Source organism: Leuciscus leuciscus (genome assembly GCF_965113295.1).
Source record: "Leuciscus leuciscus genome assembly, chromosome: 7".
In the NCBI taxonomy this organism is placed as follows: domain Eukaryota; kingdom Metazoa; phylum Chordata; class Actinopteri; order Cypriniformes; family Leuciscidae; genus Leuciscus; species Leuciscus leuciscus.
Window position 1 is genome coordinate 10,625,095 of NC_138731.1, and position 231,466 is coordinate 10,856,560.

Sequence of the window (231,466 nt, forward strand, 5' to 3'; positions counted from 1 at the left end):
GGATGAACTGGGCTGAGATGGATGTCAGAACCAGTGGCAGTGCTACCACCATACAAAATACTAAGAAGGAACTGCAGAAGTCACTAACAGGTATTTATTTCAAAATCCCCCCTTTAAAGTACAGTGTATTTGCAAGGTTATTGAAGTGGAAGAAGAAGTGAGTCAAATTTACTTCGGTTTTCTTTTTTTCCAGACAGCTTGATCGCTCAGGCTAAGAAAGTGGACCTGGACATCTGTGAGGAACCCACAGAACCAACCCAGGATTCTCCCCCAAACGCCAAGAGTCCACGGCTCCTGGCAAAATATAAAACTCACAAAAAGAACAATTCCACCCATGGATATCATCCAAGTGTCAACAGTGAGGTAAATACATACCTGGAGGATATTCAGAGCTGTCCGGCAGAGCAGGATGCCCTTGTATTTTGGTTGAAAAACAAGGACTAATACCGTCATTTGCATGCCCTAGCTGTCAACGTGCTTTCTGTACCTGCTTCTTCAGCACCAGTTGAAAGAGTGTTCAGTGCTGGAGGGCTCATTATGAGGCCCCATAGAGCCAGTTTAGGAGCGGAAATGCTCTCCTTCCCTCATATTTCTCAAGTGTAACAAAACACTTTTGTAAAACTGAATAGTTGTACTTACCTCACCTGCAGACAGAATGCTACACTCTAAGAGTCGATAATTTACTCAGATTTGTTTTTCCTGTTATAGTTCATGTTAAAAAAGCTTTTGAAGAATACACCGTTGTACAAATGCTTGTACAGTTAAGTATAGACCTTATGTAGCCCCGCCCCTTTTCAGCGCTGCGCTCATTGTCTTTTGACTTCCGGTCTGTATTTTCACAGTGATATTGCGTATTTATGGATGAACGGCTCGTTTTAAAATCTTCCCGGTCTACTGACATTTGTTAAGACATCTGCTTTAAACATTACAATCCTCATGATAACTTTCATTAACTTTACATTAAGTAAATCCACTTCAAAAGCTAATTACTCCTGGACAGCAGCGCCATAGAAATATACAGAGCGACCGCAAAAACGGAAGTTAAAAGACAATATTCTAAAGATGGCGGCGTCCTCGTTTCTCTGGCGCATAAGGTCTATACTGTGAAAAATTATTCTTATGAATTTCTTAAACACCTGATGAATTTATTTTAAAATTCTGCAGTTTGTCCTCAAATAAAAAGAACATATGTTAAATTACACTGTGTTCATTGTTGTTTAACCAAACCTTTAATGTTTTCTGAAAATACAATGTCTTTCCTATTAACCCATGTCCAAATAACAATATAATACAATACAATATTTTTTTCAGGGAAGGCATAAACCAACCATATTTACATTTACATTTACATTTAGTCATTTAGCAGACGCCCTTATCCAAAGCGACTTACAAATTAGGACTAAATTCAGCGAGTCATCATAAAGAGGCAAAAGCAACAACAACGCAGGAAGTGCTCAAAATACGAAGTTCAGGTATTATTCAGAGTAGCATAAGCCTGATAAGTGATGTTTCAAAGGGAAAGGAAATTTTTTTTTTTTTTTTCTATAAGGCTAAGTGCTCAACCATATATATACCAACCACAATATAGCTTCACTGCACATGAAGACACTTCTTTTCTACACTACTGTGTACATCTGCAGTGAAGCTGTATTGTAATTTAGTTGCTCAAATGCTCAGTACTAGTACCTAGCAGTGGTAACAGTGGGTTGGTGTTTGTATATCAGTTCTAACACTGCTATTATGAGGTATCACCATATGTCATCATTCTGTTTTCTTTAGATAAGAAGATTATATGATATCAAGGGGAATGTCTATACTTAAAAATCCTGGGTGTTGTGACACTGTTTTTGCTTTTAGATCAACAAATAATAACCCAAAATGATTGTCTTGATAATGTCATGCATAAGACTTTTTTTCCCTGTCCTGGACTCGGCCTTGACTCGGACTCGAACCTCTTTGGACTCGGTCTTGACTTGGACTCGAACCTCTTTGGACTCGGTCTTGACTTGGACTCGAACCTCTTTGGACTCGATCTTGACTTGGACTCGACTAGTCCTGGTCTTGGACTCGTCTTGGACTCGACAAAGGTGGTCTTGACTACAGCCCTACCAAGAGGCATTTCAAAGATGGCCACTGAGTGAAATGACTTTGGCTAAAGCCAGTACAATGAGCAAGGAACAATGTGAACTTGAACTAAGGCTAAAAAAAGTTTTGTTTTACTTCACAGCAAGTCAGCTGTCAACATGGCAGCAAAGAGAAAGACAGGTATAAAATGTTATACAATACAGTTAGCTCTTTGCTAGTCTATTACACATTGTCATCCATTTGGAAAGTTCTCATAATACTGATGTTTATATTTGTTTCAGTGCTGTTTAGATTTTTAGATGTTTAAAAATTGTTTTGCATTTTAACTTTTAGACATTCTCTGTCCAAGTTAAGTAATTAATTCATTTCTAACCAGATTTTACATTTGTACAGAATGTCCATTCCATGCGTCTCTGGACGTATTTCCAGTGGAATTTGTACCCAAGACGCGTCTGAGAAAGGTTGGCATTAATCTGTATTTCAATCTGTTAATGTTGTGTGTTAATAATACCGGTGACGTTTTCATGTACAGAACATTAATTTAAATAATTTAATAAATGTCAGCGCCAATGGCCTCGTGGTCAGTGCAGACATGTAGCGCCTTTGCGCTCGGGCGGCCCGGAGTCCCGGCTCGTGGACCTTTCCCGATCCCATCCCGCGTCTCTCTCCCACCTCGTTTCCTGTCATCTCTCTACTGTCCTGTCACAATAAAAGGAAAATCACCCCAAAAAAATTATAAAGTCATTAATTTATGTTTTTGCTCAAACTATGAATGGATCAGTATCCCAAAAATATTTAGCTCTGTTGTAATGTTAAGAACTCCACATTCAGTGTATGCTAATGTCTAGGGTACTTTATTGCAAAAAATAAACATCTGGAATGGAATTCATATTTGCTTACTGATTACAGTATGAGTACAGGCAGTGCAAAAGAGCATACGGTTAGAAGATCACACACACACAAACAATGATTAATAAGGTGAAGAATTGTAAATTCATATTTTAATGTAAAATATTCTGTACATTACTACAGTGAATATAACATATAATCTAACTATATAACATGTAGAGTTCAGGTGTATATTTCCATTGCTTCTGAATATGTTAACAGCAGTTGTTGAAGTTGCTCTTCAGTCTGAGTGGCATTTATGGGTCAGTTTTGGTTAAGATGATAAGAATCCTAAATGATGAATTGGAATTCAAATTTCAGATTTCATGCTTTGATGACAAAACCTGCTGTAGTGCGGATATGCTGGAGCTTTGCTTGTGGAGAAAGGTCTTTTTAAGTGGTGGTGAAAGCTGTCTGTTAAGGTTAGGGGTTAGTTTCTGTTGTAGTAGCATTCACCTTTCAGCACGCCACCTTTCGTTACGTACATCCCTCGACCTGCAGCTTCCCCTGTCTCTGTCTCTGTGCTGGGGGTGTTGCTGGACCACAGTAATGACACATGAGGATGGAGGCTTTCCGTGGTGCTTTGTTAAAAGTTCTTGATGAGTTACGTTAAATGCTTTAAAAATGTAGTAATGATATGTAATGATATGTAAAAATTGAAATGTAATGATGATTTGTTTTGTAATTGGCTCTTTATTTTTACCTAATTCAGAGGGACGTAAAGAGGTTGGTGCATTGGTTGCCTTGTCCATCCTGGTAAGAATAAGTAAACCTACATGGCAACTTAATTCACCTCTGTACATTTCTCATTTATTGATTGTTGTTTTTACTTTTTTCCCAGTAAGAGGACATGGCCACACACCCGGCAGCCTGAAGATCATGTTCAAATTACTCTCACTCAATGTTAAGTACATTACCGGTACATGAAGACAGTCTTTTGTTTGTTTGTTTGTTTGTTTTTGAACCACAGTTTCTGTTATAGTGGACAAATAAAGGTTTGTGTTTTCACTATGTCCAATTACATCTTTTGACCTTTAAAAAAACACCACATTTGTATGCCTGAAATATCCAGGAGCTGGAGCTAATCCCAGCTAGCACAGGCCAAAGGTAGAAAATCCCCCTGAACAGGTGACCAGTCTGTCACAGAGATGACACACACAATATAGCCTCTAGTTCCTGATTAACTATACCTGCATGTGCGGAGGACACTGGTGAAACCCACAGCAACACTGGGGAAACTAGCAATCAGGAAATATGAAGTCATTTGTAGTCTTACATAGTCATTTTTGAATGTAAGCCCATTGTGTGTGTACAGTATAATATATATATACTGTATATACTTGTCTATTCAGTAAATATATGGATATGAACAACCATATTCTCTCTAGACTATAGGCTAGATGTACAAGGTATATTATATTAGCACATAGACACAGATTGCTCCAAATGGGCCCAGTGAGTTGAGTCTAGATAAAGTGAAGAGCCACTACTGCATTAATGCATAAGAACATTTGGTAAATACCATAGTAGAATGATCAAATATTTACCCTTGTATAGTCAAACAATGCTTTTAATAATACAAAACAGAGAAGTTTTTCAAATAATAGTGCTTATAAATCCCTTCTGATCAAATTCAATTGGGTGAGAAAAAGTTATAATGTATATTTAAGATGAGAGAAATTGTGGGAGGAAATAACTGTTTTGTAAAAATATTATTTGCAGTCTTATAACATTGTATATATGTTATTATAGTTTTTATATATGCTCATTACATATATGCTCATTATAGTTCAGCTGGTGAGATAATAATGGAAAGGTTGAAGGGTCCATTTCCAGGAAACACAGAAGTGATTAAATGTATACCTTTAATACACTATAGATACACTAAATATTACAGAAGCACTTTGGTCAAGAAATACTGCAACGCTTTAATAATTATCAGACTTTTTTTTGTAAGCAAAGAAAAAAAAAGTTTCACTGTAATCAACAAATCTTTTGCTGCATCAGGTTAAACCCACAATGCAATCTGTCGTTTTAGTTTGATATTTAATGGGGGCAAATTTAGTAAGTTTATAGTTAACTGGGTAGCAATTGTGAACAATTTTAATAGAGAATTCAACAATAATTTGGATTTCTTCACCACTACTACTAACCGGTTGGATGACGCATTAGTGATACTGAAAGCTGATTGGCCTTGATGGTTATATATGCGGAAAAGGGTCAATTTAATTAATTTATATGATGTCCGATTTATTCTCCCTTGTGGCATTTTCCACGGGTTTTAATAATAAAACTGGTCTGAAAGAATGAATATCATATTAAAGAAAACGTCAACATAAAATTTTAATAAATCAGAGTCGATGTGCGCGTGCGTGATTCGAATTTTAGTTGCTAAGTGACGCATTTTATGAATTCTGCAATCTGCATGTATCCGCACTTCACGATCGACCGCTGTCTGTTGGTTGAGAGACGAGGAGAATTAACAGACTTTTTGCTGAGACTTTTCTGACACAAAACTTGGATCTTTCAAAGCTATTTTCTGGATTTCTGAGGAGACTTTTATTCTAGAAGGACATCGGGGGATATATCCTTTATATAGAGTTACATTTTTGAAAGCGTTATATAATTTCGGAGAATATTTGTATTTGTTTGTTTAATATTTTTTTCAGGGGTGAAATTTTTTATTTCTGAGGAGATTTCTATTTTATTGTGTTGTGTTGTGTTGTGTTGTGTTGATTGTATTGCAGTTTGGAGGAGGATATCGATGGCTCGCATGATGGGCGAAGGAGGTGAGTGCTTTAATTGTTCATTTATGGTTTATGGTATGATGTTGTAAAATGACTGACTACATTAATTTGAAGAACCCATTTGATCACATTTATCTGATTCCTTGCATGCGAAATAAAGTTTTGAATTTGAGTAACTTAACTGAAGTAAAAATTTGTAATTGACCACAGACATTGATTACTGATTATTATTATTAAAATATAACTATGTGATATGTGAAATATCCATCCTAAGATCACTCCAGATCCAGGAGAGCTGCTTTCCCTCAGACGGCTGGTGGTCAGGAGGTTTGGAGACCCGATTCTGATGACCGTGATGATCAGGATCCGCTGCCCCGGGATGGACAAAGTAAGTTACACAATTTCCTTACTTTAGTGAAAGTAATATTACTCAGTTACAAGTAAAAGTTGAAAAGACTGATTTTTACTCAAGTAAAAGTACAGAAGTACTTGTTTTTAAAAGTACTTAAGTATCAAAAGTAAAAAGTAAATGTCAATGCATTGTTTTATTATTGTTGTTTGTAATACTTACAGTACCTTATGCCTCTGAATCTATGCCTGCCTGCCCTCATATCAATATGAAATGTATTTCTAGAACACAGTTCCTGTAGTGGGATTGAATGAGAGATTGAATAAGTGCTCTCAATAACGTCCACAATAGTTTCGGACACCCAGTTTCGGGCTGTTCCCTCAAATAGTGCCCTATTTAAAGTTTTTTGGCTTTTAGTATGAATATGTCAGCCACTGTTATAAGCTAGTGTGCTCCAAAACAATGACATTTAGACAACTTACAATGACACCAAACCCAACGTTGAAAATGAAAATCAGATTGATGTCAGAATCCAACTACTTTCTACTGAAGGACCTTGACAGAAATGTAGTGGAGTAAAAAGTACGATACTTTCAAGTGTAGTGAAGTTAAAGTAAAATGTTTCCAGAAAAAATAATACTCAAGTAAAGTACAGATGCTCAAAAAGTGTACTTAAGTACAGTACTCAAATAAATGTGCTTTGTTACTGTCCACCTCTGCCAGACCCGACCCAGACACAGAGTCAGGATCTTCCTGGATATCTGAGTTTTCTGTTTCTGTGTCCACAGGTCAGGCTCACGGGACGAAGGCGAAGGAGAACTCAGATGATGGACGTCCGTCCACTTCATCTAAACACACTCGCAGAGGTCAGAATAGGCTTTTAATAAAGAAGTAGGCCTAATGGCTTAGTTTGTATTTCTATTTTCAATGTCTGATTTGTCAACTAAAGTAACGGTAACACTTTATTTTGATGGTCCCTTTTGAACATTCTGTCGACTATAAGTAACTTTGCAACTACAAATGGGTCTAATAGTTGTTTTCATTCGTTTTTTCTTCATTTCACCAGGACGTTGGAAGAGGCCTGATTGTTTCCTCAGGTTCTGGAAGGCTTTTAAGGCTGTTTTCTGCTGCTGTTCCAGGAATGTTGTGGAGCCTTTTATTCCTCCAGCTGATCCTGTTCCTGAACCATCATCACCCTCTCCAGATCACTCCAGCGTCAAGACAAATAATGGTAAATCATTATTTTAAACAGTATTATCTTGTTTTCCACTCAAAATAAGGCTTGTTTTTACAGAATATTACAATTATTTCCCCCATTATAATATTATTTTCTCGACCTTTGCTGACATTTTTAAAAATAAAACAATGGATCTAGCAACTACTATATCTACTGACTATAAGTAACTTTTCAACTACATGTCAACTTATTCTAACCCTACTAATACTCTATTAATGAGAGTTAGTAGACATTTAAGACATGTAGAATGTCTTAAAGGGATCAAAATAAAGTGAAACCAAAGTAACTATTTGATGTGACCACTGACATTGATAATTAATATTATAAAAAATAAATAAAACAAAAACAGTTTTTGATGTCTGAAATGTTCCATCCGCAGGCCGCTCCAGATCCTGGAGAACTGCTTCCAGAGATTCTTCTCCGTGCTTCACGTCATCCTCAGCTTGGTCCTCACCCTGGTCCTCACCCCGCCCTGAGACCCATGTCGAGAGGATGTGTAGAGAGTCGCTGAGTCTGAGCAGCTGAGGCTCGTACTGCTCCGAGTGGAGGTGGAGTGGCGATGGATCGGAGAGCCCAAACCAACAGGGTTTGTCCAGGTCCGACAGCCTCGAAGGGTTTCTTGCTGCCAACAGAGACATCAACTGGCCGAACTGCTCAGGGTGCCTTGGAGGCTTCTCCAGTGAACAAGAGCTCAACAGGTGAGACTGAAATAAGGCCGGGCAGTGTAAAGTCTACAGATAGAGATTTTGCTATTTCATGCATAACTGAGTCAAGTTAAAACAATACAAATAAAAATAAAACAATGGATCTAGCAAGCTAATAATTGTCTCACATTTTTCTGTTTGTTTTTCAGAGTCCTTTGACTCTTTCTATAACGTGGAAAAGATGATTGGATCCGGAGGATATGGCAAGGTGTTCCTGGGAACACGCAAATTTGATGGCAAAAAGGTAAATCTTACTGAATTGTACAAACATTTTGCTCTTGCATGCATCAAAACACATTTAAAACAATTTACAGATGGTTTAATAAGATGTTTTTTTTGTGTGTGCAGGTTGCCATCAAGCGGATACGCAAGATTGACAACGATCTTTATCTTAATATTGTAAGTTGGCCAAAACCTGAATGTGTATGGAGTTGTTTAAGTGCAGATTACTGTAGTTAATACACCCGTAGGAAGCATTAGGTATAAATGTGATCAACAAATAAGCCTAGAGGCACCAAATAACTTTGAGCTGAAAAGGCTCTTTTGAACGCATCTAAAAAGATCAAAGAAAAGTACATTTCAAAATGATGTTTTCTTCAGATTTTTACCCAGCTAACCTTCTGTCTGCTTCTTCTCTCTAGCCTGGGAATCCCGAACCTCTCGTTACAGAAGTGGCGCTGCTGATGATGATGAGGCGAGAATCCATAAGCCCCTTCGTCATACAACTGTACCAGTGGTTTGAAGAGCCTAGAGGATTCACTCTGGTTATGGAGTATCCGGAGCCCTGCGAGAGATTGCTGGACTCAATCACTCGTGATCCTTGGAATGACAGGTTCTCACAGGTCGTCATGAGACAGGCTGTGCAAGCAGTGCAACACTGCATCCATCATGGTGTTTTCCATAGTGACATTCATTCACAGAATTTCCTGTTGAAGAAAGACACGCTAGAACTCAAGCTGATAGACTTTGGCTGCGGTCAGCTATTTAGTAGTGAAGGCTACGAGAGCAACATATACAGGGGTGAGCATTTTGGGAGTGTGGAAACCTGAAGCTAGTGACTTACTAATTATTTGATGATGCTTAAAAAAAAAAAGCTCAACGATGTGCAAATATGTTTCTTACAGGAGTTCCGGATTACTGCCCACCTGAAGTCTTGACAGAACCTCGATTCCACGCCGTCCCTGCAAATGTCTGGTCTCTAGGAGTGTTGATGTACGAGGTGTCGAACGCATGTCTTCCTTTTCTTAATAGAACGGAAATCACACAAGCCAAAGTAACATTTGAGAACCGCAACTTATCCAAATGTGAGTGAATAATGATGAGAACATTGATAAACACACACATAAAGCAAACGATTTGTATAGAAAGTTTAACGGTTGAAGTGTGTCAGAATTTTTATATATAGCTCAACGTATAGCGAAAATGCCAGGTCACATGGTCATGACTAACCAGCTCTCTCCTTATTAAAATGTGTACAGACTGCAGGGATCTAATTGGACAGTGTCTATCCCGGGATCCAACAAAACGCCCCAGCTTAGAGCAGATGTTACAACATCAGTGGTTTGATCGTGATCTACACTAGATTGGAGAAGCTGAGGAGATTCACTCGATCAGTTTCAGGTGTGTGGAAGTGTAACAGGCAGAGTAGGATTATTATCTTTTGTCTTAGAGATTTTCAAATTTGTGTTCATTGTAATGTTCTTGTTATAGTCAAATCACCTTCATTTATATAGCGCTTGATACTATACAGATTGTTTTAAAGCCGCATCCCTGTAGTAAACAGGAAAATAACAGAATCCGTAAACCAAACAGAATTCAATTCTGTTCTAGCTCTAAAAAAACATTCATGAGTTGACTTGTTCTTATACTCTTTGTTTTGGATAGGAAATAACACACTTGCTGAGAGCTCTGAGCTGGAGACTTGACCCGAAGCCAGAAGTCCAACACCAACCTGACAGAAACTCAGAGCCTGTCCACGTCTGAGCAAGAATGTGTTTATTTTGTTTAACGTGTTTATATTTTATTTCACATTTGTATCTCTTGAATTGGAAATGTTGCATGTATATTTGTAATAAATGTTAAAGAAAATCGTAAATGGGCTTTTTCGTTGTGACTTGTTTTGGGATCCTTTATTAATTTGGATGTATTTTTTTTATTATTAATATGGATTTATTATTTTGCAACAATAACAAATACAAAACAGTAACAAACAATAATAGACAAAATAGATACAAATTAAATGAAAACAATATCACAGGCAGAAAAATGGCACATCTTTCACACTGTTTACATGTCTGACATTTATGTATATTGTGACATTTGTTAAACATTTATGATGGTTTATTTGTCCATCCTTGTGATATATTGACTCACTCACTCACTCATCGCCATCTACTGGTGTAATGATGGAACAGAGGAGAAGAAATCAGGAAAGGACTCTGAAATATGAGTGTTTTTGGTGCTAAACAGACACTGAAGAGGACATAACTGGACAACACTATTATATCACATAATTAACTATTATCTTTCAAGTCATTAGTGCAGTTATTCAAGTCATGGTACCGCAATAATAAGAATCATATTACTGTAATAAAAATAAGAGTTACACAACTGGCTACTCGTGCCCACACACATATTGGCATTGGAGGAGTTTCACTTTTATATTTTATACACTTTTTTTATATTTAGTTTCAACAAAATATCCCTACAAAGTTGACAGTATCGGAAATCCTTTTCCTTCTAGAACCATTTTTTGGTCCCCATGAGGAAAACAGCTTAAAGGCGTGGTATAATGGCCTTTTCACAAGATGTAAAATAAGTCTCTGATGTCCCCAGAGTGTGTATGTGACGTTTTAGCTCAAAATACCCCACAGATATATTTATATAGCATGTTAAAGTCAAAAACCAAGCGGCAACCTCCCTGTCCCAATTCGCCTACTTATACTCCGCCCTATAAGTATGTACTCTTTTTGTGAAGAAAAAGTGCATACTTTTGAGTGTGTAGAAAAGAGTAGGCAAGCTTTGGGACATACTACTTCGTCATCTTTAACGGACAGATCTGTGTCGCGTGCGTCCTGTCACCGTAAACTGCCCTGTCAATCATCTTGTCACAGTTAAAATCCTCCATTCAATCTAATTTAATTTCTTATCGTTTCGGAGAGAAATGTAGTTGCACGTTGATCTGCCAGTCGTGGGTCTTTCATGTGGAGACTCTCCTCGTGTGTTTGCAATTTGAATATAATGATGCATTTAAAAGTTAATGGCTAAACATATCTTTACAAAAGTTCACAATGCCGCTGCAGATGCAATATAATGTGGACAACATTGAAAAAATACATTTTCGTCATGTTAGATACTGATCTTTAATCACTCAACCCCTTTATCTAAACCTCTCTACATAACCGCCGGACTCGCGCGTCCTCCATGTCTGTAGTTTTTAACACTTTTCACTCGTGTTTGTAGTTCTAACCGAATCCTCGTCCAACGCGCGATGGGTTGTGGGTAATATTAGCCGTGCGCATCGATCTGCACTTCGGATTCTGACCGGAAATAGTAGACCATCCGGCTATCTTTGGAACACTCATTTCAACATACTACGGTTTGGGACGTACTAATTCTATTTTCGAATACTATTTAGGACGGATAGTATGCGAATTGGGACGCACCAGAGGACTTTTGACCTGATTACGCACCGCATTATGGGGACATTTGGGTTTATGAGGACAGAGGCATTATCAAATAGATGAGCAAACATTTACTAAAATATTGTGCATGTTCGTGTAATATTACAGATTGTTGCAACATACACATGTGGACGGAAGACAGCTCGCTGGCCCATGGCTATCTTCTTCAACATTATTGATGTCTCGGCCTACAATTCTTTCGTTCTGTGGAGGGAGATCAATCCCACCTGGGGACAGGCCAAAAGCTACCGAAGGAGGCTTTTTCTGGAGGAGCTGGGGGAAGCGCTGGTGTACCCCTTTATGTTACTATCTGTTGCATCTGAAGCAATGTGTAAAATAATTAGGCTACAGTTTGAATGTAAATAGTTACAATTATATTTATTTATGGGTATTTCGATTTTTATTCTTCTTTTTCTTCAATTTACTGATCAATTTACTGTTTGATAATTATTGTTTGCTCTTATTTTAGCATAATATGAGTTCCTGATATCTGTTGCATATGCAACAATAAATTAAATAATTACAGTTCGTATGTATATAGTTAAAATTATATTTATTATTATTATTACATTTGTATTCCTCTTCTTTAACCTACAGTTTTATAATGATTGTTTGCTGTTGTTATTTTATTATGTTTTTGCTGTTAGATCATAATTGCTGATTTCCCTTCTGAAGTTTTTAATTACCATTTATAGAAATAAAATGAAAAAAATACCAATTAATTGCAAAATGTCTGTATAAAGTGTTTTGAATGATCACTATCCATCCCTTATTTTGTTAGATTTTTTAATTATCAAATACTGAGTAACAAAAATGTTTGCATTGTTCCCTTTCTAACCAAATGTTATTGTTTGATTGTAACCATAATGCAAAACCTGATACTTATCTAAAAAAAAATCAAAAAGTAGTCTTTTAGAATATCTAAATATATATCTAAATAAAAAAACGAGATAGAGAAATCATGTCTAAAAAAACAATGGGAATCAAAAAGCCTCTCTATGTATTTATATAGGGAGCTGTAGTATAGCCTACAGGCGCTTACAGGACATTACACACATTTATATTTTTTAAAGCCACTGGATGGCGCTTTTCTCACTTGAACATTTATTTTTTATAGGCCTGCACTCTATTTTAGTGTGAAATGTTGCATTTATAAATTTTTTTTATTTTTATATATATATATGTTCTAAAGGGAAAAAAAGCTCATACAATTTTTGTAATTAATGCAAAGTAACATAAAAACCTTTAAAAATTCTAAATAATTATTGATTATATTATAATATAATTGAAAAAATATTATTGAACAAAAATATATTACATTGGTTTTCCTGGGAGGAAAAGAGTAAAATTTTAAGGCTTTGGTCACTTTAGACCGGGAAGAAGCCAAGTGTGACCCGGACCCCTAAACGAAGAAGCCCAGAGGGTTAACCCTTCAGGTGCTCTTCGTCATTTCTGACCGGAAAATATTCTGTTTTGAATTTTTAAAAATCACAGCTTCATCAGAATGTTACGAAACTTGGTGACTTTTATGGCATTAGATATGTGAGAAAAATCTGAGGTCATGATCCGAGCATGCTAAGTGGTCGTAAAAAAATTGACAAAAAGTTTCTGAGAATTTTTGTGTGTACAATCTTCAAATCGGCCATGACGCAGAAAAGAAGTGCTCAGCAATGAAGGAGTGACACTCTTAAACATCAAGAGCGCAAAACAGACACACACACACACAAACAAACACACTTATACACACACACACCAATGAATTGTGATTAAAAAAAAAATCTGTTTTGAATTTTTTTAAATCACAGCTTCATCGGAACGAAACTTTTATGCCATTAGGAATGTGAACACACAAAAAATGTAGGGCCAGTGTTACACTCACTTATACTGACACCTACTGGCGTGCGTCTGTGCAGCATCACGCGAATAAAGGTATTTTTGAGATTGCCCGAGACATCACTTTTACTTCTTTCATCCCATCCCCGATAACCAGTTGAAGACTGTGGACAAAGCAGGATAGCCGTTGACGGGAACCAAGAAGAAAGTCTGTATCTAACTGTTCCCCAACCATGTCCTCCTCATCCTCACTGTCATCTGAGTGGTCTGCCATAATGACTTTAAAAGCCTTCTTGGTGTTAGCTGCATTATCAGTGATGATAAAATCTACCTTATCACTGATATTGTAGTCATCTAGTATTTCATCAAATGCAGCTGAAATGTTTTCAGAGCTGTGACGCCCTTTGAATCTCCTGCAGTCCAGCAGGTAGGCGTTCAGAGTGTACCCACTGGCTGAAGAGTTGAGAACATGAGCTGTGACTCCCAGGTAAGATCTGACCATATATCAGCAGTTACAGAGATTGATTTCTGATCTACCAGACTGGACTTGATGCACTCTTTCACTCTCATCACTAGTTGAGGTATCTGTTTGCTGGTTATTGTTGTTCTGGAGATTGGGGTGTATCTTTCATCCATGGTGTGTAAAAAATGTCTGAAATGTTCATTTTCCACGATTGATATAGGTAGACAGCAGCCAATGATAAGGTCATGGATGATCGAAGCATGAAGAAGCATTGTAAACTTGAACTTGCAATGGTCGCTGCTGAAATGCATCATCAATCATTGGCTGTGAATCCCCCTGTTGAAGTCCTTGGCGATACTCCTGCAGGCTGGAGATGGAAATACAAAAGCATCTATAAGTGTTGGAACTGAATAACAGGCAGATAATAAGCTTTATTTAAAGAGAAGTGAAATCTGTATTCCCAATCATTCATTAATGTCCACTCCATATACTGAGAAAAACTAAATAAAGTTGTGTCTGGATCATCAAACTATTAGCCTAATAAATGTCTTTCAAATGGCATTCAAAGCTGTGTCCAGACACTGACATGAAGGGAGAGCCAGAGGGATTTTGGTCAGCTCCTATCTCTCTGAATGGGGAAACATCCAATTCTCCAAAACTGTTAAATTATTACATTTAAGATTACATTTCAGATTTGAAATCACCAATAAAATTTGACAACTACAGTCTCATAAAATGTTTCCCCTACAGTATAAAGAAAAACAAAAAACTTTTCAGACTGGAGCAGCCAATGGGCATGAGCGTCATACACACGAATCTCAGAATACTGTCTATTTCTAGAGCCACCGGAGCTTCTAACGGCAGCTGGGATGACGTGTTCACTTTTCTAATCAACACTTTGCTCTTTTATATAGAAGGTTGGATTAATTTGCCATGTTGGGCATTATTAATGAGTAATAGAAGTGAGTCTTTGCTTCAGCCCATCTTCTTCTACTCACCATTCTGGTTTTAATACGACTCCCTCTATCTCTCTTCTCTCTTCCATTTCCTTCATCTTAAGTGCACTGATCATTCTTTTCTTTACCTGTTTCTTCATCTCCTTTGCCTGTTTAGTCTTTTCTTTCACTTTCATGTCTCCTTCCTCAACAGGTCTCACTGGTTCTCCGCCTCCACTTTCTGTCTCTTGCTCTTCAATTTGTTCTTTATCCTCCGATCTTTCCTTCATCCTCACTTTTACATTTTTCTCTGATTAAATGTCTTCATCTTCTACAGCCTCTTTTAAGTCCTGACTCTCTGTCCTATCACCCTCTGTGTCCTCTTGCTCTTTTTCTGGACTTTTGAATCTCTGTTCCTCAACAGGCCTCTCTGGTTCTTCCTCCCCACTTTCTATCTGTTGTTCTTCGATCTGCTCTTCATCCTCCAGTCTTTCCATTTCGACATTGTTTTCCAGTATAATGTCCTCTTCATCTTCTACAGTCTCTTTCAAGTCCTGCCTTTCTGCTTCATTACCTTCTGTGACCTCTTGTTCTTCTTCTGGACTTAAACCTTTAAAAAAAGTACCATTAAAGTCATATATATATTTTTTTATTTTTTTTTTTTTTTTACAGTACCATTGGTTTGGCTCATTTCTTGAAACAGAAATTACATTCTCAAAACTCTAAGATCATTTTGCAAAACAGTCTTACAGTTCAGCACAACACTATAGCTCACTTGAAAAAGCTCATATCTCTCCCAAAACTGTTCATTCATGCTTCAAAACTAAATTTCCTTCTCATTTAAACAGTCAGTGCCCCCAAAATGCTTCGTCCCTTTGGCATTGTGTAAGCACTGCAAGTCAAAATGTTTAGATGTTTTGTCACTATGGCAGAGGACCATTGAAATATCCCTCATGTCCACCTTTCAGTCTTAGCCCAGTCCTTCATTGACAATGGTTACTGTACTGTTTTTTGTCTAGCTAACAGAATACAATTGTGTATAAAACTGAAAAAAAGAAATAGGATTTTAGGGTAAGAGTAGCCTCCAAGGTTTGACATCACACACTGCACTCATACTGCCAAGGAAATTGTAACCATTATCATTCACACACATAAAATAACTTCCATACATCAGAGTAAAAAGAAAATGTTTACAGCATAATATACTGTAATATAAACACACAAACAAAAAATGATATGCAGCCTACAGTGCTGTAAATAACGTTTCACAACTAACAGTTCTTCAGTGGTCGCTGTCCTCACCCTCCCTCTCCTGGCCACCGTCCTCCTCACCCTCCTGGCCATCCACACGCTGCTGTCTGTCTGGCCACAGATTCTCGTCCACATCACAGCGTATATTCTCCCTTGCGATGCAACGAGGGAAGAAACGGCGTGCATGTCGCAACCATCCCCTACACTGATCTCCTGTAAGATCCTCACACGCAGCGTCCATTGCCTGGAGCAGGGACCTCTGATCTTGAGCCCGATGCTCATACACTCTCCACCTCCAAGCAGAGAAATACTCCTCAATAGGATTGAGGAAAGGAGAGTAAGGTGGTAGGAACACCTTGACCATCCTTGGATGAGTAGTGAACCAGGCCCTGATGAGCGGGCCACGGTGGAAATTCACATTGTCCCATACAATGACATATTGTGGTAGGTGAGGCCCTACGAGACCTCTCTCATTTTCAGGGATCAAATCAAAATGAAGGCAGTCCAAGAAGATGAGGAGCTTCTGTGTATTATATGGGCCAAGACTGGGGATGTGAGTGGCCACACCATTCTCAGATATGGCAGCACACATAGTTATATTGCCCCCTCGCTGGCCTGGGACATCCACCGTGGCCCGGTGGCCAATAATATTATATGGTGTATATATATATATATATATATATGATATTCATGGTATTATGTTCTTGACTAATTTTGACAACTGAACAGACTATTGTGCATGTAATGACTTATACAATGAAATGACGCTGACACGTTTTGGAGCGAACAACCATTAGACTGAGAATCAACAATCAGTTTAGATCAACAAGATCTATTCACTTGGGAATTGTGCTAAATATAGGCTACCTGTACTGAATCATTTGCAAAGATGTACTGAGACATTGAGACATGTACTTAGACATTTGCAATTTTATTAAATGAATGAGAAATTCAATTCTGTTGTGAACAACAGAACTGTTGTGTATTTGGCCATCAAAATAAATCCGCAGAAATTATATTAGATTCAAGTCCTCTAGCATCTTACACGAAATCTACAGTCAGAGATTTAGGCTTTTTAATTGACAATAACCTAAAAATGGACAAGCAAATAAATTCTGTGGTCCGGGCTTGTTTTTACAATCTGCGTCTACTAGCTAAAACCAAACCATTTCTATCAAATAAAGACTTTGAAAGAGTTATCCACACTTTTATCTTTTCAAGGCTCGACTTTTGTAATTCGCTGTATTGTGGCATCACCGCCGCATCTCTGTCTCGACTGCAATCGGTCCAAAATGCGGCGGGGAGGCTTTTAATGAGGATAAAGAAATATGAGTCGATCACACCTGCACTGGAGTCTCTAAATTGGCTTCCAGTACAGTACAGAATAAGATACAAAATTTTACTGTTTGTATATAAATCGCTAAATAACCAGGCCCCACCATATTTGGTGAATCTTTTAACTTTGTATACCCCCTCCAGAACACTACGCTCAGAGAATCAGGAACTACTGATAGTGCCTAGAACAAAACGCCTTCATAAGGGTGATCGGGCGTTTGCGGTAACAGGGCCGAGACAGTGGAATAAGCTGCCGCTATCTATCAGGTCTGCAAAATCGCTGTCGATTTTTAAGCATTTGTGTAAATCACATCTGATGTCGTTAGCCTATAATGAGTAGATGTGACATTCTATATGTTATTTATTGACTGGTCTAGGTATGTCGTTATTTTTATTCCTTATTGGAATCTGTATGTAAAGCACTTTGGTTCAACCTTGGTTGTGTTTTAACAGTGCTATATAAATAAACAAACAGAACAGAACAGAACAATTGCCAAGTGGTTTGGAGGTTTGTCCATGTTGTTTTGAGAATGTCATTTCTGTTTCAAGAAATTAGCCAAACCAATGGAGAAAAACTGTAAATAAAGTGTAGTTTAACATAGAAACTTGTATAGCTACAGTATTTAGGTATCAGTGCTTGCAAATACAATTTACCCTGTAAAATATACTCACAGAGGATGAGCATTTTGTCCATCACCATATGTCCCTCAGGTGGGAACTCAAAGGGACACTGGACCTCCGTTGTCCACTTATGGGCCTTCGAACATTTCCCTAGTAGAAGAAGAGGAACATATCCCAGAGCTTTCAGCTTCTCCATCTAAAATATAAGAACGTCAAACACTACAGCTTTTAAAAATGGTTCATAATAATTCTGAAAGAAACAGTTAAAAAATATGCTAAGCATCATGTGACTCCAAGCCAACATGTGTTTTTTCTTGCTTGAACACAAAAACAGATTATTATTTATATTATACCATAAGAAAGGCTATTCAGACTGTTTAATTTCAGAAAAACAAAACAAATCAAGGTTTCTGCTAAAGTTGAGTATGACAAGCTTTCTGCTTTCAATGAACATCAGTTCTCTTGGTAGCCATATTTGCAAAGCCTCCAAGCAACTTTTTTTAGGTTATGCAAGGCTAACTGCTATTTACTTGAATGGGGAACTCCTGAAATCTCAAAACATATTGTAAAATTAGCAATAAAATCTGACACGAACTGTGTCATAAGATCAAATAGAGTTAAAACTGTAAATTTTGATTAGATTTAGTCATTGTGCATGTGCAGTAGTTCTCCTTTTACTGGGAACCAGAGCTTCTAATGGCAGCTGCAGTGATGTGTGACTTTACCAACAGCCTATTAGCTCTTTCATTTACAAGAGTTCTGTCCATTAGTGGCACATCAGTGGAAATAATATGAATTACTTTTTATTTGAACTGTCAGTTTACAGGAATTACAATTTATTCATGATCATGTAATGTATTATGTTTATGTACTTGTATGTAAAACATCTTTATATTGTATAGCCTCCTCCTATATAAATGTTTTAGTTTAGAACAAAGTGTGAGGTAATGAAATTTGAATGTTGAACTTTGCTTACCATGATGGCTAAATTGTGAAGGACTTTGGATTGATTGCGTGACGCAGCTGTGGGTTTAGCCTCTGATGGGCTTTGGCACGAAACTTTGCCAACCGCGCTGATTGCTTACATTTAAAGTCAAGCAATTTTCCACACTACGAAAAGAGAAACAGAAATACACTGAGTACTCAAATAAATGCAATGCCACATAAAGAAACAGTGTTAGTTATGCACAATCACCTTAAAACAGGACCGGTGTCGGCAGTTCATCTTACTCTGGCAGTGACACTGGCGTACGGTTGAACCTGGCATTTGGACTATACAAAAACAAAACAAAATGTTTAAAATTTGACATAGCATAAAAGACAGAAATCAAATACAAAACTTAAGTTAAAGATTAATTTATCTTTGATAAGTATATAGTTTTTTCACACACACATACACACACACACACACACACACACACACACACACACACACACACACACATATATATATATACATATATACAGTACTGTGCAAAAGTCTTAGGCATGTTAATATCCCACCCCAAAAAATGGTTTTAAGTCAGTTATTTATATATTTTGCTGTAGTGTGTCAGTAGGAAATATCAGTTTACATTTCCAAACATTTTCTTTGCCATTAATTGTAATAATCCAGTGAGATTTGTGTATGCACAAGGAGTCTGCCAACAGCCATCAGTGATCTGACCTCACCATCATCGAGTCTGTGATTACATGAAGAAACAGAAAAAACTCAGACAGACTAAATCCAGAAGAACTGTGGGAACGTCTCCAAGATGCTTGAAGAAGAAACCTTCCTGCAAAGCTTCCTGAAAAACTATGCGCAGCAAGTGTACCTGGACAAAAGCCCTTTTAAACGCAAAGGGTCGTTACACCATATATTGATTTGAATGAGTTAATAGAAGTTAAATCATAAATAAATTCAATTTGTGATTCAATTTTTGAAAGCATTCTCACTTTCCTACAGACACACTACAGCAAAAGATATAAATAACTGACTTAAAACCTTAAAACTGATATTAACATGCCTAAGACTTTTGCACAGTACTGTGTATATATGGTACCTCTCAAAAACTACATATTAATTAAAGACTAATAATAACTAATTAATTTGCATAATCATCAAATGTTTTCAGGATTGGCCAAGATAAACAGTATGTGATGATTGTGCTGGGCTGTTAAAATCCACATCTGTGATCTACACGTAATGCCTGGTATGGACATAAAGTAGTGTGATCTCATGATCATAACATAACCAAAAAAAACATATGAAGCATCAATAAAAAGTAATCATTGCGCACAGAAAACTCTTACACTACATTTTATCCTAAAATATTTAATCATATTATTTTAAACAGACATTAATCGCCGGACAACTGTAGGGCTACATGTGCATGCTCACTTTAAAGAAGAGTACTTGCATTTACAATAATTTGGGTTAACAAGATCTGAAATGTTTTATTCTTTTGCTAAATACTTACTTGTGTATTCATTGTGATGATTGAATGGACGAGGCGAACTTGAGCACTGTATTGAGGGGCGGGAAAGTGATGAAAATGTTTAAACATTTGATTGGTTTCCAAGCGGTAAGTGGGTGTTTCCTGGAGCAGCGAAGGAATAAAACCATAAAACTCAGGGCAATGTACCTTTTTGATTTATTCATTTATTATTATTATTATTATTATTAATAATAATACTTTTACCATTCCAAATACAATCATAAACAAAGAAACAAAAATGCACGTATACATGAGCCAAAAAGACAAAAGCAGAGAGCAGAATAAATAAAACAGACAGATATATAACTACTATAACTAGCATAAATTATTCACATTGAATTATTGAAAATTCTGCAAACATTTTGTTTCCCGGAAGTGGATTGTTTAGAATTAAACGGTAAAAACAATCCCCCGACTATTAATGAGCAAGCGTGTAATATTGGATGTAGTAACAACATTCGCCCTCATTAGAGATAATATAAATATTTTTTTAAATATTATTATTACTTTATTTTTATTGAATACAAAATTATACATACAAACAAGGCAAATGTATTCATTCTACAGTACGTAAACATTTTTGAATGAAAGGCTCAACACAGTTTAACCAGAAAAATTACTTAAAAAGGACAAAAAAATTAATAAATACATATTTGAAATCATATCTTACATGAAATTAGGCTAAAAATAAATAAATAACAACAAATAACAATAAATTAAATTAAGGGGCAATATCACACCAAATTCATATGAAATCAGAAGATCACTGATTGGAATGTCATTGTGACGCCATAGACCGTGACGTCACAGTAGCGCGCAGGTCAATTAAACTGCACACTTTAGCCCATTTTCTTCATTACTTTGCTGACAGTTTTCTACTTGCATGTCTCGCAGCCTCGTTATTTAGCATTTGAAAATGGGTTCATTCTTTTCTTGTTTTAATTGTTTACATGCATGTGACAGTGTGGAGAATCTAACGTTACTCAAAACAAAGAAAGACAAAAAAAAGAAAGACAAGACCAGCTCAAGTCAAGGTAAGAAAGAGGACCAGACATGTCAATGTTATTGGAATATGTAGAGTATGTAAAATATATGAGACGTTTTGTTTTTAAAGTCTAATAAATAATGATAATGCTCAACCATGAATTGAAAAACTACTAGATAATTCAGTAACATAACATACTTATTAACATGTATTGATGAAAGATGCGTAAATGCCTTTAAACAGACGTTAAAATGTAACGTATTAACCTCAGATTTTAATTGAAGTTTTTATGCTGTCTTTACAAGTCTTAACAAGGTGAAATTGCTCAAGAATAATAATTATGCCGCGTGAGGTTTGCCAAGTTGGCCAAATTCAAGTCTGAAAATGAAGATGTTGTGCTAATCAGATGTAGGGTTGCCAACTTTAAAGGAAAATAAGGGAAAATCATGGTTCTTTAAAGGAAAATAAGGGACAGAAAGAATAAGGGACACTCAAACTATTTGTACTGTACCACACAGTGCATATCATTCAGCATCTGCAGTTAAATATGTGTACATAAGATGTACAAAAGGTTCTCAGACAAACACATTTGGGTCATTTCGTGGAAAAATCAACCAAATTTCAGAAACTTTCCTGGCTCAAATTTTTGATTTAGTTAAAAAATATATTCTGAAGAAAGACAAATGTAAATGAAGAATAAAGCCAAAATATTAGGCTACATGTGATGGATGTCTATTTACTGAGTCATTTACAGTTTTGTAAAATGGGTTAAAATGACAATTTTCACCTGAGATTTGGAGTCAGATTACAGGGGGATTACAATTATTTTACTTTTACACAGAGATTGTTAGGTCTATTAGCTAAATCGGTTGACTTTAGCCATCTTTGTTTCATTATAGCTATGCTGCATGCTATAACGGTGACATTTTAACATTGTTTTTTTGTCCAAAGTTTGCATGCCTGCAACTCATATTAAAAATATCTTAATGTCCTTTTAGATTCTAATTCTTAACAAACTTTTCTTTTGGTTTCTTAATTCTGAAGGCAGAATATGGTTAAATATAGTCCCAATACATAGGGATGTTAATGTGGCTCCATGAGTAAATTAGCCCACACATTTTCAATGGTCGCACATTTTCTGAACAGCAAATAATGTTGAAACTAGATATGTATGCTTCCTCTAATGGCTATGTTCGCAAATCAAACAAAGATTTGTCTCAAATAAATGATTAATTCTCAATTTAGAGCGTATGCCTGAAAATACGGGACAAACTGCGTCCGTATTATACGGAATGATTGGCAACCCTAATCAGATGGCAAATTAATGAATTCTACATTTGAACATGTAACTGTTATGGTTACTAAAGAATTACCAGGCAACATCTGGATTGCCTCATTAACATTCACACACACAACTGAATGAAACTTAATGAATGCAAACTTAACTTAATGAAACTTAACTGGGGACTGTGTTGAGAAGATGAACTATTTTTAATTTGATACTTAAACAGAGAACAGAACATTCCTGCATGTTCTCACTGACCGACAACTGAGAAAGCGGATTGCACTAATTAGACCTGAGCGCCCCAAAAACTCGCTTCGTAATTGACAGCAAGCTTAGTTGCAGCAATATTAGTGTCTAGTAATGTATACGGTTATGCAATCTTTTATTAATAGTATTTCATTAAAACCATATTTTGGTCATATAATTTCCCTCTTTAGATCAGACTTCTCAGCATGTCACCAGTACCAGTGAGGCCGAAGTCCTCAACGTTGCAGATGATGTCCCTCAAGTTCCAGTCTGTGCCATGTCAGACTGTGGAGATGATGTCCCTCAAGTTCCAGTCTGTGCCATGTCAGACTGTGGAGATGATGTCCCTCAAGTTACAGTCTGTGCCATGTCAGACTGTGGAGATGATGTCCCTCAAGTTCCAGTCTGTGCCATGTCAGACTGTGGAGATGATGTCCCTCAAGTTCCAGTCTGTGCCACGTCAGACTGTGGAGATGATGTCCCTCAAGTTACAGTCTGTGCCATGTCAGACTGTGGAGATGATGTCCCTCAAGTTACAGTCTGTGCCACGTCAGACTGTGGAGATGATGTCCCCCATGTTGGATCGACAGGGGACACTGTATCACGTCTGTTGAAGCAACTGGAGGATAATGAGATTATTGGTAAGTTGACTATCATGACTCCAACATAACACAATACAGACAAACTTTTGATATTATATCTGTCTTTACTAATGTCAACTCCTATTTTTCTTTTAACAGTCGTTGGTTCATCCAGTTTTAAAATCGTCAGGAAGCTCGGTGAAGGAGGCTTTGGAAGCGTTTATGCGGGGATTCGCCTGAAAGATGGCCTTGAGGTATCACTTATTTTACTTACATTATTTATCTATCAAAGTGTTCCTTGCCCTATCTTATACTTGAATCATTCTTTTCTTGTCAAGCATTCTCAGTGTATAGACCTTATGTAGCCCCGCCCCTTTTCAGCGCTGCGCTCGTTGTCTTTTGACTTACGGCCTGTATTTTCACCGCGATTTTGCGTGTTTATTAATGAACGGCTCGTTTTAAAATCTTCCCGGTCGACTGACATTTGTTAAGGCATCTACTTTAAACATTACAATCCTCATGATAACTTTCGTTAACTTTACATTAAGTAAATCCACTTCAAAAGCTAATTACTCCTGGACAGCAATGCCATAGAAATATACAGAGCGACCGCAAAACGGAAGTTAAAAGACAATATTCTAAAGATGGCGGCGCCCTCGTTTCTCTGGCGCATAAGCTCTATATTATGGACACTACTTAGAGCACTTGACCTCTCAGACCTGTTTAAATTGTTAGACATGCTCTACATGATTAGAATTTAAATTCATGAAACTGAACATGTCTATTCAAGGTTAATGACTGAAATGATGAACTCTGCACACACATTGTAAATAATTCTAACACAAATCCATTTTTTGTTTTGTTGATCAGGTGGCGCTGAAATTCGCTGACAAAGAGAATATAGAATGGATCGACATTGTAAGTACTCTGTTTCTCTCAGTCTATTTTTCAATAGACAAACTGGTATTGTCAGTAGTTTAGTAGTGGTCTACATCCTTTCTCCATGTAATATCATAAGAATTGTCTTTCTTCTAGGAGGGTCATCCTGAACCCGTTCCAGAGGAGATTGGTCTGCTAATTCTTGCCAACAAAGGCCCCAGGGTTCCCCAGATCATCCAGCTTCTGGACTGGGTTGAAGAGCCAGAACAATACATTATGATTCTAGAGCTGCCTAAGCCCTGTGTTGACTTGCTTGAATATTATAACCTACTCGAAGGCGAAATCGAAGAAGGCTTAGCATCGGTCATCATGAAGCAGGCAACACTCGCAGCTCAAACATGCTGCCAACGTGGAGTGCTGCACCGGGACATAAAGCTGGAAAACCTGCTGATAAACCTGGACACCCTGGAAGTCAAACTCATTGACTTTGGGTGCGGCGAAATCCTGACCAAAGAGGAATACACGTCCTTTTCTGGTATGTATTATTCCTCAGAGCTGTAAGGTGGGCCTCAAACTTTGATGACGGGTCAGAAGCCGTTCGACTTGAATGAGTCAAGGTCTTATAAAGCATCATGTAATGGGATCCACCATTGTGAATCAATAGCATCAAATAATTTCTTGCATGCTAATGAATACCTATTCAAAATGTTGCTTTAATACAAACTTACAAATCAGACCAAATGTATTTTTTCCAGGCACAGAACCGTACTGCCCCCCTGAATTTCATTTAGACGGCACGTATCACGGGGAACCAGCGACAGTTTGGTCACTCGGGATACTCTTGTATGCACTGATGTGTGGGGAATTTCCAGAGTTAGACGACTTGGACAACCTCAATGATAACGTCTGGGCCATGGAAGGCTTGACACAAGGTAAGATCTTAATTTCAGCAAAGTACACTTGCAATTCTAAATCATACAAAATAGAACAAAGTAATACAAATGGTTGTGTGGGTAAAGGTCCTTTCACACTGGACGCGATTTTGACGCACGAATAATTCACGCGATGGTTTTATTTTTTGATCAGCTGTTTGTGTAATGAGTGCTTCCACACCGAATGCGAATGCGCTGCGGCGAAAAAAACGACTTTTATTTTTTTCGCTTCAATGTCGATTTTTTAAACACTTTTGCGGCGACAGAAAAGGCTTCAGCCAATCACATACTACAAGGACAACGATTTGAAAGACTATGTGTGGCGTAGCATTGCCAACCCAACTCGGTTATCTCGACTGTGAGTATGTTGTGTGATGATAGTTTTAGTCGTTGTATAGTCCTGTTCTGTGTAGGCTAGCAGGCTAAACTACATTTGGGATAGAAAGCTAACACTATTAATCGTCAAAGATAGAGACAAGAGACCGTGTTTACTTTGAAAATGTAACAAAATGTAGTGAGACTATTTAGGGCTGCTTTTAGTATACTATACATTCTTTGTGTGATATCTAAAGTTTCTAGTCGAATGATTGTAACTTGTTACTTCGTGTGTTACACGTAATGTGTATTGGCATTACAAAACGCACTGTGTTTAGTTGAAGACGCAAAAAAACTGTGGAAAAACCTCAGGGACACCTCTGTGAGAAAAAGGAGAGAGGAAAAGGAAACTAAAAGTGGACATTAGCATACTCCCCTTCAGACTCTCTGTTCTTTAAGATTGGGTCCACCCAAAACCTTCTTTTATGTCTTTTAAAGAAAATGAAAAGCTCGTCTTCACTGGATGATGATGATGAAGTGTCCATGTTTTCTGAGCTGTCGGCGCGAAAGTTTTGGAATGTTGAAGCTCTGAACGTCACAAATTCGCGTTGCGGATAGATGTGAATGGTTTTGCCACGAACTATTCGCTTTTTCGTTACGCGTCCGGTGTGAAAGTGCCTTAATGCAGTAATTTAGATCTTTCAGCTTAATCAAAGAGAGCGAGCGTGAAGTTTAAGATAATAATAGGACTTCTCTTTCTTCACAGAATGCTGCGAGTTACTTTGCTCTCTCCTGCAAAGAAACCCAGAGAAGCGGCTTGAATTGGACAATATTTGTTGCCACAACTGGTTTAAGAATTTGTAAACAGGATTAATTGAACACAAGATATTATTCAGCAGATGAGCAGGTGAGTGGTTGAAGATTAAAGTAGAGATCTGTTGGCTGGTTAGTCTCTTATCTGGTTTTGATTGTAGATGAAGATCAGGACGGAAGACAGAAGACAGACTAAGGCGGACTGGATCAGAGCTTCGGTTGAAGAATTGCATCAAAGAGGCAAGTAGGAAGAGTCAGGTAAGTAGCATCGTAGGAAGAGTCAGGTAAGTCCTTCAGTGTGTAATGACAAGACCAGACAATGTAGTGCTGTGGGTATGGTGACTAAATAGTGCTGGTGATTAGCGGTGGTGGTGACAGGTAATGGTGATTAGGCTTCAGGAGACAGGGAACGAGTGGGCGGAGTGTAGAGGTCTGGTGCTGTTGATGTTGACTCCGTGACATCAGCCTGAGAATAATGAGATTATTGGTAAATTTACGGTCATAACTCTGACATAACAGTAATATTTAGATCTTTCAGCTTAATCAAAGAGAGCGAGCGTGAAGTTTAAGATAATAATAGGACTTCTCTTCTCTTTCTTCACAGAATGCTGCGAATTACTTTGCTCTCTCCTGCAAAGAAACCCAGAGAAGCGGCTTGAATTGGACAATGTTTGTCGCCACAACTGGTTTAAGAATTTGAATTGTCAGCCTGAGAATAATGAGATTATTGGTAAGTTTACTGTCATAACTCTGACATAACACACTCAGGCACAAAGCAATTTTCATGTCAACTCATCTTATTTTTTTTATGTTAAGTGTAAGAGATGCCTGGTTGAGTCCCTGCAGTATAGTGTTCAGATGTTGTATGTGTTCATCGAATGATCGTGAATAGATGATAGTATCATCTATATATAAAAAAATTAATTTGCCTCTCAATTCTTCCAGGACCTTCTCCATAAGCCTCTAGAAGGTGGCTGCGGCATTCCTGAGCCTCTAGCCTCTGGTTGGTGATGAATGCTGTTTTCTCTTTACTCCCTTCCTCCATATCCACCTGCCAGTATCCTGACTGCAAATCCAATGTACTGAACCAGGTGGGGCCATCCATGGATTCCAGGATATCATGAAAAAGCGGCATTGGATAAGCTCCTGTAACTCCTGATTGTCGGAGTCGCAGCCTGGATCAACCTCAGGCTTCTGAGAAGTGAGTGGTAGTTCCCAGGTTGGAGGAAGGCCCATCAGCCATGATGAATCTTTGAGAGGAAACTGGAGTGCCCGATGAAGCCTCTCCTCCCAACTGTCTCCACAGGTTCTCCTGCATCAAGGTGTAAGTACTCCCTGTATCCAATACCGCCTTCACTTCTTTACCTTTTACTGTTACAGGTACCAAGAGAAGGGAGGTCATTGAGTGGGGTTGCGCTATGGAAAGTCCTGCCAGGTTTTTACCTGAGCCTTGGTGTACAAGCCCACCTGGAGGAGGGTCTGTCTGGCCTTCCTCCAGGTGTGTTGACATGTCTGGACAAAGGTGTGGGCATTAAAGGTTGTATCAGCGATTTCTAGGGCTGGACCCGAATATTCGAATATTCGTTCGGTGGGTTGGTATTCGATTAGAAAATTTGACATTCGAATATTCTTTTTTTTTTTTTTTTTTACACCTGGGATCCCCTGCGAAACGGTTCTCATTCGCGCTTGAATAAGGCCGGCGACACACTGGCTGCGTGGCTTGAGCGTCTCAACTGCGTGGCGTGTCCATTTTTATTTCGGCTCCCATGTTAACAGGTTGGAGTTTGCACACTGCCTGTGTGAGACACGTCTCAAACGTGTTCATGCTAGAAATAGAACCGACGCCTAAGAGTGTTCCTGCAACGGGAGTGTTCTCTGGCTAGAGCGCAGAACAGCGGAGTTTGTATGGACCGAAGTGCATGCCTGAGCTTGTGTTTTGGGTTAAGCTGCGTTGCTTTGACATTGTGGAAAATAGAATAATAGAAACAAAATGTATTAGCCTTTTTACCCGTTATTATCAATTTAACTTAATTTCGTTTTTCTTTATTTAAAGGGATACTTCACCTCTGGAAAGATGAATGTGTATTTAAAATAGGTCATTTATGTAGAAGAAATGTGAAATTATTTTTGAATTTGGAGCTTTCTAGACTGAGAAAAGCCAGAAAATGTATTTTTGGCTTATGTGGATGAAAGACAACAACTCCCAGAATGCACTTGCTTCGCTGCCCTAGGAGGCCACTCCCAAGCCACGCCTACCGGTTAGAGAGCGCAGTTGAAAACAACAAGGCTACTAGTGAGACTCTGACGAGTTTGCCCGGTATTTCGAGATCGCCCAAAATGTCCGGGATTCAGCTTTTGCGTTCTACAGTCGCCATTCATTATGTTTACTGTGGCGAGCAGGACGAGGCTGAGGGGCACGGGAGAACGGCGCGAGGACATAATGAATGGCGACTGTAGAACGCAAAAGCTGAATCCCGGACATTTTGGGCGATCTCGAAATACCGGGCAAACTCGTCAGAGTCTCACTAGTAGCCTTGTTGTTTTCAACTGCGCTCTCTAACTGGTAGGCGCGGCTTGGGAGTGGCCTCCTAGGGCAGCGAAGCAAGTGCATTCTGGGAGTTGTTGTCTTTCATCCACATAAGCCAAAAATACATTTTCTGGCTTTTCTCAGTCTAGAAAGCTCCAAATTCAAAAATAATTTCACATTTCTTCTACATAAATGACCTATTTTAAATACACATTCATCTTTCCAGAGGTGAAGTATCCCTTTAAATAAAGAAAAACGAAATTAAGTTAAATTGATAATAACGGGTAAAAAGGCTAATACATTTTGTTTCTATTATTCTATTTTCCACAATGTCAAAGCAACGCAGCTTAACCCAAAACACAAGCTCAGGCATGCACTTCGGTCCATACAAACTCCGCTGTTCTGCGCTCTAGCCAGAGAACACTCCCGTTGCAGGAACACTCTTAGGCGTCGGTTCTATTTCTAGCATGTACGCGTTTGAGACGTGTCTCACACAGGCAGTGTGCAAACTCCAACCTGTTAACATGGGAGCCGAAATAAAAATGGACACGCCACGCAGCTGAGACGCTCACGCCACGCAGCCAGTGTGTCGCCGGCCTTATTCAAGCGCAAATGAGAACCGTTTCGCAGGGGATCCCAGGTGTAAAAAAAAAAAAAAAAGAAGAATATTCGAATGTCAAATTTTCTAATCGAATACCAACCCACCGAACATTCGAATATTCGGGCCCAGCCCTAGAAATCGCTGATACAACCTTTAATGCCCACACCTTTGTCCAGACATGTCAACACACCTGGAGGAAGGCCAGACAGACCCTCCTCCAGGTGGGCTTGTACACCAAGGCTCAGGTAAAAACCTGGCAGGACTTTCCATAGCACAACCCCACTCAATGACCTCCCTTCTCTTGGTACCTGTAACAGTAAAAGGTAAAGAAGTGAAGGCGGTATTGGATACAGGGAGTACTTACACCTTGATGCAGGAGTACCTGTGGAGACAGTTGGGAGGAGAGGCTTCATCGGGCACTCCAGTTTCCTCTCAAAGATTCATCATGGCTGATGGGCCTTCCTCCAACCTGGGAACTACCACTCACTTCTCAGAAGCCTGAGGTTGATCCAGGCTGCGACTCCGACAATCAGGAGTTACAGGAGCTTATCCAATGCCGCTTTTTCATGATATCCTGGAATCCATGGATGGCCCCACCTGGTTCAGTACATTGGATTTGCAGTCAGGATACTGGCAGGTGGATATGGAGGAAGGGAGTAAAGAGAAAACAGCATTCATCACCAACCAGAGGCTAGAGGCTCAGGAATGCCGCAGCCACCTTCTAGAGGCTTATGGAGAAGGTCCTGGAAGAATTGAGAGGCAAATTAATTTTTTTATATATAGATAATATTATCTGATATTATGTCAGAGTTATGACAGTAAACTTACCAATAATCTCATTATTCTCAGGCTGACTATTCAAACTCTTAAACCAGTTGTGGCGACAAACATTGTCCAATTCAAGCCGCTTCTCTGGGTTTCTTTGCAGGAGAGAGCAAAGTAATTCGCAGCATTCTGTGAAGAAAGAGAAGAGAAGTTCTATTATTATCTTAAACTTCACACTCGCTCTCTTTGATTAAGCTGAAAGATCTAAATATTACTGTTATGTCAGAGAAAACAACAAGGCTACTAGTGAGACTCTGACGAGTTTGCCCGGTATTTCGAGATCGCCCAAAATGTCCGGGATTCAGCTTTTGCGTTCTACAGTCGCCATTCATTATGTTTACTGTGGCGAGCAGGACAAGGCTGAGGGGCGCGGGAGAACGGCGCGAGGCCGGTGGCATCATTACTGAGATGCACCGGTCTCGTATCTCTCACGGAGGAGCGGGAATTTTCTTAGCGATGTTAAAACGCACATCAACCGATCACTTGTTTAGCGTTCATGTAAACACTACATTCAGATTCACCAATAGGAATGAATTCAGTTAGATTGAAACAAAAGGTGTGCATGTAAACAATGAATGGCGACTGCAGAAAGCAAAAGCCGAATCCCGGACATTTTGGACGATCTCGGACATGTCCGGGAAAAAGAGGATGGTAACCCCTACTACTCAGCTTTCTCCACAGAACAAGAGCCTGCTAGCTTAGCTTCCAAAGAAAGACGCTGACACTGTGTGTACATTCTGTGACTGAGATCCCACCCTCGATGGGCGGGCTGAGAACATGCGGGACAGCTCCTCCTACTGGCTGTAGTCTTTAGCCTCTGGCCAAAAAATCCTCTGATGACGCAAAATGACGATTTTTGCGTCATCGGAGGATTTTTTCCAGACAAAAAATACATAAATCTCTCATCTCAGGGGGATATGAGGGTGGAAAGCAGGGTAATTCGAAAATACTACAGGTTTTCTACTAATACAAAGCTTAATGCTAAATCCTGAAGTATCCCTTTCAATTTATTTTTTCTTTATTTAAATTTCGTTTTTCTTTATTTAAACCTACCCTTTACTGTGTCAGTAATTTGTTGGTCAGAAAAATATTAGACTACCTTAAAAGTATTGCTTAATTTAACAGACCTGTGTGTGCGCGTTTTATATCACTAGTGCAGTGTCCGTTCTCGGAGCATATAAGCCCTGCCCGCGTGAGGTGTGCCGCCTCCCGCTCGCGCTGTTCTGTAGTTTACTAAAAGTTTATTAATTCTGAATGTGTCGCGTCTCGCGTGTCCATCTATAATGCACCAAATGCGACACTGCACTCCCTTGTGAAGTCGATTGGATGAACGGTTCTCGAAACAATAAAAATGCAAACGGACATACCGACACATAGAGATTAGAGAGAAGAATATGTTCAGCCCCCTCTCTCCGAAGCTTCGAATATTCGATGTTCATTACTACCGAAGCTTCGAAGCTCAAAAAATGGTATTCGGATTTCGGACCAGCCCTAGCGATTTCAGGCCCAACAGGGGTGGGTGTTGTGAGGTTTTCGCGTGCAGTCGTCATAGACAGCCGTGCACGAGCACAAAACCTCACAACACCCACCCCTGTCGGTGATTGGTTGGAACACTATTTGTTTTGGTTTTGAGTGGTTGGTGAAACCAATTGTTTTTGTGTGCAGATCTCAGAGCCTAGCAGATCTCAGAGCCTACAGAGACGCGGTTTTTTGACGGCCTGCTTATGGGGCGGGCAGCTAGCGGATCGTTAAGAAAGATTAGATGAATGTAATCATTTATGTTTGGGCCTGAAATCGCTGATACAACCTTTAAAATGACTTACTTTCGCCAGCTACAACTCGTTAGATCTAGCGCTCCGTACGCTCTAAATCAGACACAGAGATAAAATTGTGCAGTAAGATTACATTTATTTGAGTGAATTATAACATTATAACAGAAAACTGAACAGGAAGAATTAAAATAAAATAAATTAGTACCCACAGTCAGTTAATATTCAGGTACATGTGCATAGGTGATATAAAAAATTGGATGACTAGTAATTTCTTACTACTTAATTCTGAAAAAACAGAGATTCTAATTATTGGACAAAAAACGTCCTCACGTAATAATCTAGAACACTGTCTAACACTTGATGGCTGCTTTGTTAAAGGGATACTTCAGGATTTAGCATTAAAGGGATACTCCACCGTTTTTTCATATTAAACTATGTTATTCCCTTAACTAAGACGAGTTGATACATACCTCTCTCATCTCAGTGCGTGCACTTAATCGCTCTGACGCGCGGTGACACTCTGATAGTACTTAGCTTAGCCCAGTATATTCAATGGTATCTGACAGTGACAGCAATGAATTTAGAAGTGACCAAACACATCAACGTTTTCCCTATTTAAAAACAGTTACATGAGTAGTTATACGATCAAGTATGGTGACACAAAATAAAACGTGGCGCTTTTCTATGCGGGTTAAAAAGGATAACTATAATGTATGGCGGAATAGCTCTTTCGGGAGTAATTCGACTCGGCGCAGTAAAAAGTCCCGCCTGATCCTCTTCCTCTCACTTCTGTCAATAGTGGGAAGAGGATCAGGCGTGACTTTTTACTGCGCCGAGTCGAAGTGCTCCCAGTGCTATTCCGCCATACATTATAGTTATCCTTTTTAACCCGCTTAGAAAAGCGCCACGTTTTATTTTGTGTCACCATACTTGATCGTATAACTACTCATGTAACTGTTTTTAAATAGGGAAAACGTTGATGTGTTTGGTCACTTCTAAATTCATTGCTGTCAGATACCATTGAATATACTGGGCTAAGCTAAGTACTATCAGAGTGTCACCGCGCGTCAGAGCGATTAAGTGCACGCACTGAGATGAGAGAGGTATGTATCAACTCGTCTTAGTTAAGGGAATAACATAGTTTAATATGAAAAAACGGTGGAGTATCCCTTTAATGCTAAATCCTGAAGTATCCCTTTAACAAAGCAGCCATCAAGTGTTAGACAGTGTTCTAGATTATTACGTGAGGATGTTTTTTGTCCAATAATTAGAATCTCTGTTTTTTCAGAATTAAGTAGTAGGAAATTACTAGTCATCCAATTTTTTATATCACCTATGCACATGTACCTGAATATTAACTGACTGTGGGTACTAATTTATTTTATTTTAATTCTTCCTGTTCAGTTTTCTGTTATTTCAATTATTGCTACATCTCATGGCATGCTCATTTGTATGCCCACCATAGATTATCTGTGTAATTTATTGTGAATATCTTTAAGCTTAATTTTCTAAAGAATTCTCACTCAATTAAAAGTTTTTAACTCGAACTTGGTAGTCAAATTAAATCATTGCACTTTTATTAATGCAATTCTTTGGCTGTCTGAATACTTGATTCTGATTGGCTGCAGGGTGTGCGTTCAAACCATGTAATGCACCGGTAGGTCAGTTTGATCACTGCTCTGTATTATTACGCTGCTTTTGTTGAAGCATGCACACAACACACACACACACACACACACACACACACACACACACACACACACACACACACACACACACACACACACACACACACACACAGATTGGAGATCGCTCTGCTCAGACATATATAAGCACAGATTGTCAACGCTGCCCCGCGACTTTGCTACTAATTAGCTACATTATATTTCTCAGCGCGAGGTGGTATCATCGCTGTTTTTTTATTACACTTACCACTTCATCGTTAGTTAGTTGAGACGCTGCACGGATGTAATTCACACGCACAATCGTACATCTTTCTGTAATTCATTCAAATGAATGTTATAATTCACTCAAATAAATTTTATCTTACTGCACAATTTTATCTCTGTGTCTGATTTAGAGCGTACGGAGCGCTAGATCTAACGAGTTGTAGCTGGCGAAAGTAAGTCATTTTAAAGGTTGTATCAGCGATTTCAGGCCCAAACATAAATGATTACATTCATCTAATCTTTCTTAACGATCCGCTAGCTGCCCGCCCCATAAGCAGGCCGTCAAAAAAACGCGTCTCTGTAGGCTCTGAGATCTGCTAGGCTCTGAGATCTGCACACAAAAACAATTGGTTTCACCAACCACTCAAAACCAAAACAAATAGTGTTCCAACCAATCACCGACAGGGGTGGGTGTTGTGAGGTTTTGTGCTCGTGCACGGCTGTCTATGACGACTGCACGCGAAAACCTCACAACACCCACCCCTGTTGGGCCTGAAATCGCTAGGGCTGGTCCGAAATCCGAATACCATTTTTTTGAGCTTCGATGCTTCGGTAGTAATGAACATCGAATATTCGAAGCTTCAGAGAGAGGGGGCTGAACATATTCTTCTCTCTAATCTCTATGTGTCGGTATGTCCGTTTGCATTTTTATTGTTTCGAGAACCGTTCATCCAATCGACTTCACAAGGGAGTGCAGTGTCGCATTTGGTGCATTATAGATGGACACGCGAGACGCGACACATTCAGAATTAATCAACTTTTAGTAAACTACAGAACAGCGCGAGCGGGAGGCGGCACACCTCACGCGGGCAGGGCTTATATGCTCCGAGAACGGACACTGCACTAGTGATATAAAACGCGCACACACAGGTCTGTTAAATTAAGCAATACTTTTAAGGTAGTCTAATATTTTTCTGACTAACAAATTACTGACACAGTAGAGGGTAGGTTTAAATAAAGAAAAACGAAATTTAAATAAAGAAAAAACTAAATTTAAAGGGATACTTCAGGATTTAGCATTAAGTTTGTATTAGTAGAAAACCTGTAGTATTTTCGAATTACCCTGCTTTCCAACCTCATATCCCCCTGAGATGAGAGATTTATGTATTTTTTGTCTGGAAAAAATCCTCAGATGACGCCAAATTTTTGCGTCATCTCAGTATTTTTTGGCCAGAGGCTAAAGACTACAGCCAGTAGGAGGGGCTCCTCCCGCATGTGTTCAACCCGCCCATAGGAGGTGGGATCTCAGTCACAGAATGTACACCGTGTCAGCCGTCTTTCTTTGGAAGTTAAGCTAGCAGGCTCTTGTTCTGTGGAGAAAGCTGAGTAGTAGGAGAAAGCTGAGTAGTAGGAGAAAGCTGAGTAGTAGGGGTTACCATCCTCTTTTTCCCGGACATGTCCGGCCGTCGAGATCGTCCAAAATGTCCGGGATTCGGCTTTTGCTTTCTGCAGTCGCCATTCATTGTTTACATGCACACCGTTTGTTTCAATCTAACTGAATTCATTCCGATTGGTGAATCTAAATGTAATGTTTACATGAACGCTAAACAAGTGATCGGTTGATGTGCGTTTTAACATTGCTAAGAATATTCCCGCTCCTCCGTGAGAGATACGAGACCGGTGCGTCTCACAGGTGGCAGTCATCAGTAATCACGCCACCGGCCTCGCGCCGTTCTCCCGTGCCCCTCAGCCTTGTCCTGCTCGCCACAGTAAACATAATGAATGGCGACTGTAGAACGCAAAAGCCGAATCCCGGACATTTGTATGCCCGGGATTCGAAATCGGGGGCGATTTCGAAATCCCGGGCAAACTCGTCAGAGTCTCACTAGTAGCCTAGCCTTGTTGTTTTCAACTGCGCTCTCTAACCGGTAGGCGCGGCTTGGGAGTGGCCTCCTAGGGCAGCGAAGCAAGTGCATTCTGGGAGTTGTTGTCTTTCATCCACATAAGCCAAAAATACATTTTCTGGCTTTTTTCTCAGTCTAGAAAGCTCCAAATTCAAAAATAATTTCACATTTCTTCTACATAAATGACCTATTTTAAATACACATTCATCTTTCCAGAGGTGAAGTATCCCTTTAAGTCTTTGTCGTCGGTTAGGAACCTGGGTGTGCTCTTTGATACCAATCTTTCATTTGAAAGTCACGTGTCTAGTATCTGTAAAACCACATTTTTCCATCTTAAAAATATATCTAAATTACCCAATATGCTCTCATTGACAAATGCGGAACAATTAGTTAATGCGTTCATGACCTCAAGGCTAGATTATTGTAATGCTCTACTGGGTGGTTGCACTGCACGCTTAATAAACAAACTACAGCTAGTTCAAAACGCAGCAGCTCGAGTTCTTACCAGAACCAGGAAATATGACCATATTAGCCCTGTTCTGTCAACACTGCATTGGCTCCCTATTAAACATTGTATAAATGTTTAAATATTGCTGATTACTTACAAAGCACTTAATGGTTTAGCTCCGCAGAACTTAAGCGAGCTCTTAACGCATTATAGTCCTTCACGTCTATTGCAATCTCAAAATTCTGGCCAGTTAATAATACCTAGAGTATCAAAATCAACTGCTGGCGGAAGATCCTTTTCCTATTTAGCACCAAAACTTTGGAACAGTCTTCCTAACAATGTCCGGGAAGCAGACACACTCTGTCAGTTCAAAGCTAGACAGACATTATAATTCAATGTTAGGCTGCATAGATTAGGTCAGCCGAAACCGGGAACACTCCCCATGAATCCTGATGTACTCGTTACATCATAAGAAGAATGGCATCTACGCTAATATTAGTCTCTCTGTTTATCCCGAGGTTTACCGCAGTCCGCCGGATCCAGGCCGTATCCAGATCTGATGAAGGACCTGCGCCTGGACATGATGACAACGCAGTCCTGAAGTGTCAACTAGTATCTCCCCTGTGAAGGCCTCCTTCCCTTCCCTTTACCTCTGTACAGATAAAGCGTTGTGGGGATAATTCCGGTTCGCGTGGATACGTGGAAGCAATAAAAAATCTGTATTATAAATTTTAAGGCCAGACAAGTAGTATGTTGAGGGTTGATTTGTAGGGAAGGACTACACGCCTGCGCACATCTATCTATAAATTACAGAAACGTCTGTCTGTCTGTGTGTGTGTATGTCTGTTAACCACATATCTCTCGAACCGTTAGTCCGATGGATTTCAAACTTGACAGGTGTCTCGCTACGGTCACGAGTAAGTGCAGCGCCAAGTTTGACGTTGTTTGGATGAGAAATGCTAAAGATATTGTTAAATATATCATTTTTTAAAGGTTGTGGTTTAAAAATAAACATTCTGACATCTGCCAGCTACACTGTTTACTTCTGAATATTATAGTTTGGTTCCTTCTGAATATTATAGTTTGGTTCCTTCTGAATATTATAGTTTGGTTCCTTCTGAATATTATAGTTTGGTTCCTTCTGAATATTATAGTTTGGTTCCTTCTGAATATTATAGTTTGGTTCCTTCTGAATATTATAGTTTGGTTCCAGAATGTGATAAATCCATTTTGATTAATTTGAGTAAAAATGTGTTTTCTTTACCAAGAAAGTGGCAAGATGAAAAACACTATTTTCTGTTTAAAACTTTCACATAGTATCTTTAGGTTATAATATCATATAAAATTCAAATCCAGATTTGGATTTTCAAAGATCTATTATAAAAACGGATTATTTTCCCCCAAAAATGCAATAAATTCATGACACTTTTTTTTCAAAATGCTATCATATTGAAACTGTTGAAATCAGCCATCACTAAGAAATATCTCCTAAACTTTTTTGACGGCGATCAGCTCACAAAAACTGATTTTGCACGGGCACTTTGCACTGCTCCCTGAATCGACGCGCTTATTCATTTGTGGATGTTAACAGAATCTGTAAGTCAGCTATGCTGTTTACTTCTGAATATTATATTTCATTCTGGTGCGCTTAAAGTTATCGCTACTGTGTAACGATAGCCTATGCTATTCACCAACTAAACATATCCTATTCAATGTGTTCACAGTCTCTTTCACGGGCATCATTTGTAGTAGCCTATTCACAAGCTACCTCAAGCATAGCGTTTTCTCGGAGTTCACTGTGTGCTTTCTACCATGCACAAATATGTGTGTAATTGTAACAATGAGCACTCAAACACACCAAACCAACAATTACTAAAAACACACTCAAAAACTGATTTTGCACGGGCATTTTGCACTAGTATATTCAAACACGCATACCTATAGACTGAACTCATAGTACGCATGTGCACGCCATCGCCGTTCTCACTGGTTCGCGTTTTTGAAGTTTGCGCAGAGAGAACTTAAGAGTTTTCTGTTAAAACGGTGTCGGATTAGCGGCCCCTAAGTTAATAACTAATGATTGTTGCGACGGAAGTGAATCAGTCAAACTAACTTTAGCTGGACAATAACTTTATTCTAGAGCTGCTATAAAGCTAAAACAATCTCTGTTACTTTCATTTCCTATTATCAATGTAAAGCAGCTTTGGAACAATCTACATTGTTAAAAGCGCTATATAAATGAAGATGACTTGACGTGACTTGACTTGGAGTATCTTGAGGGACTGGAGGTGTGGTTAGAGGTGTTCCCAGCGGTAGAAGTGGTGGAACACTCAAGGATGAAGAACCAGGGTGCAACTGTAAACCATTAGATCTCATTTGAGGCACGTCATGTCTGTAGAAGAACGAAAACTAAATCATCATGATTGTCTTTCACGATAATTAAGTTTTGCTAATGAAGTTAAGTGAGGCACTGACATGTCGGCAACCAAAAATATTCAGGACACAACAATATACCATGACACACTTAAAGGGATAATTCACAGAAAATGTTTAATTCACAACTACCACTTTGACACTTCAAAAAGTTAATAAAGAGATTGTAAAACTAATACATATGAATTGAGCAGTAGTATAGTCCAAACTTTTGATCCACATCTACCTTTAGGAATACGACGCCTATCACCGTCTACATATATAAGCTCCTTCAGTATTATCAGCAGCTATCGCGTTTCCCCTTGAATCAGAATAAATTCTAGAAATATGTTGTACTTTAAAATTTTGAATTAAATATATTTGCAAACTTTCATGTTAGTTCTGTTCTGTTTACCCCAAGGGGGGTTATTGCTGCTCTCCCTGCTCTTATCCATGCTAGGCTGCATGGATGCGCAGGGAGTTCTCGCCCAGAACAGAACCATACTGCCAGTCCAAACTGTATGCTAATTGTCAATCGTATTTGACGGTAGTGGTCCTGACAGAACTGGGGGATATGGCATCCACAGCCGCAGTAACGCCGCTCGGATTGCTTCATATGAGACCACTTCAGCTTTGGCTTCGCAATCGAGTCCCGAGGTGGGCATGGCAACACGGCACGCTCCGAGTCCCAGTGACTCCGACCTGCCGTCAGACCTTCACCCCGTGGACGAACCTCAGTTTTCTACGGGCCGGAGTGCCCTTAGAACGAGTTTCTCGCCATGTTGTTGTATCAACAGATGCCTCCACCACGGGCTAGGGCGCCATGTGCAATGGACATGCTGCCACGGGCTCCTGTCTTTGGCATGTCAATTGCCTCAAGTTGCTGGCTGTACGTCTCGCCCTGCACCGCTTCGTGCGCTGCTCAGGGGTCAGCAACGTCAAGGCCGTCAAGATGGTCTGCGCTCCCGCCGTATGTCGCAACTCGCCCGCAACCTCCTCATATGGAGTCAGAAGCATCTGAGGTCGCTTCGAGCCATTTATATCCCAGGAGACCTGAACCGTGCGGCCGACGAGCTGTCTCGGCTTTGGCCTCTCCCTGGAGAATGGAGACTCCATCCCCAGACGGTTCAGCTGATTTGGGATCCGTTCAGGGACGCACAGGTAGACCTGTTTGCCTCCCATGACTCGTCCCATTGCGACCTGTTTTATTCCCTGACCGAGGGCACGCTCGGCACGGATGCACTGGGCAGACCCTGCTTAAGATCAGGGAGGACATTTTGGTTTCCCCGTATTGGCACAACCGGACTTGGTTCCCCGAACTAGTACTCCTCGCGACAGCAACTCCCTGGCCAATTCCTCTGAGGAAGGACCTCCTTTCTCAGAGACGGGGCACCCCCGTCCCGATCTCTGGAACCTCCACGTGTGTCTCCTGGACGGAATGAGGCAAGTTTGAGTTCCCTACCACCAGCAGTGGTGGCTACCATCACTTCCGCTAGAGCATCGTCCACGAGACATGCCTATGCGTTGAAGTGGAACCTCTTCGTCAACTGGTGTTCTTCTCGTCGTGAAGACCCCACGAAATGCCCGATCAGTGTCGTGCTTTCGACTGTTTTTTTTGTACCAGATATCTTTGTTATTCCATATAAAGTATCGATGCGGTGAATAGTTATATTTATAGATTAATTGCCAAACCAGCAGTGCCTGCTTATGAAAGTTTGCCAGTTTAACTGGGATTTTTTCAACTGAGAAAATGAATGCCACCCAAAGAGTTAAATATGTAATTTGGGAAGGCATTCCATACACTATCTTTATTTTTAATTAATTCGATTATCCATTTTATCTTATTTTATTTATCTTATTTATTTTAACACGTTATTGAGATCTGTGACATTTAAAACTTCAAGGCCACCAAAGTCTCTATTATAATTTAGAATATCTTTCTGTAAATAGTGTATTTTCTTCCTCCAAATAAAAGCATAAAGAATCTTATCTAATTCCCTGACAACATTATTTGGATCATCTGCTGACATAGATATATAAACAGACCTTGAGATCCCGTCTCCTTTTGAAAGTAGATTACGTCCAGTTAGGGACAAATCTCTCATAAACCACATATTGAATCTTTTTTAAATTTTCTCAATAATAGGCTCAAAATTTAACCAGCTTCTTTGATTCAAATCTTTACATATCATTATCCCAAGGTATGTGGTATTGTCTTTAATTGGTATCCCACAAATTTCTTTCAACACACAATCTTTAAGAGAGCATAAAGTGTACTTATTCTTATTCATCTTTAATCCAGAGATTCCAGAAAATGTTCCAATACATTTAATAACTTCATCCATTTTGTCACTGTTTTTGACAAAAATTGTTTAATCTGTTATTGTTTAATAAAAGTTTAATCTCTTTTCCAAACACTGAAATTCCTTGAAAACTTGCCTTTTTGATATGAGCAGCCATGACCTGAGTAACCAATGTGAAGAGAAAAGGTGATATAGGACATCCTTGTCTTATCCCATGGCCCATATCAAATCTCTGACAGGTACCGTGAGATAATTGGACTGAACTATTCGAACCATTATAAAGCGTACAAATTGCTTTTTGAAAAAAAATGACCAAAATCAAAGAAATTAACAACTTTGAACATAAACGAACACTGTAAAAAATGTGACTGGTCACATCTAAATTTTTCTATTTCACTTGGGCCAATTGAAAAATGTAGATGTGACCAGTCACTAGAAAATTTTGAGTTGGGGAGGTTAGAATTTTTTTACAGTGAATGTTCAATAGTGTCAAACACTTTATAGAAATCAATAAATAGCCTAATATAAAAGAATCATCTGGGATAAAATTAGTCTAATATTATTTCCAATATAACGGCCTTTTAAAAAAAACGGACTGCTCTTCATCAATTATTGTATTTAGATTTTCTAAGTCTTTTTGCAAAAATTAAAGAAAAGATTTTAGTGTCATTATTTAGGGTCTCCAATTTTCTAAGAACAATCTATCTTTGCTTGGGTATAAGTGTAATTACCCCTTGTATTAGTGATGCCGGCATTTCTCCCATCAACTGCTTCTTTAAAAACTGCAAGTATATAAAGGGTGCAAGGTCATTACAAACATTTATAAAACTCCCCTGTCAAGCCATCATTCCCAGGAGATTTATTTTAAGACTATTTATACAATTTGTAATTTCCTCAATATTTAATTCTTTATCACATGACTGTGGATATTTTATTTTTTTATTACAAACAAAGGAATATATATATATATATATATATATATACATACATAAATGTCCATTCCTGTATAATATAAAAACAGAACAAAGAAAACCCAAAAACAATAACAAACAGAAAAAACAAAACAAAAATGGGGTACAGTGCAGTCTAGTGGCACCTTTGCATCATTAGTGTTTTATTTCCAATAATAGTCTATGATTACATCTGTTATATAATTACTCAATTTCCTACAAATTCCTTCCATCTCTTCCACAACAGAGCCCCTTTTTGTTTTTTTAATCTTAAAGAAAAGGTAAGGATTTCCATCCTATATATTTCATTTACAATTGCTTTCCAGTCTTAGTGGGTGAGGTGGGTTGAAGCCATTTACGAGTAAGAGCCTTTTTAGCTGCCACCAGGAATATTCTCCATAGATATATATAATCGGTTTCATGTAAATCCAGATTTCCCAGATAGAAGGTATACCATTGGAATGGAATTGTTATCCTTAATATAGCCTCTACAGTCCTGTGAACATCCTTCCAAAATAAATGAATGACTGGACACACCCAGAATATATGGTGGTGATTTGCTACTTCTGAATTACAGTGTCTCCAACACCCTGATCCTACTTCACTATGGCTCTTTTGAGCAGGTGAAATAAAGAATCTACTTATATTTTTCCTGGCGAATAGCCTCCATTGATGGGAGCCTGTAGTTTTCCATTGGTATTTACATGTTTCTAACCAAGCCTCTTCTGATTTAGTGATGTTTACTTCTTTCTCCCATTTAATTCTGATATAGGAGGTGGATTCTGGTCTGTGGTTTTGAAGACAATGATAAAGTTTAGAAATAACCTTGCTAATTGTAGTAGCCTTAAATGTAGACAAGAGTATCTTCACAAAATCATTTTGTTTCCAATTCCCGGTTTTATTTACTGTTGTGTTGAAGTGGTGTCTTATTTGAAAGTATCTGTACAAATCTTGATTACTCACTTCAAACCGATTCTTAAATTCTTGAAAGGTTAAGAAAATATTGTTGTCTGTGATAGAATAATACGACGTAACTCCTTTCTTAATCCATTTCTTAAAAACTTTGTCTCTAAAAAATGCTGGGTTGTGTTAACCCAATGTTGGGTCAAATATGGACTAACCCAACGTTGGGTTAAAAATTCTATTTAAAAATGGACAATTTTTAAATTGAATTTTTGTCCATTTTTGATTTTGTCCAAAATGCAATTGCATTTTTTAACCCAATGTTGGGTTAGTCCATATTTGACCCAAAATTGGGTTAACACAACCGAGCAGTTTTTAGGTATTGGGGGTAAATTCTGTATCATATGCACACCATCTAATTATTTTCAAAGTGTCTTTCAATTCACATTTTTTTATTATTGAGGCACATATTTCTAGTGTGGTAGTAATCCATGGATATTCTTTACTTATATGGGCTCTTAGTAGTTTATCATCTGCGATTACTGCTTGGATTGGTACTTCAGAGAAAAAGGAAAGTTCAATTTGTTTCCATCTAGCTGTATAGCCTGGGTTGCACCAGCAAACTATGGCTCTTAACTGGGCAGCTGTAATATTCTTTTAAGGAGGGGAGGGCTAAGCCGCCTCTTTCTTTAGGTATCTGGAGTGTTTTATATCAAATTCTGGATTTTTTACCTTCCCAAATAAACCTTATAATCCATTTATCCCAATGTTTAAATTGTTCTTCTGAGACCTTTACTGGAAGTGTCTGAAAAAGATATAGAAGCCTCGGGAGCATATTTATTTTAATAATATCCACTCTCTCCCCCAAATTCAAAAAAGGGATAACACTCCACCTCTGGATATCTGCATGAAGCTTACTATTTAAATGTCTATAATTTACATCTAGCAGGGTGTTAGTATCTTTTGGCAGGTATATTCCCAAATATTTAATTACATCTACATTATAATTTATCCTATATTTGGTCCTTATTTCTTCAGATGGAATAAAATTATAGCAAATGACTTGTGTTTTTTTTAACATTTAGTCTGTATCCTGATAGAGTGCTAAATGTATCTAGTGTTAGACTGTGGATTTTTATATCTCCATATGTCAATTATGTTCAGTCGTAAACAAACTTTGCTTAATGCACTTGCCATATTGTCAATTCTAGGTGGCAATCAAGCTTGTTTTCCATCAAACACCGTATTAAAGTCACCACCCCAAATGACTTCAGCTGAGGGGAATTTTGAATGTAAATGATTAAAATGGCCTTCAATATCTTGAAAGATTAGACTAACTCATTTGTTTTTTTATTATTGGTGGCGTATATATTTATAAGAATAATTTTAGCTTGGTTTTTATCAATAAGTAGAGCAATCCAATGACCTTGATCATGTTTTGAGACTTATATCCTTCCCTGAAAACCTGTCCTTTAAAACAGCGACACCTGCTGTCCTATTTGAGGCACCACAAGAAAACCAAATGTCAAAACCACACTGACTCTTCCTAAAGAGCACACCATCTTTGCAGGCGTGAGTTGAATAAAACAAAAATCTGCTGCTTTACCTTTACAAAACAAAAACAGAGCTTTTCTTTTTAGCATGTCTCGTATACCCCGAGCATTAACAGAACATATTGTTATTGACATAAACTCGAACACCCTAATAGAACAGTTTGGTGAACAATGAGCAAATGAAGGTTGAAAGTGTTGAGAGTGTATGAAGGGTAATCTCTTACTCCCATCTTTTCGAGAATCAGTCACAGTTCACAGTCTTGAGATCCTGTTTGCTTCAATTAGAGTAACAGATAAAGAATAACAACCTCCTGTAGTTGTAATTTCACATTAGGAATGAATATAAGCATTAATAATAAAATAATAATAATAAAAAAAAACTTATATATATAATTCTTTCAAGTTTTTATTTCTGTGTCATGCCAAACATTTGGCCCATCCCACATGGGATTACAAGACCCCACAAACTTATTTAGCAAACATCTTCCGGTCGCATATACAAATCATTCGGGGAAATGCATGAATACAAATATATACACACACACATGTATACACACACACACACACACACACACACACACACACACACACACACCATATACAAACAAATCCTCATCTACAGATCATCTCGATAAAGAGCTTTGTTCCTCTTCTCCCATGCTTTTTCAAGATAATTGGTTAATTTATATCTTTCACATGTGAACAGCCATCTCAGTCTTTGAGCATCATCCATATTTACCAAATCAATATCTCATTTTATCTTACAAAACAAAAAATATATATAGGCCTATACACACACACACACACACACACACACACACACATATTTTTCTATGAATAAATTGATTAAATGTAAACTTTTGATATTATTATTATTATTAACAAGTATACATTTATTAATTTAAACATGAAACTACATTCAATAGTAATACAAATTCAACAAACCTTATTGTTGTTGTTCACTTTATAACTCAAAGGCTCTTTTAACCTGTTAAGCTGCAACGCCACTTTTGAAAAATCCCCAGAAATGACATACCCAAACTGAAACACATACAGTTCATGAACCCTTTGCACTAAAAGCACAAGTATGATCTCATTTGAAAGCTGACACCTGGTAGTTTATTGTAAATGTAGAATTAATTATTGTCATAATTAACTTTTTTTTTTAAATAGCTTCAAAGTTTTGTAAAGTTATTAGAAATTTATTTTTATGAAACATATTCATGAAAATAAAATTGAAGTTGGCACTGTAGCAATCTAGAAATGCACTGCAGCTAAAGCCATATGTGTGACCATGTTATATTTAAAATCTGAAAATGATAAGTCTAAAACTCTGTATTTGGTTAAATGTTTTTCAAGATCATGTCAAATTACTTTATTTTGGGCCTAGCTAGCATGTTAGCTTAGCACACCATCAATACACGACCATTTATGAGATTAAAACCATGTTTGTGCTTCAAACGTACTTTATAACGCAAGTCGGGTGTTTTAAATAATCTTCTGTGATCTAATTTGGCTTCAGATAAAAAGAAAATCAGACAGAAAATATATTATTTATAGAATTATGTACAATGATAAAGTCTATATCGATTAGCATTACATTATAAATATAATCTATTATTATAAAAATACCTGGCATTGCTTGAAGAACACTCAAATATCAAATATCATTGCAATCATTTTTATTGTCTTCAAAACGTTAAGGATGGCTGACGCGAAACAGTCGTTCCGAAGCTTTGCGAGATCCCGAAGCGCAGATGTTTCGAAACACTGATCCGAAGCGTGATTCAAAACACCTATGTCACGTGACTATGGCCAAACAAAGCCTCGAAGTGTTTCACTAAGTGTTTCATCAGGTGTGGTCCGCCGAATCAGCGCTTGATTGACACGGTCGGGAACAGACCACACAGTCGCACATCTGTATAAAAGTGAAATCAACGCATATTGACCTCGTGGGTTTTTGTGAGAGGAGTTTGATTTTGAGATAGCGGATTTTTGGTGATATAGTGACATAGTGCGATTTGATTAGTTATAGGCTATTTAGGCTTGCATTTAAATTTAACTGGAATTTAAATGAAACTGGAAAGAGATAGCAGTAATCTTTCCTCATTTGTATGTCCTAGCTAAAAAAATATCTCCGCCGTCTGCGTCAATGGTCTCGTGGTCAGTGCGCCGACATGTAGCGTCTTTGCACTCGGGCGCTCGTGGACCTTTCTCGCCTCGTTTTTTTGTCATCTCTCTACTGTCCTGTCACAATAAAAGGAAAATCACCAAAACAATATATATATATATATATATATATATATATATATATATATATATATATATATATATATATATATATCTTTGCATGCCAGCAACAAGTGTCCCTTGTGAGAGGATTTTTTCAAAGGCTGGAGAAATTATCTGTAAAAAAAGAAGTAGTCTAAGTCCTTCCACAGCAGAGAAATTAATATTTTTGAATAAAAATCTCTAAAAAAGTGAGACATTGTGGCTTGATTTCTTTTATTAATATTCATTTTGCAAGACCAAAATAACATTATGCACAGTGAGGAGCCTATAGGTTACAATCTTCACATATTAGAAAATTATAATAATAAAAAAACAACACATTTTTTTAATGGCTCGTCAAGGTTGTTTCAGATCAACACCTGCAAGTGACCACTAGGTGTCACCGTTGAGACGGGTGTCGGATTGATTCGAAGCCTCGAAACACTATGGCACATTTGGTTCAACTGTTTCATTGCTTCACGAGGCCTCGATCTGGCCATCACTACAAAACGTCTGTATCTGCATATTACAGCGATCTCTGTGTTAGCTTTGTGTGTAGCTGCTATCAGTGACGTCCTTGAAGGTCACATGATTATGTCTCTTCTTCATGTTCCATATATGGAGGATTATTGTGCATATAGGGCCCTCAGGCTATTGGTATGAATTGAAAACACAGCACATCTCAGTAAGAAGCGCTCATAATGATTACATCGACGCATTTGGGTATAAATTCAATAAATATTATTCCTGTCTATAGAAATAGGATCGACGCATTTTTTCATTTCATAACTCCTGACACAAATTAAGACATAACTGTCACTATAAGTTTCTCAGAATACAATAGTGGTCAAATACTGAAACTTGAGTCTAATATCTTTTTAATGATGTATAGTTTGTCAAAGTATAACATTTAATCTGATAGTAACTTTGAACTAACTAAATAAATAAATAAAAAACGCTTCAGTGCGCCGACGCACTGGTGAAGCTTAACAGGTTTTTAAGAGCCATTGCCTCCTGCAAAAATGCACACAACTGTGTTGAGCAAGGGTAAGTGCCCATTCTGCCAGAACACCAGCATGCCACAAATCATGTCTCCTGGGCCTCGGCATGAATACTGTGTCAACGATATTACGGTACCAATATTCATTTGAATAAATGACTGTAAAAGCATTGGAAATTGTTTTACTTTTCCAAGGTGGTTTTACTCTGTGCATGGCAACATCAGAGCAACAGCTGTGGTGTCTTTGTCCTGATGGGAAGTTTATAAAGCTGATGTGTTGCGTATGTGTATCCAGTGTATGTATCTGAGCAAATGTATTTGTAATGTTTACCATTTCAGTATTCACTGAGCTTTGTGACAGCAGGGGCCTTTGATTTTACAGAGGTAAGTGAAATATGCAATGGAAAACCCCCATGTTATTAAAAGTAAACTAACTGAGTGTTTATTTTTCTCTTAGCCGGACATGCCTTGCATCCGGAGGCGGGGGTGTCTGCTGCTTTTGGAGAATTCCCCCTTGAGGTTTCTTTGTTTTCTGCCTTTTTTTAATCCACATTTTTGAACTGTCACATTATACGTACTGCACATTGAAGCTTCAATTACCAAATGATTAGCTTTTCTTCTTTTGAGTCTGAGAGAACCTTTTATAGTTTAAGAGAATTGCATTCAGGGTTCGTACGATCATGTAAAACCTGGAAAAGTCATGGAATGTTAAAATAGCAATTTCCAAAAGTTTTGGAAAACTAATTAATCCTGTTAAGTTTTGGGAGAGTCATGGAAATTTGTTTCAAAATATTTATAGAATAGAATATATGTTTAAGTGATAATATTGGTCAAACAACTCACAACACTTAATGTTCATTCGATCTACTGGATTCTGTTAGATTTCCTTTTTGCTGCGTTGAGCTCCACACGGGCTGCCCGCTGCTCGGGGTGTGTGTATCCACGTTTGCAGTGTGTGTGTGTGTGTTCACTACTCACGACTCTGCTCCTAACGTGTGTTCACTAACTTGGATGGGTTGAATGCAGAAAACAAATTCCGAGTCACTTTCACTTTTTCTCTTTTATTGTCTGCTCCCTTTCTAAAATTATAATAAATTCAACAGTTTTTTGGGTGAATTCAAATAGGGACGTTATCTTGTTAATAATTGATGGTTATCCAATAAGATTAATGGTAAATAGAAGGCAAAGCTGTTATAAAATCTTCTTAGTTACAAAATTTGGTATTCCAAAAGTTTGTCTCTGAGAGTAACAGTAACTTTACAAGGTGACAGTGCCAGTGTTACTGGACACTTGTATTTACTTATCATTGTTGCCTCCCATTGATGTATGTCAATCCGTTGATTGGGTCAGACACAGTATTTTATCTAACCGGCTTACTGGTGTGTCAGTGTTTATTTTGTATTAAACAGGGTTTCCGCAGGGTCTTAAAAAGTCTTTAAAACGGCCATATTTTCATCCTAGGTCTTAAATTTCATTTAGTCAGGTCTAAAAAAGGGTTTACTCTCGTTCATTTCCAGAAACGCTGGTCGCAGAAAGTTATTACAAAGTAGCAAAAAAGTATCGAGTTGCCTACAAAGCGGAGCCCTAGAGCAGGCGTCTCCAACACGTCGCTCGATGGGTTTCCGTTTTTCGAATTACCCATTATCCTCTGCGGCGCGCAGCCATGTTGTGTATCAAAGCTATCAGTAAGCTACTGGGAGACACGGCTCATTCACTGTCCTGCATTAATAGAAAGCCAGTTAATATAAAGTATTTTTGACTCTTTTGTGTTGAGATAACGATGACAAATTCCTCCAAACCTGGCGACAAGGTGAAGGTTATTTACAGGGACACATTAGACGATGTTTGCAAGGCAAGATATGATGAGAATGTGCGAGTTAAAATTTTATGTGGTCGCATTTGTGCGAGTGCATGGTCATGTACTACTCAGTTAAATTTACGCATGAATTCTCCTGCATTGAACTTGTTTTAGCGCCCGCCAAAGTGAATTTTTGTCCCGCCAAAGTCTTATTTGATCGGTGAGTAATGTAGATAAACTGGGCGCATGTTTAACTGAAAGAACGAGCAGAGAGAGAGAGCCGGTCGCGCGCGCGCACTCCCTCTCTCTTCGGAGCCAGGCGAAAATGTAAACAAGACTTCACCGTCTCCAAACTAAGCGCTGTCTTGCTCTCTCTCCCTCGTGGAAAAGTTAGTCTGGAGCCCTGCATTGACGGTTCACATTGCTGTAGCCAGGCGGCTGATATCTGCACAGCCCTTATTATACGGTACATTTAGACTCAGTGTCAAGACAACACCATCTGGGTAAAAAAACGTCTCAGGTTACGTATGTAACCATGGTTCCCTGAGAGGGAACGAGACGCTGCGTCAAGCACTGCGGGAACGCCCCTGTGTGAACGCGTCATGAAGCACTCGTGAAATCAGTCCAATGGCGTGACGGGACGTCATAGGCGGGTGACGTCATTGACCAGGAAACTATAAAGCACCCCTGGACCAAACAATGTCAGCTTCTGATAGGTCGAACAAGTTGGTCACAGGCATGCCGGGAGTATGGCAAAGCGACGCAGCGTCTCGTTCCCTCTCAGGGAACCATGGTTACATACGTAACCTGAGACGTTCCCTTTCAAGGGAACTCGCGCTGCGTCAAGCGCTGCGGGAACTGAATACCCACGTCGCCATAGTCCTCAAGTGCCTGTATATGTGAAATCGTAATGCACATTATACTAAAAACACCCAAGAACCTGGAGTCGAAGCCACATCCAGGTTATAAAACTTCACAAAAGTGTGCGGAGAGGACCACCCTGCCGCATCACATACCTCTTGAAGTGAAACCCCTGACAATAGGGCCATAGAAGCAGCCATACTCCTAGTCGAGTGGGCTCGGACCTTTAGTGGTGAAGGATGACCGGCCGACTCATATGCAAGTGAGATAGCCTCGACTATCCACTTACTTAAAGTCTGCTTAGATGCGGGCTTCCCTTTACTCGGGGACCCAAAACACACAAACAGTTGATCAGACTTGCGCCACAGGGCAGCTCTGTGGACATATGCATCTAAAGCCCTAACTGGGCAAAGCAAGTTTAATTTCTCCTGGTCTTGAAACGGAGGCGGAGAAAAGGCCTGCAGCATTATTGGACCTGCCACATTAGTGGGGACCTTAGGCACATAACCTTCCTTCGGAAACAGGAACGCTTTCACCATACCAGGCGCAAACTCAAGACACGAGGGAGCAACTGACAAAGCTTGTAAATCCCCGATCCTTTTAAGAGAAGAGATAGATAGAAGAAACAGAGTTTTTAATGTGAGAAACTTCTCTGGAACCTCTTCAATGGGCTCAAAGGGGGCCAGGGCTAGGCCTTCTAATACAATGGCCAAATCCCAAGTCCGCACCCTCGAGCGTGCCGCAGGCCTTAGCCTCAAATTACCACGGAGGAAGCGAGTTACCCATGGGTGTCTCCCCACTGACGCACCCTCTAGAGGAACGTGATAGACAGATATAGCTGACACGTATACTTTCAAGGTGGAGGGGGACAACCCCGAAGAAAACTTTTCTTGAAGAAAATCTAGCACTGAACCGACTGGGCAGTCAACTGGATTTACAGACTGGTCTGTACACCAGGCAGCAAAAACTCTCCATTTTAGGGCATAGAGCCTCCTCGTGGAAGGAGCTCTGGATTGCAACATGGTCTCCACTACCTCAGTAGAAAGACCTGAGTCTATGAGCTGATCCCCCTCAGAGGCCAGGCCCACAGTCTCCATAGCTCTGGACACGGGTGCAACACTGACCCCGCCGCCTGGGAGAGAAGGTCCCTCCTGACCGGAATTTCCCACGGAGGACCCTCGAGGAGGGACACAATGTCCGACAGCCATACTCGGCCCGGCCAGAACGGGGCTATCAATAAGAGCCGAACCCCGTCCCGGCGAACTCTCTCCAGAACTCCTGGTAGTAATGCCAGGGGGGGAAAGGCATACAGACGTAGCCTCGGCCACGTCTGTACCATGGCATCCAACCCCAAGGGGGCTGGGTGCGTTAGGGAATAATATAGGGGACAGTGCGTTGTCTCTCGAGACGCAAACAGATCCACCTGAGCTTGCCCGAATCGACTCCAAAGGAGCTCCACCACCTCGGGGTGGAGTCTCCATTTCCCCGGCACCACTCCCTGTCTCGACAGAGAGTCTACCGTCTTGTTCATGTAACCCGGAATATACAGTGCTCGAACTGATAGCAACTTCCCCTGGGCCCAAACCAGAACTCGGTGTGCCAATTTCCAAAGTCGGCGAGATCGTAAACCCCCCTGGCGATTTATATAGGAGACCACCGCTGTGTTGTCCGTGCGAACCAACACATGGTGGCCCCTGAGGTCTGGGAGAAAGTGTCTGAGTGCCAGAAACACGGCCATCATCTCCAGCTGGTTTATGTGCCAGGAAAGATGATGGTCGCTCCACAGACCCCGAGCCGAGCGACCACTCATGGTCGCCCCCCAACCGGTGAGGGAAGCATCCGTCGTTAGCGTTAAGCGACGACAAGGAGCTCCCAACACCGGACCCTGGGACAAGAACCAAGGATCTTTCCACATAACTAAGGCACGTAGGCATCGCCGCGTGACCTTGATCATGCGAAACGGATTTCCCCTCGGGGAGAACCCCCTGGTCTTGAGCCACCACGGTAAGGGTCTCATGTACAGCAGGCCAAAAGGAATCACGTTGGACGCTGCTGCCATCAAACCCAGAATTCTCTGAAACTGTATTACAGTGAGTGACTGGCCTAGTCTTATCCTGCGCACGGCTTCCAGGATCGATTTTATCCTGGCGGGCGCCAAACAGGCTCTCATGGTCCTTGTGTCCCATACTACGCCCAGAAAAGTGGTATTCTGTTGTGGAACTAACACGCTTTTCTTTACATTTAGCCTTAACCCCAACGTCTTCATATGAGCTAGCACAGTATCTCGATACTGGGCCGCCTGATGTTCTGACTGTGCCAGGATGAGCCAGTCGTCTATATAGTTCAGCACGGGGATGCCCTGGAGTCTCAAAGGAGCCAGAGCTACATCCACGCACTTTGTGAACGTGCGGGGTGACAGTGCTAGGCCGAACGGAAGAACCCGATACTGGTACGCTTCGCCCCCGAAAGCGAACCTGAGGAACTTCCTGTGTTGCGGAAGGATGGAGACGTGAAAGTATGCGTCTTTTAGGTCTATTGTGACACACCAGTCCTGGGACCTGATGTGACACACAATCTGTTTCAATGTGAGCATTTTGAATTTTAATTTCTTGACTGCCCGATTTAGTTGGCGCAGATCTAGAATGGGCCGCAGCCCCCCATCCTTCTTTGGAACTATGAAGTACGGGCTGTAAAACCCTGACTCTCTGCTGTGGGGAGGAACCCTCTCTATAGCCTCTTTTTGCAGAAGTGTCTGTACTTCTCCTTCCATCACCAAAGCCTGCTCGGAGTTTACTACCGTGTGTACTACCCCGTTGAACCTGGGCGGGCATGACCCGAACTGAATTCTGTACCCTTTTTCCACTGTACGCAGGACCCAATCTGAGACATTTGGCAGAAGTTTCCACGCTGCCAGATGCTCTACTAAGGGAACCAGCCTCTCGAGGCTGGTCTCTGGTGTTATTTGAGCGGCCAGCTCGGCGACCTGAAACGGCGCACCGGCAGGAAGCAACCGAACTGACCCACTTCGAACCCTCCTCAGAGGGTGCGAGCTTCCCCATGCCGCTACGTTTCCGGGCGGACATGGAGATGAGTAATCGCTGAGGACCGCTGCGCCCTGAAACACCGGAGGTGGCAGGGTTGGCAACACTGCCCCCTGATGGCACCGAGAGGAAACGGGTGCCTCGACACACCGATTCCCCTCGGAGGGGACTGCCATCGAAATCCTGATGCCCTTGACGTCAGGACTTCTTCGCCGAGGCCTTCCTGGAGATAATCACAGTCCTCAGATCTGCTCTACCTCGGGAAGACCTTGGCTGAGCGCGCTGTCCCGGCCCCCAGTCTCTCTTTGGGGGAGCACGGGCAGCCACGCTCACCTTTTTCTGAGCTCTATGGGAGGAGGGCATACTCGACTGGGGCTGCTCCCGCCCAGCAGCCCCAGAGACATAGACTTTTCGGGGAAGAAACTTTTGAAATGCAGCTGCCTGCTTTTTCGCTTCCTGAAATCGTTCGACGACCGAGTTCACTGAGTCGCCAAAAAGACCGGTAGAGGAGACAGGGGCATCTAACAAATTTTTTTTATCCCTTTCTTTAATGTCAGATAAGTTTAACCAAAGATGCCTTTCCGTGGCCACCAGTGCTGCCATAGAGCGGCCGATAGACTTCGCCGCTTCCCTGGTGGCCCGAAGAGACAGATCAGCTGCCCTCCTGATCTCCGCTATCGTTTCTCTCCCCACTTCCTCACATTCATCATCTATATCTTTTAATAAATCAGCTTGATATGCCTGTAGGACCGCCATAGTGTGTAAACTGGCGGCCGCCTGACCTGCTGCTGAGTATGCCCTACCCACTAAAACCGATGTTGTTCTTACTGGTTTAGTGGGCAGTTGCGGGGCTTTCAGCGACGATGCAGACTCAGGGGAGAGATAGCCAGCAAGCGTCTCTTCCACCTGAGGCATCGCCGCATAACCATGTTTTTTTAACCCTACTATATTTGAATATTCAGATGTCGCTGGGTTAAAAACTCTGAATGATGCCGGTCTAATCCATGACCTCGACACCTCAGTGTGGAGGTCAGGAAAGAACGGTAAGCCCCGCTTTGGAGGTTGAGATCTAGATGGCAGAAATCGTTCATCTAATTTACTTTTTGACTGACATGATTCCTGCTCACCGGCTGGCCAGTCCAGATTTAATCTAGCAACAGCACGAGTGACAACCTCCAAAAGCTCCTCTTGTGTGTGTGTGTGATTGTGTGTGACAGTGCAAAATCCTCATTATCACCCAGGCTCACAACATCCAGTTCCTCGGAACCGGAGTGCTGTTGCACCTGCGCTTCAGCGCGAGCAGAAGAAACCGCAGCGTGTGCTTCTGACTCGCAAACTGAAGCGTCGGATTCAACGGTTAAAGGCAGAGATAGGGGATCACCCGTCTCTAACCCCGCCGTTAAATCCATCTGCGAACCCCAGGACGAGCGTCTTCGCTGTGCCTCAGCAGCAGCGGGACCCGAGCCCTGGGGAACGCGAGCCGAAGCACCCTCCTCAAAGAGTGCTCGGCGGGACCGGAGAGTTCTCATTGCCAGCCTCTCACAATGTTCACAGCCAGCCCCCTCGAGAGCTGACTGGGCATGCTCTAGTCCCAGACACATCACACAAAGCTTGTGTGTATCCCCACCCGTAATAAAGCGAGGACAGGGAGTGACACACTGCTTAAATTGCTGCTTTCCTTCCATAATATATATATATAGAAAGACAAACACACATCTAATAGACAAATACGATTTCACATAGAGCGCTTGTGAAGACACAGAAGCTGACATTGTTTGGTCCAGGGGTGCTTTATAGTTTCCTGGTCAATGACGTCACCCGCCTATGACGTCCCGTCACGCCATTGGACTGATTTCACGAGTGCTTCATGACGCGTTCACGCAGGGGCGTTCCCGCAGCGCTTGACGCAGCGCGAGTTCCCTTGAAAGGGAACAACAACAACACAACGCTCCGAACTAATTTAGTGTAGGAGAGAGATGGAGAGCAGAGGCACGGAGCGATGTGCTCCAGGTGTAGCCTCTGCCTCTGGCTCGACCAGCTGATGTGGCCACAGAGAAAGTGATGAAGGTGGACAATCGTCAGAGTGTGCTTCTGCCCAGCCAACACCTCTCAAGGGCTGTGTCGATAGCAGCCGCCTGGGTACAGCGATTTGACAGCCGATGAGAGCTAGTGCATTTAGCTAGCCCATCTTGGAAATTATTAGATAAAGTGTCACATCTCCAGAGCACAAAACCTCTAAATGTTCACAAGAGCAGCACTGAACATTAACTCCAGCCAAACGGAGAACAATCGTATGATTTTCATGTTCAGAATAATGCCGATTCAGGATATTATCATGCTCCGTAACACAAACGCTTGACCCACTTGACACACAAGATGGCGCCGTAAGGAGTTGCGTGAGAAATGTGACGTCATCGTAAATCTATCTATATAAATAAAAATAATTATAATAATTATTAACCACCCAAACACAATTTAACACAAACTGCATGATACCAGTGCTCTGTGAAAAAGTCAGTAATTATTTAATGCCATATTACAAGGCTGATCGAGGCTTCCTTACACAAAAACAAACAAATTGCACAAACTTTCCATTTGCATTTGAAATTGAACTCACTTCATTCAGTCCGGTAACTGTCCATGCCGGATCTGTCCCCGTTGTTTTAAAATGTAATCACGGAAAGCAAAACAAGGCATTAGCATGACGCATCCACGCATGAGTGCGCTCGCAGCTTGGGGCGCTGAACAGAAGCGCCCATAGCTGACTAGATTTGAGCTCGCTGATTGGCTACAGTTTATGTCAAACATTTATATATTAAATCAGCAATTGGCTAAGCTGCTCCACAGACCCGCCTCTTTGGGGCATTGACTCCAGTGCCCCAGAGCTGATGAGACTTGCATGCAGGTGGAGGAGACATGTTGAAAAAGCAGACATTTTTAATTTCTATCATATTTTTCATATATACTGGGTGCATTTAATATCTCAAACACACAAATACTGACTATTTGTATGTATGATTTATGTATATATTTACTTATTTATTTAATGAGTGTGGCTCATAGCTATTTTCTATTGGCCAGCCGCCCCTGATTTCTTCACTAGATCTCCAAGTAACAGTGTCGCGTGATCGAGATCGGCCCGCGACTGGCAAGTTCGGGGCGCTGGCGCTGCGCTGTCTATTATTGGTCTGAACTAATAAACGGTCCGTGAAGCATAAATGAGCAGCGCATTTTCGTTCCGCTTTCATTTTGTTTGGATTCGCTGCTCGGCAACGTTGTGACCAGCGAAATAAATATTTGGTCGCACCGCCAGGAAAAATGGTCGCAAAATGCGACCAATTGGTCGCAGTCTGGAGCCCTGACATGGTTTGAACGCACACCCTGCAGCCAATCAGAATCAAGTATTCAGACAGCCAAATAATTGCATTAATACAAGTGCAATGATTTAATTTTACTACCAAGTTCGAGTTAAAAACTTTTAATTGAGTGAGAATTCTTTAGAAAATTAAGCTGAAAGATATTCACAATAAATTACACAGATAATCTATGGTGGGCATACAAATGAGCATGCCATGAGATGTAGCAATTGATTGGAGGGTCCACTGGATGCAGGCGTTTTATGACAGCGTGTTCCAGGTCCCGCCAATATCCAGCAACTTCACACAGCCATTGAAGAGGAGTGGACCAACTTTCCACAGGCCACAATCAACAACTTTTTTTCATGGGGGTCCCAATACAGTAAAACTGCACATTTTAGAGTGGCCTTTTATTGTGGCCAGCCTAAGGCACACCTGTGCAATAACATGCTGTCTAATCAGCATCTTGATATGCCACACCTGTGAGGTGAATGGATGATCTCGGCAAAGGATACGTTTTTCAGATTTGTTCAGTGTATGACCTGAAACAAATTGAAAAGAATTGTGAAAATACACAATTGACCCTTCGCTAAGCCCTGCCCTCCTTAGTTACTGTTGCTACGCCTGACAAGCTTTCGCGCCTAGCACATCTATTACAGTATGAATGCACCGGACATTCCCAAGGAGATATTTAGTGATATTTGGCGAACAGGAGAAATATCTAAATATCTAAGGAAAAATAAATTCCACCCCCCTGTCCAAACTTTTAGGATACCGGGTATCAGATTTGCACAATCCATACGCAGAACGTTTCGGCAAGTTTCCCTCGCTCGAAAGCTAGCTAGACCTCCTGCGCCTAGTTACGGTTGCTAAGCCACGATTGGCCTGTGGCGGTTTTCGGGCGTGGCTTAACGAAGGGTCAATTCTGAATGAAAAAAGACTTTGACATGTCAGTAAATATGCATCTTATGGCAGTTTTATTTACACAATACACACAAAGGTACAAGATTTGCAGACAAGCCACGAATAGGCTTTCGAAATGTGCTCACATGTTCTCAATTCACCATTAAGTTTTTTTTTTTACTTCATGCTTAAGTTCATATAAATATCTTTTATCTTTACATCCAGCCCCAAACTTCCATAAATCAACATAAAAAAAATGTAATAAAAAAAATCTCATTTAGATATGAAATTCAAAATGCTTTGTGATGATTGATGTACACTACCGTTCAAAGGGTTGGGGTTAATGTGTCTGAAAGAAGTCTCTTCTGCTCACCAATACTGCATTTATTGGACCAAAAATACAGTAAAAACAATAATATACTTTTGCAATTTAAAAGAACGGTTTTCGATTTGAATATGTTTTAAAATGTAATTTATTCCTGTGATCAAAGCTGAATTTTCAGCATCATTACTCCAGTCTTCAGTGTCACATGATCCTTCAGAAATCATTCTGATATGCTGATTTGATGCTCAAGAAACATTTCTGATTATTATTGTTCAGCTTCACATTTCTGAGAAAACCATGATGGATTTTCTTCAGGATTCTTTGATGAATGGAAAGTTCAAAACAGCATTTATTTCAAAAAGATTTTTCTTCACTGTATTTACTGTCACTTTGATCAATTTAATGCATCCTTCCTGAATAAACACATTCATTTCTTAAAAAAAAAAAAAAAAAAAAAAAAGATTCTTACCTCAAATTTTTTAATGGTAGTGCAAAACCAACATAAACTCAACATGCCCAGAATCTCATTCAAAGCATAAAAAAAGTCTCAAAAAAGTTGCCACAGAACATACGCTTTGGAAGAAACTTCATTTTCAATCGATTCCAAACTCTAATACACCATGTGTCAAACACAATCTGAAAATAAGAGGCAACATCTGATCTGTGGCAGAATATAACAAAGGTCATAAACCGCGGTCCAAACGTCCTGCAGCCGAACACCGAAACGAAGCCACGCTTTCACACAACCAGCCAGAGAATGGAAAGCCCTTGAGCCGAGACATGTTTGACTGGATATATGCTGATATACGCTCATATACAGCTATAGCTTATTCACTGGCAGAGGTAAAGCAGCACTGAAGCATCAGGACCGGCGCGGCTCGATCCGGTGGGACAGCTGGGATAGCGTGCGCTGGTTGTCAATCACACCAATGTGACGCACATAGCCACGCACATCCTGATGGCTTTTACCTGTCACCTGTGGCGCTTCTTGATCTATAGATACCAAAGAGAGAGAGAGAGAGAGAAATGCATCAGAATCAGCTGAACTGAAACATGATTCTGATATGAAGTTCACACTGTTGTCTTACTGAATGGCTGACTTCGGCAGTATCTCATGATTCGGACTGTGTTAGCAATCATTCTCTGGAAAACACACACAGAAACATTCAGGACGTCTCATTTAAAACTGTCTCTGAAATGGAGAGATAGATTCCTTTGCGAGACTCACCATTTTCTCAAAGTTGACCAATCTGTCGGTAAATGTCTTGTTGCCCTCGTGTGTGAAAGTCATATCTGAAAGAGCAATAACGCAGATGTTCGACATTTTAAGCACTGATAAAATCAGCATCTTTTCTGGGTCATAATGAAACTATACAGTTCTTCGAAACATTCTGTTGTTTGTTTTGTGGATTTCATTGAAATATTGCAGTTACTGTAGGCTCTCATTGCTTTGTACTGCATAAATAATGTATGAATATATGAAGAGTTCAGATGCAAAAGCCTCTAAGAGCCATCTGAATTTTTCTTATAGAATGATAATTTTTATCAAGCTCGTATATTTAAATTCAGTAATTTCACTTAAATGACAAAGAAAATTACCTATTAATTGTCATGTAAGTGAAATTACTGAACTTAAATATACGAGCTTGATAAAAATGATCATTCTAGAAGAAAATTTCAGATGGCACTTAGAGGCTTTTGCATCTGAACTCTTCATATACATCCCAATGTACAGCATGGAAGAAGTGCAGGAGTGCGAAGTTAATGTCTGAACACATTTATAGCCTTTTCATTGATTAAGAATGATTTTTAATAAATATTTAACCATAAATATTAACACCAGTTTTAGATCAATTATAAAAAATCTAATTATCTAAAAATAAATTATTTAAATTAGAAACATTTAAATTTGGACTAAATTTATATATATATTAGAGGTGGGCATAGATTAATTTTTTTAATCTAGATTAATCTAGATTAATTTTGAAATTAATCTAGATTAATCTAGATTAAAATGGCTCATTTGAATTCTGCCGAAGGCATTCAGAATATGTGTGCTACCCAAATAATGACTATAAAAGTAAGTCTTTGAGAACGGGTTTCTCAAGCCAGGTGGCGCATTAGACCAGGGGCTCATCTCCTGTTTCCAAAATGCATCACAAACTGCTTGAGAAAGCTGTTCTACTCATAGACTGTAAAAGGTTACTACTGTACTGTTACCGTCCATAGGCAACATTAGGTAGGCCTATGTTATTATCAACTACTATAGGCTATCAATTAGGGATGGGCGTTATGGCCTAAAATCTATATTGTGATATACATTGCAGCCTCTTGCGATAACGATATACAGTATATTATAATAAAACCATTTCAGAACAGATTACACAGACCCATGCTAAACAACTGCTAAATGTATTTTTTTTTAAAGGGTGTATGTAGTTTTGAGAACATATATTGTGCAAAACTGTAAGTATACAACATAATTTTGCAGATAAATAAAATTTAAGTACACTAGCTGCAGAGACTTAAGTAGGTCTAATGTTTATTATGGCTTGGAGCTTATGAAACCCCAAATTTAAAATTAGAATATTGTCTAACTGATGTCTTTTCAGTTAAAAAGAAACACAACAACGATTCTTAAAATCGAGATTATGTGCTACACCACTAAGATATATTGGAATGGGAATAATACGCGCGCGCTGGTATTCAGTGATATCATGTTTCGTTTTGAATTTGAGGTGGTCGAACGGATTAGTCGTGTGTTAACTTACCGAACTGTTACCCCACACACTCTGTATTTAGTTTGCTGCTGCTCGTCTGACGGCTTAAACCCGAACCAAGTCCAAATAATGGATGTTGCACCGATCTTTTTCACCAGCTTTCACTTTCAGCCGTGTTTACTTAAGATGACGACGAATATGCGTTGCAGCCGGGTTTACCTCGCGGCCGCGGGTAGATTGCGTCATCATAGCTTGTGTAGTATAGAGCCATCTGCCAACCCAACTTGGAGAATAGATTAACGGCGATATTTTTTTTATCGCGCGATAAGAGTCTCGCGTTAACGCAGCACGTTAACGCCGATAACGGCCCACCACTAATATATATATATATTTTTTTTTATCTACAGGTGTGTGCTGTATTAATTTATTAATGAATTAATTAGAAATGTGGAAAATGCCACTAAATCATGTAAATCATAAGAAAATGTGTTACATGCTTTAATATTTAATTTTAAGCAAAATGTAAACAAATATAATGATATATGTGAGATAAATGTAAGATTTATTATATATAATGTTTAATTATATATCTGAATAATAATTCAAATAAGCCTTACAAATAGATGAGTGAATTTTTTTAAATTAAATTATCTAAAAATATTTTCAATTATTTGACTATTTAACCATAAATATTAAGACCAGTTTTAGATCAATTATAAAAAATCGAATTATCTAAAAATCAATTATTTAAATTTGAAAAATTTAAATCAGGACTTAATTTATATATATACTGTATATATATGTATCTACAGGTGTGTGCAGTATTAATTTATTAATGAATTAATTAGAAATGTGGAAAATGCCACTAAATCATGTAAATCATAAGAAAATATGTTACACGCTTTAATAATTAATTTTAAAAGAAATGTAAACACATATATTATGCCTCTGGATGAATTTCTTCATGAAACATTTAAAATATAGAGTTCCCATACTTTCATTTCATTTTTCATAGCTGTGCTGACTTTACTATTATTCAAAAGTGTTGAAAATGCCACTAATAAAGAGCATGTCGATTTTGTTGGTGTTTGTGATTCCAGTGTAAAGTTCACCTTTAATCAATAAAGGCATGAAAGGGATGATCGGCGGCTCTAACTTGGCCATTGTAAGTCGATACGCTCTGTGATTTCTGGAGGGATCCTGCAATGAGAAAAACAACGTTCTCTTTAAGTATCTGTAATACTGGGTTAAATGCTTGGCTTACCAGAGGCTGCCATGTTGAACTCACCATCAGGTTTTCAAACTCTCCATAAAACTTCTTGAACTTGCTGGGCAGTTTCTGTGAGAGAGCAAACTCTTATTCTGTGAGAGCTGAATCAGTGTCTGTTATGTGTGTGTATGCTAAACTTGTGTGCATGTGTGTAGTGAATGCTCACCTCCCATGTCTGACTGAGTCGACAGACTGCAGGGTTTCCCAGTCCCATGATAATGGCAAAGAAGGAGTTCAGATTCTTAAACTCTTTACAGCTTAAAAAGAGCAAACACACAGAATTTAGAAAAGTGCAGTCTGAACACTATAGTATCTGTGCTGATTAATCCTTACACACACCAATGCTTCGCCAATCATTATTACATATTCAGGTCTTTAGCGACACGGATCTATATTAACATGGACGGATCTCTAACTGTCACAATAGTATAAAACTGTCCTGATATTTGAATAACAATTACAATAGAAAAAAAAAAAAAAAAATTATATAGATATTTGCTAAATTTTTGGAACTGGGAAGGGTTCAATTTGAGCGGATGCTTTTTACAATCATCCCTGTCCTCGTCAGAGCTCACTTCCCAGTACATTCAGCATCTGGCTCATATTCGCCATCTCAACAATATTCTCCAAACCATCGTTTTCAACATTAGATGAACGATCGTCTTTACTGAGTCATCAGAGATTCGCTTTTTGTAGCGCAGAAAAAAAAAACTTGCACTTCTACATTCATCGGGTTATGGAAGCTTGTTTCCACCACAGAATAAAAAATAAAAAGGTAATTGCGACTTTTTATCTCTTATAATTACGTTATATAAAGTCGCTATTGTGTGTTATAGAAATGAACTCGCAATTCTGACTTTATAACGCACCATTGCGACTTTATAGCTCACAATTCTGAGAAATTAAGTCAGAATTGTGAGATGTTAACTGTAAAAAGTCGCAATTATCATACATTTTTTTTATTCTGTGGTGGAAACAAGCTTCCGTAGCGGGTCGCTAGCAATCCTAAAAACAGTCATTCTTTTGTAATTTCATTTTTTTTTCTTGTTATATTGTTTAAAATGAATAGTTTCAGGAATACTAAGAAGGTTGATGTTTAACTTTAAAAAATGAGGGGGAGAGTAGTGAATGACGTACTGGGTCGAAAATGACGCGAGGTCTGGGACATTCTAAAACGCTTAACGTGAAAAAGGCTTAACGTGGCTTACTGTACTAATACAGTGATATTAAAAGACCAAACTCAGCACACGTCATATTTATAAACCATACTATGTATAACAAATCAGATGAGCCCAGAATATGAACGCAACGCGTTTAATTACACGTTAAGCGTTTTCCTCCCATAGAAACCCGTTATAAGAAAAGGCTTAACGTGGCTTAATACTACTTAATACTACTTAATACTTATAATGACGTGTACTGATTTTGGTCATGTAATATCACTGTCTTAGTACAGTAAGCCACGTTAAGCCTTTTCTTATAACGGTTTTCTATGGGAGGAAAACGCTTAACGTGTAATTAAACGCGTTGCGTTCATATTCTGGGCTCATCTGATTTTTTATACATAGTATGGTTTATAAATATGATGTGTGCAGAGTTTGGTCATGTAATATCACTGTCTTAGTACAGTAAGCCACGTTAAGCCTTTTCTTATAACGGTTTTCTATGGGAGGAAAACGCTTAACGTGTAATTAAACGCGTTGCGTTCATATTCTGGGCTCATCTGATTTTTTATACATAGTATGGTTTATAAATATGATGTGTGCAGAGTTTGGTCATGTAATATCACTGTCTTAGTACAGTAAGCCACGTTAAGCCTTTTCTTATAACGGTTTTCTATGGGAGGAAAACGCTTAACGTGTAATTAAACGCGTTGCGTTCATATTCTGGGCTTATCTGATTTGTTATACATAGTATGGTTTATAAATATGACGTGTGCTGAGTTTGGTCTTTTAATATCACTGTATTAGTACAGTAAGCCACGTTAAGCGTTTTTCACGTTAAGCGTTTTAGAATGTCCCCGAGGTCTGCCTTTTCAGGGTTAATACACATCACACACTCTCTACTGTGACACACAACTTCAAACTATATATATAAAAAAATATATATAATATTATTGAAATAAAAGTCCACTTAAGCGTACCTGAAGTACACTTTCATGACTGTTTCTTAACACACTTAAGGCGAGACACGGCAGGCAAAAACATAGTTTTTTTTTTACTGGTCAATTTTGAGATTTTGGGATATTTGTCTTCAATAACACGTCTTCTTTCAGACTTGTGGTGAAAAAGTCCGAAATACACATTTAGGTCTTTATTTTACTACACTTTGTCTGTTCGCGTCTGTAGATTTCTCATAAATTCAACAAAAGTTGGCGTTCTTAATCCTCCCGCTGCTCCGCGATCTCTGTCTGCTCTCTGTCATCACACGCACGGCTGGATAACTCTCTCTCTCCTGTACAATGCTGTCGGATCCAAATATGGTCATTTCCTTTTTATCAGCAACCAATCGTGAAAGTAAAAGGGCTGAATGCGCAATCTCATTGGCTGATGATAAATCTTTAAAGCCCGTTTTCTCAAAATGACCTTTCTCTCATACTCCAAGTACGAAATCTCCACTTCAGTAGCACCTATGGTACACCAAACTTTCCAGTCTTGTACCTAGTTATATTATGAAGACATTTACAGAGGGATTTGTAAATATATTATTCCTAGCCTGATTTATATAACATTTTATTCCAAAAAACATGGCGAAAATCGTTTTTTTAAGGCTGTTGACAGTATATTCTGATTTACAGGATAACAAAAGTAGATATCCATAAATCCCTCTGTAATTTTTTTCCCATCTAATATGTGAACACAATGAAAAAATAATTTTTAACCTGGCTTTATCCAATACTCAGATTTCGTTTTTTAAAATATATGCAAAATAGCACATATTTAATTAGATATTGCCTAATTTGCATATTTAAACATTAAATTATAGAAAACTTGTAATACATTTTTTTCTCATCTTAATGTAGGTAATCAACTGGGAAAGTTTCATGGTGATATCTGCTAGTTACAAATTTTACCCTATTCACCTGTAGTGCCTCGCCTTAAGTAGACTTTTAAAAGGTGCCCTTTGTAATAATGTCAAATTACAAATTTTAATGATTATGTTTTAATAAAATTTAAGTACACTTATTTTCAGTTGTGAGTTCATCACTACAAATGCCTAATTACAAATATATTTAAATATATGACACAAGTTTTACTAGAAATTTTGTTAGTTTATTTTAGTTTACCATAAACACTTATTAGTCCGTTTGCAATACACTTTAACCATAATTTAAGTAATTATGAAATTACAAGATGAACGTCCTATACTTAAGTGGGTCAAAAAAGTTCAACTAACGTCATTATATGTCAATTTTAACTTTTAACATTGCAATTCATTGTCCAAAAATATTACATTAACTCTGCAGAATCAAATGATTCATCACACACATTAACGTCACACGTTAGTTAAAACCTCAGAGACTCACTGTGCTGCGATCTTGATGAACTTCTTGAGCAGTTGTACGCGTTTGCTGAGCGTGGGACACAAGCAAACCTCTGTGACCACCCAGAGCTGCACCTCATTAAACCTCCGCAGGAACAGATCCAGGTTAGCCGTCGTCTTCTTGAAATGCCGACGGCCAAACGTGTGGTAGATCAGCTCATGCTAAAACACACATGCATGCAGATTTACTAAAACTGACTACTAGTTTAGACCTGGTGGTTAATAAATGTAGGTAACACTTTATTTACAGTGTGATTGTTACACATTACATGTAGTTACTATAGTAATAACTATACATTATGCATAATTACATGCAACTGAGCCTGAACCAAACCCTAATCCTATAGTATATGTAGTAACTAATATTTCTCAGTACTTACAGTAAATGTATAATTACACTGTAACAATGACACCTTAAAATAAAAGTGTAACCTTCTTTTGAAAAGAGTACTTAAAGTCCCCCTGTGCTGAAAATCAAGTTTTTAATGTTGAATATGTCTAAGTGGTGTTTTTAATAAGATAAGCCATGTGCAAATTCATAAGTCGACACCATTGCTGAGTATTTTCTCCTTAAAACTGCAGTGAACCAAAGACAGTCTCAAAAACACGCTTTGAAATCGCTGGTGTTTCTGACGTCACAAACTACCTTGTAACCAATCAGATCAACGTGTGATCCTCAACGAGTGGATCTCTGAGCTGAGTGAGTGAGTGGAGGCAGGGGCTCATTTGCATATTCATAGAACCACGCATACTAAATGAGGCAAGAGTGTAGAGTTACATTCAAGCTATTTTAAGGCATAAAGATTTTTTTTTCTCAAAATATGTAATTTTGGTGATCAAATATGAGTTTTAAGAGATACAATTATTGACTACAGGGGGACTTTAAGGAAATTATATACTTTTTTAAAAGAATATATGCAATTAGCTGAACTTTAGAGAAGGATGTAAGTGCACATTTATATGTAATATGATAATTACCGTACTTCTATTGTCTTTGAAATATGGTTAAAATGTACTGCTAAAAATTTACTGACAAGCATTTATGATAAACTAAAATATACTTTAATGTAATTTCTATTGAAAAGTGTAAGTTATGCATTTAAATATGTTTGCAATTACACAGTGAAGCTGCAATTAATTATCATGATTCAAAAATACAGTTACACTTAAGGTATTATTGTTACAGTGTATTTATATACCGGTATTTGAATACTGAGTTATAATAATTAACTACATATTCTTACTATAGGGTTAGGGTAGGATTGGGGTTTGGTTGAGGGTTAGTTGCATGTAATTATGCATATTTACTGTTATTACTGTGGTAAGTACATGTAACATGAAACAAAGACACTAAATTAAAAAGTTACCAAGAAAAACTTGACATTACACATTATTAATCTGACATTATTACAATTTTGACATGGTTGCAAAGTGCACTTTTTAAAAGTGTGTTAAGAAACAGTCATTAAAGTGTCCACTCTTTAAGTACACTTAAGTAGAGTTTTATTTTATTAATATAATACTATTAACTTTTTCACAAGTGTATGTGTGTGCATTGATTAATGTTTAACTGTGAATTAAAGCCTAAATTAAATCTGTTTATCATATAAAGCGATCATGTCTGTTCAGCAAATTCATACAGATTACTTCTACAATCTCTTTATTAACTTTTTAAAGCATCAGACTTTTGGTGGAAAGAACAGAAATCTCTCAGGTTTCATTAAAAATATCTTAAAGGGATAGTTCACTTTGAAATAAATTTTTGGTATGTTTTAGCTTACCTCAAGGGCATCCAAGATGAAGGTGTCTTTATTTCCGCAGTAGTTTCAATTTTGATATTTTTAGGTCAAATCGTTCTTGTCTGTCAGTCATATAATGCAGGTCTATGGTCACTATCTCAAAGAGCATGCACAGAGTCCAAATTAAAACAATTCCCCATCGTCCAAATTAAACAATTCCCCATCGTAAGTACACATTGATGGCCTAAGACACGAAACGAGCGGTTTGTGTGAGAAAACGAACAGTATTTATATCGTTTTTACCTCTTGTACACACTGAGCCATGTCGAAGTGATCTGATCTGACGTGTACGCAGACTGGTGCATAGATATATACACACTAGATGTCGCCTTGTCTACGGCAGTTCATTGGAACGAATGTCTTTAAGGCGACATCTAGTGTATATATCTATGCACCAGTCTGCGCACACGTCAGATCAGATCACTTGGACATGGCTGTGTATAAGAGGTAAAAACGATATAAATACGGTTCGTTTTCTCACACAAACCGCTCGTTTCGTGTCTTAGGCCATCAATGTGTACTTACGATGGGGAATTGTTTAATTTGGACGACGGGGAATTGTTTTAATTTGGACTCTGTGCTTGTGTTTTGAGACAGTGACCATCGACCTGCATTATATGACTGACAGACAAGAACGGTTTGACCTAAAAATATAAAAATTGAAACTACTGCGGAAAAAAAGACACCTACATCTTGGATGCCCTTGAGGTAAGCTAAAACATACCAAAAATTTATTTCAAAGTGAACTATCCCTTTAATATGTGTTTTGGAGATAAATGCAAGTCTCATGGGTTTGGAACGACATGAGGGTGAGAAAATGATGACAGAATTCTCATTTTTGGGTGAACTAACCCTTTAAGTGAGAGGAATGTTAAAACAGCAGCAGAACTGTGTGTATGTACCTCATGTACACAGTCGAAGAGCTCCCAGTCATAGAGAGTCATGTGATGAGCCAGATCTTTAGAGCTCATGAGCTCAAACGTGGACATGGACCCCGCAGACGGGCCCTCCTGCTCCGGCAGTGGAGTCTGCACAAACAGTCAATCCATTGATCAGTTCATCAGCCAATGCATGTGTGTTTACAGTAGATGCGTGTTTTAAATGCAGTCTCCAGAGGCTCTCACACACCAAAGTGTCGATCTGGTCCCTCGAGCAGACAAACAAACGGCCATTAATACTCAGAGATGAGAAGATGGACACATCAGATGGCTTTAAAAGCTCTTTATCTGAAAAACACAAATATACAGTCATCAGTCAGTGTCACAGAGTAATCTACTGTTAAAGTTGGTGCTTTTCAAGAATGCACAGATGTCAATTATCAGCTGCTTCTCAAATGACTAAACAGTGAAGTTATACTTAATAATAAAAAAAAAAAGATAAGTGTTTGCAATATTTACATTCCAAAAGTTTAGGAAACTTAAGAACAGTGTTTTGCACCACTCATATATTCATCTGAAAATGAACAAATCTAGTTTAATATGTACTATTAGTTACTGTGCATTATGTAAGACAGTCACCAAAAGTCATAAAAACAATCATCATCATTTCATTTCATATTCAGACATTAACTTCAACCAGCAGCCTCTTACATCAGCTTTTATTGAATGTTAAATCCACCGCTAGAGTTTCTCAACCTTTAAATACCACACACAGACACACACAGACACAGACACACACAGACACACAGACACACACACACACACACACACACACACACACACACACACACACACACACACACACACACACACACACACACACAGACACACACACACACACACACACACACAGACACACACACACACACACACAGACACACACAGACACACACAGACACACACACACACACACACACACACACACACACACACACACACACACACACACACCAATAATGCCACTCTGGCTTGAGTTGACATCAGGGTCAAGTGATGTGTTATTGCGTCTGGTTGTTATATCTTTAAACTTTAAACTTAAATCGTTCTCTTCATCATTAACACTGTCGATGCAGGAGATTCTGAGGATTCGCCACCTCCGTCTCATGCATTTGAAGAGCTGGTTGAGGTTGTGACAAGAGCGGTTGAAAGACTGAGTATTGACTGGCCAGCAGATAAACAGGACGTTCGTTTCAAAAGTAAACTGGATGAACGCTTCCTATCATCACAGTCACAACCTCAACGCCGGGGCCTACCGTTTTTCTATATATATAGAAAATATATCTATATTTTGATCTCTATATAGTGCACAAACATCCAATTATTTCTCTATATCTAACTATAAAGATGAACTATAAAGAACTATGGGGAGATGCCCAAAGTGAAAGAGACGCTTGCTATCTCTCCCCAAAAGCGGCATCTTCCCCACTGAGCATTACCCACTGAGCCAGTCAGAACCACATCATCACCAGTGGGTAAAGCTTATTCAGCGGCTGGTCAGGCTGCAGCATGCCTTCACACAATGTCGCTGCTGCAGGCCTACCAAGCTGAATTGTTAGGAGACATGGATGAGGGCGGGGGAATTGGTCCTGACGTAGTTTGCAAACTACATCGAGCCATAGATTTATCTCTCAGGCCCACCAAGAAGACTCTCCAGAAGCTCCTCCCCCGTCGCTCTCATGTCTCCGGGGCTCGCTGAGCGGGAGCAGTCCCAAACTTCAAAAGCCAGCTCTTCATATCGTGCCACCCAGAAGCAGAGCGTTGCCTCCCGTGCTCCCCCACAAAAAGGCTGGAGACAGGGAGGGCGCTCTCACCCGCAGTCTTCGAAGGGTAAGACGGATCTGAGGACCGTGATTATCTCTAAGAAGGTTGCGGGGAAGAGGTCCTGATGCCCGAGGGCTCAGGCCAATGAGGGAAGTCTCAAAAGCTTAAAAACGCTGTCTCCAAAGCCAGCTATGTCCAAGCTACACCCGAATTCAATGGGCGTGTCATATCCGGTCTCCTGAGATACCTTTATCTGATCGATTTTTTAAAGCAATATAGATGTTTCCTTCGTCCGCAGGTCCATCTTGGCATGAGATTCCCTGTCACCGAGTCCGCCTCAGCCCTCTGACCCTTCTGTTCTGCCTTGGTCCATCATCCCACCAGCTCCACCGACTCCCTCGTCCCTCCGTCTTCGCCTTGGTCAAGAGTCACCTTGGTTCAGCTAAAGGATTCCTGGCTGCGCCTCTGCCTTCCATCCTTTCGGCTCCACCAGGCATTGCCGTCCCTCCTTGGCCCTCCGGACCTGCGGTGTCACCCTGGATCTGTGTCTCCTCGGCTCAGTCTGGGTCTCCACCGCGGAACATCATGCTAGCTGTGGCCTGGATTCCTGTGTGTGTGTGTTTACCTACCTAACTATATTTTGGAAACAAATTTGTACCCAGAAGTGACCAAAACATGACAAAATCTTCAAAAACCTCCCATTAGAGATGTCCTCATTTGAAATCTGGTATAAAAACATTGTAATTTATGTTTTTTAAAAATGTAATGTAATGGCTATTTTTATTTTTATGAAATGCGTGATGGGTAGGTTTAGGGGTAGGGTTAGTGTAAGAGGAGAAAATACACAGTTTGTACAGTATAAAAACCATTATGTCTATGAAATGTCCCCATTTAGATAGCTAAGTAAACATGTGTGTGTGTGCGTGTGTGTGTGTGTGTGTGTGTGTGTGTGTGTGTGTGTTTCAGGTATGACTTTAGTCATGAAGACAAAATGTCCAAATGAAGATGGACATATTCGAAATCCTTGTGGGGACACTTTTTGGTCAGCGTGAGGAAAACAGATTATAAATCATATTAAGTGATGTTTTTTTGGAAATGTAAAAATGCAGAAAGTTCTATTCAGTTTGTACATTATTAAAAAGCATTGTCTATGGAATGTCCCCATAAACATGAAAACTCAAAATGTATGTGTATGTGTGTGTTAATTTTTTTTTTTTTTTACAAACTTTCTTTTGTAAAAGCATCCATGTTTCAGTATTGTAATAACTCTGAAACCTTTTCACATCTGTCTGCTAATACACCAGATGTTGTTGTGATTAATGAGGAGATCAGTGAGGAGATCAGTGAGGTGTTCATTTTGGAGGTTGCATGTACCTGCATGTACTCTAGTATGGAGGAAGCTTTTATGACTAAGGTCATTAAATACCAACCACTCCAAAATACCATCTCAGAGTTAGGTTATCGGAGCCATTACTTGTGTTCATATTTGGCAGCTTAGGACACACACACAGGCTGGTTGTAAGAGGGCTTCATCAACTTGGGATGCCCAAAAAGAGGGTTAAACGGCAAGCAAAGAACTGTGCTCTGTCTGCTATTATAGGCAGCCGTCAAGTAACACCGTCTCCACCATATATATGGTGGAGACGGTGTTACTTGTACCCATAACAACTGAGTGACATGCTTAATATTGTGAAGATATATGCCATTGTATGCCACTGGGCCATGATTTTGTACATGTATTTGACTACATCTATACTATTTATGACTCAGTAAATCATTTATTTTAAGTGGACTTAAATAAATTGTTAAATGTGTCCTATTTGTTTTTTTAAACTGAATGCCCCTTCCTTGCTATATTTTATCTAATGCAGTGACACTATCAGTACTGTGTGTGGCCGCAGAAGGTCAGCACTAGGTCATGGTGTATCAGACAGAACTGGCAGTGAGAAAGGAACATCTGTCTCTCTCTCTCTCTCACACACACACACACACACACACACACACACACACACACCGATAGACATTAGCAGCACCGGGATGCAGAATCTGAAATGCTACAGCAAGATGGGTGCAGCAAAGAGCTCATATTGTCAGCCAGAGGTCAAAGAGATAAGAGTCAGTACAACAGCACACTCTACAAACATGGCATTAATAAACCTGCAATTAATCAAACACAAATGAAAATAGAGGAAATGGCTGTCAATACAGCGATAAGCATGGAAAAAATGGTTAGTCAGTGAGTGAGTGAGTGAGTGTGTGTGTGTGTGTGTGTGTGTGTGTGTGTTCACCTCCGGCAGAGTTGAGGTGGATGAGAAGAAGATCATCTCCTGACCCCAGCTTATCGGTAACCGCGGAGATGACCTCTCTGACAGACGCAGCGACAGGCACTCTGATAGTGGAGTAGGTGTGATCACTGCAGTAAACCTTAAAGAGGACTACACCAACAACACACAGCTTTTAAAACACTGGTGAATCACATTTTTAAATAATAAAATAGCTTTATTTAAAGAGACATGTTTTTGGTTCACATTTGTTCAATACTGTGGACTTTTGCTTAATTTTTGCAGAAGTGAAACAACATCAACTGATAATTTTCCTAAACTCTTAACCTCTTTTTGAAACTTTGTGTGACCCTTCCGGTCTATTTTTAGTTATTTCACTTTTGACTCTTCAGCTCTATGACTGATCTCTGATCTCCCTTTAAATTAATTAATGATTAAATAAATAAATAAATACCTTTTACGTAAGCTAAACCCCTATGATCTCGATATACTTATCATTATATGTGTCATACCCTTAAGACCCGTTCACACCAAAGACGATAACTAAAATTCTAACGATATAGTTCTAAAAATCATTCTAAATATGAAAGAACAGCAGAGCTCACAGCACAACTATAACGATAACGGCACAGAGGAACAATCTAGTTTGAATCACTTTCAGAACAATTTTTTCCCAGCTGATGAATGATAAAAACATTGACAGCCAATCAGAATCCATCCTGCTTTATAGAGCTCGAGCATTTAAAGTGAGACGATAAAACTGCAGCACTCGCTTACAATAAACCGAAAAATCTTGTGCATTGGTGTGAACACTGATATATCGTTATAGTTATCGTTCTTGGTGTGAACAGGTCTTCAGTCATACTCATGTACTGATGCAACATTTGAACTGGAGAGCAGATCCGGACTCACTCTCGTCTGTGCTTTTGATTGGCTGTCTCTTCTGCAGTCTGTCGTTCCCGGTGCTGAACTGACGCAGAAGGACTTTGTGCTGCAATGAGAGAGGACTGTCACATGACACTTCTTCAGCACTGAAGGAAATACTGCAGAAACTGCGCTTGTTTTTATTTCCCCCTCACCTTTTTCTGGGAGGGCCGGCCATCTTCGGAGCTGCGAAAAAATGTTATGAGTGTTATGAACATGAGCAGATAAAAGGTTTCTGCGAACTAAATCTGTTAACCTTATGAAGCACACTGTACTTCATACTTTTATTTCAGGAATTTACATGCATTTAGTATAATTTTAACAAGTCCACCTTCAGGTTGTGGTTCACGTGTCTTTTTGATGTGACATTTTTAACATAAGAATAACTTTTATATTGTTAGTAATACATCAAGATGAACACTTGCAATCACAGCAAATATGATCCATCAGGCTTTTGAGGAAGGTTTATTTGTTTATCTCTCACTCATCATTGTTTTACATGGCATTCTTTGTTTTAAAACTTCAGAGCTTTGATCATAAAGCTAAGCATTTTAATATAATCTTACTAAGACATTATTGGCAGATTGAGTGATGACTGATATTTATATGCATTTTATATAAGTAGTCTGTTATACTGCTATAAAGATCTCAATGATTTACATTACAAGCATCAATATTTCATCTTACCTTTTGGTCATATAAATATCAGCAACTGCACCACATTTGATATTTTTGCTCAGTTTGTGCCTCGGAATAAAATTGAGACATTTTTTCCTCCTCGAGAATGAGCTCCATATTCTCAATATATCAAACTGTATGAGCCATAAAAGCCTGATGTATCAAATATGACACTCAACAAAAAACACGTATGCACGTATACTTTTTTACTGTAATAAAAAAAAAAAAAAGAAATTCCCTAAAGGTTAAATAATCTGTTCCATTTAAAAAAATTTATAATTATTCTGACTATTATTTTATATGTCAGGCTTTACAGGGTTATAAACCTATATAAGACTCTGCTCTTACTTTTGCTTTATGATCTTCTCTAGTTCAGGAAGTTGATCTTTGAGAGTTGGGATGAGTCTTGAATCTTCACACACGGTCTCATAGAACTCCTGCAACAGACAATGACAATCAAACACACACTTCCTCACAGCGGGACCAGAAAGCCTCCGGTCTAAACCAGAGAGGAGTGAAGCTGCTGACCTGGAGGAAGTTGTAGGAGCTGTCCTCCTCCTGGAGATGGTCTGTGTTGATGGCGGCCCACTGTAACACCAGACGAATCACCCTGCGCTTGTTATTGAGAGTGTAATCCATGCGCTCCTGTTCACTGCCCTGGGACACCTCAGCATGATAGGTGCGCGAGCGCTAAGGACTTCACCGCCAAAAACCAGAGACACTCGCACGCAAGCGCAATCAAAATAAAACAATATTCATAAAGTACACAGTTTAACCGAGCTGATGCATAGATCTACAGCTACTTGTTTCAGCCATTACAGCTGTGAAGGATATTGGGCCACGAGCAGCGGACACAGCTGACTGTTCGGGACAAAAACACAGTGCATAAGCAAGAAGTCATCCAGAGCAGGGTCTACAGGGATGGAGAAAGAAAGAAGTTAGTTAGGAGCGCTCAAGGGAATTTGTGAAGCATGAAGCTTGGCTAATAGCTACTTCTGGTTAATGATTGGTTTCTTCACAGTCCATGTACAGTAAAATGTATGTTTACAGGCTTCCCAAGAGTGGGAATTCCAGGCATTTTCCCAGGCATTTCCAGTCATTTGTGATTTTTAATAATCATTTTTGATCAACGATTCAGTAAAGAATCATTCAGACCATTTTTTGAACCAGTTTGAATGATCCATTGAAAGTAAACGATTCAAAAGAAAACGAACATCACGATGGTTCGCAAGTGAGTTTAATGAAAGTTGCACACAAGGGCAATATCTACACCTTCCTACTGTTCAAAAGTTTGGGGTCGGTAAGATGTGTTCAAAAATACAGTAAAACAGTAATGATTTGAAATAGTATTACAATTTAAAATAACTGTTTTCTATGTGAATGTACCCTGCCGTTCAATAGTTTTGGATCGGTTAGATTTTTAATGTCTTTTAAAGAAGACTCTTCTCCTCACCAAGGCTGCATTTATTTGATTAAAAATACAAAAAACAGTAATATTGTGAAATATGATGAAATTTTAAATAACTGTTTTCTATGTGAATATATTGTTAAAATGTAATGTATTCCACTAGCTCACAATATTTTCCATTGTATAGGGGAACTAGACAGGGTTGCCCTCTGTCCCCCTTATTATTTGCAGTGGCGATTGAACCTTCAGCCATCTTGCTAAGGTCAACTTCAGTTATCCAGGGAATATCCAGGGGGGGCAGTGAGCACAAACTATCGCTCTATGCAGATGATCTGCTACTATTTATCGCAGATCCACATAATTCTCTCCCTCATGTCATGATGGCACTTGAGCGTTTCAGTTGCATTTCGGGGTATAAACTCAACCTCTCTAAGAGTGAACTATTTCCTATAAATTGTGCTGCAAAAAATAACTCTATTTCTGCTTATCCATTTGCAGTAGCTCCTGATAAATTTGCATATTTAGGTGTGGTTGTTTCGAGAAATATTTCTGAGCTGTTTAAGCTCAACTTTACTCCCCTCTTGGAACAAACTAGGATATCCCTCGAGAAATGGTCTAAGCTTCCCATTTCTCGGATTGGTAGGATCAACGCAATTAAAATGAACACACTCCCTAAATTTCTATATTTGTTCCAAACTATTCCTATTTATATTAAGAAATCTTTTTTTACTCATTCAAATAAGATAATCTCATCTTTTCTTTGGAACAAGAAACCCCCTAGAATACGTCTGCGTTTTCTGCAAAACCCTAAAGAACAGGGGGGGATGGCTCTCCCAAATTTTCAATTATATTATTGGGCTTGTAACCTAAGAGCTCTGACTTACTGGCAAGGTTCACATCCCATAAATCACTTACCGGACTGGGTCCAGATGGAATCCTCAGCCTGCCTTCCTTCCTCACTTCCAGCCCTCCTTTTCTCACCCTTACCACTTGGTCTAGATTCTCACTTGTTGCACCCTATGGTTTGGAACTCCGTCCAGATTTGGGCCTAAATGCGCACATTTTTTGGGTGGCAGAGAGGTTCAACTAGTGCCCCAGTTGCCAGAAACCATCGATTCACTCAGCCTCTAAATGACCAGGCATTCTTTGCTATGGCAAGAAAAAGGAATCTTAACATTCAAAGATCTTTTTGCTGATGGTTCCTTCTTATCTTTTGTGCAATTGGAATCTCGTTTTAAATTACCTAAAACCCACTTTTTCAGATATCTACAGGCACGCGATTTCACACGCAAGAATTTTATCTCTTTTCCTTCCCATCCCGATCCAAACCCTATTGACCTACTCTTTCCTGATGACCCGGAGCAAAGGGGCACTATTTCTAGCTTATATATAAAACTTATATCATTATTATCCACTTCTGTTAATGCACAAAGAGATTCCTGGCAAATGGACCTCAATATTTGTCTGACAGACGAGGAATGGAATGAGGCTAAATATAGAATCCACGGCTCTTCTATCTGTGCTATACACAGCCTTATTCAATTCAAAGTGGTACACAGACTTCATTTATCCAAGGCCAAGTTGGCAAAGATGTATTCCTCTGTTGACCCTACCTGTACAAGATGTAAGCAGTCCCCTGCTACCTTAGCTCATATTTTTTGGTTATGTCCTAGGCTGTCTGTTTTTTGGTCGCAGATTTTTGGTCGCAATCTTATTCTAGAATATTCAGTAAAGATGTTTGTGCAAATCCTTTAACTGCCATCTTTGGTATTGTGTGTGAAAAAAAAAAACACTTTGTCAAAAAGTGAATTGGACTGTACAGCCTTTACTTCTCTGCTGGCAAGGCGCTTCATTTTGATTAATTGGAAACAGTCCTTCCCCCCTTCTTTTAAACAGGGGGCCAGAGATGTGTTACAATTCCTGAGTTTGTAAAAAATAAGACTTAATCTAAGTTCACTGTCATGTGGCGTCCTTTCATAAATTATCTCCAAAACCAATTATAACTGTAACTGGACGAATTGATGCAGTCGTCAGGTTTTGCCTTTGATCTACTGATGTTATTCTTTCTCTTTATTGTTTTCTTACAATGTAAAAGCACAATTTATGTCTGTATGCATGTTGTGCTGTTGGTTGTGTTATGTGAATATGTATGTTGATTGTTGTTTAAAATAAAATAAAAAATACAAATAAATGTAATGTATTCCTGTGATCAAAGCTGAATTTTCAGCATCATTCCTCCAGTCTTCAGTGTCACATGATCCTTCAGAATTCATTCTAATATGATGATTTGCTGCTCAAGAAACATTTCTTGAAAACAGTTGTGCTGCAAGTGAAGTCACTGTTTATGTTGTCTTTGGTTTAAGTTTGATTTAATAAAAGTACACATGGGTTTGTCAAACGTGCCTACAGTGAATTATAAGTTAGTTTCCCTGTTTAACTGCATATATGTCTCTGAATGCACTGTAAAGTACCTGGCTCTGTGAATTGGGAATCAAGTTTCACTGTCTCCAGAAGATGTTCCAGAATCTTCTCTGGAGTTCCTGACATCACAGTGTACCTGAAGAACAGGTCAAAGGTCACGGTTTGACACGTAGTTTGAGGTTGTTGATATATAACAGATTATATTTTTTCCATAGTAGCCTTAAATTCCTAATGTTAACATTGACAGGACAAGATAAATGTACTTGAGAGGAGAAGAACTGGAGCTCCTGTTGTTACTCCTCTCCAAAACTAACACATCCTCCTCATGTTCCTTCAGACGGACCGTGTTTGCCTCCACATCCTGAATACACACAGATGAAATACAGTGTGTGGATGAGATTAATCATAATCAAACTATATATTTTTTCTGATGTCCTAACAAAAATGACTGGTTAGGTACACACAGAAAACAGATCACAACACATGGTAATGGTGAATTAGTGCTGTTGTGACTGTGTAAAACTAAACTACACTAAACTCACGGTTACACAGCACTGAACCGAGAGCCCAGATCACACAGCTGAATTAAGAATGGAGTCAAGAGCAAGTGTTTGTCTTGAAGATCTCCTCAATGTCACTTCTGTACTGTATTGTTGTAATGCAGCATCATTACCAGTAGAGGGAGACTCACACTCAGTTTATAGCAGGGGTTTCAAATGGTTTTTTGTCAGTAGAACTTATGTGATTTAAATGACCAGTATTTACTTTAGAATTGACTTTTAGATAGTAGATATTTTAAGTAATGTTGTATAATTAATTTAATGACACTTTTTTGCAACATGTGCTGCTATTTTTATCAACAGCATATTTTTCCAATGTGATAACGGTTGAAATATTCAGTAAATTGTATTCAGAACTTTAAAGTCCATAGAGAAATTGATTAGAGCAAAATGCTTGAGAAAACTTTATTTTACATAAAATAAACTTTAGCATGTAACATGTTACTCTGTAACATACCCTGTTATGATACATGTACTTACCATAGAAATAAAAGTAAATTGTGCATAATTACATGCAACTAACCCACAACTAAATCCTTATTCTACCCTAACCCTATAGTAAGTACATGTAGTTGCTTAATATTACTCAGTACTTAAAAATATAATTACACTGTAGCAATGACACCTTAAAATAAAGTGTAACCAAATGCTTTATTTGGATTTATTAACATTTTGCAAAAAATGAAAAAATTAAGGTACAGTCTGTATTTAAATGGCATTGTCCTTAACCATTTCTATCTGTTGCAGCCATCATATAGATAGACTAACTGATAAAATGAATGCAGAGTTTTTCCCCGTAGCATCATGTTGTGTGTAACTATGCAACAAATGACCATAGAATGTGAAATCTCACTAAATCTCACTATATTTGTTTAGATAGACGGCATCCTGTTAGACACTAACACCCACACCCTCACTATCAGACTGAGCTTCCGCTTCCATTCTGTTGTGGCTTTCCTGGGCTGAGCTTCCCATTGTCACAGCGCTGGGAGAGAGATTCCCCTGTACTGGTGATGATGGGATGATTATACCACACACACACACACACACACACACACACACACACACACACACACACACACACACACACACACACACACACACTCAAATGCAGAGACAGCATGAGAAAACAATTAGACGATAATTACACAGTCATTAGGCTGAAAGTACACTAGCAAAAATGGAATTAGGGGAGTTATGTAGTAACTTTTAAAATTGAGCTTCTTCTTTGTTTATTCACTTTGGATATTAATTTTTGCATCCTGGGGTGCTTTTAATCAATATTGAAGGAGTTCGCATGTTGCCTGCTTTTTATTCACTATCTGTTACAACTCACCCATTTAAAATGTTAATTATTTATTTTTTAAAGAAAAGATTTGTGTTTGTAAAGAAAATGTTAAAGATATGTAGGTACCAGGGTTATTATCGTTAACTTTAACTAAAATAAAATAAAAAATAAATCGTTATTTGAAATTAAATAAATGCAAAACTTATTTTATTGCAGTCTGCTGCCAAGGCAACGTTTCTCATTTGATTTTAATTGAACTAAATTAAATTAAACTAAATTAAACTAAATAAATTAAAACTGATAAATATAAACTATAACTACATATTACAGGAAAAACTAAAACTAATAAAAATGGGGGAAAAAGACACAACAAAATTACTTTAAAAAAAGAAATGAAGACTGAAAAAAAAATCTAATTTAAAATATTAAACAAAAAATATAGTAAATAAGAAATAAATTATAACTATAATACATTTTCAATAATACAAAAAAATAGTACTATTAAGTTGTTATTGTTAACTAAAACTGGTTATTATAAATATTTTTAGTAAATAAATAAATAAATAAATAAAATATTAGATGAAAACTTAAAAAAACGAACTGAAATAAAGTTGAAGTTGAAGTACTAGGCCATGAGTTTAGCTGTAGTTATGAAGCACACACTGACCCTGTGGATTCTGTTGAAGTCTTCTTTGTCCACTCTCAGGAAGTGGCAGTTGTCCTCTCTCAGTACGATAGACGCTGCCCGAGGTGCGTCATTCACCAGAGCCAGCTTCCCGAAGTCATCTCCCTCATGCAGCGTACAAACTACACCCTGCACAGACACAGTTCATCTAAACCAGCAAACAGCACCAGACACTTACGGACAACACACACACTTTCCTGGCACAGTTTGCATGTACTATAATTGGCTTGAGAGTCATTACTTGCCAGCATTACCACACATTAAACGCTTAATTAGTCTGTTGAATGTAAAGCATTAGTAGGGAATTACTAGTCTGACCTTTCCATAGATCACCACGTTAACGGAGCCCTTCAGGATGATGTACCATGACGTCCCCTCTTCCCCTTGATTAAACACTAGGAACAAAAGAGATCAATAATCAGCATGAAACCTGTCTGATTATTATAATAGCACAGAAACATTTATCAGATTATTCATAACTCAGATTACCAGCAGACATTTGAATCTGTTTGTTTCTGTATGGTTTGACGTAATTTGGAGAAGTTGGTATAATCATTTCGACACTTACACACTGTGCCTGCTTTAGCGTGCGACTCAAATATCAGAACACCAGCGAGTTCCCTCTTCACCTGAGGAGGAGAGAGAACACAATAGACTCTATATTACAGATGAAACACATGCCAACCGGTAATTATGAAAAAAAAAGCTTTATTTCAAAGCAAATTACATTTTTAACAATACACACATTAATGCTCAGCGTGCTATTCATGCATTAAAGGAATAGTTAAAGGAACACAAAAGGAGAATGTAAGAAACAGACATAAATTCATTATTTGCTGAAAATCATACCTTTTATATCTCATTCATGTCAAGAAACGCCACACCAGGTTTGATGTTATTGACATTGTTTGTTCTTGCATTATCTCATTACTGAAGTCAAAGCTGGCTCAAAGGGCTTTTTCAGTGAATAATGACTTCACACAAGCTGACTTCAGAAGACTTGAACTATAATACAGACTTGTGAAAACACTATCTCACTATACTTGTGAGAAGTATACTTATGTAAAGAGTACTTATGGATATAATATAATTAAGTGTGAACCAAATATAATGTTTTCAGACACTTAACTGCATGTTAACTACAATTAAATAAAAATGTATTATAGTAAAATGTATATTCAATTCAATTAGATGAGTGCTTTTGTTGCTCAAGTTTTGACCCACTTAAGTAGAACTTAAGTACATATTTATATGTAATTTTTTTAATTACTTCTATTTACTTTGGAATAGTGTTAAATTGTAATGTTGAATGTACTTGAATGCATTTATGGTGAACTAAAATATACTGTAGTGCAATTTATATTGATGCTTGTTTCATGAATTTCATGTATTAGAAATTTCACATTTGCAATGATGTTGTTGCAATAAAATATATTGAATTTAAAATGATCATCAAGTAATGCACTGTAGTTAAAATTACAATAAAGTAAAATGTACTTTAATGTAAAAGTTTCATTTGACTACTAAAAGTGTGCTTAAGTGTATTAAGTGTACTTTAAGTACATTTAAGTGGCCTTTTATTTCATTAAAAAATATATATTATCCCAAAGTAATGTTGAAGCTCACTTAAATTGCACATTTAATATAATAAAGGGCACTTTAACAGAATCAGTTTGAACAAAAGAAAAAAGTGTTACAGGTGATGATAGAATTTTCATTTTTGTCTAAATTGTTCTTTTACTTAAAATGTGTGTATACAAAACTAATTTCCTCAAACTAACCTCATATGGGTCACACTGCATTTCAATTCGGTTGTTAGTTCACCTTTTAGCGATTAAAGCAGTCGTGGCCAAGCGTGCCGCACAAGCCCTGAAAAGTGAAGCCAAAACGTCTCAATCGCCCCCCGGTGACTGGTCCTAGTATAGGTCATAAGTCCCGCCTCCCGTGTTATTCAACGGGACGTGAGACCAACTAAACAATTAAATTACACTTCAAACATCTTTTTTTCCAAAGGTGGTTTCTTTCATTTGCTGTCGTTTTTATCACGCTGATGTAAGTTCAAGTGTTTGTTTCAAAAATAAGTTTTAGTTAGTTACGTGATGCGGTGGTGTAACGTCATGATTGACAGCTGTGATTGACAGGTTCTCTGAGCGAAGTAGTCACTGAAGCACCAATGGACATTTTTTTCGGGATCTTCGGAGGACTGAGGAGATTGTACTTACTTTATTTTAACAAGCCTCTTGTCGTACTGCAATCAACTTTTAAAAAAGTGTGCAGAATGCTCTCTCCCTGAGTGCATTCTGCGAGAGTGAGGGTGGAGCGTTGATTTCGCGGCTTTACTTCCTGCTCACTACTGCGCAGGTCTGGTCCCGAGATCGCTACTGCGCAGACTCAAGTTCCAATATGTCAGCGCCATATCGGGACTCTGGCGGCTTCAGTTCTCATCAATGGAAGAGAGCGAAGGGGCGTCGTCCATCTTTTTTTACAGTCTATGGTCGTGGCCTAATGGTTAGAGAGTCAGGCTGGTAATTCGAAGGTTGCGGGTTCGATTCTCAAGGCACCTAACCCCCAATCGCTCCCCGGGTGCCACAGCAAAATGTGTGTTCACTACTCACTACTCCTAATGTGTGTGCACTAACTTGGATGGGTTAAATGCAGCGGACAAATTCCAAGCATGGGTTAGCATACTTGGCCTTCACATGATGGCACTTTCAATCTGTATTCGGTTGGAATAAACTCCAAAAAATGCATGTAGTAATATTTTCAAAAATTCTAATTCGCAGTTTCGGGAGTGAGTCCCCTGTGTGAACCGAACACGACTCACTCCCGAAACTGCGAGACCTGGCAACACGAATGAGTCAAGGCTCATATCACTGTGAAAGTGATTTATTGCACTGCACATACAGACGAGAGGCACATCTCTGATATATTTAAATTATTTAAAGTATTTAAATGCGGTTGTCAGTCCAGACACTTTACAGAGTGTATGAGGCCATTATGCGGACTTACAGTGGTGGAGAGATGTGATAAGGCTTTAATATGCAGCAGCTCCTCGTAAATGATCTCCAAGTCATCTACTGTCCTCTGGCCAGGCCTGCAGAGAAGAGCAGAGAGGACAATGATGTCATTGGCCAGTAATGACTTTGGAACTTATTCTGACATTTTAAAAAGTTTTTGTGGATCAAACTTGTGCACCAAAAAAAGTCCTAGTGCAGATGTTACATCCTTTAAAAGGTCTCTGCTTCAGTTACAGCATGCATATAAAAGTCTAATCTCTCTTTGGAGAATTGTGGGAAAGTTCACAGGAAAGCAGCCAAACAGTAGCAGATTCAGATCAGATCACGTTGAGGCACTTCTCTTTATAGCCCAGAGTCCTCGGGGGGACGTAATGACTCATATTAGCAGGCGCTGATGTTTCTGAGGAAGAACGTACAGTTTCCGCAGGATCATTCGAAGATGGGCGTCAGGTCCGATCTGAGAGAGGAGCAGGAGGGTGTCCTGCAGTTCTTCATCGCTCTCTTTCTGCTCTTCCTCACTGGGGAGGGGTGCCTCCTCTGTCTCATCGTCCAGGAACCGATAAAACAGATACTTATCTTGGAAACTCAGCTCCTGGTCCACTGCAGCAAAACACCGAACAGGAACCACAAACAACAAATCAACCATTAAACAAAGAAAAACATTCGACCACATCGCATTTATAGTGTCAATCCAAAGCGAAATTAATCATCTGGATAATAGATCTTAATTAAGAGCTCTCTCAAACTGGTTTGTGGTCATATATATATATATATTTTGGTCATGTTGTGCAGTGATTTAATGCCTTAAGCAGTCACTGACCTTTGAAAGTGAACGAGTATGACACACTCACCGTGGTTTAAGACTCCCTCCTCCAGCAACACCTGCCACATCCCCACAGCCTGAACACGAGAGTGCACACAGGAAGTGTGCTGTAACAGCCAATCAACAAGCTCTGTACCCATACAGCAACGCCTACAACAAACACAGGTATGCAGGACACTTAAAATAAATAATCCATTAAGCCACTCAACACCAGTGGTGGACAGTAGTATTTTTTTTTTTACTATGTGACTGTCCTTAAAGGTGCATTATGTAATATTTAGGAGGATCTGTTGACAGAAATGCAATATAATATACATAACTATGATTTCAGTGGCGTATAAAGGCCTTACATAATGAACCGTTATGTTTTTATTACTGTGGAATGAGCCATTTCTATCTACATACACCACGGGTCCCCTTTTACATTGAAATGGCCATTTTGCGCCGCCATGTTTCTACAGTGGCCCTAAACGGACAAACTGCTCTACAGAGCGCATTTCGTCACTATGTTGTTGAAAGAAGAAGCTAGCTAAAGTCAGCGAATAAAACACTGACACAATGATGAACAAGTAACAATAATATTCGCAATAACATTGTTTTACTGAATAATTAAGTAAATATAATTTCTTAATGTATCTTTGTAAAGAAACCTCATTGCTGAACTGGCTACTCTTTGCTGTCTCAGATCTCCGCAACCTCACCGCTGGATGCCGCTAAACATTACACACTGCACTTTTTTCAAGTATCTGTACTTTATTGGAGTATTTTTATTTTGGGAAACTTTTACTTCATATCATACTTTATACTTCACTACCTTTCATAAAAACATGTCGTTCCTTGTTAGTTTGAACTGAAGAAATCCTCACCTGCTCTGTTAAACGAGTTGATTATTTTCAGTTAACAAATCGTACTGAACGATTCATTCGTGAACTGGAGTGATCCGACTGCATTTATTCTCGAGTCAACAACTCACTGATTCAAACGATCCAGTCAGAGCAAGTTTCCAGTTAACAAAAAAATCTAAAATCACCAGATTTGCAACGTATCAGTCGTACATGAATAGTTTTTAATATATATGCATGTACATTAATTGATACTTCGAACGTTATCAGTAATGTTTATGGTCTTTTCGGGCAGGATAAGCAATTTATATATAGATTGTTAAGATGGGCATGTCTTTTTGTTGACATTTCCTGTTGACCAACATCCACTTCTGACTCTTGGAGAATGTGATATTAAGTTTAAAATGTATTTTAATATATATATATATATATATATATATATATATATATATATATATATATATAAAATACTGTACCTGTATTTACCTGTATGTTTTTAGGTGGTACTTCCTGTCTCTGATCATTTGAGGTGCTCGGAACAAAATGGTGTTTCGTAAGACTTCACCTGCCCGTAAGATCTTTTCTGACGGCACCTGAGAGACAAACATTGATGCACAGAAACAAAGAGAGAGACATAAACAACTCTATACATAACATAATGTTACACAATTCAACACTGTGATTGACAGGAGTTGGACTAACAAACAGGATGGTTGAATACCTGAGTAATGGATTTGGGGTGATGTTTGATGGGACTTTGAATTAATAATTTCTGGAAAACAAAAGGATGAGAGTGTGGGACTATTAGGTTTATTCTTCAGTGGGTTTTTTTAACCTTTATAGAGCACAAATACACAGTGAAATAGTAACAGAGTAAACTTTAAATCTGAATAATAAAGGACGGCTTTCTGTGAAATATTCAGAATATATTCAGACTAACTATCTATATATGGGAAAATGCAATATAACATCTCATTTGCTGAGGCATGACATTTCCAAAAATAATTTACAACATCATGACTTACATGAAACTAGTGTCACTGGACTTATATAATAATAAAAAAAAAGAAGAAGAAGAGGAGGAGGAAGAAGAAGATTCTGTATATAAATAATAATAATGAGAAGACATACTGGGCCCTATTTTAACGATCTGAAACGCAAGTGTCAAGCGCAAAGCGCAAGTAACTTTGTGGGCGGATCTCCGGCGCTGTTGCTATTTTCCCGGTGGGATAAATGCCTCTTGCGCCCGGCGCAAATCTAAAAGGGGTTGGTCTGAAGTAGCTTCATTATTCATATGTGTGGTTTGGGCGTAACGTGAAATAAACCAATCAGAGCGACATCTCACATTCACTTTAAGAGCAGGCGCACTTGTTCTATAGCGGATTCCTATTATAACGGCGGATTTGCCAGAAGCGCGCCAGGAGCGGTTCACAGCCGAGGAGACCGACGTTCTCGTCAGGGACGTTGGGGTTGGAGAAACCCACCCAAATTAACTTCGGTTAAACAGGCGTATGATAATTTGGGTAAATGTGTAAGCAAGATGTATGCTTTTATAATAAATTGTCTGTCTGTCTGTCTGTCTGTCTGTCTGTCTGTCTGTCTGTCTGTCTGTCTGTCTGTCTGTCTGTCTGTCTGTCTATCTATCTATCTATCTATCTATCTATCGTAATAATGTATTACGAGATGTTCCAAGATGGCCGCACGCATGGCAGCACGGATGTTTGTTTGATGTGATTATTGAATGTTTGGAGTGGAAGTTTTAGCTGTTATAAATTTTTTGTTTTGATTTTAGTATTTGGGTAGATGCTAAATAGATTATTTTTCGCAGCGCTCTTTTGGATTTCATTGAGCAGTGGAATAATTTCCAATTAAAAAGGGGCTGTGGAATTTCCTCGCTGACAACGGGAGAAGGACTATCTGTCTGGCTTTGTCTGGGCCCACTCTGGATCTGCGGGGAACAAACTAGCTCTGCTTTGTTGTGTCATACATTGCATTGCTTGATGTGGTTTTTCCCTTCCTCGTGAAGTCGATTGTAACATCATTAGCTACTTCGAAGGACGCGGAGTAGTGCAAAATGGCGTTTGTAACAGCAGCCTTTCTTCTGCTGATTGCAGTGGATTACACGGGGAATGAAAAGACACCGGTGGTTCATTCTCAACAGGTATGGACAAACTTTTACATCTCATCTGAAGGAACGTTCTCGGACATTGGTCTTATTATGGAACTGCATCACTCATCATCACTAAGGGTTGACTCTGTTCGCTTGGATTATAAGGACTACTTTGTTGTCATGAATCGCATTTTGATTCCTAATGCCTACAATGACTCAGGATGTACACCTCGAAAAAGGAAGTGCTTGGTTCTTATTTTATTGCTACTCTCAGGAAATGTACATCCTAATCCTGGCCCTATCATTAATAGTCTTAGTACTCCTGAAGATTTTAAATCTAGGACGGGGCTTGGTTTTATTCATTTAAATGTTTGTAGTTTGTTACCAAAAATGGACTTGGTTAGGGCATGGGCTATTCAAACGGATGCAGATGTCCTAGTAATTTCTGAAACCTGGCTTAAAAAAACTATCTTAGATAAGGACATTGTGATTAATGGCTATAGAGTTTTCCGGTGTGATCGTTTAAAGAAGGGGGGTGGTGTTGCAATTTATGTTAAGACTAAATTTAACACCAGGATTTTAGCTTCTCAGTCTACTGTTAAACAATTTGAGATTTTGGTGTTAAATCTTGAAATAGCTATAGGTCAGCATATTACTGTTATTGGTTGTTATAGACCCCCTTCTGCTGTTGCCGATGCTTTACCAAATTTGATGAAATTTCTAAATGAATTTGATTGCAGTGATATTGTTTTAGTGGGAGATTTAAATTGGGATTGGTTATCCTCTGTGTCTGATGATTTTAAAAATCATTGTAATGGTTTAAATCTTACACAGATAATAAATACTCCTACTAGACCTAATGTTAGAAATCCTAATAAAGCTACTCTTATTGACGTGTTCTTGACAAACACACCTCATAAATATTCAAATATAGGTGTGTTTGCTAATGATTTGAGTGATCACTGTGTTATTGCAGCAGTACGAAATACAAAACTCTCTAAGACTAAACCTAGAATAATTTTTAAAAGAAACTTGAAGCACTTCTGTGAGCAAGCGTTTTTGCATGATTTGTCTTGCTTTGAATGGGATAGAATTGCATTTATTGATAATGTGGAGCTTGCTTGGAAATATTTTTATGATGGTTTTAGTAGAATTGTGGATAAGCATGTTCCCTTTCGGAGGTTAAGAGTAAAGGGACGGGATAACCCATGGTTTACTCCGGAGTTGGCTAATCTTCTTCGGCAGAGAAACCAAGCCTGGGCTAAAGCAAGGCAATCTGAGACAGATTCAGATTGGCTCAGTTTTAGACAGCTGCGCAACCGCTGCACATTTTGTATCAAAAAAGCAAAATCAGATTTTTATTTAGCAGCTACAACAGAGAACCTAAACAATCCCCGTAAATTCTGGAAAGCATTGAAATCGGTTTGCTCCATGAATGCTTACAATGAGTTACCTCCATATATTATCAATGATAAAGCCGTTATATCAGAAAAGCCTGCAATGTTGGATTGTTTTAATAAGCACTTTGTGGAAGCTGGTTCCTTGTTTGAGCGTCAGCTCCCTGTAGGAAATTCAAACGTGACAAACTGTTTAAATTCATCAGTACCACCAACGAAATCTGGGGCAAGCAAAGAGGTATTTTGTCTAAAGCCTTTCTCTGTCGCAGATGTGCAATCAGCTCTTGTTGCTTTGTTTGGACCCTAGTAAATCTCCGGGCCCTGACAATCTAGAGCCTTATTTTTTGCGAATAGCTGCTAATTTTATTGCTAAACCAATTTCAATTTTTTTTTATCTCACCTTAGTCTGCAATGAGATTCCATTAATCTGGAAATCGGCCTATGTACTCCCTCTTTTAAAGGGTGGTGATTCTGCCCATTTGGATAATTATAGACCGATCTCTAAGTTACCAATTTTAGCTAAAGTTTTAGAAACTCTGGTTGGTGATCAGTTAAAGGATTATTTGGTTTCCAACCACATTTTGTCTGACTTACAGTCTGGGTTTCGAAGGCAGCATAGTACTACTACTGCAACAATGAAGGTCATTAATGACTTTATTGAAGCAGTGGACTGTAAGAACACCTGTGTAGCTCTTTTTATAGATTTATCTAAAGCATTTGATACAGTGGATCATTGCATTTTATTGGAAAAGCTACATAATATTGGTTTTTCTGACCATACTGTAGATTGGTTTACCAATTATTTGGCAGATAGAACGCAGTGTGTTTATTCGGACAATCTTAAATCAGCAACACTGACTGTATCTAGTGGTGTACCGCAAGGATCAGTTTTGGGTCCAATTTTATTTACTATTTATATTAATAACTTGGGTCAAGACATCCCACAAGCTCATTTTCATTTTTATGTGGATGATACCGTTATTTATTGTAAGGCTGCAACTTTACACCAAGCTTTTTCACATCAACAATCCGCTTTCAATCTTGTTCAGGCACAACTGTATCATCTTAAATTAGTTTTAAATGTTGAGAAAACTAAGACTATGCTCTTTTCAAAATCTAAGAAGTCTTTTGAAAGTCTTCCAAATATTTTTAATATACATGGAGAACAGATTGAACAAGTCAAATTGTATAAGTACTTGGGTATATTAATTGATGATCAGCTCTCTTTTAAGTTGCACATTGAAAAACTGGTACAGAAGCTCAAATTAAAAATAGGATTTTATTTTAGAAACAAAGCCTGTTTTTCTTGGAAAACCAGGAAGAGATTGGTTGCTGCAACATTTCTCACTGCACTTGATTATGGTGACCTGCTCTATAGAAATGCGCCTGATAAATGTTTATCTTCATTGGATACTGTCTTTCATAGTGCACTAAGATTTGTGACTGGATGTAAAGCATCAACACATCATTGTACTTTGTATAAAATGACAAAATGGCCTTCATTATCAATGAGGAGGCACATTCATTGGCTTATGTTTATTTATAAGTCTATGTTGGATATGCTCCCTTCTTATCTTTGCACTTATATGTCTCGCAGCAACTGTTCCTACAATTTGCGTTCTGGTAATTTGTATTTGTTGTCTGTACCTATGGTCCGTACAGAGTTTGGTAAGAAGGCCTTTAGTTATGCAGCCCCTTCCACATGGAACACATTGCAGATTGATTTGAAGTTGCAAAATTTGATTTCTTTTGGTCAATTTAAACATTACATGAAATCTTTGGAAATAGATGCTATAAATTGCTGTCACTGCTTTTAATATGTATTTTTTAAGTAGTCTTATGCTGATTGTTTATGTTTATGTATGTGTGTTTGTTGTTTATATTTGTTACTGTGCGCTGTCAATACACTGTCATCTTGGCCAGGTCTCTCTTGGAAAAGAGGTTTTAAATCTCAATGAGATAACCTGGTTAAATAAAGGTAAAAAAAAAAAAAAAAAAAAAAAATGTATGATTTGCAAAAATGAAAACTGCTGCTTCTGTGTAGATGAGAGAATCAAAGTGCGCGTTGTGCACACGCTACATTGGTTATGGCCAAGCATGCGCCCTTAAAATAGCATATGAATAACATGCGCAACGCGCCACTGACTTTAAACTATTTTTTCCTGCTTAGTGGCGCAATTGTTTTCTAAACCTGCAAAATAGCATGAGGGAACGTTTGCGCCGGAACACGCCTCCTCTTTGCGCTGAACCGCCCCCGGGAGCGCAAGTGTATTTCTTAGTTAACCGACGTGCTTCTGTGGAGGGAAAAGTCCGCTTTGCGCGGGTGCAAAATAGGAATGATACATGCGTCGGTGTACAAAGTCACTTGCGCTGGGTGCAAGATAGGGCCCTTTGTGTCATTTTCACACAAATAATCTAAACTTGCAAAAATTTCTATATTTTCACACAACCATGTTTCACTCACTCATCTATTTATTTGAACCTATAATATGTTTAATTATTGAGTTTCTTTCATTAATTTCTGTTCATTAATTGCTATAGAATAATGAAATCCCATGAATCTACTTTTTAAACTATATTTACACATCACTGATGTGAAGATAAGTAAATTATGGTTGCAAACATACATTGATTACTCTGTACCCTATTCTTGGAATGTGCCAATTTATCATAACAAATCCATTAGCCTGTGCTTTAATATCAGAACAAATGTCATCACAAGCAGCTTGTGTAGAATTCTGCTGTCTTCTTCTCATATTACATAAAAATTTACATGTTATTATGTTAAGCAAGATTCGTGTCATACTGCAGTCTTTATCAGGGCTTTGAACAGAAGGTGCGTCTGTGGCTCTGCTTTCCCTCCTGCCACACTGGAGGAACAACGCTTGGCCAAGGCCAGTGTACTGTATTTTTAACCAAACTGTATTTTTAACCAAATTTTTCCAATCCTCACCCAGGCTGTACTTCTACAACAACACATTGTCTTACGTGCTGTTTTGCCTGTAGAATTAAAGAGATACTCCACCGAAAAATGAAAATTCTGTCATCATATACTCACTCTCATGTTGTTTCAAAACTGTATGAATTTCTTTCTTCTGCTGAATTGAAAGGAAGATATTTAGAAGAATGTCAGTAACCAGACGGTTTTAGATACCATTGACTTCCATAGTAGGATATACTATGGACCTATGGAAGTCAATGGTATCTAAAACCGTCTGGTTACTGACATTCTTCTAAATATCTTCCTTTCAGTTCAGCAGAAGAAAGAAATTCATACAGTTTTGAAACAACATGAGAGTGAGTATATGATGACAGAATTTTCATTTTTCGGTGGAGTATCCCTGAATTACATTTGAGGCAAGACATTACAAGCATATACATTGTTTTTTCAAGTACTGTTCAATTTTGAGATACAATATATGGACAAAAGTATTGGGACACACCTCTTAATTCTTGAATTCAGGGCTGTGTCCAAAATCGCCCCAATACCCTCATTCCCTATTCCCTATATTAGTTCAAAATGGATGGATGGATGATTCAGTTCACAGTGCTTTATGGGTATTCTCTAGCAGTTGAGCATACATTGGGTGTACACTCATTATTGCAGTGCATTGTGGGATTCAATGAGTGCACTTGATAATGTCCACTATGGTTTCAGACACCACTACAATGGCTGTCCCCTCAAATAGTGCCATATTTAAGGGTATAGGGGGTGATGTCAGACACAGCACAGGTGTTTCAATCAGACCGACTACCCTAGCCATGCAGTCTGTTTTAACTAACATTTGTGGGAGAAAGGGATCGTTCTGAGAGCTCAGTGAATTCAAGCGTCGTACTGTGATGGGATGCCACTTTTGCAATAAGTGATATTTATATCTTATCCCTGCTAATAGTGTTAAGAAAAAAACTGACTATATATAATTTTTTTTCTTAACACTATTTTCTGTGCATATCTTTTGATTCTTTTTTATTTCATTTCCTTTTTAATATACAACAAATATGTACAAGTAAAAGATTAAATATGAAAAAAATATTTAATGTACTATAAAAATAATCTCAAAACTTTAATTGAAACCAAGAGCTAGGAAGCAAAAATATCTCAAATTAGTTTTTGTTCCAAAGAAACACATTCTGTCTGCAATCCAGCCAAGCTATGCAAAGCTCAACTAGTGCAGAACAGACTCTGAGCAGTATTAACAGTGAACTCATCCGAGTTCAAATCAATTTAAGTGTGTCAGTCTGCTGAGATCTTCAGCATCTTACAGCATGATTTGTACACTCGGAGGAAGTGTGTTCCTACATTACATAACGATTATGTGCATCACGTAAGACAGATTCTGCCTTCTGTTACCCAAAGCCACAAACAGACTTAAGTGAATAAAACAACACCATTATGCAAATCACAGACACTCTGTTGTGGACAATATTGATCACCTGCTATTTGGATGCATCATTATAGAAACAAAAAAGAAAAAGAAAAAGGAAAAACAAAGCACTTGTGACCGTAAAAACGAGTAGTGGACGGGAAATGACCTGAGAGGTCAGAGGAACAGGAACTCCAAATGGGCACATGCTCAGAAATGGGAGAGAGGATGCCAGAGCTGCCTAGTTCATTTTTAAATTTCAAACAAATGTTGTATTCTATGGAGGAGATGGTGGGAAGGAAGGATGTAGTTTTATCGGAACTGACGCAAACAAGGAGAAATAACAATAATCAAACTCTCTCTGTTCATCAGGTGAGTCCAACACTGTCTTAAATCCCATTAGCAGACTAGGACGAATTCATTTTCTGTGCAAGTTTTTAGAAATTGCTTATTTATAAAAGAAAGGCTGAAGTGGTTTCACTATAAGTTTGCTTCCTGGTGTCAGGCATGAAGCCGCAGAGCGTTTCATCAGATTTCACATTAGCACTAGATTTGTCACAAACCACCTCAAAATGAAGGCAAAAATAATGTCTTGAAAAAAAGTTATTATGCAGACAGACGTGAACATAAACAGTCCTACACAGCAATAGTATAATATTGTTGAATGAGGAAAATTTCAAATAAAAACTCAATCAGCATTTATGTATTTCACTTATGTGCATCTTTACATGCCATACTTGAATGCAAGTTGACAGCTGTGGCAGAGGGGAAGATTATCAGTGAATTCCTTAAGTTTCAGTCGGTTCTTCACATATTATAATATATGATTACAAACAACTCTGAGAATAGGGTGAAAGAGTCATATGGACTACTGTTTTGATATTTTTATGGTATTTTATTTTCTATTCTGAAGATCGATAGCACCAGTCCCCCATTAACTTTCATTGCATGGAAAGAGCACTCAAGGCATTTTGCCTAACTTCTGTGTGCAACTGAAGAATTATTTGGAATGACATTAGGATGAGTAAATGATGACAGACCTTTCACTTTTGGGGTCCACAAGATGACAATCACAGAGACTGTCATCAGATGGTCATGACTTCAGACAGGATAGTGAACATGTGTCCTGATGAACAGTGGAAGATTTCAAAGATAGATGCTTGTATTTTTGGGTTAAAACAAACCTTATTTAAGTGTTTGGATGATGATCCGGGTGAACTGTTGCTCAGGTTCTCTTTGTCAGGCATTCCTAGAAAAAAAAGGGAAAAAAAGTAACAAATACAATTAATTAAATAAAGATCAAGTCTTTAAAATCTAATATGAGCATCGATCATTTAGTCAAGGCAAGATTAAAATGCAGCAGATTCAGCAGAAGCGATGGTTAAGCAAGAAGATTAAATATAGTATGTAAAGTCATCATGGGGATGCAGGATGTGTGTAATCTTCAGTAATGGGCCCTGAGGGGCCGCGGGGAGCAGGGGTGGGTCATTAGCCACACCACAAAAGCTTTCTCCTCAAGGAACAATAACTCTCTTGAAGTATCCAGTCCTGGAAGACTCTAATCTATGATAAAACAGCACACCCCTCTTCATATAAATAGAGAGCAATGATTCTTACTGAATTCTGCACAGCAACAATAAGGTCCTATTAGCATTAAAAAATACAGCTGTTCATTGTTAGTTCATGTTAGCTCAGGTCATTAAATACTATTAACAGATACAACTTTTCATTTGAATAAAATATTAAATAAATGTTGAATTTAACATGAACTGAGATTCCCACACACTCATGTGTTTAACATCAAGATTGGTTCGCGGTGATAGACCTGAAGGTTGCATATTTTTAGATTTGTATCCTTCCTCAGCACAGGCCGTTCCTACGGTTTGCTTTTGGGTGACAAGCATACAAATACAAGGTCCTCCCTTTCGGGTTGTCCCTGTCTCCTTGTGTCTTTACAAAGGTTGCTGAGGCTTCCCTTGCCCCGTTAAGAAAGGTGGGCATTCACATACTCAACTACCTCGACGACTGGCTAATCCTAGCCGACTTACGAGAGTTGATGTGTGCGCACAGGGACTTGGTCCTCGAGCACCCATTGGGACTTCGGGTCAACTGGGAAAAGAGCAAGCTCTCCCCAGTGCAGACCATCTCTTTTCCCAGTGTGGAGTTGGACTCGATCAACATGACAGCATGTCTTTCACAAGACCGTGCGTAGTCGTGACTGAACTGCTTGAAGTTGTTCAAGCACAAAACAGCAGTACCACTGAAATATTTTCAGAGGCTCCTGGGGCATATGGCATCCTCAGTCGCAGTCAAGCTGCTGGGGTAGATACATATGAGACCACTTCAGCATTGGCTTCAGGCTCGAGACCCGAGATAGCCATTGCGCCACGGCATACATCGCGTGGCCATCATGCTAATTTGCCATTGCTTATTCAGCCCCTGATCAGACCTTGCATTTCTACGGGCAGGAGTTCCCCTAGAACAAGTGTCCAGGCATGTTACAACAGATGCTTGCAACAGGCTGGGGCGCTGTATGCAACGGGCACACAGCCTCGGGCCCATAGACTCTGCCCCGACTGCACTGGCACATCAAATACTTTGAGTTGTTGGCAGCGTTGCTAGCCCTGTGGAGGTTTTGTCCTTTTGTCCGTTGTCCCGCCATCTCCTCCTTTGGAGTCAGCATCACTGCAAGCCACTCACATCCTGGGTGACCTCAACCTTGCAGCCGATTTGCTCTTGCATCAGACTACGCTTCGGGGAGTGGAGACTCCATTCCCAGGTGGTCAAGCTGATCTGGAGTCGATTCTGGGAATCACAGGCAGACCTGTTCGCCTCCCATGAATCCTCCCACTGTCCACTGTGGTATTCCCTGACCGAGGTCCCCTTGGCACAGACGCACTGGCTCACAGCTGGCCCCCGGGGCCTGCGTAAGTATACATTTACCCTAGTGAGCCTCATTGCACAAACACTGTGCAAAGTCAGGGAAGAAGAACAATTCCTAATGGTTTTGCCATACTGGCCCAACCAAACTTGGTACTCTAATTCTTCCTGATGTGAAGACCCATGAAAATGTGGTGTCTGGTCTATGCTTTCCTTCCTTCAACAGGGCCTGGAGAGGTGCCTGTTTGCCTCCACCCTAAAAGTGTACATTTCTCCGATAGCAGCAAACCACGACACTGTGAGAGGCAGGTCTTTGTGGAAGCATGACCTGAGAAATATGTTCCTGAGAAATGCATGAGGGAGACCCAGCCCTGACTCTGTTGTGTCCAGTGCACACTTTGCAGATATACCTGGACCGCACACAGAGCTTCAGAAGATCTGAGCAGCTCTTTGGCTGCTTTGGAGGTCAGCAGAATGGAAAGGCTGTCTCCAAACAGAGATTGGCCAACTGGATTGTGGACGCCATTCTCTGGGCTTATCAGACACAAGGTGTACCATGCACATTGGGAGTGAGAGCTCACTCCACAAGGGGTATCACAGCCACGTCGGCTTTGGTGAACGGTGCTTCACTAGCAGACATACTGTATGTAGATCTGCGGGCTGGGCTACACTCAACACCTTAGCGAGATTCTATAATCTCAGTATGGAACCAGTTTCATCTTGAGTCTTGGGTAACAACATGCAAAACTTGGACAAGTGGTTGGGTGTAGTGCTTGCATAGGCACCCTCCCCCTCTCTGAGTGCGCCTTGTCGTCCAAAAGAGTTCCCCTGGTTTGGTGAACCCAGGACATCTTTTCTACCTCCTAGCACTCCTCAGTAGTAAGTTCGGTACTCACTACCAGGCCTATTACTCATGGTATGCCCCTTTCAGGTGATCCCTTGTAATCTGGCTTGTACTCTGTATGTAGTGTCGCTGTGCCCAGTAGTCTCCCCCTTATCAGGTGGAGTCCTCCACAGGGACTCTTCCCTATGGAGTACTCTCCATCTGGTGAGGAGGTATTTTCCACATACTAACCTCCCCCTTTGGGTAGGATGTGGTCTCCGTAGTGTTCCTTACTCAAAGAGAAGTAAAACGCTTCCCAACATTAACAGCCAGGTTTACTCAGCTGTAAAAATAAATAAATAATAACTTTCTTTTGAAAAATCAGAAGAGGCCCTATGACTGGAGTGTAAGAGGTGAGGGGGTCCCTCTGATATGGGGAGCAAGGAAGTCAGACAAAAAGAGTCGTTTTACCATTTTAAAACACGCTAATTCATTTAAAAATATATAAATTATAGATATAAAGAACCTTATATAGTATAGACCTCTCGAAAGTATAGAGAACATCAGCTAAAGCAAAAACCCTCGAGAACTGATCGCAACTTGCCAAGTTTGATTATACTGAAGCACAACTGAGAATAAGTTACAGCATAGCTGCCTTTTTAAAAAAGAAATTAATACTTTTATTCTGCAAAGGATGAATTGTATTGATGAAAAGGGGCAGTAAAGACTTTTACATTGTTACAAAAGATTTCTGTTTCAAATGAATGCTCAACTTTGTATTCAGCAAAAAAAAATCAACATGTATCATGATTCCTGCTAACATATGAAGCAGCACAACTGTTTTCAACATTGATGACATTAAGAAATGTTTCTTGAGCAGCAAATTAACATATTAGAATGATTTCTGAAGGATCATGTGACACTGAAGATGGGAGTAATGGCTGGTTCAATCGCAGAAATAAATTACATTTGAACTTTTATTCAGATAATATTTCAATATTAATGTTTTTACTGTATTTTGTTCAAATAAATGTACAGCCATGGTCAAACATCCCAACCCTAATCTTTTGAACAGTGTATGTTTTGATATTTTCCTCAAAAAAAGCTATTGTATGGCTTCAGAGGACATGTAACAAGCACACAAGTTGAACTACTTAATGATACTTTCAAGGAATGTTTTGCCTAACAGACCCTGTTTACAATATGCTTTAGTTTTATGAGAAAATAGCAGTTTAGAGATTCTGAAAAACTGTGTTCCACAGAGGAATGACAGTCATGCATGTGTGGAACAACATCAGTGAGTACATTTTGACAGAATTATAATGGTTAACAGGCCCTTTAAGAACGAAGACAAGTGTTTGTACTTACTGTCAGCATTTGGGACACTATCCATCACACCATAGGGAGGGACCAGTAGACCAGCCATACACTGACGATAATTCTGAAAGATACAAACAGTGCAGTCACAAGACAGCAAATACAAAGAAATTGAGTAAATGAGTAATAAGTTACTAAAATAATGTCTTAGTACATGTTCCCAGTCTTTTTGTGTAAGCTTCATCAGTTATTCCAAAGAAAAACATGTTTGTTTTTTCAATCTTTCATCATAACTTTCCTTTTTATTGAGCATCACCAATGCCTTTTAATTTCAATCCTTCCCTACAAATCACCTGCTATATAGATCCTGTTTTTCATGACATGATCCAGTCAACTCCTGGATAAAATCAAATCCTTTTCAAAATAAAAGGATTTGGGGGATGGGGGGTTAAATATCCTATTTCACTTGGTAATACATCAGATAGCAGAGGTAAATTAATTGTAAACACCATTTCTTGTTACCTTAAAGCATATTGGCTAAAATAGTTTGTCGTTCTGTATATGAATAATATATGCACATACACACATGCTCAGTGCTATGTAAATCAGAGATAACATATAATACACACATGAAAAAAACCATAAACCTCATCCCCCAGCTGAGTCTGTTTTTTCTTTTTAGTACCCAAACATCCAATGAAGTTTCTTGCCATAGTCGCCTAAAATCTAGTTTTTCTTTAGAGTTGCAGCCCAGAACGATGGACTCATCTAAGAACACATATAAGGAAAGCAGTTTCAGAAGAGTTAGGAGGCAGTACCATCAGTAATCTCTTAAATCAGCTCTGACTGCAGATCAGAAGGGATTATGCTGGATTAAATCAATATTTCTGAATCAATGACCAGACAGCACACACAGGTCACACACATATGCACATTTCTGACACAGAGCTCATGACATACACACACTTGCAGCATTTCAAATTCTATTTCAGGGTACCACCTCTTATACCTGTAGTTTCATTTTTTTTATACCTCTTTCAAATATGTCTTAATATAATGGACCAAATCTTAACTTCACAGTGTTAAAGATAGCCCTTGTGAGAAAGAAGTACTTATGGATATAATATACATTAAAAGAATATACTTAAGTGTGAACTGAATAATATAATATTACAGGTAAATGATCATAGGGTTGAAAGAATTTTGATTAAGTTCATTTCATTAGTTTGAGAGAATTTCAATTTTGTCATTTGTCTGGTGTTCTGCACTAACAACAAGTAGCAAATTATTAAGAAATATTGCAGTGTTCATTTGTATTATTTTCCTTTTCTTGAAGCAAAATATTACAAACAAAATATGTAGCAGAAAAAAGGATGATAATCAGAGAGACAAAACAGTCAAAGTTATTAGAGAGTTCAGTTAGTATCTACAGCTGACAGCAAATTCAAGATAGACAGACAGATAGTGCCATTGGGAAAGGCACTTAACCTTGGATTTCTCTGGAGGAGAGCATTAGTTTACTTGATGTTGCTTTGGACAAAAACATCTTCTAATTATAGACACATGAGAGAGATTAGTGCCCATTTAATGTTTGGAGAGAGAGTCCAGCTCGTCCAGCGAGGTCAGGTAATGTGTTTAAGACCCCACGACATGCAGAGGTTTCGTACATCCCCTAAGACCATATTCAATATGTCGATTAATTCAATTAATACTGTATCTGTTTTGATCCATCAAACCCCATACAGAACGGAAGACCATAACTTTATACATCACTGTCTCTATAGGATTTAGAATTGAGAAAATGCAATTCAATAAATTTCATAAATATCATCATATAGAAGGAATGTGACAGAATAAGTAGATTTTATCACTCTCAAAGCGATGAAAGAAAGAATGTTTTAGCAACAAGAGGTGCCAATAAATGAATCTCAAGTGACTAATGACACAGAGGCGGCCTAAGCCATTAACCAGGACATCTGGGACAGTTAATGCGGCCTTTCTGGGGCACAGATGTGAGTGTCCCGATCTCTGGGGAGTGGAAGTCTCTCTAAAAGAGGACAAGTCATTATCTCTGACTGATACATCTCATAAATCACACAAACCTAACCTAATATGTCATTATGTCTATCGATAAATCCCACAACAATGAACACAACAGTCAGAGAGTGAGTCTGCATGTGGTGGGCTTCAAAATGTGTTTGGACACTTAAAGGGATAGTTCACTCAAAAATCATGAACCACGTTTTTGATATTTTTCTGTTCTTTTTTGAAGATTGAAAGCTTCAGTCCCCATTCATTGTTCTTGATGTTTTCCCTTTTGTTGCATAAAAGAAAATCATATGAGTTTAATCTGACATAAGGGTAAATTAATGATTTCAGATTGTCATTTGTTATCTAATGCAACAACATCAAAAGTGTCAAAGTGTGTCTTCAGAGTCTAAGGGCGTTCTTAGATCGTTTGCTTTGTTCCAAAACAGGGATTCAAATGCTGCAATTTCTTCTCTGTTCAGTTCGCTTTCACAAGGCAACATTTCTTAATAGACCAAAATCTGTTAATACAAGTCACATGAGAGTAAACTGTCCTCTCATTGGTTAGAGTGCACCTGTTTATCTTCTGGGATTCTGCTCATTGCAGTCATCATCAGGAATGGATAACAACAACAGCTCCCCTGGCTTTATTATGGCTTTCTTTTTTTTATTTTCTTTTTTTTTATTTGCCCTTTATTTAACCAGATAAAACTTTCTGAGATTAAAAATCTCTTTTACAGAAGTGACCTGGCCAAGATGAGCAGCACAACATTATCAACAAAATAAAAGAAGAAAGAAATAAAAGAAGAAAGAAAATCACCATGACATTAAAACATATCATCAAAACAATTAAAAACATTTACAAATTGTTTTTTCCTTTAACAGCTCACTAAGCAAAGATTTTAAAATATTCATTGACACCAGGGTCTTCAATTTCAGGTCATTTTGTAAAAAGTTCCAATCACTGGGTGCGGCATTCCGAAAAAAGCTTGTTTTCCAAATTCAGTTTGGGCGAGTGGAACAGAGAGCGTATACAAATCCTGTGAGCACAAATAATAAACTCCAACAGGTTTGTCTTGGGAAAAAGAGCAAAGAAATGGAGGCAATAGACCCAAAATTGATTTGTAAATAAACAGGTACCAATGTTTACATCTGCGTATTGATAATGACGACCAAACAACTCTGTTGTACAGATGTATTGTATTTACAATTTAGTATAAACCTACTGTAAGTGCACAATGATACAACGTATCCAAAGAGCTTTAGTTGTTGCCGATTTATACAAAATATCCCCATAATCAATGACAGGCATAAAAGTGGCCCTGTGTCGACACTGTGTTGTGTCCAATAAATAGCATGATTGATAAAGACCTAGGGTTAGGCCTTCAATAAGGCCTCCCCAGGACAATGGGTCTTTTTGGGCAGGGTAAGGGCCATCTTGCGAAGAGACCGTTTTTTGTTTGCCAGACCCCGCCGTGCAGAGCTAGCATATGGACTTGGGCCTCCAGAGAAGGCTCCACTCAGCTCGCTGAGCTAATGCTCAAGCGATGGGTTGAAGGTGGTTGGCTTGCAAGAAAGCCCCACTCCCCTAGGCTGGGCGCAGGAAAATTTCTGTCACTTCTAGAGCCACTGGCAGGCCCACACCCTGTTAAATTCTCAGGGGCAGGTGTTTGGTACTCCCCTGTCCAGTAGTTCTGAGTACTCAACTTTCAGCTCTGTATCATTCTACCTCACACCACTATGGCTCGAGTCGAGCGGAAAGATCTAACCTTCACTTCATTTTGGTTTTCGAAGTACGCTCCCTTGAAGCCAGAGCATTGCCATGAGCTGATGCCCATGCATACAGATGGTAGGCCCCTGAATCTGGTGCCTCCTTGAGGCAGGGTGGCATAGTATGGTTCCCAACGGTGTTGTGTTTGTAGCAGAATAGACTTGCTATCAGCTAGTAGGCCCTACCAGGCCTCCTTAAAAGCGAGTCCCCAGCAGTATGGGTAGATAGCTGAGAGCACTGGTGTGCTTCAGGCAAAGTAGGCCTCTCAATCCTCAAATGAGTTTTCGAGTGACGGGGTACACAGCCAGAAGTATTGATGGTCAGGCACTGGCCTTAGCAGGCCTCCCTGACTAACATGGGGTGCTTGGTTGTTAAATTCACTGGCCATTATGATCAGCCAAATAAGATTAGCTACTGTATAGTTGGCCGTTTAGGCCTCCCAGAAGGCAAACCCCCAACAGTGTGGGTAATTTTTGCCAGCTAGCAAGACCACTGTCAGGCGGTTGGCCTTAAAATCAGGCCACCATGAAGCTCAGTCCCCAACCTCACTGGTCGGGGTTCATAGTAACCAGTTTTCTAGCTTGCTATCAGGTAGTAGGCCTCACCAGGCCTCCCTGTAAGTGGTACTGGGATACTGGGTTCTGGCAGCTAGTGGCCGCTAGTTGCTATCAGTTCAGCTGGCCTTAGCAGGCAGCTTCTGAAGGCGAGCTTGCGCCCCAGCACGACTAAAGTGTTCACTTTCTGCTACTGGTTCCCTCCCGGAACCTCTCTTTTTTATCTAGCCTACAGCCTGGTTTGCCTACCAGGCAGGCCATGTGGTCCCCTCACTGAGGGTCACTTTGAGTACTTTGCCTCCTGAGCCTGGTCAGACGGTCGTAGGCCTCTCGTGAGGCCTCCCAGTTAGGTCAGCCCTTAGGCCTTTTCAGGCCTCCTCAGTGCTTTGAAACACAAGCGCTGGGTAAGTCTGTGGATCGAGCATAGAAACTCCCCTCGCTAGCAAGGGTTGTAAGCGCTATGCTGAGTCTTGCTCTCCAGGATACCCAATCTCTTAGATCCGGGCCGAGTGGATCACTGTCAGCTTCACAGTCCCTCGGGTTGGATGCCTTACCTAAAGGCAAGTGTCCAGAGGCTCTGTCTTCAGACAGACAGGAAGTTGGCCAGACTGAAGTGTCCCATATAAGTGACGCCAGGACAGGCCTTCCTGGTGGCATTTTGGGTGAGTATGTTCCCCTGAATAGTGATTGGCTGGGGCTCCTTCGGGGTCCCTAGCCACATTCCCTAGAAGGGACCCCTTCTAATTTGAAGCTGTGGTCCTAGGCCCTTGAGAAGGCCCAGGTAGGCCTTTCATTAAACTAAGTTTATGGAGGTTTTCCTGTGAAGCGTATAGCTTTGGCTATGACCGTAGGGAATGCTGTCACTGACAACCCAGTGTGACCTGAGTGACCGGGTATTTCATTTGAATTTGGTGGTTCTGACAGTTGTCACTGGCAATCAGCATGCACTCCCCTTAGCATGGTGGCGTTGGTATATCGTTCCCCAAAGCGTCAATCGACACAGTGCGAGTTCCCTTTCGAAAGGGAACGTCTAGGTTACGATTGTAACCTCTGTTCCCTGAGAACAGGGAACGAGACACTGCGTCTTTCGCCATACCTAGTGCCTGCCTACCTAACAGTCCCTTCAGACGATAAGGTGATTGTCATGTTTGCAACGCGCCCTTATATACTTCCGGGTCGCACGTTAATGAAGTCATGGGCTGTTCCCGGACAATAGGGTTGCCGTGATTTGATAGTGATTTCAGACACCTGTCATGCCTGAGGAGTTCCCCAAAGCGTCAATCGACGCAGTGTCTCGTTCCCTGTTCTCAGGGAACAGAGGTTACAGTCGTAACCTAGACGTTAGTCTCAGTCTAGTTTTCATTATACTGAAATCAACGGTGTCGAAAGCCTTTGACAAATCAATAAAAAGTGAAAAACAATAATGGCCTCTATCAAGCGCCTCAATGATATAATTTAGAACCCTGGTAGCAGCTGTAGTTGTGCTGTGCTTTTTCCTAAAGCCTGACTGATTATGTGATAAGATGTCATGTTCATTCAAATATGAAATCAACTTCTCACTAATAAGAGATTCAAAAACCTTAGACAGAATGCAAAGTTTAGAAATCGGCCTATAGTAATTCATTTCAGAAGGATCTCCTCCTTTTAACAATGGAAAAACAAATGCAGACTTCCATAACTTCATTCAAATTCAGTGAAAGATTATAGATATATGTCAAAGGGGCAGCTATGTGATCTGCAGCTAATTTTAAGAAAAATTGTTCTAATTGGTCAGGACCAGCTGACTTATTTACATCCAGAAATAAAACTTTTTTTTTAATCTGGCAAATTAAGAGTGGTTTAAAACTAAAATTAAGATCAAGTAAATGTCTCCGCTATTATCCATATCAATATTCGTATCTATAATTTTAGGTGCCTTGAGTGTCGACACTTTTTTTGTAGCTGTCATTACATTACTTTATCATTTAATCAAGGCTTCGTCAAGACAACATTCTTACCACATACATATTTTGAAAAAGAGCAATTAGTTAGAATTTTAAAATGAAAAGGTGCGCTTTAGTTTTGAATGGTGATAACATGCTCATCCACAGAATTCCTTTTGAGAGCCAATAGCAAAACAAATACTGCTGCTTTTCAAGCAGCGTTTGTAATTACTAGGGGTGTAAGGGTTCACAAAATTCACGGTTCGGTTCAATACGATACACTTGTGTCACGGTTCGGTACGTTTTCGATACAGCAAAAAGAAAGAAATGGCAGAGAATTTTTTTTTTTTTTTTTTTTTAAACTAACATAATAAAGTATGATTTTTTTTTTTTACTTTGAGCAATGATGGAGCTATAATAGACTCTTCTTAGGAGCATATAAAACAAAACAGCTCCTTGGAAAAAATGAAATGTAGCCTAATATTGTAGTAGTTATAAACAAAGGTTTATTTTAGTTCAGATTAACATTTGAGGGCAGCAATTTTATTCATAATGTCAAAATAAAACCAACGTAATGTTACTTGAAAGCATTATAGTCTACTATTCCTGCCAAACTTCCATGGTTGCAGTTAGTGTCACTACAGTAAATCCATGGTGAATGTTGCAGATCTGTGGACACTGGATAGTTCATTCATGACACAATGTTTCTTCCTGGTTTCCACGCGCTGTTTGATCCGTTAATAACGGAGAAATGTGAATGTTTCTCACTAGATCTCGCAGCAATGTTATTACTTAAGTGGCGAATTCAAATGATTTCTTTACTGTATCTCTTAGCGCTGTGTAGTAACTGTGTCGCTTGATCAAGATCGGCTCGCGCTGCTTTGGTCCAAACTGATAAACGGTCCGTCAACCACACAATAACGAGTAGCTCAATTTCGTTCCGCTTACATTACGTTTGCCATTTGATGTTGGACAATGTTGTGGTCGTCCAGAGTCTCTTACTTTATGAGCGCACTTACCACGCGCGACCCGCCTACATTTGAAATAACAAAATTTTGGTCGGCAGGAAAAATGGTCCAACGAACCGTTCGGTTTGAAAATGCGAACCGAACACCGAACCGAAAGCCTCGTACCGAACGGTTCAATACGAATACGTGTATCGTTACACCCCTAGTAATTACCCATCATACATTGTGATACAGCCCTAACATTGTTCCCAGTTCATGCGGTGCGAACATGCAAAAATCATGAGTGGTTTTTCGGCTTGAGGTCTGTGGCGAGACCATCATCTTTCATAGCACATAAGCTGCCTGGAGAGGCAGAGGCCATCATGTGCTTGTTTGGTCCAACAACACATTAGTGGTCTCTTAAATAAACCATTAGGGGGGTCTTTAGTCGCGCCCCTTATTCAAGCTGGCTCACCAGATCCTCCTGTGGGCCCAAGGAAAACTGCTCTCTCTGAGGGCAGTATATATCCCAAGGTATTTAAACTTTGGTCAAGCAGAAGTAGATCTGTTTGCATCTCTAGAGACGACACACTGTCCACTTTGGTTCTTCCTCACTCATCCAGCTCCTCTTGGACTGGACACTATGGTACAGGTGTGGCCGAGGCTTCCCTGATCACTCTGCTCCCGGGAGTTCTGGAGAGAGTTTGCCGGGACGAGGTCCATCTCTTACTAGTAGCCCCATTCTGGCCGGCCCGAGTATGGTTTTCGGACCTAGTATCTCTCCCGACGGCTCTCCGCTAAAGATTCTGCCCAGGAGGGGCCTTCTCTCTCAGGTGAGTGGGTCGATCCTTCACCCCCGCCCAGAATTGTGTGAACTGTGGGCTTGGCCTCTGAAGTTCAAGTCTCTCAACTGAGGCTGTTGAGACCATTCTCTACTCCAGAGCTCTGTCCACAAGGAAACTCAATGCCTTGCAGTGGAGATTATTCACTTCTTGGTGTAGGAATCACCAGTTGGACCCAGTTAACTTCTCAGTGGGTGCAGTGCTGGAATTCCTGCAGGAATGATTTTATGCAGGGTAATCCCCCACCACACTGAAGGTGTATGTGGCGGCCCTGGCAGCTTACCAAGTCCCTTTACGTGGTGTGTCTTTGGGGAGACACCCCTTAGTAACCCATTTCCTATGTGGCACTTTGAGGCTTAGACCTGCAGTCCGCCGGCCTGGAATTTGGCCATTGTTTTGGAGGGGCCTTTCCTTGGCTCCCTTTGAGCATATTGTGGAGGTTACTGAGAAGTTTCTCACTCTGAAGACTGTCTTTCTCCTCACTAACTCTGCTCTCTAAAGAATTGGAGACATTCAAGCACTCTCGGTATATCCCTCATGCTTGGAATTTGCGTCCGGTATGGTAAAGGCTTTTCTTCACCCTAGATCAGGTTATGTTCCTAAGGTTCCTACTAATACCGTAAGACCTATAGCACTGCAGGCTTTCTGTCCTCCTCCCTTCCGGATATCAGACCAAGAGAAACTAAATCTGCTCTGCCCAGTTAGGGCCTTAGATACTTATGTCCACAGAGCTGCCCTGTGGAGGATATCTGAACAGCTGTTTGTTTGCTTTGGGTCACCCAGAAAGGGGTGCCCAGTATCTAAGCAGAGGATGATCAAGTGGGTGGTCGAGGACATCTCACTTGCTTATGAGTTGGCCAGTCGGCCAGTCAGCCTTCACCTTTGGCTCTACAGGCTCACTCGACTAGGAGTATGGCTGCATCCAAAGCATTATTGTCAGGAGTTTCCCTCCCAGATGTTTGTGATGCGGCAGTCTGGTTCTCGCCGTAAACATTCGTGAGGTTCTATGACCTCGACCTCGGCTCCACTCCAACGGCGCAGGTGCTTTCTTCTGAATGTGCGCATTGATTTCACAGGCGGAAACTTGCTCTTATGGCGGCGTGGGTATAGTGTTCCCACAACATCGTTTCGACACAGCTTGAGTCTCGGTTACATATGTAACCTTAGTTCCCTGAAGAGGGAACGAGACTCTGCATCTCCTTCCATACTCCTGACATGCCCGTGATCGACTTGCTCCAGCCTATCAGAAGCTGACATTGTTTGGTTCAGGTGTGCTTTACAGTTTCCAGGTCGATGACGTCACCAGCCTATGACGTTCCGTCATGCCATTGGACTGATTCTATACGTGCTTCACGACGCAATCACGCAGAGGCGTTTCCACAGCGTTTTGACGCAGCGTCTCGTTCCCTCTTCGTAAATGTACGCAAATTTCCTGTGAGAACCATCCTGCCCAGTCTAAAAAATAAACCCTTATAATATTATCATAGTTAATCAAGGTAAGACAAAAGCACATTTTGGTAGAAGGATTGATGATGTATTAACTCATTTAAACTTCATTAATTTTTAATTAAAAAAAAGTTACATAGTCATAGTGTACCTTTTATTGCAAATAATGTGGAGTTTTGTGTCCAAAACGATTACATTCAGTGTAATTTTAATCGTTTAAAGTATACTATTCCTGCAATAAGTACTTTTTTTATATGAAACTACTCTAGTCATCCATGTTCCAATCATTTCTGCGTCTCTGGAGAAGAATGGCTCACATTATACAGCTAATGCGTCTGACAGTCCAGTCCAGAGCGCTAATTGAAAATGACTCTGCTCTGCCTCTCAGTCATGTTTCGATTGTATTTGTAATGATTTATCTTTGTATGGTAATCAGTCTAACTGCACAAAGCGCTTCTTCATATGAGGAGCTTCTGCAACAGTTATATTTAATGATGATAAAGACAGCTTGTGTGTAAAAGCTCATTATTCCACAGATCATAAAAAAGGTCTCTTGTATAATTGTGTGAACTCAGTAGTGTTAACAGAGTCTCTGTCAATGGTGGGCAGACCTACAAAAAAATTCACATTTCTGTACTGATTTTTAAAAGAATATATACAGAATTTTCCATACTGTACTTTAAACCATGTATAACAGACCTGAGAGTACTATACACTTACTGCTAGCTGAAAGCACACTCAAATTAGACTAAATACATTATAAGCACAAAAGGAGGGAGAGATATGGAGAATTGTGACTGACTATATAACTTTGCTTTGCTTGCAGATACAGATTTCGTGTGGGTTTGGAGAAGTATACAAGCACCAGGCACAGTGTCAAAGGTTACAATTCCAGCAAGAACAGACTCTTCATAAAAACAAACAACCGACTGTCTTTTTGGTCACGCTCCAACATAAGGTGCAACTGTGACTGGAGTTCGAGTCCAGACTCTGATCCTTTACCACTGTGTCCTGTCACTCCTACTGTCCTGTACAGTAAAGGAAACAAATCCCCAAAAATGTACTTTATAAAGTCTTTGTCTTTTAGCACTGATGAGCTGAGCATGGGTTGCTTTTTCACGGTAGTCATTTCCATGGTGATTGCACAGAATTTGGGGAGAATCAGCTTGAAGTAGTCTGGATTTCTTTATTTTACCGTATCAATTCCGGCAGAATTCAAATCAATCATTGAATCATTCGAATCAAACTCTTCCAGTCTCAGCTACAACTACAGTGTTTGAGGGCGGGACAAAGTAGACATTGCCAATCAAGACCATAGGCTGGCATTATGCAAATTTGTTACATTATTATGTAGGTATGTAACAGGAAAAGATTGCTTATGACTCGTTTCAGCAGTTCAGAATCTATTATTTCTTTTACTTTTACAATTACTTTAACTGTTGAGCACTTTGATCTTTAAAACTTTGCAGACTTTTACACTCACACACAGCTGTATTACACACTGCACGAAACTAAGGTATATCGAAAAAGCATAATAGGGGCACTTTAATTATAATAACCCGGTAAGTATGTACCATATATAGCATATATGTTATACAATAAACACTCATGACCTTAATTATGTACAAACAGCAACAGAACATGACAGATTACCCAGCATCCCCTGGGGCTTGAATGGGGTGCTGTGATTGGAGGAGACTTGACAGCCCAGAGGTGCTTAGTGGAGGCTGATATATAATTACACAGTCAGATGCACACACAAAACCACTGATTTATACAGTGTTTCTGCAGCATTAAATACAAAAAAAAATCATTTGAATTAGATCACTGGCTGTGCAGTGCTGTCAATTTAAACTAGCAGCCTGACAGTAATGAGTTCAATTTAAATTGAGTTTTCAATAGCGGGAAGAGCCCGACCCTCAAAACACACGCACACACACACACACACACATACGTAAGTTTACTTCTAAATGGGGACATTCCATAGACGTAATGGTTTTTAAACTGTACAAAGTGTATATTCTCTCCTCTTACACTCACCCTACCCCTAAACCTACACATCACACAAAACTTTCTGCATATTTACATAAAAAAAATAAAAAAAACTTTAATAACTTTATTTCTATACCAGATTTACAAATGAGGACATCCCTAAAGGGAGGCTTTTGGAGGTTTTGGTCACTTCTGGGTACAAATTTGTACCTAAAATATAGTTCAGTAGGTACACAGACACACACACACACACACACACACACACACACACACACACACAAAGCTGGAAGGAGACAATGAAATACTTTGTGTGAAATACAGCATATCACTTACTCATGTCCACTCACTCAAATATATAACTATGAGACACAATAAATACCATCATACTAGACAAGCATACTTGCGTGCGTGCACACACACACACACACGCACACACACACACGCGCGCACACACACACACACACACACACACACACACACACACACACACACACACACACACACACACACACACACACACACACACGTGTGCAGTGTAGAGTGATACTGAATGTGGCAGGCTTTGTTTCTTTAAGTTGCAGGCATTCAACCTGAGCACAGTAATGAGTAATGAAGCGTTCGAGCTCAGGGTGTGTGAATATCTCAAGCAAACTCTTACATAACCCACAACTACACTCACACAAGCCACTGAGTATCCAATCTCTGAACAGACAGAAACAACACAGATATTAAACTCGCCAGATTAGTGAAAACAGATCAAGAGTAGACCAGAGTGATGTAGCTTAAAAAAAACTCTATATTTTCCATGATATTCAATATATGAAGAAGAAGTATATTTTGATCGTTTTATAAATGTATTTGTTTGTTTTTATGATTGGTTTATAATGGAAATGCCATTGATACAAATTTTAAACATGTTTAACTGCTAAAAGTTTATATGAACATTTACAGGTTTGGGGTCAGTAAAATATATTTTTTAAGAAATGAATACTTTTATTCACTAAGGATGCATTAAATTGATCAAAAGTAACATTAAAAACTCTAAAAAAAATTACAAAAGATTTCTATTTCACATTAAAGCTGTTCTTTTGAACTTTCTATCCATCAAAGAATCTTGAAAAAAAATGTATCATGTTTTCCACAAAAATATGAAGCAGCACAACTATTTTCAACATTGATAATAATCATAAATGTTTTTCATCCTATTAGAATGATTTCTGGAGGGTCATGTGACACTGAAGACTGGAGTAATGATTTTAAATTGTAATAATATTGCACAATATTACTGTTTTTACTGCTCAAATAAATGCAGTCTGAATAAACGCAGGTGAACATAAGATACTTCTTTCAAAAACATTACAAAATCTAACAAAAGCTAACAGAAATGAATGCCTAAAAGCTACAAAATTCACATTTTGATTCAATAGGATTTTAAAACAAGTCTTTATTTGCTATTTTTATCTCATTAAGTCTAAGAGATTTTGTGCTATAGGTCTTCTACACTGATTCAGTTTTTTAAGGGTTTTGCTTGTCTCATAGATCTGAGATTTCTCCGCTCACATATAAATCATCAGGCGAGTTTTGTGAGTGTGATGAAAGCTCATATTCAATAATCTCCTCATTAGTGCTGCCGCATGTGTTCACTGTAAACTCGGGTCGATTGCATCTGTATTAATGCAGAAACCCAATATATCAACAGGAAATTAAAGAGCTCTTCACTGAAACGAGCCATTGTGTCTGCACAAATGCTATACAGAAAAAGTTTATGAAAAACCAAAGACCATCTGTTAGATATATGCCACCCTGACAATAATATTCAGAACTAATAAGAGTGTATCATCGCCATGACAACAGCAGCCCGCTTCATGCACTGGGATAATTAGAGTTTGACTTTGGAGTTTTTTTGACTGTAAGGATGAAGGACTGTTTCCAGCATCAGCGGGACACCAGTCTGACCATTAGAAGACATTCTGCTTACTGGAAAACAACAATATAGAGTATTCAGTAGCCCACCTCTCTTTGATATGTTTCTCTAAACAACAAAACCTAAAATTAATCATTCCAACCAATAAATAATGAAAATATCTACTGTATTTTCTGGATGAACCCAGTTACTGATCATTAGGGTCATTATTCAGGTTATAAATCTGCAGGGCAGAACATAAAAGTAAAGTCTTAATTAGGAAGAAGCTACAAAAGCCAAATCATCCAGAACAAGCAAAGTTCAGAAGCTGAGAACATATGAAAGATGCTGCGATCGACCATAAGAAAGATGCCATTACTCAAAAAGATCCCTGTTTGGGGCTAAAAAGACCAATAATGACACAACTGAGATGTTGTGTGAGATGAGAGCAAGACTGAGCAAATTTCTCACCCATACAGTGTGTGTGTGTGTGTGTGTGTGTGTGTGTGCGTGGACCAAATCTAACACGACCAGAGTCAAATATGGAGGAGATATGGAAACATTTAAAAGAAACATGAACTGAGTCTTGGACAAATTCCACTCTGACTGAAAACAGAAGGCTAATTAACAGAACTGGCTCAGAAACCAATAGCTAAATGTCAATTCAAACCAATATCCAGCATTATTACAAAACTTGAATTATCATCAAAACCTGCATTATTATCCAAAACTGAATGAAAATAGGCTAAAACTCACAGTGTACCAAAATTATTTACAACGAAAGTCAGAAAGCTGTCAAAAAATGTGACTTAACGAAATATATATAAAAAAATAAAATAAAATAAAAAGATATATGAATGCTTACTTTTGTGTCAATACAGAAATTGACTTTCAGAAATAGACTTCTTCACAGGAGTTTTGCTCCAATAGATTTAGATGATTTCCCAGTGATTTGTTTGAATATTATTGTGAATGAGACAGTGTCTCGTATATTATACACCAGCACAGACAGTCGAGCACTCTCACTTTGTGTTATTTAATGTGTCAAAATGTGGACATTGAATGCTATTCACACATAATACATTTTTGGTAACACTTTAGTCTAATTAAGGGTCTAATTCTCACTATTAACTAGTTGCTTATTAACATGCATATTACTAGGACATTGGCTGTTTATTAGCACTTATTAAGCACATATTAATGCCTTATTCTGCATGATCATATTCTACATCCCATAATCCTGGCCAAACCTAAACTTAACAACTACCTAACTATTAATAAGCAGTAATTAGGTGTTTAATATCGTAGACACTAAACTAAAGTGTGACCTAATTTTTTTTTTTATATTTCAAAATATATTAGAATATAATTTTTAAATGTATTAAATGTTAATATGAAGGAATTGTGTGTGTGTGAAAAGTGTTTTACACGTATTTTGAATTACGCACTGAATTCTGTTGTGTTTTAGGGTTAAAGTAAATCAACTTAATATCACCAGTGCCTTTTGTGATTTTCCACTGATTTTATTCCTACAGTGTTTACAGCAATATGAGAGAACTGTGTTAAATAGTCTCTCTTTCATGCTTGACATACAAATGCATCTCATAACTGCGCTTCACTGCACCTTTTCCCCCCGCTTAAAACACATTCATTACATAATTCACATCCAGACACTCTCAGCATAACCTATTCTCCTCAACTCATCGAAAGCAAACACAGGACCTCCTCAAATCAAACCTCACTATCACAGGCATGCATGCGGTCCTAAACCTGAGAGTGCAGAAAGTTACATCCTAAGATCAAAAAGCACACAAAAACACAGAAAAGCAGACACTGACACTTACCTACAGCAGTGACCGACCCATGAGTGAGACTGAAGCAGTCAGTGCTATACTCTCTCTCTCTCTCTCTGGTCACTTCAGCTATTAGTGTGTAATACAGAGAGCTCTATGACAGCTCAAGCATGCTTTAGTGTGTGTGTGTGTGTGTGGCGAGCGGCAGCCAGGAAGAGTGCTGATGTAGTGAGCGTGTGTGTGTGTGTGTGTGTGTGTGTAGGGCTGAACGGGCAGCTGACCCCCCCTCCCTTTGAGAGAGGAGTGGTTGCTAGGCGATTGGAGTACTCCTCCAATCATCATGGTCTGATGACTACCAACTGCACACACACACACACACTGACACACACACACACGCACACACAAGCATACATACATATAAAAACAAGCACACTCACAACCTGACATCATAGTTTTGTCCAAAAAGGTCTTCAGTAATAATAAGTAATAATTTCATCTTTAAGATGAACCTCTGCACACAAAGAAAGTTAAACACTCAAAAACAAGCATTTTCACAGCCGAACTCGCTTAAAATTGTGTTCGCTTCTTCAAGCATGTTAAAGATAACAGGGATTCGCTCAATAATTCAGTATTTTCATACACAGATGCACACAGGCATGAAGTGAGAGTCCTCCATCTGTACTGATGTCTTATATGATGAGACTCATTCAGAATTATTTTATTTTTTTATCAAATCTCTTTAAACGACCTGAAAATCATCTAAATCTAGTGGATCAAATCCTATTCAAACAAGCATTTATAGAGGGGAGACTGGGGCAAGTTGGCACACTTAACTCCAGTGAATATTTCCCAGAATAAGTATTTCATAAAACTTATATACTTATAAGTATAAGTTACCATGAAATTGACTAATGACTACTCTAATTCTTTATAAAATTATATCAGTATTTATTATAAATGATTTATCCATGCACATCATTATTGTTATTTTTTAAATCCCTCATTCTTCATTTCCAATAGCTCAGCTCTGAATTGTTGATATTTCTGAGAATAATTTATTGTATTTATATTCATATACATTTATATTTATGTTGATGATAGTTGTTAGTGTGAGTTTGCTCTTATATAGGGTTGTATTTCTCAAATACATCAATGCCTAAAAAAAAATTCTCTGCGTACATTTAAATACTCATTTGTGTGTATAATGAGTGTGTTGCAGGTCTGTGTTTTATTGCTTGTTTTCTCACCTCTTCCCGCCCTCTACACTCCCACTTTTTCACAGATTTAGAAGTGCCCATTTTTCGAGTCTTCTTCACATGTGAGGTGTGAACGACTGAGCTAAAACCAGTTTTCATGACACTTTAAATTAAGAAACGGATAGTTTTGTTCAGGTGCTTCACTGACTCTTACGTTTCCATAACTTCAGTCTGTTTCTGTTTCATTCATTCCCTCTCCATTTTACCCATGTATGCATGATCTGTGTGCATGTGTATGTACAAACTATGTACTTATTATAGTAATTGCAATAACTGGGTAATAACTAGTAACTAACCCTGAACCTACACCAAAACCCAACATTAACCCATGTAGATACCTTATATTATCAGTACTTTCTTAGAAGTACACTGTACACGTACTGTAAAATAAAGTGCAACCGTGTTTAGACTAGTTATGCGTTCATGATTTAGTCAAATCAAACTTTTGTGCACATTCATAACGATGCGATCACATGTACTCACTACTGTACCCAGTGAGAAAGAGTTATTTTTCTGTGGCCATGAAAATAACCTTTCGGAGAGTTGATAGACAGTTAATACGTTCGCTGGAGGAACAGATTCATTTATTGTGATATCAATTCTGCTACATCGAGTTAATTCTATTGACTTATCCAAATATTTATAATGAACAATTATTCATATTTCCCTTTTGAGCTAATTGGCTACACTAGTACATCTTAAACATATTAACTTTAAATGTAATATCTAATAACACACTACAGTTAAAATTATAATTATAATCAAGTACTTTACATGTGCTTTAGTATGTTAGTCAACACATCAAAATAAGCATAATTCTATAAAGCATGGCAAGATTATTAAAGCAATGATTTAAAATGTACTTTAAAGTAAAACTTTTAATTTGGCATTACAAAGTGCACTTTTAAGTTATTTAAGTGTGTTAAGAAACAGTAATGAAAGCGTACTTTCTTTAAGTTACTTCATTAATACTATCTGCAAGTAATTTAAAAAAAGAAGTATATTTGCAGTGCACTTCAAGTGCATATTCAGTGCAATTAAACACACTTTCTGTCTTTAGCAGAACTTTTATGATCAGACTGAATGCGAGACACAGAGATGCTCTTTCACACTGAGGCTGAACTTCAGATTCTGCAGTAAAAGGAAATGTCTGCTATTATGGCAGTCATCTGAGCAGCTGTTAGCGTTGCTCTGGGCGACGGCCGCGAGCGCTGATGAGACGCTGGCATCAGACACACCTGCTCTCCATCTCAGATAATCAAAGCACTGGACAAAAGTAGCATCAGTGACCCAGAGAGGTCATTCATCATGGACATTCATTACCGTGCACTAGCGTTCAAAAGTTTGGGCTTCATGGGATCTTTTAATGGTTTTGAGTCTTTTATGTTCACCAAGGCTACATTTTTTAAAATAAAAAATATAGTATTATTGAGAAGTATATTATTACAATTTAAAATAGCAGTTTATTCCTGTGATCAAATCTGAATTTTCACACAATGTGCCCTATCATAAACCCGGTGCAATGCAGCGCCAGGCGTGACACAATTGTTTTTTGCTAGTTTCAGCCAGGGCCGTCCATAAGGGGGGATAAAGGGGAATGTTTTCTGGGGCCCAGCCGCTAGGGGGGGGCCCATGCAGTCCAGCTATAATTATGTTCATCCTAATTATAAGCAAAGGTTACCATATTTTATTTTGAACCAAAATAGCACCATTAATTGTTGAAAGTGAGAAAAAAATGCATTTTATTTAATGTTGCTCGAGTAAAATATAGCCTATGTCATAATGAAACACCCCTTTCCTGAAAATGGTCTGAGCAGGCTGGCAAGCGGGCGCGGGCGCGGGCGCCGTGAGCGCTGAGCGAGCAGCAGGAACGAGTAGTGAGTTGTCATCGAAAAAGATGGATAAAGCAAAAAAGCTGGCGGGGGCTAAAAAATTGAAAAAGAAAGAGGGAAAAGGAGATGGCATGTCAATTGATGCGACAGCAGCTAAATAATTGGATGGTGAAAGGCAACAGGTAGGATTTAAAGTGTGACGTCCAGGCATGTAGGCTACTGGCCATCGGGACTACAGGGAGATACAGGTATCCACTCACCACAGCTTTACCAAAAATCCTGTAAGAAACACTGGTATTGCTATGGCAATGCAGTTTGTTTATATATATATTTATTTTTATTCATCACTGTGGAGTATAGTTCAATTATATTAATAAATGACTTTTTTTTTTACTTATTTCATCTATTAAATCTCACTCGTTCCTACTCACTCATTACATGGCACACTTATTTATTTGTTGTTGTTTTTTTCAAAATTGTTGCTGCATACCCACCCCTGAGTCTCTCTCAGTTAAATGTATGTGTTAATGTAGGAGAGAGAGAGAGAGAGAGAGAGAGAGAGAGAGAGAGAGAACACACGCATGATATGAGTAGCCTATAGCAGATTTGGGGAGGGCCCATTCACTGGACCTTTTCAGGGGCCCAGTCATTTCTGTGGGCGGGCCTGGTTTCAGCCCGACGCAGTTTTATTTTTCATGTCCTGCGCCACGTTGTTTAAATAGCGAATGCATTTGCGCCCATTTGTGCACCCATGGGCTGCTGGTCTGAAAACGAGGTGTGTTCAGGCGCATTGTTGGTGCGTTGCTATTTTGAGGAACTGAAATAGACTGAGCCATTGACCAACTGAAACCTGGTCTAAAGTCAATGGCGCAGTATTTCTTTTGTTATTTAAAGAGCGCGTTAGTAATGTGCGACTGTAGGCGGGTCCACAACACGCGTACACTCTGCTTATTACACACACAGGGACACGCAGCAGCACACAAACCAGACAAATATTAAAAATAAAAGGATTACAATGTAAAATATTATTATTGTGATATGGTGGAATCCGGCTTGTCCTGTAGATGTTCTGTTTGCGCTTTAACCTCGCTAGAGAAGCGTTCAGTCTTTCCGCTTGCAAATTCTTCCATGTAAATAGCAAATCTGCCATGGCGCGAGCGCAACTGGCTTTTAAAGGGAATGGGAGATGAGACTCTGGTTGGTTTATTTCACATTACGCCCAAATCACACCCATTACTCATGAAGAGAATAGAGACAACCCTTTTAGATCATGCGCCGGGAGCGCCGACCATTTTCCTCAATCGTTAAACTAGCAAAAGTTGATTCGGACACGCCCTAAGTGCACTTGCACTGTGCGCTTTAGACCATGCGCTTAGATCGTTAAAATAGGGCCCAAGAACTCAAAAACACTATAGGAACAGACTCATAAGCTAAACGTGATGACAACGGACAAAGAGCTGAAATGAACACAGAGCTTAAATACACCCACTCTAAAATTTGCTGGATTTTTTTTTAAATCCAGACTGCTGGGTTCTGCATGTTGGGTAATTTTTTTGAGTTATTTTCAAACTGTTGGGTAGTTGTGTGTGTAACCCACTGCTGGGTTAAATTTCACTGACAGTAAAAATGATGCACCCCCTCATAAACTACCCAGCCTGCTGGGTTATAATATGTAACCCACTGCTGGTTTGCCAAACTTGATTAAACTGGATTTGTAACGGCCATTTTGTCTTCTGTCCTGAGAGAAAACTTACTGAAATATATAAATAGCACTTGCTGCAAGGAAATGAAAATAACCATTAATTAGGTAAAATTAGCCAAGCATTTAGTCAAAAAAGCAGAATTTGGGTTAAATTGTTCAACCCAACCTGCTGGGTAAAAATGTGTAACCCAATGCCTTGGGTTACTTTAACCCAGCATGTGTTCTGTCCAATATTTACCCAACGCTGGGTTGCCAAATTGCTTGTTTTTGACCCAGCCATTTGGAGTGCTGAAACAAACTAATGAACTAAATGAACATCCGGTGCAAACACTAATTAACCTATGAGTAACCATAGTAACTAACGAACACAGATCTAGAAACAGTGAAAACTAAAGTCAAACTCAAACTCAAGCAAACACAGACAACCCTGACACCATTAACTTCCATAGTGTTTTTTTTTCTTTCTTCATACTATGGAAGTCAATGGGGTCTATCAACTGTTTGGTTACCACCAACATTCTTCAAAATATCTTATTTTGTGTTCAGCAGAGGAAAGAAAATAATACGGGTTTGGACCAACATGAGTAAATGATGACAGAATTTCATTTTTGGGTGAACTATCCCTTTAACATAGATAAACACAGGCTATAAAAATTATTGTTCACTGTTAGTTAATGATACTCAACGCAACTAATGTTAATGGATTTAATCTTATTGTAATTCCATATTAATGGTATTTCTTATTGTATTTCATTTTTGTTTACTTTTGTACAATAAACAATAGCTGAGTTTCCATTACCCTTCAACTTGCGCTAATTGAAATTGAGAATCGAAAATACGCCCAATGGAAACATAAAAACTCCCATATACTATCGCAAAAAAGATTTTACTGAGATTTTACTGAAATGTTTCTCAGGCAATTTTAAAAAAAGGAATATTTTGCAAAACAGCAATAGAAACAGTTTTTTTATGCATTTACAGGTCACCTGCTGTACATAACAGTCGATCATTCTTTAAAAAAGGCGCCATATGTTTGTACAATAAGTTCTTCATTAAACTCATAAAAGACAAAAGTATTACAGTAATACTGGATTCTAAACAACAAAGAAATGCCATAATTTATCAAGACCTTGAAGCAGAAAAATAATGTTTTAGTCGCATAACATCGGTTAATGGAAACGCCGTCATTTCGCAATAGTTTTTTTTTTAATCAACATTTAGAAAATATCGCAAATCTGTATTGGAAAGCAGGCTACTAATGGTGCTGTGTTGGGTCACCACAGGAGAACCACTGACAGAGAGCATTGTTCTGGCCCATTAGTCTTAAGATAGACACACACAACCAGTGCTGTAAAGTGCTCAGGTAACACTTTATTTATTATACGAACTAAGGTACAAAGTACCTTTGCTACTACATGTCAACTTATTCTACTAACCCGAACCCTAACCTAACAGTCTAATACTCTAATGAGAGTTAGTTGACATGTAGTTGTAAGGTTGCTTATAGTTAGTAGAATGTCTACCGTGGACCATTGAAATAAAGTATATACTGTATATGCTGGTCTTCATGAGCCCCGGGTCCTTCCATAAACTTTCAACAACGTCAACTGACAACAAAATGCTGACACACAAACTTCTTGTTCTTAAAAGTTTTGGGGAAATATTCTGGGGTGAATTAACCCTCCTCGAACCTTGGATAGAAATATCGGAGCAGCAAAGCCACATTCAATTTGTGCGGTTCCTACGGACACGCTGTGTCTGGATTCGGGTTTAATTCAGAGACAGGCGGAGTCTGCGCTGTGATAGGATCTGTGTTTGCCTCAGATTAAAGGCCAGCTGTCCCTCTATAAAGGCACAGAGACATGCTGCTTCAAAAGAGACAACTGTCATTCAAGCAAACATCACAATTACCCAGCGCAGAGCTTCAGGCTTTGAAATAGAAATGAGTTACTTACAGGTGCTGCTGGTTTCTGCCAAAGCGTTCTTTTATCTATGAATATAGTTTCCTCTAAATGCCAATGAGCAGCCAAAACAGGAACACCAGTTACTATTTATAACGCCGTTATACATATAATTATATAGAGAAATATATTCAAATTAGGGATGCATTAGGTATTGACCAAAACTGTTATATCAGCCATCATATTGGTTTTCACAATGAATTATTTGACATATCATTTATATATTTATATATATATATATAATTTATATATATATATATAATTATATATAATTTATATATATATATATATATATATATATATATATATAATATAAATAAAATTCATAAAATATGGTAATAGTATTGTTTTCTGAATCTCTGAATATGATGAGGAATTGTATGCTTTAAAACAGTAAATATATTGCAATGCCACGGTTGGTTTTGGGCTTTGTTTGTGTTCATGTCTTTTATTTTGTAATTCATGCTCTTCTTTATGCTTCCTGTTTGTCATGTGCTTACCTTGCTTCTCATGTGTCTTGCAATCATGTAAAAAATAATGCTTGCTTTATTATAAATTTAATTCATTTTCTTTAAAAAAAATGTATCCATAAATGTAAGTTTACCAACAACAAACCATTTTTTCCTGTGTTTTTGAAAAAGTTAAAATGCATCTTAATACAATTACATCTTCACTAAATAAAAAAGCAAGTAGAAAATCTTCAATTTGTAAGGACTTTAATTTTGTACAATGTAACTGATGTACAGATTAATAGATTAATATGTATAGATTAATATCTAACCCTCATGTTCTTTTTCTCTGTTTTTTATTTATTTATTTGTATTTAGTTTTTTTAGTTTTCAGCTCTTTGTTAACTCTTCTTTTCTCATGCAAAATATTTCATAAAAATGATATGATTTGAGTGTTTTGGGAACCAAATCTGTGTTGTCATATCAGTTTATTATCTATTTCACATTCAGATAAAGTTTAATGATGATAAAATGAATGATAATGTGATGTGTTGATGGTATTGTACAGCTCAAGATTTAAAACATTTCAAAAGCACAAAGAAACATTGTAGAAACTTTTGTTTTAAATCTCCTGTGTGTGTTTATATGTGTTTTTGTGTAACCTGGTGTGGGTGGGATGGGAACATGGCCATCCTGCCCATCCCAAAATATACACACACACACACACACACACACACACACACACACACACACACACACACACACACACACACACACAGTGTCTCTCTGATTTCCCGTTAGTCAGCTTTCTCTGCATCCCACCCAGTGACCCAGCATTACACTGCACACCACACCACACCACAACACACACACAAACCCATACAAAAAAACACACACCTCTCTTTCCCAGCAGACATGTGATTAAAATCTATAATTGTACAAAGGAAAGGAGACATAAATCATTTGAGCAGTCATTCGCTATTTTGTTTTGACTCAATACAACTTTAAAATCATGAACAAAAATATTTTTTTAAAGTAAAAGTAAGTTTTGTAATAAAATCGTTTTTTAATCTAGACATCTATTCTATCATTCACAATAAAAAACACCCTCCCACTCAGAAGATTTAATGAAACCAAACTGCAAAAACAACACACACTATCACAGCCATGAGCTCATTAACATATGACCACCCACATTTGCATATCAACACCTGTTCATTATTCAGCATTACCCTTGTGCAGAAGAAGTAAACTTAAACAGAAATTAAATGAAAATTATGTATTTATGGTAAAGTAAAATATATTTGAATGTGATTTCTGTCGTGTTTTAAATATAACTGTAATTACACATTTATATTGATGTTGCTGCTATTTAGTACATTTAAAATATATACATTTTAAATGTAAAACTGGATAACTCACTACAGTTAAAATTACTTAACAGTACTTTATGTTAGACATCAAACGCCTCAAAATAAGTGTACTTCTTCAAAGCATGACAAAATAATATTAAGGATCTAAATGATATTATTAAGGATCGGCTCCCTTTTTTAAGTGATCTATAGGTTGGTGTAGACCTGAATCTTTCAATCTTTACCACAATTTAAGTAATTCAAAACCACGGTAAGGAACACCATTGCGTTACAGTCAGGGGCGGAGTGGGACCAAAAAATCTACCGGGAAATTTCGTAGACCACCGGCCCTCGGTGGTCAAAAAAAAAAAAAAAAAACCTTTGCTAAAAAATATAGCAGTGAATGAGACAATATTAAAAAAAAAGAATTTTTGTTCCCATTTGCTCAAATAGCCAGAGAAAAACTCCTCTATAGTTTTTTCACAACTTTCAAAAAGAGGAAAAAAATTATTATTATTATTATTATTATATAGGCTATATTAATAATAATTGAGCAAAACTTGGTCACTAAATATTTAATATTCAATTATTTTAATTATCACAATTAAAGTTTTAATTTTATTAAATTGAACAAGCGCAACATTCAGCATTCAATCAAATATTCTAAAAGATGTATTATTAATAATAAGGTTATTTCAACATAATATCTCGTTATTTCGACATGTGTGCGTGCAACAAGCAAGATGTGCATTTGTAAATCCGGTGACGCGTGCACTGATTTTTATTAATAAACTAGTGTTTTCTGACAGTGTCAGACTGTCGGCTGCAAAGATGAAGTTGACGATCGCCGTATAGTGAACGCGCCTATAGAGAGAAATGCACATAATGGATTACATAATCAGAGAGTAGCCTTTTTCTTTTCGTTTTGAATTATTTCATTTAAAGACATTTCAAGCTTTGTGTATTTGATGTATTTCTTATGTCTGTGAAGCATACACTGAGTTTCGTTAAGTTATGATGAGATGCGCTCCAGTTCACGTGCAATGCAATCGACCGCGCGGGCGCCTCCATGATTATATTGTCTACTATATTTGCTTCTTATTTATTAAATCCAGGCAATTGGTTGATGAAAAAATATTAAAATTAAGATACAATTTATATAAAACGAAATTCACTTTAAAGAAATGCTTTCTACAAAACAAAACTTGATGAAGTGGTCAAAATCATGTCTGACCCGCTCCATATCCCTCGATATTGCGCATCCTATCTTACTCGTGCTGTTCAATTTTCATAAATCAACATAAATGGAAAAAAAATAACATTATAATATTTGAACAAATATGAAACTAAATGCACTTTTTTAATGGATACAACAGTATAGTAGGCCAATAGTCTCTCTATTTGTACAAATTGCTGCACATTCATTTAATTCTGAATTTTGCACACAGAAGTTGAAAGGCATTTGTTCAAATCAAGTTCACGGATAATTGTGCGTGCATTTATTAATCATTATTATGATACTAAAATCATAACAAAGTAGGCTATGCTATGTACAAAAAATCAGATGAGCCCAGAATATGAACGCAACGTTTAATTACACGTTAAGCATTTTCCTCCCATAGAAAACCATTATAAGAACGCTTAATGTGGCTTAATGCAGATTAGAATGTCCTCTTATTATGTCGAAATAACGGCTTCGAAATCTCGAAAGTTTTCTTTTTTTTTCTTTCTTCAAAATGCTGTTCAGGGCTTCCATAGAATACAGCCTGAATATAATTGCTTCCAAAAAATTATTTTTGGGGGTGCTATCGGGGTGCTTTGGTCTTTCTTGGGGGTGCTGAAGCACCTGCTAGCGCCAACCATGCTCAGCGCCACCTTTCAGTTTTCTTTTTTGCCTTTTCATCATTTAACTCACTCACACGGACGTTAGACTTCCAAAACGTGACGAGGAAAAAGAAGTGTTCAGCGGCTTTTTACATCAAAGGCCGGCCCGACAGGCTATGCCATAGGAGGGGCCGCACACTGATCCCCCTATTTTTTTTTGAAAATCCTAGACATGGTTGGACCTGCCGAACGGGTTGAGAATTTTTATAGGCTATAGCTACTGTGTTGAGCAGAGAGGCTGCACAGTTTGACCAGCGGGAAGCGGCCGCATATCAGGCCTTCAGATGGTGTTGCTAATATAACTCCCAATGTATAACTATTCTCAGACCGGCCCTCGCGGCCTCAAAACACTACCGGCCCACCGGGAAAAGTCCTGACTCTCCCGATTGCCACTCCGCCCCTGGTTACAGTAATTCTAGCCATATTTCTTAAAATTAAATTACCGGCTAGTTTTCACTAACAATCGTATCTTCCGTGATGCTTTATGCAAAATTGACTTTTGCTTACAACAAAACTTAAATCTAAATCTCTTATTTAGTTCTTGCATCACTTTTCAGATTATTTTTTTATCAGACTTTATTTTCATTAATACTTTTTTGAGAAACACTTACTCTTGCTTAGCACAAAACTGACACTTAAATCTCTTAATTAAACACTCAGACGTATGTCACTCATACATGTGCTATAAATACAATAAATCTAGACCCGAACCCGGAGAATCACTCGTATCATCGTTTTATATCATCATATCACCCAAAGCACTGATAAATCATAGACATAACAGTACGACTTTCTGTAAAGCTGCTTTGAAATGATGCATATCGTGAAAAGTGCTACAAATAAATCTGACCATAAATACAGTCAGCCAGACACAAAAATGATGAGAAAAGAAATCACCTTGGACTTATCAGATAGAGCAGATCTTCTGCTGGTCCTCTCAGTTCCCAAGTGTGCTTCTCTCTCTCACACACACACACACACACACACACACACACACACACACACACACACACACACACACACACACACACACACACACACACACACACACACACACACACACACACACACACACACACACACACACACACACACTCTGCATGGGACAGTCCCTCTCAGGGGAAACTCTGAGTCTCCGTCTCTCTTCCTTCACTCTATTTGTGTTTGTTTCTCCTGTTTCCCCGTGTCTTCCTCTCATTCTGCTAAAGCTCCAGGCTGCTCTGTCCTTCTCCGACCTGCTCCAGTAAAAGCTTCCCATCAGGCACACAATTTCTGATCGCCCACGGGCCAGAAAGAACAAAATGAGAGAATGAAAGACTACGGCAGAAATAAACTCACGGCCCTAAAGAGCAGAAGCACTGCCGTCTCTTCTGGCAAAGATAGAAAAGCTCTCTATTCTTCTTCTGTTGTGCTTGTGGGGAAGTGAGTGATAGAAAATTCCTTCAGTATGAGTTCTGGGAATTAAGTAAATGATGTGTTTCTAATGACACATAGAGACAATGTTCTCAACCTTATTGACTCCAAGGCTTCCCCATCATCCATGACACCATTCAAAGCCATAGACTGAGATATTTCTGGTACGTCTGCTGTAACAACAAAGCTCCTTTTCTCAACCAACTAGGAGTGGCGATATATTACAATTCAAATATTTATGTTCCAGAAGTGTCAAGAGCAAAATGTTTTTCAGAGTTCTTTATAAGTAATGAATTTACACTTTTCTAGTGGTCTGTGATTGATTACGGATTAAGACTGAATTTTTTTTAGTTAACATCTTGATTTTTCCACTGTTTTAGCTTATTTTAAAGCTCGTTTTAAACCCTCTTGTGGCCCTTAAAACTGTGCTCTGCCCCCTGGGAGAACCACTGCACTTAGAGGATGACTTCAAAATATCAAGATCGGAGAAAAAACTACATTTCTTATACTTCCACCGCCCCCTGCTGGCCAAATGTGATAAAGCAGCTAAAAATACATTTCTTTTTCTTTTTTTTCGAAGTTGTCCCTGTCTGGAAATTGACCTTAGGACAGATGAATGAGTGACAGCCCAAATAGCCAATCAAATCACTGAACTGAGAAGCGTGATTCTGTGACGTTTTATCTATTAAATAAAAACAGTGTACGTATAAAGCTTGTCTGTTTGGACAGTCTTCATGACCACTAGATTAACTTTAGCAGTCAGTGCAACGAGTTTTATCAAAGTCAGAAAACATTTAGCGGGATTTCCGCCGTAAATTTCTATTATTTGTTAGAGTAAACAGCTGGATATTAACATTAAATTCACATGGTATTCATCCAAGATACTTGTTCATCTGCTGATTTCATATTATTTGTGGATTATTTGAAAAACAGAAGCATGCTGAATGGACTCAAGTGTGAATCCAGTTTCAACAGCTCTGATAAGTAATAAATAATGTAACATACTGCAAAATTAAATTTTTATTTTAAGAAAAACACAAAAAACATTTTTGTTAATGTTCATGAAATACCGGAATTTTTTTATTTTTTATTGGCGAACATGGACTTGAAAAGCGTGCTAAAGTAACCACTGTTGTAAGGTCAAACACGGGTGAGCCAGTGTGGATTCAGGACTATGTTCAGGACACACATGCACAATTTTGTATGAAGTGAAACATCTGACATCACAATTCCATCCAACAGAATCTAATTAATTCTAGATGAATATAATCAAGGCTCATTCTAAATATTCCCGTTCAATATCCTGTTCAACTGAAGAATTCCATTACAAAAGTAAAATGTGTTGGGAACATCGTTTCATATTGACTTCACGTTGTTCTTGTGGCTTGTTCTTTTTCTGTGGCTGCCTTTGTGAAAAATAAGTGTGCTTAATTGTAGTGAAAGTGTACTACAAATATTAAAAGTACATATTTTTAAAACACTATACTTGCAGATAATATGATATTAATGAAATGTTTTAATCCGTTATGCTTTATAGAAGAGCACTTATTTTGATGAGTTGACTAACATACTAAAGCGCATGTGAAGTACTTAATTATAATTTTAACTGTAGTGTGTTATTCAATATTACATTTCAAGTTAATATATTTTAAATGTACTATTGTACTGCAACTTCATCATTACAAATGTGTAATTACAAATAGACAAAAGAATTATGAAATTATATATAAAGATGTACTTATGTCCTAATTAAATGGGTCAAAAACACTCTAAGGTATTTTAATTGGTAAACTAATTGCATTTAATATAAATATACAATTTTCTCACTTAATTGCAATTAGCATGCATTGAGTTTGCACTTAAGTACATTATTTTAAAGTATATTATTTGTAAAACTATGCTAAAGTGTAGTTATTTTTCAAACAGGTGGTAATCTGGCGGTGTAAATCAACCTTTACTTATTATAGAGACAAAAACAAAATAACTCTCCTAAAGGTTTTCCTTCTCAACAAACCGTGGAATATGTGAATGTAAATACAATACGCAGATACATCAAACTTTCTAATATGATTATGTCACTGGTATATATTGTGGGTAGACTGGCATACCTCCCACAGGGTCCTAAACTCCCTCTGCTCAATCCGCAGTAGTTCACTGAACTCCCGGGTGACGATGGTGGCGTGTCGTGGCGTGTTGTCCAGAATGGACTCCCCGAAAGCTGTGCCGATGCCCAATGTACAGATGGTGACAGCATCCTTAACATGAGGGAGAACACGGGTCAGAGCAAAGAGGAAGAGATAAGAGGAGAGGGGTCATATGACCATCTGAGATGTTCCTGACTGAGAGTCTGTTGTACCTCCACTTAGATTCAGGCCTATCTCAAGGACTCAACACACACAGAGAAAGAGAGAGGTCAGCTCATTTGTCCCACAGGTTTGTAAGACGCAGCTCAGTTAGGAGTTGCTCTAGTTTTCTCCTGCAGTCTATAATAAGCAGCTGCACTCAATAGAGCACTTCCACTGTGAGCAGCTGAATAATGTACGTTCATAATACTGTTCACTGTGGGAGAGTTTAACGATTCTGGATCCGATTCAGATTCTACCTAACAAACTGAAACACCTTTGTGAATCCATTACATTTATTTATTTATTTGCTTTTGAACAAAGAAATGTATTGTCCACACACTGATACTGCAGCTCCACAAATGTATTTCCAAGTAAGCTTTGCTTTAGTTTAGCTCACGACACAAACACAAAAAAGCGGAACAACTGAAGGACAGAACAGAATTTGGCCAGTTAATGCAGTGACGAACTGTAAATATTCTATCATAATTGTTTTGTATCTAAATATGTAAGTCTAAGGAGGCCTGTTAATGTGATATATTACAGTTGTGTGAATTACAAAAGTTTCTGTTTATCCATGATGATTAAACTAGTGGACACATGAGCAAGCATATGTTCTATTATCAAGTCAAGTTTATTTGTATAGCACTTTTCACAATAAAAACTGTTTCAAAGCAGCTTTCCATGATGTTAATGTTTACATTGTTTAAATGTTTATGCCTTATCGTTGCATTTAGCAGACTAGAGCTTGGAGATAATATACTTTACTTTTTGCGACGATGTACACAATCTCACAATATGTGAGTTCACGGATAAAGTTGGATATACTTTTGTATCTAAATTTATATGAGGACCAGGGCAATAATAAAGGTAAAAACTTTGCAATGATACAAGCAATCAAGCAGTTGAGATTTAATATATAGGTATATACTATATATATATACATACTTTACGTGAGTGTATTGTATGTATGTGTCAGGGTTATGTTTAGTTCTGTTAGTTCATTTGTGTTTTAGGGGCCATTTTCACAAATTCATTTTTAAAAACAGACATTTTTTAATGCGTTTTGGCCGTTAATTTCACGATAATGCCGTTTATGGGGCCTGAAAACGCAAACTTTTGAAAACGGTTTTCAAACTGCACGTTTTTAAAAACTATATCGTTATTGTCTCTGTCAAATCAAGTCAAGTCAAGTATATTTGTATAGCGCTTTTCACAATACAGATTGTATCAAAGCAGCTTCACAGTATTAAATTAAAATAATACAACAAGGTTTGTTTCAAGTGGAATTTATTGATTGATAAAATTAAATTAAATATCCCCAAAATATCCCCAACTGAGCAAGCCAAAGGCAACAGTGGCAAGGAACCGAAAAACTCCATCAAGTGACCTAATGGTGTCCTAAAACTCCATCAGGTGACCTAATGGAGAAAAAAACCTTGGGAGAACCCAGGCTCAGTCGAGGGCCAGTTCTCCTCTGGCATTTATGAGCTAAAGACCGGATTGTAAACAATGTGTAAACAATGAAAACACAAATTTGTGAAAATGGTGACAGTCTATTCATGGGTTTCATCAAGTCCCTTTCCACAGGTGTTTAAAATCAAGCACCTAGATTATGAATGCAGACTGCATTGTGCTTGATTAATACACCTGTGGAAAGGGACCTGATGAAATCCATGAATAGGTGAGTAGTGTTTCTTTACAAAGTGACATCGCCATCTACTGGCCTGGCAGCAGAATATAGCAATTTTAGTTGTTTTCGCAGATCCATGTGAACTGGGCTAGTTTTGACAGCTTTGTCGTCTGTACATGAAAAATGCAAAGGAAAAACTCTTTCATTTTTAATACATCATTGTTGTGTAAATGTGCCCTTTGTTTGTTTTGTTCTGTTCCTGTTTGCCTGTGATCCCTGTCATTGTTACTTACTGAGTTTCACACCTGTTCTCTTCTCCGGTTATATATAACTTCAATAGCATTTGAAGAGAATGACTTCAGTCATAAAACCAATTAAAGAGTTCATGTAGGTGCCAGGCATGATGCACACCTTATAGATTTTTGATATTTAATAAAGTAAACTGTCAAATCATGTGAAAATATTGCTAGTTTTCACTAGGCCTACTGAATGCTCTCATATTTATTTTAATATCAACTATCTAAAAAGTGTGCATCATGCCTGACACCTACATGCACAATTTACAGTTGGTTTTATGACTGCAAGTCATTCTCTTCAAATGATATTGAAGTTAGAAACATGTGTACCAATGTCATATGTAACTTTAGAGACTAAATGTAAATGTGTGACTATTGAGTGTCAAGCCAACTTTATGCCAGTATTTCACTGGGAATCGCTCAGCGTGAAACTTTGCGCGTTACGTTCATATTCTGAGTCCGCTTGCCTGTTCCTATATCTGGTATAGCTTACATCCCCAATAAGGTGCGAGTTTGGTCTTTTATATCACTGTATTAGTCCAGTAAGCGGTAAGTGTCCTGACCGCAATATAAAGTTAAGAAAACTGAACAACCGAGAGAAATATATGTCTACGTCAGAATTAACGTTTGATCTGTACATCAGCATCGGGGAATAACATTATAATCTCGTTCACGGTAGAGAAAGTTGCTTACATGTGCAAAACTAACTGTGAAGACTTAAATGTAAACACAGCTTTTGTGTCTTTATAAGCTTTTCCATTTATATATATATATATATGTATATATATATATATATATACTGGCCCTGATAAATACTTACCATTTGCTTCATTTCTGTAAATTCGTTTTTATGAATGAATGACTTTGTTGCTCTGTTTACTTCGTCAACAGCCCTCTTGCACCCCCTGCTGGTGAGGTCGACAAACAGCTATGGAGATTATTAATCGGTAATCTACTGCTATTCCTGCCGTTCCCGGATGTCAAATGTTGAATTTTCTGTCGAATTTGAACCACTGAATTTGTGGAAGCGAAATAAAATGGACCGGAAATTGCCTGTCGAATATTATAGGTTGTATTTTTAAAAAGAGTGAATATTTTGGAAGAGAAACTGAAAGGTCAATATGGATTATTTAATTTTTAATAATGAAAATGTGTGTGAAATGTTTTGAATTGAAATATTCACAGCTTAAATATACAACCATGTTGAATTTCAGCCCATAAAAATGCAAGTCCTAAAAATACAATGCATTAAAATGCATTGCCTAATTTTAATGCAATGCCTAATTTTTTCAAGTAGTGCAATTCAACAAGCTTTTTTGTTTCAAAAACATTTGTCATTATTTTACTTCCATATTCCTATGTTCTCCTTTGTGTTTCTAAGTTTAGACTTGTGATTAAAGACTTAAAGAATTCTCTATTGTCGTGCAATTATTGCAAACCGTTTGTGATAGTTTACTGTATATCCAACATTATATATAGAGCTGTGCCATAATATAGTTAAATTTGCTACGATATAAACAATTATGAAGCTGAGATTTGCTGTTTATTGCTTCACGTGAGTGTACTGTATGTATCCGAGTGAGGTTGAATATACTTAACTTATAGTAGTTGTATAATTCATTAATACTTATTATTTGTTATGTGGTTATTTGGAAACCTGTGAGGTTTTTGTTCAGTTTATAACAATTTGATGTAGTGACAAGCTTAATTACTATTTGGTGATGTGTCTCACTGCCACGGGTAAATGATGCATGTAAATGACAGGGTTACATTTCTTTGAAAGTTTAGAGAAAGGATGAGCTCTGTTCTCTAGCATTTAAAAACAGAACTGAAGTGATAATGTACCTGATGGTTTGCTGTTTCTGAGACTTTGACATCCAGAGAACCAGACAGGACAGTGTACCAGTTAGTGCCGATGTCACCCTGCCTGTATACTAACACACACACACACACACACACACACACACACACACACACACATAAACAAACAGAGGAGTAAGTGGTCTATTTGAGAGATCATCTTGTAACACCAGTCTCAGTCAGAATGCAACCTTACAGTATTTGACTTTTCAAGTTAAATCGAAGTAATTCTGTCAAAAAAAATAATAATTTATACCATGTATGCATATGTGTGTGTGTGTGTGTGTGTGTGTGTGTGTGTGTGTGTGTGTGTGTGTGTGTGTGTGTGTGTGTGTGTGTGTGTGTTTGACTCACATGTTATGCCTTTCTCCAGACATTCATAGAAGCCACACAGACAGATCTGCTGAAGGAGAGCAGGGTGGAACTTCTCAAAGGCCTTCACACTTTTCAGACGGGCCAAGATAATGTCCACATCCTCCCCCGAACGCTCCTCTCGACTGACAACACACACAAATCAAATCACAGGAATACTCTACCAAAAATTAAAAGGTCCCATGCACCAGGAAAAGAAAAGAAAAAAACAAATTTAAGAAAACGGCCTTTAAAGGGGTGGTATAATGCCCTTTTCACAACATGTAAAATAAATCTGTGTGTATGTGACGTTTTAGCTCAAAATACCCCACAGATATTTTTATATAGGATGTTAAAATTGTCACTTTTTGAGGGGGAGCAAAAACGCACCGAGATCGATCCCTTTTAAATGCAAATGAGCTAGTGCTCCCGGCACAGAGGGCGGAGCTTCAAGAGCTCATGTCCTTAGCAGCTTCGATTTCCTCACACAGACATGCACTGAATTTCAAAAACTTTTAGCCTTTTATGTTACGGAAATAGATAAAGTACAATAAAGTAAACATGTATTTTGAATGTTTTCTTTCCACTAGTCTTGAACAAAAACATTATGAAAAGCTATATCCAAAATCTCAAAACTGATCAGTGCATGAAAAAAAAAAAAAAAATCCATTATTTTTTAATTCGACACTCTGGTGGAGCTGGTCTGTGTGCTAACAACACCTTTTAAGTTCTGATCATGAACAAAAACCAGAGCACATCCAAAAATATGTGCCAATACAGTGAGCTAAATGAACCTATCAATATTTGAGACTGGGTTTATAAATGTTTAAGGGACCTCTGACTGCTGCTGTCGCCTGAAGCCGTTCAAGACCTGCAATATAGCAGGCCTGATTTATTCAGCACCAGCTCAGAGAGAGAATGAACATTATTCATGGACTGCTCACAAATCAGTGAGAAACACAATATCACACAAATCATGATGTATATGTGACACAAAGCTAGAGGTGGAGTGATATGGGATTTTGATGACTAATGCTAGTGCTGACAGAGCAGGTTGAATGTTGGCCAATACAGTGTAGGTACTGTTAGTAACTAACATGTCATCAGAATGGCACTGAGATCGATCACATGTGAATGCTTAAGGTTTAAGCAGCATAGAGTAATGAGATATTGACAGTACCGGCTAATTAACACCTCACACACACACACACACACACAAACACACACACACACACACACACACACACACACACACACACACACACACACACACACACACACACACACACACACAGCAAGTCAAGCATAACACTGCAGTCATAGCATGTCTTGCAAACTAAAGAGGTACAAGTTTGTGTGACCGAATCTCTAGGTTTCATTCAGATCAAAATGACAACAACATGATCAGTCTTGCATAGCGAGAACTTTTACGACTGACATGAATTCATAAAGTCATAATTTCAAACAGCGTTTGTTTTGATGTATTTGTCAACAACGTGATGCAGATTTTCTTGTCCTATTTATTAATTTATTAAAACATACCCTAAAAATACAATAAATACATAGTGACTTGAATACACCTTCTATAATGAGATTTTTTTTTGTATTATTATTTATTATTAAAAAAATTACAAATAATTTTTAGATTTCTTCTGTCAACTTGATACAACTGTCCTAATATTGTCATGTTTTTTTGACATTGTCATGAGAATCAAACTTTTAGTTTGTTTCTCATTGTTTCCTGTGTTTCCTTGTTTGTCATGGTTGCTAAGCATGTTTTCTGGTTGTAATATTTAATTATTGTTTGATTGACTGTCAAAGATACTAGAAAATACAGTATCCTTACAAATATCTTCCTTTTTAGAAAGAAATGATATCTGCAAGGATTTCCAGTTAGGATTTAGACCGTACCATAGTACTGAGACAGCTCTCATTAGAGTTACAAATTATTTGCTCTTATCATCCGATCGTGGTTGTATCTCGCTATTAGTGTTACTCGATCTTAGTGCTGCATTTGATACTATTGACCACAACATTCTTTTAAATAGACTCAAAAATGATGTTGGTTTTGTGGAATTGCATTAGCATGGTTTAAATCATACTTAACCGTTATCAGTTTGTAGCAGTAAATGAAGAGATGTCTTATCGATCACAAGTTCAGTATGGTGGTACACAAGGCTCAGTACTAGGACCGTTGCTGTTCACTCTGTACATGCTACCCTTAGGAGATATCATTAGGAAGCATGGCATTAGTTTTCACTGTTATGCTGATGATACGCAGCTCTATATTTCTTCACGCCCTGACCGACGAAACTTACCAGTTCACAAAATTAACGGAATTCATAGCTGATATAAAAAACTGGATGACTAGTAATTTCCTACTGCTTAATTCTGAAAAAACAGAGATTCTAATTATTGGACAAAAAACTCTCACGTAATAACCTAGAATACTGTCTAACACTTGATGGCTGCTCTGTTAAGTCTTCGTCGTCGGTTAGGAACCTGGGTGTGCTCTTTGATACCAATCTTTCATTTGAAAGTCACGATTCTAGTATCTGTAAAACCACATTCTTCCATCTTAAAAATATATCTAAATTACGTAATATGCTCTCATTGACAAATGCGGAACAATTAGTTCATGCGTTCATGACCTCAAGGCTAGATTATTGTAATGCTCTTATGGGTGGTTGCCCTGCACGCTTAATAAATAAACTACAGCTGGTCCAAAACGCAGCAGCTCGAGTTCTTACCAGAACCAGGAAGTATGACAATATTAGCCCGGTTCTGTCAACACTGCATTGGCTCCCTATTAAACATCGTATACATTTAAAAATATTGCTGATTACTTACAAAGCACTAAATGGTTTAGCTCCCCAGTACTTGAGCGAGCTCATAACGCATTATAGTCCTTCACGTCTATTGCGATCTCAAAATTATGGCCAGTTGATAATACCTAGAATATCAAAATCGACTGCTGGCGGTAGTACTGAGACAGCTCTCATTATGAGACAGTCCTATTTAGCACCAAAACTCTGGAACAGTCTTCCTAATATTGTCCGGGAAGCAGACACACTCCTTCAGTTCACTAAAAACACATCTCTTTGACATAGCATACACATAACACATTATAAACTTCTATAATTCAATGTTAGGCTGAATAGATTAGGTCACCCGGAACCGGGAACACTCCCCATAAATCCTGATGTACTCATTACATCATAAGAAGAATGGAGTCTACGCTAATATTAGTCTCTCTGTTTATCCCGAGGTTTACCGCAGTCCGCCAGATCCAGATCTGATGAAGGACCTGTGCCTGGACACGACGACAATGCCGTCCTGAAGTGTCAACTATTCTCTCCCCTGTGAAGGCCTCCTTCTCCTTCCCTTTACCTCTGTAAAGATAAAACGTTGTCAAAACAGTTCCGGTTCACATGGATACTCGGAAGCGATAAATAATTCTGTATTATACATTTTTAAGGCCAGACAAGTAATTTGTTGAGGTCAATTTGTAAAGAAGGATTACACGCCTGCGCACATATAAATTCAAACGCGTATACCTATAGACCAGTGGTCGGGAACCTATGGCTCGCGAGCCACATCTGGCTCTTTGGCAAAAATCATGTGGCTCGCGAGGTCTCTCACCCTTTACCAACAAACCATCGATGAAACAATTAAAACACATCAACAGAGATCGGCTCTCTGCAGAAAAAGCAGCCAATTACAATTCCCTTGTTGTAGTCCAGCCTACTTAAGTTAATTAAAAGTTTATGATAATAATAATATTCAAGTTGTACCGGCAAAAGTGCGTGTTCAGTGCTGTTCGGGAGTGTTCTGTGGTAACCTACAGCTCCTGCACTGGATTCAAGCTGGCGAAAACCATTCTAGAACAGCAGCGAAAATGTAAAAGTAGGCTTTATAAACTTTAATATATCCTTTTATTGAAACGGGGGCTTTGCTGTGCAAAGAGACATTTGCGCAGAGACCCTTTATGTCCTATAAATGTGTCGTATTTTTTGATAATCCGCGCAGATTTCAGTTGACGATTCTGTTTAAAGTTATTAATAACAAAACATGAATGAATGAGAAAGAAAATAACAGGATGTGCTTTATATTGAAAATAAATATTAAAAGCGTGATAAGTCGCGAAAGAGAACTGAATTCTACTGACAGGACGCTGTGCGCGCGCTCCGAGCGCAACACGGACAAGTAGCCTTTGTCTTCGGTTGCGCGCCTAAGCGGCCAAATAAACAGAAATATTTCAAAATGGCAAGTCGAGTATTCACGTAAACACAGCAGATGTACTCTGTGCATTCACTCTCTCTCTCTCACACACGCACACATAAGAGGATTTATGCTCATCACTTGGTAACTCAACCTCACAGTGAAAGCCCTGCACAATTAATTCCATATTGCAACTAATTTATTGTTTGCTGAATATTTGTTTGTTTTTAGTTGTCTATGGACCTAATAATTAGCCTACTACTGTTGAATTTTTTATTGAAAAAAGCACGTCTTTAATTTATATATATATATATATATATAATTTTTTTTCTACTGTGGCTCTTTTGGAAAAATGCATTATCCAAAAATAAAAAAAATGGCTCTTTGGTCAAAAAAGGTTCCCGACCCCTGCTATAGACTAAACACGTAATACGCATGTGCACGCCGTCAGCATTTTCACAGGTTTGCGTTTTTAAAGCTTGTGCAGAGATAAAAAAAATAAAATAATAATAATATATATATATATATATATATATATATATATATATATATATATATACACACACACACACACACACCCACCTGTTCCTCATTTAGATAATTAGTTCCTAGAGTCCTCAGTTTCAGTTGTTCTTTGTCTGATGTTGAATGTGCCTTAGCACACTGTTTTGTTGATTCTTCGTTTTGGAAGTTTTTGCTGCCAATTGATCCACCACGCTTGCCTTGTCTTCTTCCTCAGCCCGAACCTTACAGAACACCAGACCACAGAAAGGATTATAAAATGGATACAGCAGCAGCATTTCCATTCCATTTCCTTGCTCACGACTACCATGGACCCAGATCCAGATCCCAAACCAACCGCGGATAATGAGCCTGAGTCCACCACAGACCAGAGCCAGAGCCTATGCCCAAAACGAATCCTCGTCCATTCCGGAGACAAAGACTGCTGCCCAGTCTGACCATGTGTGAGCCGGTTCCTACACACGTCCCTGTAGGAGTTTTGGTGGAGCTGGATGAAGAAGTTTGTGGTCGCCCCCATTCTCCAGAATCTGAGTTTAGACTACCTCATTCTTGAGTGATCGATTTCCTGATGACTGATGATTCCCTGTGTCCATGCCCTTCCTTTTCCGCTGGTTTCACCCAGCCCCTAGAGTTCTTCAGCTTCTCCTTCATCTTCACCGGCCCGGCCCAGCCCTAAAGTCTTCTTTGTTGCATCTGGATCCACCCAGTTCCAAGTATTCTTCGCCACCACTGGTTCCGCCCAGCTCCAAATCTCCTTCGTCACTGATAGTCCCGTTCAGCCTCCCACTCCCTCCTCCTCCAAGTAAGCATTCCAGTTCCTCTGTGTCAGCTCTGCTGGTCTCGTTTGGCTCTTTGGCTCCTCCGCCTACTCAGCCCAGCCAAGCTGCTATGCCTCGGACTGCCCGGTCCCCAGCTCCACCATGGTGTATGGATTCCCTGGCTCTGCCCCCGGGCTTCCGACCCCACTACTCCAACTTGCTCTGTTGATCAGTCGGCTCCACTTTGGCTCCTCACTCCCTCAGCTCCACCTGGGACTGTCGTCCTTCTAGATTTACCAGACTCCCTTATCCCTCCGGGTCCACCTTGGTCAGTCATTGCTCTACCTCTACCATGGACTTCTAGGTCTTCAGCTGCGCCTTGGTCCTCCACCACTTTGACTTTGTTGGGTCCCTCCTTCCATTCGGCTCCACCTCAGTCCTCACTCCCACTCAGTCCTTCGGCACCCTGGCTCCACCTTGGCCACTTGTCATAGTGGCTTCGCCTTGGTCTCCAGATCTTCCGGTGTCGCCTCATCTCTCCATCAGACTTCGCCTGGGTCTCCCCAACTCTCAGCATCCCCTCAGTCAGTCAGGCTTATGACCCCACCCTGGCTCCCTCTATTGGTTCCTTCATTGGTCACCATCCTCCTGACTGGCTTCTGGTTCGCTCTGGGCTCTGCCGGCTCCCCAGTGGTCTCATCCACTGCCGGCTTCCCCATGGTCTCTTCTGCTATTAGTCCTGCCAATACCTCATCATCTGTGGTCCTGTGTAGGTATCAGAGTGAGAGAGAAGAAGGGAGTAATGTCACGTTCAGTTGTTTTTTTAATTTAGTTTTTATGGACTTTTGGAGTTTTTTTCTCATTGTTTCCTTTATTTCCTTCTCATGTTTTCATTGGTTGTCCTACTTACTTATTGTGTTTTTGATTTCATCCACCTGCTCCTCATTAAGATCATTAGTTCATGTGTATATAGAGTCTAAGTTTCAGAAGGATTTTTTTTTTTTTTTGTCTGATGCTGAATGTGAACACTGTTTTATTGATTCTTTGTTTTGGATTACTTGCTTTAGTGTTTATAAATAAAGTTTTTGCTGCTAATAGATCTTCTTCCATAGCCTGAATGTTACAATCATAATCAGACAAATAAGTTTATGTTAATGTTTTTGAAATGTGTCTTGTGCTCACCAGGGCTGCATTTATTTAATCAAAAATATTATTACAATTTAAAATAACTGTTTTCTATTGTAATATGTTGTAAAATGTAATTTATTACAGTGATCAAAGCTGGATTTTCAGCATCATTACTCCTGTCTTCAGTGTCACATGATCCTTCAGAAATCATTCTAATATGCTGATTTGATAATCAAGAAACATTTATTATAATAATAAATAAAACGTAAATAGGTTTAAATGTTTTATATGTAAAATGTTATGATTAAATATTATATCATTCTGTGACTGTGGGGCTGATACAGTATGTCCTCTGTGAACTGCATGTGAATATTCTGTAATATTTATTTAGATCTATTTTTTACATCAAATTCATGCTTTAGCAGTAGGATAATCGTCGCATCAGTCGTTTTATCAGTCCAGACTGTTTGTTTAATGGCTTGCAACCATAAACTTCTGCTTCTAGCTTCAAAGGGTATCTTCCTCCACTCGTTACTGCTGTTTTTCTGTCACCATAGTGCACACACAACTGCAGTGGCGTAATCTGACAGTCATTGAACAGACTGAAGCTGAAACTAAATTAATTTCAAGCGAAATATTTTAAATATAAGGTTAGTCTAAGCTTAAATTAGATGTCAATTTTTTTCTACTAAAAAGCACATGTCCACTTAAAGGTCAGACACACCTGTGCAAACAATAAGCTACGTATGTGAGTGTGTGTCTGTGCGTGTTAACAGGGACTAAAAATCCATTTACTATGCAAACAGTTCTACATCAAAACCAAAAAAACACGTTTTACCCAAAGTTTTCAATGGAACAACACAGTTTTAATTCAGATTCTCTCCTAACCCAAAATATATGTTCTGAATGTTTTGCTAAAAATAATTAAGTTATGAAAACGTTATTTCTGAATGTTCTCTGAACATTCAAAACATCAACATTCAAAATCTTTAACAGTGTAGTTAGATTACTGATGTTAAATCCACTATTGTTTTATATGAAATTGTTCTATAGTCTATACAGTATTCAATGCAATTACATCAGTAGTAACTGTCATTAAATTCCAAAATTGCCAGGAATTTACAGGATCAAAGAGTATTATTTTACAAAAAAAAATTACTGTGGTCAAACATTTAGTATGAAATGGTCATGCTGGGTAATTTTATTATAAATTACTTTGAAACAATAGCAGAATGATGATACAATATCACAATAATTTACTGCTCGTTTTACTGTGAATTCACATTATAAAGTTATATTTAACCATGCCACTTTAAGAAATTGTATTGTTTACCACTGTAATTTTGAAGTCACCATAATGGGAATTCAAATTTGTGATCAAGCCATGTTCAGAGTTCAGACAAGCTAGAACATGAAATGAATTGGATAATTGGCTGATTTTAAGATATTCAAACTATTTTAGTATGAATATGAAGATTCTATTTTTCTAATAAATTATTTCAAATTTCGTAACTGTTTGTATTTCACAATAGTAACGCAAATGTTTTTCTTCTAATAAGCATCACCTAATGATGCACAGACATCAATATTCCACATACAAAACAACACTGGTGCCACTCAACAAATAATAAAAACACTTGCAACATAAACTGACATTTTAAAATAATAACACAAAGTGCTAAAAAGTGAGCCAATAAGTTCAGCAGCACAGATAAAGCCAACACATATCAAATAACTCCACAGCATAACCTATTCATGCCGCACTGCACGCTGGGTGCCTTCATTGTACATATGCACTGCAGAACTACAGTATGATGCTGTTTGTTTACAGTATTTTGTGGCGGGTTTTCTTTTGCAACACTGTAAACTCACAGTTAAACCAAGCTATTTTACAGTACAAATGCAAAAACTTGACAGGAATTGCCAGTAGATTTTACTAGAAATTTCAGAAAGAGCAGTAAGATAAAGGAGAAGTCCTACTGTGAAAGTAATGCAATTATTAACCTGAAATATACTGTAATTTTACACTAAAATTATGGTAGCTCTTTATTTTACAGTCCTGTTCCCCATGTACAAACTATGTACTTATTATAGTAATTGCAATAACTGGGTACTAATAACTAGGTACTAACTCTGAACCTACACCTAAACCTAACCTTAACCCATGTAGTTACCTTATATTACCCAGTACTTATAGGCAAGTACACTGTAAGTACATACTGTAAAGGAACGTACTGTAAAATAAAGAGCAACCAAAATGAGTTTCCTGACAGCTGGGTAGCAAGTACTTTTGCTCAAACTAAAGGGTTAATGATTTGAACAGCCTCCTAACTTCAGGTGTTAATTAAACTTGGGCATTTATGGACTTCCTCACCTTATTCTCAATCTTTTACTCAAGATTTGCATTTTAAAAAAAGCATTTCTCGCTTGAAACGGTTAAACACTCAACTATACTTTCAGCCTCAATAGTTAAATTTATGCCATTCATATAATTCAAACAGCAATCAATCTGTTGTCGTCTGAGTCAGAGGGGAAACCACTGCAGTGAAAATCAAAGACAGCTCCACTCAACACATCTGGACATTGCTGTTATGCATCTCTCTCTCTCCATCAAAACAATGTCAGGTAAAAGGAGATAAAGACAGGAATGGAGAGTTGAGTGCTGGCATATTTCCTAATTTCAGTGGGCATGTGTCCATCTGCTTTAGACGTGTAAATATTGATCTACAGTAAGATGGAGCCATTCATTGCAGGAAGAGCCGGTCGGAGCCCATTAGAGTGTGTCATAAACACATTACACACAAATCTCTGCTCCGTGTTTGATAACGAGACTATAATGTTTGTTAACTGCTTTATAATGTTGGATATATACTAGATGTCCTGTTTCTAGGCTATCATGGGCAGAGTCCATAGACTCACTAAAGTTCAGCACATCTGAACTTCCGTATGTCATATTTGATGTGCTCTATGTGTGTGTTTGTCACTGTTCATATGTCAAGAAAAGCCTAAATTGAAACTGTTCATCATCCAAAGCAATCATATCTCTTCAGAGGGCTTGGATTAAACCGCTCGATTCATATGGATTACTTTTACAATGTTTTTTTTGTACTTTTTGAAGCTTGGAAATATTGGTTGCTAGGAAACTTTTAATGGATGGATAAAATGAATAAAGAATATTAAAAATATCTTTATTTGTGTTTAGAAGATGAAAAGAAGTTTTAAATAACTGTTTAACAAAGAGAATCAGAGAATCAAAACTTGCAAATAACATAAAAAAATTTTTTAGGGCCAATCCACTCCCATGAAGCACTGCGAATACTTAAATATATATATTAGTAGTTTGAGCATAGGGAGACTGATTCTATCACGTCATTCATGGTGCCCTAAATTTAATGTTTATTGCAGATTATAGTCATGGGTGGCTGTGCTGAACGAAGCCCACAACAAGAATAGTCCAAGGAAACAGTTTAAACTAAATCCAACCCAGGAAAACACATTAAGGGGCTGTTTATACGACACCGTTTTCAACTAAAAAAGTAAAACTTTTTATGAGTTTTGGCCGTTCATTTACACGAAAATGGCGTTTTGGGTGCCTGAAAACGCAAATTTCTGAAAACGCTTTCCGTGTAAACAACAAAAACGCGAATCTCTGAAAACGATGACATGCACATGCGTATTATGTGTTCAGTCTATAGTGTTTGTGTTTCATCGCCATCTACTGGCCTGGCGGCAGAATACAGCGTTTTTAGTCTTTTTCGCAGATCTGTGTGAATGTGGATCGTTTTGACAATGGTGTCGTCTGTATGTGGAAAACTCGAAGGACAACCTTCTCCGTTTTAAGCATATCATCGTCGTGTAAACGTACCCTCAATCGTAGATGAGACAGGACAAAGGATTTAACAAAAACAGGGAGTATTATCTAGTATAAATACTAGAACTAATGAGCAGACTAATGAGATAATTGATTAACAGGTGAACTGAATGAGGATGACAGACTAGAAAACTAGGTCACCGGATACAGAAACACAAAGCATACTCTGGTAACACTTTACAATAAGGTCTCATTTGCAAACATTAGTTAATGTATTAACATGAACTAACAATGAGCAATACATTTTTGTTACAATATTTATTAATATTTGTTAATGTTAGTTAATAAAAATCCAGCTGTTCATTGTTTGTTCATGTTAGTTCATTAACTAATGTTAACAAATACAACTTCGGATTTTAATAAAATATCAGTACATTTTTAAATGAATATTAACTAAGATTAGTAAATGCTGTAGAAGTATTGTTCATTCTTAGTTCATGTTAACTAAGGTAGTTAACTAATGTAAACTTATGATTGTAAAGTGTTACCCATGCTCCTGTCAAATTTGCATAAATATTTACTTTGCAACAAATGTAAAATAAGTGGTTGCTATTGCAACATCTATAAATCTATAGTTTTATATTTCTTTGTCATCTTTCATTTGAATGTCATTTGCAATGCTTCATAGGATTTAAGTTCTTTCCCTCATTAATGCTGGTAAGACGTCTTGAGCCACCAAATCACATTACTTATTATTTACTGCATCAAGAGCACCCTGGACATTCTGCTTAACCTCTCCTTTTGTGTTCCTCTGAAGAAATAAATGAATACAGCAGGGTTTGGCATGACATGAGGGTGAAGTTTCGTCTCTGTTACACAGCAGAAAGCGTCTGCAGTAACACAAGCACTGCAGCACTGGTGACCTCTTCCAGGAGACAAACAAACAACCCTTTACAAACTACACTCACACACACATCCACACAGACGTGAAGCTTGCAATGAATCCATCTGACATCTAAAATCAGGCGCGCTGAGAATGAAATGCAGCATACATCAATTACACTGACAATCGCATTTGACATATGACATGAAACTTATATTCTAATATGGTTTAACAAATCAAATGTGTTTTCTATGAAGCACTGATGTGTTAAAGATTGCTGCAGGTCGATCAGAAGAACACCATGAAGTTTGTGTCGGGTAAACGATGAAAGCTACCTCTTATCCAGACAGATGATCCACTCAGCAGAAGAGGACGGGTGGCTGGAGGAGTGTGTCGCGACCATCTTCGGTGAAATCATGGAGTAAAACTACAGTTCGCATCGCCCGCACCTGATCATGAGCAGCATGAGACTTTACTGAGGCAGATCGAGTTTGAGTCTCTGAGCGATGAGCGACCGCTGCCGCCCACACTGCTGACACACCGGAACACACCGGGGCTAGTTGTCACACGGGGAAGAGCAATAAGGTGTTCAGTCAAAAGTAGCCTACGGATACAGTGGTTTTGTATGTTTAACCGCCTTGTGCAAATGTTTTTTTTTTTTTTTTTTTTTTTTTTTTGGTCTAAAATTCCAGCATCATTTGCTATACATATAAACAAGTGATCACAATTAAAGGGATAGTTCACCCAAAAATTTAAATTATGTCAGTAATCACTCACCCTCATGTTGTTCCAACCCCGTAAGGCTTTCGTTCATCTTCGGAACACAAATTAAGATATTTTTGATGAAATCTGAGAGCTGGATCACTCATCCATAGGCTTCTATGGGATCGAAACTTGAATTCATAACAGTCTTTAATAACAGAAAAGTTATTAAAGACATCGTTAAAATAAACCACGTGACTACAGTGGCTCAACCACAAGTTTATCAAGCGACGAGAATACTTTTTGAGCGCAAAAATAAATAAAAATAAGGACTTTAAGTATTAATTTTCGTCTGTGTGGGCCTGAATGAATTCACGTAGTGTAACAGCGCAGCGCGTCTGGGTTGTACGTCACCACGTAGGCTCACTATTGGCCGACGCTGGTCTTGTGTGTGATGCGTGTGACGTACAACACAGAAGCGATGCGCTGTTACACTACGACTACGTGAATTCATTCAGGCCCACACTGACGAAAATGAATACTTGAATAAAGTCGTTATTTTTGTTGTTGTTTTTTTGCGCACAAGTATTCTCGTCGCTTGATAAACTTATGGTTGAGCCACTGTAGTCACTTGGACTATTTTCACGATGTCTTTACTAACTTTCTCGGTTTGCAAGTTTCAATCCCATAGAAGCCTATGGAGTGATCCAGCTCTCATTTTTGATTTCATCAAAAATATCTTAATTAGTTTTTTCCGAACTTGAACGAAAGTCTTACGGGGTTGGAACAACATGAGGGTGAGTAATTACTGACTTAATTTTCATTTTTGGGTGAACTAACCCTTTAACTCAGACAAGAGTCAATGACATCAAACGGGTCAGGTTGTCAATTAACATATTCTATAAACACACCCTCATGTTGTTCCAGACCCATTCGACTCTTGTTTATCTTCGAACAAAATAAGACATTTTTACTGAAACCTAAGAGTTTTTATTGTTGGGGGCAAAACATATAATGTAGGGGCCTATATAACATATAATGATGATTGAGAAATTAACAAATAAAAGTCCCTACAAAGCCTGAGGTATCATAATTGCTTTTTTATCATGATTTTTTTTTACAAAAACAAATATGTGTGGACATTCAAGTAAAGTTGATTCTGTCCAGTAGCTATCTGTCGAGTAGCTACCGTGACTTGAAGGTGGATGTTTTTACAATTATATTAAAAGGGCTTTTACTTGCTTAAAAAGTCTAAAAACAGATGGTCAGATGACAGAAGGCATGCATGTAGTAGATTGTGTGAAGAGGTTTTCTGCCGTTTACCAATGGTGTTGAGGGTAACGCATTACAAGTAATGCGAGTTATGTAATCAGATTACTTTTTTCAAGTAACCAGTAAAGTAGCCTAACGCATAACCTTTCAATTTACAACACAATATCTGAGTTACTTTTTCAAATAAGTAATGCAAGTTACTTAGTTTCCCATGTATTGACTGACCTTTTCTCATGTTGAGTGAAATCAGGAGTAAGTACAGAGGCGTTGTGTGTTCGCTGTGTGTGAACATGATGATTACTGGAGATCTAGACTAAATGAGAGCATTTACTCCTCTCACTGGCACAAAAACATTCAGTATTCCTCAAAAAGAATGAAAACAGTGAAAAGCAAACTAAGAATACTACGCAAACCTGAAATAATTAAATGTTAAATTACACAAATATACTTATGTATTTAATCTCACTTTATTAATCAATGTCTTTGCTGCTGACCTTTGATGATCCAATTGAACCATAGGCTACTAATAACAAAACATCATTTTTTGTTGTTGTTTTTTATTGCTGAGGTGTCAAAATCCCTGTCCCAGATGGCACCTTAAACACTTGCGGTCTTTCTACAAGTCCACAATTCGTGACGTAATGCCGCTTTGAATGTCGGGTAGAAATCTGCTGTGGATCCCACTTCAGTGCAGGCTCACCAAAAGTGCACATTGGGGGCGCAATTAGACCTATAAGGCGAGCACTCTTCTGACACCTAAAATGTCAATTGGGACACCCTAGAAGAATACGATGCAGAAGAAGAACATTTGGCCCTGTCCAAAATCAAATGGCACACTTCATATGCACTTACGGTCTTGTGGACTTAAAATGGCCACCGTACGCCTGTTTGTTAAGTTTGATAAGTCCACAAGACCGTAAGTGCATTTGAAGTGTGCCATTTGATTTCGGACAGGGCCAAATGTTCTTCTCCTGCATCCTATTCTTCTGTGATCCAGAATGACAGCAGCTGAAAGGTTTGTTTGAGTGGCGCCCTCTACTGTACAGCCATCAATTTATATTTCCCTCAGCCGGAGGCTTATTCATATTCATTCACTTTTAGTGTGAAAGGGCCTTTACATTTGCCAAAAATATAACTTTTTTGTTGTTAACAACAAACAAGCAAGCCCAGCCCACATGAGGAAAAAGTAACACAAAAGTAACCCATTTCTTCCGTTAAGTAGCCTAACTAACGCAGTATTGTAAAGCATTACTTTTAAAAGTAACTTTCCCCAACATTGTTGATATGGTATAATATATGACCCAATAAAACCTTTTACATACAGATCATCAAAGGTCAGCAGCAAAGACATTGATTATTAAAGTGGTATATAGTATTTTTGTGTCATTTAACGTATTTAATTATTGCAGGTTTTTTATTTATTATTGTTAAACTACTATATACTATAAATCTTTAGGGGATTGAAACTGTTTGTTAATTATATATTTGTTAATTTAAGAGAAGTTTAAACAAAGTAGTATTTAGCCCAAATAATAATTGTAAAAAAAAAAATTGTAAAACCCGGTTGCACTTTATTTTACAGTATTTGTGCACTTACGTGTACTTACGTACTGAGTAATATAAGGTAACTATGGGTTGAGGTCAGGTTAAGGGATAAGGTTCAAGGGTTAGTACCTAGTTATTACCCAGTTATTGCAATTACTGTAAGAATAGTATGTAGGCTACATGGGGAACAGGACTGTAAAATAAAGTGTTACCAAAAACATTTAAAGTAGCCTACATTGGCAGTGTTTATTCAACATCTACATTTCACATTTATGAAGAAGAATGAAAGAAGACTGAAAGACAAGTTCTTCATGACCAAGATGGAAACAGTGTTGAGTGTGAGTGTTGGTGTGCAGTTTAAAGCCAGTGGTACGTGGGTGTAACTCTAGGAAAATGGGTGTTTCTCTGTTTTCTGCAGTCCCAGACACAAGCACATTAACGCACTGTAGCTCTGTCTCATTATAAAGATGTCCAGTCAGCAGCCGAGAGGAAACAGCCCTGCAGGGAGAGGCACACACAGGGTACAGTGACACTCTGAGTTACTGACAAAACATTTAAATAAATACATCAGTGTATTAATATACGATACAGTTAGTCAGCCTCATTTCCACTTATAAATATAGCCTACTTGTAAGTGTTTTAATTTTCCTCATGGACATAAAAGACTAGCGTTGAACATCAACGCTCCACATTCCTCTGACTGTATCCTTGGTAACAGATGGACAAAAGAAGACATTGATTTTATTAGATCAAACATTGTGCGCAACCTGTGCTTTGAGTTCTCAGTTATCTGCAAAACCGCAGGCCCTGTAAAGAGATAAATTTAATGTTGATTGTTATCATTGATTTATGAAATATTGATGAAACTGTTATTAATGTTTATGTTGCAATCGGTTGCAATGCAGTTACTTTAATTTAAAGCACTCAGTGTCACGTGGTCAGTGTACTTGGAAGGTGACGTCATTAAGTCATTAGTCCACCAGGTGGCAACACCTCTATTCGGCTTTGAGAAAAAAGTTTTTTAGACCTAAATTGTAAAGAGCTTTTCATTTGTTTAGCCTACGCTCCAATGATAGGCTTTGAAAGACCATTTCAGTTTTCACCTGAGTCTGTGTTTACTGCAATAACTAAACCTATGGTTTCCTGGTACTGTATTTTTCTTTTCTTTGATTACTGCTATTTCCAGAGACAAAAATACAATGCGTTTAGATTTAGATTGAACCTGTCATTTTAAATGTATAATGGTTGGTAGCAAACACCTCACAAAATAGGTTCTGTCTTCCGAATTAAAAATTAAATAAACACCTATACATTTTGTAATAGTTGTTAGGTAAACATGTGAATGCAATAACATCACTCTATTGTACAGAAAAGAGTCAATTATATATTTATGGATTTAAATAATAATATTAATAATAATAAATAAATAAAATATAGCTACAAAGGACATTCCCTTTGTGAAAAAGAAGTCTGCTTAACTGCATTGAGTATGCACTTGTAGTGTACTTCAAATCCTAAAGAATATATATATTTAAAACATCTATTTTTGAAGAGTTCAGATGCAAAAGCCTCTAAGTGCCATCTGAAATTTCTGAAAAAATCATTTTTATGAAGCTCGTATATTTATGTTCAGTAATTTCACTTAAATGGCAATGCCTATGAATTGTCATTTAAGTGAAATTACTGAACTTAAATATACAAGCTTGATAAAAATGATCATTGTAGAAGAAAATTTCAGATGGCACTTAGAGGCTTTCGCATCTGAACTCTTCATTTGCAGATTATATATTAATGTAATAAAACTTATTTCAGGACTATATTTCTTACTCTTAAGATGCATTCTGTAGTAACGTCAAATTAATAACATTAATATCTTTAAAATATATCTTCATATACTTTTTGTCGTGTTTTAATTCAGTACTTATTTTGATGTGTTGACTAACATACTAAAGCACATGCAAAGTACTTGATTATAATCTGTAGTGTGTTATTCCATATTCAATTTAAAGTTATATTGTAAATGTACAAATCAAATGTGTAGTTATAAATATGTAAATGAGGTTTCAATAGAAAAGACACTGTAGTTTAGTTTAATTTAGTTTACTTAAATGCTTGTCAGTAATGTCAGCTTGGCACAGCTGTAAATTTCATATCCAAAATGCAGCAAAACTACTAAAACTCTTCATGTCTCAAATCAAGTCTTTCTTCAATAACACAAGCAAAGGTTTCACTCAACAAACACACTTTGTCACTACCTAAAAAACACCAACGAATGGTATTTCTCTACCAAACAAGAATGACAGCTCTCTTCTGTTTGCAGTAGGCTATATATAACATGTTTACAGTACAAACTTATTCCTAAATTCACCCCTTTTGACTGTAATGAAATAGGAAGACTACATCTGTGATAACCTGATTAGCCTGTCTTGTTCTGTCAAACAGAACTAAGGGGCCGTTTACACGACAGCGGTTTCAACTGAAGACAGAAAGTTTTCTATGCATTTTGGCCGTTCATTTACACGACAATGGCATTTTGTGGGCCTGAAAATGCAAACTTTGGAAAACAAGTTTCAAAGTGAGAGTTTTTGAGACCGATACTATCGTTATTATCTCTGTGTAAACTACAAAAATGCAAATTTGTGAAAATGCTAATGTCATGCCCATGGAGTAGTGCTTCTTTACAAAGTGACATCACCACCTACTGGCCTGGCATGAATAATACAATGTTTTTAGTCCTTTTTGCGGATCTGTGTGATTGGGGATCTTTTTGACAACGTTGTCGTCTGCGCACGAATGTACACGAAAAACCTTTTCCGTTTTTAGCACATCGATCGTTGTCATGTAAACACCCTGAAATCCACCTAAAACAGACATGAAGCATGATCACCTGTAGCCTAACAATGCATATGTAGGCCTAATTAGAAAAATGTTGTCATTAAATGCGTTTTGTGGCAAAGAAATGAGAAATTGTTCTACAGTTTAGCTCACATAGACTGCTGTTGTGCTCACTGTGTGAAAAGTTGGGGGAATTAAATAAAAAAAAAGTCAGTTATATGAATTTCTTTGAATTTCTATTCATTTAAATGTAGGCCTACTTCCTTACAGTCAGATTACTGTGTGTATGTGAACGAGGAAGAGTAATGACTTGCAAAAACAAAGTTTGAACTTGAACATGAATAGTCATCCAGAAGTATATGAAAATGTTGTCATCAATGAATGCTTGCTGAAGCCCGTATCATCAGTTCATCATAAATATTATAAAAAATAGAATGCACTAAAATAGTGAAGTATTTCCATTCATTAATGGGACTAAAGATCACAGACTCCTCCAGTGTTGAAAACAGGCCAAAAATGTGAAGACTTGTTCTTATCAGCCAGTGTTACAAGTATGTAAACATGAAAAAATTCCATTTCAATCTTTTAAAAAAGCCAGACTTAGTAAAAAAAAAAAAAAAAGGTAAGAAATAGTCAAATAGATCCATTTTAAAAACTGTTTATTATCCATTATATTTGCAGCTATAGCGATGCCACCTATTTCTGTGCTAAGGAAATTAGTTTTTACATCAGTAAACATTACAGAGAAACAAAACATCAAAATTTCAGACTGATAATAATGAATTAGCTTGCCCTGGGACAAGACTCAATACTCGTGGCTGCAAATGACTGATTTTGAGCAGTTTGAGCTCGTTCCCTAAAACGCTTCGAAGGCAAAAACCCGTTAAAGCTGTACTTTGACACCACAAGACTGCACTGATCATGTGTCCGAGAGATAAAACCTGCTCATCTCACTGATCACATCAGCAGGACCTGACAGAGACACAGAGGAGATAAAGGGTTTGTTTGAAAGGTTGCCATGACAAAGGAACACTTGAAAAAGAAGAAAGAGGAGTCCTAAACAAATGCCCGTCTGCATTTTAGGGCTTTGCGTGGTTGCCAGGTGAAGGAGCGGCAGGCATGTAATCTGTGCTTCGCCACGCTGGTCCTGTGTGCAAACCGCAGCACTAGAGCTCACTCACAGGTGGGTAACGGCTCTGTTTATTATGGGAATAATACACAGATATCATCAGAGCACTGGAACCATACAATACAGTTTACAGTTCCAACAAAAACTACATACTTCGACTAGACCACATCACCCACTTGAAATTTCATGAAATAACAGTATCGAAAGAATTTATTTAAAAGGAATAGTTTTTTTCTGTACTGTTTTTTTAAAGTCCCCCTGTGGTGAAAATCAAGCTTTTAATGTTGTTTATATGTCTTTGTTTCATATGCATATACGACTTATGAATGTACTAACTGTTTTTATTGGAACTGTGGTCTTAATTGTCTACCACCACCTGTAAACTGTAAGTGTCTTAAAGTCCCCCTGAGGTGAAAATCCAGCTTTTAATGTTGTTTATACAAGTCTATGTGGTGTTTTTATTATGTTTTAAGACAAACTATGTGTAAATTCATAAGTCAACTGCATTGCTGAGTATTTTCTCCTTAAAACTGCATTGAACCAAAGACAGTCTCAAAAACACGGTTTGAAATCACTGGTGTTTCTGATGTCACAAACCTGTAACCAATCAGATCAACGTGTGATCGTCAACGAGTGGATCTCTGAGCTGGGGCACTTTCAAGCTCAAACCGGTGCGCAACGTTTTGCTACAGTTTCCGGGTTGAACGACATGTTTCCTGGAAACGGTGTGTGCAACGGGGTTTGAGACATAGACATGTATAGAAAGGCTAGATGGCTCAAGGCGGAGTCAGCTGTGTCGTCACTTGGCGGCCATCTTTGGTCAGGAGACTGCGCTGCTGCTCCCTGCTGCTGTGGACGGAAGGTGAGTGACATACGCCAACTAAAATGCTCGTAACTTGCTGAATTCTTGACGGATTTACAAACGGTTTGGTTTATTACAAACCTTATTAACGTGGCTATGATTTGTGCTGATGCCGTTTGTGGCTATAATTTTTCACAAGTATGCAGTTAAATAGCCGCATCCCTGACGTTTATGACACACCAAGCCGTTTGAAAATCGGTTGAAAATTGAGCAAAATATAGTTATTTCAGCACTACATGCACAATAGACTTTAATGTTATAACTGGACGAGCGGTCCTGTCCTAAGATGGCCGCCGTGTGACGTCGTCGGGTCCCATTGGCTCTCAGCGCCGGTAAGCTATCTAGCCTTTCTATACATGTCTATGGTTTGAGATACGTTTTCTCTTGTTTGGGTGTGTCAGAAATGTCAGCCCAATCAGCAGCAACATGTATATAAACCTAACGCTATTAAAGAGACAGCTCGCACAATGGGTCCAAGTAAAGTCGTTTACAAATGTGTCCGCTGCAGCTCGGTATACGCAACAATTTAAGATATTAGAAGACATGTTTGTCATAAGAATTTGATAGTAAAAATATAGCATATCAACAGTGATCAGCAATAATGATAAGCCTAATACTCACAATAAAAATTATAAAGTCACATAGACCATAACACAGTCTCTGAGGTAAGACGTCGATTATCCTTCACCCGAAATCTTTGTCTTTCATCCTGAAATGCGAGGCAAATGTTGGATCACAATAATAAGGAACCACAGTTTCCACAAATCCCTTCACTTGTTTGGGATGTTCTCGTTTATTCTGGACAGCAAGGGCAGTGACTGTAACATATTGAGCGTATTTCAGAATCAGAATCAGAATCAGAAAGAGCTTTATTGCCAAGTGTGCTTGCACCCACAAGGAATTTTTCTTGGTACTGAAGCTTCCAGTGCACATATACAAATACAAATACAACAAGAAACATAGTAATACAAATTCTAAGAATAAAATATATAAAAAAATAAAATAAAATAAAATAGTATAAAAAGTAAAAAAAAGGGGTCACAGTTGGGTTTAGTCTGAATAAACATTTACAGATTATGAACATATTTACAGTATTTTGAGAAGTATGAATAATATAAATATAAATATCACCTGAGTTAGAGAATATTACACTAGACAGTGGGAGTCTAGTGCATGTTACAGATTATGAACATATTTACAGTATTTTGAGTAGTATGAATAATATAAATATAAATATCACCTGAGTTAAGAGAATATTGCACTAGACAGTGGGAGTATTGCACTTACAGGCATATGCCTTGGGGGGCATGTTAAGTGTTCAGAAGGGAAATGGCCTGTGGAAAGAAACTGTTCCTGTGCCTGGATGTTCTTGTGGCCAGTGATCTGTGTCGCCGTCCTGACGGTAACAGTTCAAACAGGGGGTGTCCAGGGTGAGTGGAGTCTGTGATGATTTTACCTGCTCTCTTCCTCACTCTGGAAGAGTACAGGTCCTGGAGGGTTGGCAGGGGGGCACCAATAATCCTCTCTGCTGTCCGGACTGTCCGTTGTAGTCTCCTGATGTCCGATTTGGTAGCTGAACCAAACCAGACAGTGATGGAAGTGCTTAAAACAGACTCAATGACGGCTGAGTAGAACTGGATCAGCAGCTCCTGTGGCAGATTGAACTTCTTCAGCTGGCGAAGGAAGTACAGTCTCTGCTGGGCCTTTTTCACAATGGAGTCAATGTGATTTGCCCACTTCAGGTCCTGAGAGATGGTAGAGCCCAGGAACCTGAATGACTCCACTGCTTCCACAGTGCTGTTCATGATGGTGAGAGGGGGGAGTGCTGGGGATTTTCTCCTGAAATCCACAATCATCTCCACTGTTTTGAGTGTGTTCAGCTCAAGGTTGTTATAGCTGCACCAGACAGCCAGCTGTTCAACCCCCAGTCTGTAAGCAGACTCGTCACCATTTTGGATGAGACCGATGACGGTGGTGTCGTCTGCAAATTTCAGGAGCTTGACAGAGGGGTCTTTAGAAGTGCAGTCATTAGTGTACAGGGAGAAGAGCAGTGGGGAGAGAACGCACCCTTGGGGGGCGCCAGTGCTGATGGTGAGGGTCCTGGATGTGAGCTTCCCCAGTCTCACTCGCTGCTGCCGGTCTGTCAGGAAGCTGGAGATCCACTGACAGATTGAGGATGGCATGGAGAGCTGAGTCAGTTTGGCTGTGAGAAGATCAGGGATGATGGTATTGAAGGCCGAACTGAAGTCCACAAATAAGATCCGTGCATAAGTCCCAGGTCTGTCAAGATGTTGCAGGATATAGTGCAGTCCCATGTTGACTGCATCATCCACAGACCTGTTTGCTCTGTAAGCAAACTGAAAGGGATCCAGAAGGGGTCCAGTGATGTCCTTCAGATAGGCCAACACCAGTCTTTCAAACGACTTCATGACCACAGACGTGAGAGCGACAGGTCTGTAGTCATTAAGTCCAGTGATTTTAGGTTTTTTGGGAACCGGAATGATAGTGGAGCGTTTGAAGCAGCAGGGAACTTCACACTGCTCCAATGATCTGTTGAAGATCTGCGTGAAGACTGTATTTTGTGTCGGAGAGAGTGATACTGTATTTTGCAGTATCAAACACGTATTTATACCGATTTCGGAAATTCTTCAAAAAGTACACAAAGAATGGCCTTCTCAGCTGCCGTAGTTGCAACTCTTGCATTTACATTTACATTTAGTCATTTAGCTTTTGTCCAAAGTGACTTACAATTTAGGACTAAATTAAGCGAGTCATCGGCAACAACAACGCAAGAAGTGCTCAAAATACGAAGTTCAGGCATTGTTCAGAGTATCATAAGTCCGATAAGGGAGGATTAAAGTGAAAGGAAAGGAATGTTTTTTTACATTTTTATTTTATTTTATTAGGTTAAGTGTCTTGCGTCATCATAACAGGGTGTTCAACACACCACCGTTTCCGTTTAAAAAACGCTTTGCAACTTTTTGTCAGGGCTGAACGCAGCCCTGGTGTGAGTGAGTGGAGGTGGGGCTCATTTGCATAATCATAGAACCGTACATAGTTACAATCAGTTACTTTCAAGCTATTTTAAGGCATGAAGAAATTTTTTTTTTTTCAAGGAAAAAACTTTTAAATATGTAATTTTGGTGATCAAAAATGAGTTTTAAGGGATAAAATGATTGGACTTTAAGGATATATCTTCACAATAATAAAGTGGACCAAAAAAGCAATTCAAAACATGACATGCTGCACAACTTCACTTTATTTGCAATTGGTGGATCTCGTATAAGTGACAGGTTGCCCCGCCCTCGTGTCAGTGAACATGTCATCAGAGAAGAGGAGAGATGTCGCTGCAAGAGGGAGGGAAAGCTATTATGATTAAAGATTATGAGAGCACATAAAAAAAAAAAAAAAGATGTGCACAGATAAATGAGCCAGAGATGGCGAGGAGCTGAGCTAAAAATCAAGCTTAACCCTTTATTGTCATTCAATACAATGTTTTACATGGAAATCACAGCAAACTGTGGATCTTTAGCCTCTATAACGCCATCTGTGGTCGAAAGATAAAATTGCAAGTTACTTGCAAATTACTTTTCAGCATTAGTGCATTAGTGCAGTCACACAGAATGCGCTTTTGTTTTGAAAAACGCGAGATGCGGGCAGTAAAATGGGGAAAAAAACAACGCAATCTCATGGCAATTCGAACATATTTTACGTAAGGTAGCTAATTCGTACGACCACACTCGTATTTTTTCATACAATTTGTCTAGACTTCAGTGATGGGTAGGTTTAGGGGCAGGGTTAGGGGATGGTCCCTCCTGGTGCCGCTTTTTGAAAAATCATACGAATTAGCCACCTCGTAAAATACATACGATTTGTCGTGAGATCGGGTTGGGAAAAAAAGCAAGGTTTTTGAGGAATTCAAGGAATATGTAAATGAGCCCCGCCTCCACTCACTCACAGCAGCTCAGAGGTCCACTCGTTGACGATCACACGTTGATCTGATTGGTTACAAGGTAGTTTGTGACGTCAGAAACACCAGTGGTTTCAAAGCGGGTTTTTGAGACTGTCTTTGGTTCACTGCAGTTTTAAGGAGAAAATACTCAGCAATGGTGTCGACTTATGAATTTTCACTTGGTTTGTCTTAAAGGTTATCAAAAACACCACATAGTGTTGGACTTTAAAAGTTGAAATTCTTTTAGTCGTGTTTTTAGAATGCAGCGTCATGCGTGAGACGCTGCACAAGATGTGAGACGTGAGCGCAGCGGTTATACGCTTCTGTCCAGACAGAGGTCAGAAAGTAAAAGTCCTGCCATATGTTTATTCCATGAACTCAACAGCTGATTTCACTAATTAGTTCTCTCTCTTGGCTAAAAAACTGTGCAATTATCAAATCCAGGTGATTGGAACAAAATACTGAGGAGGACTTTTACTTTCTGAACCTGGACTTTTCACCTCTGAGTCCGTCAAGCACGTGTTTACATTGAAAAACAATGGAAACTGGACTGGAACTGGAAAAACAAGTTCTGTGTGAACGGCCCCAGCACTGTCGCTGAACTGAATCCACATTAAACTAAATTGAGTTGAATAATGACACTATTGTCTTCTGTAGAACTGCTTTACAGCTGAAATAGAAGTCGTTTCAAAATTAATTCATTTTAATTAACGTTATTTTCCTTTTTATTACTGTGAAGCAGCTTTGAAACTATCTGTACTGAAGGCATAAAGCGCTATATATAAGCCTAAATAAATGTGACTTGACTTGACTTGACTTGACACCATATCAGAGCGGATCTGTCTTTATACACAAAGACCAACTTTGTTTTAATCATGTTTATTTATCATTTATTTAGATTATATGTTCTTTTTCTTGTGTTTTTCCCCTTGATTGGTACATGTGAAGTTTTGTGTTGACGTTCATTAATGTACAATTTCTGTTTCTTTGATAACAGGCAGGCAGATATATAGATGACTCTATCAACCCGGACTGATAATTCTGTGAGAAATGATCATAGCAAGCTTAAAGTGTCTGAGTGATTCATTAATGAGCAGTCAGTGTCTGTGTCTGTGAGGATGTAAATGGTCATTGTGCTTATCTTGAGTCAGATGCAGATGAGGGTGGAGGGCCCGTCTAAAGTGTGATCTTCAGATAACTCGGCACAGGACGAGCTGGAATGAGGGAGCAGGAAATGCCAGTAATCCGACAGCCCTTGACACACGTCATCATCTCTGCTTCTCGAAACAAACTCAAAAAGCTGATCTGAACGCGGCTCTTTCAAAGCTTTTCAAAACAAACGTTGTTCGACTGACAGTAGGTCAAGAAAATGTGCTCCTCTTAAAAACGTCCGAATATGCCTATACATAAATATCATAAATATAAAGAAAAGTGCATGTTAACTGTACCAAATGGTAGACTAATTTCCAATGCCTTAAAGTTTTAAGTTCTTAATTTTTTTTTACAACTCTCTAAATTCAATACAGAACAATCGCAAATCTGTTAAGACATCTTGGCGGTTGAAAAGGATACTTGATGTATTAGGTGATTGTTTTTTTAATTGTGATTTTAATGTTTTATAGATTCAAGTGTTTTGTATGACTCTGTATTCCCCTATTGTTATTTCAATTAAAAAACAAAACAAAACTTTACAATCCCATTAGGCGAAGGGAGAAGATTTGTGAATGGCAGTGAAGAGATGCAACTGACGCCGTTGGTCACATGACAGAGACAACATGGCGGATGTAGTATGTCCGATTTCTTTTTACACTACACACATTCACACTACATAGAACATGTTTTTTTTAACGGCCTTGAAGTAAATTTCAGCATAATTATGTCTACATTATGTGATTTCGGACGCATGCTTAAAGAGGACATTATGCTTTTTTGCATGTTCATCTTTCTTTAGTCTAATGTTGGTGTTTGAGCATGAAAAATCTATGCAAAGTTGCAGAAGCACAAAGTCCCTCCAGCGAGAGTTATTCTCTACATCAGTGTCAGTGTTTCTGAACTCCCTGAAACGCCTCCACCGTAGTCTTGAGTTTTCTTCCAGGAATGAACATGTCACAGTATTTCTCATTTAAATAATTCCCGCCTAAGGCATATGCACAATAAAAGGGCTGGGCCTGATTTAGTTATTAGTGTGTTGAAACTGGCGGTTATGGTAAGGGGCGGGACAATTCCAAAACAAGCTCTTGACCAATCACAACACACTGCTCCAGCCGACCAATCAGAGCACATTGTGCTTTTCAGAAGGAGGGGCCTACGTTGCCATTTTGGTGTTCCAACCCCCCCAAAACATCTAGATTTACAAATTGCATTGGGCTAGTTTTGGGATACTTTTAACGGGCCATTGGACTACTTTTGTTGCACAGACTTGGCAACCCTGGCTGAGGCTTTATAAAGACAGGAACTAAACAGAGTGTTACTGACAGATTGGGGCGAGATGAGCTGCAACAGTGGAGAATATGGGGAAAATAATGTGTTTTTTGAACATTCAAGAAGCATGCATGAAAACCTATAGAGCAAATCACGACTTTGAAAAGGACAAAATAGGTCCCCTTTAGATGAGCTCATTTTTGATAAAACTGAATGTTTGCCTTTCATATTTCTCAGGCACATACACTAGGTCTTCCTTTGAGTGAAACTTTGAGAAGAAAGAACTCACTTTGGGGTAAAATAGATGGGATCAATAAGACATTTGAGGAAAACAATTACAATGTGATGAGTTATAACTGTAGTTAAAAACTGTTTTGTATAAGAAAATTGTTCTTAGTCTCTTCATGATCATTACCTTGGATTAATTATTTATGCATATAATACTTTTATAATAACTATATTTTTCATCATACGCTATATGCAGCTTTCAGTTTACTTTCCCTTTTTCTTTCAATATTTATTCCCTATAGTTGTTTCATTGGCAGTTTCTGAAATTGAAGCTGTTTAATGGACTCACACATACACACTAAAGACAACAAACGCATCTGTTATGCTTAATAGTATCAGCGGAAAACTTGCCCTTAAAATTCTGACTGAAGCAGGCGCATCAGTGACACACACACACACACACACACACACACACACACACACACACACACACACACACACACACACACACACACACACACACACACACACACACACACACACACACACACACACACACACACACACACACACAGTCAGACAGAGAACTGGAGGAAATATCATCCGACATCTGTGAACAGAGCTGGGAACGAGACTGCCACATCACCCGGACAAACTCACATGCACTGTATTCAGAGACTGATCTGACCAAATGTTTCTTTCATTGAGATTAATGTTCATTTCAGCAGCACAAGTAACTGAATCATTGTGACAGCAGAAATAATTCTGTGATTTGAACTCTGCTCTGACCTATGAACTTGTGTAATATAATATTCAAGGCCAAAATCAATCTAATAAGCATTAATTTGGACACATATTCAGAATCAGATCAGAGGTCAATCGATCAGTTTGGGTTTTCAATGACAGATTCTGAAACTTATAATCACCTCCAATATTGAACATTCTGTAGCCTACATATTTTCAACGAAACAAATATGGATAATACATTAATAGATAATTAAAATAATTAAATGGATATGAAATGAAAATAAACTAAATTGAAAAATCTAATTAATTAAAATTAATAAAATACAATATTGTATTATTGGGTCATTCTATTCTGTGCCTTTTGGTCATCATAGAAATTTGGAAAATCAAACTCAGTTTTTAAAATATTTCTTTTGTGTATATACACTACTAGGGTGGTGTAAAACATTTGAAAACATATTCTGGTCAAGCTCGGGTAAATACATTTAACCATTTATTAAACGAAATAAATGAAATGGAAGGTCAAAAATGTCCATCGTTAGGGACAATATACAAATGCCTGAAAGTCATTTTTGTTTACTTTTTATACTACATTATTGATTTTTTTACATGACATTGTTTTTCATTATTGACACTTTTATCGTCGCTGAATTATTATGGGGTTTTTTGTGCTGATTTTATTAAATTATTGTGACAAACTGATAACAGGGTGTAATAATAACCAGTTATTATTATTTAAGCTTGAACTGGATTTAGATGGGAAACAATATGTAAAACATTGCCAACGAACTTTAAACACCCATTACTTTCACAATCACTCTTCAGATATCGGACATTCTAACCTAAAATCAGCCACTGGACTGTATTTGAGCAAAAACAAGCTAACATAGAAGGTTTCTCTAATAAAGAATTGCATGGTCTTTAATACTGTTATTAAAAATATGATTTTTCTTTTTTTGTTGTTGTATATTTATCATGGATATATTTATCATGGATACACTGGATACACAGGCCTGGTGACTTAGAAAAACTGATATGTGGTGGTTTAAAATGCTGTAAAATGTTTCAAATAATTGTTTTAATCAACTTCAATATGCTTATAGTTCAAATTATGTTATTAATGGTTGACTAAGACAGGTTTAAAATTGATATTGTTTAACACTATGCAGTGCAATCATCTGTACTGGGGACACAAAAGGCACCGAATCCCAGGAATTACCCTATTATAAATAATAAAGCAGATAAAAATGAATAAATATTTAAATATGTAATCGTTGGTTATGAATAGGCTACACTTATCCATAGCCTACTTGTTAACGAACTTGCACATGAACACAGAGGTGCAGCTGAATCGGTTCTTTCCCACGCCATTCCCGACCTAACCTGGGCTGAATCAACTTTGTGGTCGGGAAACGAAATAAGTCTTGCTATTGCGAAGGTTTAGCTGATGAATAGTAACTTTGAATTGGTGACTGGACGCTCCACGCAGGTTTCCAAATCACGTCACCGTGCGCTGATTAATATTATTATCCAATCCTTCGCCATAGTAGCATTAGCAAATTCGCAGTCGGGAAGGGGGTTGGGATTATTAGCAGCCCTGGAATGTGCTCGTGTAGCGTCGGGAGCGCGCAGCGGTGCGACAGGTCTGTGAAGTGGAGTTCAATAGGAAGAGACGCTTAGGCAGTTCGAATCATTTGGCGAATCGATTCGTTCGGTCTGTTAATTTCAGCGAGCCGGTTCTAATAAAACAATTCACCAGTCATTCAGTTCAATAGTGTTCCCAGAAGTTCTTTAAATAATAATTGGTTAAATGTAAAATCCCAAAAAATTTACGTATGTGCATTACGATATCCCATTACAACCCATGTCCTTCTCAAAAAAGAGCCTACTGTCTACCCAGATAGCATAGGCTTATTTATCTGTTCTAGTTTGATTGTGTCATTCTGTTTGATACCCTGGTTGTTTCTTATATTGTCCAGATAGATATTTTCCTACTTGTTCGAAAAGTGTGTCAAATGTTGCTTGTTTATAATAGTGTCACTAAAGTTTTACTCCCGAGCAAGTGAGGTCTCCCTCACTGACTGATTTACGAACGCTTTCTGAATCGTTTCGATCGAATCACTTAAACGAACTGACTCAAATTAACGATTCCTTCGCGAATCGGATAGCACTGCGTTGGAGAACCATGGCGGTGAAACAAATGACATGGTTGAGGACCTAAATTACACACAGCAGAAGAACCGGCGCCCGTAGACAGTGAGATATCCGTGAAGGTAAGAGAAGCAGAAGACTTGAGTGTTGCTGAAGCTGTAATTGTTTGTTACTCGATTTCCGAAACTTTATTTTGATCATTTGTTGGAACTAATGCTGAGCTATTGTTCCACGGCGAGTCATCTTTAGTGGGTTAGTGGTGAGGGTTAATACTAATCGCGGTAGTTCTTGATCATTTGAAGAACATTATATAATCTAGATTCGACTCTTTGAATAATATCTATTCTGAGTCGCTGTCACATATTGAGCACTGAATCAATGAAGCCCAATGGATCTGCCTGCAAATCACTGTTGGAAAGTTTTTCCTCTGAGTTGAAAAAGTTTATTTGATCAGGCGGATGAGTGTAGTGGAGTTTTTATCTGATAACAAAAGAGCGCCGAAATAACTAATGTTTAACGTGCGCGTGCTTTCAAATCGCATTAAAAATGTAAACGCTAGTTTCATTTGAGTGTTACATTGTTTCTTTTCTTTTCTTTTCTTTTCAGATGTGCGCGGGGATTCGAGACAATGTATCAGAGTGACTCTGAAGGGCTCATTTCCATTGTCCGATTAAGGATTACAGGACCACGGACCTAAAAATACAGTTTTAAAATAGGAAGTTTTTAAAGTCTTTGAAAATGATCAAGGGTGAACGCACCCTGCGGAGCGCGTCCCCGCATAGAAATGCATACAAGTCGGACTTCCACGCCATTAAGTGCACTTTTGATGGGACCAAATCCGACAGCGAGGCCAAATCTTATGCTAATGGAGCCAGCGACCCCCGAGAGGACACCAGGGGGAGGCCGCTTGGCAACCGGATAAACAAAATCAAGAACATTTTCTTGCAAATGGATGGCCAGCAATCGCAGGAGAGTCAGGAGAGTAAACCTGCTCAAAAAACAGATGCATCATCTCCTGTGTCCCCAGTGTCCAAGTTCCCAGTCAGCACCAGCAAAACCCCCCTCAGTACTGCCAACAACCAAGAACCGCAAAACACGGACAGAACTCCAAAGGGAGAAGAAGGCGAGATAGATAAAGTCGCCCTGGCGGAGAAATTTTCAGTGACAAGGAAGCTCTTTGAAAGAGGGATAAAAGAGCAGCCCGTCGCGGAGAGACGGACCTCAGTCACCCGGAGGTCCTTCACATCTTCTGAAAACACCAGCAACAATAGTGTCAGCAAAAGCCCAACATCACCTGTGAGTAGCGCCGCTGAGGAAAAGAGGGACGTTGAGGACTCAAAACAGGTCAATAGGCTATCGCTGAATGCGGGGCCTATTTCCAGGCGGTTGGAGAACTTCATTGTGGACGGGGATAATAAAGAGTCAATGCAAGTTTCCGCTAAAAGCCCTGAAAAACTGAACAGCGCCTCTGAGCACTCACTGGCGTCGCCTCTACGAGGGAGATCCCAGAAACCCACTTCCACAGCTACTGATCAAGCACACGAACCCACATCCCCAAACTCTGACGCATCACCCAAATCATTCCCGCATAAAACAGAACCAGTAGCCGGTAGCCCTCCGTTCAAGTCCATCAGCCCGGTTTCATACAAACCAACCTCCCCGACCGGCAGGAGCACCAGCGAGCCTCTGTCGCCCACGGCTCACAGTCCATTTAAACGTTCTCTGTCTTCTGGAAGTGACTTGGTGAAAGATTCCTTGACAAATAAACCAAGTAGTCCTCCTGCGAATGATCTCAAATCTTCTTCCGGTCTCTATAAACGGCCTTTGAGTCCTGAGGAACCAAAAAGTGAGAACCATATAATTCTCAGTCCATCTAGGGACGTCTCTCATGAGCAGACCGCCACACAATGCCTGGACCCGGCTGGTGCGGGAGTGGTACGGGCCGAGCTGGTAGTGGTACAAAACGAGTCTTCAGAAAGCGAGGAGAACGACGAAGAGTTTTTGGAGGATGCTATGTCAGAGGTGAAGCTACAAAGGGAACTTAAATCCGAGTCTTCAAAAGAAGATCTGAACTTTCTGAAGGTGTCATCACCTCAAAACCATACTGAGGACAAACAGCTGGAGAAGGATGTATGCGTATCATTAGAGCTGAAGAAAGAGGAACCGAATCAAGAAGAAGAAGACGACGAAGAAGAAGAAGAAGAGGAGGAGGAGGAGATCATACAAAAGAGGAATAGCTGTCATGAAGATGATGACGAGGAGAGCGAGCAGGAAGATCCAGACGAATGTGGGAAATCTTCTCCTGTGTTTTATAGTTTTGAGAATGCTGCGTTTTTGGATGATAAGGAAGGGGAATCGGTTCAGGACCAGCAGGATGAGGTGGAGGAGAATGAGGATGAAGATGAGGTCTATGAGGAGTACGATGATGCTCCTGGTTTGTCTGAGGATGAGGAACGGTCTCCAAGAAGGAAAATCAGATTCTCCACCGAGCCGATACGGGTAAGCAATATCTTGGTGACAAAACATTAAATCTGGGTAAATCTCACAAAAAATATATTTAGTTAGTTAGTATATTTGTACAATTGTGACGTGTCCATGATTGACAGCTGAAAATTCAGTGTTTCTCTTCTGAATCATTTCACATGACTTTGGTTTGAAATGTAAAATGCTTTAGTTTTAAATTGGATTATAAGGAGAACACTCAATTTATGTTTTGTGAGCAGTCAGAAACATGATTGTGTCTTTGAAAAGAAGTTTTGGGAGAGCAGGAAAGCTGCTGTCTGTGAGTCTGGGGTCAAAGTTCTGCCAACAGTTGGGCAACAGAAGGGCTCATTGCAGAACATTTGTTTGGGGGTTGAAAAAGGGGAATATTTTTAGAAATATTGTTGACATTGTGGCCCAATGAGGGACAGAGGCCTGACCTGAAATGCGGATGGTATATAGAGAAGTATGTTGGCATAGCAAAGCAAAGCTCATTAGAACAGCATTCCTTTGAAGAATTCCTGATGGGTGAAGAACATGTCTGGGTCATATCTGAGCCTAAAACGTAAAATTAAAGACAGAAGCAGAGATGGGACTATTTAATAATGTGATTATTTAATGAGAATTTAAAGGGATATTTCACTCAATAATGAAAATTTTGTCATCATTTACTCGCCCTCATGTCGTTCCAAACCTGTATGACTTTGTTTCTGCTGCGGAACATCAAGATATTTTGAAAAATGTCTCAACCAAAGTAACCGAAACTTTTTCCTCAAAAATATCTACCCTTTTTGCTCACATTTTCTTAATGAAACACATTTCAAGTATAATTTTTGTTTTATTTTGGGGATTAAATATGACCTGGACATGTTTTGTGAGTTTTACCATATTACTGCATGCACAAACACTGCTCAGATCTGATTTTGTCCCTGAAACACAATGATCAGACAGCACTCCAGTCCTATGGCAGCCTGCCAGGGTCATATGGTCCTGATCTACTTTGCCACGCTGTTCTTTTTGTCTGATCAGGCCTTCAGACGCTTAATATCTATTAATCTATTTTAAGTTCATCATTTCCATGTAATGCATTCCTGAGCTCTGGAATGTCTTTCACACCTTTGCTGGTAATGATCAACAACACAGTGTGTTTTCCATTTCCATTGGGCTGTTAGAAAAAAATAAAAAAATAAACTAAGCACTGCCATAGTGTCAGCAATTTGACAAAACCCCAGCAGTCGCCTGTTCCCGGGGCGTTCCAGCACCTGGGATGTTTTCCCTCTTTCCTAGGAAAGCTACTGTAAACTCCTGCGCTCAAAACAGGTGTGAAGTGAAACACCCTTACTTCTGTGCAATCTTCATTCATTTCTCTGTCTCTCTCTGTTTGGAGATCTTTAACTGGAGTATTTTGCATGTTCTTTGAGACATTAATCAGAATTTTAAATTGAAAACAGAAACTGGTGTTGCATTCTTGTGCAAAATTGAAAGATTTTTGGCATGTTGCTATGCAGTTGTTAGGGCTTTGCGATGTAGTTGCTAAGATGTCCCGAGTGGGTTTTAACATATCGTTATGCAGTTGCAAGGGTTTTCTAGATTGATACATAATTGCTAAGGTGTTCTGAGTTGTTTTTAGTTTGGCTTCATGATGTTGGAAAAACTGACATATTTTGTTTTTCTAACATATCTATTGCAATATGATGACTTGAATAGCTCTATATGGAAATAAGTAATCATTCTAGAATGATTGGGGTGATTTTACTGGGGAGTGAATCTGCACAGAAAAAAATATATAATATAAGCATAGATAAATACAATAGAAATAAGGAAATAAACATTGATTTGTTTTTCAGGTAAGACTAAAAGTCTATTCAGGTGCAGAAATTGATTAATCAAATGTAAAATAACACTGCGCTCTCTGCACTGTATAAATATAATTAATAAGTGTCCCCAATCAAGCAAGCCAAAGGTGTCAGTGGCAAGAAACACGTTATTTTTGATGAAATCCGAGAGGTTTCTGAACCACCCATAGGCAACAACGTAATTGCAACTTTCAAGGCCCAGAAAGGTAGTAAAGACATTGTTAAAATGTGACTCCCAGTGGTTCAACCTTAATGTTGTAAAACGCAGAAAACACTTTTTGTGCGAACCCCCCCCCCCCCCATATAACGACTTTATTCAACAATACAGTACAAAACCGTAAATAAACTGTGTAATCAGTGCAGTGCTTCCGGGTTCTACGTCAGAACGTAGGCTCACTATTGGCCTGCACCACGACACATACGTGTGCTGCTGACGCAGGAGCTGGCCAATAGTGAGGCGCCGTTCTGATGTATAACCTCATAGTGTAGAATGACTTGGAAGAGAAGAAATTGTTGAATAAAGTCATTATTTTTGGGGTTTGCATACAAAAATAATTCTTGCCCTTCTATAACATTGAGGTTGAACCACTGGAGTCACATGGACTATTTTAACGATGTCTTTACTACCGTTCAGAAACTTCTCGGATTTCATCAAAAACATCTTAATGTGTGTTTTGAAGATGAACGAAGGTCTTACGGGTTTGGAACGAAATGAGGGTGAGTAATTACTGACAGAAGTTTAATTTCTGGGTGAAATAATCCTTTAATGACGCGTGATGGCATTGGTTATTTCTTTATGCCTTTTTGAACTTTTTTCGTATGTTCTGCAGTTCGCAAATGCCTGCATTAAAGTTTTTTTGTTTACCTCGTTCGGAATGTGCTATTGTTTTTCTATGTGTAAGTGCTAGGCGGACGTATTTAACCGTTGCGCTTGCGTCTTTTGCAGCATCTCGCGCGTTGACTCGCCGTTCCAGGCGGCGGAAACAAGGTAAAAGAAGCTCAAATTTTTAAGCACATCTCTAGACCTGAGTCTCGTGTTTTTAATAAAATCGCGTTCTGTGTGAATACGTACATGTTAGTATATGTTACTCCATTAGTATTGTTGGCCACTACTCTGTTTTGCTGCAATGATAGTTTGACAGGTCTTGCAAATTTCTTGGCTCTGTGACACATCATCTCTCCTGTAGGGATGGAATGATTACCGGTTTCACGATAAACCACGATAAAGTGTCCTGACGGTTAGTATTCTCGTTTAAAAATGTAATTATCATGAAAACCGTGATTATCGCGATTTTGAAAACCTTTTGTAAATCCTGTACTGGCAGCATCAGTCTGACGCAGCCGCAGCATGCATTATAAAAGCGTTTTAATGAAACGAGAGAGTGTGTCCGAGGTGATAGAAGAGATGTGCACCGGGGTATAATGCGTTGCTATTGACTATGGCCATATCATTTAATGTCTATGCTTAAAAAAAAAGTGCATAGAGCTGCTAATTTTATTTGTTGATTTCCAATTCCAAATATAAAACTTGTTGAAATGTTTTCATTGTGCGTCTTTTTGAACATTTTCATTTCATTTTAACAAAACCGTGATAATATTGATAATCGTGATATGAAATTTTCATACCTTTCTCACCATTTATTACCTACTCTCCTGTATCCAAAATATTCCCAAACCACGGATGTTGATTTTTCTTTGGCCAAGTCCTAATCCTGCCCTGAATTCACCATCCCTGTTTCTGTTCTTTCTTCCATTTCATAACTGTAAACCGTCTCTGTTCTGTTCTTCCGCTAGATTTAGGCGCTCTGTATTCAGATTGCACACGACTGGCGGAAAATCATGATTTCGGCGATTTAGAAACATTGCAATATTTTTAAGATTTCAATGAATCGACATGGTAAAACCACTCAGAACATCTTAGCATGATGCTGTGTGGTTGGTATGGTATTCTAGGTGGTTTCTTGCTTATTGGCCCAAATGTTGTGAAATTTACTGGACCTTTATGAAGTGAATGCCATTGTAAAGTGCCTCTTTTCATCCACGTACAATTCAATATGGGATCTACCCTGGCTAAGGTCTATATGTATAAACCTTTCTAGGACCCACCTCACACTCATCCATCTCTTATTTCTCTGTGATTGTGAAATAAAGGTGTGTAACTGTGTAAACAGGTCTTGTCCTGGCTTGAGGGAGGTATTTTTCCACCATTGTGTTTCATATTGGTCTTAACATGTTGAGCTGCAGAGTGCTTGCATTGTTGCTGTTGATGTGGGTTCATAGGGATTCGGATGTTTCCTACATGGCTGGCCAGACTTCTTTAAGTCTTTTTATGAACCGGTTTGGTGAATTGTGTGAATGAAACATAATAAAGACCTGGCAGTCTGCATATTTGGTAGATTTGAGGCAGGAAAGTGAAAAGCAGAGTGAAAGATTTTATCCTCTGGCTGTAGTTAACATTTCTGTTGTAACAATGATTGTAATAATTGTCATTAAATAGAATATAAATCAATTGTAAATGAATTGTAGATTTGTTTTGGGAGTCCTGACCACTTAAGTGTCCACTGGTACATAATAAAAAATGTCAGGTCTGTCGCAGAATTGTAAGTTAGTATACTAATTTTCCAATATTTAGTTTTTCTGCAATATATATTGAGATATGAAAACCATTTCATCAGATTAATTAATCAGTCTAGAATGATTGATTGGGGTGATTTTGTTAGGGAGTGAATCTGCATAGGAAAAATAATAATAATTACAAGCATAGACAAAAGAACAAATATACAACTGAAAAAAACAGTGCTTTGTTTTTCAGGTAAATCTAACTGTATTCAGGTTCAGACATTGAATAATCAAATGTAAAATACCATTGCATAGTCTTCACTGTATAAATTAAATATAATTAATCGTTGTTAAAGCTAAAAAAAAAAATTATTTCTATTGTCTTTCAAAAGAAAGAGCGACTCTGAGTCAATGAAATGAATTGTTTTTCAAACGAGTCATAAGCCGGTTCGTTGTGACGTCAAGACGAAACATTAGCATATTGCTCGCCCACTTATTGCGCACGCGGACACCAGAAAAACTTGAGCCTCAAACCAACAGCTGATTCCCGTGGATACTGGATAGCATCATGTCAAGAAGACGGCGCTGTGCTCTATAATGTGAAGGCAAAGCCATTTTTTTTTTTCTCTGCCCAAGGACGAGCATGTGAAGAATCAGTGGTTAAAATTCATCTTTACCACGATATCACAGCAGTATAATCCTAAACTTTTGCTGTGTTCCCTTTATTTCACTGACGACTGCTTCTCAAATCTCAGAGTTCAATGCAGGATTCACAAACTGCTTTCTCTTGAAAGAGGGTGTTCAAAACTTAGTTTTGAGTTTTATATGGTGTAACTTAGGTCTCCTGCTAACTGGCTAACTCGCGTTACTGTAATACTTCTGCTAATCAGTTTGTGGGCCACGATTACCTATAACTGTGTCTATTAATGCAGATTGTCTGTCATTCTCACTACTTTGAGGAAATATTTATTTATTTCGAGCTCGGCTAATGTATATTGTATACATGCACTGTTACTGATACAGTTTCCGCGTGTTCACCGCAATATATTCGAAAAATACTCTGTAAATAAATTAGTACAAGTAAAATAATCGGTTTGTTGATGAACATGCACTTGTTAATGCTGATGGTGAGGAATTACAGTTGCAACATCTCATATAATGTACCTCAAACTGAGTAGTGTATCACTGAGAAACACTGAGTCCTGCTCGAGTCGTCCGTGCGATGGAGGTTCGGGTTGAATAACAGTTCTTTGAATGTTTCATCATCGGACTCGCGCTCGCATTGATATGGTAAAATCGATGTCATTGTTCGTTACTGTGTTTAGTTTACAGTGTAGGAAGCCTCAGGACAAGCAGAGCTGACGTTGTTATGGCAATGGGCGGTTTTGTTTTCGACGCGCTGTACACGGTAGGCCAATCACAACAGACTGAGCTGTCTGGCCAATCAGAGCAGAGTATATCGCGGAAAGGCGGGATTTAGAGAGATTGATTCATTTGACGAGTCGTTTGAGAGTCATTGAAAATGTGATGATGTGCAAATGTATATTATGTATAAAAACTGTTTTTTTTTTACCTTTGATGCATGTAAACATGTTGTAGGAGACTCCACAACAACATTAGGAGACTTTAAAATAGCATAATAGGGGCCCTTTAATGACTCAGACAGCAGCAAGTTTATTAGGCTGCCGTCACTTTAAGAGCAAATGCATACATACAATATATGCATGATTAAACTTGAAAAAATGCATCCTAGATATGCATATTTTTTCAAATCCATTATTAATTTTTGAGATTTTAGAAAATTTAAATGATCAGTTTAAAAAAAACTATTTGCAAAGAGCAAGGTATTGCCAAAAATCACACCATTACCAATCACAAAATGTAAAAATCATGCCAAAATCATGTAAAATTTTTACACATTTGTTTGTGTTTACTGGGTCACTCCGTGTCAACTAAACCAGAGGTCCCCGGCTAAAAATGTTGACTTTCTTTTCTGGTGAAAGACGAGAAGAAGAAAGCCCAAATATTAAATGTCATGGATAAATATTTACTGAGTAATCCACTATTTTGTAGGAGTCAAAATGACAATTTTCAGCTGACCTTAGGAGGGAGTCAAAATGACTTTAGAAAGATGGCAGGATCATTGTTTTATTTTTATACAGATTAGGAGGTGTATCAGATGATGTTAGCCATTTTATGTTGCATTGTATGCCAACGGTGACAGTGCAAAAATGTGAAAAAGTTAACTTAAGTTTGTATGCCTGTGTTAAATATATCTTAATATCCCTTTAGATTGTGGTTCTTCACAAACTTTTCTTTTAATGTCTTAATTTTAAGGCCCTATATGGTTCATTTCCAGTAAGATTCCAGAGGGATTTCAATGTGGCTCCATGAGTAAATTGTTAAACTGTATTAATTTTCAGGGGTCAAAAACCAAATCCACTTGCATTTACCTGATAATTTTTTTCTTTTAAAGAGGAATGTCTGAAAAACAAATGATGTTGAAACTAGAAATGTATCTTGTTTCCCTTTATCAAAACAATTGCATAGAATATTCCTAGTACCATATTCTTTTTTCAAAGTTTGCATTCCTGTAACTCTAGAAGTATTAAAGATATCTCAAAATCCTTTTAGATTCTGGTTCTTTATAAACTTCTTTTGGAAGCTTCATATCTTCATTTTAAAGGCCCTATATGGTCAAATCCCAGAGATATGGCGATCCCAATGTGACTATGTTCAAATTATTGGATTTGACCCATTTTCAATGGTTGAAATCAAAATGTGAGTCACTTTGCATACAGCTAATAATTATTATATTTAAAGAACAATCTCTGAAGAACAAACAATATTGAAAGTAGAAATATATCATGTCTCCCTCTATCAAAACAACTGGATATAGAACATAATGCATAATGACTGATGGCATATATGCAAATAATAACGGTAACCCAGGGTTATGTCAGATTATGAATAACCAGGATTAATGTTTAACTCTTGGTAAAGTATGAGCAGTGTGAAACATAAAATAAGATAACCCAGGATCCCATTTACTTGGGGTTTAGAATGACTATTTCAAGTGTGAGAGCTCTTAAATGTTTTAAAGTTTGATGTATTATCAGTTATTTCACCAAATATGCCCTTTAGCCGTGGATGCTACTCGATCTATGACTATACTTCACATGCTATAACAATAGGAAATTGTAATACTTAATCCAGGTGAGGCAAATCTAGGTTTATTGATGTGAATACAATGTGTGGGAAAACACACTTTCCTAAGAGGCATGACACTTGTCTCAAACATGTAGATAAGATACTGCACATTTGAACTCTCGGTTGCTTCAGAAAGTGTTTAAATCAACAAAATCCCTTCTACCAAATATCTCTGAAACGGATTCAAATCTAGAATCTTAATTACAGACTTCTGGGAACAAGTTAATGTGCCACAACTTGACCATTTCAGTGTATTTTTGTCACTCAAACTGGTATAATGAAACAAGCTACAGTTTCATCATTATTTATTTATCAGACGTTCCCCTTTAAATACGATGCTTATCAGCCATGTGCAAAGTGACCCCCATTTGGTTTTTAACCATTGAATATGGGTAAAATTGAACAATATGGACATGGAGCAGCATTGAGATTTATGGAAAGCTGAAGTAGTTCCAGGCAGTTCTTGACCGCACAACGACATTGACCAAGAAAATAAATATAACAAACAATAGGCTAAAAATTGCACACTATTGTCTTGTTTTTAGGGCTGGGAAAAGATTAATCGTGATTAATCGCGTCCACAACATAAAAGTTGTGTTTACATAATATATGTGACCCTGGACCACAAAACCAGTCACATGGGTCAATTTTTGTTTTTTTATTCAGATAAATTATACATAATATGAAAGCTGAAGTAAATAAGCTTATAAGAAGAATATTTGGTCGAGATACAACTATTTGAAAATCTGGAATCTGAGGGTGCAAAAAAATCGAAACATTGAGAAAATCGCCTTTAAAGTTCTACATTTATGATTCGTGATTGTGCTGCATTCACTCACAAAAATAAATGTTATATGTATTTACAGTAGGAAATTTACTAAATATCTTCATGGAAAGTGATCTTTACTTAATATATTCATGATTTTTGGCATAAAAGAAAAATCGATAATTTTTACCCATACAATGTATTGTTGGCTATTGCCACAAATATACGTGTGCCACCTGTGACTGGTTTTGAGGTCCAGGGTCACATATATGTGTGTGTACTTGGTATAATTGTTTTGTATAAATACACACACATGCATGTATATATTTAAGAAATATTTGCATACTGTGTATATATATATTTATATATAATGTATATTATATATAAATATTTTATATATAAATAACACATTTTTCTTCTAAACACAAACTTTTATTTGGATGCGATTAATCGTTTCACAACCCTAGCTTTTCCCACAAAATAGTTTTATTAATGGAAAGCACTCGGCTCTCAGAAAAAAAAAAAATTACGTTTGTGTTCCAACCATAAATGTAAGAAACGTATGGCCTTGGAACGAGGTGAGGGAGAGTAAATGATGACAGAATTTTCATTTTTGGGTGAACTATCCCTTTAACAGACAAACACCGAACAATCAGACATTACTCTGGCCGTTCACACGGTCCTGTGAACCTCTCGAGCCAACATCAACACACACTGCAGACGGTCTGCGGACCGCTGTAAACCTTCAGTTATTTTTTTGGGGTGATCTTTTACAACCCTCACACTCAGTCATTAAATGTGCTCTCAGCCGGGAGGGATATTTTATGACTTCATTTAAAAATATACAAATTACACCAGAAGTCTGTTGTCTGTCAGATTCGGGAAAGTATTTTTGGAGGTTCACACAACTGTGATTTATCCGCTGATATCAAAGTTTATAATCTGGAGTGAAGACATAGGAAACATTTGATTTTTTTTTTTTTGGATTTTTTTTTTGGTATACAGTATTTATTAATATGCGTCTTGTCAGCCTCACAGTGTGTCCTAACCAGATGTGACACAAGACATTTCCTACAAGTAACTTTCTTGTGAACCCTGAAAATGAAAATGCCATACAACCAGACACCATTCTGTAGAATAGTGTAATCCAGTCATAAAAAATGGAAAATAATGTAAAATGTCACGGTAATATGAGGTCAATCCATATGAACTCCTCCTTCACCGAGAGTCACTTCATGAGCATTTCACCGTTTCCGTTGATGGAACTATTGTCTCATACACACACACAAACTCAAAGGTCTTCACGACAAACCATCAAAATAAAACTTTGGTTTAACTTGAAGAAATTGTGACGCATTACAATTCAGAAGTAAAATGTACTTCTCAAAGTAATAATAATACAGTTATTAACTTTATTTTGTAGGGAATATAAAAATTTTCTACAAAAAAAAAAAAAAAGATTTTCATTTGATTACATTTTAAAAGATTAATTAAATGATACATTTTTTATGCCTTCATTTGATTACCACATTTCAATATTTATAGTGCCCTAAAAGGTCTTAAATTTTTTTCTTTTATTGTATTAGTTTCATGATTTCAGTGAATAACTAACATTTATTTTACCTATTAAAATGGAATTAAAAAATTTTGGGCAGGGGAAAAAAACAAAGCGGATTTTATAGGGCCCCACAATCACAGCCAATCAGAACACATTTTCCATTTAGCATACACGATTTTGGGCCAATCACATTTTCCTGGAGGCTGGGTCACTCAGCACATCGCTGCAGAAATAGAAACCAAGCGACAGACAAAACTGTTGTCACAGTAGCAGCTGGTTGGGACAGAAGCTCATTAATATGGAAGAGAGAGAAAGCTCAAATAGTCACACATGGTTAGGACACATTGCCAGCCTCATACGGTTTACCAACAGTTTGATGCATATTGCACACAAAAGTCTTTTGACAATCGCAAGGTCCAGTGTGATTGGCTTCATTGGTTTCGTGGAGTCAGGGTGCACCAGAAACAGTCTGTCCCGTGTTCCAGGGGGGAGGATTCGGGCTCTGATCCGGCTCTCACACAGTAACCTGAGACTGTCCTGTAGAGGAAGAGACACAGAGACAGAGAGACAGAAAGAGAGACTCTTTGTTCAGTAGACAGAGAAGAATAACTCCCTTGATCACTCTCTTCTGTTAGATGTCTCTGTTGCTCCTGAAGTCATTGTGATCTAGAAAGCGTTGCATTCTAAATCCACTTTTCTTTTTTCTTTTTTTTGTCATTTTTTTATGACAGACGAAAGTTTCGGAGGCAGTGTGTAAACGTGATTGACACAATGTGAGGTCGTATTTATTTTTTAACGTTTGAAAATTTTCGTACGAGAATTTCGGACTTGGTATGCACTTGACCTTGACTTTAAATTAGTGGCTGTTTTTGCTACTGTACCTTTAAGACTTATATATGTAAATATTTCTGTTGTGATTGGCTATTCAGTAAGTAAACACAAAGCTAGTAAACACTATCATTCATTCGGGTGAGCCAGGTCTATAGATGTTGACAGTAGTACTTTACGCCCACAAAGAAGATCATAATAATACGTTTATTATCTGTTGTGTGGGATTGGCACATCCGCTTGCCATGCCCCGTTAGTTACTGTTGCTAACGCTGTCAAACTTTCTTACTGGTGCTTGTTTTGTCTCTGGCAAATATGTACGAAGAACTGATAGGATTAAGTGATTTATCTCAGGAATTACTAAAGCTTAACTGTATTTATAGCCATTATTTTAATGTGGTCTGCTGGTTTGTCATGGAAGGCTTCATCCAGAGCCTGATGTGTTCTGGGAATGAATGCTGCGCATGATCATCACGGTCTACTAAAAAGAGACAAGCAAAATAGATGGCAAGCCAAAATAATTATTTTTTTCCATAATTAATTTTTATATACATTTCATTGTTTTTTTTTTATTGGAACACTCATATAAATGTCATCTTGTAAGTTAAACCTATACATTTACTAAAGTGCCCCTATTATGCTATTTTAAACATTCATAATTTTTATTTTGGAGTCTCCTTTACATGCATGCAAGGTCAAAAAAACAATTGAATTTTCTCATAATATACTCTGCAGCATCATCTCTTTTCTCACAGTGTCTGAAACGGTTCGACAAAGGATTCGGTCTCTCTAAACCCCTCCTCCCAAAGAGTCTGCTCTGATGTGATTGGTCTACTCTGGTCTACTCTGCTCTGATTGGTCAGATGGCCCAGTCTGTTGTGATTGGTCTACTCCCCTCTGATTGGTCAGATGAGTCTGTTGTGATTGGTCTACTCTGCTCTGATTGGTCAGATAAGTCTGTTGTGATTGGTCTGCTCTGCTCTGATTGGTCAGATGGCCCAGTCTGTGATTGGTCTACTCTGCTCTGATTGGTCAGATGGCCCAGTCTGTTGTGATTTGATCTACTCCACTCTGATTGGTCAGATGAGTCTGTTGTGATTGATCTTCTCTGCTCTAATTGGTCAGATGAGTCTGTTGTGATTGATCTTCTCTGCTCTGATTGGTCAGATGAGTCTGTTGTGATTGATCTTCTCTGCTCTGATTGGTCAGATGGCCCATTCTGTGATTAGTCTACTCTGCTCTGATTGGTCAGATGGCCCAATCTGTTGTGATTTGATCTACTCTGCTTTCATTTCTCTCATCAAACACATATAGAATGCAAAATGTGTTCTTAAAATCACAAGCTCCTCCAGTCTGATTGGCTAATCTCTCAAGAATGTAATGAGGATGAATATATGCCTCTATAAATGTTAGTATGAATGAAAGTTATTCATAAATTAGGATTTTTGAGTTTGTATGCAGATTTCACACTGCATACACATGATTAGTGAACGAGGACCATTGTTTTAATCAAATATCTTTTCTATTCTTTCAGTAGTTTTTGAACCGGTTTTCCCATGTAGATTGTGGTATGTAATGTTGTAGGTAGATAAAGAAGGAGTCCAAAGAGTTTGAGTGTCTGCTCACTTGAACCAAATTTAAAAGCAGTTAAATGTATTTGTAGTGTAAACGTTAATGCATCCTGATGCTTCCCGGATAACGGTGAAAGACTGTTTTACTCATCTGTCAATCATTCACCGTACTAAAACAAGCACTTTAAACAGTGCAGGTTACGTGTGACTTTAACTGTCTGACCATTTACAATAACAACAAAAAACTATGAGCATTGCATACATTTTGAATATATATATGAGGCAAAAATGTAACCACTTTTTGTTGCTTTATCAACATCAGATCTTTTCCTCAAAATCCCTTCACAAGTGAGATGCGTGTTACTAGCAGGTGTCAACAGTTATCCATCTCTGCCGGACACTTGTGTTCAGATCATCGGAGATGTTAATACTAGGGCCATAGTAAAGCACAGACAGCACATAGTTAGTTGGCGTGTGATGACACCTCACTGCGGTAATGACAGGTTGGTAAGTTAGCGCTTAGCTTTCCTGAGCCGTTGACTGTGTGTTTGGAGTATGTACTCTGGGTGTAACTCAGTTGCTGGCATCTCAAATACTCAAACCACAAATACTGTTGCACATTCCATGTGTTATTATAGTTTTAAACATTTGTTGGTGGTGTGTATTTTTAAAAGTGGTGAGATTAGTATATTTGGACAGTAACAGCTGTCTGTCTGTTCTCTCTGAAAGACAGGGTTATTTTTGTTGTCGTGTGTGAAATAGTTATAATCGTAAATTACATCGGCAGTTCAAGTGTGAGTTCAATCTCTGAACTCTTCTGCTCTTGATTCACTCGCTGTTTATTTGTCTAAACTAGAATGCTTTGGCATGGCAAAAATAAAGGAAGAAAAAAAAATCTAGTGGTTAAACGGATCGTAGTTTATCCGTGATCCGTACGGACCCCACGGTTCAGAACGCATGTGATTCTTGGATTAATTGCAAAGTTTAATCATTATAGAGTTAAAGTTTATCATCTGCACGTTTTTTGTCTTGCCAATTTACACATTCAAGCGATTTCCAACGCAAGAAGTGGCAAAAAATAATTACATTTGTTTATGCGTGCCGTTATCGGTGTATGCGAGCGCACACACAAAGAGGCTTCCTGTCTCGGCAAGTATTCTCGTAAACTATGGCAGTAAAATAATGCCAAAAGTTTTTAAAACAAAAAAGCTTGTTGAATTGCACTACTTGAAAAAATATGCATTGCATCAACCGTGCTTGCATTTACATGCATTGTATTTTTAGGGCTTGCTTTTATATTTAAGCTGTGAATATTTCAATTCAAAACATTTCACACACATTTTCAATATTAAAAATTCAATAATCCATGTTCACCTTTCAGATTTCACTTCCAAAATATTCATTCTGTTTAAAAATGACAACCTATAATATTCGACAGGCCGATTTTTGGGTCCATTTTATTTCGCTTAACAAATTCAGTGGTTCAAATTCGACATAAAATGTGTCTGTTGCTCTAGGATATTTCCTTCATCCTCACACATGTCTGTCGTTGTTATATTTAGCAACACAAGGTGTGTTCCTCCTGTTTAGGGTTTTAATGTGTATTTGTGTGCTGTCGTGTTCTGGTTTGGCCGTTGTAGCGTGTGTGTGTGTGTGTGTGTCCCATGTGTTTATGAAGTGCACCTGCCGGTCGCCCCACCTCTTACCGTTCACTCCAGGAAGTTCAACAGCCTCTCCTCAAAGCTACACAAAAGTCTGAACAAACACACGGGTGTGGTGTAAACACGGGAATACTCATGTTTCTGTGACACACATCCGCCGTCACCTGAGGAATGTAACTCTCTCTCTTTGTGTCTCTCTCTCTGACATACTTTAATTGAACATATTTTGGAAATACTATTTGTAAAATAGTGCACTACTATACTATGTTAGCATGGATGGCATTCTCAGATGATATATTTGGCCAAATGTGCAGTAAACAACCAGAACTCACTGTGTGGAGTACTGTATCCCACAATGCTGTGCGCTTGACTTGACAGTGAGATCAATGAACTGGAAGTAATATCATCTCCTCCATGACTCATCATTTGATCTCACTGCCAGAAGTTAACTACTAGGGCTGTCAATGTAAAAGGCATAGTTCACCCAGAAAGGAAATTTGTCTCATGTTGCTCCAAACCTGTGTGACTTGCTTTCTTCTACAGAACACACATATTAGTTTACACACAGATATGAATTAATATTTAAAGCTGAACATTCAGAGCTGATTGGAAATATTAGTGATTATTAACGCACACAGCAGTCGCTCACTGTAGTTTATAAGTAAATGATAGTGAAAGATCTTTACTTTCATTCTATTTATAATTAAACGCAGATGAGACGGATCATTTGCAGTGTTTGTATGAAGAAATTTAAATCAAAGCTTGATAGGATTGAAAGTCTGCATATTTCCTCAACGAAGCCTCAGAAATATGCATATATTGTTATTTTTTGGTAGCTGAGAAGTAGGGTGATCATAAATTATTCATGTTAACAATGAAAAAGATTTTATTAAACTGAATTACACATTGCAACATTAAGGTCAAGTGATAATGTAGAATAGGCTACTGATTGGTGTAATATTCAGTCTCTACTGTTGCTAAATTGCAGGACATGTGTGATGATAAAAAGAGATATTAAAAACATAATCCGCACAGGAGACGCCGTTCCCAACTTCAAGGCTTTATGTGTGTGTGCTCCGAAACGGACCGCAACTAGTCAAGCAAATTAAACAGGCCTTGTGTGTGCGTCTAAACGATCAAATACACACAAAAAGTATGTCAAAATGACCGGCTTGGAGTGTATTCACTTGGAGAGTATAATAGTCTATATCGTGATTTGATTTAAGTGTACTGACCTACTTTTGATTTATTCATCCAAGATTTGACAAATTCAGTGAAATTCCACGTTATACAGTCAATTCCATGTTTTTGACTGGATTTCGTGATTCCGTCTGTGTATGGCCCTATTGCATATGGATGAAATGCATATGGAAGTCTATTTGTTCAGAGACAAGCTGCTATAGAAATTCACTAGTGTGACCATGTAAGGTGCCTGCATCATCAATAACAGTGGACTTTCGCAATATTGGACGGATTGCGTTCATACCATCAGTGAATTGTATCCCAGACAGTGTTGGGCAAGTTACTTCGAAACTGTAATGCGTTATTTATTACTTGTTACTGTCATTTCAAAGTAATTCGTTACATTACAATATTACTGTATTTAAAATGTAAGGCATTACACTACTATTGCATTACTTTTAAGTTACTCTCACCAAAATAACTGCAAATATGAATTTGGCAATCTAAATGTAGCGTATGATGCTCAATTAGCTCATTACACATCCAGTAGAAGGTGATGTGGTATCCGACTGAGCTTGGACCCATAAGAAATTTTACCATGATGTACTATAGTACATACCATGGTATACCATAGTAGTACCATGGTAGTACCATGGTACCTTACATCTAACCATGGTACATACTATATAGTACTTCAGATATTATCATGATTTTTATTTAAGTAATGTTCTAATTCTAGTTGTTTGTAAATGCTGCATGATTTTGACGTGGTCTAATCAATTGCCGTGCGCGTGAACTTTGAACATTCATGTCGCTTTCAAACACTGGAGCGGCCGCGGTGCAGAGTTGCCATGGAAACGGCGCTGGACCACTGCGACTGGTAAGCAGGAAATTCCCTCTCTCGCTGTTGAGAATGTACTATCCGCTGCAGGCTCACTCATCTCGGCTCTGTCTGATTAACGTACAGGAAGTGAAACATTTTGCGCGGACGTTTCTCCTCTGCTGATCTCGCGGTGATTTTGGCGAATTTGTATGAAGAAAAAAAAAACTACCACTTTATTCCAGGTTAACTAACAATGCTTGTAACGCGCGTTACTGACATTTGTACCGAGTAAAATATTACTTTTTTTCCCCCAGTAATGCCTTACATTACCGCGTTACAGCAAAAAGCAATGCATTACAGTAATTAATTACTTTTGTAACGCATTACTCCCAACACTGATCCCAGACCACCTTTTCAAGCAGACTGCGGGACAGGTGCGGTTTGGGTGCTTTCACACCAACCAACAAACTGAAATCAACAGACTCAAAGTCTTTCCCACATGATTATGTGAGAATAAATGTGAGACAGAAATATAAAATACTATTGTAATACAACTGCACTGGAAAATGTTGTGTTCCCAGATGTTAGTTTGGCTGACAGATGCTTCGCCAAAGCAGTGGCGCAAAAAATAATGTTACAGACATTTTATATTATGAGAAGGGTATAAATATTTTGAACATTATATCAATTCTTCAAGACTTCAATGTCCAAATACTTTATGGGGCCACTGTAAGTAGAAATACTGTAACCCAAAGCAAATGAATAATAACATGTTTTTTTAAAACTCTGAAACAGTTACTCATTAATAATTGGTTATAAAGTACAGCATGGGTACAGTTCACTGGCGCTTTTCTTTTTCACAATCATGACACATGCTGACAATCAGTCAAATATTAAAGAGCATGAAGTTTAAATTGGTCAGAAAGAATATAGCATTAATAATGTTCCTGTTGTCACAAATCTCCAAATCAGCTTCGTTATAGCAGGTGGAAATGAATCAAAATGTCATGTTGTAAATTCTCAGGAGTGTGTGTGGTGGTGTTGTACAGGTGTGCTGCTGGTGTTTAGGGATCAAGAGGCATTTATTTATCATTTGCACAATTAACACTGGGGAAAACTGGGTATTGAAATACTGGTGACGAGGCTCAGACATACAGTAATATTAACAGGAGCATACACAAATACAAACCCACAAATTAAGTAAACATGACCACACACACAAGTGGGGCACTGGGATATTAAAGAGACGTGGTATTCTGCAGGCAGAGCAATAAAAGGTAGACAAAGCAATAAAAACAATAAAACGTGGACAAGCAATAATAATAATAAGTGGCAGTAACAAATACAATCAAGTCTAAAGTCTCGTTCACACCAAGGATGATAACTATAAAGATAACGATAAATATAAAGTTCTAAAAATCATTCTCAATATTAAATAGTTCACAATACAGCGATAACGATAACGGCACAGAGAAAATATATCATTGGAATCACTTTCAGAATGATTTTACCCAGCTTATGAATGATAAAAACATTGACAGCCAATCAGAATCCTTCCTGCTGTAATGAGCTAGCACACGCTTAGAAAAACAGAATGATATCGTTTGCTGGACGCTAATATAGTTATCTTTGTAGTTTTTCTTCTTGGTGTGAACAGGCCTTTAACGGTGTAAAGAGTATTAAGTAGTCCTGAGTAAGAATACTGAGGTAGAAATCTTCGTGTCCGAAGTGGCAGTAAAAAGTGACACTGAATTGACGCAGAGCTAGATGAATAAATACAGGAGTGCAGTAATAAATACGATAAATAGTAAAAGTATCAAGAGCAGTAAGTAGACCTGAGTGAGAAACTGAGAAGTCGTCTCAATGTCCAAGTGGCAGTAATAAAGTGTCGGTAGTGCAGTGTTGCAGATCTAGATGAAGGACAGCTGGCTGGTAAGCAGTCTGATGGCTTGAAGAGAAAAGCTGTTCTTCAGTCTGGTTGTCCGTGATCGGATGGATCGTAAGCGTCTGCCAGACGGCAGTGTAGTAACGGGTGGTGAGCAGTGGGAGTGCAGTCCCTGGTGATGCTGCGGGCCTTTCTCAAGCAGCCTGTCTGGTGAATGTCCTGTAAAGCTGGGAGTTTGTGTCCTGTGATGAGCTTAGATGTTCTCTCCACTCTCTGAAGAGCTTTTGGTCGGAGGAAGAGTAGTTGCAATACCTTACAGTGATGCAGCCGGTCTGAAGGCTCTCTGGTGCAGCGATAGATGCCAAATCTCTGTAGCCTCTACAGGAATAGAGGCGCTGACGGGCTGTTCTCAATGATGTCTTAGTGTAGGCTCCAGGAAAGGTCCTCGGAGATGTGAATGCCAAGGAACTGGTAGAGTAGCTCCTAACTCTCTCTACCTCCACCCAATTGATGTTAAGGGGAACGTGACCAACTCTCTGTGACTTGTTGCAGTCCACAATCATCTACTTGAGATGCTTCTCAATACTCAAATTGATGCTTCCTTGTTTCCTCGCTCCTCCGTCCTCCAGCCTATGACCCGGTAACCAGCCATCTTGAAGGACATCTCAATTCTCTAGTTGCACCATGAGGAGGCGAGCAAAGAGGAGTGAGGAATCTTCCTGAGGAGGATGCACAGGTGTATCCTATGCGGAAGTCTTGCTTGTCGAGAAACCTGACGTATAAATTCTCTTCCCCTTCACATCTGTCGCAATAATTTTCATTTATGCTTTACTTTTACAGTTTAAATAAACCATATATCACACATATCAACAGAACATTTTGCTTTATCTTTATTATTTCTTAAATAACCAAACTTAACTACATAAGGGCAGATCCTTTGAGCACAGCTGATGACGCTTTGAAGTGATGCTCGTTTTCCTTCAATTCCTCCGTCCTCTTTTTCTTTCCTTGCAGCCTTCGAAACAAGGATGCACAAATAAGAAATGAGAAGCACCCTTGGTTTAGCACCTGATGTTTAAAGAGAGATTGTTGTCAGCACATCATACTGAGAGTGCACTGACCTCATCTCTGTAGGATGTCTTGTCGCCATCCGTGATGAGTCCTAGGATGGTTGTATCATTAGCAAATTTGAATATGATGTTGGAGCTGTACTTAGCAGAGTGGTTGTGAGTTAACGGGGAGTACAGGAGAGGGCCGAGTACACCCCCCTGTGGGGCACCAGTGCTGAGTGTGAGGGAGGAGGCTGTGTGGAGGCCAGTTCTGTCCACCTGGGGTCTGCCAGTCTGGAAGTCCAAGACACCGTTACATAAGTGACTCAGATCATAAGTGACTCTTTAGTCCCAGATCCTTAGTTTGGCTGTAAGTTTGGTAGTGATGGAGGTGTTGAATGCATAGCTGTAATCACATAGGTGTCTCTACTCTCCAGGTGTTTCAGGGCAGTGTACGGCCATTGCGATAGCGTCATCAGTTGATTTGTTTGTCTGGTAATCAAACTGAAATGGTGTCATGTAGAGATGATAATGAAATGGTGTCTTATTTTGTGTCCCATTACTTTTCTCTTTTTTTTTAATCATTTAACCAAAAAATTTATCTGGCATTACAAGTGTATAGTTTTAAATTCACCATGAAATCAAAATGGACAATTTTTGGAGTATTTATAATACATAAAAAAAAAAACATGTCCCCTCTTAATTTTTTATCAAAAACATAATTGTCACAGCAATTAGTAACCAATCAATTCCCGATGGAAAAAAGTCAAGTTGACATAATATCAACCTCATATAAAAAAGAATAGAACTAAATTAATTGTCTCATGTTGCACTCCTGAGTTTGATGATCAGCGCGTTTTAAAGGTCAAGTACATAATTTTGCACATCATTTGTAAAAAAATGCATATTTCAGACACAATATTGTTATATATTTTGTACATTATTGTACACAACTTGTAGAAATCTCCTATTAAGTTTCTGGTTAAAGTGTTAGCCTCCTTGCTTCATGAAAAAGCAGCATTTCAATTTAGGAAATTATATATATTTTTAATCATCTTTGCTTCTGTTTGTGGGCATATGTATGGTTTGTATGCATACATTAGGGGTGGAACGGTTCATAAAATTCACGTTTCGGTTCAATATGATACACTGGTGACACTTTTCGGTATGTTTTCGATACAGCAAAAAGAAAGAAATGGCAGAAAAATGTCCTTGATTTTTACATTTTTATTTATTTATTTAAAACTAACATCATAAAGTGATTTAAAATGTTATTTATTTATTAAAACTAACATCATAAAGTGATTTAAAATTGTATTTATTTATTAAAACTAACATCATAAAGTATGATCTTTTTTGACTTTGAACAATGATGGAGCTATACTTGACTCTTCAGCATATAAAACAAAAACAGCTCCTTATAAAAAATGAAATGTAATAGGCTATTGTAGTAGTTATAGGCCTAAACAAAGGTTTATTTTATTTCAGGTTCATTTTAAGTTGGCAAGACTCCAGATTAACATTTGAGGGCAACAATTTTATTCATTATGTGGAAATAATAACGGAGACATTTGAATGCTTCTCACTAGATCTCGTAGCGATGTTATTACTTCAGTGGTTTTCTTTACTGGATCTCTTAGCGCTGTGTAGTAACAGTGTGCTTGATCAAGATTGGCTCACGTTGCACTGACATTGGTCCAAACTCATAACGGACTGTTAAGCACAAATGAGTTGTGCGGTTTCGTTCCGCTTTCATCACGTTTGCCATTTGATGTTGGCCAATGCTGTGGTGGTCGCGCCAGCGCGAATGCTAACTAAATTTTGGTCGGCAGGAAAAATGGTCCAATGAATCGTTCGGTTTGAAATGCGTATCGAGCCGAAAGCCTTGTACCAAACGGTTCAATACGAATATGTGTTTCATTACACACCTAGCCTACATACAAATATGCATGTGTGTGTTCCATTCAAGTTTTTGTAACTGTGATCACATCTCATGCTCCACCAATCCCTGCTGAAATCTGGGAAATGTTTCCTGGAACATGATTTGAGTTTGCTTCACCTCACACAGCTTGTGTGTGTGTGTGTGTGTGTGTGTGTGTGTGTGTGTGTGTGTGTGTAAGACACTTCTCTGTTGAAGCTTAAATGAGTTGGACAGTATTGTCTTTGAAGGGAGAGATGGAGACATACAGGGGAGATTGGTCTAGGATTCCAGACTTTCTCTGGACTGGAGTTGTATAAATGTAAATGTGAAGCAGATGTACAGTATAAGTATTAATTTACCCACATTACAAATATCAGGACATAAAACATGCACAGTGGTCAGGCATTAAGCATTCTGTCTCCATTTGCTCATCCTCATTTTGCCTCAAATTCTTCTCTGCTCTTCAGAAGAATGTTCACACTGCTCTTTTCCCATACACTGAAAGTATTCAGTGACCAAGGGCTTTAAAAGTCCAAACAGGTATTAAGGAAAGTATCAAAAAAGCCCTCCATGTGATTTCTTTCTGATGATTCCTATTCACTTTTTCTGAGAAACGCGTCCAAATTGGTTAATCACTAAAATCGTAGTGTCTTCCTCGGTAGTTCTCAAATATCATTCATTCTTTTTCAGCATCTCAAAACTTTGTACATTAAGATGCATCATGGCAGGTTTGATGATGTTAATGCAAGACATTATTGGGTCTCGCACATCTGGTGACTGATGAAGTCAAGCTTTTGTGTGTAGGTCTAATTTCTTATGCATCTCATCCTGTTGCCAATTCTAAAGTGTCATTTTAGAGCTAGTTTTAAGCCATCCCCTGTGATCTTTGTTCAATAATAAATTGCATTGAAATGCAGACTAATGCAGTTATTGGAGAGAGATTGATAAACTAATTAAGCGTGTGTGAATTACCTGAGTCTGTGTCTCTCAACAGTGGCAGCAGCATCTAGAGCTTATCATCTTATTGTCGTAAATTTGATCGCAGTCTTGATATGATATTGTTTATCGCCAAACCCTATTACAGTGGTTAACAGCTCTCTGGAGAGGAAGATTATCAGTAAATAATGACATTCAATTGAATCTAGTCTCTCACACAAAGCTGTCACATGACTATGGTAGATGTAGTGGATTTAGAACATGAGTCATATCATCTTTAACACCTGTGATACTTTATTTCTTTTGTGGACATAAAATTTTTTTGGTTCCCAAACTGTTACTTCTGTCTACATGAGGACGAGAGAGGAGGTCAGAAGTCAGACAGGAAGGTGTTTGAATGTTGTAGTGTAGCTGAAGCAGGTGTGAACAGCACAGCACAGATTCTCTTCCTCACTCTCAGAGACCAGGAGTGATCAGGTTTCAGCAATGAAAAGGAACATTGTTTGAATCGCTGGCGTCGTCCAGGGCAACCGGAGAGATGGAAGAGAGACAGAAAGAAAGAGAAGGAGAAAAAGAGGCCAAGTGTAACCACAGAGCAGTGTGAGGTCAGCGCAGGCCTGCTATTCATCACACACGCACACACATACTCTCATCATTTTAACAGTTAATTAACACGCAATCATTGCAGTTTCTCAGTCTCGCTATTATTTTTCTAGATGGAGATTCACAGGTTTATTCTCTGGTGGGTGTAAGTCGTTTTTTAATTTGGGATGTTGTCTCGCTTTCCAGGAATATATATAAATAAATACATTTACTTGAGAAGCAAAATTTGATTAGATAAGACTTGTTTTCAGAGAATTTATCTTGAACAATGCTATTGTTTCTCCATTTTTAAATATAAACTTCAAAGATACATTCTCTGAAAACAAGTCTTAGAAGCTTCTCAAGAGAATTTGATCTTGTTTTAAGGATAAGATATTGTTCTTTAAATCAAGACAAAAATATTGATTTCGATTTATTTTTTTTCTCCAGTGTAACGAGCTTCTAAAGTTCAGCAGACACTGAGTCAGTGGGTGAACTGCTTGAGAGATATCTGTTCAGTCGCTTCCGTGAAGATTCATGCTGAGCTTTTCTTTTCTAATGTGCCGCCCAGCCGACATTTGCCGACTGTTGTTTAGATTAAATCCTGTGAGGAGTGTGGAGGAATCTACAGCACCATGGCTGAAAAAATCCTATTTTACACAAGTTCTGTGCTTGCAGTCTGAATTAAAGGGAAGAAGTTAAAAGAAGTGATTAAATGGCTGCAAGTATTTCTCTTGCATTGTGAGTGCAACCACTTTGAAGAGAATGACTCTTATGAGCTGGTTCTTTTTAATAAATCAATTGAAAGGATTCTTGAACATGGAATTTAAAGGGAACTTATTATGTCCCTTTTCACAAGATGTAATATAAGTCTCTGGTGTCCCAAGAAGTTTCAGGTCAAAATTTATATCTTATATGTCAGCAAAAACACTCATTTTTTTTGTGTGTGTGTGTGTCCCTTTAAATGCAAATGAGCTGCTGCTCCCTCCCCCTTTACATGAGCTTCGGATACTCCGGCAACAACAAAACTGGAGAATCTCACGCTGCCAAAATGTCTGAAATTGTCAGTAGCGGTGTTTAGACTTACATGTTCGAAACAGAGTCGGGCACTGATGGAAGTTACAACTTTTCAATTGCAACTTTTCTGAGTGGTTAGTGGATAAATGTATGTAGTTGTTGTGGCGTTAAGTCGATTCAACTCATCGACTAGCATGTACCGTTGGTGGATTTTTACCATTATAGGCTGGTTGTTTACACATGTGGACACACATCGGTGTTCAAACATCTTGTAAAAGTGAATTTTGCATTATAGATCCCCTTTAGATCAGTTTAACAAATCATTTGTGATTGGTTACAATTAACACCACTAAACTCAGTCACTTATCATCTTAACTTCAGCTCTAAAAATAAGTGAACAAGAACAATTCGCATATCAGCCCACAGTAGTTGTAGATCACAAGATGAGATGGTCTCTACATAAAGCCACTATGAATCAGTTCTTTTGAACTGTCCATTTCAGTCAATCATTGCAAACAGCATGTTTTTGTATTGTTGTAGTGTGGTTATACTTTATATATATATATATATATATATATATATATATATAATGTGTGTGTGTGTGTATATATCAGATTGTCCTTAAATTCTTGTTTTTTTTGTTGTATTAGTCTATTAAGTCTTAAAATGGCTTAAGTTTCATTCAAACATAAAAATATGGTACAAAAGCAGTGTGTTTTTGTTTAGCTTGTAGTTAAGACCAATTATTATTGGTTAGGAAAGTTAGTCCCTGTGGTTGAGAGAGGAGACTGTGTGTGTGTAGACAGAGAGACGTCTAGTCGTGTGGATGGGAGATTATGTTCAGGGTCAGGAAGCTGAACACTTTTTTCCAGTTTTTGGACTACATCAATTTACATATCACCATCTCCAACCCAACCCTGTTCGGTTTCCATGTTTTCTGGGGACTTTCCATAGATATTTAGATTTTTATACTGTACAAACTGTATTATTTCCCCTATCCTTACCCATCACAGAAAACTCCATACATTGTTACATAAAAAAAAAAAAAGAATCATACTTTTATAAGCCATTTTCCTCATGGGAACCAAAAAAAGTCCCCTTAAGGTAAAAAATGTCTGGTATTACTGAATGTCCACACAACATAGGGTTTACCAGGACCACACACACAAACATGCACGGACATGCACACACACACACACACACACACACACACACACACACACACACACACACACACACACACACACACACACACACACACACACTAACACTAACACTATTTTTGTTTTTAGAGATGTCATATTCTAGACTTTTGCAGAATTTTATTTTTTTAAAGTCCACTAAGTGATGTTAGTCAAGATTTCATGTACCAGAAGAAGTTGTAATTTATTAACAAGTATTTTTTTACCAGAAGAGAGTGCAACAGTTCTCCATAGGGAAATTGATTTTTAATAACTTAAGGCTTTAAAGACCCACGAACTGTGAGCTACGGTGTTGCTAATTGATGGTATGTGCTGCTTTTGTTCAAACCATCAATGTGCATAATTTCAACCTATTTTTTTATCTGATTGTCATTTGCAATGCTTCATGGGATTGTAGTTCTTTCCCTCATTAAAGCAGAGTAACTAAGTTTGTAATGTTGTGATTCACCTCATCATGGCTGGTTGGTTTAGTTCATGGCTTATTCAGTCTTTTATGAAGAAATCCCTATGGGACAAATACTTCAGGAACCAATGTATCTGAAAAAGTGGACGCACGCTGTTGCACTCTGTAGTTCTCATCTTTCATCAGGACTCGCCAAGTAAGTGAATGTGGAACAAGTGATGCGTAATTAATATGTAAATGTCTGTGGTCGTAAGGTAATGAATCATGGTTTTGACATCATAATCATGATCTGCTTTTCAGTTTAGCTTCAGTAAATATTCTGCACTCTTATGTAAAAAAACAAGAAAAGTCCACAATAAGACTTTCTTTTTAAAACAAACTGATGTCCGCTGTTAAGTGTGAAATTATTTGATCAATATCTAAAGACAGTGTTTTTAAAATGTATTGATAAAATATAACATTGTTCCAACACATGCATCTTTCTAGAATGAATCCAGTGAATCTGCCTCAGTCTGTGTTATTTGACTTTGGCCCTCGTGTGAATTTGGCATCATCCTGATATATTGAGATATATTTCATCACATGAGAGCTCAGCACGTTTGCTGTTTTCTGTGCAGTGATGCGGTTGTTTCTCTGTAATAAAGTTACTCTTTTCTGTTCCTAGTTTTAAAGCTATTTAATTCAAACCACAACCCTCAATGATATAAACCCAGATTGTGAAATACTTTGGACCCTCCAGAAATGTTCTTTTCCCCTAAAACTGCAGATCTGTAGCTTGAGAAGCTCTCTAAACCTCCACAGAAAGAGCGGTTAGTTATGATGGTATCTGTCCATGTGTCTTTCCGTCTTAGTAAAAGTTTGTGGCTCTCGGACGGATTATGTGATGATAACAACATCAATTTCCTGTCTGATGAAAGTATGACGCGACTCAGATGAGCTGACTGACTGCTGTTGGCCTGCTTTGTGTATGTTCATGTGTAGTCGCTCAAGCTCCGACATGCTCCTGGTATTCCACACACAGGACATGTTTACCAGGTTAAATCACACCTCACAAAGAGTCTGAATGAGTGGACTGATCGCATTCCCTCTTCGACACTGAATGAATTGAATTTAATGAAAGACATACCTGAGTTTCTCTTCAGATCTACAGAGCCTTAGTGGAAAAAGTGTGTGTGTGTGTGTGTGTGAGAACGAGAGAGAGCTGGCATGGATTTGTGCTTCGACTTTGTTCATTCAAAGTTTGGAGTCCGGTCTGTGTGTCTCTCAACAAAATAATACTTAATTTAGGATAGTTTGACTCTGTCTACAGTTGGATTCATTTTATATTGAGTTTCCCCTCCAATTTCTTCCCTCAGACTGATAAAATATAATTAGTGGAAGCCAGTGAGATCATTTTACTCAAACCCAAAGTTTTATTGTTACTCTCTCACAGTGATCCGACTTAATCTGCTTTCACTCACATATTTAACTCTATCCATTATTCAGAAACAGATCAAATACACTATTTAAATGCATATTTCAGCAAAAAAAAAAGAAAAAGAAAAGTAAATCGTCATTATTTACTGTTACAGTATGTCCTTCCAAATCTGTGTGACTGTAATAACACAAATTATTTTGAAATGTCTAGAGGATTGTTTGTCAAACAAAAATAAAAGGGGACTATTGGACTGTTAAGCTCCTAAATAAAAAAATAAAATAAAAAACGTAAGTCCTTTGTATGAGGCAAGACCAAAGTCGATATTTATTGAAAATGTCTACCACCGTCATAGTTCCCAAATCTTATTTGCCCTCATGCTTAGAAGAAAATAAGGCATACTTAATATATTTGGAATGAAATGTGGGGTGAATACATAATTACAAATTGGGGTGAAGTAAACTTATAACTAAACTATGAATAAAATCTAATCAATTCTACACAATTACAATTATTTGGAATATTCAACCAAAAATGTAAATTGTCAAAATTTGCTCACCCTTCATCTTTCAAACACAAATGAAGATGTTTTAGTGAAACCTGAGAGATTTCTGTCCCTTCAACCAAAGGCCATTCACCCAGTAATTTGACATTTCAAAAAAGTTCATAACGACATTATAAAAGAAAACCTTTGCGTTCCCCTGAAAAACGTTGCTTTTGCCCACAAAACTTTTGCGTTCCCCCGAGAAACTTTGTGTTCGCTTGCAAAACCTTTGCGTTCCCCCGAAAAATATTGCGTTCGCTCACAAAACCTTTGCGTTCCCCCATGAAACTTTGCGTTCACTCACAAAACCTTTGCGTTCCCCTGAGAAACTTTGTGTTCGCTCGCGAAACCTTTGCTTTCCCCTGAGAAACTTTGTGTTCGCTCGCGAAACCTTTGCGTTCCCCTGAAAAACGTTGCTTTCGCCCACAAAACTTTTGCGTTCCCCCGAGAAACTTTGCGTTCCCCCGAGAAACTTTGCGTTCACTCGCGAAACATTTGCTTTCCCCTGAAAAACGTTGCTTTCGCCCACAAAACTTTTGCGTTCCCCTGAGAAACTTTGCGTTCCCCCGAGAAACTTTGTGTTCGCTTGCAAAACCTTTGCGTTCCCCCGAAAAATATTGCGTTCGCTCACAAAACCTTTGCGTTCCCCCATGAAACTTTGCGTTCACTCACGAAACTTTTGCGTTCCCCTGAGAAACTTTGCGTTCCCCCGAGAAACTTTGCGTTCCCCCATGAAACTTTGTGTTCGCTCGCGAAACATTTGCTTTCCCCTGAGAAACTTTGTGTCCGCTCGCGAAACCTTTGCGTTCCCCTGAAAAACGTTGCTTTCGCCCTCAAAACTTTTGCGTTCCCCCGAGAAACTTTGCGTTTCCCCATGAAACTTTGCGTTTCCCCATGAAACTTTGCGTTCACTCGCGAAACATTTGCGTTGCCCCTAAAAACTTTGCGTTCGCTCACAAAACATTTGCTTTCTGACGAAAAAAATTTGGGTTTGCTCGCAAAACCTTTGCGTTCCCCCAAGAAACTTAGCGTTCGCTCATGAAAGCTTTTGAGCTTTTTGCGAGCAAAAGTAAAGTTTCTCGGCGGAACGCAAAACATTTGCGAGAGAGCGCAAAGGCATTGACAAATAATTTTTCTTCAATCTTTTTTCTTTTCCATGTCCCCTTAGGGGCTCCATAGTAATGTACTTTCAATGGAGAGAAATCTCTGAGATTTCTCTAAAATATCTTCATTTGTGTGTTTCGAAGATGAACGAAAGTCTTATTTCTGATAGGATTTGTATTTTTGAGTGAACAATTTTTTTAATGATCTTAATTGCTTAAAAGTTCAACTTTGTAATACATGTTAGTTGACCATGAGCTGCAACAAGAAATCATTTTCTGTTGTTTTGTTTAGAAAGAATTTGTTGTTTGTGGCTGAAAAAAACAACAACAATCGATTATAATAAAATAATAAAATGTCCATTATATTTGTTGCCTGTTCTTTGTTAGACAGTTGCTCTCAGAGCAGCTGCACTGCAGAACTGTCACCCTATCATTTTGTAAAACCATGGAAAAGATTAATCGGATATCAATTTTTTTTTAAACCTTCTGACTAAAATTGACTAAAGAATGACTAAATCTGTAAAAGTGATTTTGTGTGTGTGTGCAGTTATTGTTTTGAAGTGATTTTATTTTTAGTAGACAAGGGCTGCTTTCACCGGGCTGATATTAAAGCAGAGAGGAAGCCCTTCTTTGGCAAGACTGTAGAGAAACTGATTACAGCTTTGATGTTTTGGTTTCTGTGAAATGTCCACTGTTTTTGCAATAACTGAAATACTGACCTGTGATCTAGGAAGGGGTCTCATCTTCATAATACACATAATAAGCAGTCTTAAAGATTATGAAAGTAAATGAACAGTTATTGTGTGTTATTAGCTGTAATTGATCTTGAGTTGTGTTTGTGGTGTCTCAGGTGTACAGCACGTTCTCCAATGAAGACTACGACCGGAGGAATGACGACGTGGATCCTGTGGCGGCGTCTGCGGAGTACGAGCTGGAGAAACGGGTGGAGAAGATGGACGTGTTTCACGTGGAGATAGAGAAAGGTGAGGATGTGTCTTTCACAAAATACTCTTGACTCTTTCTGGGATTTGATTAATAAACCAGCAGTCAAAACTATTTCAATTTGAGTTTTAACTTTTAAAGACCTCATTCTGCACCTTTTTGTTGTTGTTATAAATCAACTTGAAATGTCATACAGGGTTTTTCCGCACCAGAAACAGCCATAATATTAGTTTTCATGCTCATTTTGTCCATCCTCTCACTGACTCTTAAATTAAGGCCCATTCACAACAAGAATGATAATTCTAAAGATTACGATAAAGATATAGTTCTAAAAATCTTTCTAAATATATAAAAATAGCAGTTCACACCACAACTATAAGGATAACGACACTGAGAAATGATATCGTTGGAATCACTTTCAGAACAATTTTTTTCCAGCTAATGAATGCTAAAAACATTGACAGCCAATCAGAATCCTTCCAACTTTAATGAGCTCTAGCATTTAAAGCGGCAGACGGCAAAACTGCAGCGTACACTTCGTTTAACGGAGCCATATCGTCTGCTGGTGTGGACGTTAAAGGAGCTGTATGTAAGAAATGTATTTCAATTAATCATAAAATGGTCCTGATATGTCACTAGACATTAAGAAATCATGTTAATTTCAAATACTTATATCACTGACAACATAACAGTAGTCCGGCCAGGATATTGTCATTTAAAAAGTGAAATTGCAGCCCTCAACTGATGTTGATGTTGTCATCTTGTGTTTTGGCCTGATGCTCCACCCTCCACCTATCTACCAGACACGAAGTCAGTAGTGTTTCGGCATCGGGGTTGCCAGCTCTGCTCTAGTTACCACAGCTACGTAGTAGCCTACGTTCCTGCTGGATCCTGCAGCCTATCTGGCAACCTCGAGTCAGGGGGGAGGGGGAGGGGGAGGGGATACACCGCTCTACAGTCATTTGAAAGTGATTGCAGTACCAGTTTTGGCCACAATCTTACATACGGCTCCTTTAATGTAGTTATTGTTATAGTTATATTTTTAGTTATCACTCTTTGTGTGAACAGGCCTTTAAACTGTTTTTACCGCTGTCATATTAGGACTGGCCATTGATGCAAATTTCATGTTTCGCTGTATTCTCGCTTTTTGCTCGCAGGTTTCTCTCTAGAGCTCCCCCCACAGCTTCGGAATAGATATTTGACAACACTGTTGTAAAAACTCGTTGTTGATTCTCAGACACCAGAGGCTATAGATCAACGACATCAAAGCAGATGGGACATTCTTTAAAACATCATCTTCATTCGGGTTCGGACAGCGTGAGGGAGCGCAATAATGACAGCATTTTAGCAGATTTCTTTTGGCCGTAAAGCAATTGTTTACATCGCGAGACCTGATATCACGCGAGACTTCCTGACGCAGCGGCCGGCGGCTCGCCGGCTCAAAGTTGCAAGTGCGTATTTTCCGCTCACGGGCACCAGGGGGGTGCGAAACGACCACCATTCAACCCGAAATAAGTAATATAACCATTCCAATGGCTCCGAAGCTGTTCAGTTAAGGTAAAAAAAGTTACTTAGTTCACCTTTAAGAACAGGTTACATAAAAATATAATGAATTTGTAATATAGTGCATATATTTAGCAAAATTTTCATTTTTCTTGCTAACTATCAAGCAATGCATATTAAATGGCTTTCCTGAGGTAAACGTAACATTTACAAGCTGTTTTATTGACATCAGTTGAAACACTGATTGAGCGATTACATGAGACAGGATTGTTGTATTTCAATAAGTTATAAGGTATCTTTCAGCAGAATGTTCTTTGTTTATTTCGTGCGGTAACAATTTATGAACAAAACACTTTTTTAATTTAGTTCCAATAAACCCTCTACAGACACACTAAAGCTTGAGTCGACATTGGCTAGTACATTTTTTATTTTACTCAGCAGACTTTTTACATGGAATGCCAGAACAATGCAAATAAAAAAAATTCTACATAAATATTATATAAAATATAAATTTCAAACACTATTAAAGACAAGTAAACATTCTGTGATAAAATAAGAAGCAATAATCAAATGGCAAACAATAGCACAAATAAACAACAGAAAAAGATACAAAATAAATAAAAATACATAAAATGTAAAATAACACTTAAACAGATAAATCCTCCTTATTAAAGTTACAAAAATGATTCAGTCAAGAGCATACATTTTTTTTTTTTGCAGTGAGTCTTTTGTTGTTTGATTAACATTAAAACACAGACAGCAACGATGCACGGATCCAATATACTAATACTAATACACATGCGTTTTCTATCTCAACTGTTTACGTTCACTTAAGACAACCGACTGTTTACTAGGATACTCGCCAAGATGGGCATTTTGACATAATTTCGTGTGAAATTGTCTGTTCAAGCGCAATAAGACGTGAAAGAGCTCAAATCAGCATTTGTGTCCTGTCAGACACGGCTTTATGTCAGACTCGCGCAAGTTATCTTTTGCATCATCTTGCGCTTGAATGTTTAAATAGGCAAGGCTAAAAAACACGTGTAAATGATAGACTTTCATGCCGATGCAGCACAGTCCTGTCGAGCCCTGCATTTAGATCCAGCGTGTCATTTCTCTTTGCTCAGCGCTGAACTTATTTTTTGCCTTTAACTCAATTACAGGTTACTGAAATCGTACAGTTTACTAGCCATTGGCTAATTAAAGACATTCTTTAGTCATCTAGCATGAAATTTGGTTGAATATGCAAGCGATTTACTCCCATTGTAAAGGGTTGAATAAATGTTCCAATTGAACTGGGGAGGAACTGTGAATGCTAGAGTATGTCTGCATCAATTGTTGCAAAACTGATATTCATAATTTAATAAAAGTCTGTTACTGTAATGTGGCCTTTTTGAAGACAACCTTGAATAATTCAGTCAAGAGATTGGCTTAAAAACACTGATTCATCCTGTAATGAAACAAGTGAAATATTTATGAGTGAGTCATTTAAATCATTCTGCCTTTCTTTTTCTCTCTTTTTACTTGTCTTTGTGTAGGTGATAAAGGGCTGGGGATCAGTATTATAGGGATGGGTGTCGGGGCAGACCAGGGTCTGGAGAAACTGGGCATCTTCGTCAAGACCATCACGCAGGATGGAGCCGCAGAGAGAGATGGGAGGTGAGATCTTTTCATTCATCAAAAGATTAAAAGTTTGCACCGGTACAGTAGAATTTCTCACAACAAGCAGTGAATTACTGAGCAGGGCAGTAATTATTAGTTACCAGCTGTGACACATCTGGAACCTCACATGTAGCCTCCTTTACATGGGGTTTACTGTGGGTTTTACACCTGTTTTTCATCCAGCACACGAAAAAACACACACCTCTCCTCAACAGGTCCTGATATTCTATATTAGAGCCGCACAATCATTTGTTAAAAGATTGTGATCTCGATTCGATCTCACAACCGATGACAACAATTCGGCTATGTTTATTAAACATTTGACAAGTACGATCACAGTGAACATTCAGACCTGCGTTGCTGCTGATCCAGAGAGCAGTTGACATGTATAGATGTGAAACTGCTTCACAAACAGTCTTTTCAACCACACGGAATAATTTCTGTCTTACAATAATTCAAATTGTCACAGAAGTGCTGGGATAAAAGTAGTTTGTATATAAACACTGATGTCTGCGGTAGTGATTAAATTAGAGCAAATCACCTTTCGAAAGTAACTTGACGCTTCAAATTAACGATTGTATCAATTACAGTGTTACACCAGTAGGTGGCGACAAGTGAAGTGACTGTTACAAAAGGTATTTGTCTTAGAATCATTCAGTCAAGAGATTCAAGTGAAGTCTGAGTGAGTCATTGAATCATTCATTCAAACCGTTTTTTTTATTTTTTATTATTCATTCAAATTAAGTACAAAATGTTAATGTTTAAATCAGGACTGCAGCAATTAACATTTTGTCAGAACCTCTAGTAAGTTACATTTTGTTTTGTTTATTTTGTCCATAATCACGGGGAGAATCATGATCTCTTCTCTATTTAAAAAATTAAATAAATAAATAAAATTCTCAATTTATCCAGAATCGTGCAGCTCTTTCATATATTAGGCTATATCATCCTAATCAGACCAATCGTCCAAATAATTGGAGCCAGCAAGTTTTTTCTTTTACCAGTATTAATACTTTTTCCAGCCAGTATGCATTGAATTGATAAAATGTGATTGTAAAGACTTTTAGATTTTTTAAAATGATTTCTGTCAAATAAATGTTTTTGTTTTTTTTGTGACTTTCTATTCATCAAATAATCCAGAAAATTTGTTCATGTTTTTCACAAAAATATGAAGAGGCTCGACTGTTTTTAACATTGATAATAATCAGAAATGTTTCTTCAGCAGCAAATCAGCATATTAGAATGATTTCTGAAGGATCATGTGACACTGAAGACTGGAGTAATGATGCTGAAAAATCAGCTTTTATCACAGGAATAAATTACATTTTAAAATATATTCAAATACAAAACAGTTATTTTAAATTGTAATATTTCACAATATTATCAAATAAATGCAGCCTTGAAAAGCATAAGAGACTTCCTTCAAAAACATGAAAAAGTCTGACCCCGACCCCAAGCTTTTGAACCGTGTGCGCGCTGGTGAACCCTGTTTCGGGTCATGTTGCAGCTGCAGTCGTGTTGGGCATGTCTTCATGTTCTGCATCCTGAGGGCAACTGAAGCAGGACACACACGTTTGATCTCTCGGATCGGCTGTCGAACGTTCTCTGTCCAAACACACTGCATTTATGTCTCTGTCACAGCACAGAAAACACACTTCCTCTTCCCTGTGAATCTCAGCATTCGCTGCCAGCTGCTGACTCTTTGAAATACTCAGTGCTGTGTGGAAAAAGCCACCCAGCTGGGTATCAGGCCTCAGAGGTGTCAGCCGTAAACATGTTGTGATGTGTAGTTCGAGTGCAGATTAGGTGTGAGAAGTGTTAGCAGTCTGTCTTTGCCCAGAGAGATGCGATTACTCATTCAGTGAGTCATGAACATGAGCTTAGCTTGTATTTTACGTGTCACAGTGCAGCATTAAGCAGCACTTTTACAACAGTGGGAAGTACATACAATGAAAAGATCCAGATGTTTAACATCGCCAAAGTGTCAACTTTTAGAGGATTACATCACTGTGGGGTTTTTGAGCTTTGTTGAGGGCGACGTGTGTTTTGTAATCGGATATTAAAGTAAATTGTTACTTTTTGAATTGCATTTAATTTTATTTCATGCATTTACTTACAAATGCATTTCAAAACATCTGAACAAAGTATGCTGCCATATCTAAGGCCTGTAAAAAAAGTCATGGCAACATGTTTTACATGACTTTAGCTCATACAAATAAATCATTTCAACTTTTTTTAATTACTTTTACAAAATTGAACTTTTCTAAATTCAGTTTAATATAATTTGAATTTAAATTAATTATACAGCCCAGATTCTTTTTCTATTTTAATAAATTTTAAGCTGTAATTTATTCCTGTGATCAAAGCTGTATTTTCAGCATCATTACTCCAGTCTTCAGTGTCACATGATCCTTCAGAATCCTGAAAAAATGTGTCATGGTTTCCGCAAGAAAATTAAGCAGCAAAAGCTGTTTTCAACACTGATAATACAAATCATTGTTAATAATTGAGAATCAAAAAGTAATTGATAATAACTGAGCAGGTGTAACAGGTATTTAAATTGTAATAACAAATTGTAATTGTAAAATATTTCACAATGTTAATGTTTTTACTTTTTTGTCAAATAACTGCAGCTTTGGTGAGCAAAAGAGACTTTCAAAAACATTAAAATATTGTATCATACCAAACTTTAGATCGGTAGTGTATATTGACGCAAGTTCTACAGTAATACACAAAAATGTGTATTGTTTAAGCTACTTTTTATTAGGAATAAATAATGATGAATATCTACATGTAACAATGCAAGAACATTTCACAACACTGGTTTGAGGTGTCACTAATATTGTTTGCTGTTTGGTTTGTAACTTAAGTATACATTAATAGTTGCTTAATGAGACACATTAAACCTCTTTATGTTCTGTTCCAGGATCCAGGTGAATGATCAGATTGTGGAGGTGGATGGCATCAGTCTGGTTGGTGTGACGCAACACTTTGCTGCGACCGTCCTCAAGAACACGAAGGGAACTGTCAGGTCAGTTCTGCTACGTCTGTTTGTTACATCAGTGGTTCTCAAAGTGTATGGCGGCGACTACAGGGCAGAAAAAGAAAACAAAAAACAAAAAGTGCTGTGGAAAAGGCATTCGAGTGTGTAAATGGAGGTTGGCTCTGTGCCTTATAAAGCGGCACCAAATGCCAAATTCCTCAGAATTTCTCTTCTTCAGACCGTTGACTGCGCACTGTCTGAACAAGCCCAAGATCATCACCGTAAAGCTGCATCTCTTCAGCGAATGGCATCACAAGCTGTGAACTCGCCGCTCCGCTGCCGTGTACAAGAAGCCGAGCTCGTGACGCAGCCGTCAAAAGAGCTCACTGCACATTGTTCAAACAAATCAGCATCACTGAAATATTTGAAAATCTTTACATTTTCATCATTTTTTTGTGAAATTATTTGGTAGGCAGAGGTGGGGATGGGGAGCGCCAGATTTCTTTTAAAGGTTTAAAGGGGAGTGCAACCAGAAGAGTGTGAGAACCACTGAGTTACTTAAATATGAAGTCTTCTGTTATGGGTTAGAAGTTTTAGAAAAGATGGGAAAAACCTCACATTCAGTCTAGTTGGGTTAAGTGTGGTCATTCATTCGAGTTTTCTAATAGTCTTGTGTTGGCAGGTGTGCCACATCACGCCTTAATCTGGCCTTAAACACCCTCCAAATAGACGAGAAGAGACCTGACATGTAAAGCGATCTAGCATAGCTGTTATTTTTACGTGATGAAAAGGGGCTTGTTGATTGGTCATGAGACTTAGGGTGTGTTCACACTTGGCACACTTGAGATTGCTCTGTTAGTGTTGTTCATTTAAATACGTGTGAGAATGCTGCCATCCGAACCCTGGTGTGCACCAAACAAGCGGACCGAGACACAACTTCCAAACGATTGCTCTGTTAGTGCTGCCATCTGAACCCTGGTCCGCACCAAACTAGCAGAACAAACCCCTGAAAACACCAAATTTGTGCTTCAAATGAACACACACACAGTAAACGACCCTGCTGACACGTACAACAGGTCTGAATTTATGTAAGATCCCGACATGATAAAAAAATAACTGCTCAAACAGCTTTTCCCACTCTCGCAAGTGAATGCTGGGCAGCAGATGAAGCAGTGTTCAGGGACTTTGCTTCCTGATCTGGGTCAATAGATTCAGAAGGAACCAACTCAGGTTTAGCAGAATGAGTACATTCGAAAGTCATTCCCTAAGATAAGGCTTACGCCTTTCACTGGAAACACAGGTCGTACACCAAGAGGAACCGCACCTTTAACCAGATCAGATTTAAGGTACACCATATGCACACCCTAACTCGATACCGTGGACCAGCACATTAGTACCAGAGTATCTTTTGACAGAGAACGGCATAATATCAGCTAGAGTAAGAGAGTAGGAGATTGTGCTACACCAGTGTCTCTTAAAATTGTAATGGACTTACTAAGAGAGTTAGCATTAAGGGAGTGTGGGCGTGACCTTGATCACAAACATGCTTGTTATCAGAGCGTTTGACAACAGACTGACTGTGTCTGTTCTTTCCGACGGATCACACATTTCTCTTTTAGACTTCTCAACGCCTGCAGACTGATGTTTAGACTCACATGAAACCTGTGGGTAAGCACAAACTCATCTGCTATCGCTGTAGCTTCAGAGAGTGTTTACCTTTAGCTCAGTTAAGTGAACCGCTATGTTCTCAGGTGCACAGGCTTTGAACTCTTCTAGTAAGATAAGCTCTTGCTCAACTGATGAAGACTTGTGACCTAAATATAGAGAGACACCACTTCTCAAAAAGTGTTTTCTTCTCTCCAGCGAACTCTACCTACATTTGTTTGGCTGGTTTTATTACGTTTCGGAAGTCTTGGTGGTAAGCTTGAAGTATGATCCCACCTCAGCTTCTCTAAATGGCGGTATGAGCATCATGTACTTCATGACATCAAGGATCAGCTGGTTATCGCTTACCGGCAGGGCTTGACATTAACACGGTTGAATTTTATATATAATATATATTTTATACTTTTAAAAAGGCCTCTGAAATAATAAACTAAGTGCAATGTAGTGTTGTCAAAAGATTTATCGATACATATTGATACTGAAAAATCTGAAACGCTTCCAATACTCATATTCCGCAGAATAGATGCATGATAACAGATGCTCTTTCTCGGTCTCTCATGTCTCCGACAGCGAGTTACACACAAACCCGTTTCCCCTCACTCACTCACTCACTCACTCACTCACTCACTCACTCACTCACTGATGAATATTGTTGGTGTTACAGGGCTTGAATTTCACACGTATTGCACACAATTGTACTCATTCCCGCAGATTTTGTGCTCACACCCAAAGTGTGCGCACATAAAGCCGCCTCTCTGTGATAAATTGAGTTCTTTTTCGCTGCTTATTGCGCTTAAACAGTCAAATACACACAAAACAATGCCGAAATGCAGAGTATTCAAGTAAACACAGTCAGTAATGTTTTAAGTACACATGTGTTTTCTTCCCCAGAAGAAACACTAATGAAAACATGAAGGAACCAGATTTGTTAAATTCCTAATTATAAATATAAAGGCCTGTACACACACCAAGAATGACTTTACAGTTGTGCTCTATTTGCTCTCTAGCAATTGCTTAAAAAAATATGAATGCTGTTAATGCTCATATTAATCTCTGTAGGCTCTGGGCTACCAGTTCCCCACATGCAAATAAACAATATGCACACTAACACAGGCTCTGTTGTTTCCTCTCCACCTGATCAGCAGATCAGTATACGTTCCACACATAATCATCCTTGTTTCCGTCTTGCTCACCTGTCACTCTCCCCCGTGCAGGTTTCTGATTGGCCGAGAGAAGCCGGGTGCTCAGAGTGAGGTGGCGCGTCTGATCAGCGAGACCCTCGAGCAGGAACGCCAGCAGCAGCAGGTGGACGACGCGTACGAGCAGTCTACCGAAGAGGTCAGTCAAGCACATCTAACTGAGCCTTTCTGCTTACATCTGTGCTTTCTACAAGTTTGAAGTGATTTTGTGGAGAGTATACAGAGCTACTTTTGTACTGAAGTTTAGTATCAGTGCACTTCTGTATGTTCCTGTTGATGTTAATTGTTAATTATTGGTTATAGTAGTTCCTAAAGACTCCTAAAGTGTATTTATTATAATTTCATAAGTGTACCAATTAGCTTACTTCCTCTCAGTTAGTGGTTTGCGGCATGTTATTTATAATGTCAGTCATACATCATTGGTATAGTTATGTGATCTACCAGCAGCTAACTGGATAATGCTAAACTTTGGACCAGACGTACCTTTTTTTACTTTATTTTAATCTTGTCAGAGGGTTTTAAGGTGCAGTCATATTTACCTTTGCTTGAGGAAATCCATAACAGAAGATGGACGTGTCTGACAGTTGCACTTGCATCTTTTGCAGCATCTCGAGCATGACACGACATTCAAAAAACGTGCCGTTCAGTTTAAAAGTTAAAGGGATAGTTCACCCCAAAAATGAAAATTCTGTCATCATTTACTCACCCTCAAGTTGTTCTAATCCTGTATTAATTTGTTTCTTCTGCTGAACTCGAAAGAAGATATTTTGACGACACCGCGCAGCCGAGTTTTAGCATCTCCAGGCTTTTTCAGCTGTAATCTCTTCAGAGCTGCTTTGTGTTGAATGTTCTCAAGTATGCAAACTATATGTAAAAATGCACCATGTTGAATGAGGAAACAGATTTGTGAGTTCATTCACAATCGAAATCGGGTTTATACCTGTCGAGTCACTCTGTTTTTCAGGTACGTTTTGCCTGTCAATTCTAAATGGTTAATGTTTTACCAGCTATGTAAAATAAGAGGACAATTATTCAGCTCATTTATGACTTATTTCTCATCTCTGCTTTATTGTTGGACTGGTTGTTTCTTGTTGTGTGTGCGTTACATCATGTGTGTGTGTCTGATGTGTTCACAGGACGAGCACTACGAGGATGAGGAGGAAGGGGGGGAGGATGTCATCCTGGGTTCCAGTTTCGGCAGGAGGAACGTGGAAGTGTACGACCTGCCAGAGAGCGAAGAAGTGTTCCTGCCGTCAAACATGGACACCACTCAGCTAATGTTCAGATTTAAAGAGGTAGCACCTTGTGCTTTTCATTTCACTTGTTTTTTTTTAATAGTTTGCCATTAATGATTTCTTAATTCTTTGTATATTCTGTTTTAATTTCAGCTCCAGATTAAACACACCATTGCAGAGGCGGAAGTAGATGAACTAAAAGAGAGAGTACGAACCATCGTATCCATTGATATCAAACGTACAGCAGTTCCTGTGTGTTTTAACGGTGATGTTTGTTTGATGATGTAGTTGAGGGATTCGTCGGAGGAGCGTGCGGCGTGGGAAGCGAGGGAAGCTCAGTTAGAGAGGAGCGTTCAGGAAAACTCGGAGAGAATCGTCCAGATGGAGAAGAACTGGCTGGAGGCTCAAGCTCTCTGCAAAAGCATCAACGAGCAGCTCAATGACACGCAGGGCCAATATGAAGCTCTGGATAAGAAATACATCAAAGCCAAGAAGCTGCTCAAAGACTATCAGCAGAAGTGAGTGGAGACACAACACTAACCTCTCCATTAATGTTACCTAACATTTTAACTGTTATGTAAGGGATTTTCAGCGGTTGTTATTTGGGAATAACATATCACTGGATGGTGTGATTTGACCAATCAGAATCAAGTATTCCACAGAGTTTATAAGCAGTGTTTATACGCTATCATTCAAAGGTTTGGGGTTTTAAAGAAATTAATATTTTATTCAGCAAGGATGCATTAAATTGATTAAAAGTACAGCATAATGTTAAAAAATATTTCCATTTCCAGTAACATAAAACAGACAAACAAAACAAATAATTTCTTTTGAGATTTCTGTTCATCGAATAATCCGGAAAAATAAACCGTAATCACGGTTTCCACAAAACAATTACAGTCCTTCTGTCACACAAAGCTGTCATCAAAACTCTGGGAATATAGTCTGCAAGTTGTATGGACTTGTTTTGTGATACTTTTTTTTTTTTTTTTTTTTTACTGCTTTTTGTTCTTTTTACACTTGGAATAGTCACAGTATGTTTTAATTGTATGAACAATTTCCTTCAGAGTTTCACAGTAGAAAGTTATCCAGATCTGGAATGAAATGAGAGTGAGAATCCTTTTCGGTCAACTAACCCTTTAGAGTGGGGCTTAAAATGTTCCTTAAGAGTTCAGAGATTCTGATTGGCTGGATGTGTGTGTGTGTTGTAGAGAGGCGGAGTTTGAGCAGAGGGAGGAGGAGTTAAGGAGAACTCTGGAGGAGAGAGAGGCTTCATATAAAACTCAGATAGAGGATCTGCAGCAGAGGGTGAGAAGTTGAACATGAACAGAAACACACTCACACACACAGCTTTCATGTTCTCTGACTTCCACCTGTCAATCTCTCTCGGTGTAGTTGGCCAAGCTTGAATCTGGCGGTGGTCGTCATGAGTCTTCACTGTCGGGCAGTAAGTCTGCAGATTCACTTCTTTTGGGTGAGTTAAACCTCTTGCTGCTTTTTTAATAGCTCTCTGATTCCAAGAAGGATTCTTTGATTGTGAGGTCATGCTGAGCCTATACTGAAGTTAAAACAATTGAGATCAGTCACAGAAACAGAGAAAAACTGAGGAGTAGCAACAAGAAAGATGCATTATTAAGCTAAATAAGCATTTAATGGACTTTTCACATGGGAAATCCCTTAGTGTTGGGATGACCTATTATGCTTTTTTATTTTTATTTTTTTATGTTCAACTTTCTTTTGTGTGTAATGTTGCTGTTTGAGGATGAAAAAAGTCTCTATATTCTCTATATCAGTGCTCACTGTTTCTCAACTCACTGAAACGCCTACATTGTAGTCTTGAGTTTTCTTCCGGGATCGAACACGTCACAATATTAGATAGTAATAATACTTAGTAGTGTGTTGAAACGTGCGGTTATTGTAAGGGATGGGACATTTCCCAAACACACTCAAATCGCTTGATGGGTTGAGCATTTAATATTTGACAATATTTGACAATAGAAATGTTGAATGACAGACAGTACAGTACTGTCCATTGATGCAAACTAATATTTGTTCTTTTTTTTTCTTCTTTTTTTTGACCATTATGGATTGAAAATTAAACACAGTGTGAAGGGCCTTAAAATAACATGTTTGTTGATGTTTTTCTGTTTTTAATTGTTTGTGGGTATAAATGTGTGATTTGTCATATTGATTGACCCTTATAAAATCTTTCCCCGCCAAACTTTTTTGAAAAAAGTTTCCAGCCAGCACTAGCATTTTTGATCATTTTCACGAAATGGCCCACAGAATATTTTGTTGAATGAATATCTGAAGATGCAATTTATCGAAAGAAAGAATAGACGCTCTTTTTTTTTTTTATTGTTTTAATCTAGCTTCATGCATTATTTTTTTTAATCAACATTTGAATGTAGGTAAATTTCATAAAAAAGCAACATTTTGAGCGAAAAGCTGAGAAAATCTCGTTTTTGTCAAAGACTACATCTGAATCTGATTCAGAACGATGATCAAAACACAGATGGAGGAAATCGAGTCTAAGCTTCAAAGTCCTATAGCTCGTCCTGGGTCGACATTTCATTCAGTAACTTTAGGCAGTTTTGATTTATACGCTGTTTAATGTTGATGATCACGTTATTTTACATAAACATCTGCTTACATATGGCTTGTTTCTGCTGCTTCTTTGCCTGTGTTTTAAACTGGATATTCAGTATTCTTTCAGAAGATAATAGCGCCCCTACCCAGTGCCGGCTGGTGCTAAAAAAAATTGGGGGAGCACAAGAAAACTGAATTATTAATGCAGGACCGAATGTAGGCTAATTGTTAAATAACCATTCTAACATTGCAACTTTACAATCTAAAAACAAAATAATGCTTTTTAAAGTAGTAGTTAAATTCACTAAACTTAAAATGAAAACAAATAAAAACAAAACTGATATCATAAAAATACACTTGTAGGTTTGATATTCTATAGCAAATTTATGTTCACCAACAACAACAAATATTCAACACATTTTTTTTTAGGAAAATACATTTATATTTTAGTGTTAATGTATATTTTAGTCAGAATTATTGCGCTCCTATGCTATTGCGCTACGTCTGCATGCACGCGGCGGCGCTCGTTCACGGAAGTTTAGCTTTCAGAAGCTCGTCCACTCCTGACAGCAAAGTGGGAATATTTTCGTGACTTTCTAACATTTACAGATGGAGAATATGTCTGTGAGATGTAAGTTATGCACTGAGGAAATTATTGGATGTCACTTCAGCTTAAAGATTATTAATAGAGGTATATTTGTTTCCACCAATCGCTGCACAAGTTAAGGTTACGTATGACGAAAGCACGTTAGTGCGAGCCCTCCCTGAACCCATAGAGAATGCATTGCAGTGCCTGCAGTTCGAAAAATCTAAATATTTTTATGGAAGTCTATGGTAACACTCTGAAATCTCCCAAAAAGAGGCGGATCTCCACAGAACGTGACTTGACGCTGATTGGACTATATCCAGAGGCAGAACAACAGTGACGGCTGGCGTAACTCTGTGGTTGAATGTGAATGTGATTGAAAAAGTCCCTTTCACACTTTGCTTTTGGGAAGGGAAAAGCGGGGAAGCGTTGTCTCATAAATGACAGAAAATTCCGTCAATTGCGGGGAACGAGTTAAACTCTTTAGGTGCGGTCACATTAGTGAAATTTTTTAGGAAAAAAAGGTCAATTGTCAGTAGTGTAGCAATGTATAAAGCACTGTTCTCACAGAAGTCACTTTCAAACCAAGCAGCTTTCTGACATCAGCGTTGAACACGAGTGAAATCTGCATGGTGAACTTTTTCGCACTAAGTCAAAACTCCCAATTGCCCAATTGAAATGACTGGATTTCACCCACAAAATTTTGCAGAGCAATGGCAAATGTGACCGCAGCTTTCTATCTTTTCAAAATATGTTTTGATCCAGGCAAACATAGCTCAGCCAGATATACAGAATACAGATATACGGAAATTCAATTCCCTGAGAAAACTCTGTACAAATGGACCAGAGCGTCTTAAATTCTGCCCACACTGTATATAGGGAATGAGTGAGTAATTTAGACAATTGGAGAGCTTTCCAAAGATCTCCAAAAGCATTGGTTGATGATTGGTGGATTGTTCTCCAGGAGCGGACTGGAGTGAGGTGGTTCCCGAGACGGAGCGTTTGGACACCAGCGCCCATCGTGCAAGAGCCCATCTGGCTCAGAGGTCCAAACGCCAGCCCCCGTCCCGAAGCAAACTGAAAGAGACGCTCAGCTCCCCGACGGGACAAGCACAGGTCACAAAGAGCTCGAGATTTTCAGGAAAAACCCAATTCATCTCGTTTAATGTCTCTGACGTTGGATGCGCTTCTCTCTTTTCCAGGGTGAGGATGAGAGCGAGTCTTTGAGTCCAGATTCTCCACCGTTTCGTAGGAGATCAATCCAGGAGAGTTTGTCCCTGCCGGTGGCCATATCTTCCCCTGCAAACCACCCGAAGGATGAAGGATCTGTTACGAGCAGCAGCCAATCAGTGCAGAGGGATCCTCAGGGCCCCGCCCTCTCACCCCCCAAAGACTCCTCCCCCTCCAGCTTCCTGAGGAACGTGAAGAAGAGAGAGTCCAAAGGCAAGGGCAAAGAGGTCAAAGGTAACTTTCTGGATCCCATTATAATGGAGCTTTTTACAATTATATATTTTCCGCCCAGCAACAGCAATATAAAAAAAAAAAGACCTATTTAGTAATTATTATACAGATAGATCTGACTCCAAACTCTGATTGGATCATTTTTTTTTAATCATTGCTCAATAAAAGTGTTAATTTCTTTAAAAAAAAAAATTTTTTAATTGCATCTGCTACTTGTGGCATTTGTTTGCACATCCTGACTGTGTTTCCTGGCATAATTCATGAAAGGAATGTCAAATAAAGCACAAACACATGACAGAACGTTATCTTCCGCTTGTGTAGACGCTGCTATAGTTATCATTATAGTTATATTTACAGTTATTGTTCTCTGTGTGAACGGGCCTTTAGCCTGTCAGACATGATCACTAGAAATGTTGCACTGAAATGGCTTGTTAAAGTAGTCCAGCTGTTGAGTGATTTTGCCTCAAGGAGTTTTCTCATTACTGCGACAAGAAAGTGCAAATCAATTCATGTTAGCCTGGCCATCAGATGTTTGTCTGTGTTTGTGCTCTGATACATTTCTGTTATTTATTTCAGACGAGTCTAATGATGCAGCTGGAAAACCCAAAAGAAGATTCCCAGATTTTGGGTTGGTGCAAAACAACAAATCCCCACCATCCTCCATAGTATCTTACAATATCAATAAATTAGCCTCTAATGGTTTACTGTGAAGTTACTATTTTTTTTCTTATTGTGAGTTCATTATGGATTGTGTTGTATATAATGCATGTTGTTTCTTATAGTGGTTTAAGGAAATCTGGAGGAAAGGGGAAAAAAATCAACAAAGAATCCACAAGGGCGTCACTGGACAGCAGGTACACATGAACACACACACACACACACACACACACACACACACACTGATGATCCAAATCCATTTGACATTAGAGGTTTGTCAGTGTGAAAGCTGTTTTCCCAAATCTGCTCCTCTGTAAGGAACCATCATTTTGTGTTCTGCAAAGTTTGCTGCTTCTGTATTTGAAGATTTTTTTTGTTCACGTTTTTATGGTATGCTTGAAAACAATGATCAGCATTTAATTTGTTATGGTTTTAAAGGCTTTTATTGGCAAAAACATTCAATGTATGCAAGGAGTCAATATTTACAGTGTTGAATCGTCATCATCTTCATAACCTCTGTAATTCACTCAGTCATGCTGGATATCAGCGTCTGGGCCAAATCCTGACTGATGGCGATCCATCCTTGCTTTATCAGTGCAATCTGATCACTTCTGCTTGTCCACTCGCCTTTTGAGGACGGACCACACGTTCTCTATGGGATTAAGATCCGTGGAGTTGTCTGGCTACGGATCAAACATTTAAATGTAATGATCTCTGAGGCACTTCATTATCCCTCTTGCCTTGTTGTGACATGGCGCTCCATCATGCTGGAAAATGCACTTATAACCAGATTGCTCTTGGACCGTTGGGAGAAGCTGCTCACGCTGGACGTTTTGAGACCATTCTTTATTCATGGGAGTGTTTTGGGGCAGATTTGCCGCTGCCTTGGATGAAAAGCAACCCCTACACATGGACGGTCTCAGGATGCTTCTCTGTTGGCACGACACCAGACTCATGGTAGCGTTCACCTCCTCTTCTCCGGATAGTTGATTTTCCAGATGTCCCAAGCAGTCGAAAGGGGGCTTCATCAGAGGAAATAACATTGCACCAGTCTTCCGCTGTCCAATCCTTGTACCTCCTGCTGAATTTCAGTCTGTCCTTGATGATTTTCTTGGAGAGAAGTGGCTTCTTTGCCGTCCTTCTTGAGTCCAGGCCGTGGTCCAGAAGTCTTCACCAAAGTTCTTTCAGGTCCAATATTCTTTGCAACTATTTCCACACATGCAAGGCGATGATGGCTGCACGTCTTTGTTTGAAAGTAACCTTTGCAAACACAAGAACACATTGGTTGGAAGGGAACCTTTAATAGTTTGCTTTGATAATCCAATCAGAATTACAGAGTGATACTTGTTCACGCTTTCCCATATGCTGATGATATGATTAGTGAAATGGCCAAAACAGGGAAATTTGGGTTTTGAAAAAGTTTTAAAAAATTGGCTTAAGAAGCATTTTGCAATTATTTAAAATGCATCTGTTCACAATAAACTTGAAACATTGTGAATCAGCACCACAACAACTGAAGCTAAACACAAACTTTATGTCACTGCCAACACTGTATTGGCTGTATGTGTATTGGCTCTTCTCATGTCTGGTCTTGGTGTTGCAGGGGTTCAGCTGAGTTACTGGAGGAGTCCGGGATGCGAGTCTCCCCCTCAGAGTCCATGACCTCCATCCCCACCTGCATGCCCTTCTCCTGGTTTGGAGAGAAGGACAAAGAGCGAGACCGAGAGCCGTCGTCCTCCACCAGCAGTCTCCCATACACCACTGCAGAAGCCAGCGAACACACACACAACTCCAAGAACAAGGTGAGAACTTCTTCTCTCACGGGGCCGTTCTGCGCAAGAAACCTGAATTTGATTCGCTTGCACGGATTAAAACTAATTCAGAACTGTTATAGATCTTCGAAACATAATGACTATTAATTGACTGAGTTTTTATATGGGAATTTGACACCATTTATAAAACAGTTATCTTTCTTGGAGTGTGAATTCTGACATCACTATCTGGTATCATTACTTAATTTATTGATCCTTGTAGTTTCAGGGCTAAATAATATGTAAATCAAAATGTCTTAATATATCAAATCTAACACATATGTGGCACATTTCACAAATAGATTTTAGAAGTATTATATGAGCTGTTTTTTGTGTTCATTTCGAGCAATAAACGTTAAACAAGCTTAAAAATCAAGCAAAATTGATCAAATTAAGCCTAGTTTTTAATACTAAATAGTATTCATGCTAAGTTAATCATGTTATAAAATAGTTTATGCTTCTCTTTAATGCTTCTCACAACAAAAACATGAGATCTGTGCATTTAAGGCTTTTTTAAGTCAAGGGACACCAAAGTGTATCATATGATTCATATTCTTTAAAAATGTCCATCATCTACATACTGTTCACAAGTTTGGGTTTGGTAAGATATTTTCATGTTTTTGAAAGAAGTCTCTTCTGCTCACCAAGGCTGCATTTATTTGAGCAAAAATACAGTAATATTGTGAAATACTATAAGAACTGTTTTCTATTTGAATATATAGTAAAATGTAATTTATTCCTGTGATCAAACCTGAATTTTCATCATCATTACTCCAGTCTTCAGTGTCACATGATCATTCTAAGATGATGATTTGATGCTCAAGAAACAATTATGATTATTATCAATGTTAAAAACAGTTGTGCTGCTTCATATCTTTATAGAAACTACGATATATATTTTTTTCAGAATTCTTTGATGAATATAATCTGAAATATATAAATATTTTGGAATAATGTAAAAGTATTTACTGTCACATTTGATGAATTTAATGCATCCTTTCTTAAAAACAAAACCAAAAAAAACTGGGAGAACTAACCAGCTTTCTAACAACACACGACTAAAACTAAACAACAAACAACAAATATCTGGCATCCAGCTGGACTTGGTTCAGTTTGTTTTCAATTGTGAGATGCAAAGGAGAAGCAGTGTCAAAGTGTTCTGGGATGAAGTCTGCAGGCATGTGGATGTGATCAATAACCGGACGCGTGCGTGTGCTCAGAATATGACTTTGAACCGCCTCCGGCTGAAGCGTGTTTGGGACAGTGATGTCATATTATTAACCCCTCTCCCCCCGAACAGACAAACCTCTCCTGGTCTTCTCTGTTCAGTCGATCCTTAGATTTGGTACAGTATATTTTCTCTTATAGACGCTCAAATTGAATCTAGCAATGTAGTGAAATTCTAGCTGAATATCAAACCTAGTGTCTAGCATTAATAGTTGTAGAATCACATTAGTGTGTGTGTGTTTGTTCTGATTGCAGTGCACTAGATGCATGATGCTGCTTATTATTTAATCTGATTTATTTGTACAATCACTCTTTTTTTTTTTCTCAAATGATTATTTTTCCAGCCTCCAAATACAGGCTTCTGTTGTCATTAAAACAACATTGTTGCTTGTAGATGCATTACGCTGCTTATCTGGTTTAGTATGTGCTGTTATGTTGTAGTTGTAGGTAAGTGGGGATTGACCGATATGAGTTGGGCGATGTAATGCAATATTAATAGGGCTGGGTTGAAAATATTGACTACTTTCATTTTGATGAGCCGATATTGATTCTTAAATCCCAAGATCGATTCTGTTGACGCATGAAAAAAAGTTACTTTTGATAAGAAACAAAGTCAATTTTATCACGAAATTCAAACATATGTGGTTTAGTCGCTCTTCAAGCAGCACATAACATCTTTACTACTAGTTATAGCATGAAATAAACATAAATGAATAATATAAATACTGAAATGTCTCATGTAATCGCTGTTTCATCCGCAGAAAGACGTCTATAAAACAGCTTGTAAACAATGCTGAGTAATGTTACATTTACCTCAGAAAAGCCATTCAATGACCATATCTCGATTAGTTAGCTGTACAAAAATAACTAGAGAGGAGAATTGTAATAAATATATGCATTATTTTGCATATTCATTATATTTTTACTCAAGCTGTCAAATAAATCTTTCAGGAAAACAACCATTGTTTGAATGTTTATATTTGAACAAATGGATTATAGAAACATAATAATTTAATTAAAAGAAGTTAAGATAAAAACTGCCTTATGTGCAGTTTTAAATGTTTGTATACAACTCAGTTTTAATTATATATAATAAAAAAACAAACAATTGAATAATTTGGACTCTTGCTAATTTTAACCTTTAATATTATTGTAATGTACCGACGGACAGGGTTTCCTGTCTAGTTCACAGCATTAGTGGGTTGATATTTTATATATTATATTATGTACTGTAGCTGATATACAGTATAACCAAATTAATCAATATCAAAACTGAATTAATCAAAGCTTGTGAATTGGAATCTAATCGATTCAAGAAACCAGTAACAAGTAGAGCTGCACGATTCTGGATAAACTGAGAATCAAAAACATTTTTTGTTTCAAATAGAGATCATGATTCTCCCACAATTCTGAACAGACAACTAAACTAAAATAATGTATCATTTACTAGAGGTTCTGACAAAATGTTAATTGATGTAGTCTAATGTGGGAAAAAATCAGTTAGAATGAATGATTCAATGATTCACTCATAATGACTCCACTTGTTTCATTACTGGATGAATCAGCATTTTTAAATGAATCTCTTGAATGAATGATTCAACGATAAAAACATTTATAAGTCATTTGTCGCCACCTACTGGTGATTTAATTGATACAATAAACTTTTATCCCAGTACTTCTGAGATCATTTGAATTATTGTACGACAGAAATGATGATACGGTAAATAATGTGCTGTACATACACACACACACACACACACACACACACACACACACACACACACACACACACACACACACACATGCAGCATATTATGTACAATCAGCATGTGTTTGTGTTTTAGTAATCTTAATTGATTATGAGATGCTCTGCGGCTGTGCATCAGCTCATTCTCTAGGCGTAAAGAGCTGAATATCCCCCAGTCTTTGTGTTTGGATAACAAATCCTGCTTTCTGTGCCCGTTCCAGAGTTTGTCAGTGCTAGATGATTCGAACCATAGCAGTCCTGCTTCAGATTTTTCTGGGCTGGTGGTGGAGCCCAACCTGTCGGGCCGCTCTCATACACTAACCTTCTCCTCCAGCGAGGTGAGTGCAGATCAGACGTCACGTTCGTTTGCATGGCTTTCCTGTGGCGTATAAAGGGTCCCCTGGAAGGTCAAGTATTGTCTCGGTCCCCCGCCCCTTCGCTCGCGGAGTTCCTGAGTTAAAGTTATTTTTACTCTGAAGCGCTGCATGCGTGTGCTGATGGCGATCCCCGTTTCATTTCATGTGTCTGTCGTCAGTAGTGTTTGTTTTGCATGACGAGAGGATCGGATGCATGTCGCGTGAACATAAGCGGATAGCATTCATTCCATCCAAAACACATGCTGTGTGTTTTTTGCATTATGGTATTAGAATTTGGGATGAAAATGTTATTGAAATCTGGTGTGTGTGTGTGTTAGATGCTGGACGAGGAGCCTTGCTCTGGAGGGAAGGAATATCACTGGCAGACCCGTCCGGTCTCTGATTGGACGTCCCAGCAGGTGTGTCATTGGCTGATGGGTATGAACATGGATCAGTACACACCTGAGTTCAGCACACAGGCCATCGATGGACACCAGCTCCTGAACCTGGACAGTGACAGACTCAAGGTGAGCGGGCGGAGCGCTCAGAGGAGGATATGATGTCAGAACTGTTTCTTATCTGATCTTAAAGGGATAGTTCACCCAAAAATATAAATTCTGCTGAACACAAAAGAAGATATTTTGAAGAATGTCTGAGTTGCTGGTCCCCATTGACTTCCATAGTAGGAAAAATTTTTAAAAAATACTATGGAAGTCAATGGGGTCCAACAACTGTTAGGTTACCCATATGCTTTAATGGACTTCCAAAAAAATATACCCATTATAAAGCTTGGAAGAGCCAGGACATTTTTTTTAATATAACTCAGATTGTATTGGTCTGAAAGAAGAATGTCATATACACCTAGGATGACTTCAGGGTGAGTAAATCATGGGCTAATTTAAATTTTTGGGTGAACTATCCCTTTAACCAGTATATCGCCCACCCTTAACAATAGTGACATGAAATTATTTCAGGCATATTTTGGCTTCACAGTCTATGATATGAATGCAAAAAGGAAAGCACAATCTTTTATAAAGATCTCCCCCTGGTGGCTGGCTACAGTATAGCTCATAAACCAAACCCTCTCCATGTAATCCAATGGGACGCGAGTCAAATAAAAAAATGCAATTACACTTTTGTTTTTTTGGCATTTTAGGTAGTTATCATGTTGGCGTATGTTCAAGTGTTCGTTTTTCCAATAAGTTTGGTTTTAGTTTAATTATTTGATGCTATTAAAACGGGGTGTAACGTCATGATTGACAGCTGTGCTTGCCAGTGAAGGTCTGGTACACTTTCTTTTTATTTCAAAATGCAGCTCTCCAGATTTAAAATATGCATTAATATCACTGCAACATTAAAGACGGTGCTTAATTGTATATCGCCAGCCGTAAAGGCCTCAATGCCACTGTCGTCTGCTGATACGCTTGTGTGTTTTTGAAACGCTCTCCCACAGGCTCTGGGTGTGTCCAGTCAGAATGATCGCGCCATCATCAAGAAGAAGCTGAAGGAGATGAAGAAAGCGCAGGAGAAGATGGAGAAACAGCGGGAAAAGCGGGAGAAAGAGGCCAGACGCAGCGGACGCCTGCCCGCCAGCACTGACTCGCTCTGCTGAAGATGATGTCCAGTGCCACGCTTTCTTCTCTTCATCTACTTTCCTTCATGTTCGGCACACTCCAGCGGCAGACTGGGACCACTTCCTTCAACACACACACCCACACACACACACACGAGCCGTTCTAAAGGAGTCACTGTCAGTGAATATCCTCACATTCGGAGTACGGTCAGTAATAACCTGTGCGTAAACACTAATGAAGCTGCTTATGAGAACATCTTCACACGCAAATATGAGCAGAATATACATGTTCATTTAGAGGTAGTGAATTTAATAAGAAAAGCGTTTACAGACTCTACCCATTTTTGGGCCTGTTGCCTTCACTGTTAAAAAAAAATATTTTTTAAACAGCATTTTTGTCTTTTTACCATAAAAAACCTCCTAAAGCAAGATAAATTCATAAGAAGCTAACTAAATTTAGTTACATTTTGTTAATTTGCCAGTGAAGAAAAATACATTTAATTGATATTCTCAGAAGAAAAAAAAATTCGTTCTTTTCAGAGAATATGAAATCAAGACAAAATACTGATTAAGAAAATGATTTTTTGCCATGATTTTTCTATTAGGCTAGCTTGTGAGAGAATGAATATGGCTGTCCAATGTATAGCAGACCAAAACTTTTATTAGTTTTAATTGTATTTTATGAAACCACTCTATGGGCTTTAAAAACACTCACTAAGGGATATATAAATATTTAGATGCCTATTTTCACAACTTCGCCACTAACATTGTGGCACGGATAGTGCTTTTAAAAAGATTTCATGTTGTATTTTTAGTACTTTTTGCTGGAACCTTGTACAGTCGAGTGATATTGAGCACTATATTTTTTACTATAACAAAGGGGAACATGGTTTATAAATGTACAAATGAAATATTTTATACACGACTATTAGCATAGCTTTAAGGAAAAGACATTAACTTTTGTACACATTTTCTACTAAGTAGAATAGCTTGTTGGTTAAAACCATTTTGCTAATTCTGAAAAGCAGAGAGTGAAACTCAGTGAAAGGTGTTTGTACATCTAATCTTGATAAATTCATACTGTTGGTTGTTTTTATTTGGACGGTTACTGCTTTTTATGTTATGGATATGGTGCAAAAATACTTAATTGTTACAAAATATAGCATCGTTTTGTTAGCTACCATCACCCAGATTGAATTATACTAATAACAAAGGATGTAATGAATACTGGATTATCATGATTGTAAGCTTGCCACCTGTGCTCATGTCATCATGATTCTGTGTCCTGTGGTTATATTTTTCTACCTTGTAAAATAGATGATTTTGGACACAAAGACTGTAAGACAAAATCAAGCTTTCTATCTGGTACAAAGCGCATAAACTGCAAAATAAATGCTTTCACCTCTCGTAGAAAAGATTGTGTGTGTTCAATCCAAAATGCGGTTTCTTTTACAGTATAAAACAGTTTTCATATCGTAATATTTAGAAAGCCTTTTCAGTCACAGCTCAGTTACCTATTAAAGGTAGGGTAGGCAATTTTGGAGAGGCTAGCAATTTAGCGAGTTAGCTTTGAAAGCATAAGATCACACCCTCCTTCAGAGTTTCCAAAGCCACACCTTTAAAACACATGAACACGTACAGCAGGAGCAAACAAAAGCGTCACGAGAGACGGCGTTAATCTACCTCATGTCTCAAAGCACATAACATTACAATAATAATGAACATAAACAACTTAAAAGTGCATTATGTTATACTTAGGAGGATCTGTTGACAGAAATGCAATATAACATACATAACTATGATTTCAGTGGTGTATAAAGGCCTTACATAATGAACCGTTGTGTTTTTATTACCTTAGAATGAGCGATTTCTATCTACACACACCGCGGATCCCCTTACATTGAAATGGCCATTTTGCTCCGCCATGTTTCTACAGTGGCCCTAAACGGACAAACTGCTCTACAGAGCGCGTTTCGTCACTATGTTGTTCTTCGTGCAAAGAAGCTAGCTAAAGTCAGCGAATAAAACACTGACACAATGATGAACAAGTAACAATAATATTTGCAATAACATATCGTTTTACTGAATAATAAAGTAAACATCATTTCTTTATTTATCTTCTTTATTTACCTCATTGCTGAACTGGCTACTCTCTGCTGTCTCAGACGACGACATCTTTTCCTGTCGGCCACCGTAACTTTTTATGGTTGCAATTCGTAACCTCACCACTAGATGCTGCTAAAATCACACACTGCACCTTTAAAGAGCTTCTGTACCACCTGACTGCTGTAGAATTATTTCGGTGTTGATAGTGTTGCCATCGAAAAGCATAAATTTGAGTCGCTCCGAGTATGACGTCATGGGTTTCCATCTCTTCCAGATTACAGTAGTTATGGTGTGAACGCAGCATAAACTGGTTGTTTGGTTCAGGAGGAACTGTAAAAGACGGCTGCGGTTTCGTTTGTGGCTCTCGGTGACTAACATCTGTCTAACTCTGCATAGCATGAAGTGCTCTGATGACGTGTGATGTCTGCGATAGCTGGTGTGAAAATTCAGACCCAATGCAATGATTGGACGAACATTTTAGGGTCCTACGCCTTACATAGACGATATATATATATATATATATATATATATATATATATATATATATATACATTTAGACCACTTTGTGATTGCTAGCAGGATGTGAAGAGAATTTCAACCAGCATAACAAATAATCTTTCTGGAACAAATCACCTACCCTGAATTTAAAAGGATAGTTCACTTAAAAATGAAAATTGTCATCATTTACTCACCCACAAGTTGTTTCAACCCTGTACAAATTTCTTTCTTCTGCTGAACAAGATATTTTGAAGAATGTCTGTAACCAAACAGTTGATGGACCCCATTGACTTCCATAGGTAAGAAAAAAATAAAATAAAATAAAATAAAATACATAGTTTTAGGCAAAACCATGATTTTCTCAGCTTTTTGTTCATAATGTTTATTTTTTTTTTATAAAACTTTCCCACATTCTAGTGTTGATATAAGAAAAAAAGCAGAGGCTCGTTTTTATTTTTTGGGGGGGTTATATTATATGCACCAAAATATTCTGGGGGCCATGAAACTTAAGAAAATGATCTGGTGCTGGTGCTGGTGCTGGCTGGCAACTTTAAAAAAAAGATTCAGATGCAGGCCCCAAAAGTGCATGCTAATGCAATGTGCTCTGTCTGAACACAAGACGGGTCTCATGAAAACATGACAAATAAGAATATTAAATAAGAATAAAAACATAAACCTTTAAAATATTGAAAAAAGAAAAATGCATTCTGACACTGTGGTATGTGATTAATTTTTAGTTACTCTGTAATAAAACCTGCATGAACTGACTTCACATCCACTAAAAATCCTCAAATCAATCGTTGACTAAGTTATTGCAAAAGTGGCTAAAAAAGTTCGATATTATGAGAATAGCATGTGCAGGGAAGAGCAATGACAGACATTTTAAAGCGTACAATCCATTTGAAATGAGGCTGCAGTTCCTGTCCGTCTCCAGTAGAGGCCACTGGAGTTAAACTCAGTCCTTTATTGAACAGAGTGAGTTTCAAACAGCTTAACACTGGTTTAAACCCATCAAGAGAAGCACACGATTCACACAAACATGCGTTTTGTCACTTAAGTGCCTGAATTGTTACTTGGCTGAAGAAGCTGAACATTTTCTGGTGGTGAGAAGCATTTAACACTTTAAACTATTCACGCTACACTCAAGTTTCTTAAAAAAAAAAAAAAAAAAAACATCTTTTTTTTTTGACCTTTCGATCGTCTCTGAAAACAACGTAACACGTGGGACTGTGTGTGGAATGTAAAGTCCCAATTATGCTGGTGCCAACATTTTAAATAATGATCAACATTACAGTCCATCTCATGATGATGGATAATAAATACTGACTTACACATTCAAATATATAGAAGCAAGAAAACGCACACTGGATCTCACTCAAAAGTAATACACACTCAACATACACCAGAACAGCAACTGCATTATGGTCTATCTGGGATGTGATGGCACTAGCAACACCTGTGCTAACTTCTAACACTGGTATGATTCTGATTCTTCAACACTAGCAGACAGATGAAGGGAAGATCCGCTGAAGGTACAGGGTTCGGGACGAGTTTAGGTGCTGCGGAAGGTGGTCATGTCTTTGGGTTCTTTGCTGGGAACACACCAGTCGTCGGCCTCGTGGATGGTTTTGTAATGTTTCCAGGCGGATTTGTTGTAAACGGGAAGCCTCTCGATGGACTCGGTGGACAAAGCCTTCAGGAATCAAGACAACACGTTATTATGAATGGAATTCAGGAGTGAAAAAGAAAAGAAATCAACCACTCTTATTTCAGAAAAAAAAGCTGGTCATGTGGGTGAACCTAACAAAAACATGTCCAGTTCTTAAATTGTAATTATTTTAATAATAATAAGTATTATTTTTATCATACGTGATCCATTAAAATGTTTGGGGTTGGTTAGAATTTTTTTTCCCTGAAAGAAGTCACTTATGGTCACCAAGGCTGCAATTATTTGATAAAAAATACAGTAAAACAGCAATATTGTCAAATGTTAATATTTAAAATAACTTTTCTATTTTGAATTGTTTTCTTTTTATTTCTATATAAATTATTCCAGTCTTCAGTGTCACATGATTCTTCAGAAATCATCCAGTGTTAAAAAACTGTTGTACTGCTTGATATTTTTTCAGTATTCTTTGATGAATAGAAATATTTTTGTAACAATATGTTAGTAAATGTCTTTACTGTCACTTTAGATCAATTGAATGCATCCTTGCTGAATAAAACATTAATTTCTTATAATAAAAAAAAGTGAATCTTACCAACCCCAAACTATTGAATGGTAGTGAATATATATTTTTATAATCTAAATAATAATCATTTTATAATTAGTGTTTATAATAAATGCAATATTTATATATATATATATATATAAAAAATCTATTTTAGATTGTGACAATTAAACGTTTCAAATTATCAGTGTAATGTGTCAAGATATTTTTCACATTAAATTCTCATTACTGTAAAACTATGTTTTTGTTTTTCCCCCCATATTACTGTGATGAGAATTGTTTTTTTGCATTACAGTAAAAAATTTCATATTTCATAATTAACAAGAAATGCAAAGCATCTGAATGGACTTAAAATAGAATTCATTTTCTGTAATAATAATAATAATGAAAATAAGTATATAATTTTGAGTGGATGAAATACAGTTTTTAAGAGTTACTCACTCTAATGTAAATGACGGCATCTGTGCCGAATCCCTCCATAGAGTAGAGCTTCAGGTCACCCTGGAAATATCGGGCGTAAAGTTTGGAGAGGGGCAGCCCGTAACCAAAGCCAGCCTGAGACCACGACACAACACATGCCATCAACACAGCAAACTTTTACTCTTAATAAACATATAGTGGGTGCTTCAACATCTCATTTAAGACTGTACAGGAAATATGTCATTCAAAACAATGCATTTACCATTTTTATTGATCGAAAAGTTGAAATAATGAAGGCAAGAGAGGGGGAACGAGATCAAGAAACGCAGGCTCGAATGTCCTACATCCATAACTTTCTAACCATTAAACATGAACCTGAAAGATTGCGGACTGGGTTATGTGTTCATATTTCAGTGATGTGTCATACTGACCAGAGGAGTGGCTCGAGACGTGTCCATCTGAGGACGAGGAGCAGTGGAGTAGGTGTACGTGAACAACCTGTCAATCTTCCTCAGTGGAACTCCGCCTCCACGATCACTGACCTATGACAGAGCAAGATGAGAGTCTGTGATCATCAATCACATTAAACTTAGTTTTTACTGTTTAATAGCCAATCAGCGATCAAGGATTCTGTCAATAAGTGCACCCTCAAATCTGTACGACTGACTTTCTTCTGTGAAACATAAAAGAAGATACAATGGAAGTCAATGGTGACCAAAACTAAAATATCTTTATGTTCCGCAAAAGAACATGAATCATAACTGATGACAGAATTTTGGGTGAGCTATCCCTTTAGTAGGTTTTTCTTAATATGGAAATGTGTTTTTTTGTTGTTGTTTTTAATGAAATGAGACTCTAAATAAGAAACTAAAACTGCCAGTAGGTGGCGGTAAATGTCATTCATACATTCAGCTGATTCATTCATGAATGAAGTAAATGGCTCTTTTGAATGGCTCCTTTGTTCACCCTGTTAGTTGAAAACATGGATTCATTCAGTGATGAAACACTGCTGTGTGTTGTTTGGAAGACACACCACAGTTCTGGCAAAACTCGTTGGTAAAACTGAGCAAAAACAGACAATATTATGTCTAACATATAACACAATATTAACTTCTTATTTAGTGTACTGTTGTATAATTGAACTGGTGAGTTAAATGCACTCATCGTTTTAACGAAATAATTATATTAATAATTGTGAAATGTAATATTCAGCATCATTATCCAGTCTTCAGTGTCACATGATCCTTCAGAAATCATTCTAATATGATGATTTGATGATCAAGAAACACTTCTGATTATTATCAATGTTGAAAATCAATGGCTGCTTTATATTTTTGTGAAAAAATATATTTTAATGCACAGAAAGTTCAAAAGAACAGTATTTATTTAAAATAAAAATCTATTGTAACCTTTTAAAAAGCATTTACTGTCACTTTTGAACAATTTAATACATACTTGCCAAATTAAAGTACTAAAAAAAGTACTGACACCAGATTTTGGATGGTAATGTTTGGATGAAATATGTGAGGAATTTCCTGGACTTACGAAGAAGGTCTAAGAAGTGATTGACTCTAACTGGCTGTTCAGCTTTAAGACTCTTATTCCTCAGCTGGGATCGTTTAGAGACTTTGAAGCTGCACTGAAACTCACATTTGGACTCTAAAGTCACTATTATGGAGAAAAATCCTAGAATATTTTCCTCAAAAACCTTAATTTCTTTTCAACTGAAGAAAGAAATACATGAACATCTTGGATGACGTGAGGAAGAGTAAATTATCAGGAAATGTTATAATTCTGAAGTGAACTACTCCTTTAATAAGTCGAGGTGAGGCGTTACCACAGATTTGAGCACAGCCAGTCTGTCCGTACCTTGACGGTCAAGTCTTCGTGTCCGAGGACGATCTGGATGTGCACCGGGGGATATTCCATTGCATCTTCATAAAGTTCCATGGTAGCGCGCATGGCATTCTGCAGGAGTCACACAACATATTTATAGCTCAGCACTGCTGCACATCTAAAGAGCAAAGCCATTCACACCACAGGAAACCAGGCATAAGTAGCGCCGCTCAACTCAATTCTTATACTTCACTCAGAACTACAGATGATTGTATACATCAACACTTCCGAGGTGAAAAACGATGTACAGCACCTTACAGAGCTCAAACACCATGTGGTACAGATGAGACGGCACATACACCACAACAATGGGTTTATCCGGTCCTTTAACTGCAGAGGAAACACATGAGTCACACTTCCGATCATCAGTGCCGAATGCTGATGGATTTACCGATCATGAATGCAGTCACATGACTTCAAGTGAAGGAATGTGTGTGCAGCAGAGAGTTACCATTAAATTCTTCCAGTACTACCTCAGGTGAGCTCATGTAATACCGGTCACACAAGTTTTGGGCATTTTCATACGCATCTAAAAAGGAAAAGGAAAATGTTTAAATGTTGATTAGAAAAGTAGATTTGTACATATATTGAATGATATATATGTATATATTTGGGTGGTTGCAAGACATTTTGATCAAATTTCATCTCAAAATACAAAAAAATTTACTAGATTTTCTTAAAGAAGTCTACAATGTATATTTATATATATATATCATGTTATGCCATGGTATCTTGCCAAAACTGAAAGATCACATCTATTTGATTGAACAAGTCTAATTTAGGACTATTTCGTTTTTTTGCAATGATATTATTTTCATAACAATCAGGCAAATTTCAATTCTCAGTGATGTTTCTCATGAGATTTTTATTAGTTGCTGTATAAAAATGATATTATCTAAATTGTATTCCTACATTTGAGTATTCATCCATCACGGTAGCATTTGCTTTACTCAATTTAATTCATGATTATTTGAGTCGTTACCCCGCAAATAAAATGTTTTAACTATTGCAAAATGTTTATATGAAAGAAAAATCGCGGTCACCTTTGACCACATCAGTGACGAGACAGTTTGGGTCAATGCTGCCGATCTGTTTGGGATGAGCAGGATTGACACGCACTTTTCCCCCAAACAGAAGAGCTGAAAACACACAGACATCATCATGTTATTGACATATTGACATAAAAGGGTGGCGATCAATGAATGAGATTCAGAAATGTGGGGCACTGATGGCTGTGAAACTCGTAAACATGCCAGTCGCTAATCCAAACTACACTACGAGTGAACGTTCCAGGATCCCATTCAACTGACTTTACATTTCTGCTGTCCATAATGGCCCCTATTATAAACTACAGCACTAGAAGAGTGTGTGTGTGTCTCACTGTGCTGGTTCAGGAGCATTCTGATTGAAATCCTGCTCATGTAGAAGCGGTCCAGGAAGTACTGCATGTTCTGGCTGGTGATTGGGTCGGTGCCGTAGGTCTCCTTGTACTCCACCACTCCTTGAGCCATGGTGGGAACTACGTCATTGTGGCGGTTTCTGATCTTAATCACAGCATCTGTGAAGCTAAAACAACAGAGGCGTGTGTTTATGTGTGTAAAAGTGTGTGTGTTTGTAAGCACAAGCAGAGCTGGAAGGTAGAGGTCTTCACGGGTCCACTTAGACCTGGGAGGGTTCGGGTCGGTCCAAAACGTTTGTATAAAAAAAAATATTTTAAATAAATGTATTGTGCGAATTTCCCCCTTTGGGAATAAATAATGTTTATAATCTAATATAAATGTGCTTTTACTGACAAATTCTTTAAAGTCCCCCTGTAGTCAACCATTTTATCCCTTAAAACTCATCTTTGATCACCAAAATGACATATTTAAGCAATTTCTTCATCGAGTTACATTGCTTGAATTAACTCGACACCCTCGCCCTATTTAGTATACGCGGTTCTGTGAATATGCAAATGAGCCCCGCCTCCACTCACTCACACAGCTCAGAGATCCACTGATTGACGATCACACGTTGATCTGATTGGTTACAAGGTAGTTTGTGACGTCAGAAACACCAGCGATATCAAAGCGTGTTTTTGAGACTGTCTTTGGTTCACTGCAGTTTTAAGGAGAAAATACTCAGCAATGGTGTCGACTTATGAATTTACACATGGTTTGTCTTAAAGCATATTAAAAACACCATATAGACATATCAACAACATTACAAGCTGGATTTTCACCACTGGGGGACTTTAAAATATGCCAACCTTTTGTTTTCAACATTGTCGTTCAACATTATTATTATCCCCACTTCTCTGTAAATTCTCTGTAAATAATCAATCCCTTCTTGACATTGGTGCATGCAGCAGCTCCAACTAAACACTCATTTAACAATGAGTGCTTATTAATATTAACATAAATATAAATTTCCTTGCAAATAAAATTACTGATAAGATTTTGGTCATATCGCCCTGTGTGTTTCTAATTGGTCATACTCGGTTGAAAAAGTCACCACTCATCTTTAAATTTGGAAATATATTTTTGATTTGGGTGCGGACTCTGTCATAACTTTATGCGGTTTGTCTCTTTTTAAATTCCACTATGCACGTCGGGTTTGGGTGTGAAATGATTGGGGTCAGGTACAGATCTTAGGACCAGAGAAGACCTCTACTGCAGGGTTTTTGATGCATCTCTTACTCTTGTGTGACCGTTTGATCATCCATATTCCTGTCCTTGAACTCAAGTATATCCTGGAAACTTTGCATGTACCTGCAGAGATGCAACACAACCAAAAAAATTTAACTCAAACATGCAATCTTATCTCAATAATAGCACTACACGCATGTATTCGCACTGACCAGCTCTGCACCAGGTGCACTGAAGGAGTTCTCAGTAGGTTATCAGGCAATAAATCGATTTCCTTCAAAATATTTGCCAGCCTGACAGGCAGCTCCTGCCTTAGAAACGTGAATGACGTTTTCTCGCACGCATTCTCTGAACCTGAAGAGAAAAATGTGTACAGAAAGACAGAAAACTATGAGAACATAATCATCATTTGGTGATTTCACCATTTAATTGATAAAGGTGGGACTGAGTACAGGATTCCCAGAGTTATGGGCACTTGGGGGTCCAATAAACTGAACAAGGGGCCCAGAGAACCCCTGCCTAATGCAATGTAAACACCATGATATAAAGCTATATAGATATGGTAATCCAACAATACCTAGTATATCTGTAAAATTATTGTTATTTATATCAAATACCATCATCACTTGATACTTTTCCCATCTATCATTCTATTCTAATCTACTTAAAATTACAAAAATAGAACAGGGATTACAGTTGTTTACATATTCAAACTTTTGTTTTTGTTGTCTCTCGATTCTACTCCACTGTAGGATTGGATCGTGTCTGATACTTTACTGTTCTTTTCACATATTAAATTGTATCCACTTGATTCCAGACTTACCAAAATCTATGAACTGTTTCATAGAGAGAGGAGAAGGCGAGAATCTGGAGTAAAAGTCGATTTGCTTGGAAATAGAAGCAGCTTTCATCAAGGTCCTGAAGATTCTCATATTGACGTCTTTTGCTGTTTTAGTTCTTCAGAAAATCTAGATAAATGTGTCCAGTTGGTTTTCTTAACTCATATTTTTTTTGTCCAAAATATAGTCAGCAGAAGACTGTGTACTTGTTTCTCGTGGTGTAAAGTTGAATGTCAGTCATGTTCGCACATGCATCGTCAGTTCACTCATTCAGAATCAGTGATCCGGGTTTATCCAGGGCTGTCTGGAAAATGCAGTTCCACTCTGTAGAAAATGCAGTCCTGTATTGCTCGGTAATGGCATTGCACACACTATATGATGGCCCTACACATGCAGGTAATCCCGGAGTAATGCTTGACGTGTGTGAAGACAGATAAGCACTCCAGCAGCGTGTGTGTGTGTGTGTGAGCTCATCTGATACGCAGGAGCATCTGCGCACACTGGGCCTCTGACCGCAAGACACACACTAAACAACACCGGCTGAGCTCCGAGGAAAACACACCCTGAAAAAAGCCGTAATCTCTGACCTGTTTTCTTGATTGTCTATTTGTTTGGCCAGGTTGCTGTAAACACGTTGCCTCGCGTTAATGCTGCACTGACATAGATGTTTCATTAACGCACAGCGCGTCCACTCTGTTTACTTCCGCGTTGTGGGAGTCGCTGAATCACGTGACTGTCTGCGCCGTTCCCTAGTAAGCACACGTACGTCTGCAAGATGTCTGTTATAGATCACTTCATTAGGAAAGCAAATGCTGTTTACTAACATCTGATAGACGTCTTTAAGATGTCAGTTTTACATACAATCATAAACATCTTAAAGACATTCTAAAAGTTTTGAAGTTTTGACATCTGACAGGAAACGTCCTATAGACGTATTGCAGATGAGCAAACAAACAGTAAAAAAAAAAGTGTCTTCCAAATGTAAACACGCACATCAAATAGACGTCTCCGTGATGTACGTGGACGTAATTGCTGAATAAATGTTTTCAAATAATTACGTGTGTGTGTATTTTGGGTATACATTTATACCCAGAAGTAAGTAATATGTTGAAAAAGGTGTTGTGTAAATGCCCCCTAAGATGCGTATGTACAGTTCAGTTCAATACAGTATGGAAATAGCTTCTTAATTAGAAGATTTACTTGTAGCCTAAATAAATATTAATGATTTCACATTCTAATTTTGGCTTCCCCTGAATTATTAATTAATCAGCTGAAGTAAATATATGCTATAAAACCCCATTCATTCATTCGAGACGTGCATTTGCATGCGATGCGTACGTGGGGCAACATAATGTAGCATAATGATGTCTAAGGGTAAGTTTACACGACAATGATCGATTTACTAAAACGTTATTTCTTTGCACATTTTTTGCATACAGGCTACAACGTTGTCAAAACGATCCTCGTTCACGCGAATCCTTGAAAACGTCTGAAAACGCTGTAGGTATTCTGCTGTCAGGCCAGTAGTTGGCGATGCCACTGTAATAATGTATTAATGCAATGTAATAAGCAAACGTCACTGTTTTCACAAATTCAAGTTTTTGTCGTTTACACATAGACGATTATGGTATCGTTTTCAAAAGCTTGCATTTTGAAACCCGTTTTCAAAAGTTTGTGTTTTCAGGCCCCCAAATGATGTTGTCATGTAAACTCTCGACATGCATGTGCCCAGTTCAGTTGAATGATAACATTTACCATAATGGTGATGAGTGTATGAAGCAAATTGTTTGTTGAAATAACATTAACAACAACGTCAATCAGAACGTGCGAAGGTTGTGTGATTTTTTTTCCCGCATTTAAAATAATTTATTATCATTATTATTTTTAGGTTTATCAAAAAAAGTACAAATGTATACAACTGTCACAGACATTCAGTTATTTTTTGTCTTAGTTTCATTTTCATTACCTTTTAGTTAGTTTTCATTCATTTCCCGATTTCCTTTTACCAGTTTTCCCGCCACTTATAAGTTGTCATGGAGATTAATTTAATGATCACAGGTGTTTGTCATTATTACCCTCATTTGCCTTTTATTTGCAGTCTTTTCAGTTCTCATTTGTCCGGTCTCGTTTGTGTTAAGGTTGTGTTTACTTTGATTACCTGTTCTTGGATTTTGTTTTTGGAGTTTCTTTTACCTCCTGAGACCCGAGAGTTTGCCTGGTGTGCATTTTATAATTGTTTTTGCTATTTGGGATAAGTAGGACCTAATAAGTATAATAACTAAAATTTGTTTTTGTACAGGAAGTAGTTTTTGCAGAAAATGATGTCCTCATGTGAGGACATACTGCAATCAAAAAACAAACTTAAATGGTTGTAATTCAAGAATGCTTTGGAATATAGCCATATGGTTGGTCTTGTTTTTAAGAAGACATTTGCCAGATTATTGTAGAAGTGAAATAAATTATGAAAGTGAAACAGAAAAAAAGTTATATAAGTTTGAGTTTATGAAAATATAGAATGTAAAAATATAATTATTTATATTTTATATAAAATATATATATTATAAAATATATTTTACTCTAAAACTGCTAGAAAATTAAAGCCAAAGATCTAAACAAGTTGTGTTCCAAATTTTAGGTTGATATCTCAAAAAATGAGCTTTCAGTAAGATTTAATTTGGGCGTAGTACCAAACTTTTTCACTAGATGGACAGCCAGCTTCCTTACTGACCATATAAGGGCGTCTCCATTTTCATATGTTTTGAGTGATCTGAACCATGTCTTTCCATAATTTCATACAATTTATTAAGTATACATCCTATTCAGAAATAGTATGGGTGTTTTGGCAGTATTTGATTTGATTTCAACCTCTAATAAACATAAAAATAGGCAAATATGTGCGTTATAGCTCGCTGCCGCATCACAAATCGAGAATCCATAATATTTTTCTTTATATTCTAAACATTTTCAGACATTTTTTTCTCATAACATTTAATTAGTGTTATCTTTTGAACTCTTGGCATGAAAACAAACTGAGGTTTCTACCAATCTTTCATGATTTTTCATGTTTATTTCTATTTCAAAATAAAGGCCTAAACACGCCTAATGAATATGAAATATTCTTGTTGCAAATTGATAAATTCTGTCATTTATTTTAAGAAACAGCCACCAAATATGAAAACTAGAGATTGTAAGCTTTCAAATGATATATAGTTTGTCAATATTACTTTAGGTTTTTACTAAGATATTATTGTTCTAAATATATATGGGCAAACGCCGCAGGTGGGACGGTGACAGTTAAGGGAATAACGTAATATAGTCCCAATGTCCTCAAACGAGTGCTTCACATTTACTGATGTCCTAGAGTGCTACTATTACTAAAATATGTCAAATTTTAATCCCCATATGATGATAGAGACAGTATTGTACATAAATACATTTGTTTCATTCATATAATTTGAATAGATTTTTTACCTGGGTCATTTTTCTTTCGGGAACTGGTGTAGTAGTGTTAGGGTTAGGGTTAGGTTCATTTTTCTTTCGGGAACTGGTGTAGTAGTGTTAGGGTTAGGGTTAGGGTCATTTTTCTTTCGGGAACTGGTGTAGTAGTGTTAGGGTTAGGGTTAGGGTCATTTTTCTTTCGGGAACTGGTGTAGTAGTGTTAGGGTTAGGGTTAGGGTCATTTTTCTTTCGGGAACTGGTGTAGTAGTGTTAGGGTTAGGGTTAGGGTCATTTTTCTTTCGGGAACTGGTGTAGTAGTGTTAGGGTTAGGGTTAGGGTCATTTTCTTCTCACTGACATTGGTGTAATGTTGTGATATCACCACAAGATGGTGTGGGCAGTGTCCCTAAATGTGGCCAACATGTCTAAGATTTACTAATTTGACTATCATTGTGTCAAGAGGCAAAAATGTAATGTCCTCATATGAGGACGCAGGGTCTCAGGAGGTTAAAACTGTTTGCCTGAATCTTCTTCTTCGTGTGCTTTACCACAACTGTTGCTGACAACAACTATATAAACAACAACATTAAAAGTGACAAAAGTAAAATAAACAGACAAACAAAACACACATACAGTAGGGCCAAGGGTAATATAAATTACATTATATAAAGGTGCCTCAAAAGGCACTTTTTAACAAGGCAAAAGGTCACAGAGCATACAGTCATCTGTATATTATAGGAAAGAATGAACATTATAAGATCATATGTACACAACGTTATGAAGTGAAATGCGTTTGTTACAATTCCCTTGATGTCACACCCTCATAGGAACGCCCACCTGGGGGGTAAAACAAGTTTTTAGTGATTGAAATACTACAGCATGTGCTTTGGATCACAAGTGCCTGAAACTTGCATTCTGTTTACATATTTGAATTTAGGTTAATTTAAATATCCTTGAAATTGATGGAAAATTGGTGCTGCAGTACTATATGAATGTTTTGCCCTCAGGTCTCCGTGCTACTAACTGACTTTTCCCCCTTCTATTAATTGATTTAAAATTCGGATTAGTTAAAAGTGCATTTCTAGTCTACCCATGGATTGTCTGTGTGTTTTTGTTTATTTAATGTATCAGTATATTTATAGGCTATAGGCCTACATATATTTGTAAATTAACATTAACCAAGATAAACAAATAGCCTAGGTGTGCTATTCATTAGATCATTATAAGCCTACCTAATTTTAAATATAAAAGGACTACATGTTAGGCTACATTTGCAAATGATTAACAGGCCCACAAACTTGTTTTATACATACCCTCCTAAAGGCCACTGTTTAATTCATTTAATTGATGACTCCCATAGATGACTCCCCTATGGCTTGCCACTCTTCTTTAAATGTTTTTCTATCCTCCTGTCAAACTGCTTCTGCTCACTGATAAAAAAGTAAACATTAAAAATAAATAAAAAGGACATCCATGTTGAATTTGATCTTGTTACTGTGGGTGTGTGTTTGTGTGTGTGTGTGTGTGTGTGTGTGTGTGTGTGTGTGTGTGGGGGTGTGGGTGTGGGTGTGCTGTCCAGAACTGATGTCAGGTGAGTGTGGATTGGATCATTTTGCTCCTGATCTTCAAAGTACAACGGCACAGGCACTTGTTGGTGGAACACTTTTGGAAAAGTGTAAAGCCACTTTGATTTCTTTTGGCCACTGATGATGGACTGTGCAGAGAAAATTGAAAATGACATTAAAAACATGTCCATGTATGTCTCTGTAAGTCGTTTATTTTCTAGACAAGCAATTGGTTTGGAATGCAGTTAAAAGTTTATACAAGTTTGGATAGAGAGATTTTCATTTTCTTAAGTAGCTAAAGCAAACACACACCTTTATGAGATGCAAGTTAAAGAGAATGTGGTAAAAACAGAGTATGATAAAACATAGCCTACATTTGAGTCCAGATCAGTAAGCTATTTTAAGATAAATGTATATTAAGATATAAACTAGATAATTAGATCATCTCATTTATAAGAAACAACTCAAACTAGAATCTACATTGAAACCATATAGGAAAAGTTTTTAATGTGGGTTTTATCATGTATGACTTTGGAAATAATAAATATATTTGAGTGAGTGTGCAGTTCAACTCTTTACTTAGAGAGAGAGAGAGAGAGAGAGAGAGAGAGAGAGAGATTTACATACATATGCCTATTATAAATGTGTCTTTTGTGTGTTCACACCATAGACTGTAAAAAAAACAAAAACAAGTTCACATACAGTACAGGCCAAACGTTTGGACACATTACTATTTTTAATGTTTTTGAAAGAAGTTTCTTCCGGTCATCAAGCCTGCATTTATTTGATCAAAAATACAGAACAAAAATGTAATATTGTGATATACAATTGGTTTTCAATTTATTATACTTTAAATTCTAATTTATTTCTGTGATGCAAAGCTGAATTTTCAGCATCATTACTCCAGTCTTCAGTGTCACATGTGACATCCAGTCTATCACATGATCCTTTAGAAATCATTCTAATATTCTGATTTATTATGAGTGTTGGACACAGTTCTGCTGCCTAATATATTTGATGAATAAAAGGTTAAAAATAAAAGGCGTTTATTCAAAAAAAAACAAAAAACTTTTTTTCAATTTATGCATCCTTGCTGAATAAAAGTATTGATTTATTTTAAAAAAAGAAAGAAAATAAATAACTGACCCCAAATTACTGACTAGTAGTGTATATTGTTGTTACAAAAAATTTCTATTTTGAAAACATTTGCTTCTTTTAAAATTTTTTTTAAATTTATTTATTTTTTATTTTTTATTTATTCATCAAAG

At 38.2% G+C, this 231,466-nt stretch overlaps 5 protein-coding genes and 2 long non-coding RNA genes across 12 annotated transcripts; 3 read left to right on the forward strand and 4 right to left on the reverse strand.

Moving 5' to 3' along the window:
* Positions 1 to 5,509: 5,509 nt before the first annotated feature.
* Positions 5,510 to 7,817, forward strand: LOC309502599 (uncharacterized protein; the record flags this gene model as incomplete). Its single annotated transcript, XM_082175000.1, has 5 exons — positions 5,510 to 5,762; positions 5,995 to 6,108; positions 6,858 to 6,935; positions 7,136 to 7,284; positions 7,686 to 7,817. Exons 1-5 carry the CDS (start codon positions 5,738 to 5,740, stop codon positions 7,815 to 7,817), a joined length of 498 nt encoding a protein of 165 aa, XP_082031126.1. The 5' UTR covers positions 5,510 to 5,737.
* Positions 7,818 to 7,865: 48 nt separating this feature from the next.
* LOC309502600 (serine/threonine-protein kinase pim-2-like) lies at positions 7,866 to 10,494 on the forward strand (the record flags this gene model as incomplete). The annotated part of the gene is made up of 7 exons (XM_082175001.1): positions 7,866 to 8,004; positions 8,160 to 8,254; positions 8,359 to 8,409; positions 8,652 to 9,030; positions 9,135 to 9,314; positions 9,489 to 9,630; positions 9,895 to 10,494. 6 exons carry the CDS (start codon positions 7,866 to 7,868, stop codon positions 9,590 to 9,592), a joined length of 948 nt encoding a protein of 315 aa, XP_082031127.1. The 3' UTR covers positions 9,593 to 9,630; positions 9,895 to 10,494.
* Positions 10,495 to 58,012: 47,518 nt separating this feature from the next.
* On the reverse strand, positions 58,013 to 143,514 carry rapgef4a (Rap guanine nucleotide exchange factor 4a). 4 transcript variants are annotated; one of them, XM_082176065.1, is made up of 31 exons: positions 143,324 to 143,511; positions 131,669 to 131,811; positions 131,300 to 131,388; positions 127,292 to 127,438; positions 98,188 to 98,260; positions 94,301 to 94,365; positions 85,967 to 86,017; positions 85,732 to 85,838; positions 84,432 to 84,553; positions 83,997 to 84,180; positions 83,573 to 83,657; positions 81,132 to 81,192; positions 80,882 to 80,958; positions 80,546 to 80,692; positions 78,294 to 78,391; positions 78,081 to 78,166; positions 75,036 to 75,114; positions 74,730 to 74,880; positions 74,550 to 74,638; positions 73,679 to 73,709; positions 73,512 to 73,590; positions 72,606 to 72,752; positions 68,747 to 68,844; positions 68,521 to 68,646; positions 65,803 to 65,981; positions 62,443 to 62,533; positions 62,295 to 62,345; positions 62,119 to 62,206; positions 59,515 to 59,579; positions 59,375 to 59,429; positions 58,013 to 59,279 (listed from the first exon to the last, which is right to left on the reverse strand). In XM_082176065.1, exons 1-31 carry the CDS (start codon positions 143,404 to 143,406, stop codon positions 59,149 to 59,151), a joined length of 3,078 nt encoding a protein of 1,025 aa, XP_082032191.1. In that variant the 5' UTR covers positions 143,407 to 143,511; the 3' UTR covers positions 58,013 to 59,148. The 4 variants fall into 4 exon arrangements, with proteins under 4 accessions (XP_082032191.1, XP_082032192.1, XP_082032194.1 ...); XM_082176066.1 differs by lacking the exon at positions 85,967 to 86,017 and having other exon boundaries at positions 143,324 to 143,514; XM_082176068.1 differs by lacking the exons at positions 127,292 to 127,438; positions 131,300 to 131,388; positions 131,669 to 131,811; positions 143,324 to 143,511 and adding an exon at positions 124,668 to 124,741.
* Positions 143,515 to 160,835: 17,321 nt separating this feature from the next.
* ppp1r9ala (protein phosphatase 1 regulatory subunit 9A-like A) lies at positions 160,836 to 215,994 on the forward strand. Of its 3 annotated transcripts, XM_082176038.1 has the most exons (20): positions 160,836 to 160,954; positions 161,439 to 163,331; positions 192,234 to 192,366; positions 195,367 to 195,487; positions 198,417 to 198,521; positions 201,353 to 201,476; positions 202,474 to 202,632; positions 202,726 to 202,779; positions 202,861 to 203,090; positions 203,784 to 203,880; positions 203,968 to 204,046; positions 206,712 to 206,863; positions 206,950 to 207,211; positions 207,785 to 207,836; positions 207,991 to 208,062; positions 209,469 to 209,667; positions 210,977 to 211,021; positions 212,872 to 212,988; positions 213,345 to 213,533; positions 214,460 to 215,994. In XM_082176038.1, exons 2-20 carry the CDS (start codon positions 161,571 to 161,573, stop codon positions 214,616 to 214,618), a joined length of 4,110 nt encoding a protein of 1,369 aa, XP_082032164.1. In that variant the 5' UTR covers positions 160,836 to 160,954; positions 161,439 to 161,570; the 3' UTR covers positions 214,619 to 215,994. The 3 variants fall into 3 exon arrangements, with proteins under 3 accessions (XP_082032164.1, XP_082032165.1, XP_082032166.1); XM_082176039.1 differs by lacking the exon at positions 210,977 to 211,021; XM_082176040.1 differs by lacking the exons at positions 210,977 to 211,021; positions 212,872 to 212,988.
* On the reverse strand, positions 187,303 to 192,227 carry LOC309503544. The gene is made up of 3 exons (XR_014207713.1): positions 191,202 to 192,227; positions 190,958 to 191,160; positions 187,303 to 190,854 (listed from the first exon to the last, which is right to left on the reverse strand). It is a non-coding gene; the product is annotated as an uncharacterized lncRNA (long non-coding RNA).
* LOC309503590 lies at positions 212,388 to 212,909 on the reverse strand. Its single transcript, XR_014207761.1, has 2 exons — positions 212,672 to 212,909; positions 212,388 to 212,635 (listed from the first exon to the last, which is right to left on the reverse strand). It is a non-coding gene; the product is annotated as an uncharacterized lncRNA (long non-coding RNA).
* A 1,908-nt stretch (positions 215,995 to 217,902) lies between the features above and the next one.
* On the reverse strand, positions 217,903 to 225,916 carry pdk1 (pyruvate dehydrogenase kinase, isozyme 1). Its single transcript, XM_082176227.1, has 11 exons — positions 225,181 to 225,916; positions 224,570 to 224,711; positions 224,409 to 224,480; positions 223,112 to 223,296; positions 222,774 to 222,869; positions 222,182 to 222,259; positions 221,984 to 222,060; positions 221,704 to 221,802; positions 220,266 to 220,376; positions 219,856 to 219,969; positions 217,903 to 218,876 (listed from the first exon to the last, which is right to left on the reverse strand). The coding sequence occupies exons 1-11, from the start codon at positions 225,287 to 225,289 to the stop codon at positions 218,736 to 218,738; spliced, it is 1,224 nt and encodes a 407-aa protein (XP_082032353.1). The 5' UTR covers positions 225,290 to 225,916; the 3' UTR covers positions 217,903 to 218,735.
* Between the last annotated feature and the right edge of the window lie 5,550 nt (positions 225,917 to 231,466).

What these genes read in the sequence shown, in the direction of transcription:
- ppp1r9ala (XM_082176038.1), top strand. Translation starts at nt 161,571, where the DNA reads ATGATCAAGGGTGAACGCACCCTGCGGAGCGCGTCCCCGCATAGAAAT. An exon ending in TCTCCACCGAGCCGATACGG is followed by an intron (nt 163,332 to 192,233) that starts GTAAGCAATATC and finishes GTGGTGTCTCAG; the next exon opens with GTGTACAGCACGTTCTCCAA. An exon ending in TGCAGATTCACTTCTTTTGG is followed by an intron (nt 204,047 to 206,711) that starts GTGAGTTAAACC and finishes ATTGTTCTCCAG; the next exon opens with GAGCGGACTGGAGTGAGGTG.
- rapgef4a (XM_082176065.1), bottom strand. Translation starts at nt 143,406, where the DNA reads ATGATTTCACCGAAGATGGTCGCGACACACTCCTCCAGCCACCCGTCC. An exon ending in ATCATCTGTCTGGATAAGAG is followed by an intron (nt 131,812 to 143,323) that starts GTAGCTTTCATC and finishes GTGTGTTGTCAG; the next exon opens with TCGAGAGGAGCGTTCGGGGG. An exon ending in GCTCCTACAACTTCCTCCAG is followed by an intron (nt 74,639 to 74,729) that starts GTCAGCAGCTTC and finishes TGTCTGTTGCAG; the next exon opens with GAGTTCTATGAGACCGTGTG.
- pdk1 (XM_082176227.1), bottom strand. Translation starts at nt 225,289, where the DNA reads ATGAGAATCTTCAGGACCTTGATGAAAGCTGCTTCTATTTCCAAGCAA. An exon ending in GTGCACCTGGTGCAGAGCTG is followed by an intron (nt 224,481 to 224,569) that starts GTCAGTGCGAAT and finishes GCATCTCTGCAG; the next exon opens with GTACATGCAAAGTTTCCAGG. An exon ending in AGTACTGGAAGAATTTAATG is followed by an intron (nt 222,061 to 222,181) that starts GTAACTCTCTGC and finishes TTTCCTCTGCAG; the next exon opens with TTAAAGGACCGGATAAACCC.